Raw genomic sequence first — 288,358 nt, 5'->3', positions numbered from 1 at the left:
CCCACACTTCCGCTGTTCCTCTCAGCACATGCGCGACATCTCAGTGTCTTTGCCCAGCACACGGGGAAAAGTTGGTTGAGTACTGCTGTTCTGATATACACGAAGGGTATTTTTATAGAATCATGTATAGCTTCACTGAGTGTCCCTCAGCCTTTAATCTGTAAATAGAAACCAGTTTTAGGCCAAGCCAATATCAAAGGCCGAGTCAAGAGTTACAACACTTTCCACCGGGATAAATTAAGGGTACATGTAGTCTGATCCCCCGTCATTGTAACCTTGAGTTTAGTAACAGACCTTCATAATATCACTCTCATAAACCGGATGTGGTGCCTCCTACTTCTCCATAGTGAAGGAAAACTAAATATCCTTCCATGTGACAATGGGATTTGGGGGCAGGGGCCTCGTAGTCTGAGAGAAGCTTTAAGAGATGATTATTTAGTTACAACACAAGACCAGGGATTCTCAAACGTTAGCCAACATCAAATCATCTGCAGGGGTTGTTAGAATGCAAATTGCTGAGTCCCCACCCCCAGCTTCTGATTCAGTAGATCCAGGATAGGGCTGAGATTTTGCATATCTAACAAGTTCCCAGATGGTGCTGATGCTGGCTGTTTCATTGCCACACTTTGAGAACCACTGAAAATTGTGTGCTTTTCCAGCGCCCAAGCAGAAACATAACTGGGTTATAGCTAAGAATCCTGAACAGCAAGCGTTCTAAGTCATCTAGGGACATATTTTATATGCTGCCTTTCCTGGTTTACTTGAAAGATGAATCACACAAAACTAGACATTTGCTAGATCATTTACAAAGATCATTTCTCATGGCATGGGTCATGGCATGGAGTAGTAAAACTGCTTAAAAATGTTCCAGCTTAAAAAAAAAATCCAGCTAAATTCCTGTGGACGTGTTCTCTTTGGAGCCTTGATTATTCATTCAGTCTTTTTTTCGCCCCTGAACAACAAGAAGAAGAATAATAACTTCCATTTGTTAATTTCTTCTCCTAACATTTACCGGCTTTGTATTTTGTGGTTCCCATCGGTTTACCTCACGCAACCCTCACCGCCATCGATGAGAAAGCTTTATCATTCCCATCTGACAGATCGGAGGACGTGGCTGAGGAAGATAAAAAGGGCATTTGGAGATACTGCTTTAGATAGTCTGCAAGTTAACCTTGGAGTAAACCACACTACAGAGAGCATTGTCACTGGCTCTGATTTCTTTTTACCCACTGTGCTTTGACATGAGGCACCCAGCCACACTGAGGAGACCTCGTAAGAAACAGCCCTGTAACTCATTTGCTGCTTTCCTGTAGGGATGCTGCCACGGGCGTTCTGGAATTCTTTATCAAGTGTGTTTTTTGTGAGGACCTGCTGGGCAAGTTCTCTTAGGTCTCAGTGCCCGAGGGGTTGTGTTTCTCCTCGGCACTGAGTTTGATCCACAGTGTAGATCGCACACCCACACATGTCTTCCGTTAGCAAATCAACTTTATTTTTTCATCTTCCAACATCTCTGTAAGACTACTTTTTTTTTTTAAGTCTGTGTATTTATTTGGGGCGGGAGAGGGGAAGAGAGAGAATCCCAAGCAGGCTCCGTGCTGTCAGCACAGAGCCCAGTGCGGGACTCAAATCCACAAACCATGAGATCGCGACCTGAGCCGAAATCAAGAGTTGGATACTTAACCAACCGAACCACCCAGGCGCCCCAAGACTATTTACTTTTTAAAATGTTCTCAGGGCGCCTGGGTGGCGCAGTCGGTTAAGCGTCCGACTTCAGCCAGGTCACGATCTCGCGGTCCGTGAGTTCGAGCCCCGCGTCGGGCTCTGTGCTGACGGCTCAGAGCCTGGAGCCTGTTTCAGATTCTGTGTCTCCCTCTCTCTCTGCCCCTCCCCCATTCATGCTCTGTCTCTCTCTGTCCCAAAAATAAATAAACGTTGAAAAAAAAAATTTTTAAATGTTCTCAACAATATGACTAAGACAATTTGAGGAAACTGATAATAAACCTTGTGTCAGCTTAACTGAGCGTGTTTCCTGCAGGAAGATGCCACGGTTCCCACTGGAACGGAAAACAATAGAAGGAAGTAAGAGTAATGTGATGGGGAGAAATGAATGACTTAGGACCTGTATCGGTTGAAAGGGCTAAGCAGAGTCTGTGCACCTGTAATTTACGTGGGAAGACCTTGTAACCCATCATTATTATGCTCTTAGCATTTATGGGTTTCCCCCTCATCTCTCATCCCTACTCCACTTGAATATTTCCTTTGCATACCGGTCACATTCCTTCTCAAAAAGTGCTGCGGGGAGGAGGAGAGTTCCCTGATTATTTTGTCAGCAAATAATGAGTTTTGAGTTTCGGATGAGGCCGTAGAAGGGAAAGAGTCCTGATTGATTCTGTACAGGGTCATACACCACAGAGGGAGAAAAAACAAAATCCAGTTATGTTTAGTCAACATATTTTCTAAACTATTTAAGAAATCTTATGTAGCCTCCTCTTAAAATACCTGGGAACAGCTCCCCGCAGCTTGTTTTCCTTACGGCAAAGCCCACAAAGAAAAAGAGACTCTCCCCACAATTGACTAATTAATCGTAAAGGGGAAAAGAGCAACTACACAATCGAAGACCCTGGCAAGGACCGCCTTACCCAATTTAGGGTCACCGAGGACGAGATGAACAGCATCACCGGAAGAGGACACAATACCCCACACCACTTACCCGACAAGAAATTCTCTATGAGTTTGTTATTAGGAATTCAAAGGGTTGAATGAATATCCTGAATCTTATTCTACTGCAACCTCAGATAAACCCAAACGGAGAGATATTCGACAAAACAAATGGTCTGTGCTCTTTTGTTTTTCGTCTTCCCAATTTTTGATCTGTGCTCTTCAAAACAATATCATGAAGGACAAAGCAAGATTAAGGACACATTCCAGATGAATCATAACTAAGTAAAATGCAAGATCCGAAACTAGATTCAGAACTGGGGGGTAATTTCCTACAAAGGCATCACTGGGGCCATTGGGAGAATTTGAATAAAGATCTGTAGATTAGATAATGGTCTTATATCAGTGTTCAACTTCCTCATTTTGACCATTGTATCATTGGTATGTGAATAAATATCCCTCTTCTTAGGAAATACACAATGCGGTATTTAAGGGTAAGGAGACACTCTGTCTGCCCTGTGTTCTTCAATGGTTCAGGAAAATGAATCATACAATAATTATATGCATATGTATGTCTTATGTGTGGCTTTAACTCATCCTCATTATGCAATAGAGTAAAAATATAAATAGCTTATATAGTAGGTACATGTATATATATATATATCTATATATCTATATATATATATATCAAGTGTATATATATATAAAGAGAAAGAAAATTTCTACATAATATATAGAGGGGGAAAGAATATTAATTTTTTTAACGTTTATTTATTTTTGAGACAGAGAGAGACAGAGCATGAACGGGGGAGGGTCAGAGAGAGAGAGGGAGACACAGAATCGGAAGCAGGCTCCAGGCTCTGAGCTGTCAGCCCAGAGCCCGAGGCGGGGCTCGAACTCACAAACTGCGAGATCATGACCTGAGCCGAAGTCGGCCGCTTGACTGACTGAGCCACCCAGGCGCCCCAAGAATATTAAAGCAAATGACAAAAATGTTAAAAACTAGTGAATCTGCTTAAAGGTATACTTTGTACTGTTATATGTTCTTTGTAGTATCATTGCAGTTTTTCTGTATGTTTGAAATTATCACACAGTTTTGAGTTTTCATTCTTTTCTTTCTTTCTTTCTTTCTTTCTTTCTTTCTTTCTTTCTTTCTTTAGAAGAGAACTGCCACAGAGTGTTCTTTTCCTAAGCACTCGTGAATAGTGTTGCCTGTGATGTGGCAAAGCCCATAGCTGCAAAATAAGGTCATTCACATAACAAACATAGTCATCTTTAAAGCGTGATGCCTGTTGAAAACCACTTCCTTTCATGCATAGACTTGGCTAAATCCTTTAAAAAAAAAATCTTGAAGAAACAGAGTTCATTATTTACACCACAGAGTTCTCATGTGGTAGCAACGTTATGCACGCCATCTTTAAAACATGCCTGGACGTCAAAAACACTTCCCCCATCCTCTAAATAAACATCAGAACATACCAGAGCATAGGAGTTACCAGCTGGAGTCATATATTCTGTTTTCTCTGACAAGGGTAGGTAGCACCATTCCAATCCAGTAGGCCCTTGTGAATGTGCGGCAAACATTAGCTCTCATTTTCACTGTGGAGCTTGATAGAAAAGAACATTTGTTCTTTTTCATTCCTGAACGTTTTCGTGGTGACATTTCTAAATCTGTGGGTTGGGGGGTGGTGTGTGTGTGTGTGTGTGTGTGTGTGTGTGTGTGTGTGAGTGTGTGCGTGCGCACATGTGTGTATGTGTTTATTGCTTTCTTTTCCCTCAAAGAGATCATCCAGTGACCTTGAAATCGGCACTGGCATTTTGCTGGCAGGAAGGGAAGCTCTCTCTTCTCATTTGCAAAATGAATAACAATTTGATCATCCTTAAACTTCTAAAAGGTTAATTACGCTCTCTCCATGAGTACTGAATAAAAACCTGTTTTATCTCTGCCCAAATGAAACCCACAGGGCTCGCCCCCTCCCTCTAACTCCGCCAGGAGACCAAGTCCTTCCGGCTGTCAATTAACCACGATCAACGCCTAGATCTGTGTGAGCTGCAGTAGATTTTCTCATCCAAAAACTCTGACAGCCCTCATTTGCTAGAGCTGTGTGGTGACTTTAAAAATTTCTCAGCAGGAAAGTGTTATCTGGCTGTGGGCAGGGTGGAGGGGAAGGGGGCAGGAGAGGAATGAGCTAGAAAGAAAAGGAAAATAGTGTTGGGCTACTGAAGGCTCACTTCACGCCAGAGGTTTCCAGAAGAACACAAACAACAAAACAGAAGTGTGTACACAAAGGTAATAAATATAACCAGCATTAAAATTAAAAGCAAGTTGAGGGGCGCCTGGGTGGCTCAGTCGGTTAAGCTTCTGAATTTGGGATCAGGTCACGATCTCAAGGTTTTTAGGTTTGAGCCCCGCGTCGGGCTCTGTGCTGACAGAGCAGAGCCTGCTTAGGATTCTCTCTCTCCCTCGCTCTCACTTAAAATACATACATACATACATAAACTTTAAAAAATTAAATTAAAAGAAAATTTAGAGTATTTAAGCTCTGCTGCTCCCAGAAGCATTAGATCTTGGCCAGCCTGCCAGTTCTCAAAGGTCTGCGTCTGTCCACTCAACCATAAAAGCCCATGTGGGTCAACCCTTACGGAGGGCAGTTGACGAACTTTGTACAGGCGAGCTCCAATATCTTCCCAACCTTTATTTTAAAATTTCAAGCTCCTACTATTTCTTCTTCATAAAGAGCCTCTTCAGTTAAGAGCCAGAAACCATATCTAAGTGAGTTACATTTCATTTTTATTACAAGAAAACCACATCGTTCAAAGGAAAGTAATGGCCTAGAATCAGGGATGGGAGCAGAGACAGGAAATCCCTACGTTCTGTCTGATTCCCACGGCTCGTTGTTTTAATAACTAAAAATGTGTATCTTGAACAATTTCAGGTAAGCCTCCCAAACATTATGATATATAAAAACAAAAATAGTGGAAAAACTGGAATAAGTAATTTTTTTTTTCTAAAGGGAACACGTTACTGTATGCAACAATTTAGATGTTTTAACAGTAATGTAATTATCAAGATTCCACGCAGGGCCTGATATTTTGATGAGACTAAAGGGGGTTATTGTATGTGTGTCAAAAAAAAAAAAAAACCCCTGTGTAGCTTCATGCCATGGTCACTGGGCAGCAAAGCAAATACACGTGGGGATGAGGCACCTTTATTCTTATTTCTACCCCAACATGTCTGTAAGAAGATCTAATGGGAATTACAGCTTTGCAACAATTTCACGAAAAATGAAATTATCTTCACCAAGAAACACTCATGCACAATATATGGTTTTTATTGTTCTTCCTATTCTTGTGTGTGTGTGTGTGTCCCCGGAGAGCTCCCTCGCCCCTCCCGCTGTATGAGGGTACAAGAAGGCTGTGACCTGCCAGAGAAGAGGGCCCTCCCTTGACCCTGCAGGTAACACCCTGATCTTGGATTTGTAGCCTCCAGAACTGCAAAAAATAAATTTCTATTGGTTATAAGCCACTCTGTGGTGTTTTCTTATAGCAGCCCAAATGGATTAGAACACCCCAGCCTCTGGTAATCTCTATCCTACTTTCTGTCTTCGAATTTGCCTTGCTAGGTATGTCGTATAAGTGGAATCATTCACCATGAGTCCCTTTGTGTTTGCCTTCTTTCCCTTAGCATAATGTTTTCAAGATTTATCCATAGTATAGCATATATCCGAATTTCAATCCTTTTATGAGGCGGAATGATATGCCATCTTCTGTACATAACACATTTTGTTGTATGCATCCATTCGTCCATTTGGTGGACGTTGGGGTTGTTTCCACCTTTTGGCTGTTGTGAATAACGCTAACACTGTTGCACAAGTATCTGTTTGAGCCTCGACTTCTAATTCCTTAGCGTATACACCTAGAAGTCTCATTGAAAGCGTAGAGTTTTAGGGGCGCCTGGGTGGTGCAGTCGGTTAAGCGTCCGACTTCAGCCAGGTCACGATCTCGCGGTCCGTGGGTTCGAGCCCCGCGTCGGGCTCTGGGCTGATGGCTCGGAGCCTGGAGCCTGTTTCCGATTCTGTGTCTCCCTCTCTCTCTGCCCCTCCCCCGTTCATGCTCTGTCTCTCTCTGTCCAAAAATAAATAAACGTTGAAAAAAAAAAATTAAAAAAAAAAAAAAAAAAGAACAGGCGAATCAGGAAGTGGGGACTGCATCATACACCCACTGAAGCAGAGGGCAGCGATTGTTTTGAGAATGCTGTGACGTAGAGTCACGTTTGAGAGCGACATTGTATGTCAGCGTTATCTGTAGGCTGAAGTTAGGAGAAGGCAGAGAAAGTCAGATGTTAGAGAACAAATGGATCGGATACACAGAGAGAAATAGAAACCTCGTGAAAGACCATGGTGGCAGAGCCGTTCGCCAGAACTGCCTTTGTGCCTTAGGCTTTGTCATTTCGAGGTCTCCTCTGAGTTCCTTTCCCAGTGGACCCTGCTGTTGAGTTAACGGGAGTCTCTGTTCCTTGCAGTTGACCAAGCTTCACTGGAAGTCTTTCCTCTGTTGCTTTTTCTTCTCTATCAAACTCCTCCCGACCTTTCTTTTTTCCCTCTTTTCCTTCCCCTTTGTCTATGCCTCAGGCCTACGTCCAGGGCCCATCCATGTCGAAGACCTTGGAAACTTGAAGAGAAATAATACAATGGGTTTTATGTAATAACAGCTTTATTGAAGAGCGCCTGGGTGGCTCAGTCGGTTAAGCATCGGACTTTTGATCTTGGCTCAGGTCACCATCTCTCATGGTTTGTAGGTTCCAGACCCACGGTGAGCTCTGCACTGACAGAATGGAACGTACTTGGGGTTTTCTCTCTCCCTTGCTCTCTGCCCCTCCCCCATTCACGTGAACGTATGTGTGCGCGCTCTCTCACAATCAAAACATAAATTTTAAAAAATAGCCTTATTGAGATATAATTCACATACCATAAAATTCACCATTTTCAAGTGTGAATTTCAGTGGTCTTTACTATTTTCAGAGTTGTATAATCACCACCACTGTCTACTTTGAGAACATTTTCACCACCCCCAGGAAGAAATCCCATATCCCTAACGGGTTATTCCCTATTCCCTCTCTACCCCAGCTCTAATCTACTAACCTACCTTCAATCTCTATGGATTTGGGTATTCTGGACACGTCACATGAACATCATAAGTATAAAATACAACAAATACAATATGGGGCTAACTTCATTCACTTAGCATGATGCTTTGTTTTTGTTTTTTTTTAATTTTTTTTTCAATGTTTATTTATTTTTGGGACAGAGAGAGACAGAGCATGAACGGGGGAGGGGCAGAGAGAGAGGGAGACACAGAATTGGAAGCAGGCTCCAGGCTCCGAGCCATCAGCCCAGAGCCCGACGCGGGGCTCGAACTCACGGACCGCGAGATCGTGACCTGGCTGAAGTCGGACGCTTAACCGACTGCGCCACCCAGGCGCCCCTGAGTTCATTTTTTAAAGATCGTCCTTAAATCACTTTCCTGGATTCCCTTTATCATTCCTTCCTCTTCTGTCCCTATGCCTGATAGTGCTGGAGGAAGCCTGATGCAGACAGTGCACGGCAATGCAGAGGAGAGTAAGGCTCACGTCGTCTATGATTCCAGGATGTAGTTCTATGGAGGAAAGACTTGAGAAACAGAAGGACGGATTCAAGGGCGCATAGAGTGAAGATTATATAATAGCTTGAATTTATTTATTTTGATTTTTTTAACGTTTATTTATTATTGAGAGACAGAGAGAGAGAGAACGTGAGCATGGGAGGGGCAGAGAGAGAGGGAGACACAGAGTCCGAAGCAGGCTCCAGGCTCTGAGCTGGCAGCGCAGAGCCCGACGTGGGGCTTGAACCCACGAACCGTGAGATCGTGATCTGTGCGGAAGTCGGACGCTCAACCGACTGAGCCCCCCTCCCCCAGGTGCCCCTATAATAGCTGAAATTTAAATAAGAGTTGTGGTCATATTTTTATTTCTTTATCTGCCAAGTCTGACCAAAAAACTGATGTCGCCCCGCAGCTTCTTCCTCCCATCCATCCATCCATCTGTCCATCCGTCCATCCAAACAAACTGCAAATACAATGTGACTCCCAGCTAATTGCTGCAGCCACCGCTGTAGGCTATGTCACCATCAGCAGCACTAACCCTTTGCCTCGGGCACCATATGGACAGTGACAGGTGAGTCGCCCTGATGACATGAAGACCTGTAAGTGGATTGAGGGAGGCCTTTGACTCGTCCCAGCCCCACTGTTTCCCAGTAGGACGCGCCTCAAGCTCAGAAGCCCCAATTTCGCTCGGGGAGATGATTCAGTATTTTCCACGTTTTTTGACAGCTGACCAATTAAAAGCCGGATGACACCGTTAACAAGCTCTAAAAAACTCAGGGTATAGAGCAATCGGAGGCACGGACGCACCTGCTCAACAGCCCTTCTCTGGGTTTGAGAGAAATTCAGTGATAATGACAACGATGGAGATGATGCCGATGACCTGGGGCGGGGTGGGGGTAGGGGCTGGGCAGGACTCAAACATGACCTAGAAGGCAGCATGTTCTGTTTTTGGCACATATGCCCAGTGAGCCTGCCATGTATTCCCTTTTGGTGATTTTTGTCTTTAACCTTCTGAGATCTCATCCAACTCCAGTTACTGACTTGAATCCTGACCACTGTCCCTGCATTCTTTGTCACCTTTACCAATGGTAACTATCGCTGTTTCTCACCCTCATACTGAGCCTGGCCATGCAGTTCATGAAGTAGTGTGGCTGAGGACCCTTAAAAGCACAGCTTCATCCACGTTTAGTCAAACCACATGGTTTATACCATTACTGGGAAGAAAGTGTTAACAAGCACACTGCTAAGCCTTTCGGTCTATACACGGGGACGCTGGGATATGTTTCAAAAGGGACGACCACACAAACTCCTATTCCCGAAATTCATGAAGGTACCATGTCGTAAAAGCCATTGGAAAAATTGTCAGCACTGAGACCCACAGAGAGGGGCCGGAGCTCCGAACTGATCGGCATTGCCCTTTACTCATAATTCTGATGAATATTCAGTATGTGGGGCAACAGTACCATTCCCCTTTGTGAATACAGTGGACGGGAACAGCAGTGGTTTTTGTTTTTATTTTTGTGCTCTTTATGAGCCAACATCCCAAACCGCTTTCCAAAGAAAAGAGCTGGTGCGGGCAGCACTCAGGAATCTTCGATTGGGGAGTGCCTCTTTTTCTCCGGGGAGCCAGACTGCAGTGAGAGAGAAGTTTAAAACAAGCGTGGGGGCCGCGAGACTTTAGAAGTGAGCTGCTGGGAAAAAAAAAGGGGGGGACACATTAGAGGAGTTTCGGATAGCACAGCATGATGCAAATTGCTACCATACGCGTCCCTGACTGGAACCGCACCCATCTCTGCAGAGGTGGTGGGAGTGACATCACCAGCACTGTGACTGACCCCCCTCCGGAACACGGAGCCCAGCAAGGCACACCGTATGAGACCAAGCAACACGCGGTTGCTGGGGTTCTCAGTTTCATCTCTCAAATTTTATAGCGCACCCACATAAAAAAATGTCTAAGAGAAATCTGGGACATTTTGAGGCGGTGCTGGGGAGTGGCACGTCAAGCAACGTTTCATTTTATTCTCATCAGGAAAAAATATATATATTAACACAAGTGAACGCTTTCATAGTATCTGTATTAATAGCTAATGATTCCGGCCACCAATTCTGACACGTGGGGTTTTCCTCCACACCGAGCGATTCTCGGCTGCCAGCTGGGTGTCCTAAAATGCACTCCGATCTGGACACGGTCTCCCTGGAGATAACAGCATCACGGCCCGGAAGTCAAGGGCTCAGTCCTGCAGGATGCCGGTCGCCAAGGGCAGGTTGTCAGAGTTGCGGATCGGAGGTTCCAGCGATCCCCTCCTTGGGATAGTGAAATTGTTAGAATCGCTTCTCGCTGTTTGGCTAAGATCAGGTGTGAAATTGTTAGGGCCTTTCCCAGGAATAGTCAGGTGGGAGAGACACGCAAGGCAATTGACGGGCAAAGGGCAAGGAGTGTCCGTGTTCTCTGAGTGCTCACCCACCCAGAAGTTCTCTGAATCCTGCCATTTGGGGGGTTTTATGGAGGTTTCATCACACGGTCGTGATTGATGAAGTCACTGGCCACTGGTGACTGAAGTCAGTTTCCAGCCCCTCCCCGCTTGCCCAGAGGTCTGTGGTTTCCTCATTCTATTGTTCCCTGCAAACCTATGAAGATCGGGAGCTCGCTGGCTAGCACGATGAGGAAAAGGAGAGGAGAGGGAACAGGAAATCCTGACACGGCAGAGAGCTCGGTGTGCTGAGCCACAGACCGAGAACACTGTGGCTTTAGGATATATCTGGAAGCCCAGGTGCCTCCAACTCAGGGAAGGAGAAGAAGGGGGTGGACAAAAGGATGAAAGCATCATCAGAACAACAGAGTCTCCGGCATGCAAAATAGCGCAGGTGTCCAGAGGGAGAGGGAGAGGAAGGCGGTGAGAAGGGAGAAGATGTTCTCCACATGGACATGCTCTATGAAACCAACTCTCGTCAGGGCTCCTGATTATTGCCCTGCGTTTTCTTGGTAAGATCCAATGAAAAACATCTGCCCCTTACACAATTCAGTCGGAGGAAGTCGGTTGGGAGGGACGTAACGTTGTTCTAGCGCCAGTCAGCAAGTTTCTGCTCCTGACGCCTTCAGACTTGTCTACTGTCAGGCAGGTGTTCGGTTTAAAATATCATTGTTCAGCACCGTCACCTACTTTTTGGTCATGAGAGCATACGAAGTCCCTCCTCAAGATGACTCGGTTGTAGTTTGGATTTATACCACAGTTCATTCATGTGTATTTAGAGGAAGTGAGTAAATGGCCAGTCTCTCAAAGGTCCCCACAGACGATGCAGTCTTGGCACTGGGTGGTGAGCTTTTTGAAAAGCCCTATGCCCAGACCCGACCCTCAACAAATTGAATCAGAGTCTATGGGGGCAGAGCCCAGGCATGACTATTTTTCACAACTTCTAAGAGGGGACTCCACTATAGGGACAGGGTTGGAAATGCTGCTCTAGAACAGTCTAGCCACATCTAAAGCAGAAAGCTCTAGGTCATTTGTTTGCATCTATCAACCTATATGTAATTCATACCATAGCGCTTTGCCCTGTGCATATGTCTTTGTTGAATAACAGGCGAATGAATGAACGGATGGAAAATAAATGAGTAAACCTCAGAAAAAAAATTTTCATGTCATTGTTTATGATAAAAATTAACTAAACCGTATCACAAATGAATTATAATGCTTTTACCTAACATTCTCTGCGTCTGTGTGGCTCAGTTAAGCCTCTGGCTTCAGCGCAGGTCATGATCCCATGGTTTGTGTGTTTAAGCCCTGCATCGGGCTCTGTGTGCATAGTGGAGAGCCTGGCTGGGATTGTCTCTGTCTCCCTCTCTCTAAAAAATAAATTAAGAAAAAAAAAAAGTGGGACTGATAAAAGATATTTTAAAATAAAAATAAAATAAAATAAAATAAAATAAAATAAAATAAGAAAACTCATGGAACAGAGATCAGGGACCTCAACACTGGTTTGTTGGTTTTTGTTTTTTGTTTTTTTGGTTTTTTAAAAAAAATTTTTTTTAACGTTTTGTTCATTTTTGAGACAGGGAGAGACAGAGCACGAACAGGGGAGGGTCAGAGAGAGGCAGACGCAGAATCTGAAGCAGGCTCCGGGCTCCGAGCGGTCAGCGCAGAGCCCGACGCGGGGCTCGAACTCACGGACCGCGAGATCGTGACCTGAGCCGAAGTCGGCCGCTTAACCGACTGAGCCACCCAGGCGCCCCGTTGTTTTTTGTTTTTTTATTTGAGTGTTTATTTATTTATTTTTGAGACAGAACGACAGAGTGTGAGTGGGGGAGGGGCAGAGAGAAAAGGAGCCGGACTCCCAAGCAGGCTTCCCACGGTCAGGGCAGGCCCAAGCCCAGGAGTCAGGAGATGTGACCTGAGCCAAAACCAAGAATCCTTTGCTCAACTGCCTGAGCCACCCAGGCACCCCTACGCGGGCTTTCTTACTTAAATCACACCCCAAATGCTTCACCTGCTTTTCTGTAGGAGAAACTTAAACACATTTATGAAGCAATCTAAATGCAAATCGCTTCTAGATTTCTAGGATCTCCTCCCCATAATATTCACAGTTGTCCCCACCATACCTGTTCAACCGCCTCATCCGTACGATTTTCAACACTTTCAGCTTAGTTTTCACTGAAATAACAAGTCTCTTTCCAACTTCGTATTTTATTGGTTCATGTACATTTTAATTAGGTTTTATAATTACAGTAGCAATTACAACTTGCTTAAACAGGTTCGGAAACAAATGTAACCGGCTTCACGAAGCACACATCTTAACCAGGGGGGGAAGGAGGGTACAGGCCAGATTGTAACTAGCATGCAGCCCTAAATTAACTCTGTTCTCTGTGAGTGCCTCTCCTTGACATTTAGCACCCAAGAACCAGGTACCAGCTGACACTCATCAAGAGCATGCCGATGTAATTAACACCCCTCTTACATTTCAGTCGATTCACCACATAAGTTTGGGGTCTGTGTGCAGAGATTTACAGTCGATTCAGCAGGAGGGATTAAAAATAACGAGATCTGGGATGCCTGATCTGGGACGTTCGGTCGGTTGAGCATCGAGTCCTGATCTCAGCTCAGGTCGTGATCTCACAGTTCGTGGGATTAGAGCCCCGAGTCCAGCTCTGTGCTGACAGCGTGGAGCCTGCTTGGGACTCTCTCTCTCCCTTTCTCTCTGCCCTATTAAAAATGATGTCCTGTTGCAAACATTCGGGCATTAAGACACAGGCCGTCTTATGTTTTCCTCTTAACATGCATTGACGTGTGCTTCCTAAACAAAATGGTCTCTTTTTGTACCCCCTCTGCAGAACCGGTTAGTGTTTCATAGAATTAAATTCCATTGATTTATGGCAGTGAACTGAATTGAGGTGAGCTGAAGACAGCCATATGGGAATTGTTGAGCAGTTGTTAAAACATATCTCTATTCTTGTGCCAATGTGGTGCCTTCAGTCTTATGGACTTAACAATAAAATACAAAGACTCATAATCTTTTTTTTAATGTTTATTTTTAAAAGAGACAGACAGAATGTGAGTGGGGGAAGGGCAGAGAGAGAGGGAGACGCAGAATCTGAAGCAGGCTCCAGGCTCTGAACCATCAGCACAGAGCTCGACATGGGGCTCGAACTCACAGAGTGTGAGATCATGACCTGAGACAAAGTCCGACGCTCAACTGACTGAGCCACCCAGGCGCCCCGAACTCATTATCCTTTAAGACAGCTGAATCGCCTAAAGCCCCATCCCAGTGAACATTCTACCCAAAATGTCCAGAACAAGTAGGCTGCACCATTACGAATCTCTCAGTAGTTGACTGAATCAGAAAAGAATTTTTTCGTTATTTTCTTGATGGGTATGTGTATTCCCCTTATTTTCAGAATTATCACTCCTTCATATCTTCATCTATTCTTGAAATCCTGGCCCTTCTAGGAATAGAACTGCATCTAATAAATATTTTACATACCAAAATCTGCTCTTAGGAAAACTCAGGAAATCTGGAATGAAATAGTCCAACTGCTTGGCCTGTTACAGCTTCTCACTGACGGGCCTCTGTAGGGGCACACGGGGAGATGCTCTTGAATTCTTGAATTCTGAGTGAGCAGCAAGAGAATGTCATCACTCTGTCTGAAACAAAAGGGTCTCCTCTGCCTACTAGTTGCCACTGATAATCCCTAGGTTGGCATTCTTTATCCAACCAGGAGAGTTTAGAAGCTTTTTACCACATTTTCCCGGTGTGCCTTTGTTTCACTTCTTCCTCTGGAAACCAAAGCTTTTTAATACACGTCATGATCGAGCTCCCAGAATGTGCCCTGCAAGGGAATCTACGTTTGAAGAGCACCCTGATCGTCTTCTGAAATAACCAAGCATCCAACATGCCAGGAGGGGACGTGTACCCTGTCTACAAAGCAATTTCACTAAATGGAAGGGGGCTTGGGAGCAAAAAAGATAAATCAGAGCCCTGTCATCTATAGAATCAAGATAAACAAAAGCAGTGGAGAAAACTTAAACCCCTATGGCTGGTAGCTGGCCACCATCTGGCTTCCATAAATCCCTTGGAAGCGGACAAAGCATTTCAGATGCTAAGTGGGACAAGGGTTACAGCCCATATGCTGAAATCAGTGCATTTACAAATAGCTGTCCCCACAATTACAGTTATTTGCAAATGGCAGCGACAACAATGAACGCGTCCCAATAGTTTCTCCCCTTATTCGGTGACCGAGTCCTGACTTGATCAGAGTATATCCAAGAACTCAGATATAGAACTCTATTTTTCAGCCTCCCTCGTAGGTGGATGTGAACATGCAGGGACATTCTGGCCAATGATACAAAAGCCACACGTTGTATGGTGTGCACAGAAAGTGTCCTTGCAAGGCAAGCAAGCTTCTTTCCCGTCTTCCTTGTCCTACCGTACAGCATATGAAAACGTAGAGCCTTCCTGGGCAGAAAACTAGAAGGAACCATGTCAGCCTTGGACTGACTACTTCAGGTTTACCTTACTTAGAAGAGAATTTAACTTTTATATTATTTAAGTCACTGCTATTTGAGGGCTCGCCAGTATTTGTAGAAAAAGCTAATCCCAGCTAATTCAGATGGGAAGAGAGAGCCCAAGTAGAGGAGAGGGACAGAGAGGGAGAGAGAGAGAGAGAGAGAGAGAGAGAATCTTAAGCAGGCTTCATACTCCATGCAGAGCCCAACATGGGGCTCGATCCCACGACTCTGGGATCATGACCTGCGCCAAAATCGACTCAGATGCTCAACTGATCCACCCAGGTGCCCCAGACATAGATCGATACAGTGCCTAAGATGTACTGACATCGCAGAGGGGTGGATCAAGGTTGTTTACACAATCTAATGGGAATGATTTCAACCTAAGTGCCCTAGTCAGCAAAAGGGTAAGGGGATAGCAGCGGGACAAGGGGAGCCATGCCCAAAGGCCAGAAAGACAATCACTGCGCTCGTTCCCCCCTGGGCCTGAATACAGCCTCATGAAATTTCTCAATTCAGTGAAGATTCAGGCCACCACAGCCAAGTCCCTGGACTGGACATAAGCCAAGAAAGACATATTGTACAAAGGCTCTTCGGCAGGGTTTCTCAACTTTTTATTTCACGCCACTTCTGGTAAACATAAAAAGCTCCAAGCCCTTGCCCTTGAGATAATGATCTGTCCCTGAAGGGTTAGTAACCCGCCCCCAACCATGCCCGCTGAAAATAAGTAGAACAGAGTTCCCGACTGCTGCCTAGTTTCTACTCCTGAAGGTACTCGTTAGGGAGTTTTGTTCTTTGTGTATAAAGCAGTCCTCAGCTTTTTTCCCCCCTGTTTCAAGAAACAGAACAGACCGTATTCGCCATGTGAAACACCCGTGGGCATGCCCAGAGTGAGAAGAAATTCCCAGCTTGATCAGTGGAACACCATCATTTTCTGTCCCACTCAAGAAAGCGTCTAGGAATCGGGATGAGAATGACATTGTCACAAACCGTGTGATGATGTGACAGGCTTGAATTTGCTTTAATATACAAAGATATGAAATCATATCAACTCTCATAATAACTAGTCTTTGTTAAAAGATCATTTGTAACAACTTCCATGGAAACAGTGTCAGCATGCTGTGATTCCTCCGAGAAGGTTACTCATCTGTGGGACTCGACCCTTGCCAAAATAATCCTGAAGCCTGCAGACTCTTCTCAATGATTTCCAAGCCTGAGAGAGGCTACCAACATGGAAAACCATTCACCAGGTAAATAGCTGAGGGAGCTTCCTCATGCAAATGAGTTCTGAATAAAAATCTCTTTAATGATAATAATGAGGATGCTGATCAGAGCCAATTATTTCAAGCTTCATAATTTGTATATTAACTAAACATTCTCATAATTAGGCAAGTTAGCCTAGGGAAATGCCATTCATTAAAGACTCTGGTGTATTTTGCTTTTGAATTTTCCGCTCTCAAATATTCCTGTGACTAAGAAGGAAACTTGTCTATAAGCAACAGGAAGCTGAAAAGAAAAAGCTGAAACAAATGTGGGGTAGGATGATCATTATTTTTACGATTTTCATGTAACCAGGAGTCTAGAGGGGAGCTGCCCAGAGCTGATACTCCAGGCTTTTTTTGTGTTTGTATTTTGTATTTCTGTTCAGCCTGCGCTCGGGGTGCCGTCATGACTACTTCACTCCAACTTCATGCCGTATTTCAAACAGGAAGGAGGGGGCAATGGGCAGCTACCAGCTAGGTCACGTTCCTTTCTTTTTTTTTTTTTTTTAATTTTTTTTTTTTTTTTTTAGTGTTCATTCATTTTTGAGAGAGAGAGCACAAGCAGGGGAGGGGCAGAGAAAGAGAGAGGGAGACCCAGAATCCAAACAGCCTCCAGACTCTGAGCTGTCAGCCCAGAGCCCGCCCAACGCAGGGCTCGAACTTACGAACCGGAGAGATCAGGACCTGAGCCGAGGTCGGATGCCTAACCAACCGAACCACCCAAGCGCCCCTAGATCACTTTCCTTTCCGAACGGTGTGCCTGGAAGCTGTACTCAGCAATTTCCACTTCCACATGGGTGACCTGAACGATGCTATGGCCCCCTCTGGCTACAGAGTGTGTGTGTGTGTGTGTGTGTGTGTGTGTGTGTACGTGCGGGGCGGGGTTTTGGTGGGGGAGGGTGGAGAAATTGACGGTGAGGAGGTAATAGATAAAGAAGAAGAAAGATGAGAAAGTTTGTCAGCAGGGCAAATTGTTTTTCCCCTAACAAAATTAGAGTTCTATTTGGAAGGAAGTTGGGGAACCGAGAGTGGGTGAGCAACCCATAGCCACTTACCTCCTAGCAGTCCGGAGGGATAAAGAGGATCATAATGGAGAAATCCTAAAAGCCTTTTAGAGAAAAATCTATGAGTCCACCACTAACAGTCCTCAAACCCTATCTGGAAGACCATACCATTGGGATACTTGCTTGTCTCACTTTGGAACTGGAGGAAAGAACTCGAATCTGTCTGTCTGCCCCGAAGTAGCCACAGACCCAGAGAAGATGAACCTAAAAACAGCTCACGACGCCTTTAGCAATGTAACAATTGTGAGGAATGTTGTGTTTCTTTTCCTCAAACTGATGAAAAAAGACTAAAATGTAATTCTTGGTGTATTAAACCTCCCTTCGTTTTTGTTTGTCCCTCAAGCACCCTTGTTTTTATTTAAACTTCCATTTTCTCCATGGGGACACCTGGGTGGCTCCGACGGTGAAGCATCCAACTCTTGATGTCCGCTTGGGTGGTGATCTCGTGGTGTGTGGGATCAAGTCCCACGTAGGGCTTTGCACTGACAGCATGGAGCGTGCCTGGGATTCTCTCTCTCCCTCTCTCTCTCTGCCCCTCCCCTGCTTTCACTCTCTCTGTCTCTGTCTCTGTCTCTCTCTCAAAAAATACATTCATTAATTAAATAAACTTTTGTTTTTTCCTTTTTTTTTTAAATTTTTTTTAATGTTTATTTATTTTTGAGACAGAGAGAGACAAAGCATGAACGGGGGAGGGGCAGAGAGAGAGGGAGACACAGAATCGGAAGCAGGCTCCAGGCTCTGAGCCATCAGCCCAGAGCCTGACGCGGGGCTCGAACTCACGAACCGTGAGATCATGACCTGAGCTGAAGTCGGACGCTCAACCGACTGAGCCACGCAGGCGCCCCTGTTTTTTCCTTTTTATGTTAAGAAAAAAAAAAAGTTCTGAAAAGGCACCATAATTGCATTTTTCTTATACATTTGTTTCTGAGGTGCAACGTTCTGATCAGTTGGACCCTTCTTTGCAAGCCAAACTGCGCAGGCGTTTACCTCTCAATAACGGAAACCCAGCCTGACATCTGACGATCAGGCTCAGTCCTTTCTGCTTTACACATCGATAACACGGGAACAGTTCTGGAATTAGGGCTTTGCTGTCAGCTTTGTTAATGACGGTGGAGGCAAGGAGGAACACAACCTTCTCTTCTGGGACTATGATATATTGACTCCGCAGAGCTGACAATAGGAAAATGTTGGTTTAATGCCAAATTCACCCTTCAGATATGTCATAAGTTTTAAACAGCTGAAAACAGAACCAAAATAGAGCTTAACCCTGTATTAGCATGTCGTGAAAAGATGAATTTAAAAGGTACCTCCGTAAAATGGTTTTTACAATTATCAACCGTCAGAAAATCTCCGTTCGACACAATGACAGAAGTACTTTGCTCTCATATGACATGTCCCCATTCAAAATAAAAATAATTTGCTAATTACAACAACCCCTGAAGTAAGCCTAGACAAAGATGATACCATTTCTTAAATAAATGGACACAATGGCTTACATGTACGGTTTAAGGTTTATAGTGCCCTCATTTTTTTGTAGAGAATCAAGTCATACCCTTTAATCTGTAGGCATCATGCTATACTTTGCCAGATCCAAGCAGCCTATAATAATGGATTGTTTTCTTTTCTTCTCTTTTCTTTTTTGTTTGTATTTTAGGAAGAGAGAGCACAAGCGGGGGACAGGGGCAGAGGGTGAGAGAAAGAGAGAGGGAGAATCTTAAGCAGGCTCCACTTTCAGCTCAGAGCCCTCTGTGGGGCTCAATCCCACAACCCTAGGATCAAGATCTGAGCCAAAATCAAAAGCCAGACGCTGAGCCAACCGAGCCACCTAGGTGCCCCTAAAATGGAGTGTTGTCTTATCCGGAGTTCTAATTCTTAGTTCTCATTCTTAGATCTATGCCTCCAGCTTTCTTGGTAGAATTTCTAACTATTGATTTATGAGTGGAACAACCCAGAATATGCTAGGTTATTCCTTGCATCTTTGTTCACAAGGGTGCTGAACACGTCCGTCCAAAATGCACACATGCCGTGAGAGGACTCACATGCGGCTCTGGGGAGAAGAAGGTTCCAGTGCCTTCGGTACTTAAACTTCTGTGCTGTCCATCCCCTGGAATAAAGGCACTCCTGATCTTTTCCCCTTTATCAAAGAGATTTGATCAATCTACCATGTAAACTGCTCACGTGGATCAAGCACATATCCGCATTTTATTTCTAGGTAAGTTTGAGAAGCTCAAAGTATCACTTCAGCGAAGTCAAGATGTGAAAGGGCAAATCAAGCAGAGTTTTTTAAAGGATGAAACAATGGCGCGATCATAAGAGCCCGGTCCGTCTTTTCACACAAAGCAAAGATAACTCCGTTTTTCCATGCATTTTTTAGTTTTTATTTAAATTATTTTGAATTGGGGCGAAACATGCACAATGTAAAATTTACCATCTTAACCTTTTCTTTCTTTCTTTTTTTTTTTTTTTTTTTAGAGAGAGAATGAGAGTGAGAGCAGGAGAGGGGGCAGAGGGAGAGAGAGAGAGGTGGCGGGGGGGGGGTGGAATCTTAGGCAGGCTCCATGCTCAGAGTGGAGCTCATCGTGAGGCTCGATCCCACAACACTGGGATCATAACCTGAGCCGAAATCGAGAGTCGGCCGTTCAAGCGACTGAGCCACCCAGGCTCCCCCACCGTGTTAACCGTTTCTAAGTGTATAATTCAGTAGCATTAATACGTTCACATGCATTTGCAACCCTCACCACGATCCACCGCTAGGACTACATCTTCTCCCGCTGTGACTCTGTGCCCGTTAACCAGTAACTCCCCATTCTCTCTTCCCCCCAGCCCCTGGAATACCATCTTACTTTCTGTCTCTGGGAACCTGTTCCTTTCGGAACCTCGCGTGAGTTGAATCAGACAGCGTTCATCCCTTTGCGCCTGGCTTCTTCCATCTAACGTAATGTCCTCAAAGTTCATTCCTGTCATAGCATGCGGTAGGGTTTCCTTCCTTTTTATGCTGAGTAATATTCCACCACATGTGCGGACCACATTTGTTTATCCCTTACCCATCTATGGACATTTTCAGCTTTGGGTGTTGTGAACAATGCTGCTATGAACATGGGTCTCCGAATATCTCTTCAAGTCCTTGCCTGCAATTCTCTTGTTTCCCATGTATTTTTTTTTTAAGTTTATTTTTTTTTTTGAAAGAGAGAGAGCGCGTGCCCACGCACACGCGCAAACTGGGGAGGGACAGAGAGAGGAGGAGAGAGAGAATCCGAAGCAGGCTCTGAGTTGTCAGCGCAGAGCCCGATGCGGGGCTTGAACTCATAAACTGTGAGATCACGACCTGAGCCTAAATCAAGAGTCAGATGCTTAACCGATTGAGCCACCCAGGCGCCCCTTCCCTGTATCTTTAAATAGTAAAGTGGAATAGTGACGTTTGTTTCATCTGTGCGGGGGGCGGGGGGGAGACACCGCCAGAAACATTTGCAAAAAATTTTCATTCTAGTGGGTAGCCACAGCAAGAGCAGAGGACAGTGGAGACAATAGACTCATCTTAGTGACTTCCCAGCTTTGTGAGCTTTTGAGACACATATGAGGTCTAGTTCCTCATCTGTAAAATAAAAACCTCTAAGCATATGATTCCACTTCTGTAATTCCATGATTTAATGGCTCTAGCCAATTCAGGAGTTCTGCTCCCCAAAGCTTATGTGATGGTTCATGATTGATCCAAAGTTTGAGGATTTTTTTTTTTTTTAAAGTTCACTTGTGAAGCTCTGAAATTTCTTCTCTCACGTGGAGGGAACAGGAAACTAACAGGACATTCGTTTGAAAAGCAACTGACGTTGCTCCAAAGAAACCGCTCAACAGAAAAATGAGTGCCCAAGGCATAATCCTCGCAGGTCATATTCTTTCTGGAAAGTGAAGCGTATTTACTTGTAATATCACTGTTAAGTGTTGTGAGAATTGGCAGAGTGCTCTAGTGTTATTTTTCAAAATTGTCCACCGATGTGCTCTCCTTAAATACGGTTTAGCCAAAGGAATCCCAACAAGTATGTTATCTGCCCATTGCATTTCGCTCAGAGTTGCGTGCATGCGAGAGTGAAGGTTTTCCTCTGAATTGTGCAGTGAACGTCCTCGCCCCTTCCCACGGTGAGTGGTCCGTGTCTGAGAGTTGAATTACCCAGTTTGGATGACTCCGTGGTCGGTAGGAGCTACATAATTGCCCAACGTTTCTATTAAGTAAACACAGAGGTTGTTAGTTAAAGCCGTGGTTTTGTAATACGACCAAGCCCACTCTCCTGTCCTTGCCCAGAGGCCACTGATCCCGAGTCCTGGGGGCTGGCTGAGCATCCAGACATCGGAATGGGCTGGGAAGAGTAGAACAGATTCATGCAGCCGCTTTCTGGGGCACGGGGTGGGGGCCATTGGCTCTGCTGTAAGCCTTTCCATTCTGTGACTGGGACATTATTTCTGATCTACACACATCCTACCACCTCCATTTTTTTTCTACTCCTGTGAAATTCAAGCATGCCCAGACTCTGAGTGGCTGCCTAGTGATGTCATCTTAACCTCTGTGAGCCTCAGTCCTTTCATCTGTAAAATGGGCGTGATAGGCATCTACCACCCCTTAGGAGGTTTTTAAGGATCAATGACTTAATTCCTCCAAAGTGCTAAGATCGCACGGTGAGCTCTGGGTACATGTTAGTGAGTATTACTATTCCCTACCCTAGCATTTGGTCCCTGACTGCCCCACGCTTTGATTTTACACGGAACCCCCATAATGTGGTCTGATTCTGTGCCTCTTCGGTGGCTCCTGGAGCCACCTTCCTTGCAGCTTGCCTAATGCTTTGGGGCACTTATGCCAGGTTCTGACCAATTTCCAAACCTTACTTATCACACTCTCCCAGGCCTTTCCCCTGCTCCCGTGACCAGCTGTCCGAAGCTGTTCGAGCATTAACAGTATTCGAGTTTGGTCTTGATGAAAAGCTCTCTTTTCACAGCCTGATCTGCGGGGAGACGGGCAGTGGCACATGTGGCTTAGACGTCAACCGAACAACCTTCTAATCTGATGAAAAATAAGAATGCCTGAGCCCTGTACAAACCCACGCACCCCTCTGCCCCCAGGTCCTGCTCCATAATGAGAGTGGGGTTGAAGCCATGTCTCTTGTCCTGAATCATACAGGATGTCAGTGCCAGAGCCAGAAATCGGGGCCAGCTCTTGGCTTTCCCATGGTTATATTCTACCCGTTCAACTCTATGCAAAAAAAAAAAAAAAAAAAAGACACCACAGACATTTCATCAACCTGTCTCTTCTGTCAAATTGCGTTATTCTCAAATTGTGTAAGCCTTATGTAAACAATCTCGCTTCACACATGGGGTTCCATAAGTACATTTTCTGCGTGTTTCTCACACAGCAGGTTTTCTATGGATGGGTATATAAAAAAGTGCCAAGATTTCAAACTTAAGAAAACACTTAAAGGGCAGCCGTCCAGCAGCATTACAGTCATTTTTTTTTCTTTTGCCCCGAGGCACAGGAGCGTAAGTTCTTTACAGCTAGGCTGTCATAGGTGGTACTCATTACCAAGTGCTTAGAGCCCTGCTGCTTCCCTGCTCTGCTGATTCACTCAGACCTAACCACTGACAGATTGGACTGACTTTTGAGGCACATTATTTTATACCGTCATGCTGCTTTTCTCCCCTTTCTTTTTCTTCTTCCCTTTTTATACATACTCTTCTCCTCCCTCACGTCTACCGCTCAGAATACCATTCTGTCCCTCCTCTTCATTCCCCTCCTCCACCCTCTTCCCTTCTCTCTCTGTTTTTTCAAAGTTTATTTGGAGAGAGAAAGCGTGCATGCGCACACATGGGACAGGGTCAGAGGGGAAGGGAGAGAACCCCAAGCAGGCTCCCCACTGTCAGGGCAGAGCCCAATGGGTGGCTTGATCTTATGACCCTGAGACCATGATCTGACCCAAAATGGAGAGTCAGACGCTTAACCCACTGAGCCACCCAGGCCACCCATCCTCTCTCTTAAATAACCTGCATGACTACAAATTCACATATATATTTTTTTGAAGTTATTGTGTCTCGGAGGGAGTGTCTCTTTTAAAACTCCTTTAAAACACCAAGATTCATTCTAAAAAAAAAAATGGTCCTCGACCTGGCCAATGTGTATTTACAAGGTTGCTGAATTTTTACTGGCTACAAGTCGTTAAATTAGCATTCACTTTAATAAAATGAAAGCATTTAATTGATCGTTAAAAAACTTAAAGCAGACTCACTAAGTATATTGCCACCGTCTAATACACTGTTGCATGAAATGAAGATGCTAACACCCTGACAAAGAACAGCTTTGGAATTCAGCAGCAGGCATCCTAATTCATATATATTATGCTGATTGAGACATTAGGTTGAAAAAATAGACTTTCCTGCCTTCCATCCCTTCTCCATCCAATCTGTCTAACCCATAGTTGCCAGCTTAATCTTCCAGAACCGCCACTTTAGAGCATTCCTTTCCTTTTGGAAATCTTCTGTGGCTGACTGTAACGTAGAACACTGGTCCTCCAGTGAGCGTCAGAATCTCCTACAGAGCTTGTCACGACAGATTACTGAGCCCCAACCCAGAGTTTCAGATCCAGGAGGACTGGAATGAGGCCTCACAGTGTATATATATATAACCAGTTCTGGGGTAGGGTTGATGCTGGGTCTGGAGACTAAGCTTTGAGGACCACTGACATTAAAATTTAGATTTTTGGTACGACCTTCAAGACTTTTTCTTATAATAATGTGGTCTTCGTCTGCCTCTTCAAATGGCTATCCATGAGTTTCCTTCGCAGGAACCTCTTTGGCTGAAACTCTTCCCTCCGCTATGCCCCAAACTGATGCCCCCATCCGTATTGGAATAGTTTCTTCTGCTTAAAACACATCCTTATTCTTGCTGTAAAACAATTCCATCGTTTCTGTGAAATCTCCGAGTTCCATAGGACTTAAGCATTTCTCCAATGCTGATAGGGCGGCCTTGATTTTTCTCTGTTGTGTATTTAGCCATGGTGTAGACTACCTTATATTACTACTTATCTGTCCGTAAAGGTGATTGAATTGTTTGTGGTGTAATACAGCCAATAAGTTTGAAGACCTTAGACTAGTTTTATATGACAAAACTAAACATTAACTGCTTTTTAATTTCTCCTTTAATTACCCTAATAATGGGGGGCGCCTGGTGGCTCAGTCATTTAAGCATCCGACTCTTGATTTCATCTCAGGTTATGATCTCACGGTTCATGGGTTCAAGCCCCACATCAGGCTCTGTGCTGGCATCGCGGAGCCTGCTTCAGATCCTCGGTCTCCCTCTCTCTGCCCCTCCCCTACTTCTGCTCGCTCGCACTCTGTCTCTCATGTGGTGATCCCACAAAGCGCTCTGCCGTGTGCTAAGATCGTTTTACCAATCTATCAATATGGATTTTTTCCCCCAGTGCTTTCTCTACATACCATGACTAAATAATAAAATTGATTTCCATAAATCATAGACAAATCACTCGCACTGTGCTTCTGATGAGTAGGTTATCACAGCTTCATGTTCCAGTTGTGATGTGCGTATAAGCCCAGGGACAGGTTTACTGTGACAATAATAAAGGCTCATCTTCAGGCCTAGAACTTGCACCTGGAATGGGCCCCTTCGGCAGCTGGGTAACGAGCCCTAATATCGAGTTCAAGTTCAAGTGGTCACCTATTTCTGTAAATTTTGCGTAAATAAAATAATTGTTAAAACTTTTTTTCCTAAAGAGGGCCCTCCAATTTGTGAAATCATCAAATCCTACGTAGCGTGGATCTGGCCCTGGAGGTGGTCCAAGTTTATGGGTCAAGCATGATTAAGGCAACCAAATCAGAAGCAAAATGAAGGCCCTCAAAAAGAAATAATCTCTCCTTCCCCAAGTTCCCTGCTTTCCTTCGAATCCATAAAAATAACTGTGGAACCGTTCCATCAAATGAAGACACACGTTTGGCTATTTGAAAATTGGCAACCGATCTTGCTCATTTGTGAAAACGGACAATATTAATTTGTATTCTCATTGATTTCATGTGATCATACTATAAATAACAGTCCTTGAAATACAGGCAATTACGATTTTACCACTGGTTATCTCTGTAAATCAGTGCGGATCCCAGGGAAGTAAAAATCACATGTTTATGAGCAGCTTGAAGAACTAAACAGCATAAGCCAATCAACAAAGCACTGCGCGTTTGCATAATGAGGACATGCGAAGGAATGATGTTCCACTAGCAAAGATGATACATGGCAACTCTTTGTCGCCACAAAGAATAGAAGTAGAGGGTTTAGAAAGATCTGAAAGGAACAAACAAGAAGAGACAAAATTGGGCCTTTTAAGTTTACGGTCAAAGAAGATGATTTACAGATAGTGGAATATGTCTAGTACTTACACAAATTTGTTTCAAAAACAAAAAATAGTGTTTTCTTTCAAAGCAATTCCTTGTGAGCAGTTTGTCATCACAAACAGCTTCTGGCACTTGACCAATTCTTTTCAGAGACTTGCTTTAAAACAAATGTCCATTAAAATCTTACAATGTCACAATAGAAAATTCTTACTATGATTCATTCTTAATGCAAAATTTGCTTAAATTACTGTATTCACTGGGAGATTACTAAAGTTCATTTCATAAACAAAGTCATTTTCATAAGCCGTAGATTGTAATTTCGATTTTTCTTTACTTTCATCGGATACATTTTTGGTTTCCCATGTGTAAGATGGTAATTGTTCAAACATTAATTTCTAAGAACAAAGAGTTTCATTTTTAAGGCTCACTTCTTGAAGAAATGATGGAAGTCAAGTGAAATTTACATCATTTGGTACCTTAAAAACTAGGTTTGCATTTTTAAAGCCAGGATACATAAAATGTTAAAGTTAGGGGCCATAAAAAGTATTTACGAAAGCCCGCTGTAATTGAGGTTAAATGGGTGCTATTAGATAATCAGTATGTCCACATTCAATGGCACATGAATAATGCTGGGTAAATGCTGTTTCAATGATTGACTGATGGATGTGTAAATTACCAGGGGTGAAATTAACAAGATGTTGAGGTGTCGGCCATATACAACAGAAAAAGCTTTATCACATTAATAATTGAACGATGGTTATTTATAATGCATTTAAATGAAAACTTTCTAACTTTATCAGTGGAAACAACTTGAGTCTACATAACAAATCTTCCTGAACAACCCTTAGCTACCATTCATTTGCTATGCACACATTCACTGCCCCCAAGTCCAGACGACCCCACCCCCCTTCTCCTATGTGTAGACATTTCTTCACAATGTAGTCTCTTTTGTGTTAAAATGGTATATAAGCCACCGGGTCCAACCAACTCTTTGGATTTTTGCTTGTTTTCTGTGAAGCCTCCATTCATGTAAAAATGTTCATAAAACTCATATGACCTTTCTCCTACTAATCTTTGTCATTTTAATTCGCAGGCCCCATAAAAAGAATCTAAGAAAGTAGAGGAAAAATTTTCTTCCCCTACACTGCTTTGAAGTTGAGATTGTGTCTTGGAAGGGAGTTCATGACAGGGAAAGCTTTGAGAAACTGTTTAATGTTGGGGCACCTGGGTGGCTCAGTCGGTTAAGCGTCTGGCTTTGGCTCAGGTCATGATCTTGTGGTTCTTCAGTTCAAGCCCTGCGTCGGGCTCTATGCTGACAGCTTGGAGAATGGGGCCTGCTTTAGATTCTGTGTCTCCCTCTCTCTCTACCCCTTGCCCACTCATACTCTGTGTCTCTCTCTCTCTCTCAAAAATAAACATTAAAAAAATTTTTTTGAGAAACTGTTTAATGTTTTAAACCTGTGCCAATTGGGAGAATAAAAAGATGTTTGCTTCTGACCAGCTGCAGCAATATTTACCGACTATTTACTATGAATTTCCCACCCACATTGGGGTATCACATGGTCTTCAGCTGAATATACATGGACTTACAAACACACTGAGACCAGAGTCCAGAAACCAGCAAAAACAATAGTAGTTAAACAGAGCTCACCTCTGAATTTAATACAGAGGCTGCTCTCTTTCTATTTTAAACTTCCCACAGGCTAAGAGCATCCCTCCATCTAGAGGTATTGATTATAATCAGAAATAAATCAGAGACTTCTGTGCCTACCGAATGTTAAGAGATGTCAGACTTCACACTCTTGACAAGCCTGCCTGGGCTGAGGTCTGTGCCCAGCCAACACAAGTCATTTATAAGCAGCAGTGAGGAGGCACTTTCCCAGCATGGCCACAGCCATTCAAAGCATTAAGCCCAAACAGTGGCTCAGTCTCAAAATTAGGAGCATCAGCAAGATCTGACCATACCCATACCTACAGAATCAGAAACTCAGGGAGATGGGGCTCAGTACAGGCATACCTTGAAGGTACAGTGAGTTCAGTCCCAGACCACTGTAATAAAGCAAATACCACAATAAAGCAAGTCAAGAAGCTTTCGGTTTCCCAGTGCGGATAAAAGTTGTGTTCACACTATACTGTAGTACATCATAGGCGTAATAGCATTATGTCTAAAAAAAAAAAAACAGGGTAAATTAAATTCTTAACTTAAATAATTTCATTGCTAAAAACTGCTAGCCATCACCTCAGCTTTCAGCCGGTCATCTTCTGGTTGCTGGTAGAGGGTCTTGCCTGGACATTGATGGTTTGTGGGTGATCAAGGTGGTGGTTGTTGAAGGCTGGGTGGCTGTGGCAAGTTCTTCAAGCAACAAAAATGTATGGTTGTCTTAAGATAACATTGACGTTTGTGAAATCAATGGACCCTTCCATTCATGAATGATTTCACTGAAGCCTACCATGTTGTTCGATAGCATTTTACCCACAGTGGTACTTGTTTCAAAATTGGAGTCATTCCTCTCAAACGCTACCAGTGCTTTATCAGCTAAATTTATGCTATCGTCGAAGTCCTTTGTTGTCATTTCAGCAGTCTTCAAAGCGTTTTCACCAGGAGGAGCTTCCATCTCAAGAAACCACTTTCTCTGCCCATCCAGAAAAAGCAATTCCTTTGCAATTCAGCTTTGATCATGAGATCACAGCAAGTCGGTCACATTGTCAGCCTCCACTTCTAATTCTAGTTCTCCTTGCTATTTCTACCGCGTCTGCAATGACGTCCTCCACTCAACTGTAGAGCCTCTCAAAGCCATCCATGAGGGTTGGAATCACCTTCTTTCAATCTTCTGTGAAAGTTGATATTCTGACCACTCTCCATAAATCACAAAGGTTCTTAATGGCATCTAGAATGGTGAGTCCTTTCCAGAAGATTTTCTATTTACTTTGCCCAGATCCATCAGAGAAATCACTTTCTATGGCACCTGTAGCCATAGTAAATGTATTTCTCGAATAATAAGACTTGAAAGTTGAAATGAATCTTTGAACCAGGGGCAGCGGAATGGATGTAGTGTTTTTGCAGGCATGAAAACAACATTCATCTCATTGTACATCTCCATCAGAGCTTTTGGGTTACCAGGTGCCTTGTCAATGAGCAGTACATTTTTTAAAATTTTAATTCCAGCACAATTAATGTACAGTGTTATAATCGTTTCAGGTGTACAATAAAATGATTCAACAATTCTCTATGTGCTTCAGTGCTCATCATGATAAGGTACTCTTAATCCCCTACACCTTTTTCACCCATCCTCCCACCCATCACCTCCCTGGTGACCATCAGTTTGTTCTCTATATTTAAGAGTCTATTTTTTTTTTTTTTTGGTTGTGTCTTTTCTCCATTGGCCGTTTGTTTTGTTTTGTTTTGTTTTGTTTCTAAACTTCCACATATGAGTGACATCATATGGTATTCATCTTTCTCTTACTGACTTACTTCACTTAGCATTATGCCTTCTAGATCCATCCATGTTGTTGCAAATGGCCAGATTTTGTTCTTTTTTATGGCTGAGTGATATTCCACTGTATGTTTATGTGTGCGTGTGTTTGTGTCTCTATGCTTTCATACCTTAGCTGTTGTAAATAGTGCTGCAAAGAACAGAGGGGTACATACATATTTTCAAATCAGCCATGTTTTTGGGTTTTTTTTTAATTTTTTTTGTTAACATTTATTTATTTTTGAGACAGAGAGAGACACAGCATGAACGGGGGAGGGGCAGAGAGAGAGGGAGACACAGAATCGGAAGCAGGCTCCAGGCCCCGAACCATCAGCCCAGAGCCCGACGCGGGGCTCGAACTCGCGGACCGCGAGATCGTGACCTGAGCCGAAGTCGGACGCTCAACCGACTGAGCCACCCAGACGCCCCTGTTTTCTTTGGATAAATATCCAGAAGTAGAATTGCTGGATCGTATATTTCTATTTTTAATTTTTCGAGGAAACTCCATACTGTTTTTCACATTGGCCGCACCCATTTATATTCCCGTCAATACTGCGTGAGGGTTCTCTTTTCTCCACATTCTTGCCAGCACTTGTTGTTTCTTGTCTGTTTGGTACTAGACATTCTGACAGGTGTGAGTGATACCTCATTATGGTTTCTATTTACATTTTCCTGATGATGAGTGATGTTGAGCATCTTTCTATGTCTGTTGGCCATCTGTATGTCTTCTTTGGAAAAATGTTTATTCAGGTCCTCTGCCCATTTTTTAGTCAGATTGGTTGCTTTTTTGGTGTTGAGTTGTATGAGTTCTTTATATATTTTGGATACTAACCCCTTATCAGGTCTATCATTTGCAAATATTTTCTGCCATTCAGTAGGTTGCTTTGGTGTTTTGCTGATGGTTTCCTTTATTACAAAAGCTTTTTAGTTTGATGTACAAGAGTTTACTGTCTGTTCTTTCTTTTAGGAGTCTTATGGTTTCACACCCTGTATTTAGGTCTTTCATTCATTTTGAGTTTATTTTTGTATGTGGTATAAGAAGGTGGTCCAGTTTTATTCTTTTGCATGTGGCTGTCCAATTCTCCCAATACCATTTATTGAAGATACTGACTTTTTTCCATTGCATATTATTGCCTCTTTTGTCATAGATTAATTGACCATATAATTGTGGGTTTATTTCTGGGTTCTCTGTTCTGTTCCATTGATCTATGTGTCTGTGTTTGTGCCAATACCATACTGTTTTGATTACTATAGCTTTGTAGTATAGTGTGAAGTCTGGGAGTTTGAAACCTCAAGATTTACTCTTCTTTCTTAAGACTTCAGTGGCTCTTCAGGATCTTTTGTAGTTCCGTACAAATTTTATGATTATTTGTTTCAGTTCTGGGAAAACTACTGTTGGTATTTTGATAGGGATTGCATGGAATCTGTAGATCATTTTGAGTAGTATGAACATTTGACCAATATTAATTCTCCCAACCCACAATCCCAGTCTATCTTCCCGTGTATTTGTATCATCTTCAGTTTCCTTCATCATTGTCTCATAGTTTTCAGAGTACAGGTCTTTTGCCTCCTTGGTTACGTTTATTCCTAACTAGTTTAGTCCTTGTGATGTACTTGTAAATGGGATTGTTCCCTATCTATATGGTGGATTTCACTGGTATCCCATTTTACAGATGTCACAAGTGAGAGTCGGAGCCTGTTTTATACCATGTAGCAAAGCTGTTTAAGTACCTGGCACTGTGCTGTAGTAGGCACTGGCACCCAATGAGGAGCAAACACATACATGACTCTTCTAGTGGAATCCACAGTCTGTGGTAGCCACGAAGAACCTAATCAAACAAATGAGAAGTGTGAGGTAAATTCTCTCACTGGCCATTGTTTGAAGACCTCGGTTCTCCTTCACATGGGCCCCAGGCTGCTTGAGCATCGACCTACACAACACGGTGAACAACCCCGAGAAGAAGGTAGAGGCCAAAACGCTCTTCGTGGCGTTGCCAGATTTAGCCAAGAAAAATCCCGGACACACAGTTAAATTGCGTTTCAGATAAGCAGGAAGTCATTTTTTGGTGTTAATATGGCAAAGGCAGCCTTTGGTGTGTATTTGTACTAGAAGTTTTTTTGTCAATTATTTGAAATGTAAAATTAACTGGCATTTGATTCGGCAACCGAACTTTTTCGAGCTAGGTTCAGAAAGCAGATGACCATCACCTGTGCCATAGTTTGGGGCCGCACAGAGCAGCTCCGATTCAGTGTAGGAGGAGACCGCAGAAGGATGTTCTGCCACAAGGGGAAGATCGGTGGGGGCTCTCTTGGAGCCTGGCTACGCGGACAGACCTGCAACCTTGTCAGCAAATGCCTTCCTCAAGAATCCACCCCATTTCTTCACATCCCACCCCTCAAAAAGTGCTCTTTCAGCATGGGTTATCACAGCTGTATAGTCCTAAGGCACAAAATAAGAACAGTAAGAGTAATTTTGCCTGGAGGGAGAGGCAGGTGAACAACAGAAGCCTTTTTCTGAAGCTCCCTCCTCCACAGTCAGGTGCATGTTAGCCTCTGTGTCTGACCTTGATGTCTATTCAAAATTATACCTGTCCTTCTGCAAAAGGTTTTCAAACAACAGTGATGCTTTTCTTATGTTCCATTTATGGTTTTAAGTGACCCCCTGTAGGTATTTATTTCCTCAGCTATGTAGGCTTTGGAAAGTAATTGAGCTGAAGTGGAAATATGAACTAGCATTTTTTGAGGCCCGACTGACGTTTAGGAACTTTTCGTACCGTTCGAGTGTCACTGAAAATCATACCTTGGTTTCCTTTTTCCCAGTGAATTTCATCCCAAGAATACATAAGCTGAACATATCATTTTATTGAAGGGTTTCAGAGCCCAGGGTTTAAATACCTGCTTCCTTCTGACTGGCTGCAGGCATTAAGGAAGAGCGGGCCTGAGACAGAGCGGGGGTAGAGAGTGGTAACCTGGGTTTCACAGTAAGGTTGGCAAGGATCTGAAAACGAGGACGTTATCGTCAAGTGCTGAAAACCAATATAGCAGCATCAGAAGGCAAGATATAGTTTGAAAATGGGTAAAGGCCATTTCTGTTGTAATGGGTCAAAATCTAATGCTGCCCTTTTATCACATCGTTCTAAAAACCTTCAATTAGAATTGATACGCACATCTCAACTCCTATAAGAGTTCTTTACCTGTTTGATTCTGCGTTTTATTCTGAATAATAAACACTCATTCACTGAGCACATTGCATCTGCGAGGCATTGTCCTAAGTGCCTCTATAGATCGGCACGGTCTAATATAGGGTGCTCTATAATACTGATCTTCACATCAGCTGAATCTGATAATAATACTGATCTTCACATCTTTTCATATATGGGAAAACTGAGGTTCACAGACACTAGCCCGAGTCTGCAGAATCATCAAGTGTCGTAGTTGTAGCATGACCAATTGTCTTGCTTTGTCCGGAATGGAAGGGCTTCCCAGGACACAGGACTTTGGTTGCTAAAACTAGTACAGTCCCCAGAAAACGGGGAAGCTGGGTCACCCTGCATAGTTGGGTTCAGACTTCAGATCCTTTTGAATCCAAAGCACATGTTCTTTTCATTACTCACCGTTTCTTTGTTGAGTGGTGTAGTGTCTGTTTACTCCAATTACAACAATGCTTAGCGCAGTGCTTTGTACATAACAGCACTAGGTAAATATTGAATCAATGGAGGGATGGGTAGATAATTTCTGTAAGTACAGTTGTGTAATGATAATGTCTATGGTATGTGTAGAAAAGGTTACAGTCATGGGGTTTCCATCTTCTTTGTTTTGTTTTGTTGTCCAATCACGTTCAAATAGAAAGCTGTTAAATGTGCTGGGGAATGCCTCACAACTCCTGGAGGCAAGAGAGGACGGGTGTTTGGGGGAGGGAGTGGGCAGGCAGCCCTGAGTTCTTTGCTGAGTTCCGGCAATGGCCCGTTTCAAGCTCCCCGCGCGATGTCACTGAGCATGGAGGGGGGGGAGGGAGCGATGAAGTAGCTCGTCATTCTATTTCCATCATGCAGACACGATCGATGTAAATAAGGATCCTGCAAAAGGATAGGTCATAGAAATGATTAGCGAGTGCTACCTTGCGGTGCGTTACCTTCGATTATTTAATATATTTAATTGTACATTTACATGACTGACTTTTTAAGCATGACGGTGTTTAAGAGCCAGCTCACCAAAATCCTCAAAACTGAACGCTCAGTTCTTAGAAACCTTCGGTTCCACCAGTTGGGAAGCTGCTGGCCTGACTAGCGGCCCTGCAGATTTTTTCCAGGGGAGAAATTACTCCGGAATGAGCTGCTTCAGACCAACCCTATCATCACGCTTATACATAAAAAGAGAGAGAGAGAGAGAGAGAGGGAGGGAGAGAGAGAGAGAAAGAACTCAGAGCAGATATCTCTGTGATATATCAAAAGAACAGGGCGTATTTTCCAGAATGAAGTACCAAAACCATCAAGGTAAGACTTTGGAGGTCTTTAGAAATTTGGTGGGCAGCTAACACTTATGATTGGCTACATTTCATAGAGGAAAGCAGTACTCCCACATAATTGCGTGTCTTCCCTTTAATTGACTGGCGGAAACAGAATTCAGCCAATTTCCCGGAGAAATGTGCTGATGTAGCTTCACCTGTGTGTATTTATGTTTAGAGTGCGAGGATTCCATTATAATATCGTTCCGTCTACCTACTGAGATATAAATAGCTAAAGACGACCGCAGTGTTTGTGATAGTCTGTTGGTTCTATACCACTCTTTCCTCAAATGAATCTTATATAATAAAATTCACAATTGGGAATAGGAGTAATTAGGGAGGAGTCACTATAAATACTTCTCTAGTCTAAAGGAGATGTATATATATATAGCACTTTGTCAAAACAGTGACTATAGGGATAGTATGCTTTTCTTGTTTCGAGGTCTGAGCTCTATTGGAAAAAGAATTAACTCTAAAATTGTGTCTATGCAAGCAAAGCAAAATGAATCCCCAAAGTAATGACCCATCACTATCGAAGCAGAAAACATAATGATGAAGCAAATATGCTTTTCCAGGTACATCGACTTTGCTCCTCATTTTTTCCAGGATGGGTTCAAGGTACCAATGTTCTTGTGTTTGGGGAAAGTTATGTCCCAGTTCCTTACCACCAAGGAGATGGCGTCTAGAGCATCTTGGCGACTACCCTCTGGATGAAAGAGGATCTAAAATGCCCAGAAGATTCTATCTAGATCATGTCCTAGAACAGACCAACGCATGGCCAGTAGCACCAATATCTATAAAGATCTTTAGGATCCTAAAATATGGCTATGCATATTGGCTACCTTTGGTACAAGAATGATATAGAGTGAACAGGGTCCCCTGGCGTTGTGCCCCAGTAGACCATTAGGGACCCTCATGTTGTCCATCAACAGGTACAAATGTTCCCTGGCCATGTGTCTGATACTCCACCAAGCCCTGGGTTTCTATCATGAAAAAGCCACGTGAGTATCACCTCAAAGCATTCCAGGTAGACGATCAGACCCTGCCTGGGCGGAACGCTCTTGAAAGGACTCAAGCGTAACTTTTTAGCAATAGCTTCAGATAAGGTTATACACTCAGGGGAATATACTGGCAAGATGGTAACCTTTTTTTAAGTCAAGTTTATTGAGGTAACATTTTTACATTAAAAAAAATCATTCGTTTTAAACGTACATTTGATAAATTTTGACAAATGCTTTCAGGTGTGTGTGACTCCTATCATCCCATTTCTTTAAGCTTTCACTGTGTTACTATGAATGAAAATATCTTTAATCCTGCAGTTATCTTATGAACAGCAAGAGTATGATCTGCGTTTCATATTTTACCAGTAGAAGCATTAAATTTGTTCAGTGTAAGTCTCTCAATATACTCTATTTTTTTCAGCCTGTTGGACCATGCTTCATTATTTTCATTATAGTAGGGCTATCAACAAAGCAAGGTACTCCTGGTGTCTTTCCTATGCAGAAAAGATTTGGCCAAGTCATGTGGCCAGAACCTACATGTGGTAGGTTCTGTGCAACTAAAAACACCGAAAAACTGCTAAAATAAAAATAGAAAAGCAAAGCGCTCACGCACAAGACTTTTTTGCAAAAAGCTGAGTTGGATTTCTCTTGCACTATGCTCCTTCGACCTCCAGTTCTTCAGTCGGTGCCCCCGGTATAACAGTGGCAAGAAGTTAAGTTCATAGGGTAGTATTAGAAAGCTAGTGGGTTGGGGCGCCTGGGTGGCTCAGTCGGTTAAGCGTCCAACTTTGGCTCAGGTCATGATCTCATCACTCATGAGCGCAAGACCTACATCAGGCTCCGCCATGAGAGTACAGACCCTACTGGAGATTCTCTCTCCATCTTTCTCTGCCCTTCCCCCACTTGCACACGTATGCGTGCTCCCTCTGTGTTTTCTCAAATTAAATAAACTTTAAAAAGAAAAAGAAAAAAGAAAACTAGTGGGTCTTGGCATTCTTTTTTTTTAATATTTTTTTAAATGTTTATTCATTTTTGAGAGAGAGAGACAGAGAGAGACAGAGCAGTAGCAGGGGAGGCGCAGAGAGAGAGGGAGACACAGAATCCGAAACGGGCTCCAGGCCCTGAGCTGTCAGCACAGAGCCCAACGTGGGGCTCGAACCCGCGAACTGTGAGAGGGTGACCTGATCCGAAGTTAGACGCTTAATCAACTGAGCCACCCAGGTGCTCCTGGGAATTTTTAATACACGAGACACAGGGAATGGCCTCTCAGTTTCATCTCCTCTTCACTTGCCCCGTTCCGGCCTCCCCTCCTCCAAAAGAAGCGAGGCCATGTTAGTGGATATTACTGAGATTTTTCCAGGTGTGTTCCAAGTCTACCTCATAGATACGTTCCACCTCAAAGAAAGTGGCCCCACCCAGCGTAAAGTGAAAAAAAGTCAGTCACCTGGGCAAATGACTGGGTAAAAGGTATGCACAGACATTTGACAAAGAGTTGCCGGCAGGCATAGTAGTGGAAAGATACAACCTTTGGGTGGATCTTTCCCCAGTTCGCTTCCCAGTAACTCACTGTGTGACGCGTGGCACGTACTTGATCGTTGCATGCTAGAGGTGCTCATCTGTAGGATGTAACCAATGTGCGTCTTGGGTGCTTGTTGGGAAAAGTCAGTGAGGGTGACCTGAGGTTTTCCTCAGGCGAACTCCGAGCGCATAGAACCTGCTCGATCATTCCCATTCCTTCCTCCTTAAAAGTTAGTATCAAAACCCACTTGAAATGGTCGAGACTATCTATAGACCCCAAACCCCACATTTCAATGAAGTCCGCTTAGTAAGAAGACAGTCAAGAATGCTGACCCTTAGCAAAAGTCTGAGACTACTTTGAAGGCACAGATCCCCTCTGGGTGGATTCCGTGTCTCATAGCTTCTTATGTCGAGTAAACAAGAGCCTTTTGTGGTAATCTCTCCCACGTGAGCGATGGGAACAGATTGTCTTCCATCTAAAGCAAACGAGAAATTGCTTAAGTAAAGGTAGTGACTGTATGAATCATAAACCACTTTCTCAGATCACAGCCATTAAGCAAGTCTGTGTACAAATTTGACAATTTTTATTTCACCGCCTTTTGACAGCCCTTTAGAAGGGTTTCGGAGAACAAGATCTGACTACAGCTTTCAAAAATTCATCGCTGAGTATTTGTTAACCTTGCTCCCAGTGATAGCTGAAGAACCAGGATAATGCCCTTCAAATGGAGATAAATTACAATCTTTCAAAAGATTATCACGGTCTTAATCGAGTTTGCTCCAGCAGCTGAACAGCCTGTGACCTTGTTAGTTATACAACAAACGTATCTGCTACTTTATGTTTCTATAGGTAGTGGTGTAGAGCCTTTAATCTAAATGTTTTCTGTATAGAGGAGGTTGGCTTTACTTCAGTTTCTGCTTCGGGAGATAAAACAGAAGATTCGCCTTATTGAAAGGGTGCGTTTCAAGCTAGTTCGGGTATGGATCAGATTTTTCAAAGACGTGTCCTGTTCACGTCATTTCAGAATTCCACAAAAGTGGAGAGGATGATACAGAGGTTCTCTGGACACCTCTCACTCCGGTTCCCCCGGAGGTTACCTCTCATAGATGTGTAGCATGATTTAAGGGAAAAGGGAGGTAATTCTACGTTCCGAAACAGGCATGGTCTTACGCCGTTCTGTGATGGTGTGCTGTCACACAGATGAGAAAAAGGTAGGGATTTCACAAGCAAAATAGTCAGGAGGATGTTAGGGAAGCCACAGGCACAATTTCTTTGAGAGAACCCATTAGCCAATTTTTCTATATAAATGTAACGAACTGCAGGTGTAGAAGCAAAATTCCAACATAGGGCCCGGTTCGTGAAAGGTACAATCCGTACATCTTGGGAAATGGAAGCACTTTTATCCTGAATATAATGTTACAATGGCATGGGAATGGGCACGCCGGCCTTCCCGGATGTCAGCACGTCAGCAGTTAGGCCAAAGGACCAACTTTCAACAGAAGGGAGGGAGAGTTTGAATGGTCTTCATTATTAAACGGTAACATTTAATCCTAGATGCTTCTTGTCTGTGCCAAGAGAGAACATCTGTGGGCGCTGAGAACAGGCAGATTTGGGACAGCCATGCAGATTCCGTGAGGTCTCGAAAAAGCCTCCCAGGAAATAAGGTCATTGAGGAAGCTAAGCCTTTATTCTCACACTTAGACTCTTAACCTCTCTCTGCAAGCGGATGACTGTGGTGGCGAGAAGGACGTTATGACTTAGCCCGCGTGGCGGAGAAGAAAAGGAGGGGAGCTTCCTCCCATCTTGGCAGGGCTATGCGAAACGCTTCCAGTGTCCATCGTCCCAAAGGAGAAAGCTCAGCATCACGGCCACGGCCACTCTAGCAGCGGCCACCATTTGTGTGACAGCATCCATGCATTCTGTTCCCTGCCTCCCCTGGCCACTCCATTTTAGTGTTCTTTTGTAAGTGTTCCTGACACTTTGTTTATCTTTCTTTTAAACACCCTGCCAAGATTATGTCTGAAAACGAGAAAAAGCCCTCCATTTTTCACTTGTTAAATCTGTTGCAAGGGAAACAATTTAGCACCGTTCTCAAAACACGAAGAATGTTTCGAGACGCTCCAAAGTCTCTGGCAAACTGCTGGAGCCCAAACACAAAAGGGACAAAATAAATTTTCATACACGATGCTGCTTAGGTGAAATCAGACGTTTACTTGATACTCTAATCTCTCCATTATTGAAAGGGTACCCGGTTGTTGAGGAAAAACCCATTTTCCCTCTTAGCCTCACGAGCAGACACATCCCTCAAGCTGCCATACTTCCCTGGTGAAAGGAGCATATTAATGAAAGACAACCCGTGTGGATGTCTCTGGAGGACTTTGGGATAAAGCGTTTTTATGACTTCGTAAATCCAATCTGGGATTTCCTTGGTTAACCTAAGGAAGTTCGTTAACCTGATTTCATTGGTCGCAAACATGGGGCAAGGATCTCTTTTCTTTTGCTGATGGCATGGCACATAGTCATTCCTTTCTTTAGATTTCACCGACTTGCTTAGAAACGGGTGCCCCAAATGCAGGGCTTAAGCAGTCTCTAGTGACAGTACTGTGGCTCATATGGGCAGAAGGAAGTTTATAAGGAAGTCGAAGAAAAAACATGTTTCGTAAGAGAGTCTAGAGACCGCTTTGGAATCTTAGGCTTAATTCACCATTGTAAATCTGATTTTCATGTCATCAGATTTCAGCTCCTGGCTTTTCATTAGCTAGACTGGCTGGATGCCCTCCCCTTCCCCCACTCCTGACCTCTCCTTGATCCCTTCACCTCTTGATATTTGAACCATACCTTTTCTTCCCAAGAGTTGGATAATACTTAGAAGATAGAAAACTCCTAACAGAATGGCCGGAATTTTCCACCAATGGCTGTGTCGTCTGTGTATTAATACCGATCAATTCGTGACCAACATTTTGACCAGTTTGGGAGACGTATCTCAACTAAAGAAGCACAGCCAAAAACGTAACTCCCTAATTGTTATTGGTCTCTTTCTCACTCTAAACATCCAAGAAGGCTGGCGCGTCTGCGTGGCTTAGTTAAGCATCAGACTCTTGATTTCGGCTCAGGTCATGATCTCACAGTCCATGAGTTTGAGCCCTGCATCAGGCTCTGTGCTGGGAGCTCGGAGCCTGGAGCCTGCTTCAGAGTCTGTGTCTCCCTCTCTCTCTGCTCCTCCCCTGGGCTCTCTCTCTCTCTCTCTCTCTCTCAAAAATAAACAAAACATTAAAAACATTCTGCATTCCAAAAAATTTTTAAAAACCAACCCAAGAATGTAGTTTTCCTTAATTCACTGAAAACCTCCTGCCCTTAGATGTATTTGCTAAGCCCGAACATTCCTGGCAGCCTCTCCCTTCACTGTGCGAGCTTTAAGCTCTCTGTCGTCACAGTTTCGTGGCGTCCTCTTTGTCGTTCCTTCTTCACATCACTGGGTGTCCCATGTGACATGCTCTTTATACATTAACCCCTTTTCCTAACAGCTTCTTAAGACGTGGTTCTGCTGTAGCTGTTTGACCAGAAACGCTCCCGTGCCTCCTAGCATTTCTACGTGCATACACCTGTTAGGCGGCTGCCCTTGGATGGAGCCCCAGTAATTGTCATGAAGCGTTTCCCTAGCTTTCCTTCCTGCCTGCTATACCGAGCCCTAGCGCCCCATGAGAAGTCCACCACTGAACTCTGGGAAGCCCCGAGGCTCGTCTCTGAAGTTCTGATAAACAAGACTTACTATCAAATAAATATAGCTTGTAATTAGATCTTTAGCCCACACAGGTGTGTGATCGTAAGCAGCCCATTGCCGTAGCGGGGTGAGCAGGGTCTCTCAGAAAGTCACGTTCACCCAGAACCTCAGAATGCAGTCTTCTTGGGAAATAGGTAGACTTCTGGCCTCCAGAAGAACCCAGCGAGGACAGCACCAACCTCCTGAAAGTGTTGGAGAGTTTAAATAAGAGAGTGCATGTGGAGAGTCTGGTACCAACCAAGTTCAAGTCTCTATTTAACCAAATGTTAGTGATGGTAGAGAACATTGCTCAAATGATCTGAGCTCAGTAACCTTGACTCTAAAAAACGGGGATTATGATCATCTCCACCTGCCTTCACGGCAGGGTTTTTGTGATGAACCAATGAAGTTATAAACGTAAGAATTCCTGGCATGTAAGAAACAATCATGAGGCGCGCCTGGGTCCCTCAGTTGGTTAAGCATCTGACTCTTGATTTCAGCTCAGGTCATGACGTCACGGCTCGTGGGATCCAGCCCCGCGTTGGGCTCTCTGCTGACAGCACAGAGACTGCTTGGGATTCTCTCTCTCTCTCTCTCTCCCTCTTTTTCTCTGTCCTTCCCCTGCTCACGCATGTGCTCTCTTTCTCTCTCAAAATAATAAATAAACATTAAAAAGAAAACAAACCATGAAATGTGCCCGTCTGTGCTCTTCCTCTGCCGTTTCCCTCCAGCCACTGGCAGCATTGGAATGAGGGAGAGAATCCAGATAAGCAGAATATAGTCACTTCAATCAGGAGAATGACCACCTGCCTACAGCAGCTCAGAATCCTGGCGGTAACTTTGTTTTCACTTCTTGGTCTTGTGGGGTTGTTAGTCTTTAAAGATCATTTTCGGAAGGGTTGATATTGACATCACTGAACTACAGCAACCTCTGTGTGGACAAAATTGGTAACATTCGTGTCAGCATTTCTGTCCATTCTGCAAATCCAGATCTTCCCCCATCCATTCCGTCTCCGTTGGGTTGCACTGCCCTGACGTCATGAAGAGCGATCACTCTGGAAAGGAAGCAGCCCCACGCTGCTCAGTGCGACTCATCAAACTCTAACCTTGACTTGGTCAGAGAGCACTACGAATGCAATGTTCCTGGGCGCTATGGCAGAGGTCACTGAGAGCTGGGACAGATTGCTTCATAGATTGCAGAAAACGTGCCGCAGAGAGACAGGGTAGTAAATATTTGTGAATAACTCACTAAACCTCAATGATCCACAAGCCCAGGTTGGGGGCTATCGCCAGGCTGTAATTTGGTCACATGTGGTGACCACAAGACAAGACCAGACCACAAAAGTACTGTAGAGGAATCAAGTCAGGGAAATACGTGACAGGAACACAGCTTCACGATCAGACATTTGTTCAGTGACCTAGAGTTTTCCACAGTCACCTGGGAGAGGACCAGGCAAATGTACCACTGGCTCCCGTGAGCCTGAGGTGAAGCACAAAAAACCCAGAGACAGACGACCCAACGTCCAGACGCCAGAAGGCTGCCCGTGTGATGCCAGCTACTTGGTCAGCAAAGAGACAGTGTGAGGGGGTTGCAAACGTCCAAAAACCTTTCCAGGGGAATATAAAGGGATAAAAATATTTTTTTAACGTTTTTATTCATTTTGGGGAGACGGAGCGCGAGCAGAGAGAGGGGGAGACACAGAATCCGAAGCAGGCTCTGGGCTCTGAGCTGTCAGCACAGAGCCCCCCACGCGGGGCTCGAACCCACGAGCCATGAGATTATGACGTGAGCTGAAGTCAGACGCTTAGCCGACTGAGCCACCCAAGTGCCCCAAGGGATAAAAATATTGAAGGTATAGAAAATATACGGCTTTGGAGTCATACAGCCCTTGGTATGAATCTGGCTTTGACATGCACTAAAGTGGCCTTGGAAATTACTTCTCTAAGCTTCACTTGACCCAAATGTAAAGTGGAGATAAAAATAACCTGCCTTGCAGGCTTGTTGTAAGATGTGACTGAAGTTATATATGAAAGCACCCTGGGACAGAAGATTAGGAAAAAAATGATTCCTTCCTTCCTTCATTCCTTTCTTCCTTCTTTCCTTCCTTCTCCTTTCTTCCCTGAGTTCCTATAAGGTCACTTTCCCAAGATAAAGAAGAAAGAACTTTTACCTTCCTTATAAAACAATCTTTTTCTTGTTCATTTGACATTAAGATTCACGTGGTCCTTTTCTTAGTAAAAGCTAGAGGGGACTTCGGTAACATCTGACAGACACCCCTAGATTTCTGAAGTTGGGGGACCATCTGAATGTAAGCTCCCTCTCCACTTGTCACTGGGCAAAGCACCGCTTACTATAAACAAGAATGTGCCTTATAAATACACTTCGATGTTCCTCAACGCTAATTTGCGATGGGACAGGTGTCAACAGAGAAACAAATGATAAAAATGGCAAATCAGTAGTCACTAAGTTATCTGTGGGGGGAGGGGGGTCATAGAGCTGAAAACGGTACAAGGAAAGAGGAGGCACACAGGAACACCCCCTGAGGGCAGGGAGTGACTTGGAGCGTCCAGTGAGAGATTCCGACTTCAAAAAGCTGGATGGCTTGGGAAGAGGTCAGCTCTAAGTACTAGGAAGCTTGGCTTAAAATAGCAGAAACAGGGGTGCCTGGGTGGCACAGTCAGTTAAGTGTCCGACTTCAGCCAGGTCACGATCTCACGGTCCGTGAGTTCGAGCCCCGCGTCGGGCTCTGTGCTGACCACTCAGAGCCTGGAGCCTGTTTCAGATTCTGTGTCTCCTTCTCTCTCTGACCCTCCCCCGTTCATGCTCTGTCTCTCTCTGTCTCAAAAATAAATAAACGTTAAAAAAAATAATAATAAAATAGCAGAAACAATGGATTTATTGGCTCATCTATATGGAGGTCCAGGTACAAGTGAGGGCTCTGGCTTTGGTGGGTCAGCCTGGTGGGTCGGCCTATAGACATAGGCTATTTGAGTCTTCCTTCTCTGCAGAATGAGTGTTTGCTCAGCATTAGGGCCCCCTACGCAGGGTTGCGACTGTAGCCATCACAGCCATGGAGTGTTCTTATTCTCGTTTAGTGGTGGGAGGGGGGACCAGGCTTCTCATAGTTCACACACCTCCCGAAAGTCTGTCATCACTTTGCATTAACCGGATTTGGGTCACATATTCATTACTGCGGAGAGAAGGCAACTTAGCCCTCTGCCACTCGGCTCTCTGCTGGGCTACGTGGGGGTCAGCTTCCCTTGAGGAATGTGAGCTGTGTCAAGGGACTCAGATACTTGAATAAAACTGGAATTTATTGGGAAGAAGAAAGTATGAAGAGGTCCAGGATAGGCCGGCAGCCTTTTATCCTGCAGAAGATTAGAGAAGCACAGTTTACAGATTTCTGAGGGTCAGTTTTTCCTATGGGAGCTGGGGCGGGGGTGACAATGTCACGTGGAATGACTGGCGAAGTCACAGCTGGACGTTCTTCTTAAGTCCCGGGCAGTACATTTGCTTGACTGTTGTGTTGTTTCATTTTAACTGTATTACCCGGTCTCTTAAACAATTGTACAAACCCCCCCTCTTCCCCACCAGCGCAAACAGTAAGAGATTTCCAATTCTCAAGTCGCTCTGTCCCTGAGCCCGTGCATCGGGTAGTACACTCACTACAGTCGGGGGTCCTGGGAGTTTGATCACCTCGTCAAAATCAGTAGTTCTTAGGGGCTCCTGGGTGGCTCAGTCAGTTGAGCATCCAACTCTTGATTTTGGCTTAGGTCATGATCTCACTGTTCGTGGGATCAAGCCCCACGTCAGGCTGTGCACTGATAACTTGGAGCCTGCTTAGGATTCTCTGCCTCCCTCTCTCTCTGCCCCTCCCCTGCTCACACACTCTCTCTGTCTCTCAAAATAAATAAATAAACATATAAAAAAAAAAAAAAAAAAGATCAGTGGTCCTTTTTTTTTTCTCAAGTTTATTTATTTATTTTGAGACAGAGAGAGCAGGGGAGGGGCAGAGAGAAGGAGAGAGAATCTCGAGCAAGCTCCACGCTGTCAGCGCAGAGCCTGATACGGGGCCAGAAGTCACAAACGGTGAGATCATGACCTGAGCTGAAACCAAGAGTAGGACGCTTAACCAACTGAGCAACTCAGGTACCCCAAAAGATCGGTGGTTGTTTTTTTTTTAAACCTTTTTTTCATATTTTTATTTATTTTTTAGCAAGAGAGAGAGAGAGAGAGAGAGCATGAGTGGAGGAGGGTGCAGAGAGAGAGGGAGACACAGAATCCAAAGCAGGCTCCAGGCTCTGAGCTGTCAGCACAGAGCCCAACGCCGGGCTCAAACTCACAAACCTTGAGATCAAGACCTGACCCAAAGTCAGATACTTAACCGACTGAGCCACGCAGGTGGCCCGATCGGTGGTTCTTAACATGACGAAGTATAGGATCTCTTGGAATCACCTGTATGAGAGGTATGAGATAAGGAGAGGATACCTATATATTTTTTAATCCCAGACAAGAGGGAATTAGAGACTGGGAAACCGAAGGCTGAGATGGAAGAGAACATTTTTTCACTGCATATCGTTTTATGTGGCTTGAATTTTGTTTTTCTGTCAAGGGTATTTCATTCTCTTTGACGTGGGTGTTTTCTTCTCTTCCTCTCCTTACCTTTTTTATGCTTCCGATGTTTCTAAGGTGCATCCAGAGCTGAGTACTATTCATGTATATGGTCAAACATTAAGCTTTGCATTGGATACTCCAGAGACCAAAAGTGTTTAGAATTTTTTCTCTTTCTTTCTTTCTTTCTTTCTTTCTTTCTTTCTTTCTTCTTTCTTTCTTTTTCCAGAGTCATAATGGAGCAGATTGCCTTGCTAGGTCAGTGCTCGTGCCTGCCTCAAATTCTCGGATTCATTTCTTTTCTGGTTTGTGCACAGACCACAAAATGTCAAATCCAGCCCATTTCTTCCGACGAGAAAATGTAGATGACCAGAGAGTTTTGTTGACAGATACCGAAAAGGAGAGTTGCACGGAAGGCTGTTCGGCTTTCTTTTGAGAAAGCAAGCGGAGGAATCTCTTGCCAGTACAGTCCCCTCTGTGCTGTTCCCATCGGCCCAGGGACCCATGTGTGTCAGTGACACACGGAGACCAGTGTGAGACAATCTCCTTGTTGGTGTTCGTTCCAGAAATCTATTCTAATTGATCAGAGGCTCCGCTCCTCTTTGAATTACAACCCTAAGAAGCAAGAATCACTGACAGGTTGTTTTAAGCCCCTTCCCGCTAGCAATTTAAAGAGCTAGAAGGTTGGTGGAGAGAGATGGGTTTAGACGTCATTAAAATGGGGGACGTTTTTTTCAGAAAAGGACATGCTTTGTTCATCTTTTATAGTTACTTCTAGTCCGATGGAAATCACCCACCGATGGAAATTCAGTGTAGCCAAGTGGTCATTTTCACAAGAATAGTCCAGACGGCTCGTGGCCCAACCAATTACTCTCTTTCACCTGTATGTACGTTACCCCGGATACTTTTTAACCTGCGTGTAAATTGCCTGACGAATCTCTAGGCGTACGTATCATTAATGGTGAAATGTGTGCTGTATACTGAGTGACTCCGTCTGAGGGGACACTGACTGGGGCCACTGGTACCAAATTTCCCACAGCTCTGTGTTTTGTTTTGTTTTGTTATTTGTTTATTTTGAGAGAGAGAGAGAGAGAGAGAGACAGAGCAAGCCGGGGAGAGGCAGAGAGAATGAGACGGGGAGAGCCCACGTGGGGCTTACACTCACGAACTGTGAGTTCACGACCCGAGCCCAAATCAAGAGTTGAGCACTTCACCAACTGAGCCACCCAGGCACCCCTCCCACAGCTCTCTTAAAGTTAGCCTGCACCTAGGGCCTGGGAGTTCACCCACGAAGGACAAAAGATTCAGATTAGTTTCAGGAACTGAGAAGAGAAGGTAGAAGACACCAACATCTTCCTCAGGCTACTTCCCCTTCCTGAGCTATTGACAGGAAGGAAGCCAAATTTTGTGTTTCTCTCTTTTTTGGTTTTTTTCTGCTCCCATTCATCTGCCTATGCCTTGAATGTCTAAATACGCAACATAGGCTATCGTTACGACCGAGTCAAGTTCTGCAGCATACATATTTTTTATTAAATGAAATTTGGTATTTAGCATTCTACAGTGCTTTAAAAATTGAAGAACTTTTTTGTCCCCTTTCATTCAGAGAAGGGAGCAGAGAATTAACATGTCAAGTTCTCGGGCACCTGGGCAGCTCAGTCAGTTGAGCATCAGAGTTCAGCTCAGGTCATGATCTCGCAGTTTATAAGTTCGAGCCTCGCCTCGGGCTCTGTGCTGACAGCTCAGAGCCTGGAGCCTGCTTCGGATTCTGTGTCTCCCTCTCTCTCTCTCTCTCTCTCTGTCCCTCCCCAGCTTGTGCTTTCTGTCTCTCTTTCTCTCAAAAAGAAATAAACATTAAAAAAAAAAATTGTTTTAATGCTGAGTTCCTATTGTGATTCAGACATATGGTGGACTTTTTTATGTTTTCTCGTTTAATCCTTGTAACTATCCTGCAAATTAGTTATATTGTACTATTTAATATTAATCCCAGATAGGGTCTACTGTGTGTTGTCTCTGTTAGGGCCCTTTCAGGTGCTGAGGACATTGCGATCCTACCAAGAATTCAATCTGATGGGAAAGACAACATATGAATGACTAATCACAAAACAGACACAAAGGTACCTTAATAGGTACACAAACAGAAGGCTGTGGAAGGCATGCTTTTAACATTAAAGTCTCTCCAATGGAAGCACCAATCAAAACTGTAAACTTATCCTCAAGGCAAATTCTGAGGTAGCTGCAGAGGGACTCCAATATTTTGATACAATCAATTTACCAAAAAACAGGTAGATGATTAAGTAGGAATATCGGCCGCTCTTTCTTTTTTTTTTCTATTAGGCAACATGGAGAAAGTTTCTAAATCTCTGGTGGTTGTTGTTTTACGAAAATAAGTTAGGGTCGCCCGGGTGGCTCAGTCGGTTGAGCATCCGACTTTGGCTCAGGTCATGATCTCGTGGTTCGTGAGTTCGAGCCCGGCGTCAGGCTTTGTGCTGACAGCTCAGAGCCTGGAGCCTGTTTCCAATCCTGTGTCTCCCTATCTCTCTGCCCCTCCCCCAAGCCTCACTTTGTCTCACTCTGTCTCTCAAAAATAAATAAATATAAAAAAAAAAAAAAGAAAAAATGTTTTTAAAAAATATTTTTTTTAATGTTTATTTACTTTTGAGAGAGAGGCAGACAGAACACGAGTCAGGGAGGAGTGGGGGGGCAGGGGCAGGCACAGAATCCGAAGCAGGCTCCAGGCTCCATGCTGTCAGCACAGAGCCCTGATGCAGGGCTCAAATTCACAAACCGTGAGATCATGACCTGAGCTGAAGCCGGACGCTTAACCGATTGAGCCGCCCAGGCGCCCCAGGAACTTAAAGTGTTCTAAGGAGACTTCACTTATTCATTCATACCCCCACATTATTTTTTAAATAATTTAACATGGCTTACAAAACTACATACCGCTGACCAGGGTAAATGAAAATGTTCAGTAGCGACATGACTATATCTCTGTGTGTCAATTTCCTCTTAATATCTATTTCCTCCTCCCCGCCAATAACTGTTTCCTTTTTCCTGGTTTCAGATCTGTTTTAAGTCACTGTAGCTATTGTGGCTATCTTGGGTTTCCTCTGGAACTGATTTGGTGCCTCCCACAGGCCCCAGACTGCCTGACTTATCTGCCCATGGGGACTGTGTGTCCTCCTCCACCAGGACAATTAAGTCTCCAAACTACTTAGGCAGGACCTTTTGTCTGAAGCAGATCTGTTTATCAGAGAGCAGTTGGGTTGCATGTATAGGAGCCCCAATAAACAGGATATTCCATCTGAAATTTATGGCCTCTTGGCACACTTAAGAATGCCTCCCAAGGAAGCATGATTCTCAAGAAAGCCACGGTGCGTCATCGACCACAGTTGCTGAAAGGAACAGGCTAGGCATTGGCACTCCCAGGTTGAAGTACAACAATTAGTGCCTTTTTAAAACGTGTGCAACTTTTGGATTAATTTCGGGATGGGAAATCATTACCATTCTTAATTTAAAGAGGAAACCTCTGGACAAGAGTTTGCAGCTATAAATCAATAATAAAGATTTTCTCTGAATTATGATGTTTTCACCTGACTCTGGAATTGGATTTTTTTTTTCCCTCTCTTTTCATTTTTGAGGCTTTGAATGTGACTTAACATACTGACTCTGTCAGGCTCCTGTGGTGAACTGATAATGAAATTAGGCGAGACAGGGTCCATTGACTTGCAAGACCAATGCCATTAGTTGTCTTCTCTCTGTTTCTGCAACTGGTTTGACACCCGCTTAGTCACCTTGATCTTGGCACTTGCCTCTGACACTGACACTCAGGAGAACAGAGCTCAGAATGGGGGTGAGGAGGCAGCACGGTAAATAGATGTTATTTAAAAAAAAAAAAAAAGGTGAAAATCAATACTTCCATTAACATCTGGAAGCAGACTTTTCAAAGAACGTTTGTATGTTTAGCTGACAGTAATGTACCAAGAAGACCAGTTCCTTTAAGGGTCACAAATTACATGACTATCACTTTGGTGTCCCTTCGTTTTTCTCTCCATTTTGCCCAGAAATGTCACCGGTAGATTTTTAAACTAAGACAAAATGAAAGCAAACAAATAGAAAACTCTGCCTGGCAAAAATACTAAAATAATGGTTACTGGTTTCAGGAAAGAAGACGTGATTACATTCTAGTGCTATCCGTGAAAATGATTAGTCGTGTGCAACAAAATGAGTATGCTCTGGAGGTGGGTCGTCCTAGGCGTTGATTTGTACGTATGTGTCCCTTGTAAATTCGGTACTATTGCAAACATGTAACTGAGATTATCTGCTGCCCAGTGGATTGTAAATTCCTGGTTTGGTTGTCAGGCCATCCTCAACTTTAGGATTCAGGCCCGGCTTTTGCATTCCCTGGTTCCGTGACTTAGGGAAGTCCAGCAACGTACCTGAGGCGCCATTGCCTCATGTGGCCAAATGGCATTGGAAGGAACAAGTGATCCGTGTGTGGAGATGCCCGCACACAAAAGCATCTCAGTGGATGCTAGTCCCCTACCGCCCCGTCCATGGTTCGTGGTTTTTCATTTCTCCCATGTTAGTTCCCTTACCTCCTCCACATTGCTGTCTCCACTCTACAGCTGTAGAGCGATCCTTCTGGACAAAGGATGATGGCAGTAGTCAAGGACTTTGGGAAGCGATTGACGTGGGAGCCTTGCCTCCAGCGAAGGAGGCTGGGTACCTCTCCCGAGGCTGCCTCCCCTTCTACTCCTCTGGCATTCTTTGCTGGTGCCTGCTCACAGGAGTCAAAGCTTGGGAGGACCGCCCATTATATTAGGTAGTTTGGGGAGTGGGGCCCCTCTGGCCTCTGAGGACAGAGGTCCTCAATCCAGCAGATAAAAAAGAGATGTAGATTCTCAGCTTGGATGTGGAAGACACAGTTACTCTCAACCGGATTCTTTTGTTGTTTTTTTTTTTAATGTTTATTTTCGAGAGAGAGAGTGAGTGAAAGTGGAAAAGGAGCAGCAAGAGAGGGAGAGGGAGAGAAGCCCAAGCAGGCTCCACACTGTCAGCGTAGAGCCCGCTGCAGGGCTGGATCCCATGAACCATGACCTCATGACCTCAGCCAAAGTTGGATGTGTCACCAGCTGAAGCATCTACGCTTGATGCTGATCTTCAAGAAAGGGCACGTGTAGGGGCGCCTGGGTGGCTCAGTCGGTTAAGCCTCCGACTTCAGCCCAGGTCACGATCTCACGGTCCGTGAGTTCGAGCCCCGCGTCGGGCTCTGGGCTGATGGCTCGAAGCCTGGAGCCTGCTTCCGATTCTGTGTCTCTCTGTGCCCCTCCCCTGTTCATGCTCTGTCTCTCTCTGTCCCAAAAATAAATAAACGTTGAAAAAAAAAATTAAAAAAAGAAAGGGCACGTGTAGAACAAAGAAGTGCTGAAAAACTTGAAAGGAAAGGAGATCTTAGCATTCAAATGAGCAAAAGACAGGAAAGTGCATCAGTATCTGACAGGCATCCTAGACCGTGGAAAAGCAGATTAAAAAAAGTTCAGAAACAATACGCATGTTTGGTCCCACGGCCACACGGTTTCCAAAAGGCAGAGATAGGTCCAGAAGGGATAGAAAATGAAATTCTAACTATATAATAATAAGGAGCCGAATATGTTAGAGAAACTAAAGAAGTTGATACGGTTGCTGAGAGAGCTCTCCTGCGAGCAGCCAGTTTGGAAAGCCTGTTGGAAAGATCAAAGAACTTGCGGCCAAGAACGAAAGCAACGCAAAGGCACAAACCTGGAAGAATGGTAGCATAAAGGACGAAGTGAGAAAAATAGGCTCAAGTGTGCTGGGGGAGGGGGAGGGGGGAAGGGATAAGGGAAAAAATGACTTGGACCAGCGTGTAAGGAGCAGAACAAGGAACTCTTAGTCACAGTGTTGCGACTATGACGTCACGTCAACAAGACAAAGAGCCAATCGAACTATTCGGCTCTTGCTGGGCTCTGTCTTCTCCGCCAGAAGAATGACCTCAGACCGAACATGGGAAGATGCCTGGCAGATGTGCCGAGGACTGAAAATGCAAAGCGGTAAATGCTGGTGGCGAGCGCCTTCGTGACTTTCTCTAGGGGGACGGCAGCAGGGCGCAGGACCACAGAGGGGGGACACACAGGAGCCGGGCCACCACACGAGGTGACGAAGGAGAGGTGCCAGGGGACAGAGAAAGGAGGTAGAGGAGAGAGCCAGGGATGATAGAATTGCCGGAACAGCCCATCAGAAAGGTACTAGAAAAGATGTGTATGTGGGGCGCCTGGGGGGCTCCCTCGGTTGAGCGTCCGGCTTCCGCTCCGGTCATGATCTCGCAGTCCGTGAGTTCGAGCCCCGCGGCGGGCTCTGTGCTGACAGCTCGGAGCCTGCAACCTGCCTCGGATTTCGTGTCTCCATCTCTGTCTCTGACCCTCTCCCGTTCATGCTCTGTCTCTCTCTGTCTCAAAAGTAAACATTAAAAAAAAATTTTTTTTTAATAAAAAGATGTGCATGTGCTGTTTGAGGTGGGCGTGGAAAAGGGAAGGGTTTCGCACATCTTCTTTGGAAGCAGAAAGCAGACGGGGGGAGGGAAGGATGTGGGCCGAGGGCAACCGCATGAGCCTAGTCATGGAGACAGAAGTTTGGGGTAAGTGTCACACACAGCGAGAATCCAGGTTGGCCAGAGTCACGGGTTACGTTCCGGAAAATAGCTGGATATATAAAGCAGCCACGGAAGAAAAGATAAAGTCTAGGTCCAAAGGGTTTATTATCCGTCAGAAAGTTCACAACAAGGGCTCCACATGCGATAAGGGGCTGAGAGCGCGCTGGGGCAAAGAAAACGAAGAGAGCCATTCATAGACCTCTTCCGGGGGACACCATGTGATTGGAATACACAGCTCAAACCTGAAGGCATCGAGAGGTCTGCAAATTTTATCATGCTTTGTGTGGGATTGCCTCACGAATGGTAAAACTGTTGAACATGAATAGGACCACTTCTTTCCGTATTAAAGGCGGGCTATCCGGGTTACTTAAGTGTTGAATTACAGGGAATTCATGCTAATAAAGAAAGCTCTGTCGTCCCACCAGAGCTTATAATAAGGGCTCCTAGGGGCCCCCTGGGTGGCTCAGCAGGTTAAGTGTCCGACTTCAGCTTAGGTCATGATTTTGTGGTTCGTGAGTTCGAGCCCCGAGTCGGGCTGTCTGCTGTCAGCACAGAGCCCCACTTCCGATCTTTGGTCCCCCTCTCTCTCTGCCCCTCCCCCCTCTCAAAAATAAATAATCATTTAAATAACAATAAGAAGAAGAAGACCTCCTAAGGTAAACCAGAGATCAAGAAAACTTCCCCGAGGACATGATATACGGGCTAAGCGCTTGCGGAAAAGTAGAACTTAGCCTTAAGTACTGCACACCCTGGGAGTGCTAAGTCTTTCTTGGGATCTGGGTGCCTCGCTCTCCAGAGAAATGTTGCCACATGGAAGCTCTGCCAGGTGAGAAGCCAGAGGCAGCTAGTTAGGAGTCACTGACACAGAAGGAGAGCTGCGTTATCAGATCTATGAACCCTTCCTCTATGGAGGGGGAATTTGATCTCATACTGAGGCAGTCAAGCATCCGGATCAAGCTCAGGGGCTCCAGACCCAAATATCTGGATTTGAATCCAGGCTCCGCCATGAATTCCATTGATTTCCGTTATGTCCTATGTTTATGTGGTATGTTTAGCAACTAACTGCAACATTTTGTAATACATATTGCATAGCACTGCTGGCCGCATGAGATGAATATATAAACGCAGGTCACGGGTCTATAATAACAGTGCCTGGAACACAGCAGTCATTCAATACGTATTAGCACCTGGTGAATAAAAGTTATAATAAAACAGATAGGTTTGTAGCGTTATCTAATAGAATGTTTTCACAGTCCAAATTGTAGAACACGGTAATCCGAGTTATCTGAGAAAAAGAGCCTGAAGTGTTCAGCCAGAGATAAGATGATCATCCGGAAGAAACAAGGAGGAGCAGACACCTGCCTTGGTTGGGCATTGAATTGGACGATTGGTAAACTTTGTGACTTTCTGATTCCATGGTTTCATGTGTAAGAATGGGTATTTCAAGAGATCTTCATTTCAGCTGAGATGCGTTCCCGGTAGCAAATTATTCATGAAACGTCTTGTAGGGGCTTCCTTATCAGGAGAAAATATCTTTTTCAGGTTCATAAGACCACAGGTCTTAACCTAGGGCTTCGCTGTGTCTTTCTCCTTGTGTTGAGTCAAATCCCAGGGAACAGCGGGTATTCATTCACTCAACAAGGTGAAAACAAACCTTGAAACAAACAGACTTTTAAAAACCACTGCACTCCAAAATGTGAAACAAGGGATTGTGAGTTGACTATCAAACCGCCACGAGCATTTTTGAAAACACTTCGTGGTCATTAGTGAACTGGTGGCATTACTTTATCATCGAGTCGGCCATGAGCGATAAGGATCGCGTAGGAAATAGAAAAAATATTTTTTTTCCTTCAAGGACTTTCCTCAAAATTCTTGATCCCAGTGCCAGTCCTGATAATCGGTGGATTATCTGGGTTCTCGAAATGCAGCAAAGAATCAAAGGCGATTTATAAGGAAACAGCCCGTTTTCCTGAGAATTCAGCCAGGTTGATTGGCTCAGTGGTTAGAGTCACAGCCGCTGCGCTAAGCACCAGAATGGTCAGTGCAATTAATGCAATTAAAGTAATTAGTCCTGGCAGCTGTAAGGTCAAACAGAGGTAGCTTTGTCACAACAATCTGCCGCTGCAAAATTACTGACATTTCCAACTAAATTATATTCTCTAAATTGTTGCCTTAATGCTAAATAAATAAAGTTATGCTAATGTAGGGACTGATTACAGATTGAAATTAGCACAATTGCTTGTTCTCCAGTCTGCGAGGGTTAACATTTTTTAAAAACATAATTAATGGCCTTTGCTTACTGTCTCTGGTTATAGACCCTGCAGTCCCATTTGCATTCTTTTGCAATCTGCTGACAGTGCTAAATGTCTACGAAGAAAGATCTCATCTGCAGGCGGAAAATGCGCTTTTCACGTCATCAAGCTAAAACTTGTTATGGTTTCGGGCCAGTGTTAATAACAAAGAGGACCAGAAAGGGAATGGATACGAAGGAGGCTAGAATCCGTTTTTCTTTTCAGTCTTGTGATCCAAGCCTTTTCTGGAGTCAATGTGAAATGTAATTGCTCTTTTGACCTCTATCTTCTCTCTCCCCAGGTCTGAGGAAGAGCTACACTGGTTGATTATTGCAGGAATGAAAGGCACTCTGACCTTGTGGACCGACCGCCTCGCAGCTTTCAATGCTGCCCATTATACCGAAGGCAGGCAACTCCTGGAGAGAGGCGGAATCTACAGGAGAGCTGCTCCCTGGGCAACTTGCCAGAAAAGGCTTCATCAGCTGCAGTTCAGACATGGCCAGACAGCTCAGGCAGCAAAGGAAACAGCTGGGGGGTGGGGGGTGGAAACAGAGTATATAAAAATATAGTTAGCACGCAGTCTAAAGAGCTCTCCGGCATCTATGCTTTGGAGCGCCTTTGCGAATGTGGCCCCGCGTCATCTGCTTGAACTGAAGGTCCACCTGGGAAGTTTTGCTGAGGAAGGAAGCAGTAACCAATGTAAGTGCAGCTACCAATTTCCTAAAATAGGCTGTCCCGCACCCACAAGGGTTTATGACAATACTCCTGTGCGAACAGGAATGTAAAGTGATTTTCTAGAAAAAGTAGGTCGGGATATTGAGTTACAACAATGGCTCTAGAGTGTAAGTTATTCACGACAAGTCTGGTTGGATTCTTTTAGAATTTATGGTTAACGCATGGATTAGAGAGCAAATCGGGATGAAAACAACCTGCCGTCATCTTCAAGCTCTACAGTTCAGGGAGGCGTTGTTTCAAATCGGCCGGGGTGCCTTTGCATGGCTCCTAGTTCCAGTCACCGGGGTTTTATTGAGTGATTATTATGTGCCCAAGCATTGTTGGAAAATAAGTGACGTGTGAAGGGTCTGTATGCATCAGTGAGATTGGTTGACCAACCAGACACAGAAATGACACCCTTTCCTTTGTCATTCTGTTTTATTCACTGAGGGCCTGTATGCGTGAGGCACGGTGTTACAGCGGCTTTACATTCCGACTCTCATTAAAGTCTTAGGGTAACTTTCAGGTTTGTGTTTTCATTCCCCCCCCCCACCACCCCTTGAGGAAGAATAGATTTTCTGTAGTAATAAAGGCTTTGAAGTCTGGAATTAGCCACACTTGGGTTCAAATTCCATTCTGTTACTACTTGAAAAAAAAAAAAAAGACCTTGAAAATAGTCTCCATTTTTTCTGGGCTTTGGTTGACTTAGTTCCAGTAATGGAGGGGACTAGATGAACCTAATACATCCCAACTGTGGCCCATTGTGCCCCTGAAAATATATATGCCCATCAAATGCTGAATTCAGAAATCCCAATCACCCTCCCTGTAAAAAGAAGGAACCATCCGAGGGAGGGAAAGAATGAGGCGGGAAGGATGGGGAGAATGGTGTTAAAACATAATTTTCAAAAAAGGGTAACATCATGACCCTCTGAGATATAAAAACATATACATGTTAAGGATCTGATTCTACTCATTAATCAAAGAAGGACCCAACAGATGTGACAACCAGCTGAAGAGAAGCTGAAGAGACGTGTTTATAGACCGGGAATATTGAAATGAGTATGCAAATGGCTCAAAACTGGTTTTTCCCAGGGGCAGTGGGGGGAAATCAAGTGAACCTCTACCAGCCAGGGAAGCACCTGCATGTCGCTGAGTTACCTATAACAGGTGAATTGTGAAATGGCTCAAAGACAATGAAAGGCGAGAATCAGGTAACAGGAAGGGTGTGCCGTGTGCAGACCGCACGTAGTTTCCCACCGAAGCAAAATTGTTTTCCACCGTGAAAACAGTCATGTGGAATCTGGCATTTCATTGTGATTTCTGATGCTTCCGTGGGTATCTGGGGAAGGATCTCAGTGGGGATCTTGGTGCGAACAGGAATCACCTGAGAATGTTTCAAAACAGAATCACCCGCTCCAGCCAGCACTGGGGATTCTAATAAAAGCCTCGGAACAATTAGAGGGCCTCTCCAGCTGTTTTCTGAGGTTGTGTGCAGTATTTATAGGCGCAGTATTTCTCTCTGATCCTTTGAGGAGCCTTTTGTGACTTTTCTTGATGTAGTTTTAGAGTCGTGACACTATTAAGAGTTTGGTGCACCAAGGGCTAAGGACCAATGGGCACAGGGAAGGCACAGGAAAGTCCAAGGGAAAAATAAGTTTAATAAGAGGGAAGAATAGTATACGAATGGAAATAGGGAATAAGGGGAATCAGCTGGGGCAGAGGTGGGCCGAGGATGTCTCCCGATCGAGCTTTAGGGCTATGCTGTTAATAAAAGCACCATTTCCAACTCATGCCCATAAGGAGTGGGAGTAAGAAGGTTTTACTTCGAAGACTCTGCTGCTTTGCAGATTTCCCGCCTCCATGGGAAATGTAACACGATCATATGGTTTACAAACTTATCAGAGAGCCTATATCCTAATCCCACGATAATATACAAAATGCTCCCCACACATGGTCTCCCTGTAGTTTTACACTTGGGGTTTTTTCCTCTTCCACACTTACGTCCCACCCCACACACAATTTTTTTTTTATTATTATTAAGAAAAAGATCAACTGAAAGCCTAAATGAAGTTTTCCATCTTAACGTATTTTAAAAAAAAAAAAAATTTTTTTTAACGTTTATTTATTTTTGAGACAGAGAGAGACAGAGCATGAACGGGGGAGGGTCAGAGAGAGAGGGAGACACAGAATCTGAAACAGGCTCCAGGCTCTGAGCTGTCAGCATAGAGCCCAACGTGGGGCTTGAACTCGCGGACCGCGAGATCATGACCTGCGCCGAAGTCGGACGCTTAACCGACTGAGCCACCCAGGCGCCCCCATCTTAACGTATTTTGAAGAACACAATGTTGTAAAGGAGCTAGTTATTTCTAGTTCTGAAAGGGACATCTGTGAGGTTGCCAGTTGAGGCTCAGCTCAGCAACTAAAATGAACTGTGGGGAACTTGGTGGTGCTCCTAGGAAGATTGGGAGTCACTACAGATTGGTAACTCACATGGAGGAAAGATGGCGCACGCCAGCGCATATTAGACCTTGTATTTCGTGAAGCTTTACAAGCTTCTAAGAGAATAATCAAGCGTCATTCTTGAGGTAAAATTTGGAGGGGCGCCTGGGTGGCGCAGTCGGTTAAGCGTCCGACTTCAGCCAGGTCACGATCTCGCGGTCCGTGAGTTCGAGCCCCGCGTCGGGCTCTGGGCCGATGGCTCAGAGCCTGGAGCCGGTTTCCGATTCTGTGTCTCCCTCTCTCTCTGCCCCTCCCCCGTTCATGCTCTGTCTCTCTCTGTCCCAAAAATAAATAAACGTTGAAAAAAAAAAATTTAAAAAAAAATAAAATAAAAATAAAATTTGGAGAAACAGGTAACCCTCGCAGCTGAAACAAGACATCTCAAGATGGGAGGCGATGCTCTCTCGACTAAAAACTTCAGAACGATGGGCACCAGAAAAGAAGGGCTCATGGTTTCTCTAGGTGATGTGGTTCAGCTGGCCAGCAAACCCCGCATTGCCAGTGAAATCCCTGTGTTTGGACAAGTTAGAAAGGGGTAAGCCAACTAACACCTTGAAACAAATGAAAGAATGCCACCAGGGCCTCTCTGAAGTCAAAGTTTCAAATAAATTGTTTGGTCCAAAGGAATAGTTTCTTTTTCTTCATTGTTCTTAACCTAAGAGATGAAGAAAAATAAATCAATGTCAGATAAAAAAAAAAAAAAAAGCTTCTGGTAGCTCGACACAATATATTAAAAAAAAATGAAAATATCGTTTGCTTGTGGGAACAGGAGAAAGCCAATAAAACTTAGAGAAGCTTCCTTCTAATAGTACACATTGTTAAAAAGGAACTTTAGAGCTATTATTCCTCTTTTGATCTTCCCCAAAAGCTGTGAGGTGTACAAAATCTACCCGAATTGCTCTGCTTTCTAGCTGTCATGTTTTAAATAATATCATACACATACCTTCCAAGTTTTGAAAAGCCCATTCAATGTTTTGTATAAAGGGAAGTTACCAGAAATGGGCCAAGAGCATGCTACTAAATATAGCAACGTAATTACTGTCATGTAAATGATCTCCTGTATGTAACAGTTAGAACAATGAGATAAAAGGTTTATCTTGACAAAGTTTGAATAAGTAGAGGTGGAATTAATTCAGAATATTCATAACTTCTCCATCCACAGGCAGTGGGGGCGGGGCGGGGGGGGGGCGGGGAAGCTACAGTAATTTACGCGGCAGCACCTTGTTGGGTTTTTTTTCCCCTGTTCATTTGCATTTGGGGAGTTTTTCCACAGTGTATTCATTTGCTGGTGAGATAATGTGTCCCTGCCTGATCAGATAAGAGAGGGATAGAATTACTAATGATGAAAGGAGGCAGCCCAAGGGCAAGAAAGCAAAGCTGCCCTTCCTTCTTTCACCTAATCTGGAAGGATCTGAATTTCAACCATTCCCCCCCCCCTTTTTTTTTTTTTTTTTTTTGCCTCATGGTGATGGTGGAGCCATTTGCCAAAGCTAGGTTAGGACCCTGCAAACTGAGTTCCACAGACTCTTTTTTTAAAAGCGCCTTTCAAAGAAAGAATGTGATGTCATCGTGCTGACTGGCTGTTCCATTCTGGCTGTTTGTATGTACTTGGCAGTGAATACATGGAAGGCAATTGAATTCTACCGCCAGTCAATAAGCATCAGCTGTTTTCGAGGCAGTGTGGAAATCATCAACAGCACAGAGGTCTCGTCCTGGGGAAAAAAAAAAAAAAATTCTGAAGAGAAAGTTTCAAAGCTGTGATTCAGAGGAATGCTTCAGTTAACGATTAGAGTAATGAGGTGTCTCTTACCGGTAGTGGAACCATCAGAAGAATATAGATAGAAATATAAGCTCAGTTGGAGGAGTAAAGGTAATGCCTTACCTGTGCTCTTTTAGACTGTTAAGTAACAAAGAGTCAACGGAGTGAATTTTGAAGATCTAATTGGCTTTATTAATCAGTTCATGAATGGGGCAGCCTCCCGTGTGGCAAGTAGAGGGGCGTTCCAAAGGGCTACAGAAAAGGAAAAGTTTTCAGACGTAGCGAGGGAATGGGGGAAAAAAGGAAATTATTAGCAAAGAATCCATTGTTTTAGGCAAGGTCGCCCTGCTAAGAGGAATGGGAGGGGTCTATCAATAAATTTGCTCGTGCTGACCAGGAAATTCCCTTGTTGACTGGCTAAAGGTCACATTCCTAGGAGTTGAAACTGCACTTAGGTTAGGTATTAAGTCTCCGTGTACTAAGTGATGCCATTTGGGGCCTGTGGTGTTCTGTTTAACATAGTAAATGTAGGGACCTACATCCAGTCCTCGGTAGACAGCACCGTATCCCCTAGGACACGTCAAAGTCAGGAAGCCAACACTGGGCCCTGGAGTTAAGAAACGGAATGGAGAGCTGTCAGGAGTTCAAGTCCCTTTGGCTGGCAAGCTAGACAATGAACTCGGCTTTCATTTTCCTTGACTGCAAGCTTCCAGAAAGTTTCAGAGCAGGAAAATGACGTCCTTTTAGGAAAAACAGGGGAAGCCAACAGCCTGATGATCAGCATTTCGCTGGTGTGGATAATATAGACACCCAACTACACACATTGTTACATAATGAAAAGGGGGTAGCAATACACAAGGAGGAAGGACTGTTTTGCTTTGGTTTACCCGGGAAATTTTTGAATTTATTTTTTATTTATTTAATTTATCTTTTTTTTTTTTTTTTTGAGAGAGAGAGAGAGTGCACGCGCGAGTGAGCGAGCAAGCCAGGGAGGGTCCAAGAGAGAGAGAGAGAGAGAAGGAGAGAGAAATCCCAGCAGGCTCCGTGCTGTCCGCGCAGAGCCCGACTCAGGGCTCGAACGTTACAAACTGTGAGATCATGACCGGAACTACCCAGACCAAGAGTCAGACGCTTAACTGAGCCACCCAAGTGCCTCTCCCTGGGAAATTTTGTAAAGGTGGCTCAGAGACACTCGGTTGGATGACCCGACTGGGGAAAGCTTAGACCCTTTGATCTATCGCCTGCTGCCCTTCGGGCCAAGTACTTCCCTGGGATGAAGGAAGACTGGGTTTGGAGGACAAAGACCGTGAGAAGAATCAGAAAAGAGAAATGTCCTAAAAATACAGAAATGGGAATAGCAAATTGAACCAGGGTACAGAGAAGAGATGATAAGGAACCAGCTGGGCATATAGGTTGAAGGATTAACCTGAGAAAGAGAAAATAAAGACACTCTTCCCCTAAACTGGGCAACGCCTTTCTTTAAACAGGGAGCTGACATTTATTGATGGTTTTGCATATCCGTCTTGTGATACCTTAGCACTTTCTCATAAGTGAGGGTGCTGTTAAAAGAGAGCCTCTTTATTTTTTGTGTCTACAGGATGAGGTCACTGGCTAAGATTGCAAAAAAATAGAGATCTGATTAAAAGTTGGGGAGGCAAAAAAAAAAAAAAGTGGGGAGGCATTTGGGGGTATGCATTGGGGAAGGTGAATGGAAAATGACTAAGAATAAAAAAAGGGAATGCAAAATAGTACCTCGAGCCCTGAGAGCTGGATATGCAGAGGCCAGCGTCTTCATTTTTTTTTTTTTTTTTTTTAATTTTGGACAAACTAAATGCCAGGTTGACATAATCCAGGATCTATACCAATTACGATGGAAGCAAATTGCTTTCTTCCTTCTTAAAATGGTTACATTCTTTAAAAGCAGGGCTGAAGGGGGGCAAAAAAAAAAAAAAAAAAAACTGAGAAAATGGAAGTAGCTGGCATATTTCTAAGCGACTTCTTCAAAGTATGAAGGATTCTCAAATCCCTGCCCTTCCCGGGTCAATAGGTTAAACACAAGTCTGTGTTACGCTGGATCAGACACCCCGCAGTGTTCCCAAGGGTTTAATTCTACAAATTAGCAACAGTGGGCCATAGGATTCTTGCATAACTCTGTGAGCTCTCTGACCAGGGGTTTGATGAATCTCAGAGACGTACAGTGCACGTGAATAAAAGCAATCTGGCCCAATTTCCTGAAAGCGCTATATATTCTAGCAAAAATAGTTACAAGTCAACTCTTCCAATACCCGGTCGAATAAGCTGGCTTGCTCAGTTTCACATTTACCGGGCACCCCTAGGTGAGAACCGCAGAGCAAGGCCTCGGGTGACGCTGTGATAGTGACCATGGTGACCACAGGGGTTAACCTTTGCCGAGGGCTCACCGTGCCCCAAGGACTCGTCTCAGCTCCCCGCATGTGTCCACCTCACGAGGTGCTCATAACCACCTTATACAGTAGGTCTAATCTCCACTGTAGAGAAGCGGTAACGGTAAGGGGTGGGCAGAGAGCGGAGACCCAGAATCCGAAGCAGGCCCCAGGCTCTGAGCTGTCAGCCCAGAGCCCGACGCGGGACTCGAACTCATGAGCGACAGGATCATGACCTGAGCCGAACCCTTGACCAACTGAGCCACCCAGGCACCCCTCCCATGATCCTTTTAAGTGTTAGCAGGGAAGCTGACCTCAGAAGTTTCCAGAGAAGTGGACTTTTTCTTAAAGTCTAAATGTGGAGAAAACCAGCCATTGTTTTATTACTGTATCGCATGAAACCATGCCGTAGCATATCAGACTACCTTGATTATCGTACGGGCATATTTAGAAGTGTTACAAATAGCCTTGAAAAAAATGGTCTTTTTGATTGTTGATCGTATTGGTTAATGGCTAACTGCTGAAGCCAGCTGGAGGCAGCCTGTAGAGACAATCATTCTTTTTTTTTTTTTTGTTTTTAAGCCTTACAATGTCTGACAGACGTATGAATGCTTCTAATGAGAACAGGGGAGTGAATGTGTAGAAAAGCATGCATGAAAACCTTCTAATGTGATAGTTCATATTTTATTTTGGTTTCTTCTTAAAAAAAAAAAAAAGGAAATTATGTCTACTGAGAAACATCGAGAAACATTGTGTATGTATGCCCTAAGATAGTTTTAGGAAGTAAACGACTGAGATTTTTCAGGGTTATTTCCATATTGAAAACATTCCTTCATTAAAAAGCCTATCTATCATACCATTTAATTGCTGACATTGGATTTCTTGTAACCCCACTGAAAACATGTCAGCTCCCACTTGCTGCCTCAAGAGCTTATATAAATGTGTTATACCATCTTTAGAAAAAAGCTTGTAAATTTTTTAAGTGTTTATGCTTAGTTTATTAACATTATTTAAATAGTGACATAACCAGTGTTGATTTGCTGCCACTACCTTGGAAATATTTAAACATTATTATAACTTAGCTCCACATTCCAGTTTTATCTCTAAAATTAATGCTTTTAGGCTCAATTTATGCCTGTCAACAAGTAATGATCACAGATGTAAGCTGGCTCATAATCCAGAGGTACTAGGTTACAATGTGTTACCATGGAAACTGTGTTTTATTGCATTTTCTCTTCTTGATTTAAGGCATTTGACAATCATAGCAAGTGTTTGCCAGTCTTCCCACATCATAAAAAATTCAAAAACACAAACAACCAATAGGGGGGAAAAAAAGAAGGGGGGGGGGCTCTACTGTTCTTGGACCTCTCTAGAAACATAAAAAGGAAATGACAGCCTTATATTTAACATAGACCTTTTGTGAATAGTTTATCTCTCGGAAAGTCCAAGAGTGTTGGGAAATTCAATCAGTGGTTAGTCGCCGAATGGACCTGCCTGCCTGTGGTTCATTTTGTTTATTGCACCATGAATCTTTTATGATCACTGGGACTTTAGCCTGAAACAGCATTTTCTTTAACAAGAACCATGTTTCCTTTAACATTGTTTATTGCATCTGAAACATTACCCTTTGAAATCACGGTACATTTTCTATTGAGCAAAGGTCTGCAACCGAATCTGGCATGAATGTGTTTATTCAGGATCTAGAGTGAAGGAAAAAAAAAAAAAAAAATCTCGTCCAGGTCATGTAACATTAATCACTTTGCCGGTGTTCAGCTGAGGTCAATGCCACATTCCTAGCGGTATTAAGGCAAGTCAAGATTAATCACGTACATTAAACCTTGGAAAGGGAGCACGGGAAAGGGATCTCAAGTTAGACACTTCCTAAAAGACAGAAGGGACTGTAGCAAAATGGACTTACTCTGCTGTAGCTTGTCTTTATAACTTGCTTGCTTTTCGTGCGTGTGGTCAACACAACCATGATGAACCTGCAGGCTTCCTTTTTCCTCCTTTGGGGAGTTTGTAGGTCAAAGTTAAGTCTTGCTGAGTATTCAAAATGAAGACTCATTCACTGAACATTTTTTTTTAGTGCATGTTAACCACCAGGCACCGGCTAGGAACTGTCCGTGCAGAGATGAATGAGACCCATTCCTCTCTCCCCCACCTCCTCCAAGAAGTGCTTGGCGCGCCCAGGAAGACTGGGACCAGATGTGCACGCTCTGAACAGAGTTTGGTGGGAGTACAGAGGAGGGAGTGATTAATTGTGGTGGGAAGTCTACAAAGACTTTACTGAAGTTAACTGTACGGGGGAAGAAATGTGAGAAAAGCAGTCTAGGCAGAGGGATGGGCCTGGAGTCCTGGGGAGTGTTGTCAGACTATTCAGGGATCAGATGGTGGGAGCAGAGGGCTCTTGTAACTGAAGGGAAGAGCAGAATGTGAGATTGTACAGTAAGCCGGAGCCAGATTACAGAAATCTCTGAACGTGTACTTTATTCTAAAAGCAGTGAGAAGGCTGTGAAGAATTTTAAGGAGGAAAATTTGAATAATCAGATGGTATTCAAAACCTATTATGATGAGGGTGAGGGCAGGTGGATGACGGGTTAGTTGGGAAGAAACTAGAAGCACTCCCTTCAAAGAGGTAGAGAATACGGTCGTCCAGAAAAGCGAACGCAGGTTAAACGCGGCCACGGAATGGAGAGAGACGTATATTATGGAACCAGGTGTGAGTTGAAACCGAGGGGAGCCACAGAATAGATGAGGGGGAAAGAGGAATCCGAGCTGACCCCAAATGATCTAGCTGGGTAGGACTTGTAGATGATTAATGCCATCAACCAAGGCCCCTGAGATCATTGGGACATTACAACAGTGATTTCCGTTAGGATGTTGGACATAATATTCTGGCACTGATGAGTGATGGTACAACTGGGTACAGTGATTTGGGGTCATTAACTTACACGTGGTTGAAGCATAGGGGAAGATGCGAGCGTCCACGGGAAGAAGGTAGAAATAGAAGGAAAGACAGGCTAGGAAAGGGGCTATGGGAGACTCTTAATCGCTTGTATGCCAGGGTTCACATACAGAAAAAGGCAGGTAGAGGCTCAGGGGATTTTTATGTTTTTCTCTATCTAAATGAAAAGGAAACTCGACACGTAGAATAGTAGTTTCTAAAAGAGAACATGTAAGAATAAATACTTGGGGCTCCTGGGTGGCTCAGTTGGTTGAGCATCCGAGTGTTCATTGCAGCTCAGGTCATGATCCCAGGGTTGTGGGATCAAGCCTCTCATTGGGCTCCTTGCTGAGCATGGAGCCTGCTTAGGACTCTGTCCCTCCTTCTCTCCCCGCAGCCCCCCCCCTCCGCCCCGCTGCCCGTCTCCCCCACTTGTACTCTCTCTCTCTCTCAAAAAAATTAAAAAAACATTTTTACCACTGGTTGCTTATCTACATAAAATGCCATCTGTATTTAAGATGCCGGTGGGCTCATAACGTTTCCTGTAAGAGGCTAATATTATTTTGAACCATTGCAGCTTTACGTGTTCATAATCTGCATATTTCTTTTTTTTTTAATTTTTTTTTTAACGTTTATTTATTTTTGAGACAGAGAGAGACAGAGCATGAACGGGGGAGGGTCAGAGAGAGAGGGAGACACAGAATCGGAAACAGGCTCCAGGCTCTGAGCCATCAGCCCAGAGCCCGACACGGGGCTCGAACTCACGGACCGCGAGATCGTGACCTGGCTGAAGTCGGACGCTTAACCGACTGCGCCACCCAGGCGCCCCAAAGATTTATTTATTTTTAAAAATATGTTTTATATACCCATAAAAAGGAGAAATTAAATCATAAAAATACACACAAAGTTAGTGTTTACAGTCTAACTACTACTCTATCACGTGCACACACATACACACACACACACACACACACACACACACACAAACCCATCAGACTTGGTGGCTTTCTTTCCCATGTTGAGTATGGAGAGAAGGCTCGGGTAAGAGCTTAGTTTTTTCTCAAGGAGCTTTGCGTTTCAAGGACTCAACTTTCCTAACAACCTAGATACAGCAAATGGGAGATCCAAAAATGTCACCTTCCAAGAGATCAGAAGGTTGAAATTGGATTCATCTGTGCTCGGCCTCGCCTTCATTTCATATTAAAAATTTAACAATTGGTTATCGTCCAGTAGCAAGAAATTGTTGGAAAGGTCAGTGATATATGGAGACCTCAGAGACACGATTTGTGAGTGGTTTATGCATTCCAGCTAGTTTTCTCTTCACTCACACAATCATGTATTCGTTCAATAAGACCTTGCTGAGCAGCCATAATGTGTCAGATTCTGTGAATGGATATAAGACGGGGACACTACCCTTAACATTCAGGGAATTCATACCCTTGGCGAAAAGACGGCCTAAACTTGCAGGTTGCTATTTTGATTGGCTGTGCATGCTGGGCTCTGTAGAGTTTCAGAGAGAGCCTTTCGTATATAGGCTACAGCATAACCTTGGAACAACCACACACTGGGCTGCAGCCTCTTGGTATCCCTATCTGCCTGGTCACAGAGATTAGCTCAGGGATAGGCATGTGACCCAATCAGAGCCAATGAGATGAGGAAGAGATGTTTGCTGGCCCTTCTAGCAAAAAGAAGTTCGTGAAAGCTACCCAAAGAGGCCTGACTTCTTCTGGATGATGTGGCGTGAGGATACGAGGTCAGGAATTGCCTTAGGAAGGAATGGCCCCTGGGAGCTATGAGCCTGGGGCTGTCGAGTGAAAGATGTCTGCAGTGAAGCGGACCAAATAGGGAGAGGGAGCATGCGGGTCCTTGGTGACATCCTGGGAGCGGTGGGTCCAGCCTCCCACAAAGCCAGGACTCACTCAGTTCGTAAGCCCATAAATTCCCTTGGTTTGCCTAAGCCAGGTTGAGCGGGATTTCTTGCCATGATAGTTGCAGGACCCCTGACATGGTCACCAGCGCTCACACCTGCCCTGCGTGTAACTTTTGTGCCTATTCGGCTGTCTACTGCTTATGTTCTCCAGATGTGTCTTCCGGCGTAGGGTGAGATGGGTCCCAGCGGAGTCAGTGCGAGAACGGATAAGTTCAGCCGCTTTGAGAGCTTGACCTCTAAGCTCAGAGGTGGAGCCAACTGCTTTCCGATTCATCAGTTCTCATTCAACCTGCTGCGGAGATGATGACAAAGAGAGTGGATATTAAAAAGTAGTTAACATTCAAAGCTAGCCTCCCAAGCTGACTTGACACTATCCTCCTAGACGTGGAGGCCTTTTGTCTTTTATATCCTCAGTGACACGTTGCACCAGACTTAGCATTCATGCCATGCTTAATCCCGAGCGGCTTGAATCGGTTTTTTTGTTGGTTCGTTACGGGTTTGTGGCAAAATCTACCTAACGTAAGTTGACCATTTTAACCCTGTGCAGCGTACCGTTGAGTGGCCTTAAGGACATGCATAATGTGCAAATATTGCCACTGTCCATCTCCAGCAGTTTTTCATCATCCCCAGCTGAAGCTGTTTGCCCATGAAACACCAACCCCCCCCCCTTCTCCCAGTAGGCCCCAGAAGCCTCTGTTCTACTTCCTGCCTCTATGAATTTGCCTATGCTAGGCCCCTCATGTAAGTGGCAATCACACAGTATCTGTCCTTCTGTCTTTTATTTCACTCCGCGTAATATGTTCAGGTTTCATCCATGTGGTGGCCTAAAGATCTGCTTCCCCCAAGAGCGTTTAATTTCTGCTATTCAAAAAAAACACCCTGTAAATATGGAGTTAATGTATTTTTAACTGGAACATACTCCCGAACTGACACATATTTTGGACCCGCGAGGGACCAGGCAATGTACCAAGGCATTTGCAGACAATACAATCTTGAGTGAGCGCAATCCTAAAAGTTACGTTACTTTTCAAAGACTGGGACTTGCAAGGTCACGTGGTACTTGTAACTAGGACACAATCCCAGTTCTCTCTGACACACAGCCCATGGCTTTCCCGTTTCGGAGCGTTGTAATGTTCCAGATCCTCCCCATCAGCGCGTGGTCTAACCGTGAGCCTACGTCTAGGTTTTTAATGGCTTTAAAATTTCCAGGGTAATAGATTTCTCCTTCTATGTAGGCTTTTTTTGTGCTGACGTGAAAAGTGGTTGATGCTAGCTGGGTTCATGTAAATCTTTGGCTCATGGCTCCTCCCTAGAGGGAGAGTCTCCCCTGGAGGGTCAGGCTTGTTGCGCCCCGGCCAGAGCTCACGATAGACACGACACACACACTCGCAGATTGCTGTTTGTCTGCATGCCTGCTGTGCTCCGCACACCCTAGGTACTCAGTACACTAGCACTGAACACGTGGTGTCCTTGGCCCGTCAGAAAGGACCTAAGCTCCCTCAGACAGGAAGGCTGGTAACTTCTGTGACGGTTCTTCAGCAACCTCTAGCGCCCCTGGAGATTTCGCGTGCAAGGTGGAATTTGTGCGTCTGCCTTTCCTGCCAGCTGCAATCCCTTCGGGTTCGCTTTTCTCATTCCGATTGAAAATGAACAAATGCCAGGCACCCTGGTGGCTCAGTTGGTCACACTGTCCAGAGATCAAGCCCTGTGTCAGCCTCTACCCGGGATGTGGAGCCTGCTTGAGATTCTCTCTCTCTTTCTCCCTGTCCCCAACTTGCACGTGGGCGCTCTCTCTCTCTCTCTCTCTCTCTCTCTGTCTTTAAGAGATGGGTCTCTTTAAGAGAGAGAGAGAGGGGCGCCTGGGTGGCTTGGTCCGTTAAGCGTCCGACTTCAGCTCAGGTCATGATGTCACGGTCCATGAGTTCGAGCCCCGCGTCGGGCTCTGGGCTGACAGCTCAGAGCCTGGAGCCTGTTTCAGATTCTGTGTCTCCCTCTCTCTCTGCCCCTCCCCTGTTCATGCTCTGTCTCTCTCTGTCTCAAAAATAAATAAATGTTAAAAAAAATTTTTTTCTTTTTTTAAAAAAAGAGAGAGAGCGGGAAAGAAAAGAAAAAAGATAAGCAAATGCAAAATTACTCGTGATTTTCAGAATGCTGGTCATTGTCACAGACCTCACCATTCTTCCTGCCCCTCTGTGCCCCACAAGCATCCTGCCCAGCAGCTCTAAGAGCAGAAAGACCAGGGCCACTCTCCAACTCAAATCCTATGGGATGGCTGGAGGCTCCAGAAAAGGCTGGAAAAAGGCATCTGACAAAGGTATTTTGTTTTCTAGAAGCAGCAAACAAGTGGGTCAGAGTTCTTTTTCCCGAATCTAGGATGAACCTATTTTTTTTGGCGAAGGACGTTATGTGACTTTGCTCAATTTAACAAGCCAACCACATTGCCACACAGCCAGTTCTAAGAGAACGGGTTCCCTGAGTTTGGATCATTGCTAAACGTGCAATCATGCATTCTTCACTCACATATAGCTTAACCTCGTTGATGGCTCTTTTGGGACGCTTCGGGAGAATGAGTGTATATCCTGGCAAACAGACAGTGCAGTTAGCAAACTTGGGTTAGAATCCCAGCTCCAGCACTGGACTTCCCATGAGGTTATGAGCGATTCGCTGAACCTTCTGATAGCAATTATTTATTTATTGCTGTGTAACCAAGCAGCCCCAAATTTAGTAGGTGTGAAATAATAATCTTTCTTAAAAATTGTTATTATTGTGTGGGTCAACAATTTGGACTAGGCTTCACTGGGCAGTTTGTCCAGTCTCTTCTGAGGTCAGCCATGCAGATCAAGTCAAACAATGTCTTCAATGGGGCTGCCTAGTCTACGACGGTCTCCCCCACATGTCTGTCCGGGGTAACTTGATTTTCCCTATAACTATTCCACTAGGCTGAATTGGCTTATTCACACAGTGGTCTCCGAGTTGCAGCCACAAGCAAAAGAAAGCAAACCCATGTAGAAACGATTTCAAACTTCTGCTTACATTTGTAATGGCCCATTGGCCAAAGTGAGGCTCCTGGCCAAGCCTAGGTTCAATGGGTAGAGAAATCAACAAAGTCACAGCGCAAAAAGCATGAGAATGGAGACGGGAAGATTGTTGCAGCCATCTTGCTATGAAATGGGGACAATAATACATGGAATATCATATCATTGTAAAAACTGAACTTACTCCCTCCTTTCTGGTGGCTGGATCTACAAAAAAAAAGGGGCCCATAAATGGAAAGACTGTAGGGTAAGGTAAATTCATATCTCATCATGGAGGGTTCTGAATTCTCAGTTTATATGTCTCAACCAGCAGTGGGCACTTACTGATACATCATGTACAAGTTGAGTGACATCATCTGAATTTGTTTACGGAATGATCAGTATTTAAAGTGATCTGTTTTAGTTAGTTAGCTTATTGTTTTTGATCTGTTTTCATCTATCCACTAGATTATAAGTACCATGAGACAGAATAAGGACTTAGTCCAAGGGCACCTGGGTGGCTCAGTTGGTTAAACGTCCGACTCTCGGTTTCCATTCGGGTCACGATCTCATGGTTCGTGAGTTCGAGCCCTGCGTCAGGCTCTTCCCTGACAGTGTGGAGCCTGCTTTGGATTCTCTCTCTCCCTCTCTCTCTCTCTCTCTTTCTCTGTGCCTCCCTAATGCGCGCTCTCTCTCTCTCTCTCTTTCAAAATAAATAAATAAACTTAACTGGATTAATTCCTTATTCTTTTTTTTTTTGTTTTGTTTTTTCTGTTCTACTCTGTCACCGTCGCCCAGAGCTTTGTCTGGCTCAAGAAATACGTGCTGCGTGATTCACCGTAGTTCACGTAACTTGAAGATTCCGCTTACAATAAGACTTCCAGACTTCTCTGTGCGCTCATATGTTGATGCATGATGTCCTCTAGTCCTGGGTGTCCTCTTGTTCTGTATACAATTCCCCTTGGTAGACTCAGTGACAATTCGGAAAGAGTAGAAGCATCTTTTGATCTGGTTACTTCACTTTTATTAATGGAAGCTAAGACTGAGTTACTTGGCTCGTATGGAACTTGTAGGTAACTAAAATTTCCAGGGTTTTCTCCTACCAACTTCTGTCAATCCAAATCTCAGTCCTATCCCATCCCAAAACTGTCCCTAGAGACAATCTTTAAAATACTATAAATACATAAGTGTTGTCCTTGTTCACTTTTTTTTAAGATTATTTATTTATTTAGAGAGAGAAAGCAAGTGAGCATGAGCAGGGGAGGGACAGGGAAAGTGTGAGGGAGAGAGAGAATCCCAAGCCAGCTCTGTTCTGTCATTACAGAGCCTGACATGGGTCTTGATCTCACGAACTGTGAGGTCATGACTTGAGCTGCCCTCGAGAGCCGGATGCTTAACCAACTGAACCGCCCAGGTGCCCTGTCCTTGTTCACTTTTAGCTTCGGTTTCTGGCTCATCGTTCTATTTTGTCAACATTGTTCTAAATCTACATTATGTCCTTCAGTACATTCGTGGACTTCCCAGTTGTATACCACATTCAGATTTGATTTGTATACTTCCTTTGCCTTCAGCAACGTAGAGGGTAAAATGGGTTGGGCAGGGAAATCCTTCTAAGGAGACCTGCCACTATTCTACTTCTAGAAATTCCCCTTGGTGCTTAACCGCCACCGTCACCTCTCCTGTTCCCCAATTTTTAGGTCTCCTTTCTTTCTCAGCAGCTAATTGACAGTTTGTCATATGTCTTCTTAAAATTCAGATATCAAATGTTTGTAGACTCTATTTTATATCTGCCTATTTAGTCAACCCCCCCCCCTTTATTTAATAAAAAGAAATTAATGGGTCATGGCTTGCTTCTATCATCTTGTTGTCTGACCTTCAGGCTTGCCTCCAACTGGACCCATCTTCTTTACCTTAGCTCTTAAAAAAGAGGACGTTACAGGGCACGTGGGTAGTTCAGTCGGTTAAGCATCCGACTCTTGGTTTCAGCTCAAGTCATGATGTCAAGGTTCATGGGATCGAACCCTGCGTCGGGCTATGTGCTGAGAGTACAGAGCTTGCTTTGGTTTCTCCCTCCTTCTCTCTCTCTCTCTCTCAAAACTAAATAAATAAACATTAAAAAAAAAAAAAGAAAAGAAAAGAGGATGTGTCCAGGGGAAAACACCCCTAATTTGACTGACGTCTCACCCTTGTATCGTTTTGCAAACTTCAAGCGTTCCCCCCCTCTTTTGTAACATCGGTCCTCCTTCTTCATTAGATGAGAGCCATCACCCCTGCAGTATTGGGTCTCAAACCTGATTTTTGTGTCAGAAGCACCGAAGGGCTCATTAAAACACAGACTGCCGTGTCTTACCCCCCAGAACTTCTCGTTCCCTGGATCTGGAATGGGAGTCAAAAACTTGCATTTCTAGCAAGTTCCCAGCTGATGCTGATGCTGATGCTGATGCTGCTGGTCTGGGGACCACATTTTGAGAAGCACCAAGCCGGTGTGTTCAATCTTATTGAAAAAACAAGGAAACAAACGAACAAACGACAACTCCCCTTTACTTTTACCAATGCCTCCCAAAATGGTGCCCCAGTTTCCTCTTGTCTTTCAGAACCACAATTTCTCAAAACATTACCTAATCTCATGATTTCTGTTTTCTCGCCTCATGTTCAGTCTGACACCATGGAAACCTCTTTGGGCAAGCTGACCGGTGGTTGCCATATTGCCAGATTCCAAGGTTGCTTCTCTGACTTATTCTCTCTCTCTACCACATGAAGATTAGTAACATGCTTTTCTTCTTCTGTTAGTTTCCAAGATACCATGTTCTTTGATGCGTTTCCTCCTGATTCCCCACTTGCCTCTTACTCGGTTTCTGCCCACCTCCCACTCCCAAATTCTAGACGCCAGAGTGCTTTGGGGCTTGATTCTAGACCTTCTTCTCTATCTCCTTCTCTTTCTGGGCAATCAATCATACCCGGTGCCATGGTTTTATGTACCACTGCTCGTACATTTCTACCTATTAGCCAAGACGGCTCTCCTGAACTTTAGACATAACTGGAGTTCCAGTATCCACACTGGGTATCTCCCAGTCATCTCAGAGTTAAATCTCTACTTATCATCTTAAACCTTGGGGCGCCTGGGTGGCGTAGTCGGTTAAGCGTCCGACTTCAGCCAGGTCACGATCTCGCGGTCCGTGGGTTCGAGCCCCGCGTCAGGCTCTGGGCTGATGGCTCGGGGCCTGGAGCCTGTTTCCGATTCTGTATCTCCCTCTCTCTCTGCCCCTCCCCCGTTCATGCTCTGCCTCTCTCTGTCCCAAAAATAAATAAACGTTGAAAAAAAAAAATTTAAAACCTTGTCTTCTCCTAGTTACCCCTGTGGTAAGAAGAATTCTCGCTCTCTCCAAGATGTGCATATATAATGCCTGCAACCTGTGACTATGTTCTCTTCTGTGGCCAAAGAAAATTTGCAGATGCGAGGAAGATTAAAGACCTTCAGGGGCACCCGGGTGGCTCAGTCATCTGAGCATCTGACTCTTGATTTGGCTCAGGTCATGATCTCAGCGTCATGGGATCGAACGCTTTGTTGGACTCTGTGCTGAGCGTGGGGCGTGCCTGAGATTCTCTGTCTCTCTCTCGATCTCTCTCTCGATCTCTCAAAAAAAAAAAAAAAAAAGCTTTGAGATGGAAAGATTATCTGGAATTATCTGAGGAGACCCAATGTCATCACAAGGGTCCTTAAAAGTGGGAGGAGGAGGTAGAAGAGAGGACATGGAACAAGGGGAAAGAAAACTAGAGGTCATGGCAGGGTGACCATCCACATGGGCCCAATTGCATCCTTCAAAGTACAGAACTCCTCTCAGCTCTGGCCAGAGGGAGACGAAATAAGAAGAGAAAGCTCGGAGGGAAGAGATGCAAAAGAAATCTGATGAAATGAGCCAAGAAGCCTGGGTGGTCTTTAGAGGCTAGACCCGGCAAGGAAATAAATTGTCCCCTAGAACCTCTAGAAAGGGACACAGAGCTGCCCACCCCCGATCTGAGCCTCCTAAGAATCATGTCAGACTCCTCATCCAAGAAGATGATATGTTTGTGTTGGCTTTATTTTTCTTTTACTTTTTTAATGGTTTTATTATTTATTTATTTATTTATTTATTTATTTATTTATTTATTTATTTAGAGACAGACGGAGCGTGAGCAGGGGAGGGGCAGAGAGAGAGGGAGACACAGAATCGGAAGCAGGGTCCAGGCTCTGAGCTGTCGGCACAGGGCCCGACGTGGGGCTGGAACTCACAAACTGTGAGATCATGACCTGAGCCGGAGTCGGACGCTTAACCGACCGAGCCACCCAGGCGCCCCTCGGTTTTATTTTTTGAAGTTTATTTATTTTGAGAGAGAGAGAGAACACGCATGAGTCAAGGACAGGGGCAGAGAGAGAGGGAGAATCCGAAGCAGGCTCTGTGCTGTCAGTGCAGAGCCCGACACGGGGTTCGAACCCACGAACAGCAAGATCGTGACCTGAGCGGAGTTAAAGAGCTGGGCACTCACCCCACTGAGCCACCCTGGCGTGCCAGATTCGTGTTGTGTCAAAGCTGCTAAGTTTTTGGTTGTTTATTACAGTGGCAGTAGAAACCTAACACGGCCCTCTTCCCGGGAAGTGGCACCTGTATCTGCCCAGCTGCCCAGGACAAAAATAGGTGTCATCCCTTCGCTGTTATCCACTTTCTACCTACCTGATTTGGTACACATTCTGACTCTCCTACCTTCAGGGTGGATCTTGAATCCGTCCATTTGTCTCCGTCTCCTCTGCCCACACCCTGGTCCAGGCCATCATGATCTTGTATCTGTTCTACTACGGCAGGCTACTCGTGGTCTGTTTATTTCTACACCTCCTTCCGCTGCCCTGCTCCTCTCGCATCGGTTCTTAATTTGTCCGCAGTAATGATCTTTTGAAAAATGCGTGTCACTTCTCTGCTTAAACCTCTTCAGTATCTTCCCAACACAACTGGAGTAAAACCTACGTTTCTGACCATGACCTACAAGATCCTATGTAAACTGGCTCCTGCTTACGTCTTCGATTTCAACTCGTCCTTTTCCCTGGAACTCATTTCGCTTTACCAGTTGGATTCATTTCTGCCAAATGACCAACGCCTGCCTTGGCGTATGTATTTTTCTCTCTCTGAGTCATGCTCTTCCCCTGATATATTTCTTTCCTTTTTTTTTTTTTAAGTTTATGTATTTATTTAGAGAGAGAGAGAGAGAGAGACAGAGCGAGCGGGGGAGGGACAGAGAGAGAGAATTCCATCTTCCACTGAATGTATGCTTGTTTTTCAAGACTGAACTCAATTGTCATCTGCTTAGAAAGGCCTTCATTAAACCCTGCAGCTAAAACATCCATGCCACGGACTCTGTCAGGTAACTCTGTTTGTAACTATTGACTTGGCTTGCTTTCTCTGCCCCTCAGCTAGAGCGCAAGGTCCCTGAGGCGAGCCTAGCTAACTCAGCATGACAGCTCTAGCCACTACTGCATTGTCTGACACAGAATCAATGGTAAATAGATGCTCCTTGAAGTCGTAAATGAATGAGTCAAGGGAGTGATAAATAATGTGATCACAATTGGTTTTCATTGAGGTGAAGTGCAAGACACGTAAAATTAACTTTTTTTGAGAGAGAGAGAGAGAGAGCGTGTGTTAACGGGGGAGGAAGAGCAGAGGGAGAGAGAGAGAATCTTAAGCAGGCTCCACGCTCAGGGCAGAGCCCCAGTGGAGTCTCGATCTCATGCCTGTGAGATCATGACCTGAGCCGAAGGCGAGAGTCGGGAACTCGACCAATGGCCCTAAAATTCACCATTGTAAAGTGAATAACGCAGTGGCATGTAGTCAGTCCACAGTATTGCTTAGGTGCTATCTCTATCCAGTGCCAAAACATTTGCATCACTCCACATTCAATCCCCTTACCTGCTAAATCGTTATATTTCTCTCTTCCCCCAGCCCCTGACAAGCACCTGTTTGCTTTCTGTGTCTATGAATTGACCTATGCTGTATATTTCATGTAAATAGATTCATATAGTACATGACCTTTCACGGCTGACTTTTTTTGCTTAGCATGGTTGTGAGATTCATCCGCCTTATAACATGGATCGGTACTTTGTCCTTTATTGTGGCTGAATAATATTCTGCTGTGTGTGTTTATATGTGCATGTGTGTGTAACCAATCTGTTTATCCATTCGTCTGTTGATGGACATTTGAGTTGTTTCTGCTTTTTGGCTATTGTGAATAGGGCTGCTGTGAGCATTCGTGGACATTCTTTTTTTAACAGGTCCCAACTCCCATTTTGGAATTTGGGATATGAAATCTCATATCAGTTCATTTCAGTTCATTCATATCAGTTCATATCAGTTCATTTCAGTTCATTCATATCAGTTCATTCAGTTCTTGACTCCTTCTGATTTTCTACCTATCTCTCATGCTCTAGGATTTCTCAGAATCATTGAAAGTAGCTTTGCTTCATCATCATAGAATTCTTTTTTAAGTTTCAGTATTTGTTTCTAAATATCTATTTTTGAGAGAGAGAGAGCAGGGGAGGGGCAGACAGAGAGTGGGGCAGAGGATCTGAAGCGGGCTCTGCACTGACAGCAAAGAGCCCAATGTGGGGCTCCAGCTCACGAACCGTGCGATCATGACCGGAGCCGAAGTCGAACACTTAACCCACTGAGCCACCCAGGCGCCCCTCATCGTAAAATTCTTAACCAAACTGTTTACTATGTGGGTTAATACAGCAGGTTCCAAATTAATATAACGGGGGTAGGTGGGAGGAGAGTCAGAGTGGTGGGTATACTTACAATGATGACTTTTTTAAAAGAGGCACATTACAAGATAATCGATTTATTCATCTAGTAATGAACTCTGTGTTTCCCTCGGAAAGGCTGGTAGCTGCCAATGTTTTCTGAATTAGATACACGGAATCCCGTGGTGGTACGTTCAATGCCATCTCCAGTGTTCGAAAGTTTTAATCTGCAATTAGATATATATTAAGCCATTAAAATATCATTGCATTTTAATGATTTGAATCTATGAAAATATGTAAATTAGTAATGGCTTATTAAACTTTACAGTTTCGGGTTATTGCACAAGAAAGATCTGTACGTAGGAAATGGGGGGGAAGCCTTTTGTGTATTTTATGACATGGTCCTTCAGCGAGGATGACAACAATGAAAATGTTTATGCAATTAATAATTTTCAAAAATAAATACATCCACTCTTACGAATAGAAACTATTTCCGTGAAAGCCAAGTACAAACATTTGTTTGGGTGTAAGCACTTTATCCTGATCCCTGGCACTCTGTTTTGTGCTTTGGAAAGCTCTACTCAATTCAAAACATAAATTTGGAAAAGGCTTCCTCCCTGGAACCCTCTGAAAGCCTGTAGTTATGGCGGTTACTTAAATATTATTTCCATAGCTACACTGGCTTCTAGCCACATCTGAAATGCATATCAACAAGCCTGGTGTGAAAATGGGAGAGGAGGGGAAGGGAAAAAAAAAAAAAAAAAAAAAGGAGACAGAGGACACTAATTTTCCTTCTTCGGAGTAGGAGGTATAATGTCTTTATAAAGTAATAATTAAAAGAAAAAACAATTACTAGAACCTTATCTGGACCATGCAGCTGTACGTCCTCCGTTTGCATTAGCAGTGTTTCTAAGGTTATGACAAACCATGAAAATTGCATCTTTAGAGGAGTTTTATTCCTTTTCCTATGATTTGATTGAAACAGACAGCTACATTTTGTGTATATATAATTAGGCAGTAAAATAGGCTTTGAAGGCAGGTTTCCATTTAGTATGTGAGTCACATGCATAGCAGCCTTTCATTCAACAGCCAGAGACTGATCTTTTTAATGTCTCAACTGGCTCAACATGTTTTCTGAATGCTACATCTTGCACTGAAGGGGGGAAAAAGGGACGGGGGGGGGGGGTGCGGGGGTGGGGGGGGGGAAATCAGCTTTCAGCCCATATTTCTTTCTTGTTTCATCTTCTTTCCAAAGGAAAAACAATCTGAAAAGCCAATCTAGGAAGTCTTGGGTGATTTAACCTTCCGACAAACTGATTTTTATCGTCCTTTTTCCAGATTGTCGTGGGGGCACCAGTGAATGCTGTCCCACTTCTCGGCGTATCTAATCCCGCTCATAAAAGGCCATTGTGGCAGCAAAACTGAGACCAATAGGTTTTCCATTCTCCACCGCTCAGCTATCCAGAGTAATGGCACTGGGTCTCCTTATCTTGTTTTTCTTTTCAAATGCATCGTTTCTCCCTTTAACAAGGTCTTAAAAAAGGAGGAGGGGGAGGTGGGGGGGGGCGGGGAGCGGAAATAGGATCCCATTTTCTCAGTGCTGTCCCCATATGTGGCACTGATTTTTGATTTCCCTGAACTTAGGAAGAGCATTTGAGGTACAGCCTGTTTTTATGAAAGAGATTTTTCTCTGAGATCTCGAGTACGAGAACAACCCTGGGTGTATTTTTTTTTTTTTTTTTCTCATAACAGAAAATCAGGCCTATCAGCTATGCATCATCAGGCCTTGTCTGATTAAAAAGCAGCCAGTCCCTGTAAATCTCTGTTCTTTTCGTCTCACTGTACGCCATTTGCTATCTCCTGTGCCATTCTGGCAAACCCAGTGATGGAGGGAAATGATATCAAGCTCCTTGGCTGATTGATGCAAGTGATAGTTTGTGTTTGCAAAACGCCTTTCATGTGAGGACCTCAAAGGGCTTTAGGAACATTATCACGGTGGCAGGGCCCAGCTCCCACATAAAGGGCACAGAATGGCCGCGGTCATGTAAATCCGAATTTTGAGAGCGATTAGTACCCTGGTAACCGAGTGAGATGAACTCGGTTCTCATTTTTGATGTGAAATTCGGCGTCCGTGCGGGAATTTCAATTTCCCATCCGGGCCACATCGCGAGACAAACCACTCAGTATTCAATTTACCTCCTGGGATGTCCCCCTGGGGAGTCGGCTCCCCAAGATGAAGGGCTTTACATGACAGGCAGGTGTATATATTTCTTCAATTGGCCTAATCTAATAAAGCTGGACATGATTTATATGTGCAAAATGTTGCCATGTTAAATAATTCAGAATGGAACTGCCTTTTCTAGTTGTGCTACAAATAGATGTCAATCTGCATTTGATGGGGCCTGCCTCCCACAGGGGCCCTGGACCGACTGAGAGAAAATACGTTCCTTGGGCTGGTTCTGAGGAAACACACCGGGGGCCAGGTCTCCTCACAGAGTCTATGTGGTCTGGGTACAAACTGAATGAACTCTTTCATGGGGCACCTGGGTGGCCCAGTGGGTTTAGCTTTCGACTTGAGCTCAGGTCGTGATCTTGTGGTTTGTGGGTTCGAGCCCCACGTCGGTTTCTGTGCTGACAGCTCAGAGCCCGGAGCCCGTTTCGGATTCTGTGTCTCCCTCTCTCTCTGCCCCTCCCTGCTCCTGCTCTGTCCCTCTCTGTCTCTCAAAAATAAATAAGTGTTAAAAAATTGTTTTTGTTTTTACGTAAATACGTGAAATCTTTCAAAGGTGACTGATCTTGCTGGTACTGTTGTCCTAAGAAGAACAGCGACCAGTAAGACTGTGGTAAACCTGATACAGGGAACTCCCTGATTGTAAGGAACATAGGTGCACAGGGTCACAGGCATTCTTCCCCTAGTGGAGCCCCTTTGCTTACGAAAAGGAAAGGACAGCGTTATGACAATGACCCGGACAATATGGAGAGCTTCCTGGTGACTTCAGAATGCCAGTCTGTGTTATCAGCTTAGCCGAATTTTATCTCTGCGTCCGATGGGTATGATAGAACAAAGGAAACTGATGCGCTGTGCCTTCCTTTGGAACTAACCAGCCCATAGCAGTTATTGTTACTCTATCTTTGTTGAATAGCTGATTGGAATTCCAACGTTGTTTTGCCTCCCAACGAGGCAGCCGCACATGGCCAATGATGGAGTGGACAATGCCTCGGGAGCCCTTGCTTGTGCATCCCTTGGCCACACAGAACCAAGATACGATTTTTCTGGGGCTGCTTCCATTTCAAATGTTAGTATTCCCTTTAAAGCAAGCATATTTTTGGTGCCTATTTCAGAGGAATTCAGAGGAATGAATCATGTACAGGAAAGGAGATCGTTGTGGGTTTTTAATGGAGTGGGGGCAGTTAGGGAGGGACATCCTAACTGCAGTTAGGGAGGGAACATCATGTTCCCTCACCCCATTTTCTTCTATTTTCTTCGTAACAGTTCTTTATTTTTTTTTTTTTTAATGTTTATTTTTGAGAGAGCGGCAGAGCATGAATGGGGGACGAGCAGAGAGAGAGGGAGACACAGAATCTGAAGCAGGTTCCAGGCTCTGAGCTGTCAGCACAGAGCCCGACGCAGGGCTAGAACCCACGAATCGTGAGATCATGACCTGAGCTGAAGTCGGACGCTTAACTGACTGAGCCACCCAGGTGCCCCTTCTTCATAACATTTCTTACTATCTGAAGGGCATCTGGCTGGCTCAGTCAGAACAGGCACCTCTTGATCTGGGGATTGTAGGTTCGAGCCCCACAGTGGGTATGGAGATGACTTAAAAATAAAATATATTAAAAAAATGTTCTTACTATCTGAAATTATCATATATATTTACCTGTTTACTTTCTTATTGTTTGTCAGCTTCACTAGAATACAAATTCCATGACAGCAGGGACATTGCTATATATAACGGGTATAGCTGGTGCTTATAACAGAGCTTGACACACAATAGATGCTCAGTCAAGATTTGTCGAAAGGGGCGTTTGGGGGGTTCAGTCAATTAAGCCTCTGACTTCGGCTCAGGTCATGATCTCACGGTCAGTGAGTTCGAGCCCCACGTCAGGCTCTGTGCTGACAGCTCGGAGCCTGGAACCTGCTTCAGATTCTGTGTCTCCCTCTCTCTGCCCCTCTCTCACTCATGCTCAGTCTCTCAAAAATAAATAAACATTAAAAACAAAAAAAGATTTGTTGAAAGAAGGAAGGAATGAATGGTGGTCTTCTGGTGAATGTCCACAAATAGCTTCTCCTAAAATAATATATCAACAATTGATAAATTTCTGATCCTATAATTCTATAAATATTTCACTCGTATAGAAATGACCTGATTATGCTGATTGTTATTGGGTGTAAACATCAATCCACAAGGATTAATTGCAAGCCAGTGTCCATGGCCACTTTGTATCTACTTCATCATGTCTACACTAAAATGGAAAACCATATACATAGGAATTACACTGAGTCGGTGCAGGATGCTAATATGTGAAGTTACAATTTTGAAAAAAAAAATTTTTTAACGTTTTTATTTATTTTTGAGACAGAGAGAGACAGAGCATGAACGGGGGAAGAGCAGAGAGAGAGGGAGACACAGAGTCGGAAGCAGGCTCCAGGCTCTGAGCCATCAGCCCAGAGCCCGACGCGGGGCTCAAACTCGCGGATCGCGAGATCGTGACCTGAGCTGAAGTCGGACGCTCAACCGACTGAGCCACCCAGGCACCCCTGAAGTTACAATTTTGAAACAAAGTGTTAACGTAGGTTCTGGGTAGTTTATTGTATACAGATTCATTGATAGCGTGTGGAAGTCATACGTTGCACCCCTACCAAGTAACTTAGGAGTCAAGGAGTGGTATTGCTAAACCCAACACATAGTCTCTTACTGTCCTTCCCTTTTTTGGAGGTCATGGCCCAATGTGGTTCAGCATGTGGATGTTGAACTTATGCAAGTTCCAGTTCTCCCACTCTGCCTCCATTTCCTCCTCCCCCCAAATGAGATAATAGTTGCTTTTTCAAGTTTGTATATATGTGTGAGATTTTATTTATTTCTAATGTTTATTTATTTACTTTGAGAGAGAGAGAGAGGCTGATGGAGAGAGAGAGAGAATCCCAAGCAGGCTGCACGCTCTCAGTGAGGGCCCCGACGTGGGGCTCAAATGCACGTAACGTGAGATCATGACCTGAGTTGAAGTCGGACGCTTAACCGACTGAGCCACCCAGGCGCCCATCTGTGTGAGAACAGAATTAAGAGGGGGCGCCTGGGTGGCTCAGTCAGTTAAACGTTCGACTCTTGGTTTCAGCTCAGGTCATGACGTCACAGCTTGTAAGTTTGAGCCTCACAAAGAGCTCTGCACTGACAGTGGGGAGCCTGCTTGGGGTTCTCTCTCCCTCTCTTCCCCCCCCCCCCCAAATAAATAAACCTAAAAAAACCCCACAGAATTATGTTTTTAAAAAGCATAAAAGTTAGCTATAAGTCATAGTAGCACAGTAGTGGGAGTAGTATTATCATTCTCTTGCTGTTCTTCTCAAGTGCATTTGGGTTAGCCACTTTTAACTTCTGGAAGCTCTTCCTTGGGTCTACATTGTCTCCAGCTGAAGGTCTCTCTTCAGCCAGCCTGTTTTTTCCTTTAGAATTTGTTTGACCCGCTTTTGCTTCTATATTGGAAAGAATCATTCAACAAAGCTGCCTTTGCTCATGGCTGTTCCATGGACTTCACATAGTCTCCGAGACCAGTCACATCACCCATAGCCATTTTACCTATTTCTGGAATCCCAGATCCTTACTCTAGCCACCCCCTTGAGCCAGTCTCTCCCTTTGCACTTAAAAAATGGTTTCAAAGATAGCTCTGAGTAGCCGGAATATTAGAATGATCTTGCCACTACCTCAGATGTGCGGTCTTGGACAAAACACAAGGAAGTTGAGTTTCCATGTTTTCAGCTACGAAATGAAGGGAGTTGGATTAGAATATTCTCTAAGGTCTTTGCCAAGTGGAAACATTTGATTCTAGTTATGCGGCCGTTCCTTTCCTTTCGTATACATTTAGGTTAAATTTTCAAATAATTCCCACTAGAGCAAAACACTCACCTTCATTATTATTTAATCAAATGTTAAACTGATCTAGATTTCATATTCGCTATTGTATCTTTTTTTTTTAATTTTTTTTTTCAACGTTTATTTATTTTTGGGACAGAGAGAGACAGAGCATGAACGGGGGAGGGGCAGAGAGAGAGGGAGACACAGAATCGGAAACAGGCTCCAGGCTCTGAGCCATCAGCCCAGAGCCTGACGCGGGGCTCGAACCCACGGACCGTGAGATCGTGACCTGGCTGAAGTTGGACGCTTAACCGACTGCGCCACCCAGGCGCCCCTCGCTATTGTATCTTTATCTCAATATCTCCTCTTGCCTTGCCATCAGTCTCTAATATATCTCTTTCTTTTTAATATTTATTTATTTATTTATTTATTTATTTATTTATTTATTTATTTTTACTTTTTATTTTTTAATTTATTCTTGCAAGAGAGAGACAGAACACAAGCGGGGGAGGGGCAGAGAGAGAGAGGGGCAGAATCGGAAGCAGGCTCCAGACTCGGAGCTGTCAGCGCAGAGCCCGACATGGGGCTCGAACTCATGAACCACGAGATCGTGACCTGAGCCGAAGTGAGACGCTTAAGGGACTGAGCCACCCAGTCGCCCCTAGTTTTTCTTAATTTTAGAGAGCAAGATAGCGCAAGCAGGGGAGGGGACAGAAGGGGGAGACAGAAATAGAGAGAAACTCAAGCAAGCTCCACACACAGCATGGAGCCCAACGTGGGGCTCAATCTCATGACCTTGGGACCATGATCTCGGGACTATGACCTGAACCAAAACCAAGAGTCGGACACTCAGCTGACCAAGCTACCTAGGTATCCCACTAGGATATCCGTCTCAAACATGCTCTTAAGTTCACATGACTAAAACTTTCTGTCAGTTCATACTGAAAATCAGCTTATTCCTGGAACTAGAATTTCCGTATATACTATTAGCATATTTATTATACCTGTGTCTAGGACCCACCGTAGTCAAGTTGGAGCATTATTCAATCACACATTTCTTTGATCGTTTGACCAGTCCACACAGGAAATGAAAATGCATTACATTCACAGATGGCTTTATCTTTTCAAAGTACGTTCATGCACATTAACTCCTGTGACCCTCGCAACAAACTAATGAGGTAAGTAGAACAAGGCTTCTTGTCCCAATTTATAACAAGAAAAACTAGGGCACAGCAGAAAACTTAAGTGGCTCGCCCTAGGCACCACAGTTGATTAGTGACATCTAGGACAAGACTTCAGGATTCTAACTCTGAATCCAGGGTTCTTTCCATGGTGCCTGCCCCCATTCTCAGCCAGCCTACTCATTCCACTAAGAGCAAATCACCAAATCGTCTTCTGCTGTAAGAGATCTCTTCTACCCACCGACCACATTGCTTTTTAGGGGTAGAATTAGTCAGGGAACTATGGCCTGAGAATAGGAAAGTTGTTGTTTGGGATAAAAATTCTGGCTATACTTGGCTTTATGACCTTATTGCCTCTTCTGGTATGAATCCTGGTCTAGAAATCATCAAATAATCAACTAAAGGTAACAAGCAAACTCTAGGAGTCTAGTGAAGAAGGAATAGCATTAATGCCTATAGGAAGCAGTGAAAAATGCTTACCATTTGAATGGGGGGGGGTTTCTGTTTACAACAGTGTTTCTGTTTACAACAGAGTGAAGTTAGGTCGGATGTTTACCCACGCTGACTTATGTTCACCTTCCCAATTTTATTACTGTAGCATTACAGGCACTGGTTGAATCTCTTTCAACTTCAAAAAGCCTCAATACGTTTAAACGTTGCCCCTTGCCACTTTGTCGCACTCAGCTCCCCTCTTTCGCACTGGTGAGGTATCATACTTGCCCTTCCTTCCCTTTCTTTTGATTTGCAGACTTCATAAAATCAGATTGCATTTGCGTATTGCTCGGTCTGCCTCATGTGTAGTCACAGCGTAAGCCTGTAAAAAGCAACATGAGGGGCGCCTGGGTGGCTCGGTCGGTCAAGCGTCCGGCTTCGGCTCAGGTCATGATCTCGCGGTCCGTGAGTTCGAGCCCCGCGTCGGGCTCTGTGCTGACAGCTCGGAGCCTGGAGCCTGCTTCGGATTCTGTGTCTCCCTCTCTCTCTGCCCCTCCCCCGTTTATGCTCTGTCTCTCTCTGTCCCAAAAATAAACGTTGAAAAAAACAAAAAAAAAAAAAAAAAAAGGAAAGCAGTAGAAAGCACGGTCCACGTGAACTCTGGAAAGAGGAGGTACGTTTAAGAAGGCACTGGAGAAAAAAATCGAGGCCAACCTTTGGAAAACTAGATCGTGCAGAATACGGTGCAAACAAATAGCGAAGTTGGAAAAATAAAAAATGGGTTAAAATTAAGCATACCTCTGTGACCCGAAATCATGGTAGGTTTGGTTTCCTTTTTTTTTTTTTTTTTTTTAAGATTTTATTTTGAAGTAATCTCTCTACCTAACGTGGGCCTCAAACTCATGACCCTGAGATCGAGAGTCGCACGCTCCATCACCGGAACCAGCCAGGAGCCCTCCAGTTTGCTTTTTAGCTTTGGAAGAATTACAGGACTTGGATTGTGGAAACCAGTGGAAGGAGCAGTCAATTGTAGGTATAGACCCACGTTGTTGGTTTTAGGAAGACAGCATGGAGTCATTTCAAAAAAGGCGGGGGCGCCTTTGGCCTTATATGGACTTGGATTCAAATTCACACTTGGTGTCTTTCTAACTACAATAATAATGGCTACCATGTGCCTTCCCGTTGCGTGCTACATATGTTACTTGCATGATTTCATTTAATCCTCCAAACTCCCTTGCGGCTCTGTGCCGGAGAGAATTCCTGGCTCGCAGTAAGACCCTGATAAATGTTTGTTAATTATTTAATGCTGGTGTATGTTTCTTATCTTCTTTACAAGGAAACCAAGGCTCACGGAGGTTGTATTATTTGCGCCAAGCCAACAGAGAATAAACCTGGGATTTGAACAGAATCTGTCACGTTTAAAAATGGGGTTAATACTTTCCTGGGTGTCTGGGTTAAGTGAAATCCTCTGACTAAAGGCTCAGTGGAATGGCTGGCACCCAGCGAGCCCCTAAATAAATTTTAGGACACAACATCTCGCGGAAGTAAACTGATACGGGAGGAGCAGGAACAATAAGGAGAGCGGTAGCACAACTATTTTTGGATTTTCAGCAGTTTAAGGCAATGTGTGCAGAGTTGATAGAACTTCAAATGACCCATGTAAAGCAAATATTTGAGGAGATGTTTGCTTTCATGCTCAGCCGTGGCCACTGTAACTTAGTATTTTCTGTCTAATAAATTTAATCCCAAGCATAAGAGAGACAATGAAATGACTTTTCCTGGAATAGTGTCCATTTTCCATACTGAAGAGTGGTTTAAGAGTATTTTCTATAGTGACATAAAACGTTTATATGATCCTCTCGATTCATACAATACCTTGATAACCCGCTGAGGGGGTTAAAGCAAACCCTAAGCTTTTTGGAAACAAACTATCCGGTGTTAGTCTGGGCAGGCAGCGCTGACAAAATTTCATAGACTGAGTGGCTTAGAAACAAGAGGAAATCATTTCCCACCGTTCCGGAGGTTAGAAGTCCAAGATCAAGGTGCCACCAGATTCCCTGTCTGGTGAGAGCCCACTTCCTCAGTGAGTGACGTGCTTCCTATTGGCCACTGCCTTCTCCGCATGTCCGCATACCGTGGAAGCAGCCAGTTAGCTCTCCGGGCTGTGTCTCATAAGGACGTTGATCCCATCCGTGAGGGCTCCACCATCATGACCTAAGCACCTTCCAGAGGTCCCATCTCCAAATACCGTCATATTAGCCATTGGGATTTCAACCCAGAAGTTTTGAAGGGATATTCAAAATATTCAGTCCATGGCATCCATCAATTGGAGATCAATTGACATAAGAAACGACAGTATTTCCGTGCTAAAGATACTTTGCAGCCATAAAAAGAATGATGTCGTTTATACGTACTGACCTGGGGAAATGTTTGTTTGTTTGTTTGTTTGTTTGTTTGTTTTAATGTTTATTTTTGAGAGGCCAAGGGAGAATGGGGGTGTGCACATGTGAAAGTGAGGGAGGGGCAGAGAAGGAGGGAGACAGGATCTGGAGCAGGCTCTGCACTGACAGCAGAGAGCCCAATGTGGGGCTTGAACTCCTGAACCATGAGATCACGACCTGAGCCAAAGTTGGCTGCTCAGTTGACTGAGCCACCCAGGAGCCCTCTTATTTATTGTTTTTTTTTTTTTAATTTTTTTTTTAATGTTTATTTATTTTTGAGAGAGACAGAGACAGAATGTGAGTGGGGTAGGGGCAGAGAGAGAGGGAGACACAGAAGCAGAAGCAGTCTCCCGGCTCTGAGCTATCAGCACAGAGCCCGACGCGGGGCTTGAACTCACGAGCTGTGAGATCACGACCTGAGCCGAAGTCGGACGCTCGACCGACTGAGCCACCCAGGCGCCCCCCTCTTGTTTATTCTTCAGTGAAAAAGTAATTTTGGTGCCTGGCTGCCTCATTTAGAATAGCATGCGACCCTTGATTGCAGGGTCATGAGTTCGAGTCCCAGGTTGAGTGTAGAGATTACTTAAATAAGTAAAACTTTATAAAAAGCGTGTGGGGGTCCCAGGGTGGCTCAGTCGCTTAAGCGTCTGACCCTTGATTTTGGCTCACATCATGATCTCACGGTTTGTGGATTCATGAGTTTAAGCCCCACGTTGGGCTCTGGGCTGACAACACGGGGCCTGCTTGGGATTTGCTGTCTCCCCTCCCTCTGCCCCTCCTTCTCCCCCCCCCCGCCCCCGTCCCCCACCTTGCTCCCGATGGTGCACTCTCTCTCTCTCTCACAAAATAAACTTAGAAAAATTAAAAAAAAAAAATTTAATGTGAAAAAGTAATTGCAGGAAGATTGTAATGGTGCAATCCCAGTTTTAGCAAGAAAAAAAAAAAACCTTCTGCATAGCATGTATCTGTTTGTAAATGCATGGAGAAAAGGTATGGAGAGGTGCATAGTAAAGTGTTGGGAGAAGTTTCTACTGGAGAAGGGAGTGTGGTCAGGAGGACGTTTATAGGAAGCATATGCTTGTTTGCTTTATATACCTATGTATTTTATCCTTTAAAAAATTTTTAAGATGAACCTAATTATTTTTATTTCTTCCATTTGAAACTTAAGAGGGACTCTATTAAAATAGTGGCCTAAACAGGGGCACCTGGGTGGCTCAGTCAGTGAAGCCTCCGACACTTGATTTCAGCTCAGGTCCTGTTCTCACAGTTGTGACCCTGAACTTGCCGTCAGGCTCTGTGGTCTGTGTGGAGGCTGCTTGGGATTCTCTCTCTGTCCTCCCCTCTTTCTGCCCCTCTCTTCCTTTTGCGTGCGCTCTCTGTCTCTCTCTCTCTCAATAAGTAAATAAACATTTAAACTAAGATTGAAAAAAAAAAAAGATGGCGGACGAAGCATAGCTGTTTAACTCCCCTTACACCCAAAGCTCCATTGAAATGGAGAATAATACACTATTACACCTTTAAGAATGCTGCAAAACAACCTGAGTTACCATGAAAGGACCACAGACTTCAAGAAACATCTGGAAAATAGAAACCAGGAAAGAAAAATACGAGTAGAAGAAAGCCAGTAAACACGTTGGATCTTGGTGGGCCTAGCGGCGATCCCAACAATGACGTAACATGCGTGAGGGTCCACAGGGGTCCCAGTGTGATCCTCGGGACAACCCAAGATCCACATGTGAAAGAGCTGTGTGACTAAGGTCCAGTTCCTTGCTCCCTCACCACATGAACAGAACAGTAGAACGCAAAGGTTTTCCACTTCCAGATGGTTACCCGAACTGCTTTTGCAACAGAGTAAGAAACAGATAGTGAAGGCCTCCAGCACGAAGTTCAGGTTGGAGAGGAGCCTTGTGTAACACAAGGTCTGCTGAGGGGTGTGTGTGTGTTGGGGGGGAGGGTGACACATGGTGCACTCAACCACCCCTCCTGTTAGGATAAAACCTTGAACAAGGGTCTCTGAAGTGGGAGATCTTACAGGCGCATGCTGAAGGCAGTCCCCCAGGGAACTTAACAAACGCCAAGAAGGGCTCCCAACCCAGAAGATAAGCCAGGGGTACACTCTTCTTTTTCAGATGGTGAGATGTCACCAGACATATGAAGAAAAACACTCTGAAAAAGAGGCTCAAACTTCAGGCCGCAGAAGGAAGTCCTGAGGGAAGAGTCTCAAATAACAGAATCATTTATTTAAACTACAACAAAACGCTATTGTGAGAGGTTCAAGAAAATATTGTCGACATGGAAGGATAGGAAAATACGAAAAAGAAACTTTAGAATTGTTGGAAAAAAGATGACGTTTATTGAGATTAAAATCCTTAATGGGAGAAATAGAATGGATATTCTATGATCCAATGAATAAGCAGGCAAATTGAGCCCAGGGTTTCTTCTTTAAAAAAAAAAAAATTATGTTTATTTTTTGAGAGAGAGAGAGCAAGTTGGGGAAGGACAGAGAAAGAAGGAGAGAGAGAATCCCAAGAGGGCTCTGCACTGACAGCGGGGCTCGAACCCACGAACTGTGAGATCATGAGCTGAGCCAAAACCAAGAGTAGGACACTTAATGAACTGAGTTACCCAGGCGCTTCGAGCCCAGAATTCTTACCACAAGGCAGAACAAAATGACAATGTGATGGGCTGATCTGTGTTCCCCCCAAATTCATGTTTAAGTCTCACCCCCAGCACCTCAGAACGTAACTCCCTTTGCCGATAGGGCCTTTAAAGAGGTACTTAGGGTTAAATTGGGTCATTTAAGTGGGCGCTAATGAAAACTGGACATGTCTTCGTACCAAGAGGAAATTTGGACACACAAACAGACATACCAGGGATGCGTTCCCACAGCCGAAAAGCCATCCGGGGACACAGCAAGAAGGCAGACATCTGCAGGCCAAGGAGAGAGGCCTTGTTCTTGGACTTCCAACCTCCAGAACTGTGAGAAAATAAATTTCTGTTTAAGCCGCCCAGTCTGTGGTATTTTCTTAAGGCAGCCCTAGCTGACTAATACAGACAAGATCTGGGAGTTATGAGAAAGTAGTTACGACACACAGAAGATACACCCAGAAGTTTTAACGTTTATTCAATAAGCCTTCTGTATGGGTAGAACAGAAATAATGGATGGCTGGCTCCGTCAGAAGAGCGTGCGACTCTTGGTCTTGGGGTCACGAGTTTGAGTCTCACATCAAACATCTCTACATCTTGGGTGTAGAGAGTACTTAAATAAATACAACTTTCAAAACAGGAGAGGGGCTCCCGGCTGGCTCAGTTGGTAGAGCATGGAACTCTTGAACTCAGGATTGTGAATTTAAGTCCCGTGTTGAGTGTAGAGATTGCTTAAAACAAAAGAACAAATTAAACCCAAAGTAAGAAAAAAAAGAAAGAATAAAGAACAGAGAAGGAACAATTAAATTTTTTCACGTTTATTTAGAGGGAGAGAGAGAGAGAGAGAGAGTGCGCACAAGCAGGGGAGGGGCAGAGAGAGAGAGGAGACACAGAATCCGATGCAGCCTCCAGGCTCTGAGCTGTCAGCACAGAGCCTGACCCAGGGCTTGAACCCATGAACCATGAGACCATGACCTGGGCCAAAGTTGGATGGTTAACCAACTGGGACACCCAGGCAGCCCAAGAAGGAACCATTCAATAAATAAGCAACAAAGAAAATGAACAAAGTCAAAAGCTGATTCTTTCAGAAGATTAATGAACTTAATAAACACTTTGCAAGCAAGACTAATCGAAAGAAAAAGGAAGGAAAGAAGAAAAGAAGGGAGGGAGAGAGAGAGAGAGGGAAAGGAAGGAAGGAAGAAAGAAAGCAAATAGTGTCAGAAATTGAGACAAATAAAAATCTGCCAATTAAAAGAGCTTCAGGTTTGCTGAGCAAGAGTCATTAAATAACCATCCACAAATGGGGCGCCTGGGTGGCTCAGTCGGTTGAGCGTCTGACTTCTGCTCAGGTCATGATCTCAGGGTTCCTGAGCTCGGGCCCCGCATCGGGCTCTGTGCTAACAGCTCAGAGCGTGGAGACTGGAGCCTGCTTCAAATTCTATCTCTCTCTGCCTCTCAAAAATAAAGAAAACTAATAAAAATATTTTTTTAAAGGACCCACAATGGCACATATTGTGAAATTTAATGAATGAATCAGAAGCGAAAGTGATGTGAGATTCTCTTGGAATACAGTCATCTATGTGCAACCTGGATATACCAACAGTGAGTTCCGGATGCCTTTTCTGTTTCTTATTCATAGAATTAAAGTTTAGAGATAGATCATGTGAGCTATCCATCAGGATTTTATCATATCTTGAACTTCTCATATCAAGTTCTGCAAGAAATGTTTCAGGTGTATCTAGAAGGTGAATAACATTGTGAAAAATTGTTTACTTATTTTAGAGAGACTGAGCATGCATTCCATCACGGGAGGGGCAGAGAGAGAAGGAGGCACAGAATCTAAAGTAGGTTCTAGGATACGAGCCGTCAGCACAGGGCCCCGCTGTCCTATTTCCATTTGTTTCTTCCCACTCCAACTCTCTTGTCCTCTCTCCCATTACATATATCTTCCAGTTAAAAAAAAAAAAAAAAAAAAAAAAATGAGCCCAATGCGGTGCTTGAACCCATGAACTGTGAGATCATGACCTGGGCTGAAGTCTGATGGTCAACTGCCTGAGCCACCCAGGTGCCCCATAAGGTGAAGGTTTTAGATGGTAATGGTCATATGTTTCAACATCAAACTCCTTTCCCAATCGTAACTTTTTTGTGAATACCATTCTGTAGCGATCAAATCGCTAAACGTTGTTTCCGAAATTGTTATTAAAAACCCCAGTAGTGACTATAAATAGGCACAAGGTTTCTTTTTTAGGATAATGGGAATATTCTAAGATTAGATATGATGGTGGCAAAATTCTGTTCATGCACTAAAGTTCATTGAATTACATACTTAAAACGGGTGAATCTTTTTTTTTTTTTTAATTTTTTTTTTCAACGTTTATTTATTTTTGGGACAGAGAGAGACAGAGCATGAACGGGGGAGGGGCAGAAAGAGAGGGAGACACAGAATCGGAAACAGGCTCCAGGCTCTGAGCCATCAGCCCAGAGCCCGATGCGGGGCTCGAACTCACAGACTGCGAGATCGTGACCTGGCTGAAGTCGGACGCTTAACCGACTGCGCCACCCAGGCGTCCCAAAACGGGTGAATCTTATGGCACATAAATCATATCTCAGTAAAGTTGTTTTTAAAAGGTGATCAGACACAAGTTATATGGCAAACTTTTCAAATAAAAAAATAGATGTAATATATATTTAATGGTATGAAAAACCCTAGGTAACCTGTTTTTCAATGGCTAAGTCATTTAATCGTTTTTGTACTATTGTCAGATATTATATGCGTATCTAATTCTTACATTTTTTTTTGTATCATATTTTCCAGAGCTATATTTCATGACTTCCATAAATCTTTTCTGATTCCTTCTCTGAATAATATACCACTTCCGATTTTTTTTTTTTTTTTTCATTAGAGTGTCTTTGAATGTTTTGGGACAGATTTTTAGAATATTTGTATCATCATCTTTAGCCTATACTAAAGTTGGCCTCAAAATGATATTTATCATTCTAGGAACTTTGCTCTTTCTGTACGACTCATTCTCTTGCATTTAAGTAAATTTTCCGAGAGAACCTGGATGGCTCAGTCAGTTAAGCATCCGACTCCTGATTTCGGCTCAGGTCATGGTCTCACAGTCCGTGAGTTTGAGCCCACGTTGGGCTCCGTGCTGACAGCATGGAGCCTGCGTGGGATTCTCTCTCTCTTTCTCCCCCCAAAATAAACTAATAAACTTAAATTAAACAAACAAACAAAAAATAAACTTATTTCTGAGATGGACGCTGAGGTTGCAGGTTATTTTTGTTTTGTTCTCTTCCTGAAATGCCCTCATGTTTTGTTCTGTTTTTTTTTTTTTTCTTTTGTTTGTGTTTGTGACCTGATTCTACTTGAAGTTTCGACAGGCTGGATTCAGGAATTGGACGTCCTGTACCCAATTGCTTCCACTAAGGGGTGCAAAGGGCGCATTCATTAGTTTCTTGTTTCCGGAATGCAAAGGTTAATGACCTTGTAGAATTATGTTCACACGTTCATCCCTAAGAGACCAACCAACTTTAAAAAATTTCTTGAAAATAAAATATTAGGAAAACGGAGAACAAAGTGACGGTTGATGGGGGGGTGTCAGGGAGGGGAGGGTGGGTGATGGGCATTGAGGAGGGCACCTGTTGGAACGAGCACCGGGTGTTGTATGGAAACCAACTTGACAATGAACTTCATATTCAGAACAATTAAAAAAATAAAAATAAAATATTAGGGCACCTGGGGGGCTCAGTCAGTTAAGTTGCCAAGTCTAGATTTCAGCTCAGGTCATGATCACACGGTTTATCAGATTGAGCCCTTGCATAGGCTCTGTGCTGGCAGTGTGGAGCCTGCTTAGGATTCTCCTCTCTCTCTCTCTGTCTCTGTCTCTCTCTCTCAGCCCTCCCTCCACTTGGGCTTGAATGCAAGTTCTTTCTTTCTCACTTTTCCATGGCAGACATCCTGATGCTTAACAGACACATGGAAAAATTTTCAACATCGTTCATCATCAGGGAAATACAAATCAAGACCACAATGAGATACCACCTCACACCTGTCAGAGTAACTCAAATCAACAACTCAGGAAATAATAGATGTTGGCAAGGATGTGGAGAAAGAGGAAACCTTTTGCGCTGTTGGTGGGAAGGCAAACTGGTGCAGCCACTCTGGAAAACAGTATGAAGGTTCCTCAGAAAATTAAAAAATAGAACTACCCTACGACCCAGCAATTGTACTACTAGATATTTATCCAAAGGATACAAAAGTGCTGATTCGAAGGGGCAAATGCACCCCAACGTTTATAGCAGCGCTATCAACAATAGCCAAATTTTGGAAAGGGCCTGGATGTCCACGGATTGATGAATGGATAAAGAAGATGTGGTTTATATATACAGTGGAATACTACTCGGTGATGAAAAAGAATGAAATCGTGCCATTTGCAACAACATGGATGCAACTAGAGTGTATTATGCTAAGTGAAAATAAGTCAGTCAGAGAAAGACAAATACCATATGATTTCACTCATACGTGGAATTTAAGAAACACAACAGATGAACGTAGGGGAAGGGAAGGAAAAATAAGGTAAAAAACACAGAGGAGGGCAAACCAGAAGAGACTGTTAAATACAGAGAACAAGCTTAGTGTTACCGCTGGGGAGGCAGGTGGGGGGATGGGGTAAACAGGTGACGCGCATTAAGGAGGGCCCTTGGGATGAGCCCTAGGTGTTGTATGTAAGTCGTGAATCACTAAATTCTACTCGTGAAACCATTACTATGCTGTATGTTAACTGACTTGAATTTAAGTTAAAAAAAGAAAAGAAAAGAAAATATTTTAAAAATAGATCCTTTTTAAGAATTAACCAACAAAGTTTTTTTGTTTTCTGGGGGTATTTTTGGGTTTTTTTTGCATCAACAAGTTTTTTTGTTTGTTTTTTTTTGTTTTTTTTTTTTTTTGCATTCCAGCGTCTGGAATATCATTGGTGTTTAATAAATGGTGTTTAAGTAGATGAATAAAATAGCGATATAAAATAAACTGGTGAGATTTTAACGTGAGCAGCTTCATTTTGCATGAATCAATGATCAATGATCAATGATCAATGACGGCATCACTTTTGATCTGCCTGTAGCTCTCTGGGTAACTATGGAAGCCTTTCACCTTAGCATTATATAAATTTGGAGCATAAAGAAAAGCCCTAAAGTTCCTTCTTACTTTTGTCAGCTCAACCCTGTTAAAAATGGAGTCATTTAGGACAATACATGTTAAATGTTTTATACTCTGAGAAGACAGATCTCTTGTAATATCCCTAGTGAAGTTTCTTTTCCCCTTAACTCGAGCTTTAGGTGTCCACATAAAAAAATTCTAATTATGTCAGTCTACTCATATTCGCCATTTCACTTCCACTGCCTGCTGGCCCTGTTCTGGGCTCCACCGATGTCCTTATGTTACTGGTGCGTGGGGGCAGGTCCTTATTGAGCCAGCTCCCAAGGTCTCCACTTCGTTCCTCCCCCCCCCCCCCCCCCCCCCCGTTGTGGGTTTCCTGTCCTAGAAATCCTTGCTCCCTTGGTCATGGCTGGGTGGTCTTGGAGAAGACCCAACCATCTAGTCTCCTTCCCTTTCTCTCCTTTATCAGTGAGGAACTTTGTTCATCAATGAATATCTAAAGCTTCATTTATTCTCTCTCCTGGCTCTTTTCTCTCAAAACGTATGTTGAAGGCTGTTTCATACGAGAAAAATACAAGACAACAACAACAAAAGTCTCCTCCCAGACTCTTTCTTCAAACTCCCCTTCTCTGTTCCCTTTCGAGGGCAAGCTTCTGAAAAGAGTAGGCTTCCTTTGATCTCTCCATTGGTCCCCTCAATTTCAGTGGTGAAGGAAGCCGTTGGTGTTTGCTACCAATTTACTTACGTTGTTGCTTCTAAGATCACTAAGTCCTTCCCCCAAATAAAAACAGTGGAGGCTGGGGCACCTCGGTAGCTCAGTCAGTTAAGCACCTGGCTTTGGCTCAGGTCATGATCTTGCAGTTCGTGAGTTTGAGTCCTGTGTCAGGCTCTGGGCTAACAGCTCAGAGCCTGGAGCCTGCTTCAGATTCTGTGTCTCCCTCTCTCTCTCTCTGCCCCTCCCCTGCTCACATTCTATTTCTCAAAAATAAATAAACCAAAACAGAAGATTTTTTTTAAAAAAGCAGTGGAGGCTTTTTGTCTTAAACTCACTTGATTTCCCTGGAGCATTTGGAGTTGTTGGTCATGTTCTTGTCAGAGGTATCCCTTACCTGGTTGGATTTGTGTGTGTGTGTGTTTGTGTGTGTGTGTGTGTGTGTGTGTGTCTCCTCACTTAAATTCATCATCCAAGCTGTTATATTTTGTGCTCCAAATTTAGATGTTGTTGTTCCCCAGGGATCCCATTTTGACCCTATGTTCTTTTTGTTGACATAACTTGTGCTTCAATCAACATGTTTTCATTCATAAAGACCTATCTTTCAACAGATTTGCATTCATAAAGACCCCTCCCTGCTCTGGTTAGTTTATTTAATGTGGCTGTGGAGTATTCTTATAGAATTTGTTCTTTCTAAGCTGAGGGTTTCTGGGGCGCCTGGGTGGCGCAGTCGGTTAAGCGTCCAACTTCAGCCAGGTCACGATCTCGCGGTCTGTGAGTTCGAGCCCCGCGTCAGGCTCTGGGCTGATGGCTCGGAGCCTGGAGCCTGTTTCCGATTCTGTGTCTCCCTCTCTCTCTGCCCCTCCCCCGTTCATGCTGTGTCTCTCTCTGTCCCAAAAATAAAATAAAACGTTGAAAAAAAAAAAAATTTAAAAAAAATAAGCTGAGGGTTTCTAAATTCAGGGCTGCCTTATTACATGTTTAGCATTTTCTTTGTCCAGTGAATATACTTGTCGGCTTAAATATTGTCTCAATAGACCAGTTCAAGGTCTGAAGCACACATGGGTGATATAACGCATTGACTACTTCCTGGACATTTTCTGACTACCACTTCTTTATATTTCTATGACTGTAAATTAATTTAGAAGACATTTAAGGGTTTTCTATAGACCTACTAGAGCTAGGCCAGCCATTGCCATGTGCTACACTCAAATTCTTCTTCATAGAGCATAAAGGCAGTCTTCCAACCCAGTCTGGCTGAGAGTACCTTTTAATACATTATAAAAGGCTGTCCTTTCTTAGGCTGGCACAGCACAGAGCAGGGCATATAGCTTGGTGGGCAGAGCATGAGTTGGATGCCATCTTCCACTGTTTCCTCGCCGGAACACCTTTGTGCAGGTTCACAATGGTTCTATCCATAGCAAGGCTTCAAACTATGGCCTGACCACCATTCCTTCCCTTCTGGGTCCCTTTGATCTAGCTAAGCTGGGCTAACACTGCTCTCCTCTTCTTTTTTGCCTCTATACCTACGTTCATTGTGTTGCTTTCCTTGGCATGACCTTGTCTCCATTGCCATCTAATGTGGCGTGAAGATTTAGCTTACTTCTTCCCAAGCTCTTACACCGATTCCTTAGATAAAGTTAGCTTTTCTTCTTCTCCAAAGGGATACATTTTGTCCTTATTATCATAAATCCTTTTTGGCAAGTGTCTTAACTCAGCTATGAAATCTGAAGCATCGTGAGAGCAGAGATGATGTCTTACTCCTTTTTGTATCTTCTGTGAACCTGGGGAACACAATAGAGATTTGTCGAATGAATGTCTCAAACTGAATCACAAGAAATGAGTTTATATTTGTAAAATGCTTAGCATCGTGCCTTTCACAGAGTGAAATAAAGGGGCTATACAGGTGTTTGTTAAATAAAATATAAGGTTGATAGGACACAAGTTTGGGTATGAGAGGACTATTGTTATTATAATTAATGATGATCGTGTCCATAATTTATTAATAGACCCAGAGTATTTTCTTTTTTATCACTAGCCTTTTAGTAATGCGGAACCATGGTTAGAAACATTGCTTTCTTTTTATATTCTATTTCTTTTTCTAATTACATACCATTTCTCTTGCAGTGATGGTTAAATCTCATTACATGTAATGATTTATCCATTTTCTTCTGTAAGAGTTTTATCAGCACTCCTTGTGTTATAATCTCATTATTTCACAAAATTATACCCTATTTGTTAAGAATAGTAACTGTTACCATGATTTCAACTTCTTCAATGCTCTTTTTAATCTCAACGTCATAGTCTTTTTTGTGAAAAGATCAAACATTTTTTTCTCTTCAGTTGGTCTAATTCTGTTCAGTGTTGCTTATATTATTGAGTGTCTTTCACTATACGTTGCTACGACCAAACCATTGGCTTCATTTTTATGATTCTACTTCTTTGAATAAGATGGAAAGCACTGAAGAAATCTAAATTACCATATTCTCCCTTTCTTCCAATATGTAAGATGCCTGTAATGAAATAGTGCATCTTCATTCCTTAATTTCTATTGAATGTATTTCTGTATGGGGTTGATTTTTTTCCTTATTGATTGAAATATAGTTTAAGAAAGTTATAAAGTGTTCAACGGAGTCTCCTGAGTGCACGCATAAACAGAACATTACAGATCTTCACCATATATGGCCTACCAAGTGAATTTGACCTAAAACCAGCAAACAAATAAACAAAAACCTGAGTAAACAAATGGTAGGAAGTGAGTATAATCTGCTGTTTGTTTGTATACACAGCGGTGTCATTTGAGACCCTTTTACAATCTTGGATTAATCTTGGATTAATGACAAAAAATGTTCCAAAGCCAAGGGATAAACTGTCTCCGAATAGCTCCTTCTTTCTCCCAGATGTAGCTTTTATTCCTTTTGATTTTTAATATAGAAATGCCCAAATATATGTGTATATTACATGAAGAATAATACTATGATCCCAGTATAGGTACCAGCAGTATCAGTAATAGCCAGTCTTATGTCATTTCTTAACCTCACTCTGCCACTCATTATGGTGATATTTTCTGATGTTTAAAAATTTTCAATTGAGTAATAACAAGAAACTGATTTTTTTTTTTAAAAAATCCTGAGTTCTGGGGCATCTAAATGGTTCAGGCATACAGCGTCCTGATCTCAAGGTTTGTGAGATTGAGCCCCGGTGTAAGGTTCTGTGCTGACAGTGCGGCTTGGGATTCTTTCCTCTCTTTCTGCCCTTTCCCCACTCGCAATCTCTCCCTCTCTTGCAAAATAAATGAATAAACTTAAAAAAAAAAAAAAAGCTGAGTCCTTAAGTGCCATGTCTGCTGCTTTGGCATATTATTGATCTCTGGTGGAAAATGATCAAAATGGCTTTTCTTTGACTGAAAAGCAGTTCCATTGATTATTCTTTTGGGAAGAGAAGTCATCAGCCACCTGCTAATGTCTCTGTGCTCAAGAAAATGGGTAGAATAGTTGTCTGGAGCCATGTTCTGGTGGCTGTCTAATACAGTATCTAAGTAGCCAGATTCAGGGTAGCTTTCTACATTAAATCATGGCTCCACCAAGATTTAGCTGTGATACATGAAAAAGTTACTTATCTTTTCTGCATCTCAGTCTCCTTATCTGATGCTAATAATACTTACCTCATGGGACTGCTATGAAGATTAAATTAATTAATATATATGAACAATTAAGAAGAGTTTCTGGAACATGCTTGAGTCATATATATATTCATTATTCTTTTTTTTTTTTAATTACAAACCTCTTTCAGGTTTCAAAGAGTTGTGCATCTTTAAGATGTTTGGGGGTCTTTGGGGATAAGAATGAAAAATTTTTAAACACTTGGAAAGTATAGATAAATGTGCAATGTCTTAACTATGAACAAACATACATTGTCTCCTTTGCTCCTAAAAATGGGGTGAGGCGCCTATCTGGGTGGATCAGTTCATTGAGCAGCCGACTCAGGCCGAGGTCATGATCTCATGGTTTGTGAGTTCCATTCTTGCGTAAGGTTCTCTGCTCTCGACACAGAGTCCACTTTGGATCCTATGTCCCTCTCTTTTGCCCCTCCCCCCCTTGCATTCTCTCTCTTTTTCTCTCTCAAAATTAAATAAAACATTTAAAACATTTAAATAAAACATTTAAACAGGTGAAAAACATTTCAGCATTAAAGTTAAAGTGTTTTAACTCAGGGGCGCTTGGGTGGGTCAGTCGGTTAAGCACCTGACTCTTGATTTTGGCTCAGGTCATTATCTCAGGGTTCATGAGTATGAGCCCCACATCTCACTCCACGCTGACAGTGCAGTGCCTGCTTTGGATCCTCTGTCTCTCTCTCTCTCTCTCTCTCTCTCTCTCTCTCTCTGCCCTTTCCTGCTCTTTCTCTCTCTCTCCCTCTCTCAAAACTAAATAAGCATTTAAAAAAAATTGTTTGTTTTAATTAAATATTTCAGATTGTACAGATCTGAGGGAAAAGTCTAGTCAGGACCGATAATGTTAAGAATATAAAAATTAAAGAATGTGGTAGAACAAACGTGTTCATTGAAGTTTTGTGGGATTCCTCTAAAATCCAAGGAAGCACCGTAAGAATACAAAGAAACAGAAAACATTAAAATGTAGTTAGAATAAACGTCCTCATACCTTAACTTCTATTCCTAGCAGTTCCTCAGTATGATCATTGCATTTTAAAGGTGTTGAAAATAATAATAATAAAAGGTGATTCCCTGGATAATTTGAAGAATCTTACGAAGAAGAAGAAGGAGAAGAAGGAGAAGGAGAAGGAGAAGAAGGAGAAGAAGAAGACGACAGAAGGAAAAAAAAAAAAAAGAAAGGGGAAAAAAAGCAAGGCAAAGAATAAGTGATTAAAATATTTTTGGAAAGAGAGGGTCCACAGAGCAGGCTGGCATGCAGAATGGGACTTGGAACTGTAGAAACCTGAACATACTGGCCCAGGAGTCAGCCAATCAGGAGGCTGAGAAGCAGATTTCCATAATGATGATTGGCTGGTGGGCTGGAGGCTCGCTGAGCCCAGAGGATGGGTGGAGAGGATACCGCAGGAAATAGCACGATCACTTTCTGGCTTTCTGTCGTGCATTGCCTAGTCTCCACAAGTTTGTAGTGATTCATCCTTTAGGAAAGCTTGTTTTGAAAACAAAAGAGGCACAGTTGTTCACAACAAAAGTAATACTCCGCAGCCAAAGGAGCGGAATATAATGGTACTCTTTTATTTATTTACTTTTTAAAATGAACTTTGGTCGCCTGATTTTTTTTTTTTTTTCTTCTAACCAAGATATGGAGACTTTTTTAGCAGATGCGTAAGGGTTTGATTTAAATTAAAAATTCGACAGGGGTTACTGTTTCTGATAAGCGTCATTGCTTGATTCATCTGGCAGCTCTCTGAAATCTGCACAAATGGAATGTAGTTTGTAAAGTGCTGAGAAATTCTGAAATTCTAGCGCCAAAAGTACATGAAATACTTTCACGATTAAGGGGGTTCTGTTACTGTTTCCAAGAAGAGGCTGTACTGGGAATGTTTTTTTCTTGCAGTCATATATGTGTGAGAGCTAGAGATATACTTGCCCATGAATTTTGTATTACTCTTACACAATTTGACACGCATGTTAAAAACCCACTGTCATTAAGGTTCTAGAGATTTTTGGAAATCGCAAGAGGGGGAGCTGAGAAAGCAAACCAAGGAAGAAAGATGGATTGGAACATAATGGCTGTATGGGCTCCCTTCGGGCCCTTTCCTTCTTGGTGGCATCGTCTTTGGTCGGAATTGTTTTAGATTCAAAGAGAGCTGTGACAACATTTCACCTACAAGTTTTCACGTTGCCTTTAACGATCATTCTTTCCACAGACCATCTTTCTGGAAATGAGAGTAATTCTATAATGCAGATTAAGCAGAAGTATTTTTTCAGTCTCTCCCAGTGACCATTCCTTGGCTAGCTAACAGACCAGCCATTCAGAAGCAATTTTCTTCAGGCTGAAATTATGTGCTGACCGTAGCAGAACACTTCCCATAATAACCCTTCCCCCACCCAACGCTAAATACAATCTGTCTCCTACTCACTGTAATAACGTGCAAATGACTGTAATTTTGCAGACAAGAAACAGCCCAAAGTGAAACGTGTCTAAACAGAGGTCGATTTGAAAAATCAGGGCTATTACCTAAATCTGTAAAATACATATTGTAATAAAACCAGCAACAGCAATCTCCAATAAGTAGTTTTAAAAAACTGTAGCTTGTGTTTTGATCTTCTTTATGTACCCAGTCTCCACTGGCATAAAAGAAAAATCCTTTTCCAGAAATGGTTTCATTACATGCGATGTAAATTGCCTTACTTTGTTAACTGATCCGCGGACCTTGCTTGGGCACCCGTTCAGATATAGTAGCGGGCACGACGCTGCAAGGGCCTGCTCCAAGCAGAGGTTCCATTTCAGACACTTAACACTGACCTACATTGCGGTTCTCTCAATGTGAGCCGTATACAAATGTTTTCCTTTGGAAGAACGCACTGTTTTGCGATATTTGCTAGTTTCTCTAGCACTGCAGGGCCTGAAAGGGACGCGATTTGCTGTGTTTTCTTTTTTTCCTGCAAGTTTGAGGATTGGGAGAAGAGATGGGGAAAGACACACACATAGAGGGGGAAGCATCTTCTTTAGCTTTGTATTTCTTTGCTATTAAACTTCATCGTAGTCTTACATCAGAGCATGGGAGTTGTGCTTTATATCGTTTCAATTTGTTGAAACAAAACTGGGGTATGAAAATGTGTGAAGATAGCCATTAATCTCCTTCCCCTCAATGGAGGGTCCCTTTTGTTAGACTCTCAGGAGATTAAATGGAAGGTGAATGGTGCATAGAAATGACCTGAGACATTAGCACAGCTGTGTTACACAGTGTGTGTAAATGTCCGTAGTCACAAAACGTGTTATCTGAATATCCCCAAGTCTTCCCGGGAAGGGTGAATACCATCAGTGTGTTTCCTTTACGGATCCCACCCTACCTCACCCTGCCTTCTGCCCCCCCCCCCCCCCCCCCCCCCCCAGCGAAGGGCCTGAAATGTTTCTGTGTACAGGTCCTCTCTTTCCACTGGTCATCTGCTTCTTGTCACTTTATTTTGGTCTGGCGATATTTCAGGACATTGCAAACATGCCAAATGTTTAACCAAGAACACTGCTCATCTCTTTTTGGTGATAGTTGTCTAGGGATGGATAGCGTTAAAAATGCTCCCCGGAAACTCAAAGTGGACTTAGTCAGCAGGTGTGAAAAGGCAGAGAAACAGTCTTCTCTAGAAGACCTTGTGCAAGTGGGAAGCTAGAATGTTACCAGTAGGTAAAAAGAGTGAAGACCTTGTAGTGTTTGTGTGGGCGTGTAAATCACCAACTCTACATTCCCTGGAAACCAGGGCAGGTCACCTGCCCACTACCTTGAGGCCCGTCTGTTCATAAACAACCCCAAACAGATAAGAATCTTTCTCCACAATCTTTTTGGGCAGCCACAAAGTTTCTCATTATGTCTACATTGAGTTCCTTTTCCCATACACCAAGCCCATTTCCAGGTCGGTTTTATTCCTTATAACTTTGCTTTCCGCTTTTCCCACTTGGTCCTGAGCGTGGACGTGTCCATGTTGACAGAGATTTTTTAGAAAAGCTAGGACCAGGTATACACTCCCATCCAAATAAAAGGTGAAGAATTTTTTTCTGATCCCTCATACACCATAATTCAGAGGAAATAGGAAACGGAGACACATCTACGGTTGTGTTTTTCTGTGTTAACTGCTCGAAGGCCCTGGCCTTCTCAGCATTGAGCTCTTTGGCTCCTAAATAGTGGGGAAAGTCCTAGGCCGGAAGCTTCTGCACCTTGTGATTGGTGCAGAATATCCTGAGGGGCAGGGCTCTTGGTGATGGTGATTGGAGAACACTCTTTAACTGCCCCCTTTACCCACCGTTCCTCAAGCGGCTTCCACCCCTCCATTCCTTCTAGACTCCAATTCCAGCTGGCTCCTCCCCACTACCACATCTCTGGGGAGACAGGCACTAAAATGACAAAGTGCTCGTGTCATGCAATAGTGTGCCAGCGTCACCAAGGATGTGCGTGTGGATATTAATATGGAGACTGGCGTGGTCCTATTATCTTGATAAGAGACAGAGCTAAAACTTTCTTCTCCAAAATCTGAGAGCGTCCCGATTTTTGTGAGGGGAGCAGCCCTGACTTTCTAAAGCTGCTAGTTAATTATCTTCGTTTCACTCATCAATTAGCTGATAGCCCTCTGATGTCTCTTGATTGCCCCCTTTGTCAAACAAAACAAAACAAACACACGCAAAGCCAGCATAACAACTCGGGTTTATTCAAATCTTCGAGAAGAATGGGGAGGGCAGGAGATGGGGGGTGGGGTGCAAATGGAGTGCGGAGATGTTGGGATGGCAGGAAAATGGTTTGAGTTAAATTCGTGAATGAGTTTGGTATAAGCCCCTACCTTTGACCAGTAGGGTTTACTGAACAAAAAACTTTAAGATTTAAGGTTAGGTGGTAATGTTAGGGTTAGATCAGATTATTTGAGTATTGGGAAGACTGAGCTTTGGTTTTAGTTATCCTGAATCCATGCCCCAGACTCAGGGATTTGCTTTTTACCAAGGCAGTGTTAGAGGGCTGCTTCTACCCTTTCCAGCTTCACAAATTCAGGTCTTATTTTCTGTGCTTTTTGAAGTCCAGTTGTAAGAGCTAGCTGTTGATTTTTCTAAGCTGATATAACATTGGGGGGGGGGGGGTGGTTAGCCATGGTCTTCCAATGGCTGAAATGGAGTACATACTCCAGGGACACTGGAAGTGCCCAGGAATGATCTGGACGTTTGAGGAACCACTCTTCCAAAAGAAGAAAAGTTAAAAAAAAAAAAAAAAAATCACCATATGGTGCTATTACTATCAATTGAACATTAAAAAAAATTTGTAAATCTGTATATTCAAAAAAATTTGTAAATCTGTAAATCTGTATATTACAGATTCAAAATCTGTAAATCTGTATAGAAACAAACATCAGAGCTAAAATGGAGGGTAAGTGGATATCAGGTGGCTAATTTGCCCCATTTTATTTGTTAATGTGTCGCGTTGATTTGAATACAGATCGCTTTAAGGAGATCTAAGGACTAGTCTAGATTGCATTCCTCTAGTTTATATACCTCAGCAAAGTGCTGTTTATTACTATTTGCAGCGTCAAGTTGAGTTAATCTGTGGGTAGTGAAACAACACATTGCCATTTTTAAAAAGAACTAAATATATTGGAAGCTCAAACATGAGTCAATAGACATTACTTAAAACATGTGACATAAATATTTTTATTGACCCGCAAAGTCATCACTGAGTGTTTACATCATAAGCTGTCTCTTGCTCCCAGTAATCCACCTTCTATGTCCACTTGACTCTGAAGACACATCCTCAAATTGTAATTGTCATGTGGAAATTACAGTAGTGTTGGATCTTTAATGCTTGGGATCATGATGCTTTCAGTGAAATTCAGAGTACATCTTTGACTTTAAGGTTTCCACCTTGTAGCTCCTAAAAGTAATGGCAAATAACAGTGAAAAATTAAAAAATAAAAGTGCTTTAAAGGCTTAATATATATATATATACATTAATCTAAGTATATTAGCTGTTACAGTACAATACTGCATTTGTTATTTTATATAACCTCTCTTATCCTGTGACCTCAGAGTCCCATTAACTTGGTTGTTGGCATTCGTCCTACAATAGATTGTAAAATATTTCTCTATTCTTGGTGGATTGAGCTGGCTAGCGGTCAGAGGACTTTGACACATTCCCCCCCCCACCCCAACTCCTTTCCCCAAGATAGGGTTAAAGATCTGGGGGAAGGGGAACTCTGACAATCTTTCCGTTTAAAAATGCATACTGGGACTGTTGAACGGGTTAATCTTTCTAGTATATTTATCTCCCACAAATCGATTTGGTAAAAAACGAGGCTGGCCCGAGGTGTTAATATGGTTGGCTGGGACCTTATTTTATTTTTTAATTTTTTTGGAGCCGCCTAGAACCAGGTGGAAAAGATTTGTTACAAATTCCAGGGAAGAAGTGTTCACGTAGTGGCGGTTAAATGGTTGCCAGCGTTCACACTTAAGTGCTTGTACAACAGAAGACTGGAAACAAAAGGGTTACTTGTTTCCCCACCGCCGCCTTTACCCCCAGATCGATTTTTCTTATTTAATCAGCGAGTAAAAAGAGAGACACGGGGAAAAAAAAAAAATTGGAAGAAGGGCAAAGTGGTGGGGGAGGGTTGAAAGCCAGAAGCTGCAATACAGAAAATCATTCTTGGGAGTTCGCGCTGCTGAGTCCTTGCAACAAGGAAGGGAAGCCAGCAAAACGCTCGCAGTCATTTCCACACAGCCAGCCTCCCTCTTCTCCTCGCTACGCGCTAGTGGCTCATTTGGCTTCCCTCTGCCACCGAGCGATCACATACATTATTTCCCCCAAGATAACACAATCAAACTTGTATTTACCGACATCCTTTCCTCGCAGCCTGTTTGAGATTTGTTTTAATAAATAAGTGTTTTATGTGAATGATGTAGTAATTGAAACGGGCGCACCATTTTTTTTTTTTCTTCTTACTGCAGGAGGTTCCCCATCCCCAATCTGGTTGGAAAATAAAACGCTTTGTCTCCACAACCACCCCCCACCGCACCCCCACCCGCTCTCAGTGTGTGTTTTATACGTGTGTATATCTCAACCCCCTACAGTAGCCAAGAGAAAGCAGCTAGCCAATGAGAGAGCCCAGTTTCATAAAAGCTGCTCTCTGATTGGCCCGATGCGAAAGGGCAATGGGAACAAAGAAAAGTCCCTTTCAGGTATAGAGGCTGAGAGCTCCTTTTGCTCCACTCCCCCTGTGTGTGTGTTGTGTTTCAGTCCTGATTTCAGTGTTGCAGAACAAGCTTGTTGTGTGTGTGCACCAGGGGGATTTTTGTTTTCTTTTTTTTTTAATGTTAATTTTTGCTTTTACAAAAAATACACAGGACGGTCTGTGACATTTGATGGTCCATCTTCTTTAATAATAAATTTGTTGAAGAGATTATAATTTCCAAAATAAAGCGGCTGCAACCAAACACATTCAATGCAGTTAGAAGGAAAAGGTCAACTCGATCCAATACAGACCGTAAGTACGGTTGCGTGGGGAATGTGCGAGTTTTATGCATTGAAATGAGGAACTAGTTACAGGGTTTGGCTTTTGCATTGAGAACAACAACCCAAGAAGGGTGAATTTTATTCAGTGGAGGGTGAAGCATTTGTAACTTCTTCACACAAATTAAGCTTGACTGGGCACTCGGGGTAACTTAGAGTAAATTACCTTTTGGGCTGTAACCCAAGGAGAATAAAAGTGACACAGTTACATATCCTGATCTGCAGTGTCCATTCCCTGGCTCACCTCGCCCCCTCCCTCTCCTGTCCTAGCTGGGCAAGACCCTCTTCCAAACCGAGCCAGGAAAATGGGGGCAAGGGCAGAACAAGCCGATTTCTATCTCTTGCCACACTCTGGTTCCCAATAATTTAATATTAAACAAGGGAATAGTCACCCATTACATGTAATGGTTATAATTACCATTTTCCACCTCCTTAAAAAAGCAAGCAGCAAAAACACCATTAAGGGAAAAAAAAAAAAAGCGCCCCACCCAACCCAAACAAACCCACAAATAGAGTAACAATGGTGTGTTTATTACATGACCTGGCTCGCGAGCTAGCAAAATATTTTTCTTTGTTTAAGACGTGAGGGGGTCCCTAAAACCCAAGTAGCTTGGAGGTGCCCTCCCTCCTCTGCTAGGCGTCCCCATCCCTGGCCGCTCGGGAAAGCCGACAAATTGGAGATAAGTTGAGGAGAGGTTTATAAGGTGTTTCTTTAAAACATCTGCTTTGCTCTTGTGCTCATTACATTTCACTCCTTCGAACTTCCGAGAGCCTAGATCTGCGAGAAATGTTTCACATTCATAACTTGTAGCTGCGCCCACTGCAGGGGGGTGGGGGCGCGGGGAGGCGGCGGCGGGGGGTGGGGAGTGTGTGCAGGGGGAGGGGAGAGACCTTCAGCTTTTTTTTAAAGACCAGATCAGTATTTTCTTGATACGCTTGTCACCATTTTTGTTCTCACGACAACCAATTGAGCCCTTGATCCTCACGTGATGTGAAAGGCTTGCACTGTAACAAAATCGCTCCTTTTAGATGGTTGGTTGTTGCTAACTCGCCCATCCCCCTCTCCCAGCCCCGACATTTCCAGCAAAGCGACTCTCCACTTCCAATCCATCAACAATTCATTACTGCTTTTAGCTTCCAAACGCCAGCTAATTAAAAATACTAAGCCAAGCTCCGGGGCCATCTGACTAAACACAGGAGGGGGGTGGGTGAGAGAGGAGGAGGAGAGAAAAATAAATAAAAGGGAGACGCACCGTTTGCTGCGACTATCAATGGGAAAAACTGTCCGGAAAAAGGTCGCCTAAAAAAAAAATTTTTTTTTTGACTCTAATTATCGAATTACCACATGAGTGATTGGCTTGAGCGACGGCGGATTCCACCCCCCCCCCCCCCCCCGGGGGGACTATACTAGGAACTGGGTTCCTTTTTCTTAAAACAACTTAAAACAGGAAAACATCACATCCTTTGGGTTTCGAAGACTGAACCAATTTTAAACGCCGTTATTTTCCTCACCCCACCGCCCCCCGCCCCGAGCGAATGCTGTTCTAACTGGTTTATCAGCTCATTGAATCATCTGCTCCCCTCCCCCTCCACACCTTTCTTTTTCTCCTTCGGCTGGGGTTCTCATCCTACCCTTTCTTCCTCCTCCTGCCCCTCCCCCCTCCTCCCTCTTCGCCCCCTCCTCCCCTCCCCCTCTTCTTCCCCCTCCTTTCCTCTTAAGTTAGTTCAAGAAATCAAATCTGTCAGGACGGGCGGAAAAATGCCACTTCCCGACTAACAGGCGGAATCCAGCCCAGATTTTCAGTCGTTTCTTCTTATTCTTTCTTCCCTTTCACTAATTTATCCCGATGTTAGCACATTCTGTCTTGTTACTAGCGGACGCCTGTAGGTTTGCTACATGGGATCATTACTTACTGATCACGGTGACTCTGAAGTCTGGAACTGAAGGCGGAATGAGAAGTTGGGAAAACTTTTTTCTCTAAGCTCTCTCTTTTTTTTATATATATCTATAAAAAACTATTATTCTCGATGCTTGTTAAGAGGAAAAAAAACCTTTGGTGCTTCTGTTGTGAATGTGAAACATTATCTTCCAGCTGTACAGTGACACATTTTTTTAAGGAGAAAAGGACTCCTGATCCGTTTGCCAAAAGGGGGGTGGGGAGGTGGAATAATGTTATCGAGTGATTATTCTGGCTGAGATGTGTTATTTGGTTTCTTCCTTCTTGATCATTTGGTGTTTAAGTAAAATGAGGCACAGGCTTGTTTGCCGAGTGGAGTGGGAAAGGCATTTTGATTTGCTGGCCTAATTAAAAAATGATAAAGGATTAAAGGTAAGCAATGTCTGTGTGTGTGTGTGTGTATGTATATTTATTTATTTTTCTCGACAATCAACTGTTAAAAGGGGCTGATCCCTTTAAAAACCGTTTTAACTGATCTTTGTCAAACACACACTCATTTGCGGTCATTGAGGCCACCTTGGCGCAGACTACTTAAAGTGCATGTCTTAATCAGTTTCCCTGTACAGTCAGTGGCACCATATTTAACAGATTGAGCAAGTCTGTGACCTAGGAATACGGTAGAATTGTTTACATGTAATTTTTTTTTCCCCTCAAAAGGCAGGTATTCAGCCTTTTTTTTTTTTTTAAACACTGTCTTTTTATAGAGAAATGCTCTTAAAGACGTGTGTGTGTATTTCAAAAATAAAATTGTATAAACTGTTGGGGAAGAGACGGTATGTGTTTGCTGGGGGGGGGGGGTAGTTATTGGTTGTTTTTTCTGTTCCTTACTGGGAACAAAAAACTGATTGCCCAGACAATTTGTAGAAAGAAGTCATAAAATTAGAAATAAGGAAAATTTAGAAACATAATTCTGAAACTAGCCTCAAGAGGACTTCCAGGGTCTGGTCTTTGAAATTGCAAGATCTAGGACGCGTTTAGGGATGTTTAAAGCTGTGTTCCTCCCTCTTGTCTGAGTGTTTAGGCTGTGTTTCTGGGGTTGAGATATCACATGTATGAAAAAAAAAAAATCCTAAACTCTTTTTTTTTTTTTTTTTAAAAAACCTTTCTGGACTTGACTCAGATCTTTAAGATATTTTAATGCCTTAAAAAGAGTGATTATCCTTGCGCTGTTGATAAAGGGATTTTTTTTTTTTTTTTTTTTTTTTTAAAGCTACTGTAAGATGCTTACTATCACGGGTAAGTTTTTTGGGCTTGGTTATTTTCTTTTAAAGCTGGTACTGGACTGTGGAGACAATATAGGAGCCACCTTCCTCTCCAATTTTCCCTGTACCCCTTACTGACTCCCCAGTATTAATCGTTTTTTATTCTGGTAACACCCAGACAAGAAATATCCGACTTTTCCCCCCTTCACAGGAAAAGGTGGACCGGGACTAAAGGGTGTAAAATCCCTCGACACATTCCTGGGGCAGGAAAAAGAAGAGGAAGATTAGAAGATTTTTTTTTTTTTTTTTTTTTTTTTTTAAGAGAAAGCCCAGCGGAGCTAAACGGATGTCCCCTCATCTCCAAAGGAAAGTTCATCGGATTTTTATACTAGAGAGCTCATCTTCAGGATGTCAGTGAACATTTCTACTGCAGGAAAAGGTGTGGATCCAAATACGGTTGATACGTATGACAGTGGTGATGATTGGGAAATCGGGGTTGGAAATTTAATAATCGATTTGGACGCTGATTTGGAGAAGGACAGACAGAAATTTGAGATGAATAATTCCACCAACACGCCTAGCAGCAGCAACTCGAAGGATTGCGGAGGTCTGGCCTCCAGCGGGGCCGGTGCTACCGCAGCCTTAGCTGATGGCCTAAAATTTGCTTCTGTTCAGCCTTCTGCTCCCCAGGGGAATTCACACAAAGAGACCAGCAAATCAAAAGTGAAAAGGAGTAAAACTTCTAAGGATGCTAATAAATCTCTGCCTTCTGCTGCCTTGTATGGGATTCCCGAGATCAGCAGCACTGGCAAGAGGCAGGAAGTCCAAGGGCGCCCTGGAGAGGCAACTGGCATGAATTCAGCGCTGGGTCAAAGTGTGAGCAGCGGCGGCGTCAGCAACCCAAACGGCAATAGTACCGGCACCGGCACCTCCGCGGCCACCGCGGGGGCGGCCTCCTGTGGGAAAAGCAAAGAGGAGAAGGCAGGTAAAAGCCAGAGCAGCCGAGGTGCCAAGCGGGATAAGGATGCGGGGAAATCCAGGAAGGACAAGCACGACCTGCTTCAGGGCCACCAGAATGGCAGTGGCGGCCAGGCCCCTTCCGGGGGGCACCTCTATGGCTTTGGGGCCAAGAGCAATGGAGGTGGCGCGAGCCCCTTCCACTGCGGGGGCGCTGGGAGTGGCAGCGGCGCGGCTGCAGGGGAAGTTAGCAAAAGTGCCCCGGATTCAGGGCTCATGGGAAACTCTATGTTGTTAAAGAAGGAAGAGGAGGAGGAGGAGAGCCACAGGCGAATCAAGAAACTGAAAACCGAGAAGGTAGGATAAAGTCGCCTTCCTCGACTTCCCACTTTCCTCTTTGTGTGCATTTGTGTGTGTGTGTGTGTGTGTGTGTGTGTGTTGGGGGGGGGTGTCCTCTGTGTGCCTTAACACTTCCTATTCGTGCTTTCTGGTTCTTTGTGAGATTTCTGTCCTCTGCATCCTTTCCACGAAAATTTGGAATGGGGGAGCTTCCTTGGGTGCACGGTTTTAGCTCTTGCTTCTGCTGCTGCTGCTTGTGGTGCTAAGTGTTCGGGTCCCCGGGTGGGAGGGCCTGGGTGTTCCTAAAGTGCCTTTTACCCTGCAGAAGGGCTTCTGGCCAGTCAGCCAGTTGTGGTGTGCTTTTAATAGAAAACCTGCTCATGTACCCACTTGACTCCTGTCCTGGTTTCTCACCCAAGGAGAGCTGTCTTATGTGTGAATATACGCGCCCTAGTATTTCTGGTAGTGTGTCCTTAGGGGCAGGGTTCACGGTCCCTCCCTGGGGAGGTAGGTCGAGGATTCTCAATTACACTCCTCCCTCAACCTGTTTATTTTTATTATTTTTTTTTTCCGTTACTTTCTCCAACATAGTTCTGTCAAAGGGCATCAGCCTTGCATGGGTTCCTCTCATTGGTCCTGGGTTAAACCCCAGCTCGGTGCCCCTGTGTTGTCGGTTGCTTCGCCGTGTAGAATGACTGGAATGTTTTTGGTGGCTTTTAGGACTGTACCCTGGTGCCCTGGCCCAGTTCTTAGCTGGAGATGTGAGTGTTCTCCTTTGGATTTCTGGCTTGCCTAGGGAGTAGTGGGAAGGCTGGTGAAGACAAGTGAAAAAAAAAAAAGGCTTGGCGGATTGGTGCTCCTGAAATGTGAAAACGGCCAGAGGAGACGAGAATTTGGGGTCGCGTTTGAGCAAAAGTCTGGTTAGACACTGCCTTTGGAAAACTTGCCCCCAGGGCTGTGCCATTCGGTGCTGGAGGCCTGTGACTTACTGGTCTGGTGATGGTGGTGCGTTGGACTGAAAGTGCTCTGTCCACCCTGCGGGTTGGGAGAGAGCTGGGGGTGTGAGTAATGTTTCTGTAAAATCGGTCTTTAATCCTGCCGGTAGTGCTTTGCAGAAGCAAAAATTCATATCCTGTGATTTATGGCGTGGCTGTTTGGGAATGTGCTTCTTAAATACTTTGGTGTATTTGCTATGTCTAACTTGATCCGAACTGTAAGATGTCTTTGGGTGATTATTTCCGTGTACAGTTATTCGCTGCTCTGTCCTCAAACCTTTCAATTTTTGTTTTTGTGTGTTGAAGACTTTAATGATGGGAGTACAGGAAGAAAGTTCTGATTTTATGATTTGAGCAGTTGTCGAAGGTCCGTCCAAGTGTAGATAATGCCAGCATCCCAAAAAGCCTGCGAACGCTTCTTTGATTCCGGTGCCTTTGGGCAGACAGCATTTTACAGTGATGACTTGAAATGCATTTTTAAAAATCCCAGGTTTCGATACTTCCATTTCACTGCGTAGTTGCACGTAATTTCTGCTAAAAGGCGTTCTGAAATCTTATTACTTAGTACAGTAGGGCATTTACTTTTGTTGCCAATAGTCTTCCAATTGCAGTTATAATCTGCTCTAACTATCTAGATGAATTGCCCTAATCCAGTGCTCACAATGGCTGTGGTTAAGGAGTCAGAACCATTTGATTGGATTCACTGCTGCCTGGAATGTGGGAGGTACTGCCCTTTTGCATTCCCCTTAGCCTTTTAATCTTCCAGCCAAATGTTCACATTCAACAATTTTGTTTAGCTGGCAGTCGGAACATTTCTGTATCTCAAAGGCTGCTGTCATGGCAACTGAGATTAGAGCACGGTGTCGGTTCTCCAGTTTTTGTGTTCTTTTCACTTTCCAGTCACAGAGGAAACTGGATGAAGAATGGAAGAATTAAATTATTCATATACGTGCAACTCATCTGGAGTCGGGAGCAGTATAAATGCGATAATGTGAATTACATAAATGAAGAGCAAACAAGTCGTGATGGGGCTGGGGGTGGAGGAGGGGAGAGAGCACAGCGCCTTTAGATTCACTCCACCGCCCGCCGCCAACTGGAGCCCCCGGTGTTGGCACAGGGAACCCTCAGGGATGGCTCCGAGGGGCTCGAATCCTGCAGTCTTGGCCATTCTCTGTCCAGCAGGGAGGTGTTGGCTCAGGGACACGGGTCCTTAGGTTCTCCTCCTACCCCCCCCCCCCCCCCCCCAAGAATGCTTGCCTCCTCAGCACCCAGAGATGGCACTCTCTCGGACAGATGTCACCCAGGGAAGTCTCTGTGATCCCACCAACTCGTGGATGGGAAAATGAGACCTCAGTTTAGGGACGACTTCCTAATGATAGGAGGATCCTCCGCTTAGGAGGTAAAAGATTTAGTAGGACATGCTTTACCTGACCAAGTATTTCAGCACCGAGGCATCTTTGAGAAAGGTTTCTTTTGACATTTTGTAGAATGTTTTCATCTCAGCCTGGCTTGATTTTCGGGGTTCGTGAGGAGTAAGTGCCTCAAGAGTGAAAATGATTAATTTCCAGCAATCAGACGAGGGGCCAAGTGTGGAACACCAAAGGAGGGATGTATGTGTGCGTGTTTCTCTTCCGTGTGTGTGTGTGTGGGGGGGGGGGTTGTTTTTCCTGGTTGAAAGGTTTCATGGGAGATTCATAAGACTTGCTGTCACCGGTTAATTTTCACAGCATGCTTAAATGTCTATTTTTGGGCTGTTTATTCTGTTTCTACACTATACAAAGTCATGTAAAACATGATAAATTGGACCTTATGAAACCTAATTAAATCAATGAGTGTTCTGCTCCTTTATGTGGAAACCACAAGTATGTTGTAAAAGTCGCCACTCCCTTAATACGTGAGCAAAATCAAAACATGCCATAATTCTAAGATGTTTGAGCTATATTTCTATAGCCCATTTTGTGGTTAAGCCACCAGTGACATGTCTGAATAAGTAGATTTGACGGGTTGGCTTTGGGTTGTTAAAACCTGCTTCTCCACCTTACCCCCCCCCCCCCCCCTTTGGAAGCATAATAGCCTGTATTAAGGCTCTTCTGCATGTATCCTCCTTAGCTGTCTTACAGTTTTGACTTATCAGACACAGGCATTTGGCCGGGGCTAAACAGGGTACATGGTTTTGTTTGATCGCCGGAAAATTCAAAACTACACAGAAGAATTCTTAAAAATACCCAATACCTCAATAGACGTGAAAGGCACAGGAGATCTTACAGTTGTGTCTCAGGGTTCTGACGACTCAGTACATATTCAGAAAAGAGAATTACTTCTCTGATATCCTATTGCTTTCACTAAGATGGTCCTTAACAGCCTAAAAGGTGGTGTCGACAAATGGACCTGTCTGTAAGGGATATCATTCATTTTATTTTATTCTCTTGTAGAAGCCTTTTACACTTCACTAGGGAATTCTGGCACATTTTCTAAGTGAGCGTGAGCAGTTGAAGAACGTATTTTGATGAATGAGTTTTGGGGACAATATGCGTCCCCCCCCTCTGCCCCCAAAGCTAGTGCCCCCTACAAATTCTGCTTAGAGAGTGCAGTTTATCTACTGTGAAATAAAAGGGCAGAAAGGTCACTTGCCGTAATTAAAGAACAAAGTCTATTGTTGTCGGACAGCAAACTGTTTGGAAAGCCACAGAAGGGGTTTAGCGGTTAAAAACGTTGGTAACTAAGAGTGGCTCCCAGTGTGGATCCCGCCCCTTACTTTTCTATAAGCTGCCTCTGAGGGTGACAGGGCTTTTTGAGGTGGGTGCAGAGGCCATCCTTTCCCCAAGCAAATACTCTGGGAGAACCCAAGGAACTTGGGGGCGTTTGTGTGGCCGAGGCAGATCACTGAGTCCTGAGCCTACGTGGTATTGGAAATGTACCGGGTGTGCTGGAGAGATGAAAAAAAACTATGCACGACGGATCAAGACTGTGCTAAAGGAGATAAATAATGTTCAGCAACTTTTAATAACTTGGCAAATGGTCTGAACAAAAAAGGGGGGGGGAGAGGGGTGGGGAGTCATTGTCCAAATGTCACCAGGTTAAGAATGCTCTTCAGGTGAAATTGCTTGGCTCCGAGATGGTTTTAATTAGAGTGTTATAAAGACTTATTTTTTCCTAAGCAGCATTTTATAGTTCGTAAATGAAATGTATGCCGAAAGTGCTAAGCAGAAATCTCCCTAACCACAGAGGTGTTCAATAACCAGATTCAAACAACACGGAAAGGACCATCTGTTCTTCGTTTTCAGCTTGAAAAACAAGGATTGAATGGCCGAGATTTGCTCCAATTTTGACTGTGTCTGTGTGTGAGTGCGTGTTTTTTTAATTTAAAAAAGTTCACCTGGTACTTCATAGAAACTTGCAATTGCAGTAATACGAGGAACGCTGTGAAAACACATGTTCCTACATTTATTTTAACCAGTTCCACTTTTATTTAAAAGATTTCCAGAAGCCCAGCCATTGAACACTTTATAATGGCTATTCAGTTCCTGCAGGCAGTCACAATGAGGGGTCAGCTCTTCAAAGATCTCGCTCTTTAGTCAGTACCTGAATTATTCTGTCAATTTTCCCCCTGGAGGCCAGAGGGGTAAAGGCTCTTTCCAGGCTAACTCTGGTCAGCGTTTATCGGTTAATCTAATTGTGTGTGATAGCACTCTCCACCGGTGTTTACTGGACTGGACCTCGCTCTCCTTTAGAGCTGTATCTAGGATTGTTGATAATGGGGAAAATATTCTTTCCACGATGATAACTTTTGAGTCCTTGACTTTTAGACACTAAGCTTGGTTCTGGGTTTAGTAAGAGCCCTGGGTGAAACATTATCCGGCCTTTGTTTGAGGTCTTTTATAGAAGCTAATGACTGGGCTTGTGCCTCCCTGAGATAAATGACATTATCTCTGAGTGGGCTGACAGGAAACAGACATGTTAATGGTGAGGCTGCAGGGAAGATCTGCTCTGGTTCTGACAAAAGAGTCAAGAAGGGACCCCTGGTTGTGGTCATTAACACATAATGCATTCTTGCTCCTCCTAAGAGGCCCTTGATAATTGGAAAGCTATTTTAGCCACAAGCACTTAAATCATAAATCTACTGCTCCTAGTTCCTTTGCATTTTTAAAAGTAGGAAAGTAGCCGTGTGTGTGTGTGTGTGTGTGTGTGTGTGTGTGTGTGTGTGTGTGTGTGTGTGAGAGAGAGAGAGAGAGAGAGAGAGAGATCCGGTTTATTTTTATTTTTTTAAAGCTGGGTGGTAAGGACATCTGGTAGAGCCCTATGAACTGGCTATACCAGGTGGCATCTCTCTTTGTCTTTCATCGTGCCTCAGTCATCCCTCTGTTTTAATAGACCCAAAGAGGGGGTCGAGAAGCTAACCAGAAATCGTTTCTTTTTTTTTAAAAACTTTTTTTCAACGTTTATTTATTTTTGGGACAGAGAGAGACAGAGCATGAACGGGGGAGGGGCAGAGAGAGAGGGAGACACAGAATCGGAAACAGGCTCCAGGCTCTGAGCCATCAGTCCAGAGCCCGACGCGGGGCTCGAACTCACGGACCGCGAGATCGTGACCTGGCTGAAGTCGGACGCTTAACCGACTGCGCCACCCAGGCGCCCCCAGAAATCGTTTCTATGCATGAAGTTTGCCTCGTGGGAGAGGGATAAAAATCTATTTTTTGGAAGTTGGGGGACAAGATTTTGCTCAGTGATTTGAATGTGATGAAACCTGCCTTTTGAAGTGTGTGTTTAAAAAGTCATGGGTATAATTGAGTTTCATGGCAGTTTCAACTCCACTTCTTGAGCGGAGATAATTGCCATGTTGCACACACGCTAGAGGTGTAGAAGAGGTGGGAGGATCATGTTATTCTATTCTTTAATATTAAGCCCTGAAAGTTTTTCATAGTAATTACCGCGGCACAACATAGTTTTGATTGCCAGCACTCTGAACTTGCCAGGGATCTGAACATCAAGGGTTTTGCTTGAATACATACACAGTTTATTCGTAAGTCACTTGTGTAGCGCTCTTGTAGAACATGGAAGCCAGAACTAAGGAGATATTGGGCAATCCCTAGCAATATCACAGTGACTGTAAGCCTTTTTCATTAGGATTGTTGGCCAATAAAGAGTATTCTCAATCTGTGCATTTCAGGTTATAGACAGGGAAAGAGAACAGGTGAAATCTTTCCCTCGGGAATGACTTAAGTCATCATTTAGAGGCTAATATACGGATCAGCTTGGTGCCCTGTAACTCGCATTTCACAGGTGTATGTATAATTATTGAACAGCAGAATTCAGCTGAGTAAATTGAAAGATCAAATTGGCTTTATTCGGGGATTCCTGATTTGGGCAGTATTTCATCTAGCAAATAGAAAGGAGCTCCAAAGAGCTGTAGGAAAGGTAAGGTTTTGAAAGGTGGACAGGGGGCGGGAGAAGGAAGTTTATTAGCAGAGTGCCTTCCTAAGGGGGATGGAAGGGGTCTATTGGTTTTCTCACTAGCGCTAACCAGGTAATCCCATAAATGATGGGTTAAAGGCTATATTCCTGGGAGAAGCTGAATCTACAGTTAGATTACTGGTAAGTCTTGGTTTGCTGATGGGGGGCTTAGCACAAGTGACTCCATCGTGGACCTGTTGTTTCTTTTGCAACACTTTCCCCCTTTGATTAGACTTAGCTGAACTGTGAGAGACATGATCAAACTTTAAGGCGTTAGCACCACTGCCGGAGAACCCTCTGATGTCTCCCAGTTCTTGTTGATCCTTTGGGTGGTTTTCTCGGGTCATGGCTTCAGGCTCACCAGTTTTTGCTTGGTTATTTGCTTCAGTCCTTTTCTGGCATTCCAGTCTTAGGGAGCTCATCTGCTTGGTGGTTAGCGGTTGCGAACATGCCTTTAAAGCCTCTGAGAGAATACAGCTTGCCAGGGAGATTACTGTGATTATTGCAAGCAGGATAGTTCCCAATGCCTGAAGTGCACTTTGAAGCCATGGTCCCCACCACCCAAACCAATCAAAATCCAGTAGGTCAAAGAAAGACTCCACGGAAGAAAGGCTCCCTTTTGAAGGCAAGTGGCCTGCTCACTGATCTTAGGTGACTGAGTTTGAACTCGGCTGCGAGAAATGTTCGTTCAGGTACAACAGACACTATGGGCTGTAGCATGGGCACCTCCTTGTTTAGTTCAAGGATAAGCATGGGCTGCCCTGTTCTCAAGGATAACCTTGGCCGGAGGGTCTAAGATGTTTGGGGGACAGCTTTTGCATTAGCAGCGGATTCTGTAATACTTTCAAGAGTTAAGGATGGGTTCCTAATCATAGCCTCATATTTATTCCTAATCAGGAAAACTGAGACCTGCCAAAGGGAGTTGATTTTGAATCATGAGAGCTCCTTGGTGCAGCCGCGGCAGCCAGTAAAGTGTAAAGGTTTGTAGACCACACAGGTGTTTTTATTCTGGTTACTCTTGACTTGTATCCCTTTCTTTGTACCGAACCAGGCTGTAAGGTTCCCTGGGTTTGGGGGTGTTAACCAGAGACACGGAAATGGACCGTCAGGGTTAGGGAGTCTGACAAAATAGAGGAGGGGCCGATTTGTTTGGGAGACACTGAGGCAGGAGCATAGTGGTAAGTCCAGCCGTTGTTTGGAGGTTGGATTATGAAAGGAGCGGCGTACCTCGATGTTGGCCGCTCTGTCGATTTGAGTTTGAGGTCTCTGGCAGGAGTATGGAGTACAGGACCTGTCAGGTAGAGACTTCTTCAGCTCTGAGATACATTGTGTATCTGAAGTTCGAGTCTCTGAAGTTTGGCTGCCAGCTGGGCAGTGAGGGGGACCTGGTCCATCCCTTCCAAAGACACTGAAGGGCAGTCTTTGTTCTTAGTGATCGCAAATCAGAAGGGTGCGAGAAAATTGGAAGCGTCAGCTGGAGTTGTAGCCAGATAATTTAAGAAACTACAAGCATTCAGGGCCTGGTCTGGTTATAGGTAAATAACGGAATCTCAAAGGCAATTAATAGAATTGGAATCTAACGTACAGATAAACGTGCAAACGTCTTTTCTCTGTACAGTTATCTCCATGTTATATACCAAAGATAATTACAGTAAAAGTAATTTGTTCGCTTTAAACTTGGTCTGATTATTTGCATAAGTGTAGCAAAGGTGGTGATTGACCTGGGTGCCTAGGTGGCTCAGGCAGGTAAGTATCACTTGGTTTCCACTCAGGTCCTGATCTCATGGTTTCGTGAGTTCGAGCCCCGAGAAGGGCTCTGTGATAGCAGTGCTGAGCCTGCTGGGGATTCTCTCTCTCCCTCTCTGCCCCTCCCCTCCCCTCTGTCTCTCTCCAATAAATAAATAAAAAAAAAATAGCGATTGACCAAAAAATCTCTTTTTAAGACTGCTTTGCTGGCACCTTGTAAGCAAGGTACTATGCCGGTTTTTCCAAGGGGCTTTATTCTAGCTCCATAAAGTCAACCTGTTTTTTTAAAAACACTCTGGTCCTGAGTCTAAGCACACGTCTCTCGAATACAAGATTCTATTCAAAGTCTTGGCAATATAACACAGTTTCCAATTGTGTCCTGTTACAAACAGAAGGGATTCTCATTGAACTTAAGTAAATAACTGTTTTGCTGTTGAAAGAATACCCAAGAGTTTACAAATTCTGGAGGAATCGGGGAAAGTAAATGTTTCATCTTTGTTTATAAAGGCGTACTTCACCAAATTATTAAGCCATTAATAGCTTAAGGGAAAAAGTTCCCTCAAATCTGGAAAAATAACATTAAAGAATTAGCACTATCTCAACCAAGGTGTCATAAAAATTATAATCATCATCCTCCTTTCATTCAGCCCCATGCTATTAATTTTTGTTCTGCTTGAATCCGCTTTTTCCATTAGTTCTGGAAATTCTTAACCAGTTCATTTTTATGATCTTAAAGTTATCAGAAACTTGTGTTTGCCAGAGTGCTTTCTGTGAAGCCTTTAAGATGCCATACCCTTTGCAGGAACACTTTTGCGAAAGCGTTTGAATAAAACAATAATTGTCTGAAAGTGAAACGACTTAAAAAATGTCCATTGGTAGGGGCGTCTGGCTGGCTCAGTCGCTAGAGCATGGGACTCTTGATTTCTGGGTCATGAGTTCAAGCCTCCTGTTGGGTGTGGAGCCTACTTAAAATAAAAACTCAAGGGGCGCCTGGGTGGCGCAGTCGGTTAAGCGTCCGACTTCAGCCAGGTCACGATCTCGCGGTCCGTGAGTTCGAGCCCCGCGTCGGGCTCTGGGCTGATGGCTCAGAGCCTGGAGCCTGTTTCCGATTCTGTGTCTCCCTCTCTCTCTGCCTCTCCCCCGTTCATGCTCTGTCTCTCTCTGTCCCAAAAAATAAATAAAAATGTTAAGAAAAAAAAAACAAACCTCAAAAAAAAAGTCAATTGTTAAAGATCTGATGAGAGTTCATTATAAGGGAATCGACAAGAAAACTTGGTTGTTTCTTTGACACAGATTTTAAAATGATACCTGGAATTATGATGACAATATTATAGCAGGACATATTGGACTTTAGGAATTTTATACAGTTTCTGGAATACTACTCATACAAGTCTGTACAAATACAACATAAAGAAGTCTTGGTATTGGGGAAGGGGAAGGGAAAAAAGAAGTCCTAAGTATTGTTTTTTATCTGACAGTGCTTCCTGTGTAATTTAACATATCAGATAAGCCTATTTAGTTTTGTTTTGTTAACGTTTATTTATTTTTGAGAGAGAGAGACAGAGTGTGAGCAGGAGAGGGGCAGAGAGAGAGGGAGGCACAGAATCCGAAGCAGGCTCCAGGCTCTGAGCTGTCAGCACAGAGCCCGACGCAGGGCTCAAACTCACGAACTTCGAGATCATGACCTGAGTTGAAGCCGGACGCTTAACCGACTGAGCCACCCAGGTGCCCCTTGACTCAATTAAAAAAAAATTTTTTTTAATGTTTCTTTACTTTTGAGAGAGAGAGAGAGAGAGAGAGAGAGAGAGACAGTGTGAGTGGGGGAGGGGTAGAGAGAGAGGGAGACATAGAAACTGAAGTAGGCTCCAGGCTCCCAGCTGTCAGCACACAGCCCAATGCAGGATTCGAACCCACAAACCGTTAGATCATGACCTGAGAGGAAGTCAGATGCTTAACCAACTGAGCTATCTAGGTGCCTCAGATAAACTTACTTAGTTTAACAGCTCCCTTTTTCTAAGAAGGGAAAACAAATCTTTTCAGATGTTCTAGGAACCCTCTGAAAAATGTCAGTTAGTTCTAAGCCAAAAAGACTTCATTTAGGATTTTTTTCAAAAAAATTTTTTAACGTTTATTTGTTTTTGAGAGGGAGGGAGAGAGAGAGAGAGAGAGCTGAGAAGGGGCAGAGAGAGAGGGAGACACAGAATCTGAAGCAGGCTCCAGGCTCTGAGCTGTCAGCACAGAGCCTGACGCGGGGCTCGAACCCACAAACTGTGAGATTATGATCTGAGCCCAAGTCTGACGCTTCACAGACTGAGCCACCCAGGCACCCCCATTTAGGATTTAATTTTGGGAAGTTTGTCAAAAATATCAAAGGCGTTAAAATACTTCGTCAAGTAAGGTCTTGGGTCACTGAAAAAATGTGGTTAAACATATGTTTAACCACAGTGGCAGTTAAGACGTCATAGGCAGAGGTGTCTCGGTGGCTCAGTCATTAGAGCATGTGACTCTTGATCTCAAGATTATGAGTTCAAGCCCCACGTTGAGCATAGAGCTTACTTAAAAAAATAAGCAAATAAAAGAGGGGCTTTTTGGGCAAATACAGAAAGTTAAATAGTTGTATGATGTCTTACAGAACAGACCAATAGCCTAAGAAAACTTAGCAGATGAAAAAACACTAAGGTTTCGTTCTGTGTTAAGTACTACTGCTGACATTAAAGCTTATTTAAAAACCATTATAACAAATGTATTCAATCTTATTTAGCTTGATCATGCATAAATTTCACAGACTTTCTTTTTTGCATATTTTATTTTTAGTAATCTCTACACCCAATGTGGGGCTTGAACCTACAACCCCGGAAATCAAGAGTAGCATGCATGCTCTAATGATTGAGCCAGCCCTGTGCCCCACAAACTTTCTTTGTTACATTCAGATTTTGTCATCTGTTTTTCCTATTTCCCCATCCTGAAATAAACACCCTCACTTGAGGACAGAATACTTTTATTTTCCTTTAACAAAATGCATCTCCATTCCTCATCTATTTCTTTTTTTACACATCCCTTCTTCGCAATACAGAGATGTTTCCCTTATTATTTCTAGTAGCTTCACTTACATAGATTAGAATTTTTAACCCTTAAAAACTTTCCATTCCCATGAAAATTAAGAAGTAAACAATAGCGTACTCTTACACTAGCATTTCGTGGCTTGGCAAGTTCATGACTAGTCTTCCTAATTTGTAGAAATACACGTTTTCTCGTAGTAAATTCATTGTGGCACAAGACCTGGTTACTAATAGACCCAGATATCTTCAGTTCCTCTGTAAACGAAGCACAAAATGGATAAGCTTATTTTTAGTAACGTTTCAGTGTTTAATTTGGAGATGATCTAGATATTCAGTGGACCTGACTTATCATTTTTAAAAAAAAAATTTTTTTTTTTTAACGTTTATTTATTTTTGAGACAGAGAGAGACAGAGCATGAACAGGGGAGGGGCAGAGAGAGAGAGGGAGACACAGAATCGGAAACAGGCTCCAGGCTCTGAGCCATCAGCCCAGAGCCCGACGCGGGGCTCGAACTCACGGACCGCGAGATCGTGACCTGGCTGAAGTCGGACGCTTAACCGACCGAGCCACCCAGGCGCCCCTGACTTATTTAACTTAGCAAGAGTAGCTAAAAAGTAGTAGCCAGAAAATTTCGGAGACTAATTGCTGAAATGCTCACAGAGAAACTTTGATCTCCTTTGCATCTATGTAAATCATTTGTGCCTAACAATTACGTTTAATTACCTATGAAAATTTCATTAGGTATTAGACAAATTCAGTCATCGTCCCAAGTCATTTTTCTGGTTGACAAATTTTGTAGCAGAGATAACATGAAGTTACTTGATGAACAAACCCAGGCAGAATAAAAGTTGTACGTCTGCCATGTATTCAGTGTTGATAACTCTAAGGCAACTTTAATTTTAATGAAACCAACAAGCTCAATCTCGTTGTTAACTCACAAAAAATTATTGTAGACCACGTGGCCTTGAAAGAAAGTTGGGGTTTTTATGTTTTCTAAGGGTTTAGGGACCCTTACACAAAGACTTGAGAAAGGTAGTCTTTTCTTCTGGGTGAGGTTTTATTTCGGTTAGGGGAGAAGACCTAAAAAAAAGGTTACCATGCTCTGAATAATAGCTTCCAATCTGGCCATCTACTAAAAACAAAAAAATTCTTCAAACTATCTTGTCAGTTTTCACTTTCACCCAGGATGAACAGTAAATATCTCTGGCAATAGTGAACAACCTCTTGGACATGAGAGGTGTCCCCAAAGAGAGTGCAAAACATATTTTATTTTCCTCTTTCTACTGGGTGCTACAGACATTTGGGAGACCTGACTGGTTAAGAATTTTCATCCCTAGCTGGCTTTTGTTAGTTTTCCCAGGATCCCATCTGTAGGCTTTGAGGGGGTTTAAAGTATGCACCAGAACTTGGCAAGGTTTTTCATGAATTTTCATTTTGGTTTCCCCGTGGCGTTTTAAGGGGATAACACAGCAATCTACCAGAAAATTCTTGAGTTGTGGGGTGCCTGGATACCTCAGTCAGTTGCGTGTCTGTCTCTTGATTGGGGCTCAGGTCATGATCCCAGGGTGTGGGATCCAGCCCTCTGTGGGGCTCCGTGCTGAGTGTCCAGCCTGTTGGGGATTCTCTCTCTCCTCCACTTAACGCTCTCTCTTTCCCTCTCTCAAATTAAAAACCAAAAACAAAACAGACAACCCCAAAAACGAAAAAGAAAATTCCTGGGTGTTGTCAACCGGGAGGGGCCTGTATGGGATCCTCCAAGGGCGTTTAAGGGATTGTCTGTAAGGCTTCTAATGGGGCAGATTTTGTTTACTGTCTTGTTCCATAGTCTTCTTTTCAAAGTGCTCAACTATTGTCATGACCTCATCTTATTTTCTGCCTTTTTATTAATTCATTAATCTTAGGACATAATCTGTTTACAGAAACTTTGGAGGATGTCTTCTGGGTTTAGGAAATTTATTTATTTTTTTTTTAGTTTTAGAGAGAAAGTCCAAGTGGGGGAGAGGGAAAGATTCTTTTTTGTGTGTGTGTGTGTGTTTTTTTTTTATAACATTTATTTATTTATTTGGAAAGAAAGCGAAAGAGACAGAGAGAGTGCATGAGCTGGGGAGGGGCAGAGATGGAGGGGGGGGAGAAAGAATCCCAAGCAAGCTTCCCTCTGTCGGTGCAGAGCCCCATGTGGGGCTCGAATCACGAACCGTGAGATCATGGTCTGAGCAGAAATCAAGAGTTGGATGCATTACCACTTAACTGACTGAGCCACACAGGTGCCCTAGGTTTGGCAAAGTTTTAAACTGAGGCCCTTAGTTTGGCCTTTGTCCAAGGAGTGAAAGAGGTGTGACCTCATCAGGTCACCTGTAGCCTCTGGTCGTCTTATTTCCAAACCATTTAATAGTCTTTTCATATCTAAGTGGACTTAGATAAAGCATCAATAGAATGAGTACTCAAAGGGTGGAGGGGAGCAGTGGGAGTTAGGTTTAGAGTTTTTTAAGCACCGTTTGTATTTTTAATTTTTCACGAGCACTTTGCAATGGATCTTTCAATGTAGCCAGTTTGGAATTTTGAAGACTTTGGAGGCTTCAAATAGGTAATCCATTCCGTCTGTTTGATTTGGGAATCCTTGCTCTTAAGCGCTCTTCTTCAGGGTTCTTATCTAATAGGAGCATTCCTCTTCGAGGCCGTTCTACATCCCCTGAAGGCCTGCAGCAGTTGGGTAGGACCTGGCCACCAGAGGAGTTGAACCCACATTTGTGTCCGGCTATATTTTGAGGCCCCCAAACCTATGGTTATGCTGTCATGTTCTTAGCACAGAAGACAAGCTCAGTAAGGTGTTTTTTTTTTTTTCATTTGTTTCGTTTTGTTGCCATTTTTATATCGATGTATGGCTTCTGAGACCTTAGCTCTTGGACACCAAATAAACAGGCATGCCTGGAGGTGGTGTTCTTTAGGTTTTCAGGATCTCATTTTTTTGGCCAAGTCTCTGGCTGGCTTGGAGCCAAACTGATAACTAAGAGGGATGTGTCTTTGGGTTGGGGATCGCGTGGTGTTGTACGGGATACCCTGTTGCTTGGAAGTTTTCTTGAGGTTGGCAGGCGACCTGGGGTCAGTCTAACCCTGTTCCGCCAACTTTTCCTAACATGGAAGGCTCTGCCCTGGGTGGTGAGCGCTCTAACAGCTTTTAAGCGCTTGACCCGTGCTATCAGTTTTGTGGCTTTTTGCGAGTGTTTTTGTTTTGTTTTGTTTTGGTCTTCAGAGATTCCCATGAGCAATAGCCTTTACTTAAAACCAATTTTTCTTCACCTCAGACCTCGCATTGGACCCAGAACAGCTTAATCAGATCCAGTCTGTTTTTTTTTAAGTTGGACCCTGCCTGGTAACCACTGTGGGGAGAGAATTTGGAGAGGGATTCCAATCCAATGAGGAAATGCGGAAAGCCGGTTAGATAGGCAAGAGAGTAGATCTCAGAACCCAGAGGAACTCACCCATGGCCCTGCCCTTGGAAACGGTGAGAAAGATAACCCAAAAGTTTTCTTCTTCGAGGATACCACGCCTGTATTTCTCCTTCCTTGTCTCCAGTGCTCTTGGCAAAGCTGTTAAATAGCAAAACACAACTGAGTAACTTTTGAGACCAAATTGGCCTTATTGAAGTATTCATGAATCAGGCAGCATCCAGTGTGGCCAATAGAAAGGAGCTTTGGAGACTCATAGAAAAGGAAAGGTTTTTAAAGGTAGAAAGGGTGTAGGAAAAGAAAGTTGATTAGCGGAGCTACCTTGTTTTAGGCAGGGTCGCCTTCCTCAGGCGGACAGAAAGGGTCTTTTGGGTACATTTTCTTTCTCGTGCTGACCATGCCCAGGTAATCCCAGATCACCTAAAGATTGCATTCCTAGGCAGAGGCTAAAACTGCAGTTAATTGACGTGTAAAGTCTTGTTTTGCTGACGTTGGCTTGGCATAAGTGACTCCATTTTGGGCCTGTTCTCTCTTTTTTAGCAGTAGGGTTATAATTGCATATATGGATACTGGGTTGGGAGTAGACTGAAAGTATCTAGTAGGTATGGGCTGTTTTTCTTTACAAAAAAGCATCACTCTCGATTTTACAATTTTACGTTCTACTCCGCCACCGAGTAAATGGGGCCGTCACTGCCCAGGCCCCTGTGGGGCTCAGTTCTCTGAACCGGATGAAGTTTCACGAAGTGCCTCCTTGGTGTCTCTTGCAAGTTCTTTTTAAGCTAAACTAAAGCTTTTTGGCAGTTGGAACAAAGCTGTTGCAACTGAATGAAAGGTTAAACTCTTCATAGTCTATTGACCAGCAGTGGGGTTGTTTGTAATGTTTGTTGGAGAACTCAAAGTATCTTCAAGGGACTGAGATTGGCACATTGTTCCCTATGCTGGATTCTGCGTACGTGCTAAATTTTGGTTAGAAATACCTCTGGTAAGGTATGAGAACAGATTATGGGTTTTGCCTGAAGAACTGAAATAAAGGATCACAAAGCAAATATATTTTAATAGGTCATGGGCCTGGAAGTACCCGCATCGCTTTTGGTATTTGGAAGACTTTACCCCCCGCCCCCGCCATGGTGAAGCTAAGTGAAGATTTGTGTTTTATTTTTTAAATGTTTATTTTTGAGAGAGCGCACGCCCGTGAGCGGGGGAGGGGCAGAGTACCGGAAGCAGGCTGTGAGCTGACAGCGGAGAGCCCGATGCCAGGCTCGAACTCCTGATCCGTGAGATCGTGACCTGAGCCGAAGTCTGACGCTTATCTGACTGAGCCACCCAGGTGCCCGGCTAGATGAGGATTTAAAAATATATACATCAGGGGCGCCTGGATGGCTCAGTCGGTTAGGCGGCCGACTTCGGCTCAGGTCACGATCTCGCAGTCCGTGAGTTCGGGCCCCGCGTCGGGCTCTGGGCTGACAGCTCCGAGCCCGGAGCCTGTTTCGGATTCTGTGTCTCCCTCTCTCTGACCCTCCCCCATTCATGCTCTGTCTCTGTCTCAAAAATAAATAAACTTTAAAAAAAATAAATAAAAATATATACATCGTAGTTGTAAGAGAGAACTCAAAGGGCAGGGGGTTTTCGTTAGAACAAATGAGTTTGAAGTGATGAGTAAACACAGTAGTGATTTTATCAAAGCTGCTCTCTCCTTTTCATCCCCACCCTCCTCCTCAGTTTGGTTATTATTCACGGTGACTACGCTGGCTCAGTTGCCCAGCTTTTTTGCCTCCTGGGAATCCTCATTGTCAGCTAGCACCCTAAGAAAAATGTGCCTACAAGGGACATTTAGGCATATTCCAATAATGCCATATGAATGCAGCTTTTACAGTTGAAAAGTCTATTGATTATATTTTGTGTTGTATCTAATGATTTTAGAAAGCAGATAGTTAGCTTGTGGAATTGGCTTATTATGTTAACCGGAGAGCAGATGGCCTGGTGCCACAGACGTATAATTTTACTTAAAGGGACTTTTAAGGTTTTGATGTGTTTTCTTTTCCTCTTATTTCCCTGATGGCTTCTTTTTATTGAAGGGTAACTTAAGGAGACCTGGTAGCAATTTTACTGCCTTCCCCTGACAGTTTGAAATAATAGCATGGTCTTTGGTTGCACCGATCTTCCACCAGTCAACTTGATTCTGGTTTTTGTCATGTGGCAGTGAATTAAAAAAAAAAAAAAAAAAAAAAGTGTTTGTAGTATGTTTTCAGAAATGGACTCTTTTATATGCTTCAATTAGCAACAGACGCCAAAGTTCCAATTGGTCACACTTTCATAAACTTCTAGAAGTCACACTTCATCGTTTTGATTAAAGAAAACTGGTTTGGTTCCTTAGGAAAGCACATCTGGCCCTCGGGTTCCTTTAGGTACACCTTTTTGTCTTTCTTTCGCCTTCAGTCACTGGAGGTTCAAAGGTCGTGTCGAAGTTGTTCCTGGCGAGGTTAGCGAGCTTGCCCCTTTCTGGAAGGCTGTACTTTGTTGGGTTGCTACACCCACGTGTTAGAACTCGCTTGGCATAAAAATACGATTTATTTCCGTGCCTCCATTTTACAGTTTTGCCCATCCTTCTCTTAGAACATCATCAGGATGAGCTGGAAAACAGCTCCTAACTTTTGTTTTGCAAAGTGTGCGGGGCCAGACCAGATTACTTTTGGATTTCCTGTCACCTCCTTGGCCGATTTTATGGATGGCTCATGTTAAAAGCAACAACAATGTTTGAGTTGGAAGGGCTGAAGCCTCGGGTCTTCATTCTTCATGGAGAACTGTTTATTTGTGTGTGGTTCACCACAGTACATGGATAATGCTATCAAATCTGTGCTTTATTATAGGCTTCTGACTAGCACAGCACCCCTTCACTTCTGTTTCTGCGTGTTCGTTCTTTGCCAATTCCTTTGTGATGGAGATGAAATTAGAACTGAATCTTTGCAACCAAGGGGAAAATAGGCACAACAAATAGAAATCGTCCCTTGAGCCAGTTGAGACGTAAGCAGTGGTGATGGAAGAATCTCTGTATGTTTTCAAAGTAAGTGAAATACATAGGAAAGCGCTTGAATGTAACTTTTCCGTGAAGAGCCCTGGCAGACGAGCCGAAAGCTTTGACCAACGGAGACTGCTCCTCCAACGACTAGGTTTTCCCCCTTGATGCTGTTTCCCATCTCCAGGAACTGATTGAAAAGCCATTCACATTCCCAAACCTCCACACCGCTTTGAAGGTGGAAGCCGAGTTAAGTAATATTGTTTGCTTCTGCTCCCCAAAGGGAACAGCATGATTTAAAAACAGCAATCGAGCTTTTCCGCATCAAACTCCATTTGGCCACTTGTCTCCGTTTACATTCCTTGCCCAAATCCTCCACCAGCCTTTCCATGATGCCGCAGCAGATGCCAGACATTGAAGTAGAAAGCGAGCAGCTGTTTCCATTACTCCATTGCTGGATTATCCTCCACAATCGGTTTGCCTTCTCTCTTCACCGCCCCCCCATCCCCTCCCCCCCTCCCATCTCCGACTTCTAAAAGAAAGAATCCTTCTCTCCCTCCGACTTTTGCACGCTCCAGTTTATCAGTCTGTAGGTTTTCTATCTTATCAGGACCACTGCTTTGCTCTGAAGGCCGGTTTATTGTTCCAGGCGGCAGCAGATGGGAGTGCCAGGGCCCGGGGGCGTGGCCGCCCGCGCCGCTGCCGGCGCGCGCTCCCGTGGGGGGGGGCGCGGGAACGCGCGCCGCCAGGGGCGCGCCCTGCTTCCCGCCCAGCACCCGTTTATAGCCCTGAGCGCTGTAAATCTGTCAGCTCTTCCCGACGCCCTCACCTCTTTCTTCATTTGCTCCGGCTTCTAGTTTGACAACGTTCCCCCGAGGCGGAATTCTAATCTGCTTCCAATTAGTTGCAAAATGTGACTGAAATTTCCACATTATGACTGCTGTCTTACTTGCACGCACACATCTAGAAACAAATTAATGCTCTTGAATATTTATTTTTTGAGCCCTTGGATTTACTTTAAGAGGAAGAGTTTCCAACTGTTTGGAATGGCTTCCAGGATTTGCGTTTTTCCCCCCCAGTCTTATATATTGGGTTTATTTAAAACAACAACAACAACAACAAAAAACCGGAAAACACAACAATTATGGTGTGGTCTCCCCATCTCTTAACAAACCTTTTCCATCTTTTCAAGATTTCTTCAAATGTATTACATATGTTTGTTATGCAAATAAATTTTGCAGTATTTCTAAAGTAAACAAAACAAGGCTGCTGGCCTAAGTTTTCATGGAGGGGTCCCAGTGTGGTGTTTTAATACAACACAGATACACACAAATTCAATCCTAAATATGGCTTGTCTGTTTGGCCACAACGCAAAAGACTTGTTACACACTTTTAATTTTTTTCCTTTGATATTCAAAAGCTATAAACCCCAGATAAACAAATTGGGTGATTCATAGGCTTAGCAAATACATTAAAGATGTCACTCTGGGCGGTAACGTTATCCTACAGGTTTGTGCCTGGATCCTGAGCCTGCCCTCTGGAAGCTTTTGGAACCGGGGCTGCAGTAGGCATAGTCATTGGCTAACCCCTTCTCCCTGTACATAATCCACTGTTAGACCGTCTGCTGGATTTGGGGGTTTGGAATGGTTCTCCTTTGAAGAGGAGAACCAATTCCATTTACTCAAAGGAGTAACTAAAAAGTCAGTGGCTTTTTTTTTTTTTTTTAAAGGGAACTATTGATTCACCTGGCTATATGTAAATATTAGAGGTGTTTAGATCTTGATTGCTGAGAAGGTCAAGTTTAGCTTTATTTATTACTTGCTTTTAAAACTGCTTTCTCATATGTTAGTGAATTAGCGCCAAGGCATTGGGTCGCTGGCTTTGGATGTACAGAAAGCTGGTACCGTTAAATAATGGAAACTGGTGTATTTCACAGACGTCAGCATCTTGGCAGGTTGATATCAACAGTAATAATGAGCTTTGAAGAGGTGTGGAGAATTTTAACGACGGTAAAGTGGTTATGTTGATCACATTACTTTGTATTAGTTTTAAGTAACACCTTCACATACAAATAGAGCAGTTGGGTTTTTTTACCCCCCCAACATGGTCACTTATAATCGTTAAAAGCCCTACGTGCATTTACAATGTCGTTTTTGTACATACTGTTTTCAATCTTTGTAGTCAGGAGTCGGGCATTTGTTTCGCTTTGTCTAAAACAGAATTTATTTTAATATTTCTCATATATGGAGTATAAATTATTGAAGTTACTTTACTTAAAAACTTTTTAGCCCTGCCAGAATTCCACAAAAGAAGTAGGAGTGCTCTTTGTAATGCTTCTTTTCTTCCTACTCTGTGACTGGTAGTAGAAAACGGCCAGATTGAAACCCTTAAAAATGTAAAATGTGGGCCTTTCAGAGTGCAGAGACCTCCTGGGTTAAAAAAAAAAAAAGAAAAGAAAAGAAATTAGTGGCCCCGCAGTGAAATGCTCACAATAGACACGATTGTGCTAGCCCCTCAAGTCCCAGGGTTCACTAATTACCCATTAATGAGGTCAGTCTGCCCCGGCTTTTTCCCTACCTTGGGAGGAAAAGCACACAAGACAGTTGGAGTTCAAGTGGATCTTGCTGTATTTGCAACTTAGCACAACTGCTTTGAAGGCCCCCAGGGCGCTTAATTGGGGCCGGGGCATTTTTGTTTTGGGGGAGACTACACACGGCTCCCCATTGTGCCTGTAGAAGCCACTGTGCTTCTTGGAAGCATTACATGCTTTTGTTGATGGTGCGTAGTTTTATAAACTCCAAATGAGCTTATTGCCTTTTAACCATTGGGAGCACTAAATAATGGAGGAACCTAGAAGTCTCTGGATTGGGTAGCCGCCAAGCAGTTAAAAACACACACACACACACAACAACAACAACAACAACAACAACAAAAGAATGAATGGTTTAATTGTAGGGCACACTATTTGTTTACAGATTAAGATTTATTAGGTCAGCCAATCCTGTGGACCAGGAAGTGAAAGAACGAGGCTGTAAGGTGTAAGGCTTGAATGCCCAGCGTTCTGTTTTGTGATCATGCTCAGCTGTTTTTACCCCTGTTTTGCTCAAAAGGGGAATGAACTGTTTAACGTTGAGAACTGCCTGCCCAAGTGTACTTTGTAGGCTGTAAAGAGATGGGAGGAAGGTCGAAGCGGCTCGTCCTTTCTTGGCTGCCTCGTCCCGAAGCTAAAAACCTTGAGGTTCTTCCGGCCGAGAGAGGGACAGTGGCTCTTGGTGAATTTTCCTGTTTGTTCAGATGGGGGGCGGGGTGGGGGGGGGGGAACCACCAGGCTTACAGAGCGGTGGTGATGGAGGTGGAGAGTAAACGTTAGAAAGAAGGTGTGTGGGAAAACGGGTAGTGAGTGGAAAGCCTTTGTGAAAACAGCCCCAGACAATGCATTCTCTTGAATAATTGCGACCGTTTACAGAAATTCCCCACTATTTCATTAGTTCGTGGCCATGCTACTAAATGGAGAGTAACTCCAGCAACGGCAGTGAAACGGTATAGGAGTTTGGGAGGGGGGACAGGCTGTTTGCCTGGCAGCCAGAATTTCAGGATGTCCTTTTCGTTTTTAAGACTAGATGATAGCCAACAGTAGAAGACCAGAAATCGTGGCATTTGTTGCCATTGTGGTTGTAGATTGCCCTTCTAATCCTTGTATGCATCACTTAAGGCAAATCCCTAGTAAAGTGTTGTTTTCTAGAAGTATCCTTTTGAACGCTCTTCAGTTCATTGTTTTTATTTTTGCGTTCGTTTTCCTGGAGTGAAACCCTTTCGCTCCAAGTGCTTTTTTGTGTATAAACTGTCACCATAATAACAACTCGGAATACTCACAGGTATTGTTGCTATATGATGCCTTTGGATCCTACCTGGCCATGAAAAAGCCCACTCCTTCTGGAACGTTAAAATGATACGTTATTTGACGCACACACGAAAATTTGAACTTTAAATCTGCCAGATTGGCTTAACGTGAGCTTGTGGGTTTTGTTTTGTTTTTGTTTTTGTTTTTCCCCCGTTTTTCTCCTTACTAAGTTCTGGTCCTACCAGAACTTGATTTTGGTATCATGATCGTTTTAAAAAAGGGTTGATTTTTGAGTCAAAATCATGGCTGATAGCTTCATTTTACAGATTTTTCTCTTTCTGGGGGGCGGTAAGCAACAGGAGGAAAAGAGGGCATAATGATTACTAAGTTCTACGTGGTTTCAGTCTTGTCAAACTAGCGACTTTTCATTGTGCTTTGTTTATTCTGGATGCTTTCCTGTTAATATTTTCTATATTAGTGAAACTGGATTTTACTTCTGCGAGCATCCAAGATAATTTTTAAAACTTTAAACTTTGAAATCTCACAAAATTTAGCACTGCTACAGTCACCAAGTTGACTACATTGGTGTAAAGATAATTTTTTTAAAAAAATCATGCAAAAAAATATAAATAAATAAAAAAATCATGCCTCCAAAAATGATGTTTTACCAAAGAGGGTAAATCCCTGCAAACGCTCACCTAAATGTAATTTCTTTGGGTGTTGTTTGACGGTTAATACGTGCTCAACCTAGGTTTACTTAGCAAACCAAAACAAAAGTGCTGAGATAAAAAAAAACAAAACAAAACATGGTGCGTGTTAATATTTATGACAGCCTAGAGGCTCTGCAAACTTTGAAGTCTCTTTACAGCTTTAATCCCTCCTGGAAAGGTAGATTTTTTATTTTTTTAATACCAAATTGTCAGCGCCTCCACAATGTGAATGCTTGTGAGGGTTTTAAAAACCACCTGCATATACTTGCGAGTTTAGTCCACGTTCACGTGTACTTAAATGGGGAGTCGGTGCTGAGATCCTGCGTAGTAACAAGGGTTTCCCTTGTCTCTGGTTCCTCCTTTCTCACCTGTTCTGTGTACCGTTTTTTGGTCCATTAAAATGTGAAAGGGAAAATGCCAACCTTTTTAAGATGCTCCGAAAATGACTTTTATGCCAAAGTCTAGTACTTTCTATGTAGCTCATATTAAAGGCTTACTTAAAGTCTTCTTTGAAAGCCTGGCATAGGAGTCCAGAAGCCTAGTATAAAGTCAAGTGCCTTATTTCCTTGTGAAAATCAGTGTTTTTCACTTAGCTGGAGTTAGACAGCTGCCGACTTAGATGGACAGACAGCTGGGTAGACCATGCTGTCCCTTGTTAGACGGATTGAAGTTCTGTCATGTCTACAGGTATTTACCAGGGATGGAATGAGAGCACACAAGCACTGGCCTTTTCTTGATTTCTGCTAAGTATACTGGATTTTTTTTTTTTTAATGTTTATTTTGTTTTTGAGGGGGAGAGAGTGAGCATGAGTGGAGGAGGGGCAGAGGCAGAGGGAGAGGGAGACAGAATCTGAAGCGGGCCTCATGCTGTCAGCACAGAGCCAGACCTGGGGCTCGAACTCACGAACCGCGAGATGGTGAGCTGAGCTGAAGTCAGATTCCTCACTGACTGAGCCACCCAGGTGCCCCTGAGTGTACTGAGTCTTAAACACCTAGAGTTTTCTTTTCCTGACACTTTGGGTGAAACCTGAAGGGACGTGAAGACTTTCACTCTTGAAGGAACTCTAGAGAAAATGCCCGATGTGGTCAGCTCCGATTTTGGGTGGTGTTCCCGTCCGAGATACAGATCTTTTCAGATCACCTCTGAGTTTGGTAAGCAGCTTGCTTGTCAGCACGCACGGGTAGCGGGAAGGGAATTCAGGGGTGGGTGGAAAAGTAGGTGCTGTCTTCTCTTTCTGTCTGGACAGTGAATTCTGACCGTTTTTTTGGTTTTTGTTTTTTTTAAAGCATCTCATTTTGGATGTGTTGTAAGTCGCTTCGTGACCCCAAGAGCGATGCTCACTGTGCAGAGATTCTGTGCAGCGAGGTATGGTCGCCGCTGTGTTATTTGAGCCTGACTGTGCGTGCATAATTGGGGAGATTATTGCAGAGTGTTTTGCTCTGGTGGATGTGGTTTAAATCCTAGCACCGAGCGCAGCGTTTACTTTCTCAGCTTACCCACAAAATCTGTGACTAATTTAGTGAATGTGAAGATTTTCGTCCAGATGGTTAGGTTTAATTGTAAAAACTGGAAAGATTTCAAAGTCCCCTTTGTGGGAGTGCAGGAAACAACAGCCGAGCGACAAAAAGAGAGGGGAAAGTAACGATAAGTCACTAAATATAGCGTATTTGTGCATCGCGTATTTTTAGGCACCTACAGTACACGGCTCTGTGTATACACAGGCAAGGAGGAGTGTGGAGGACTTATGCTAGTCAGCACAAACACGTAGGAGCAGGGAATGGCTTTTAAATGTCTCATGGCTTCGCGTGTCCTGTTTAAAGTATTGGCTCATGTGCGTCTGTTTGGCCTTCCCTGGGCTCCAAGCAGGTTTCCTCTCAGGTGTGTTGAGAATATAGGGCTTTCCCATCGCCTTCCATTCTTGGCCAAAGAGGGGTGGCGGTTACCTCATCAGACCCGAGGGAAATGCTGCTCGTCTTGCCCAGGCCTTGGCGGGTGTACCCCCCCCCCCCCCCCCCACCTCGCTGTGGTGCTCTCTGAGGCCTGGGCCCCCCTGCCCTTCCAGAAGTGCCACTGTGCAGCTCCCAGAGGGAGCCCGGGCAGGAAGGGGTGGTTAGATGGCGGCCAGGGCAGGGGCCGGAGGCAGCCCCTTGTGTGCGCCCATTTAGCCTTCACAGTTCTTGTGACTGATGGCCGGGAGCCAAAGCTCTTCAAGCTACTCAAGACCTTCTTCTGGTTGGTCCAGATCAGAGCCGAAAGCATAGAAATTGGCCCCTTCCTCTGTTAGAGTTGGGACGCCACTGACCTAAATGTTGGGTCGTTAAATTGGCTTTAAAGTCGTTAGGCTGATAGGGCTCTATATTGAACTTTATTTATATGACCTGGAATCGTAAGGGGACGGATAGGCAAGTAGAGTAACGTATCACGGACAGGAGAAGGTTAGGCCATGGGGCTACTGAAAGGGTCTGCTTTGTTCCAGGGGGATGGCTAGGGTTTATGGCGTAGTGATCTCTAAGGCAAGCAGGTGAACGCATTTCTGTCACAAGAATGGAAATATGCCCATGTATTTATATATAAACACATTAAATAACATTCGGGAAATAAGGAGAAGTGAGGCAAATTTATATGTGCTACGTTTACTGTATATCTGCTGTTTTAACATCTGATTATTATTATATTTTTTAAGTTTATTTATTTGGAGAGAGAGAGAGCACGAGTGCGAGAGAGAGAGAGAGAGAGAGAGAGAGGGAGGGAGCATTCCAGGCAGGCTCCTTGCTGCCAGTATAGAGCCGACTTGGGGCTCGAACTCACAAAGATGCTACATGATAACCTGAGCCAAAACCAAAACTAAGAGTCAGATGTTTAACCAACTGAGCCCCCCAGGTGCCCCCAACACTTGATTATTTTTAAAGTTGTTTCTTTGCTTATTTATTTATTTTTAGAGGGAGAGCATGAGTGGGGAGGACGGCACAGAGAGAGAGAGAGAGAGAGAGAGAGAGAGGGAATCTTAAGCACACTCCATGCTCAGCACCGAGCCTGAAGCATGGCTAGATCACATGACCCCAGGATCATGACCTGAGCTGAAATCAAGAGTCGGACACTCAACCGACCGTGCCACCCAGGCACCCCTCAATATTTGACAATTGAGCCCTTAGTGTCAGTGGCACAAGGAATGAGCATGAGGTTATCTTCCACCGTAAGGAAGATAAGCAAAAGACCAGCTGTGTTGGGCCAGTGATTTTCAGATGATGGAAAGCCTGTGTTCCAGAGGCCAAGAGAAGGTGCTTCCCAAGGAGGAGTGAGTGTAGATCTTTGAGGCCATTACCATCCATAGCATGGGAGGGCAAGATCAACAAAAAGTCAAGGCCCCCACAGCAGAAGTGGTCTTTGCCTTGATCTCCTTGGTGAAGTCCCTGCTATAAAATCATCCTTCTTTTGCCTTCTAGTATCTCGTTTACAGCCTGATTTTTCTCCATTTATCAACAGCTTCTCCCTCTGCTAGCAGTCCATTGAATGACCCTTCAGGTGATTTTATGGTGGTGCCACGCTCCCTCATTTGTGAGCAGACTTGTGAAACCCCAAGGGATGGAATTCACATGTAGGGACTTTCTGGTAGGAGGAGAGGCAGGAGAGCTTTCCTGGTTTCTTAATTACATCGTACCTTTGGGGCCAGTTATCTTTTCTGCCCCCAAAGCTGGTTTCAGAGAGAACCTCTTCTGTAGATGTTTCTTAGTGCATTTGAAGCCGGCAGCAAGGTGTAAGTGATGATGTTGAAGCAGGGTCTGACATGGCTCCCCCCATACCCCCTGCCTTGATTTCACAATGGATATTTTAGGGAAGTTTTGTAACTAGTGTAAGGAGTGTTTTTCAAACAGGAACCTGATAGGCATGGGAGATCCTAAGCATCGATACTGCTATTAAGTTACGGAGCCAAGGACTTGAGAGCATGTAAGTGTTCTATATTTCTATTTTCCACGTTAATATATTTAACATATACATATACATTTTTATAAGCTGTAGTTTCTTAGTCTGTGTGTTTCTAATATGTCTGATGAATTTGATTTTAGGAATGGGAATAGCGGAAATGACGTACGTACCTGCAAAGGTTCTGTGAGGGCAGCCCTACAAGGTCAAGGTCAAAGCTACTGGAATTCTAGGGACAGTGGACAGAAAGATAAACTCACCAGCGTACCTCTCAACCCCTCTCAATTCACCCCAGGACGGGGGTCCTCGTGGTGCAGGCACTATAAAGGTTCCTCTGAAGCTTTGACTTGGAAATGCACAGTTAGGTATTCTTTCCATTGGAAACCTTGACACATCTTAGAAAAACCGAGAACATTTGCCTCTTTGTTGAGAATCTCTTCTGTTGACATTTCTTTGTGATCTTTGATGATGGGAACCGTGTGTTTAAGAGGTGAGGCTGAAGCTGCTCTGATGCAGCTATGGTTTTGCAGCCCAATTACAGGGTAGAGGGCTATGTCAAGTACAAGCTTGAGATGGGAGAAGAAGAACAGATTCAGCGCCTGATGGTGACTTGAGGGGAACCAAAGCCTGTTCTCCCAGAGATTGGATGTTTGCACTTTTTTTTTTCTGGATGTGCTTCCTGGTCTCGCTCTTGGCTGACTGCACGTGCTGTTAAATCCACCCAGATAATAACACATAGAATGTGTACCAGGCAGACCGTGCCCAGATTGGATCGGGAGTTGGGCGCGGGCCAGATCCTGCGGGGCTTTGTAGGTCATGGTGGAGAGTTTGGATTTTAGTTTGAATACGTTGAGAAACCTTTAGAGAATTTTGAGCAAGGGAGTGACATGATTTGGTTTGTTTCTGAAGAATGGCTTTCGACTGCTGTGTGGAGAATGGACTATACAGAGGCAAAAAGAGGAACAGGGTTACAAGGCTTTTTCAAGGGGCCCCAGCCAGACAGGTTGGAATGGACTTGGCCATGGAGGTGGGGAGAAGCGCTCACGTTGTCTTTGGCAGTGAGGGTTGAATGGATGAGAATTACGAACTAACGAGTAGGGGCGTCTGGGTGGCTCAGCTGGTGAAGTGACTGACTTCAGCTCAGGTCATGATCCTTGCACTCCCTGAGTTCCAAGCCCCGCACTGGGCTGTCTGCTGTCCGCCTGGAGCCCGCTTTGGATCCTCTGTCCCCCCGTCTCTTTGCCCCTCCTTCCTCGTGCTCTCTCTCTCTCTCTCTCTTCAAAAATAAGTAAACATTTAAAAAAGAATAACATCTAGAATTTTGGGGGTGGGTGGAATCAAGATTTGGGACACACTGTGGATGTCCCTTATGGCCACCGAGTGATCATGCTCAGTGGGGTGACCAGTGCTTGGAGGCACAGATTGGGGGAAGTGGGTGGCGTTTAGGTGGGCTTTACAGCTGGGGGGCTGGAAAAGGTCCCCTAGTGAGTGTGATTTGGAACGATGAGGCCAGGGCGGAGCCGTGGAGCATCAGGTAGAAAAGCTGGGACCGTGTCCATCGAGGGGGAAGAGAACCCATCCGGTCTGGTGTTTTGGAAAGCCAGTGAAGGCACTCCAACAAGGATGTAAGGATGTGTCCAAAGCTGCCAGGCGGTCAGGTGAAGATGAGACTCAGAAGTCAGAGCTGCCTTTGGAAAGAGGGCTGTTGTTGGTGACCTTAGTACAGGCGGTCCCGGGTGAGGGTGGGGGTGGGGACGGAGGGGATCCAAGTCCGGTTGGAGGGCTTGGGGTTTGTGTGGAAGGTGAAGAAAACAGAATGTGGTCAGTGTATCGCACACTTTTCTATGAAAAGGACAGCGTGGAGTCGGGGAATATTCTATGTGTCCTCTTTTAAAGTAGGGCACTCGGTTAAATAGCTTTTTTTGTTTAATAGCTTGTTTGCTGATGGGAATGACACGGGAGGTAGAGGAGAGGAGCTAATCCACCAGAGAGAGAGGGGATGAGGTGCCCTGGAGCCCAGGTAGGGACGGTGGTGGAAAAGACCTGGTGCAGGGGGTACATCCGTGGCGTCTGGAGCCTGAGACAGGTCCTCCAGTGCAACAGGAGGAAAGTCAGAAAACATGTATAGATGCAGGGGGTTTGGTAGGTTTTGTGGTGCAAAAATGAGGAAGTTTTTTTTTTTTTTTTTAAATTTGTCCGGGATATTTTTGCCGTGTTAAGGAATTCTTTTATTTTTTCTTTTAGAGACAGAGCACAAGCCAGAGGGTGGGGGGGGGGGGGGGGTGGTGGGGTGGGGGGGCCTAGGTGGGGAAGGGCAGAGAGAGGGAAAGAATCCCAATCAGGATCCGCGCCCTCAGCGCAGAGCCTGTTGCGGGTTTCAAACTCCTGAACTGTGAGATCATGACCTGAGCTGAAATCAAGAGGGGGACGCTTAAGCGACTGAGCCACCCAGGCGCCCCGGGAATTCTTTTGCATACAAACTGTGGACAACAGTGACAACAGTTTTCCTTCCCTGCCTCCTCCCGGAGGTCGCCATCTTGGACTGTTTTGTGTTCTGACGGTAGAAATAATAGAAATCGGGGAGGTGTCAGCGCGATCTCTGTTTATTCCTTCCTTCGTTCCTTCACTGGGCGAACACTGTTTGAATGTTGACCGTATGCCAAGCCCAAGCTGGGTCCTGGAGATACAGGAGTGAACAAAGTTTGTGCTTTCAGGAAGCTTCTATTCTAGTTCATTCTGGACAAGTGAATGTGTGTTGGTAGGTGTTAGGTGCTTCAAGGGGGAATTGAGAAGGGAGGAGGTGCTGGAGAGGGATGGTGGGAAAGGAGAGTTTATACTTTTTGTGTTTGTGGAGGGACCTGATCCCCAGTGAGGGGAGCCATTGGAGGCCCTGAGAAGTTTCTAGGCGAAGGGAACAGCCTGTTCACAAGCCCTGAAGGAGGGAGTGTGTTTGGTTGACCTAGAAGACTCCAGGGTGGTTGGAGCTGAGTGAGGGAAAGCTGAGGTGCTTGGAGAGGAAATTCAAGAGGGAGCCTGGGGCCAGGCTCCAGGGAGCCATGGGGAACCAAGTAAGCGTCAGAGATGGGAAGGGGTGGGGCTTTGTGAGGAGGAGGGAGGGCCGGGCTGTGACTATAAAGAAGGATCTCAGGGTTTGGGAACCTACTCTCAGCTTAATTTCTGCCTCCATTCCTCAGGCAAGATCATGAAGTGTTTTTGTTTGTTTGTGTGTTTTCTCAGAGAGTGGACCACGTGGTAGCTTCCTCAGAGGCTCCCTTCCTCACTAAAAAGAGACCAGTACTTTCCTCAGAGCGAATGTTTTCCAGGTGTCTCTAGTTGTGTGTGGACCCACAGAGCCTCTCTTGTGTGTCATTTGTTAATATAATCATTATTAAACTTGGAAACGAGACCGTTGTAAGATTTTTTAAAATGTGTATTTGTGAGAGTGAGCGAGAGAACGGGGAGGGTCCGAGAGAGAGAGAGAGAAAGAGAGAGGGAGACAGGATCCAAGGCCGGCTCTGTGCTGACAGCAGAGAGCCCCATGTGGGGGCTTGAACTCTCCAACTGTGAGATCACGACTTGAGCTGAAGTCAGACGCTTCACCGACTGAGCCACCCAGGTGCCCACAAACAATAAAATCTTGGGCCGCCTGAGTGGCTCAGTCGGTGAAGCGTCCGACTTCGGCTCAGGTCATGATCTCGCGGTCCGTGAGTTTGAGCCCCGCGTCGGGCTCTGTGCTGACAGTTCGGAGCCTGGAGCCTGTTTCGGATTCTGTGTCTCCCTCTCTCTGCCCCTCCCCTGTTCATGCTCTGTCTCTCCCTGTCTCAAAAATTAAAAAAAAAATCTTAAAATGACGGGGTAATAGTATAAATAGAAATTCTATTCTTTGTTGTTGTTGTTGGTTTTTTTTGGTTTTTTTTTTTTTTTTGCGCCCCAGTGGATACCTCTTCCATACCTGCTGGGTATTTAATATGCCTCCAATTTGGGAGACTGGTCTAGAGCCTCGAGAAACTAGTTGCATTTATTAAAATTCCATTTAATTGACTTAAAGAAATTAAGTAGTACATGAATCTATAAAAGTTTAAACTGCACTAAAATATTATATAATGGAAAGTAGGTTTTACTTCCCCCTTAGACCTGTTCCCCGGAGCCCAGAGCCAACTACTTTGAACAGTTTTGTATGTCTTTCCTGAAATAGTCTCCATATGTTCCAGCGTATATATTTATATTTCTTGTCTCCTTATGCAGATCGGAGTGTAAGTAAAGAAACCGCTCTGCACCTTGCTCTTTTCACATAACTTGGATATCTTGGATAGCCTATGTTTTCTTTCTGCCTTTGATTCCCTAATTTATTTAGCCAGTTCTCCACTAATAGCCCATAGGTGTTTACAGTCTTTTTCAGCTACGGAATGCTGTAGTGGACGTCTTTGTACACATATGTCTCAGAATTTGCCTCCCAACTTGATGGCATGATTTACATTCCCACTTACAGTGGGACATGAAATGCCTGCATTTCTACCAAGGTGACTCATACTGTGAATTATAATGATTTGGCTTTAATTTGTGCTAATCCAACAGTAACTTGTTAATTTCCCCTTTTCATGTTAACAAACCGTTATCTCTTTATTTTCCTATGTATTGACAATTCATAACCTCTGACTCATTTTCTAGTGAGTTGTTGGCCATTTCTTATTGACTTAAAGTATTTCAAGGTGTGTTAATTAAATACGCTTTTTTTTTTTTTTTACAGTTTGCAAATTTTCTCGTGTGCTGGCAAAATAGTTTTTCCATCTCTTCATTTGCGTTTTGATTCTGTTCATGCAAGTTTTTTCTTTTCCTCTGTGTGTCTTCAATTGTGTAGTCAGGTTTATTATTCATTTCCTCTGTGGCTTCTGGGCCCTGTATAGGTGTAAGAAGACCTTTTTTTCTCTTGAGATGATGAAAAAATTTTTTTCTTTGACTGCTTTGGTGGTCATTAGCTCTCCTTATAGTTTTCAACTGGAAGGTGAGTATGATATTTCCCTTATTGGCTTTTGGGGTCTTGCTTTTATAATAAATGGTGTTAATGAATCCTCTATAATAAATAATAAAACATAATGTTTGATCAAATATCCAGAATCCTTAAATCCTTCATTTAGACCGTCGTTTCTTCATCAGAGCTGTGCATCTGAATCACCTAAAGAGTGCTTAATTTTTTTCCTTTCCCCAGACCACCCCGTTCTAGGCTGCCTACTTCTGTTCTGATTCTCTGGCTCTACAGGGGTGCTCCTTTGTATGCATTTAGAAAAAGCTTCAGATAGCTTATTTGAAGATGTCTTTTTTTTTTCCACTCTCAAAAGTAAATGTGAGGGATGGTTATTAGAATCTCCTGTTTTTCTTTTCTTTTCTTTTCTTTTCTTTTCTTTTCTTTTCTTTTCTTTTCTTTTCTTTTCTTTTCTTTTCTCTTCTCTTCTCTTCTCTTCTCTTCTCTTCTCTTCTCTTCTTTTCTTTTCTTTTCTTTTCTCTCTTTCTTTTCTCTTCTCTTTTCTTTTCTTTTCTTTTCTTTTCTTTTCTTTTCTTTTCAGGTTCTTTATAGAAAAATTCCCAGGGGGGGGCCTGGGTGGCTCAGTTGGCGAAGCTCTGTCTTGATTTGAGCTCAGGTCATGATCTCGCGATTCCTATGTTCGAGCTCCTAGTCTGGCTCCGTTGGCAGTGCAGGGCCTGCTTGGGATTCTCTCTCTCTCCTCTCTGCCCCTCCCTCGTTTTCTCTCTTCTCTTTCTCTCTTCCAAAAATAAATAAATAAACCTAAAAATAAAGTATTAAAAAAAAATCCCCACACTGTTGCTTGAAATACAATTTCGGTAAGTGTCTTTACAGGTGGTTAATTAGTGTAGTTGGTCCAATGGGAGGCAGGGCAGAAAGGATTAAGGATTTGCAGCAGCGGCCCTAGGAATATTCACAGCCGGGTCCGAACCCTCCCCAGTGTTTCCTCTAGGCCTAGAGCGGAGACGTCTTGCATAGCCAACTGCTTAAGCAGTAAAGATGAACCACGGTTTTGCTTACGTAGCCATTTTCGTTTAGTAGCGTGTAGGTAATTTCCAGGCAGGCTGGAGGAAATGTTTTGGGAGCGTGTAAAGCCTGCAGTTGTGATACTGCCGTAGGTCTGATCTATGGGGGTCATCTCTTCTGGTCAGCTGAGCTTCAGAAAACTGCCAGTTTGCTGTCCTGTCCTCTGAGTCAGCAGAGCACAGCCAATTAATCCTGCTGGTGGTGGCCGCATGTGGTCTGCAGGTAGCGGGTTCTCTGGAGCGGAGCCCTTTGCTCCGATTTCTGCCCGGCTCATTCATGATCCAGGTGGATCGGGAAATCTGGGATGGGAATGGGGAGACCGGGTTCCATTGGACGCTTTGGCTTTGACTTTTTTTTTTTTTTTTTTAACGTTTATTTTATTTTTGAGACAGAGAGAGACAGAGCACGAACGGGGGAGGGGCAGAGAGAGAGGGAGACACAATTGGAAGCAGGCTCCAGGCTCTGAGCCATCAGCCCAGAGCCCGACGCGGGGCTCGAACTCATGGACCGTGAGATCGTGACCTGAGCCGAAGTCGGATGCTTAACCGACTGAGCCACCCAGGCGCCCCAGACTTTGACTTCTTTTATGATCCTAGGTAATTGTCACTCTATCCCTGGGCCTCAGTGTTTTCTTGGATTACGTTTTCTGAGTGCCCTTGAGTTCAGCCACTCCCCCTCTTGCCCTGGAGACGGAATCTTTAATTTGAGCCTCTCCCTGTAATTGGTGTTTTCTGTTCATGTGCCGTGCGTTTCTCCTGCCAGCCCGAGACCTTGGAGGGGATGGATGCCTTCTCGCGCACTTGGGTCTTCTCAGCACCCAGCACTGTGCCTGATTGCAAGGCATGCTCAGTAAATGCTTGCTCGACTGGGTCTGCTTTTTGTAGGGTTGCAGAAGCAGGAGGGCCTCAAGGCTGGCTCCACCGGGTCCTCATCTTTTTTCTTCCTTCCATGTAGAGATCACAGGCAAAAAAGCATTGCTGGGAATTATCCGGATCTTTTTATATCTCACATTCATGTGGCATTTTTAATTCTTTAAAGCACCGTCATCTGAAAAGTCGGCTACATTGCACCTGTTTTGCTGGGTCTGGTAGAGCTTGTCTGTTGAATTCTAAAGAATAAAGATAAAGATGCTTTACCCAGAAGGGTTATGCTGTGTCAGAATAACAGATTGCCCTGGCATCCTGGTTGCTGGCTGATTTTTGTCTGACGGTTTTTTTGTCACTCACAAAACCCTCAGGGTTAAAATGGAGGGCTACTCTTAAGAGAAAAAAAAAGAAGGTCATTATTCAAGTAAGAGAAGTGCCAATTACAGCTTAAAGCTTAGGTGTGACCATGGGAAAATTGTTTAAACCCAGTTAACAATCTCATTTGCAAAAGGAAAAACAAACAAACAAAAAAAAAAAACCAGCCCAGGAGTTTGGAGTGTAGTAAGATCTTAGGAACTCAAAGATGAATTTGGCCTCTTTATCTTTGGTGAAATTTGTATAAGAAATTGGAGCACGGCCCATTTGGACGGCTTTGGTATATAATCATTGATTACAGTGTTGGTCATTAATAGTCATAACTGTTGTTAAATGGAACAGTGGTTTGATTTTTTAGCCTTGAAGTTGGCTATTTAAACTCAACATGTTATTAACAAATATTTTTCAAAAAAATACACTTGCCAATATACATTTTAATAGGTTGAAACTCTACGTGTTTATTCTGAGAGCCATTTTCACCCGAACAGGTTCTGATATATTGCTGTGTTACATAGCCAAGGCACGCCCATGGTTCCCGTGCCGACCGAGTCATGTGCTTTTCTGACATTAAGAGCTTTTGCTAGAAAAGTTGTGAAAAGGGGCGCCTGGGTGGCTCAGTCGGTTGAGCGTCCGGCTTCGGCTCAGGTCATGATCTCATGGTTTGTGAGTTCGAGCCCCGCGTCGGGCTCTGTGCTGACAGCTCAGAGCCTGGAGCCTGTTTCAGATTCTGTGTCTCCTTCTCTCTCTGTTCCTCCCCTGCTCATGCCCTGTCTCTCTCTCAAAAATAAATAAACATTAAAAAAAAAAAAAAAAAAAAAGAAAAGTTGTGAAAAATATTCTAATCGGATGTATTATTAGAAGATGCTATCGAGGATGCCCATCAGTGAAAACTTTGCATCTTTTGGAGTGAGTTTCTAGTATAGATTCAACAAGGTCTAGGAATAATTTCCTTTTGAGTCCCCCCTCCCCCAACTAAGCAAGTTTCCCAGATAAATTATTTACTCAAAAGGCTCTATTCTTTCTAATGTCAAAATTGCAATCAGTAATTACTCATCTTTATACAACCACTAGCATTTAGCTTCTGAAGCCATAGCCTGTTTTTTTTTTTTTTTTTTTAAGTTTATTTTTAGAGGGGGGAAGGAGGGAGAGAGAGAGAGGGCATGTGCACGCCCAAGTGAGGGGAGGGGCAGAGAGCGCGAGAGAGAGAATCCAAGCAGGCTCCACTCCATCAGTGCAGAGCCCAGTGCGGGGCTCGAACTCAAGAACTGTGCAGTCATGACCTGAGCCAAAATCCGCAGTTGGATGTTTCACCGACTGAGCCACCCAGTCACCTCTCCTGTTGGTTTTATGGCGGGCTTCAAGGTTGTTGGCGAGCATGTTCTCGCTCTGGTTTAACAGGTGAAGAAACTGAGGCTGATGACTAGTATGCAGTGGAATGAGAAAGAAGCCCTGCTCTTGCCCTTGCCTTTACAAACACTAGCTTATTGCTTCTCAAGTCCGTTTTGAACCGTTAACACTTTTATGGAGCATCTATGAGCTCTCTCTCCTGGGGAAAAAAATAGCGCACCAGTGTATAAATATGCAAACCTTTGCTGCTGTAATTACGTGGGGTCTCAGACTCCATGAGGCGTTTGAACCCTAGGTAAAGAGTTTGTGATTTAACAGTTGCTTGTCAGCAAGCCCTTGAATTAAGTGCTAACTTAGTTAGGGGCCAAACAGCTTGACTACTGAGAAGCAACAGAAACCCCATGCTTCTTTTTCCTCCCCTCGTGCATCTCCCACTATGCCATGCTGATTTTGAAATGATGAACAGCCATTGAAATATTAGGAAAACACCGTGTAAATGCAGAGTGTTCTACGAATGAAAATAGCAAACCAGTTTCTTGGTGGCAGAGGAAACTCAGGCCGTGCATTTTGTAGTGGGGCTTACGTTCATTTATTAGGGAGTCTGCTGGAACCCCACTGAAGAGTTAGTTGCCAGCTGTTTGGTTTAATCTGATCGTTTACAAAAATATAGCAATCCTCACTGGTGCGTATGTCAAATACTGATACCACGGAAGTAAATGCTAGGGCTGTGGCATAGTTTTTTTGCAGATGCTTTTGGTGTATGGGCTGGGAGAGCTGGTTTTATTCTTAACTGCAGAGATATCAGTGAGATTTATATCTGCGGTCCAGAGATAGTCGGAAAGAAGGAATTTCAATTCCCGAAGTCAGAGACCACACATTTTGATTCTTGTCCTACTCTGGGAAGAACCATGTGTCTTTGAGGGAGCTCGTTACGGTCCAGGTTGGTACTCGTAGTGTCTTTCAGTCAATTAAATTTTGGCGGATGGTGGAAGTCTATGAAATACGTGAGGTTTTCCAACATTTTTTCGGTTTTGAGGGCAGAGGAAGAGCTACTGGGTGTTTGTACCGCGCATGTTGATTTAAAAATAATTGAGGAATAACTCCACTCGTTTGGTTTTCAGCATTAAAAAAGGGATGCGAAGACGCCTTGCCTGTCTTTCTTCACCGAATAGCAGTTTTGCAGACCCTTGCAAGTTCCCATATGTTCGTGAAAAACATTTTCCAAGAAATTGGCAGCGTCGTACTTTGTAACGGATGCCAGCTTCTTCCTTGGGCCAATTCAACAGAGAGGCGAAGGGAAAAAAATGCCTTGTTTTAGTGGCTGAATTACTCTGACAAGCTTTCACATCGCCCCTCCTCTTATTAATATTCTTTTTGATGTGAGCTTGTAAAACAGAGGATTGGCTGTTAATCTCCAAGATCTCAAGGGCTTTTGGCAGTGGGGCCCATAATTGATGTGTTCACATGGCTGTTGTCTGACTACTAATGATTAGACTGCAGTGTTATCTACCGGCTACATCAGTGTTGCTTATAAATCACACTTGATAAACTGCAGTTTGATTTCTTCAAAGAGTCCGTACATGTCTACATACTTTGATAGAACTGCCAGAGGCATTTCATGATTCTATGACAGCTTAGATTAGGTTTATTTTTCATTTCTGTTTGACAAAATATTAGACTTTCTGATGCATGTGAAAGAGAATTTTTTTTGTTGTTGTTGTTCCTCTAACAAGGCACTTGGAGAATGATTGGCAGAGAAGGATGACCTGCTCTCCCTGGGAAGATGGACAAGGTGGGGTGGCAGGTTGTATTTTTGCCTTTTCTGCTCTCCCTAAGGTGCACACAGTGGGGCCCTGCTGTTTGCCGCCTTGTCTCTCTGGAAGAAAAAGAGAAGGGCCACGGCGGGGAGGAGGTTCGCAGAATAGTGGGCTTATATTCAGATTGTGACATGACTGGGGCCGGCCATCCAGAATCGTGAGGTTGTCCTCATGATTCAGTCGTAGTACGTCCTGAACCCAGGCGTCAAGGTATGACGCTGCTTTATAGAAGGGCAAGAGGAAGCAAGAAGGTGTTACCAGAAGAGGTAACCTACACAGGGATCGTATCTGTTGTCCTCCTTCACTGCCCATGTGGGGATACATTGCTTGCCCCAGACACACCCAGAGCCCCCCATGTGCCCAGGCGTCTGGACACTGCAGAAATGCATCCAGGTTGCACTTTGCACACGTATGCTGGGCTTTGACTGGGAGCTTCTGCTACCGTAAACTCCGGTGTCCTTGAGCGAAAATAATTTCCAAGATCATTTTGCTCTTCTCCTTCTGTACTTTTAAATATCCTTGGGCTGTGTTATTCCAGAGCCCCTCAAAGTCGTTTTGCTAACAGTAGTTAATTCCTCTTCACTTATTTTTTTTAGATCAAATATTCAGTTTCAAAGGGGTAGCTATATCATAATTATTTGATTTTAAGAAATAGAATTCCTGGGTTTAAAAACATATGCATTTAAGAGATACTCGTTTTTTTAAGGTGTGGCAGATGTTAAATATTTTATCAAAGTGTATAACTTGAATTCAGAATGAACGTAAATGGCAAAGTGTTTTTGTTAATAACCTGTTTACAGTTTAAGGAGTTACTAGAGCTCCAGGATATAAGAATGCAGGAAAAATGTACTTAACACCAAAGCCACCTGAAACAAATTTCCCTTAGCCTAGCCAAACAGAACAAAATACACGGAAGTTTGATAAGCTCTCCCAGTGCTTCAGAGTTATTATTAAAGATAGTTAAAATTGCTAGTTGGAGGCTGGACGGATGTGCCTTTATATAATATTTGGGATTTTTACGTACATGAAGTGTTTTCTTCATTTTTGTTTCTAACTTGTGTCCTCACTTCTAGGTGCCACATTTAATCCTTAACGGCTTGGGAGTGGCTTTGACATGAGTACTTACCCCCTACCCCCCTGTATTTTAGGGCTGTCATTAAAATAAACACTGTCGTCAAGGAATAATGTTTATTGATTCAATAATGTTTATTGAAGCATAAAGCTACTTAACTAAACTTCCTATTTTAAATTGACTTGTAGTTGAAGAAGATTCCCCCTACCCTTTTTTCCTGAAGAAAACAGTTGTTTATAAGTTTATAAGTTGTTTTGCTTGTGCGTTTTTAATACACTGTGGAAAAATACTCATGACTAACTTAGAGAAGAAAGTCTTTTACTGATGTGAATGGATTCTGCATTTAGTTTTGATATATATAGCAGCTGTATTGGAATTCCTGATGTAGCTGCAAAGTATGAAAAAAATCTGTTGAAAGAGTATGGTTTTGATGGCACAAAATACACGTGCGTATGTAAAGGCTGGATGGTAAAAGTAAAGATAAAAATAATTGGAATATTTTAAAGTTTTTTCTGCCATCTTTAAATGATGTTTTCTTTAAAAAAAGTAGTGTGTGTATATATATCTCTGAGTTTTATGAAGCGTAGTGCTATTATGGCAAAAAATAAATATGCATTCTTTAATTTTAAAACAGTTACCCGTTCTTCTTGACTGATTTAAATCATGATTCAAATGAACTTGATTTAAATTTAGCTTGGTCTCATGCTAACACTGTCTGCAGGTGTTTGTGGACTAACTGGAAATTACTGTAACATTAAGGGAGGCCATAACAGAAATGCATTTTAAAATAAATAAATTTAATATAAATTTTAATATAAATACATGGTTCACAGGGTGCTATAGTTTGACATAGTATATGGAGTATGTATACTGTTTTCTGCTTTTTTCTTTTTTTTGGCTGCATTATACAAAATGTCTTATTCATTGGTTAAGAAATCTTGGACAGGTTATAGCATCCACTTTAAAAGTTGTAGTGTTCCATTTATTGTGGATCTGCTATCTTACGGTTTTAGATGACCAAGATTTAGAGCAGGTGTTATTTGATAGGTATGAATTTGAGTGAATGGCTTTAAAATTATTCTCAATGATTTGTTATAGTCCTCTGAAATCTGTTCCGAAATAAGACACATGTAAAATTAAATATTCTGGAAATACAGGTGCTAAGATAGTGTGACCCTGTCTCCTCCTCCCCATTAGCCTTCATCCCTTTTCGACTCTAAAGAGGAAATAACTATGTTTGGGCCCTGTTTGGGCCACTGGCCGTCGCTTGCCAACACTTGTACCAGACTGTGGACCGATGTCCCAAGCTAGGCAACATGCCCTTTATACTGTTCCCCTCTGAGGGCTTGTCGCACCAAGACTGAACAGGGAAGGTGTTTGCATTGGAGACAATGGGATTTATAGTTGGGGGTAGGAACATAAGGACAAGGTACAACCAGGTACAAGGGAAGGAAGGAAGAGAAAGGAAAGGAGAGTTTATCTCTGCCAATGGCTGGTCAGGGATTCTCAAGAGGAGGTCCCTGGGACGCTTCAGAGCATCACCCTGGGATGGTAATTAGGTGAGGACCTAATCACCGGATTAGGTGAGGATTAGGTGAGGACAGTTTGAAAAAGCATGTTCAGGATATGCATTGGTTTTGTAATAAAGCCCTCCTGAAGGGAAGGTCTTTTTATATTCTTGGCTGCCAGGAATAAGGAAAGATGGGGGGCAGTGGTATTCGGTGGTCGAGTCTGGGTTCTCAAAGACCGAGAATCATTAAATGGGGGGCACCTGTGAGGCTCAGTTGGCTAAGTGTCCCACTCGATTTCGGCTCAGGTCTGGTCTGGTGGTGGGATCGAGCCCTTCGTCGGGTTGCGCGCGGAGCAGAGCCTGCTCGAGATTCTCTTTCCCTCTCTCTCTCTCTCTCTCTGCCCCTCCCCCGCTCACACTTTCTCTCAAAATAAACTTAAAACAAAAAAAGAATCTAATGGAAAAGAGGTGGCAGCAGCCATGTTGCGTCATCATTTTGTTACACTTCAAACTGCCAGTTATTTTACCAGCAAAAATGGGATTATTCGGGAATAGCAGGACAATTGCAACCTTGGATGAGCAAGCCACAGGGCAAGTCATAGGCAACTCTGGAGAACAAAGGAGGTGACAGCCCCTTTATAGAAGTTAGGGGGAACGCCCACAGGGCTGTTAGAAACAAAGAGTCCATTGGAGGACACTGGAAGCTGGAAGTATGGTGGCTTCTCCTTGGCCGAGTCGTGATTGCCTCTCATTGGCTGGGCTGTTGCTGGGGTGTCGAGGAAAGCCTTTGTTCCTCCTGCTGGGGTGGGGGCAGTAAAGTAGTATTCACCTGCAAGGTCCTGCCTTCCTTTGGGTCTGCAATTGATGACAAGTAATAGGGCACGAGAGCTCCACCTGCCGAATTTCTCGACTTCTTTTAAGAAACGAGATTTCCTTTTATTTTCACAATTTCTTCAGCTGGATTGAGACAAAGTTCCAAGGGGGCATTGGAGCCATACCATGGGGCCGTTAGTAGCTGTTGGGTTGAAATTAAGGACTCTATTGAGAGTCACTAGCCTTTAAAAAGCTAGCAGTCTTGCTTTTCTGGGAGGAGTGGGGGTAGGACGTGGGCCAGCTCCTCAGGGGTGGGCACGGCCGTCTCTTGACCGGTGCACAGTGTTGGACACCCGACCTCTCTGACCGCTCTGATCTTAGCCCCTTGCCCGCATCTAGTGGGGCATGGCCTATCCTCAACACCAAGCCCACCGTCTCTTCCCTGGACTCCTGTTACGGCGTCCTAACTGCCCTCCTTCCTCCAGCGTCCCTTGTCCTCTGTTCTCCCCACACCACCTGTTGTGTTTTTTACCAGAAGAACAACCCGACCCTCTCATGCCCCTACTTGAAATCCTTAGCGCTCTCTTCCAGCTTGGCCATAACCCCCCCGGTTCTTAGCGATATCCAGGCTCACCATGAGGCCTGCTTTTCCAGTGTTGATTCTGCTTTGTCTTTCTTACCTCCAGGGCTTCGAGGCCCTTAATCAACTGTGATGTCTAGAATGGACCAGCTCTGCCCTCGTCTCCTGTCTCCTCCCCAGGCTGCACTTTGCACTTCCTTAAGACCCATCTTTCACACCCCTCCCCGCCCCCCCACCCTGCCCCATGGTGACGCCACCTCTACCCGCGTGCTGCCGGTCTCCCCTGTGGCCTTGGGGCCCCCGGAGGGTTCCTGCAGCATTGCTAGGCACATAGTGGTACCTGGCAAAAATTTGCTGGATAAAGGAATGACTTTGTCAGAAGGAGGTAGGTGTAAACGGCAGCCTTTATACAGGGGAGGACATGGGGTCAATATACGGTCCTCCTGTCTACATCCCACCTTCGGCTTGTTGATTTCAGGAGCTTCGCACAAGGACTTGAAATAACAGTCTTAAAAATAGGCCCTCCCCCCTCTGCGTTGACATTTGCTTACTTTTATCCTGAAGTAGAAAGGCTTAGCATCTTTTTATTAAAAGGTTAGTTTTTTTAAATACATTGTGAACGTAGTACAGGTTCGTGTTAAAATTCATGCAGAAGGCCGTAAAATAAAAAGTGAACCCCCCCCCCCCCATTTCACGTTTTTATACGGGTCACATTTTTAGAAGGATGCATAAGAAACTGTTAGGAGAAAGCCTTTCCCTAGAGAGTGACCTGTTGGCTTCTAGAATCTTTGTTCTCAGGAGGGAAAACAGAATTCTGGTCCTGTGAGCAGCTCTTTCTGTGTGGGGCTTTGTGAGAAGAAACTTTTGAAAGTAGTAGTTAGGGTAGGTACTTAGTAAAGGTCAGAGCAGCACCCCCCTGGGATAGTGATGGCCTCTGGTTTGCTTCCTGACCCTGAGAGGTCGAACTTATCGCTTAAGACTTCAGATGAGAAAACATACCCTTGCCTTTCTTGGGAGCCGTAATAAGAATGAATGTGTCACTGAAGTGTCCTTGAGAGTAAGTGTGTAGGTGATCGTAGGAGCTATGGTGATTCTCCCCCCCTCTCTCTCTCTCTCTCTCGCTCTCTCTCTCTCCCCAAGCCCTGCATCTCCGTGCCAAACCATGGAAAGCCTTACCGAGTCATTTATTTTGGTTCGCTGTGAAATTAAAATTTCAGAGCTTTCATGAATTCACTGAAATTGATCAGTTTTTTGGATCAGCATTTGGGAAGTATAGAGGAAAGAGAGGTGAGATGGTCACACGCTGCCTCTTAGGCATGCAATGGGTTTAAGTGGGCAGAGTTTAGATTTTGCAGGGGGGAGGGTGAATGACACCAAGGTGGTATCCTGGGCAGGGAGTCTAGGTTGTCCCCTTCTGTGGGTGACCTACCATGCTTGGGAGAAGCAGATTTTTGACCCAGGCCAAGGTACCATCTTGGTTCCCATACAGCGTGACTCAGGAGCTTCCTTTATTATTGAATTTGTTATGATGAGCATGTATTGCATTTGCAACTCAAATGTCTCAAATTTCAATTGAAGACACTCTTTTTAGCAGTTGCAAGTGAGATTCCATAATATAAGGTGAAGAAAAGAACCACTCTTGGTTGAGAATAAGAATAAAGTGATTTTTCCAAATAGGCCCTTCTTTCCTTTTATTCCTCCCTTCCTTTTTCCCTTAAAGTCATGTCTGTGTCCAGTAGGATGAGAGGCCTGTGACTTTTCCCTCATTTCAACCTACTTTCAAGGAGAAGTCAGGGTCATACAAAGATGGGCAGTGGAAAGATGGCCAGTGTCTGCTAAGATATTCACTCAGGTATTTTGAACTTGATTTGTTTAGTACGATAGTTGCACCCATGTTAATCAAGGTCCAGAGTTAGACGGGCAGAGTTTTATCACTGAGCTGCTTTCTTCACTCCTAGGGGATTGGGAACCAGGTTGAATTGATGGCAATGGGATTTGTGTGGAAATGTTCAGGAATGCAGCTTTCTGCAAAGGCCAGGAACTCGTGAAAAGAATTAGTGAAAGAAGACAGACTTTTAAGTACCTGTATGATGGTCTCCTTTCTTTGCGGCTTATTTTTGTGTTTCAAGTAACTTTGGAAATGAGCAGGATGAGAGAAAATCAGAGAACCCTTATGGACAACATAAAAAAAAAAAAAAGAAAGAAAAATAAATGCTGGTCCCTTAGTGTTCCTGTTTGAGCACAGCCAGCTCTCTGAGCAGCTGAAGATGTCAGTGGCACTTTTAAAACAGAAGAGACATCTGTGGCTCGGCCGTAGGACCCGTTTTGTTTGCAGAGGTCACAAATGAAGCTTAAGGGTATGACAGCTGATGTGGGCTGGTGGGGTCGGCCGACCTCCAAGACGGAGCCCTTGTGTCCCCTGCACCTGCCCTTGAAGCCCCTGCTCTGGAGCCTACCCAGTTGAGAACCTTCTGCAGGAGAATTCCATTTGGCTTCGAAACAAAAACAAAAACTCGACCCTGAATCCAGTAGTTGAATTCTACTCTGTACCTTCCGTTTGGCTTTGAAAACTGTCCCGTCTGGAGAATGAAGTTAAACCTGGTCACTGTTGTTCAGAGTCCTGTCGCTGGCCTTTATGTGTCTGTGCTTTGTGTACCTGCACACAGGGACACTTCTGAGGTGACTCACCAGTCCAGTGGCCTCCTCCTGGTGCTGCTTGCCATCACCCAAGCAGCCCCGTAGAGAGACCCTGGATTGGCATTCTGGGATTTTGGCATGATTGGAAATGGAAGCAGCTGTCCTGGGGCCTGGGCCCTGGTCCAACCCTACCAGGTCCGTAAAAGCCCTTTAGCAGCTTAATCTGTGGCTTTTTATTTAGGGTGGCCTCTGGTCTTCAGGAAATGAGAAAGGGAAAATGATGGTGTCATTCCCAGCCATCGTATGTAGTTGGAGCTTTTAGAATCGGTTGATTTAAAATAACAAAACTAACCCTGAGCTTTGGTTTCTGTGAAGCCTTTGAGGGAGTTTTCCGGAAGGGACTACAGTATTTGCTTATGAGATGCCCTCAGAGGCACGCTCTGAACTCTGTGCAAAAAAAAAAAAAAAAAAAAAAAAATTCAGGTGTGTGAGTTCTAACCTACAGGGAAGGGTCAGAAATTACCCTAGGAGGAAGGTTTCCTTCCATCTTCTCATGTTGTATTTGACATTTAGGAGAGTTTGCTTTTCCTCTTAGACCACTGTGGGTTCAAGTTCTGGCTGGGCCACCAACCCTGAGTGACCTTTTAAAGTTTGTTTTCCCATGGGGCTCCTGGGTGGCTCAGTCGTTTAAGCGTCCGACTTCAACTCAGGTCATGATCTCGCGGTCCGTGAGTTCGATCCCCGCGTCGGGCTCTGGGCTGACAGCTCGGAGCCTGGAGCCTGCTTCGGATTCTGTGTCTCCCTCTCTCTCTGTTCCTCCCCTGCTCGCACTCTGTCTCTCTCTCAAAAAGAAATAAAGATTAAAAAAAAACAATTTTTTTTAAGGTTTCTTTTCCCAAGTTTCCTTTTCCCCGTATGTAAATACTTCGCCTTTCATAATCTTGCGAAGATTTAGCGTGAGTACATGGAGTATAATCCCTCCTCTGTAAGAGAGGTGAAAGGGTGTCTCCCTCTGTGGCTAGTCTTTTTACAGGAAAGCCCATGGATTTTAAAATTTTGGCCTTGAACCAGGTGTCCATCCTCAGTGTTCACCTCTATAAAATGGGGATGTCGAGACGTAAAGGAGATAGGAAATGTCTGAAGTGTGGTGCACAGTAGACCGTGAACTGGGAACTCACCCGTGTTGTTTGAGAACCAAGCTGTAGAGCGGAAGGTTGCTTTGATCGTGGATCCGAAAGGAAAAGTCTCCACCCCATTTAGGAAAGACACCGTTAGGAGTGCCCGGCATACTTTTGTGCAGGTTTCCGTATCGGGGATGGAAATTCACCCTTGACCGTTCATTTCGGAGAAGAGATCCTTTTTTTTTTTTTTAAGCTTCCCTTCTTCGCTAATGAAGCAGCAGCCATGTCCGGCACCAAGGGTGGTTAAAATGCAGAGTGAGAGACGGTGGCAGTGGTCACCCTCAAAGAGCTGTGATTTCCCCTGCATGAAGTGCAGTGTCTGTCTAATGCGTTTTAAATGAAAGAGGTGACTGTGGGCAATCTCGTAAAACAGCCAAATGCCACGATAGGGAGAAAACGTGAGCATTAAGTAATTGTGCCCCAGCACGCCCCCAGAATGTAAAAATATTGACCGAGCAAAATAAAACCCCGTTTCCGCCCTGGTTGTTGTTGATCGGAGAATCCCAGGATTGAGGGGTTAAGAGCCAGATGAGCGTGGAGACTTTTGCAAGAGATGGAAGCAACCAGAAGGGCAAGCTCCCCAGTCAGGGTTCAGACCTTCCGTTGGGGCTTGCCTGTGTCTGCCCCTGGCCCTGGACGCCCCTTCTCCCTCTGCCTGGCTACACCGCATCCCGCTGCGGATCACCCATCTCTTTGCACCTCTTTGGCTGCAGGAGTGCCGGCCCAGGGTGCCCCCCAGCACCCTTCCTCGTTGGCTGTCAGTTTCCGGTATCGGAACCCATCACTGGCTGACACAGTCAGTGCTGGAGTGAAGCAAAGCTGTTACTGTGAACACTCCTGCTTTGTAGCCTTCCTTGCTCATCAGCGCTCAAGAAGCCCTTGAAATAAGGTGAACTGAGAAAATATTGCCAGAATCTCTCTGCGGATTTTTTCCCCCCAGCCCTCTGATTACACACGCTAAGTGCCGCTATCTGTGTAAATAACCTTTTCTTCCCCGCCTCTCTGCCTCCCCTCCTCCCCCACTCCCTTGCTCTTCGGCTCTCTCGAGTGATAAATAGCCAGGCTACTGCTCAGCGTGCACCAACACCTGGGAATAATCATGCAAAAATAACAGTGAGAGACTGCCGCGCGTCTGTTCTTGACATTAACTTTCCTCAGTTTGACAGGCTGCCACCACCAGCTGTTAGACTTATGGGTCTCTTTCTCCTGCCCCCCCCCCCCCCCCCCCCCCACTGGAGATGGCTGTTTTCCTGCTTCTATTTTTTGGGCTCTAATAGGTTACATCAGTGTCCCATCAAGAAGACAGAAAAGAGCTGTGACAAAGGAACCATTACTAATGCTGGCCAGTTCTCTATTCTGGTCTTTTCTCCTGCGTGTTAGTATTATTAGACTAATAATTCCCCAGTGACTTTTAGCTGGAATATCTGATTAGTACTATTGTAGAGTACCTTCCCCCTGCAAAGGGTATTCATAATTGCCTCCGGTGACTTGTCTTTGAATGTAGCAAATCCTACATTGATTTCTTTTTTAGTTCAGATCTCAATTATATTTGTAATAATGATGCTAATATTGGCCGTGGCAACAGCTCTTATTTATTGAACGCTGCTCCATACCCAGACCTGGACTAGGGTCGTTGGGGCTCATGTAGTAGTCCCTTTAGGTACGGGTTATTTCCATTTTACAGATGAAGCCATTGAGTCCCAGAGAGATCAGGTGACTTTGCCTAAAGGTTATGTAACGGAAGGAGGTGGGATTCAAGCTCTGAAGACTGATCCCTGCACTGCCTTGCCTTTCACTCCATGCTCTGTTTTGCGCTCAGGTCCTACGGACGGCCCCTTGATTGTGGTTCTGCAATTACAGGTGGAATTTTGCTGTACTTGCGAGAGTATTTGGTGATGAGTGCCACAGTCCTGTTGATTAGGGAGTAAGCCCAGGACAGCACGGACCCGTTCGGGTTGCACCTGCTCTCGTCCTGCTAGCAGCCTGCGCAGGGTGCCTGGCACGTAGCGGGTGTGTAGGCGTTATTTATTGGGGGGCTATGTGATCAAGTTGTGACGACTCATGGACGACTTTTGGGGGAGCAGCAGCACATGAAAAAGAGGTGCGGCTAGAGATGGGTAGGAGATTTTGTAGAGGTCTAGGGCTCATCAAGATCTGCTGTAAAACTGGGGGGCGATTAGGCTGGGCCGACTGCTGCCAGATGCCAACGTATGAAAGGAGCAGTATTTTCCCCCAGGCTGCGCTTCTCAGGGTTAAGCCCTTTTTCTTATACTTTTAACACACTTTCACCGCACTTAACCATGCATTTGGAGGGGATTATAGATTTATGTTAAATATAGTAGGATATAAAAAGGAGCTTTGTAAGGTTGCATGCAGGGTTAGAGAACTGTAATATCAGACCAGGGACTTTTTTTTTTTTTTTTCTTCTTTCTCTTTTTCCAAGCCAGCATTCACTGAGCTAAGCCCTTTGCTGAGCCTTCACTTTATGTGAATCATCTCACTGAGTCTTCACTGTGACCCTGTGGGCGTAATTGTTATTCTTACTCCCATTTCTGAGATGCAGACGTTGAGCCTCTGAGTAGCCAGGTTATTTGCTCAGGGGTCCCCCACAGCGAGTAACAGGGAGGTAGGGATTTGAACCTATCGCAGCCTGAGGGCCGCCACTATCACGTCCAAGTGTATGCCCCTTGGAGGGGCTTCTCCTCGGGACCATTGCTTCTCTCCGTCTTCACGAGCCTCATTGGTTGAAGAAGGTACGGTTCCGTCTGTGGATCAGTGACCTGGAAATCGGCGCAGTGGAGTTGATCTTTGGTAGGAGGGAAAAACGCTACTGAAAATCCTTCCAGATCCTGCTTTACACATGGTGCATGTGGGGCTTTGCTTTAGATGCTGTAAGACTCACAAGAGAACTGAAACCTTTTGTAGGGGGGCATCTCTTACTGGGGGCATTCGCTGGCGGAAAGAATTAGCGACTCTGTACACTGTATTATTTATTTTATTTTATTATTATTTTTAAAATGTTTATTTATTTTTGAGAGACGGTGAGAGAGAGAGAGAGAGAGCACAAGCAGGGAGGGGCAGAGAGAGAGAGGGAGACAGGGAATCCGAAGCAGGCTCCAGGCTCTGAGCTGTCAGCACAGAGCCTGACGCGGGGTTTGAACCCAGGAACCCCGAGATCGCGACCTGAGTCAAAGTTGGATGCTTAACCGACTGAGCCAGCCAGGCGGCCTCAGACACTGAATTATTTCCCTTCCGCCTCTCTCTTGGCTCCTCGGGTGTGTACTTGAACTCCTACTGCTTATAGGATGCTGTTTTATTTTCACTTGGGCTGCCCCCAGAGGTACCTTACTTATTGCCTTTGTGCAAATGTAGGCCAAGTTTCTCTCTAGAATGAGGAGGCTGGCTACGTGGTCTTCTAGGGGCAGACCTTCCGTGATTGTCTCAGGGGAGGGCTGCAAATGCAAACTCAGCTGGTCACTGCAAGGCCTAAGCCCTGTCAGTTGATGCCTCGAGGAATCGCTGGCCGAGCCCCGTTCGTTATCTCGTTATTATTTTAAGAGATAGTAGACATCCATACTTGTCCCTGAGTTTTTGTGTTTGTGAAAATTTGTAATGTTTGAAAAAGTAGCATACCTCCCAGTGTAAAACACCTCTGGGAGTGGCTGTGATTCCTTACCCTCCTCTGTGGTTGGTGACCTCTGGGGAAGAGGGGCTTCTAATGGAAGCCATTAGACCACTGGGGTGTGGTCTTGTATTGGGGGACTGTTTATGATTAAGTTCATGTTTATAGTCAGACTCTCCGAACCTTAGCTTCTCACTGTAAGCCTTGGGGACGGGGTTCCGAGGTCTGCTCGATAAATGCTATCAACTAAGTTTTTTCACTGCACTTGGGTTGTGTGAATGGAAATAAACACCGTTAAGTTGCTCGTAGGCCCAGGATACCATCGCCTCTCCCCTCAAGTCTTCTAGATTCTTTAGAAATTTGATCTTTGGAGTCACTTACATATCCTAAGGAGTAGGTTCATGTGTGTGTGTATCTGTGTGCAGATATATTCGTAGTTGGAGTTATATTGAAATAGGATTTAGCCCAGGAATTCTGTTGTAAGAGGATTTGTTATCAGTAGGCGGCTGGAGGATGTATTTTCCAGTTGTGAGGAAAATGGTCCTTCGTGAGGTTAAGTGACTCTCCAAAGTCACATGCTAATTATTGTCAGAGTTAGAGCCAAAATACTAGCATCCAACATGCCCTGTCCTTAAAACTTTGTATTGCAGGCTTTGCCTCATTGTATCCTGATCTCCCAAAGGGAATTCATGCTCTCTTAGCTGCCTTCCCTCCTTTTATTTCATCCTATTTTCTTGTTTCTCCGATTGAAACTGTATTTTCTTGGAATTAACGTAGGTTGTCAATCACGTGATATAAAGAGTATTTTGAGAGTATCGTTCTGTTTTGTCTTTTCAGTTTCTGTGTGTAGCAATCATTAAACCCATTTTACAACTAACTGTACAAATTAAGAATTTGTTGGCAAACATGCAAAAAAAAAAAAAAACCCCAGTAGCCGGTTTGTAGTTTTTCTTGGCCTTTTTTTTTCTTTTTAAATTCTGGAAAGTGGTTCTAAATGTTTTAGTTTCATACAGATGACAAGGTAGCAATGGATTTTTTGCATGCCCCCCACCCCCGCATTTCCTCTCTTGGAACCCCTTTCTTCATTTGTCAGCTCAGTGTTAAAATAGGAACTATCAGTGTGAACTTTGATCCACATTAAGCTGCATTTACGCGGAAGCATAAATCACAAGATCTGGGGTTTGGGACCGTTAAATGCTTTTCTTTCTTGGGCTCTGTGATCAAGAATGCAGAACAATAAAAAGCGTGGAGCAAAAGAAGTTTTATGGCAGCTTGGAGAGCAGGAAATTAAGTTTCTTTAGCATGCAGATGGGCGAAGGGCTGTTCTATTGCATCTTGGATCATTCAGGCAAGTGAACGTCACTTGATCATTTTAGCGAAAGGCAAACTGTAGGAATAGTTCCTACAGTCATATGAACAAGGAGCCCACACACATGACTGCTTCAGCTGTTCAACCAGGAGCACGCCTCCTCCTATAACTTGTCTTGAAATGCACTCTGTGTGTGTACGTGTGTGTGTGTTTGAAACAACAAAGACTATGTAATAGCACGTCTAATAGCCAAGCGTTGGTTTCTTACAAAGGTAAATTGGGCATATAGGAACTACAGACCAGGATGGCGTTTTACCAGAAATAGTTTCTGTGTGTCCTTCGCACACATAGGATTTGTCAGCTCAGCTGATGAAGCACGCAAGATGACATCCCTTATAGGTAGGTGATACCTGTGTGTAACTTGAGGACCCGGGCAAGCGATCTGGAGTCGTGGTGTAGATGGGCTTTGCATTGGGCTCTTCTACATCTGACCACCCGTCAGCAGGGCTAAAACTGTTCTGTACCGGTCATAACTGTAATCGAAATGGGTCTGATGAGAGAGTGGGTTGGTTGGAGATGTGCCTACTTAGTACGTGCATAGCCTTTGGTTTTCGTCACGGCCAGGCTCCTGAATGTTGTATGGTTCAAGATCTCCTTTCCTGCTCTCTAGGATAGGGGTGCAAAGGACATGGCATTGCACCGTATGCTCTTATATTGGCTGTCATGTCTATTTCCTGGGATTTTGAGGGTGGAATCCCGGGACTTGGTCAGACTCATCAGGGACCTTTCCAAGTCGAACCACTAAAGGACATGTGGCATTGGAGAAACTCCCGGTTCTGCTGACGTTGGGCACAGGCCTTTATTTCCCCACGTATGTGAATTCTGCTAAACTTTGCAGTAGAACACTTAATTAGGAGTCGATGCTTAATACATGCTAATAATATCCAGTTTATGTGTTTGAGTGTGTATAATCAAGTTTATGTATTTTACATATTCAGCAGAGTCAGTTAATGTATTTTCGTAGTGATTTAATTCATTACGGTTTATAAAGTACTTTGAAGACAATTTTAGCCCATCTCCCATGCTGAAGTGCCCAGTGATGCCTCTGTGGCGTTTATTGGAGCTTCTCCTTTGGAAAATACTGTAGTTTTGAACGTAAGATTTCATCACAAGGGGGCAAGAGTCCTAATTTTGCAGAGCAGAGTTCACGCACATCGACTGAGGCTGACGGTTCTCCATCGGTGAATTTAGGACGTTGGGAGTCCTGCCTGTCTATTCCGGAAGCAGGATCCCCAGGGTTGGCCCTGTCGGGCGTGACAAACCTCACACGCTCATTTCTCTTCTCCTTTACGTGGTGGCCCCACGAAAACCCCTGAAGCCTGTTCTGCTTGCAAATGGAATTTGGAATGGTGATGTGTTCTAGAAGTGATATAAACAGATTGCATTATAAGGAGCTCGGAGAATGCAGCACCCTGCAGTAAGCCTGTCTGTCTTTCAGGTTGACCCCCTGTTTACAGTGCCAGCACCACCACCGCCGATTTCCAGCAGCCTCACGCCTCAGATTCTGCCCTCCTACTTTTCCCCATCTTCATCCAATATTGCAGCACCGGTTGAACAGCTTTTGGTTCGGACTCGTTCCGTGGGTGTCAATACATGTGAAGTTGGAGTAGTGACAGAGCCAGAGTGTCTTGGGCCCTGTGAACCTGGGACCAGTGTGAATTTGGAAGGGATCGTGTGGCATGAAACAGAAGAAGGTAAATACACTTTACTTTTATCTATTTCCCCCCTGATGTATTTCGTTATGTCCACCGGTAAGGGGACTTGGTTTGGCGGTGATCGGAGAGGAGAGAAAAGTGGTTTTGATACTGTCTGTGGATTTTTGTTGAAATCAGAACCGTGTTTCTCTTTCCTGTTCACGGCGGCTTTGACGTTCAGGATGGATGAGGTGGCCCTAAAAGTGGCCTGCGTTTCAAGTGCCAGTACGGAAAGACAGGGAAGCAGGGGTGAGGGTTACCCTTTCCCCTGAGGGGGATCATGGGAACGGGGAAGACGGATTGATCTCAAGTTCACTTTCTTCTCGGTGTGCCAGCCGATCTCTCGGTCTTGATGTGGTTGTTCTTGGGTTGTTGAGGTTTAAATTGACCTGCTGATTTGGGTTCTCGCGTTTAGCCAAGGGCCATGGCCATGACATGGCTGTGGCTGCTTGGTGCTCGGGGCTAACGAACCCAAGGTCAGAGGCTTCAGCCCGAGGTGAACCAGTCATTTCTCTTCTTTGACTGGGGACATAGCACCTTCCCTGCCCCTAAGCTCAGCAGGCCATCTGGCAAGTATAATCCAATAGTCACAAGAGAAATGGATTAGGATTAGTCTGTCATCGCTGTTAGAAACATAAATGTGGCATATACCATACCTACCGTGGACCCAGACTCTGGTTGGCCACATCTCGTAGCACACGATCATCAGGTACAGTGTGTTTCAGATGGCCCGTGTCATTGATAGTAGAGGCCAACAGGTCATTAAAAACTAAATACCAAGGAGAGAGCCGCGTTGCTCCGTTGGGGAATGAGAGTAGAAAAGGTGAGGAAGGTATGTGTCCCAGGTGAACAAAGGAAAGTGAAGAACACAGGGGAAACCTTTTCTTTGCCTCAAAGCTAGATTGGTCAAGGAGAAGGGAGATGATAGGTGTCAGTATCATGGACAGATGGGACAAGGAGTAAGGGCAAAGATGAGGGTAACCAGAAAGGTCTGAGACCCAGAGTCACTGTTCGGGGCCCTCTGTATCAAGGGGGAAAAAATTGAGGGCTCAAACTCCGAGGGGAGAAAGGAAAACTATATGCCGAGGAGACTGCCTGGATGGGAAGGGGGAATAATCGGAGATCATTGCTGGGAAGGAAGTAGTTGAGAGAAAAGAATTCAGAATAGGACCGCACGAGGGAACGAAAGCAGAGAACAACAACGAAGAATGAATATCCGGTGACAGGTGTGAGTGTAATTGTCAGAAGGCGGAAAAGAGCGCGCACTGGGGCGCCTGGGTGGCGCAGTCGGTTAAGCGTCCGACTTCAGCCAGGTCACGATCTCGCGGTCCGTGAGTTCGAGCCCCACGTCGGGCTCTGGGCTGATGGCTCAGAGCCTGGAGCCTGTTTCTGATTCTGTGTCTCCCTCTCTCTCTGCCCCTCCCCCGTTCATGCTGTGTCTCTCTCTGTCCCAAAAATAAATAAACGTTGAAAAAAAAAAAAATTAAAAAAAAAAAAAAAGAAAAGAGCGCGCACTGTTTCAAGGAAGAAAAGCAAAAATTGCAGAAAAATCTTCGAGGTCTTGAAAGATATATTTTGTAATCGGGTACAAAATTTCGTAGACAGCGTCAGTAAGGAAAAATAATTATTTAAGAAGGAACCAGAGAAGGTGAATGAAAGCAGCAGATACGAAGGGCTCTCTCTCTTTCTTTCAACCGAAAGTGCTAGTTAAAATTCACTTTTAGCTTTAGAAACGCTCGGTGTTTTGGGGCCCCATCCTCTTTGTACTTTTCACGGGGAAGCCTTGGCCCCCTGTAACCAGATTAGGAGGAGCTGGACTTAAAATTTTCCTCTCTTGCTTACCTGTTGAAACACCCTTTCTGTGCAAGGGCTTCTGTGTGGGGAGCAGCTCCTCTCCTCTTGCCTCTCTTTGCATTGCACACCCTCTGTCTTCTCGGGTTTTCCTTAGAAAAGTGGTGGCTAAGGGCGTCCGACTGGTATGTTGGTGAGAAAAGTACAGAGAAGGAAGCGACACATGAATCTAATGTTGTAGTTAAATTTTGAGTCCGGGTACCGAGGATTCAGGAACAGAAAAAGATTTGGAAAGGCTAAGGGTTGATTTCCATAAACTTGAAAGAAAGATTTTTCTTGGACTTGAATCACTCGCTCATTTGGGTGGGGTGCCACCTCCCATTTATTTCTCAGCTACGACTTAGCGCCCGTTGGTTTATTGCTTGTCATTATTTTATTTATTCCTGTGTGCGACAGGACCGACTTCCTGCAGTGTGACGTCACTGGGCGGTGCATGTTGTAAAATTAGCCACAAACTTTCTGGCATGCCTATAAGTCTCGGGTTATTTTTCCCGTGGCTTGGAAGTCCGCTGGGTTTTGACTTGAACCTTAGCTTCTAATAAGAGATGAGGTTACTGAGAAAAAAGCCAATTGTATTCAAAAAACTGCAGTACCTCTGGGCAAACGGTCAAAGAGCTTTGTGGTGTTTCATTATTACGATTATTATTTTTTATTAGTTTTATTTGGTGGCGATGTAGGTACAGCCTCCCCAGTTGTGCTCTGTTCTCTGAGAAATCCGTCTCCTGAGTCTGTGCACCTGCTTCTGTGTGCTGTGACCCATCCGTCCCCAAGGTTGTCTTCCGTCCCCATGGGGGCACGCTGGCAGCTTTAGGTGCTTTTTGGCCACGGGAATGGAACCTTCTGCAGCCCCAGCCTTCTTGTTACCCCCTCACATTTTCCAGGGTTTGGAATGTGTGGATGTTGATGGTGGTGACAAGAAGGAGCTGGAGCAGTGAACAGAGTTATTCTTGCTGAATAAACTAAACTTCAGACCTCCAACAGAATTTAAGAACTCTCCTTATTTAAAAAACAAAACAAACAAAAAAACCCCTCCTTAGCCTGGACGGTAAGATATGTGTTTAATGTGTAACCATTTTCAAGAGAGTTCCATTTGCTTTTTTTTTTTTTCTTCTTCTCAGTACAGCCTCTTTAAACCTCTTGGACCAATTTAAAAATTAAACCCACTCGACCATTAATTTTTCCCTTTGGGGAAAAACAAAGAGAGAAACAGAACAAACACATTTGGAGCCGGTTATTGGGCAGAGTTAAAAGAGAATGGGTTTGGGAAGAAGGAGAGGGGAAAGGAAGCCACATTAGTTTTCCAGAATGGGGGTTTCATTAACAAAAGGCAAACTGAGCACTTAGGAAACAGGCAGGAAACTGTCAGTTGCCTGGGACTCATGTCCTGTAGATTGAGCTGAACAAAATTTCTTCCCTTGTAGTTTCATTTTGAGGTTATTGTGTACCTGGTGGTGTTTTTAACAAACCTAATTTGTTAGTTGCATTCATAGGTGTGTGTGTGTGTGTGTGTGTGTGTGCGCGCGCGCGCACGCGCGCATCTATATTGAAGATCCTAGAAGTGTTAAGAGCTCGTGTCTGCAGTCTTTGGGGGAACATTGAGTGTTCTTACGATTTTTTTCTTGTTTTTGGGAAGGTAGTGGGGAACAGCAAGACTGAACTATGAAATCCCCACTAAATATTAATTATTTCTTGTGCTGGGAATCTCTCATTTCTGGAGGGTTCTTTGAGTCACAGACTTTCCCCTTAGTGTTACCGCCAGTACGTGGAGTCCTGGTTGCCTGAGAACCAAATTGTCCTCCGGAGTACCATGTTACGAGAGAAGTTCCCTCTGGAAATAATTAGTGGGTTTCAGAGCGTGCTTAATAGGAGAGAAAAACTATTACTGCATTTGGATGTTTAGTTATTTTACTCTGCTCTCGCTTCTTTAAGGTGAGCACATAGGAGCAATGAGGTATTGTACAAAATGACTCTCAGATGTTGGAAAGAATTTCCTTAGCGTTTCACTCCTGACATTTGGGGCGCACATGCCTGTGTATAGTTATTTGTTTGGAAATTTGCTCTTCTGGGGGGTGGGGGTGGGTGTGGAGGACATAAAACCAGAAAAAATGTGGAGTGTAAATACCTACCTACCTGTTGAGCTTGGCTCTTTAGCTCTTATGAACGCATTTTCCTTTGGAGTTTTATTAAATCGTATTTCTTATTGGACTTTTTCTCCCTCCCTGTTTTTTTTTTTTTTTTTTTTTTTTCCCCTATCTGAGAACGTACTTGGTTCAGCTACACAGCTGTGTTTCCTTGTTACAACTGTCATTTACTGTGGCCTTTAAAGCATCTAGAGGTAGAGGCCTGGGGTTCTCAACCCTGTGCCTTTGAACCACCCGGAGAGCTATTCAAACACGCCCGGGCACCACTTCTATGCTTGGTCTGGGATGGCACTTTGCTCTGGTTTGCTGACCTGGCCTTGGTGGGGTTTTTTGTCTGATTATTTTTTTTCCAGTACTCCCCAGGGGATTCTAATGTTCAAACAGGATGGAGAACCACTGTCTCGGGGGAAAGAGGGGATGTCCTCACCCTTTGCAAGCTGCTTGACCTTTTCCCTTTAAGGAAGTCACTGTGTTATTGCCTCATTTTCTCAGGGATGAAGTGGACAGGCACCCTCGCCCTGTTTACCTTGCAGGGTAGATAATGTCTGTCCAGATGCTGTAGTGTGGCTGGTGAACTTCACCATTTCACCCCTGTGCTAATGACAAAGGGGGTCTGGTGTTTGGTCCCGAACCTGGCCTTCACAGAGGTTTTGGGGTGTAATGAACATCCGATTGGTACCACTCTTCCTGATTTATTAATATGGTGGTGTGGACCTTCCTACGTGGTTCTTCACTGAGCCGGAAATGGTGCCTTCGTTTCTGTGTGGTTTCTGCTGAATCATTTTTGAAACAGTTCAGAAACCCAGAGTATTAAAGAAAAGTTAATAATAAAGCAGCAAATAAAAGACTGGACTCCCAGCATCACTGGGAGCTTTCAGAGGGGACAGTGAAAATGCAACTGGCAGCTTATTAAAGTGAGTAAGTGTGTTTTTTTTAGAGAAGACTTATTAGCATCTGCTGTAAAAGGAAGAATGGTTCTTTGAGTTTCTCCATCTGATGTTCTGTGTGTTTTCCAAGAACAGCAGTCTTGGGAATTAATGTTTAAAATTTTTTTTTTTTTTGATGTTTGTTTATTTTTGAGAGAGAGACGGAGTGTGAGTGGGGGAGGAGCAGAGAGAGAGAGGGAGACACAGAATCTGAAGCAGGCTCCGGGCTGTGAGCTGTCGGCACAGAGCCCAACGCGGGGCTTGAACTCACGAACCATGAGATCATGACCTGAACTGAAGTCGGACGCTTACCGACTGAGCCACCCAGGTGCCCCAAGAACAAATGTTTTCAAGGTGATCAGTTGGGGAAGTCAGTGATTGTCTTCAAACCACCAGAGATGCTCTTCAATTCTTCTGCTTCTCCCGCATCTCCAAAGTCACAAAGAGGATCGTGTTTACATGGGAAGCAGAGGGGTTTCAAGTTAAGTCCTTAAAAGGCAAACGATCCTGTATAAATTGACGACAGATCTGACGTACGGTGTTGTTACTCCTATTCTGCGGTATTGACTGCCCAACCTTGTTCCTGGAACTGGGACTTTCTTTTTCAATTTTGATTGGAGAAGAGATTAAATACGAATCCCGGCCCGCTTTGTGTTTTCGGTATTGGAGCCCGGGGTTGGTGCGTTAACTTTTTTTTCACCAAGTGAAATGTTATTACTTATTGAGGTATTTCCCAGTGATTTTATAAATTCAGCTTTGACTCACAAGGCGAGTCAGATGCCCGCTTTTACTTCTCATTTCATTACCTGCCACATCAGGGAGGATTAAGAGCTATGCAGCCACGGGGAACGTCAAGATGGCTCACGGATGCCCTTCTCCTATCAGTGATGTGCTAAGTGGAGGTAAACCAGCCCGTGGTCTGTGAGTTTCGCAGGTGGGCCCAGCCGGTTAGTCACTGAGCTAGTGGAAAAAAAGCGCCCGGCCTTGCTGGTCAACGTGAACTCAACAGAGGGTTGGAGGGCTGGAGGAACTTCTAGTCAGTGCCGCTGTGTGTATTGGCCAACATTTTATCCTCGCCCTGCTGGGCACGCTTGCCGTGGTGGTTGCCAACGAAAAGCGGACGTTCGTCACCCTTGGTGGCGAGCAGCTCCAGGATGGGCCTCCAGAGTGCCCAAGTCCCACATGCTTTCACATTCGAAAGGCAACCCAGATGGCAAAGCCTCTCTGTGTGTTTGCTGGACCGCATACCATCTTGGGTATGTGATCATTCTGTGTTCAGTGGCGAAAACCTTTTTTTCTAATAAAAACGAGCTTGGTCTAAGGATGTAGATTAGAAACAGTTATAATGCACATCGAAGTTACTTGGTTTATTTATTTATTTATTTATTTATTTAAAAAAAAATTTTTTTTTTCAATGTTTATTTATTTTTTGGGACAGAGAGAGACAGAGCATGAACGGGGGAGGGGCAGAGAGAGAGGGAGACACAGAATCGGAAACAGGCTCCAGGCTCTGAGCCATCAGCCCAGAGCCCGACGCGGGGCTCGAACTCACGGACCGCGAGATCGTGACCTGGCTGAAGTCGGACGCTCAACCGACTGCGCCACCCGGGCGCCCCGTTACTTGGTTTTTTTAACATCACAGAAACTCGCGTTACCAGTTTCACCAAAAAAGTCAGAAATTAAACATGGGGGCCAGGTGCTTGCACTGTGCACTCTGTAAAGATTTATGAACGAAGGGGAGTATAAGGAAGGGACCAAGGGAGGGCTTGCCTGGGCCGTCTTCCTGGGCTTTCCTTTCCTCTGGACCTACCTGTTTTATGCTTTCCTGATGAGGTAATGGGGCAACCATCTGATAGGATGAGAGATGGCACGCGTTGCTGGAAAGCAATACCACAGTCACATCACCGCTTGTCAGCGTGAAAACTAAGCTGCTGTTAGGATTCAGCTTCATGTTTTTAGACCAAACATTTGTTCTTTTTGTGTCACTTGTGTGTATATTTTGGTGTTGACATTACGTGTTAAGTAATGAAGCAGTCAGTTTTAAACTCCCCGTGTAAAGGCCTTTTGTTAACCTTTGGTTGGTTGATACGGTAGCGAAACTTGTAGATGTGAATACAGAATGTAAGACATGTAAAATTGAACTTCCCTTAGGACTTGAGTATAATAGTAAGATTTAAGAAGCTGTGTTCTAAGATTTGCGTGTATAGTGTTGTCCTCCTTTGCTTTGCTTTTCCCTATAAAGAAGTTGGTAAGAAAATCTTGAGCCTTAATATTATAGTGACTTTGAACTGAAGACATACTTTTTTTCTTTTTATGTTTTTTTTTTTTTTTTTTTTTTTTTTTTTTTGAGAGAGAGAGGGAGTGCACGGGGAAGGGGGCAGAGGGAGAGGGAGAGAGAGAATCTTAAGCAAGCTCCATCCGGATCTCAAGACCATGAGATCATGACCTGAGCCGAAATCAAGAGTCGGATGCTTAACCGACTGAGCCACCCAGGCGCCCCTGAAGGCCTGTTTGCTTTCTAATCACAAAAATGAAGATACTCTCATTGGTTGCAGAGAATCGTTTTTGGCCCCCCTGGGAATGTTGATGGCGAGTATTTCATTAACTTTTTACATACAGTGTTTATAGCAACTTGATTGAGATCTAATTCACACAGCGTACAATCCATCCATTTAAAGTGGATAATTCAGCGGGTTTTTTTTTTTTTTTTTGAATGTATGAAGGAGTCCCGCAACCATCACCACAGTTAATTTTCGAACAATTTCATTACCTCAAGGAATCCCTGTATCCCACCAGCAGTCACTCCCGCTTACCCCAGCCCCCATTTCATTGGCATCTTTGTCTTTGACTCTTCGTTGCTTTAATGTGTATTTTATGGATGAGAGAAAGGATTGATTTGTTGAGTGTTTGTACCAGGCATTGTGCTAGACATGCCTCCTAGATAATAATTTCCTTTAATCCTTAGAATAGAATGCAAAGTACACATTATCTGTATGTTTATGAAGGAGACTTAGAAAGGGATTTCTCTGTGCAAGGCAGCAAGACTTGGAGACCCGTTGCTCTTTTTTTTTTTTTTTTTAATGTTTATTTTTGAGAGGGAGGGAGAGAGAGAGAGAGAGAGAGGGAGAGGGAGAGGGAGACACAGATTCCGAAGCAGGCTCCAGGCTCTGAGCTGTCAGCACAGAGCCCGACGCGGGGCTCGAACTCACCGACCGGACCGCGAGATCATGACCTGAGCCGAAGTTGGACGCTTAACTCATTGAACCACCCAGGCGCCCTGGAGACCCCTTACTCTTCACAGCTACTCCTGCCTAGGTGTCCGGGATTTCCACTGCACAAAAGTGCCCATGTATTTCACGCAGCACTCTTTGGAAAGAGGGCGTAAGATGTGATGTAGTAACTGGCGTCTTTATTTTTTTTTTTTTTTTTTTTTTTTTAAATTTTTTTTCAACGTTTATTTATTTTTGGTACAGAGAGAGACAGAGCATGAACGGGGGAGGGGCAGAGAGAGAGGGAGACACAGAATCGGAAACAGGCTCCAGGCTCTGAGCCATCAGCCCAGAGCCCGACGCGGGGCTCGAACTCACAGACCGCGAGATCGTGACCTGGCTGAAGTCGGACGCTCAACCGACTGCGCCACCCAGGCGCCCCTGGCGTCTTTATTTTTAAGCACAGAATGATAGGAAATTCTTTATAAGGGTAGCGTCTGATTTTGGCAGGAGTCACTGAATCAGCTTCAGCTGGGTTGATGTATACAAACCATCCCTTTCTGCCCCACTAAGCTGGAAGCTTCTTTAGTCCACAGATCCCATCTGTTTTGTTCACTGTTGGATCCCCAGCGCCTGGCACAGAGTAAGTGTGCCATACATATTTGTTGAATGTTGAATAAATTCACGGAACAAAGTGGTATGGTCTTGATACCTGTGTAGTGTAGCTTTCTAGTCAAGAATATGTTACTTTTAAATTAAGTTTGGCCTAGACGATCTGGAAAATATAGCTCTGCAAATCTACTTTGTCACTGATTTTTTTTGGGGGGGGAGGTGCGGGGAGGAAGCCATTATACAATGTGATTACATTGTATTGTAATTCACCTTCCCATCTTGCTCTTCCTAGACCCGTCTCCAAAAAAAGGGGCAACAAAAGAATTCGGTTTGCTTTTTCCCCTCAGTCATTCATACCCTCGGTAGGGTTTTAATTTTCTGGTGATAAAAGGAATACCTGGTCATTTTAGGACACCTGCAGAGGGGAAACACCCAAAAGGTAGAAGAAAAACCAAATCACCTTTAATCTCACTATTCAGGCAACCACTTTAATTTGTTGGTTTACTCCTTAGCTGTTTGTTTATTTTATTTTACTTTTTAAAAGTTTATCCATTTATTCTGAGAGAGAGAGAGAGAGAGTGTGCGTGTTTGTGCGCGCAAGTTGGGGAGGGGCAGAGAGAGAGGGAGAGAGAATCCTGAGCAGACTCCAGACTGTCAGCGCAGAGCCCGACGTGACGCTGGAACTCAGGAGCCAGGAGATCGTGACCTGAGCTGAAATCAAGAGTCAAATGCTCAACTGACTGAGCCATCCAGGCGCCCCTCCTTAGCTTTTTAAATATGCGTTAAAAAAAAAAAAAATGTATTTGAGATCATTTGGTAAATACACTTTTGAATATTGCTTTCTCTTTTAATCTTAACATTAAACCACAAGCATTTCTGATGTTATGAAACCGCTTTCTAAGACGTTCTTTCTGTTGATATAAAACATTTTATGGCACGGACACACAAAATTTAATGCAAATTCCTCTAAGGATGGATATTTACATTGCCTTCAGCCTCTGAGATAAGCATCACCCTGCATGGTATATGTTTGTGTGTGAAGTATTTGTATCGTTTTATGACTTCGCGGTTACTATCGTAGGGTCAGCGTTTCGGAAACAATCGCTGAGTCAAAGGACGCAAACAGTTTTAATAGGCGTTACTAAATACTTGTGCGTAACTGCTTTCCCAGAATGTTGTACCTGTGTATGTGGCCCTGGTTGCGAATGCCCTTCTCATCTAACCTTCCTGACTTTGGGCTCACTGACACGTTGTCATGACAACAGGGATGAGGTTGTAAGTCAAATGCATAGTCTTGGGTTCTGCTCCTTCAGAAGAAGGATGGGCGAAGGACAGAACCTTTACGGAATTCCTTTGCACCTTGTGATTTGTTGATAATCTGTAATTTGTCACTTGACATACTCAGGCTTTGTGCAGGTTCTGCCCTAGCACACCCCAGCCTCGCCTTGCCCCCCCTCCCTGCTTCCAACATTTATTTTCTTTTTCCTTTATTTAATTTTTTTTTTTTTTAACATTTATTTATTTTTGAGACAGAGCATGAACAGGGGAGGGTCAGAGGAAGAGGGAGACACAGAATCTGAAACAGGCTCTAGGCTCTGAGCTGTCAGCACAGAGCCCGACGCAGGGCTCGAACCCACGGACCGCGAGATCGTGACCTGAGCCGAAGTCGGACGCTTCACCGACTGAGCCACCCAGGCGCCCCTGTTTTCTTTATCCTTTAGCCTCTTCCTTTGGCTGCTTGCATGTATAGCTGCAGTGAGAGGAACTGTCCAGGTAGTTTTTAAAAGTAATATCTACTAGGGGGGCCTGGGTGGCTCAGTCGGTTGAGCGTCCGGCTCTTGATCTTGGCCCAGGTCATGATCTCTTAGTTCATGAGTTTGAGCCCCGTGCCGGGCTCTGTGCTGACAGTGGGGAGCCTGTTCGGGATCCCCTCTCTCCTGCTGTCTCTGGCTCTCACCTGCTCTCTCTCTGTCTCTCAAAAACAAACAAACAAAGCTTAAGAAAAGTAATATCTACTAACGTGTTCTCACCTGTACCCTTCTTCACCCCTTCTGTGCTCAGAGAAGATTGGCTGATATTTTTCTGGCCAAAGGAGAGTAGACTACGATCCAGGGGAGGGCCCGTCCGAAGTTGCGGAAAGCCGTTCTCACCCAAGAAGCTTGCAGAATTAGGCTCGTGGGCACAACTGCAGAGTCTCTAGCAAAGTCCGATATAACAGTCAGAAGACCCAAGACAGGTCGGATAAAAGGTGATGTGCGTTAGGCAAGACCCGTGCCGCCCATTTGATAATCGCTTGTAACTGCGTAGTAAGTGGAACAGGTGTAAATATGCCACACCCGTGTATGTGGCATTCATGTCAAGTGAAGTCTTCTGACTCAAATACTTATCCGAAACACTTGTGCGGTGTTTTCGCTCCCTGGGTGTTAGAAATGCGGCCCTTTCCTTTACGTGACACATGGCACATTTGGCCACGTTCAGTCAGAACAACAGAATGCTTTTGCCTGGAGAACTTCACCGTGCTCTGCCAACACCATCTAATTAACTAGCATTTTCTCCCCTCATGAGCTCTTTTACTCTTGCGGGGAAACTGAGGCACAGGCGCTCTGAGTCTCATGGCTCTGTGTCCTTTCTGGATGTCTAGTTTGTACCTGATGTGATCAGCCTTTCCTCGCGTTTAAATCTGTGTGCGTGCGTGTGCGCGTATGAATGTATGAATGCAACCAATTACTTTAAAAATAGGCTAAGAGGCAAATAAACATTTGCTTGTCAGTTGGAGGTTTTGACTGAAATGTGGGAACTTAATTCGGCGTATAGAGTGAGATGTGTTTTTTTTTTTTTTTAATTTAATACTCACCAAATATTTTTGCAGAAATACCCAAAATGTTGTTTTTTGACTACACGTTTCATAACAAGAGGAAAAATGGCCAACCGCTTCCCGTACATCAGAGGCAGTGGCACGCATTCTCTGGCTCGGCGGGCAGCCTGTGTCCTGCCAGCTCCGCGGGGACTCACTTGTACATCTGCACAGTTTGTGTGTTGTCATGTATATGTCTTCCCGATAGCCACGTTGACAGACAACTTTTGAAGTAGGTCGAGTCGCAAGAGCTGACTCAGAACATTCAATGTGTCTTATTTCGCTTGAGTAGCACCGCAAAGCCTGCTCTCCACCGCCTTCCTCGGCTTCTCCAGAATACCTCGCAGCTTTTGCAAATTTGAAGAGCCAGCCGGTCCCAGGCGGGACTCACGGAGAGGGGATTCTTCTAGCACCTCGAGCGTCCACCTATTGTTTCTTACCCAAACAAACGTACCAGGGGCAGGGGTGAATACTGGAAGCACAGAAGAACCATCGTTGGGGTTGGAAGCCTTGGTTTCGCACTCTGAGCCTGGAACCGATCTGGTGGCAGAAAGCGAGCGATGAGAGGTGTTTTGAGCTCCACGGGTCTTTGAATACCCAAGGGCGGGCAAGTGAGGAGGCCATAGACTGGAACGATGACAGTCTTCTTTTTTTTTTTTTTTATTTAAAAATTTTTTTTAATGTTTATTTTTGAGAGACAGAGACAGAGCACCATCAGGGGAGGGCAGAGACAGAGGGAGACAGAGAATCCAAAGCAGGTTCTGCGCTCCAAGCCGTCAGCACAGAGCCGTACGCGGGGCTCGAACTCACGAACCGCGAGATCATGACCTGAGCTGAAGTCGGATGCTCAACGGAACGAGCCACCCCGGCGCCCTGATGACAGCCTTCTTTATATTGAGCCTGTCTCTTCCATGATGCCTCTGTTTGGGAAAGGTGACCACAAAAGCGGTATCCTGTTCCCCGGGAGTTCTAAAAAAGTGGCAGGTTCTACTGGGACAGATGATCCTAGTAGGATTAGGGGAATGGAGGGTCAGCTTGCACAGAAGCAGAATGCAGTGAGGGACTTAGGCTTATAGTGACTACCCGTTAAGTCTTGAGTAATTCAGGAGGAGAGCATTAACCACAAAATCCTCAGTCAGTTACTAGAGAATCCAAAGTAGACTGCCTCTAGGACGTCTCCCTTTATATCTGACTTCTGAATTAAATATCGTCTTGAAATAGATCTCGTCCGCCCCACCAGTCCTCCTGAGCTTGAAATTCCTTGCGGTAGCACATTTCCAAGTATGGAATTTCAACCAGGCATGACATGTTGAGTGTGACTGCGGTTAACATCGCCGTCTTCATTTTCGCGAAGGGAGGAAAATAACGTGTGGGGAATTTATGACTTGAGTGGAAGTCGAGACAGGGTCTGAAGGAGAATCTAATACCACAGCGTTGCAGTAGCTTCAGTGACGGCTCGGGAAGGGTCTCGTGAGCCACAAAGGCTTACCTCAAGGTTTCATTAGAGGGCGGGCTGGACCACCCTGGGGTCCTCTTCTGGAGAATAATCCAGGCCTGGCAGCTAACCCAAATCCCCTGGGGTCTGAGTTCTGGCTCGATGGGAAGTTCTCTCCACCCCCCCTCCCCCCCATTTGATTCTTCTAGACCCAGGCTTCGACGCTCCGCTTTACTCACGGGAGATGCAGATACCATGCCTGGACCGTGCACCCTTCACTGTCGAGTATTTACACAGTGTAAATCGTTGCGTACTTTGGAAAGTAGAAAAACGTGTTTGCGCAGGAAGGGGATCGTCAGGGAGTCTCAATTTGTGTGATTCTGTCCGTAAATTCTGGCAGCTTCAACTTGCACAGTTCAGTGTGTGGTGTCATGGCCCCGTTTGTTTCCTTCTGATCATTAATGCAAAGTGACAAAGGGGTGGTGGGAGGACCGGGCCAGTCGGTAAGCGTAAGATGCTTGATCAGAAGCCAACATCAAAACAGTGAAATTGCTTGAAGGCCGCCAAAGCCTGTCTTCTGTGCACGTGAACTTCTTGATTTTTGGTTACTCGATTTGCGAAAAGCAACTTGAGTGACACGGCTTGACTAACAAAAAGCACATGAGACCCGATGCACCTTCACAGCCCCCCCATGAGAAGGGAGCAAGGGAAGCATTTTATATTTCATACAAAATGCTGTGTGTCTTAAGATCCTGGAAGGGCGTGAGCGCACACGGCAAGAAGCACATGGCGTTGCTTTGTTAAACATTCTCCTTTATCTTTTTGGCTGCAGTGTTCTGAATCTATCCCTGTAGCAGATTAAAAAAAAAAACAATGTTTGATTTATGTTTTCGAGAGAGAGAGTTTGGGCGCCTGTGCACAAGCAGGGGAGGGGCAGAGAGAGACAGGGGGAGAGAATCCCAAGCAGGCTCCCTGCTGTCAGCGCAGAGGCAGTTGTGGGGCTCGAACTCCAGAATGCTGAGACCATGACCTGAGCCCAAATCGAGTCGGATCCTTACCTGACGGAGCCACCCGGGCCCCCTGCGTTTAGCAGATCTTGTTGTTGTTGTTGTTGTTGTTGTTTTTTTTTTTTTTAAAAAAAAAGTACCGTGGCAGAATCCTCCAGAGTTCTCGGTACTCAGAAGACGTGTGGCTCAAACGTGAGAAAAACCAAATTAAAATGATGTGATTGCTGTGACGCTGTGGTTACTGGAGTGTGCTGGCCTTAAGAGAAAAGGGAGAGTAGTTGAAAGGAAAATGGAAACTATGCAGCTGTTCAGCTAGCGTTGGTAAGTCCCGCTTCCTCCCATCCCATTTGTTGTAAAATTACACGTATGTACAACGACCGAATGAGGTTCTTCTGTTAGAGCGTGTCTGTTGCTTCCTCTGCTTTGGCAGACGTTATAACCCCTTGCCCACTGTGAAAGCCAGGTGCGTTTCCTCGGCTCTGGGCCTCGCTTTCCTCCTCTGCAAAATGGGAGGGTTTAGAATGAAGGTACCGGAGGTGTGCGGAACGAGGGAATGTGACGCCCGTAGAGTGTTCTTGCTGGAATCGGTTCAGACTCTCAGGATTCTGAAGAGAATTCTTAGCGACCAGCCCACCTCGATGGCCATGACCCTTAAATCACCCTCGGGGTTCATGCCGAATCCTGTCAAACAGCAGGTGGCCATGCCTCAAGTGTCCCACAGTGGATCTACTTCTAGAACTCTTTATTTACTGAAACCATTCTTTTTTTTTTTTAAATTTTTTTTCAACATTTATTTATTTTTGGGACAGAGAGAGACAAAGCATGAACGGGGGAGAGGCAGAGAGAGAGGGAGACACAGAATCGGAAACAGGCTCCAGGCTCTGAGCCATCAGCCCAGAGCCTGACGCGGGGCTCGAACTCACGGACCGCGAGATCGTGACCTGGCTGAAGTCGGACGCTTAACCGACTGCGCCACCCAGGCGCCCCTAAACCGTTCTTGAACTGTTAGCAGTTGGGCAGGTAAAGTGGAGTCTGGCGTGAGGAGGCCGACGTGTATTTTATGCCCTGGTACATTCCAAGGAGGAACGAGCGCACGGAAGACATTATCTGAAAAGACTCCCGAAAGGTCGCATCATCAGTTACGTCAGAAGGGCCCACTCTAAAATCTCCTCACAGGCTCCAGCTGCTTCTGTGTTATTCCGTCTGTACCTGGTGTTAAGAAGCCCCTGGAAGTGCCTGGGTGGCTCAGTCGGTTGAGCGTGTCTGACTCTTGGTGTCAGCTCAGGTCGTGATCTCACAGGTTGTGGGTTTGAGCCCGACGTCAGGCCCTCTACACTGACATTGGTGGAGCCTGCTTGACATTCTGTCTGTCTGTCTCTCTCTCTGTCCCTGTCTCAAAATAAAAGAAATAAATGTTTAAAAAAACAAAAACAGTCCTTAAAGTGTCCAGGGGTTGCCTGGTCGGCTCAGTCGGTAGAGTGTGCGAGTCTTGATCTCAGGGTTGTGAGTTCGAGCCCCACATTGGGTGTAGAGATTACTTTAAAGTTAAAATCTTAAAAAAAAAAAGAAATCCTTAAAGTGTCCAAAAGATGGCTGCAAAATAGAGAATTTATAGGCTGCCTGAGCGTGAACACATGAAGGTACTATAATTTTCTTTTTAACTTTTCTTCGGGTTATATGCGTTGATGATAGAAAAAGCCAGAGTTCTTCTAGTTCTGTAACAACAACAGAAAACCTCCACTTTGGCCTTCACCTGCTCGCCAGAGGCAATAAACTGCTTTAAACTCTGTTAGCTTGTATTTTCTTTACAGTTTGAAAACACCTGTTTCTATGGCTGTTTCTTGATGTAAGTTTTTAGTCTTAGGCATTTTATCTTAACTTCATGTGGAAGCTGGGGAGTTAGCTCATACTCCCCTCTCCCCACTCAGATTTTCCTGCCTCCTGTTCTCCCAAATAGTTAGTTGTATTATCCCTTGCCGCGTAACAAATGATTCCAAAACCGAGTACCTCCGAGTCGCAAACATGGATTATCTCGCTGTTCCTGTGGGCAGGAGTCACAGGAGCCTCCCCATCGGGCTGAGCATGACTTCGTACATTGCTTCGCCAGCAAGAGACAACAAGTCCAAGATAGACTCGAGAGCCTTTGCGTAATGTCATGTCTGAGAGAAGAGCCTGTTACTTTTGCCACTTACTCTGTTCCTTAGAAGTCAGTAAGTCTAGCCCAGACTCCAGGAAGGGAGGGTATCACGTAAGGGTATCAACTCCAAGAAGCAGGGATTATTTGGGACCATCTTGGAGACTGCCTACCGTTAAGTGATTTTTTTGTCAGGTCAGCATTCAGTGTTTACGTGACTGTACCTATGGACATACTATTCACGCACCGTGTGTTACGATTATTTTCTTTTCTCACCCAACTGGCTCTCTGGAGTTAATCGTCTTGTTTTTTTATTTGCTTAGTGTTCTGTGTACCCATCACTAATTCACCAGGAACTGTCCTGCCAGAGTTAGAAATTGCTTCGAAGTTGGTAAAATACCCCCGGCATTCTGTGCCTTTTATCTTTTGGAGTAGTCTCTCCAGAGTCTTTGGATCTGCTCCCATCGGGACCAGTAGTTTAGGGATTATGCAGAGGCCTCGTGAAATGGTTTTAAAAACTGAGCTCTCTTGGGGCGCCTGGGTGGCGCAGTCGGTTAAGCGTCCGACTTCAGCCAGGTCACGATCTCGCGGTCCGGGAGTTCGAGCCCCGCGTCAGGCTCTGGGCTGATGGCTCAGAGCCTGGAGCCTGTTTCCGATTCTGTGTCTCCCTCTCTCTCTGCCCCTCCCCCGTTCATGCTCTGTCTCTCTCTGTCCCCAAAAATAAATAAACGTTGAAAAAAAAAAATTAAAAACAAAACAAAACTGAGCTCTCTCTCCTCCACCCTGAAGATTCCATTCTTGTGTTGGACGCCCTGTTGCCTGTATCTGTGTATGTTTCACTCTTGTGTCTTTCGTTTTGGTGAAGCCCATCTTTTCCATTAGTTTTCTAAGAAAGCATTCATGGGAAGTAAAATTTTTCAAATGTCAGATGTTTGCACGTGTTTTCCTTCAACCCTCAGAGTTGACTGATGAAGTGGCTAGATGAAGAGTGGGGGAAAATCATTTTCTGTCTGACTTGAAGGCATTACTCCATGCTCTGAGCTCTCCCCAGTGTTGTCCCTGAGAAGTTCAATGCCATCCTGATTTGAAGTCTTGAGTGTGATGGCTGTTTGTCCCCCCCGATCTGCCAGGCCTTCCTCTCTTCTTTGTCCTCAGCATTCTGATACCTTTCAGTGACATCCTTTGGCAAGAGTCTTTTTTATGTCTTGTGTGGAGCTCGGCTCTCTCACTGGGAACTCAGGCCCTGTCGCGTTAAGAGATTTTATAGATGTCTTTCTTTGGAGGGGGTGTAATTTCTGTTTCCACGTTCTCTCTTTCTGGAGCTGCTTTTAGTTACACATTGAACAGCCTCTTACATCGGTCTACTTTTCTGACCTTTTCTTTCCTTGTTCAGATCTCTGGCATATCGTTTTTATCTTTTTAATTTTTTTTTTTTTTTTTAACATTTACTTATTTTTGAGACAGGGAGAGACAGAGCATGAACAGGGGAGGGTCAGAGAGAGGGAGACACAGAATCCGAAACAGGCTCCAGGCTCTGAGCTGTCAGCACAGAGCCCGATGCGGGGCTCGAACTCACAGACCGCGAGATCATGACCTGAGCCTAAGCCGGCCATTTAACCGACTGAGCCACCCAGGCGCCCCATCTGGCATATGGTTTTTAATGTATTTTGTGATTTGGGGACTTTTCTCATTCATTATCTTTAAATGTTTTCATTGAAAAAAAAAATCTCTTAAATTTTTCATTTCTGAAAGCTCCTTTTTGTTGTTGTCAGGGGATTTAAAGCCTCCTGCTGTAGTTTCATGAATACCGTGTCTCATTTCCCTGAGGATGAACCTTCCTTGTTGCCTTCCTTCTCCCCTTCCTTCTGCCTTCCTTTCCTTTCTCTCCCCCTTTTCCTCTTTCTCCTCCCTTCCCTCTTTCTCCTCCCTTCCTCCTTCCCCTTCCTTCCTCCCTCCCTCCCTCTCTTGTTTCCTCCCTCCCTTCCTTCCTTTCCTCCTTTTCTCAGCCTGGTTTCTAAGTTCCTTTGTGTGTGTGCTTTGTCCTCGGTCTTTCCCGTTGGAGACTTTCCTCAAATGCCCCATGATCCTTGACTGTCTGCGTGTGGACAATATGCTTTCAGAAGCTGGTTTGAAGTCCCATGTATGTGGGAGGGCATTTTGACGGTATAGGAAGATGTGAGTGGATTGTCTCTCTAGGGGATCTCCCAGCTGGGGGTTTCCATATGGCTTTTCTCTTGCTTTGATCAGTTTCCCCAGAAAAGCCTTCTTTAATTTCCTGGTCATCAACTTTTTTGGGTGCCAATTTCAGGATGAAACACGGGTGAAGGTTTTCCTCTCCATTCTGTAAAAACTTAATCTTACTTTTTTTTTTTTTTTTAAGTAACTTGAATATTTTCCGCATTATACAGATGAGGAAACTCTCAGAGTCTAAAGTTCCTTTATTGAGTTTTCTTGGTAGCTACCATTTATTTCGTGATCTGAAATTGAGATCGTTTTCATTGATTAGGAACGTGCCATCATCATGATCCCTTCACCTCTATAGGGACATCGAGTCATTTAGTGTATCTTTGCCATGGCTTACTTGCCACCCTCTCCCTCATGTTGTTTTAGCTATACTTCGTTTTCAGATGGACTATAAATTTGGGAGCTTAAAACAGAGGCATGCAAATGAAACAAACTTTCTTCTTGTTGTCGTTGCTTGGCTATTGGTCAGCTAAACAAAAGAAATTTAGTGGCTTTTGAAACAGACTCTCCTAATCCCATCCCTACCTGCTGCCCTCATGGGTCCTGGCCAGGTCATTATTTTGGCCTTGAGCTCTGTTCTTTTTATCTCTACGTAGCAACACAAGTTGTTCACCAAACTGCCCTGTCACGGATTCCTTTCAGTGTTCCTAGCAGAAGTCACATTCGTTTGGGTTTTGACTAGCCCTTTAACACCTGCACCTCTAAGACACTGAAGTTGAGACAGGTGTAACAGCTCTTCCTTCTGCAACGGACAGGTGCATTGAAGACACCTTGTTAGAACCCAGTTCCCTTCCTCGGGCTTCTCTGGTGGCCCCACGCCCTGGGGGGCAGGGTGTATCCGGAAGCACTCTGCTCATTTATCCAAAGCACATGTAATTGTGTCTTCAGGTTTTCCTTCTCAGCTTGGAAAGGGGCTTTTTTCATTTAGTCCACCTACTTTAGCGTCATCTGGGACACTTCCTTCTTAAGTAGAAGAGCTGTAAAAGATGATTGTAAATATCACGTTGGTATCTGATGAGGCGCCCATATTTGCCCGTCTGGTTCACGCACGTGTCCCCAGTGCCAAGCACATGGGCAAACCAACCCCCCCCCCCCGCCCCACAATCAGTGTCCTCTGGATGAATAAATAAATGAGTGAATGAATGGTGAAGAGAAAGGTGGTCAGGTCGGGCGTGACTTTAAAAGCCATCTGCTCTCCTTCCGTCTCCCCGTGTTGGCGCTCCGAGGGAGCTGCTGTGGGTTTCGTGCTGTTCTGCCAGTCGAGTCAATAGGTGACAGGCGGTAAGCCGAAGGAAACGTTTTTATATCCTTAAAAGTGTTATCTTTGAGGAGCAGTTTGTAATGCCGGAGTGAAAAAAAAAAAAAAAAAAAGCCTCTTTCTGATGGCTGGCTTGATGCAGGCAAAGCCGCTCATTTGTTTTCAGCTTCGAGGAGATTTGGAGCCGTGGCCTCCCTGGCAGTGGCTCACAGTGGAATTGTTTTCCTGCTCCTTTCTCTTAGGCTCCTGCCCGGCAGTAGGAACAGCCCGGCTGGCTGTTTGCAGAACCGGCAGCCCCAGATTCTTCTTTTGCAGACAGACCGGGAGATTGGTCGCCGGGGACTTTTCTGGCTTAATGGTGCGCTCTTGAGAAAATCACACTGGCCCCTTTTCACACCTGAGGGCAACCGCAGAACCGCAGCATCCAGTCCCTTGGCTGCCGGGAAGGGGAGTGTCAGAGCGAAAGTTCGTGCCCGCGCCCCTGGGCAAAGCCCTGCCTGACGCAGGCCGCAGACGGAAGAGAGCCACATGGCACCTGACGCATAGCCTCCGAACATTCCGGTCGGATTCACACCTGCCTGCGTCAGGTCGTAACACCGGCCTTGCCCCCCAGTTCAAGATCGGGTCGTGAGCACCAAGATGGCAGCCCATCGTGGTGGGGATGGCGGTTCCCAGACGTCCTTTCTGGCCTCCGGTTACGCCCCCAGCGTGTTCAGGCCACATTTACAGGAACCTGCCAGCGGCCACTTATAAGAGGAATATAGAAAAAGAAACCGGAGCAGGTGGCTGTGTTCTTGGTCAGAACTTTCATTATTATGTAGATTTCCACAGTCAATCAGATTAATTTTAGTCTTTTACACTTCACGGAGATTTTGCCCCAAAGTGGAGGTGTTTGGGTACTGAGAGCTGAAGTTTTAAGATTTCTGAGTAGTGCCTAGATCAACACTCTAGGAATTGCTCCTTTGCCAGCTTTCCTCTTTTTTGGCAATGGCAAATGCATGAATAATGCCTTCTTTGAAGCTTTGAGGCACACAATAGGCTAAGAACTCTCTAATTGAACTTTACAAGCTGAAGGGGCCGACTTATGTGCAGCATTTGAGCAAACTTCGAGTCACTGTAATTTAGTGAGGGTTAGCTGCCAAAAGCCATGTAAGGCTTTATTTGATTCCATTTATGAATAAAGAGCCTGCAGTAAATTAATTACCATATATTGGGGCTAATAAAATCCAGGAGGATGAGAACGCCTTTGGGTCCATCCATGGAGGGGAGTGAGGACGGAGCTGATTCCGGGTATCTGAGCGTGTGCTGGCCCAGGGGCTTCCGCAGGGCCGGGGAAGGATGGCATTCGTGCTCTGTGTCCACCGAAGACGCATTTGAGCCAGCTTTCGGCTCTGCAACTCCTGGAAACCTTTGCTTTATTGATCATAATAAGCTGTTCTGTCTTATTAAAGTTGCATCATGGAGTCTGGCTTTTAGGAGCCCTGTTGAGAATTAGTTGCAGAAGAAGTGATTTGCTTGTATTTTCCGACAGTCAGCAGGCCAAGCAGATCTGGAGTAGTTGGCTTGGCTGCCTGCCACTCTTCTATGAATTTTGATTTTCACGGATATGTAATAGTTTTCCTTGTTCCCTTTTGTGGAAGTTCTTGCCTGGGAGCCTTGAGAACATCAGTCCTTGGTTTCCTGCACAATGCACCCTCGTAAGCAAATGTTGCCTCGTGTGCCTCGTGGACTGTTGTGTCCCTTAGGTCAGGAGCTCGTGGACCCCAGGTCGGGTGCAAGAGGAGAGCGGGAGCTCCATTTCCCCTCAGCTTTTCAGGGAGCATGGATTTTATGTGCAGTTTTCCCGGCAGTTTTTAGGTGCTTCTCTTTTCTTCGGGCTGCGCCCAGCAACATATTGGCTACATGGAAGAAAGAGCGTTCAGCTTCTGTTTCTAAAAAGGCATTTGTATACACATGTGAAATAAGCCAGAGCAGCATTTGGGTGAAGAGCCGAGTTCCTCCTCAAAGGCGGTTCTGAACACTGGCTTTGCCAAATATTAAATATATGCAGAATGCGAAACAAATACGTGTGTAAAATGCGATTTCAAACCTGCGTACGGTGTAAAGAACGACATGAAAACAAATGTGTATTTCCCACCACTTTGGTGAAGAAATAGAAAACTCTCAGTTCCAGGACCTTTGAGAACCCCTGGGGTGCCCCTGCCTTCACCCCACTCTGCTTCTTACCCTCTCTGAGAAGCCGCTGACCTGAATCTCGTGGGGCTTTTTTCCCCCCATGTTGTACTGCATCCCTGTAAATTCCTAGGTAAACACACTGTTTGTTCTGCATGGTTTTGAACTTCGTATACGTGGAATCATAATGCAGTAATTCTCTTTGACTCAACATTTCGCCCAACATTAGGCTCTGGTTCATTTTCACCGCTGTGTCAGGTTGTTTGAATATACCATTATTATTTATCCATTCTTGTGCCAGTGGACTTTTGGATCGTGGCCAGTTCTTTGCTATTTCAAACATTGTCCCCGTGAACATTTTTGTACATGTCTTCTGGTATCTAAGGCAGTTTTTAAACAAACCCATCTACTTTAAACACTATGCTGGTGGTTTTTTGTGTTTCTTTTTTTTTTTTTTTTTAATGATTCATTTTGCCAGGAGGGTAGGCCACAGAATATTTCAGGTATCTTAGATTGTAAAATGATTACACACTTCAAAGAAAGGCCCATATTTGCACAGCTTTATGAAAGAACAGTAGCTTTGTGTTTCCACCCTTCGTAGTGGTCCAGATAAAAGTCATTGCTGCTGCAAAAGGCATTTCATTAATGTTTGTTAGAACTCCAGCTTGAAGAGTCCAATGGAATTTTTAAGATCAAAAAGATAACCGGTAGGAAGAGAAAACCTCCCACAAGAAATACCTGCTTCATTTACATGTGCTGCGTTCACCTCTCCTTCCTCAGTTAATAGAGCGTTTCTTGCCTACACTTGCCACCGGGTGTTCTGGTCGTGTCTCCATTGGCATCGACTAAAGGCCTTGGATGGCATCTCCACTGACGTCATTGAACGTTGAGAATACACTAGCTTCTCCAAAACTGAGTACCACTCTTCAAACATATCTTCCAAGATGAGCCGAGTTGCATAGGTAGGACCCTGCCTGTCCTCTGTGGCCTCGTCTTGCTGTCTGTGGGGCTTTGCTTTGCTTTGCTTTGCTTTGTTTTCTGCCCATAGCTGCCACACAGCCGCTTTCTCACACCTTTGCAGTCTTGCATCAGCTACCTCCCCAAAAAAGACATTCCTTGACTCCCATCCTCAAACTAGCTTTTCTCCGATCACTTCCTAAACTCTTCTACTTTATTTTTTTCAAGAACTTAGTACCTAAAACTATAGTTGCTTCCTTGACTATTACCTGTCCTTTTTTTATGTTTATTTATTTTAAGAGAGAGAGAGAGAGAGAGAGAGAGAATATGCACGAACAGAGTAGGGGCAGAGGAAGAGAGGGAGAGGGAGAGAATCCCAAACAGGCTCCATGCCGTCAGCACAGAGCCCCAGTGCAGGGCTTGATCTCATGAACCGTGAAATCATGACCTGAGCCAAAATCGAGGGTCAGACGCTTAGCCCACTGGGCCACCCAGACACCACGGCCATTACCGGTCTCATTCCATGTGTCATATGGGCACAGAGTCTTATCTCTAGTGCCTAGTACATGGGAAAGGGTAAAAGTGGATAGAGGAGATGAATTTTTCTGAAATAACAGCTAGATTAAGAATGTTTCTTTTTCTTTTTTTTAATGTTTATTTTTTTGAGGGGGGGGAGGGGCAGAGAGAGAGGGAGACAGAGGATCTGAAGCAGGCTCCAGGCTATCAGCGCAGAGCCCAGTGCAGGGCTTGAACTCACAAAGCTGTGAGATCATGACCTGAACTGAAGTCGGATGCTGAACCCACTGAGCCACCCAGGCGCCCCAAGGATATTTCTAAGTAAAGGATGTCGTCCACATCCGACTGGAGACTTGAACGTGAGTCATCAGACTCTTGAGGCCCTGGTTTTCTCATCTGTGAAATGGGGTTATGGACGTAGTAAGTAGAAAACATTAGTAGGTACACATTCCCTTTAAACAGGGAGAAAGGTGTATTTTTGTTATTATAGGTGTTGCTGACATTATATAAACTGCTGCTGAGTGTATACGAGCCCCAAGGTTGTTGAAAGGAACTTGGATTGAAAAGCTTTCAGAATTTTTTTTTAATCTTTAAAGATTAAAGTACCAGTCAGGGTGGAAGGCTCCAAAAGACTTTGTTTCTGTCCAACCTATGACTCCCAAGTCAGTGTCAGTAATTTTTCATCGAGAATCTGCACACTTTTGAATGATAAGTGCATCTAGCTGACATGAACTGGAAACTTACCAAGAACATTTTTATTTTCCTTTCTGCGTGTGGGTTTTCAGAGTTCTGTAAACTTTACCCTTGCTGATACTTTGTACCGTTCTCTTGTTCTTTCATCTAGGTAGATTATTCCTCTGACCAGCTGAGTTGCAGTAGCCTTCAGAGGAGAGACTGTTTTGTCTTGTAATTTTATTCTATTGGACAAACACGGTCATGTGCCAGGCAGAGAAAGCGTTTTTGGATAAAAGCTTATTAAGTTGTTTAAATACTTGGTATTAACCTCGGAATCTACTAGGCTCGTTCTCTTCAACGCAGACTGCACATTAAGATCATCTTAGGAACCTGGGGGCACCTGGGTGGCTCAGTCGGTTAAGCGTCTGACTTCAGCTGAGGTCATGATCTTGCAGTCCGTGAGTTCGAGCCCCGCATCGGGCTCTGTGCTGACAGCTCCGAGTCTGGAGCCTGTTTCAGATTCTGTGTCTCCCTCTCTCTCTCTGCCCCTCCCCCGCTCATGCTCTGTCTCTCTGCCTCTGAGAAATGAATAAACTTTAAAAAAAAAAATCGTCTTAGGAACCTAGAAAACAAATGCCGTGGCTCGAGGCCTCACATCCATATAGTCCAATTCAGTTGGTTTAAGATGGAAGCTAGCCTTGTTTTTTTGTTTGGTAGCGTCTTTGTAACTCTTGAGGTGATTCTGACCAGCAGTGAGGGTCAAGAAGCCCTGGAAGAGATAATTCGTTTACAAACATAGCTGTCTATTGGAATCACCCTGGTAAGTGAGGAGACGCTGACGCCGGGGGCCTGCTCTCAGTGGTCTGGATTTAAAGTAGGATGGGCCCCAGGATTTTGTGAAAGGTTTCTTCTGTGATACTTAACGCGCCCCAGTTTGTGAACCACTGGGCTCAAGTGTGAGCTGCGTGAGCCCAGAGCTGACTCAGAAAGGCCTGCGTGGTTTTGCCAGTTGGTACAACTTACCTGGAATGCCTCCTCGAATGCAGATTCCCTGGCCCCTCCCCAGAATCTCCAGAGGGGTGGTTGGGTTTATGATCATGCAAGTTTGGGGGACGTGGGCCCGAATCCAGGAAATAACTGCTTTTTACCAAATTCTGGTCGCGGGTAAATTTTCTCAAAATGTTCTTGGTTTGCCTCGGAGCAAAGGAGCCGCGTAAAACAAAAGCCTTTCAGATTTAGGAAAATTGTATATAACCAAAAGCTGTCAATTATGTCATTTTGGTGAACAGTTATAATTGCTTAGTTTTCTCTAGTTAAATGATAATAAACTACAGGTTGAAATAGAAAGTCTGGTCAGAGATAAGCATTTGATCATTGGAATATGACACATGGTCAGCTGTTTATTATAACATGTAGGGATGTCATGGGTAATTAAAAGCCAAAACCAATGCGGGGGGCGGGGGGGGGGAAGGTCTTACTGTACTTGAAGGTCTTACTCTGTCCCCTGTACACAGACTTTAAAATTAAAAAAAATTTTTTTTAAATGTTTGTTTATTTTTTGAGAGAGAGACTGACAGAGTGTGAGCATGGGAGGGGCAGAGAGAGAGGGAGACACAGAATCGGAAGCAGGCTCCAGGCTCTGAGCTGTCAGCACAGAGCCCGACACGGGACTCAAACCCACGAACCGTGAGATCATGACCTGAGCCGAAGTCGGGTGCTCAACCGACTGAGCCACCCAGGCGCCCCATGGACTTTTTAAAATTTTAAAACCTGGTTTGTGTTTCGCTCTGTTGTCATGATTTCGGTCTTGTGGAGATACTCGAACGGAGCTTTCTGGGAAAAACAGGTCAAGGAGCAAAAGTGAAAAGACAGGAGCGTTGGGATAGCATCGATTGGATTCTGTTAAGTGCCTAGCATTGTGTGAGCCAGTAGGAAGGAGATTATAAAAGTGTAAGATCGTGTCTTGGGGTTTGTGGATGAATAGAAATGTTTTGCGCTGGCTGAATAACGTACGGCCTGTTGAATCCACCAACTGGTTCGTCACTTGCGCCATCATGAAGAGTAGCAGCTGTGTGTAACATACCACGTCGTACTGGCCCGTGTCTCTAGTCATTTGTAAGCGGTTTTCCAGCGCTCATAGGCCCAAGATCCCCATCCCTCCTGTGAATTAAGAGAGTGAGTTTAATAAGGACAAGCTTTTCCAACTTGGTGCTGAATCCACTGGAAAGGGTGTGTAAGGATGAAGGAACCGTGCTGCCTGCCGGTGAGCCCGGGGGGGATGTCGTGATGTCTGGGTGCAGCAGTCGGGTCTCCGTCATTGAACGGGGGCACCAGAAATCTATTAATTGCCTGTGCCCCGTCGCTCCCATTTTTTTCTGTCGTGTGAGAAACCACTTCGTTGCACTTTGCCATTCTTCTTAGTGTCACTGAAATTCAGTTGGACCTCGTCACCATATTACCACAAGCCCATGATAAACAACTTGGGTTCCTACTTCTTTGTGATGAAAGAACTTTTGGGAGACACGTTTGTTTTCTCTGGGTTGGAAGACAATGAACGATGTTTCAGATCTGAGATTTTTTTTTTTTTTTTTTTTGGCTTTTACCATTAGAGATGCTAACATCAAAAGGCTGTTCCTTCAAAGAACTTCATGTTGCTATTTAAATGGTAATTACTTTTCTCCTGGGTTAGCTTTGGGCTTGGTGAATTTAACAGGCTCAAGTATTTTCATTTTATATTGTTGGTACTAGGGGGTGAGGGTCTGAATGAAAAAAAAAAACTATTGAATTCTGAATAGGAAGTCAGTTGAATACATACGTTGAGTACGCGTTCCAGTGTTACTTGGGAAAAATCATAAACTAATGCTCCATGTTAAATAAGTAAATGTTTTGCTTTTTGTGACTGTTTTGGACCCATTTTTCCTTTAGTACCTGGAGACCGTTTTTTTTCCAGCGAATAGAGCCTCCTGATATAATTGAGTGCAGTTTAACTTGTTGTTTAGAGGATTATTGTTTTCATGGAGGAAGAGTATTAAAATCATGTTTTTTAAAAAGCACTAGGAAGCCGAATCATAATATTTAGGGGTGCGGGTATGGTGTAGTTATTTGAAAAACAAACAAAAAGCCTTTTCCCCCATACTTCTGATGTAGGTTTGGGAACCATTGACACAGACCGGTTCTGCATTTTATTTAGGTGGGAAAGAATTACATCAAGCTTATTTAATGAGGTCCCTATTAATATTTTATGTTATATTTCTCAGTAGAGTGTTCAGGGAGAGAAAATGTCTTTTGGCTCTTTAATAATTTCACGGGGCACTTTCCTGATTGATTATTTGATCCTTTCTTCCTCTCTAGAATTGGGTCTCTCTGAGGACCGTTACCTATTCTGTGTGCTCCATGAGGACGCAGGTATCAGGGTCCAAGGACGATACAGTGTGTCTGTTTCTTTTTTTTTTTTTTTTTTTTTTTTTATAATTTTTTTTTTCGACGTTTATTTATTTTTGGGACAGAGAGAGACAGAGCATGAACGGGGGAGGGGCAGAGAGAGAGGGAGACACAGAATCGGAAACAGGCTCCAGGCTCTGAGCCATCAGCCCAGAGCCTGACGCGGGGCTCGAACTCACGGACCGCGAGATCGTGACCTGGCTGAAGTCGGACGCTTAACCAGACTGCGCCACCCAGGCACCCCCAGTGTGTCTGTTTCTTAACCACAAAAATAAAACCCAGTTTCTGTCTCCTTATAAAATGCTTTTGGTTCAGGAAAAAAAGATAAAATTTGACTCTTGAGATAGCGTGTGTGGAGACATTGAGAAGGTTGGAAATGAGATGTGTTGTGCTCACTGTCAGCTGCAGCCCTTATTAGAAACTTAATGTGGAGTGGGATTTGTTTTTGTGGTTTCAAATGACTCTTCGGTTATGGCAGCTTATTTAAAACCCCAGGCGGCAAGGTGCATCTTGGCACGTCCCCAATCTAAGAATCGCGCAAGAGACCTACAGGTAGAAAAAAGACTTTATCAGGCTTCTCTTTATATTGCCTATCTCCTTTTCCCGGCCATTTAGTCAGAGCTTCCTTTGAATATTTTATTATCTCCTTGGTCTATAATCGAGACCACCCACCTGATTTTCGCCTGCTGACTTTTCTCCCTGCCTTTTTATTCCTTCAAGCCCACAGTGCATGTGTATTCATGTTTTTGCTTTCCATTCACGGAGATCTCCAGCTGGGAAAATATAGCGTGTACAATACTCTCTGCCTTCAACTGACATTGCTCATAAATTGCAACAGAAACACTGCTATCAGCAGCTTAATAGCAGGTAGAATACAGCTCCACATATCAAGTCTCAGCAGGATACAGAAACTATGGTTACCAAATTTCCAAAGGAGAAGGAGAGGGGGTAGCAAGTTTTCTATCTAAGAATAACCGAAACAACACTGAAAATTGATTCACTGAAAGCAGCTTTTTGAAGAGGAGTTACAAGAGCTGACTCAGTGGTTACTCTGCCTGTCACTTTTTGCTGAATTGTTAGTTTTGAAGACCTCACAAGAGGTTTTTGTGGTGCAGCAGCGTGGAAGCGGCAGGCTGGTTTGCTTCTCGCTCTTTCTGCCCTTCTGTCTGTCCACCTCGCCTTTGGCAAGCCTCACGAAAAGCACTGGTTGACTCTGATTCTATGGTAGGGTGATTAGACGAGTTAGAAGTTACCCTCAGGCACTCACCCACCCTCCCGGAGGAGGCCTGTGTCCCTGGCAGAAGGGCCCTCCTGCCTGTAACGATGCAGAGGCTAGCCTTGCTATTAATCTTGCCTCGGAGCTACAATTTATTTCTTTAAAAGACTTTTTTTTTTTTTTAACGTGTATTTATTTTTTGAGAGACAGAGCGCGAGCAGGGGAGGGGCAGAGAGCGAGGGAGACCCAGAATCGCAAGCAGGCTCCAGGCTCCCGAGCTGTCAGCACAGAGCCCGATGTGGGGCTTGAACTCCTGAACCTCGAGATCACGACCTGAGCCCAAGTTGGATGCTTAACCGGCTGAGCCCCCTAGGCGGCCCTGAACTGCAATTTATTTTATCTTGCCCGACGACCTGTTCAATTATTTGACTTCTGGTAAAAAGAGCACACGGTTACATGGCATATCAAGATGTTCATATTTTAGGATGTGATGGGAAAAACGGACACTCTGATTTAGGATTTATAGATCCTTTCTGTTAAAAGGAGAAGGGAAAAAAAGTCAAAGAAAATGTACAGCGGCTCCAGTGGGAGAATTTCCAGTGCTTTAGCACATCGTTTTATCTTAATAAGCGAGATTATATTAATATTTTGAAAAGCCCCCAATTCCTGTCTGCGAAGAAAGGATTGCGGGGCTCCATCATCTTTTTTGAGTGGCCGTAGCGGAGCCTGCCTCTTGCCAGAAGCGATTATTGCAGATGGCGAAATAATCCTTTCTTTAAACCAAGTTAAGCTGTTGTATTAATACTACTGTCCGAGGGCTCAGCAGATAAAAAGTCCTCAGCCTCGTTCCAGGCTCCTTGGTAACTTTTCCTAAAGGAGTCGCATAATGCCTTCCCCTCCCCACCTGCCGCCCCATCCCCCAAGATGCTGGCAAGTAATTAATCAAAGTCCTTGTTCCCCATTTCTGTCCTTGAAAGACTCAACATGGTGTATGTGTGTCTTACTTTGTATGGTGTACGTTTTTCTTTAAAGTCTGTTAACCCAGTTGCTCCGCTAAGAATCACCTTAGATGTTTGGAGTAGAGCTAAGCATCCGTAGTTTTAATAAGGACTCAGGAGGGTTTTTAGCCCCCACGGAGTTTGGGGAAACATAAGAGTCTGAGAGGCCTGGGTTTGAAACCCATATGTGCTGTCTTCTAGGGGCGGGGTGTGCGTGTGTGTGCGTGTGTGTGTGCGCGTGTGTGTTTGAGTGAGACAAGAGATTCACAGATTTCTCTGTAGTTCAGCCAGGAACCCACATCTGGAAAGCTGCTCTATATTTTGTTCAAAAATGGAGCCCTGATTCTTAACGTTTAGAAATAGCCAGAGCCTCGAAGCCTGTGGATTTTGCTGTCAGTAATGCTCCATTTGGACAGAGTGCTGCTCATTACCCTCCCGGTCCTGCCAGGTCCCTTGGCCGTGTCCCGTGGCCATTAGGCCAGAAGGGTGTGATGACCCCACTGCCATTCTGAGAACACCCCCTCTTCCAAAGCAAAGACTGCGAACACTGGGGATGTAGCCCCCACCTTTTAGGCATCAGCGGCTACTTTGTGAAGCAAGCAGACCAAGAGGCTGTCAGCACAAGTTGATTGAAACCGTACTGTGTGATGTGATTTCTGGCAGGTCGTGGGTGTCGGCAGCAGTGGCGGGGGGTCTGGGGGGGGGGGCGGTAGGACTCACCAGACTCCTCCTCTGCCACTTGTTGCCTCTCAACAGGACGCCGTCCCAGGAAGCCTGTGGTCGTAGTCACTGAAGGGAAACAGGGGGACAGCTTCATCTGACTCCCCTCCCCCCACCCCCACTTTCAGTGCACTAAATGTGGCACTAAAGGAATCGAATTTTCGCACTATGTCCTTTGCAACAAAGAGCCTTCCGATTCTTTCTTTTCAGTCATTTCACGTGCCATAAACTTGAGACGTGCACCTTCTGCCTTCCAAACTGGGCCAAGAAATTTAGGACTGATTAAATCCTGTGTCACCTCCCGTGGGACTTTGGTTATTGCCGGGTGGTCTGGCTCTGTCTTTATCCAGACCTCGAAGAAGCCTTTTCTTGACCTACCCTCCCTTCTCCAAAGCAACTCTTAACCATCTGGATGTGTGTTAGTCTCACTGGGGCAAAATCCTGCAAAGGCCTCGGGCTGTGAGTGCCTTTAAAGGGACCTCTTGGGGGCGCCTGGGTGGCGCAGTCGGTTGGGCGTCCGACTTCAGCCAGGTCACGATCTCGCGGTCCGGGAGTTCGAGCCCCGCGTCCGGCTCTGGGCTGATGGCTCAGAGCCTGGAGCCTGTTTCCGATTCTGTGTCTCCCTCTCTCTCTCTGCCCTTCCCCCGTTCATGCTCTGTCTCTCTCTGTCCCAAAAATAAATAAACGTTGAAAAAAAAAAAAAGGGGACCTCTTGGTCAGTGGAGAGTCATCGGGAGCCTATCACCTGACATCCTAGCTGCTACCTACCTACCTTGGGTGCTGCTGTATGGACCCACAGGATCACTGGAAGAGAAGAAAGCGAGAGGTCTAGCTGCGGTTTTGGCTCTTTTCTCCTTAGTCGTGGGGGCTACGATCGGCCACGTAACCTCTCTGGGCCTCGGTTTCTCCTTGATAAAGACAGCAAGTTTTGAATAAATGATCTCTAAGATTCCTTTGTGCTTGAAAATAACATGACTTTTTAAAAGTTTATTTAAGACAGAGAGAGAGAACGCGCACACGCGTGTGCCTGTGCGAGTGGGGGAGGGGCAGAGGGAGAGAGAGAGAGAGAGAGAGAATCTCAAGCAGGCTCCGTGCTGACAGTGCAGAGCCCGATGCGGGGCTCAAACTCACAAATGACAAGATCATGACCCAAACTGAAGTCGGACACTCAACCGATTGAGCCATCCACACACCCCAAAATAACATGATTTCTTTCATCTGTTCATTTGTTTGAACATTCAGGACATGGTAGGATGAAATTGAACGAGTAAATTGTGCACCTTGTCCTTTAGATCTGGCACCCCAACAAACTAGTGCAAGAGGAAAACCCCTTGAATTGAGGGCCGGGTGTGTGTGTTCACCCTCTTTGCCCTGGCGTCTTCTACATGGTGATACTGGGTCCTTGTCACAAACCGGAGCCTGTCCCCTTGGGTTCCATCGCAGTGCTGCAGTTTCCTGCCCCTGTGGCCTCGGGACGTGACTTACTGCCTCTGTGCATTGGCCCCATCATTTGTAAAATGGGGAGAATATAGTACCCTCCTCACTGGGTTGTTAGAAAGCTTACTCTAAGACATTCCAACGAGTGTCCAATAGCTAGCCCTAAATGCACTTTTATTTTTATTTTATTTATTTATTTTTTAATTTTTTTTAACTTTTATTTATTTTTGAGACAGAGAGACAGAGCATGAACAGGGGAGGGGCAGAGAGAGAGGGAGACACAGAATCTGAAACAGGCTCCAGGCTCTGAGCTGTCAGCACAGAGCCCGACGCGGGGCTGGAACTCAAGGACCGTGAGATCATGACCTGAGCCGAAGTCGGACGCTTAACCGACCGAGGCACCCAGGCGCCCCCTAAATGCACTTTTAAACGGACAAACAAGAGTACAATTCTCAATGCCGTAGAATTTTGTTCTAGGCAGAGACAGGAATGCTTTTCATTAGCCTGCCAACACGTTCCCTGTATTTTGGGATTCCAGCCTCCACGATGGGCAGCCCCTCATACCAGTAGGTATTCCTACACTACTGACCATGTGTTAACACGGCCACGTGTGTCCTTTCCGACAGCCACATCAAGCTGGCAGGAGGCTTGACTGCAGGTCCTTCCAACAAAGGTGATCGTGAGGGGAGAGGGAAGCCGTGGGCAGGCAATGACCGCATTTAGGATCTGCAGCGAAGGAGCCCTCCTTCCTTGTCAGAAGCCACTTTTCTCTGGGGGTCACATAGAATGTAAACAACAGGAAGAGATGGTGGGGAACAGTACTTCACGTGGAAATGCCTTGTGAAAAATATTTATTGCCTCCTCCCCGGTCCCCAAATCTACCTTCGTAAATTTCTTTCTTTTATTTCCTTTATATCATGACGGCGGTTGGAAGTGCGTTTTAAGTAGAAGTTATTTTGAAGGATTGATCCTCTGTACCTCATGCATTCAGGGATCAGGCGATTCCTTTTTGCTTTCAATTGAATTGCTAATTTATAATAAGTCAGTGAAAATTTGCATCTGTATAATCTGTTCCAGAGGACACATGCTGCATCCATATTTTTTTTTTTTTTCAACGTTTATTTATTTTTGGGGCAGAGAGAGACAGAGCATGAACGGGGGAGGGGCAGAGAGAGAGGGAGACACAGAATCGGAAGCAGGCTCCAGGCTCTGAGCCATCAGCCCAGAGCCCGACGCGGGGCTCAAACTCACGGACCGTGAGATCGTGACCTGGCTGAAGTCGGACGCTTAACCGACTGCGCCACCCAGGCGCCCCTGCATCCATATTGACCATACTTACCCCATGTATTGATGGCTGGTATTTACATTATTGCTGTTAAGGCCACGTTTTTTTTTTAGCAGGACTGTTTTTTTTTGTGTTGGTTTTTTTTTTTTTTTTTTTTAAATTAGTGTTCTTTTGTTCTACTCTGTAGCATATTTACCAGCACACTGTGACTTCTGTATATTTACCAAGCTTCTGTTTCAAAGTATGCCTTCACGTAAAACTAGACTGACCCAATTAACTGGAATTAAACAACAAATGCTGCAGGGCGTAGGACAGATCAAAACATGCACGACAACCCTGATTTGGAGTTTGGTCGTTCGTGAGTTGTAAAGAAACAAGTCAAAATGGGTTCCCGATCTTCTGGGGAAAAACGTTGCCTCTTTACCGCGGTAGGAAGGCGACAGGATTGAATGTTCTTGCCACGTCTTTCCCCTGTGTGAGGAGCCAGGTCCAAGATCCTAACAGCCTGAAGCCCTGACACTTGAAAGTAAACTAATGGGCTTATGTTATGGGCAGAGCACGAGACACCGGAAAGCACAGTGGCCCAGAAAATGCTCTGTCTCTTTCTCATCTGGCACCAAGAAAGCCCCTGTTAAAAGTCACGGGCCACTTGTTGAGGACCAGCGATGCGTGTATGCACTGCCAGTAACGTCAGCTTCTAGTTAGTACCAGTTCCGAGTACAGGCGCCCCTTCCAGACGCACGCTCCCCAGAGGGCAGGTGACATAATCCATGCCTGTAAGAACCACAACAGGGACTCATCACTCCCAGCGCCACCCGAGTTTTCCACGGTGGGTCGTCACAAACCTGTAGCCAGGGATCTGCACGGCTGGCCAACAAGTGAGATTATTTTCTGTCTCCTTGAAATCAGTGTCTGGTGATCAGCCAGGCAGATTGAAAACCATGGCTTGAAGATTTACATTCAGCAACTAAAATTTACGTTCCCTGAAAGGCAAAGAAGGCTGTCATTTCATGCTTCCTAACCTTCATTGTCTGTTTCCCTTTGGTACACACAAGCAGCCCGGGACGCACCAGCATACGCGCCCATTATGGAGAGATGGCTTTCTGCTCTGTCAACTTTGTTTTATAAAAGCTCTGTTTTCTTTATTGCCTTTATCTATTACATCTGTAAAATTTATTTAAGCAATGACAAATCTCTCTTTGGGGCCCCAGAGTCTGGGAGAACAACCACTGGCAGCCCATTGGGAGGAGATTTGTTGGATATGACTGTTCATTACATTACAAGGAGTGTAGTGGGAGAGGCCAACGGCCCGCATCTACCGCGGCTGGGCGGTTATGGTCTGTGTTCAGAGCGTCTGCATCAGGTGAGCGACCCATGTACCTCCTCAGTTGCTTTTGTAATAGTTCAGTAAAAGCGGATGGCTTTTGAAATCTTAAGAGGAGGGTCCCCGGTTTCTTTCCCTTGTAAGAGTACTAATTTCACAAAAATTTCCAACCAAAAATGGAAGAGCCCTCGAAACCAAATCGTTTACGTTGACATCATTACCAGTTATTTGAAAAGTGGGAAGAATCAACGGAGACGGGCTCCTTCGCTCGGGAGGTATCGGAATCAGGTGACAAAGAATTGTCAGCATCGCAGTTCACTTCTGTGTTTTGATCTGTGTGCCTAATAACGACACAGGGGCTCTTTTGCACTTTTATTCATTTCAATTTTTCGTTTGCCCTCGGAAACAAAAAAAGACATTTATGGGGCTTCTGGTTTTTGCCAGGCAATTTGAAAGACATGGTGCTTATTACATGGTCTCTTATAGAGGTTGGCAGGGAAAAATCAGGCGTCCTGGATGTCACGTAAGTGCTGCGGTAGAAATAGCCGCAGGGGCACTCAGCCATTCTCAGGGCTGCCTGGGGTTCTGTGCACCAGGACTCAGACTGCGAAGGTGAAGGCAGGCCAGGCTCTCCCTGCAAAAGATAGGAGGTGAGCCTGAAGCCTGAGGCAACTTTCTGTGTGCTGGGGACATTTAAAGGCAGTTGGAGGCGAGGGGCGCCTGGGTGGCGCAGTCGGTTAAGCGTCCGACTTCAGCCAGGTCACGATCTCGCGGTCCGGGAGTTCGAGCCCCGCGTCAGGCTCTGGGCTGATGGCTCAGAGCCTGGAGCCTGTTTCCGATTCTGTGTCTCCCTCTCTCTCTCTGCCCTTCCCCCGTTCATGCTCTGTCTCTCTCTGTCCCAAAAATAAATAAATGTTGAAAAAAATAAATAAATAAATAAAGGCAGTTGGAAGCGTTGCGAGGCGGGGGAGGGGTGAGTGGTAACAGTGGGAAGGGAACCATCCCCTGGCTGTGGACGCTGGTCTGGAGGAAGAGGGAGGGGACAGAGCCTGGAAGCAAGGTAGTCCTGACTTGGTGAGCAGTGAATTAGGTGTGAGTGCTTAACCAGGAGGCATCCAGGATTGTGCGTTGTGACTCCTTGTGAAACAGCCAGCATCCTAAGTGAGGACTGTAGTGGGTTCTACAGTAGGTAGAACAGGGGGTACAGTGGGTAGTCTCTAGTGGGTTCTAGAATCGTCCCTCGGTTCTGTCCTTCGGATACCTTCTAAGCAGCTAAACGTAAATAGGGAAGGGTTTCCACATTCCCTCCTTTCCCCGGGCCCCTAGTTTCTCTGACACGTCACATGGTGGGAGAGAAGAATAGTATTTCAACAAAGTAAGGTTACTAACTGTCGGTGTGCTGGGTAACAGCCGGCCCTGGAGTCGGGGCTGTGTCGGGGGGAACCCTGAACTGCAGTGTTTGCTGTTTTCTTTGGTATATGTATTCTCCCCATGGTCCGTTCCAAGCTTCCAGTGTCAGGTCACTGGTTTATCCACAGCACAAGCCTCCGAAGACACCCGTGCGTCACCTGCACGGACTCACTTACGTCATGGGGCCCCATCCACTCACGTACAGCGCCGTCATGAAATTGTGTTCTTTATAAACTTAGGTGTAAGTAACCTTTTACACCGTGCATTTAGGAGTATGGTATCAGAAGTCGGGCTGCCTGTGTTCAAATCTCTGACTTTCCCCTCTGAGGCAAGCCCGGCAGTTAAGCCATGTTGGCGTTCATTTGCTCATCAGTAAAAGAGGAACAGTAAAAGAACCTGGCTCGTAGGGCACTGATGGCCTACAGACAGTAAAGCGCTCCGTCAGAATTCCTCGTATCTATTTCCTGTCTTTACTTCCTGGGGACAGTAACACAAATGTTAACCACCTGTTGTGTAAAACGTATTAGTTTTGAATTGCCTTCACTGAAGCTTCAGCGGGAACCCCACGTTCAACTATATCAAGATTCATTCAGTCTTGCGTTCAGTTTGTCTATAGGTTTAAGCATTGTATTTATTTTTACTTTTTTAAACTTTATTTATTTATTTTTGGGGGAGGCGGGGGAAGCGTGAGCCGGGGAGGGGGCAGAGAGAGAGAGAGAATCCCAAGCAGGCTCCACAGCATGGAACCTCACTCGGGGCTCGATCCCACAACCCCTGGGATTCTGACCTGAGCCAGAACCAAGAGTGGGATGCTCAACCAGCTGAGCCACACAGGTGCCCCTAGGTTTAAACATTTTTAGCTGATACCTGTTTTGTTCCCTTGAAACTTGCATCTTCGTTGGCTCAAGACTTAGCCTTTGTAATCGGTCTTTAGGAACAGCACTCGCTTGACTACTATAGTTGGTTTTTCTTTGCATCTTTTCCTAACTTACTTCTGGGCTGTAAGAAAGTAGGGCTCCTGGAGGAAGTTCTCCTCTACAGGAACGGGCCGCATGTTCGGTTTTGACTTGAAGAGTCTGCAAACATTTTTTGGCCTTGGTAGCACCTGGGATTCATGAGTTTAATGTGCTTTGACTGTGCATTCTTAATGAATGAGAAGGCTGTAGTTTTCTTTAATATTGAAGTTGAGTTGAACGATTGGCACCAGAAAATGGAATCCTTTGCAGCAGGAGACTTTATCAGTGTGCTCTCTTAACTACTGCCTTTTCAGAAAGCTTATCCAATCTAATATTAGATTCATATATTTTGGAGTTAGTATACTGTCAAACACACAAATGGGGCAGACTTTAACTGAAAAATGGCTTCCTCTTCACTCATTTGGAAAAGCATGTACTCGTTTATTTGTGCTAATTCAGGTACCGGGATGTACTAAATAAAATAGCATGATCAGTCTCTTGGCTAAATGTAGGATTGTGTGGCTGAAAATTTCTTTAAAAAAATTTTTTTTAGGGGCGCCTGGGTGGCGCAGTCGGTTAAGCGTCCGACTTCAGCCAGGTCACGATCTCGAGGTCCGTGAGTTCGAGCCCCGCGTCGGGCTCTGGGCTGATGGCTCAGAGCCTGGAGCCTGTTTCCGATTCTGTGTCTCCCTCTCTCTCTGCCCCTCCCCCGTTCATGCTCTGTCTCTCTCTGTCCCAAAAATAAATAAAAACGTTGAAAAAAAAAATTAAAAAAATTTTTGTAACGTTTATTCATTTTTGAGAGAACAGAGTGCGGGCGGTGGAGGGACAGAGAGAGAGGGAGACACAGAATCTGAAGGAGGCTCCAGGCTCCGAGCTGTCAGCACAGAGCCCAACGCGTGCATGGCTCGAGCTCACAGACCGCAACATCATGACCTGAGTCGAAGTCAGCTGCTTAACCGACTCAGCCACCCAGGCAGCCGGGTGGCTGAAAATTTCTAAAGCAAAAGCTAAGTGGAAAAAGAAAAAAAAAAAAAAAAAAAAGCCGTTTGGTTTTTGTGCTTCCCCGCCCCCATCCCAGAAATTTCGATTTCCAAAACGTCAACATGTGATTTCTCCTTCAAAGCGTTCCGTGGGTAGCCTGTTGTTCAGTACTTTCAACAAGGGTTGTGGGGGAAGACCCTTGAAGTGTGGCTGGCTCGTCTGGGCACCCGTTGCCCAGGATTGTTGAGAAACAGACTGGGTGCTCTGGTGGCCAACTTCTGTCTGGCCACCACCTTCCCCCTCCCTCTCTTCTGAGAGGCCTGTTTGGGTAGGAAGAGATAATGGTGTGCCTGGTGTTTCTTTCAAAGGGAAAGCCTTTGGGTCCAGTAATGCTGTAACCCCTTCAGAGGGCGGCTGCGTGCTTCAAACGAAGCCCGTGTGGGATTGTGTCCTCTCCCTGCCCAGGCCATGCAATCTGTTGCCGGCTGCTGCTCACAGACCCAGCCCCCAGCTTCAGCTGAAAAAGATCTTCAGTTATTTCAGGCAGACGGTTATGGGTACAAATCAGATTTTTTGTCCAAAGTGTGTGTGTGTGTGTGTGTGTGTAATGCTTGGGAGAATTAGAAGGCAACCTGGAAAAGATGCTGGAATGTTCGGCCAGGTCTCCTTTCAGTGAAGAGAGGTGTAGAAAACATACCCTGATGATGAGCACCAATTAACTGTGCGTTACTTTCTGGAAAAGACTTCAAGCTGGTTGCCCTGCAGGTCAGAGTCAATAAAGACTGAGTTACTAACAATAGCCTTTCTCTCTCACCGAAGCCTTGGACTTAACCCTAACTTCATCAGACCAGAGAAGAAGAGAATAATGCAAACAATAGGAGTCTTGGAGGTTGACTTGGGCCTAATGCTCAGAGGCCGTAAAAGCTGTCAGGAGCTTGATTGATTGGCTCTCACGCCTTAGTCCCCAGTGCAAAGCACTAATGTTCCAGCCTCTTCGGAGAGGGTTGATGTGCCACCTGGGGTCAGAACTTATCAGCCTGCGGGGCTAATGTTTCAGATGAGGCCAAAGTGCGGTCAATAATTTATACGGAAATTTGTGCTTAGAGTCGCAAGGAAAGCAAGTTTTGACTCGAATTCCTGCCTGTTCGGAAGAGACGCCCAGGTCAACTTTGGCTCTCCCTGCTAACATTGCTGGCGTGTGTGCATCGGTAACATTTAAGACAAACTGGAACTGCAGAAGAGAATGAGAGCCATCATGGAACGTGTCTGTGGCAGTTACAAGGAGCCAAATGTCAGGAGTTTCAGAACCGCGAGGCCAAATGGGGAAAAGAAACACCAGCCGTTGTGAATGTATTGCAAAAACAAAAGGAAATCCCCTCTAGAAGGTAGTAACTAGGTCAGGTTAAATCGTAGTGACTTTGGAAACGGTTAAGCGTCCGTGGGGCGTGTCGGTTTACAGGCTCGGAGGCGGAGGAGGTTCACGGTCCTGACAACGCGGAGAGAAATGTTAGGTGATATCGAGGACGAGAAGACGCGCGAGTATCGGAGAGCAATTCGGTTTCAGCGAGAGGCCTGGAATACTTGATCCCTTCTGCGGAGAAATGTAGCCCAAAGTTAGCTTGGTGGCTGCACGTGACTGTGTACGTGGGAGTGTGTGTGTGTGTGTGTGTGTGTGCGCGCGCGTGTGCGTGTGTACAGAACGTCTCTGCGTCTACGGAAGCACATGCATTGCCTACACACACTATACAGAAATGGACAGCAGAGCGGTGACACCCGAGCGAGGCTGGTCAATCAATAACCAGCTAAGTTTTGTTCTGCTCCAGCAAAATGATGCCTTGCTCCAGTAAGTGCTAACAAAGGCCCTTTTCCCTGGCTCTGCTTACGGAGAGCACTATTAGTCATGCTTCATTAGGCTTGTTTACAGAAAAGAGCTGGTCTCTAAGCACATTATTGAAATACTTGTAACTCTGCTGGGCTTTATTCTTCCCTGAAAGATAGGGACTTCGGAATGGGGGGAGGGTGCCTCTGACCATTGTTGAGAAATCTAGTCTGTGCCGATGGTAACTGGGAAAGATGAGTTTGCCTTTCACGCCTTCAGCATCCCAGGAGCCTGGCTGCTGGGGTCCTCCCCTCTGCTGTCACCATTTTGCCTTTGGTCGTTCAGACCAATGCCAGGCATCCAGTTCCAGTCGCCGTTTCTGAAAACCGGATGTGAGGTTTCCCTGTCCTCCGTCCAGAGGGGAGACTTGAGGGATTTGGAACTGCATTCCTCTGTCGGCTGTACTGTTGAGTGGTGGCACGAGGAGAGGTCTGTCAGGAAGGAGAACTTCGTGTCGGTTGAAACCGGTGTGGAAATCACACAACTCCTTCACGTTGGAATTGGCAGCTCGTGAGACTCGCCAGGATCGATGTGCCGTATGCGCAGGGGCCTGGTCACCAGGAGTCCAGGATAATCTTTGTGGACGCCCAGGTCCGAGGGTGTTTTGCCTGGAAGGAGCCCAGTGGCGCTTGCTGCTGAGGGTATTTCTGAGTGCGGATTTCCTAGGATTTTGGCTTCTCCCTCTGCTCTCCTAGCTTGTGACCTGGGGCTCCAGGGGAGTTGGAAGATGAGGAAGCCAAAGTCCATTTGCGACGCGACTGTTTTGTGCCAGTGCCCGTGTGAAATGCTTTACAGAAATCACACCTTATTTGATACCCGTATGTATCCTCCCTGTGTTACAGATGAGGAAACTGAGGCACCGAGCGCTTTAGTTGAAGGTGAGGCAGCAGCTGCAGAGCGGGCTTGGGAGCCAGGTGCGTCTGCCTCCAGAGACCTCTTGTCAGGCGCTCGGGATGCTGCGTGGGATTACCAATCACTCTTTTCTTCTGTCTTCCTCCCTAGTCCTCAAAATAAAATTGGCTGCAGACTGAGCTTGATTGGAGTTAATTCCTTCAGCTTTCCTTATTACATTCTGAACCTGAGCCATAATTATGTGGCCTCACTAGAGACTGTGTGAACCCCCTCCCACGCTGCCTTGGGGGCTTGGCCGCTTCCGGGTGAGACCAAGGAGGTCTACCCACGACACAGACCCCACTCACCCCACTGCCTTCAGTTGTGAGGGTGCTGAGTCTGGCTCCTCTGACATTTACACCCCTTGTTTCCTTTTTAGATTCGCAGGGTTGCTGACTTGAAGGTGACACACAAAATGTGCCCCTTTGTGTGCTGCAGACATGCACAGCCTTCCTGTTCTCTCTCTCTCTCTCTCTCTCATACCCGCGCGCGCGCACACACACACACACACACACACAAAGTTCCCTGGTTTTCAGCTGCTGTTGTAAATTGCTATTTTAAATTTCAGCAAGTGGAATAATAGCAGAGTGATCATCTCCAGTAAATGCTGTTGGTCTTTGTAAAGAATGGCTTGTTCAGAGGATTTATGATTTATGGGGGACACAGCTGGTGGCCAGCAGAGCTGTAGGAATGTGTGCTCTCCTGGGCCGGGGAGAGCTCCAGATGAAAAGGGCCCAGAGCTGGCACAAAAGCAAATAAGCGCTCTGACTTTCAATAAAGCGTCATAATTTATATGAAGCCTGGCTCTTCGGTCCCAGGGAGATGCACGCATCAGTAGCAGCTTTTTGATGTGAGCATAATTGTCGATTGGTTCCCACCGTTTCCTTGTAGCTCAAGGATTGGGGATGGTAAGAAATCACTTGAAAACGCAGTCCTATAGTCTGTAGTTGTATACGCATATTTTGACAAGCAATTCACAAGCATTGAAACCAGGAACTCTGCTAATCAACCACCTAGACTGATCCACAGGAGGTCTGTGAGCTGAGGCTAGGACGCGGAGCCCTCCATATTCCCTTTGCTGAGTCTCCTCTCCTTCCCCAAAGTATATGAGTTTTTCCATTCTTCTGTTTTATTTCCTTGGCGTCTTGCTATTTTATTCATCTCGGCGATGACTTGGCCTCCCCGCCTGCCCCTCCCTCCCCTGTTCCTGCCCGTGGAGAGCAGTGAGACAGCAGAGAAACAGACTGGTTTCCCCACCAGGAAATGGGAAGGCGGAGATCCCCGTTAAGCGACCTTCCAAATTCTCATCACCTCACACCCTTCTCCCCACTTTCAGCCCTCGAGTGCTCTCTTTTAGGGGCACTGGTCCAGGGTGGGGCTTGTTGCCTGGAGGATTGTTAATTTTTTACCTGCTCTTGCTGTTCTGTTCTCTTTACCTGTTTGTGAAGGTGACGTCAGGGCTCTTAGAGATCCTGGCCGCACAAGTTGTAAGCTGAAAAGATCCCGTGGTTAGTATTAAGTGCGGGAAACGAAAGGCCTGCCTTCTTTTCAGCTGCTTATCTTCTGTGGCAGGCAGGTCTCAAAGTGGGATTGTGTTGAGGTGGTGTCCTTTCCGTTGAGGTGGGGGGTTCTGGTTATGTGCTGTGGGCCTGGGCCCCTTGTACGCGGCTGCCTCCTAAAATGACACTCTCAAGGGAACACCATGTTAGGAGGTAATGATAGAATAAGAACCGTATCATTATCGTGGCTCATAGTAAGTCGACTTACTATGGGAAAGATACGTTTCCCAAATTTTGAATGCTTTTGTGTGAAGGAAGGAAAAAAAAAAAAAAAAAAAACTGATCTCCAGATGAGCTAATAATTCAAGCTTGTGAGACTGGATTGGGGGACATGAGTCAATTCCGTTACATTTGGCATTGAATCCTGGTCTTCCCGTGAAGAAAGGGAGGAGGGGAATGAGAAATCCTTGCGCTACTCCAAGTGGGGAAACTGTGCCTTAAAAAAGGAGAGGGTTTGAAGAACTACAAACCATGCATCTAAACTCCGCAGCTCTCAGAAATACTAATGCATGCCTGCAAAAGAGCAGGAGAGAATTCAGGCCTAGAACTTTGCACCAGAAATCGGGTTCCGTAGCTTTCTCTCCATGCCCACCAGCCTCAAGGCATTACTTGCTGGGAAGTTTGATCCCAGACAAGAAATGAAATCTCCTTATACAAGTGTGTACCTACATATGTACGTAGGTTCCGTCTGTGTACGTGTTGGCTTTGTGCATTTCAGTTATACCAAATGTCTGTCTCCGAAGACTTTGTATTTTTTTTCTCTCCTGTCTCCCCGTTTTTCCCTCTGCCATCATCCCCCGCACCCTCCCCTGCCCTGGCCACTTCATCGTTTATCTTTTTTTTTTTTTAATTTTTTTAATGTTTACTTATTTTTGAGACAGAGAGAGACAGAGCATGAATGGGGGAGGGTCAGAGAGAGAGGGAGACACAGAATCCAAAACAGGCTCCAGGCTCCGAGCTGTCAGCACAGAGCCCGACGCGGGGCTCCAACTGACAGACCGTGAGATCATGACCTGAGCCAAAGTCGGACATTCAACGGACTGAGCCACCCAGGCGCCCCTTCATCGTTTATCTTGTACTTGAGCATATCACTTCAGTTTACTGTGTGTTGGCTGAGCCTTAGGAGACCACAGCCTGAAGGGCATTGTCTTGGGATGCAGGGGTGGCTTTGGATGCAGCCCGACTGAGGGTCTGTGACCTGCTGCCCTGTGGAAGGAAGCTTAAGGGGCTCGTGTCCTCCACTCCTTAGCAACATGGTCACCTGAAACCTGTCCTCCTGCCTACCCTCAGGTGGGAGGACTTGTGGCACCTTAGCAGAAAGTACTAGAGGAACTGCCTAAACGTTAAGGGCTACGTATTGTGGTGTGAGTGGTTGTACCGTGTGTGTGTGTGTGTGTGTGTGTGTGTGTGTTTATATTTATATATTTATATATGTGCATATATTTATACCTTTAAAAAGTAGCCTCAAGCCATCCAGGACAGTGTTTCTTTAGGCTGTGTATGCCTGTGTAACCCAAAATCAAGTGTTTTTTGTTCTCGTCATGTTTAAAGTTGCTTTGTAAAGATCTCCGTGTGATGTATGTTATTTTTTCTCCTAGGCTCTTTGTTCCCCCCAAATGTCTATAATGACACTTAGGGCATCCTACAATGAGAAAACCTTGCTAAAACATATGTACCGATTATTAAAAGAAGTAAAACATCACTTTCTGCAGTTCACAGGAAGCTCTAATGATCTGTGTTGATTCGAGATATATATATACACACACACACACACACACACATGTGTGTATATATGTGTGTGTATATATATACATATACATACATACATATATATATATATGTATATGTATATACTTTTTTTTTTTTTTGAGTTTTATCTTGGGCTCTCAAAGTTTCCATTAATGCCAGAACTTGTGCCTAACATTCGGTGAGTGAAAATCCTGTCACCAGCCGTGCATGTAGGGATGTAGTGTGGGCTCCCGTGCAGATGTCTAGGACAGCCGTTCAGTGTTCCCGGAGGTGCCTTACAAAAGCCTTGTTTCTGCTCCCTCCTCTTACCCACAAGACTTTGGAACAGGCCATTGTGTTTTCCAGAAGTGGGAAAGGATAATGTTACTGGGGAGGCAAGAAAAGAAAAGCAGCCAGAGCCTCTTTTAGCTGACCAGTCAACTGGATATTGACCACCTGTCTTCATGGGAAAGAAATAGATGGCAGTGAATAAGTGAGAGTCTAGTTTTCCAAGAAGCTCAATGATTTTCCCAAATCAATACAGCTCATCAGGCCTCAGAACAAAGGCTGCGGGGGAGGTGACGGTGATGGAAAAACAGCTCTGTGTTCTTTTGTGTATTAACCCATAAGGCCCATGGGGAAACAGGGTTTCTTTAGCCATTTTTCCCCCCTCTTCCCCTTTTAGGGCTTATTCAATGTATTTAGGGGGGGAAATCCTTTCAGGATTTTTTTTTTTTTTTAAAGATTTCCATAGATGGCATCCCAGTGATCAAATGTACTTTTGAAAGAGATGAGGTCCGTTAAGGAAGAATACCATCTTTCAAAACATAGATGAGAGCAGCATTTTGCCATCGCTTTTTGCTTTTTGATGTTGGATTAGCACATTTATTTGGATGTCTGTTCTTGTTATTTGCGGATAGGGCTTGGATGAACCAAAAAGGAATGGTCTCCCTGTTCAGATTAACCTCTGGCAAAGAAAGAATCACTACTATCCTCCCATAAATGAACCTTGTTCCCAGTGCCCTGGAAATAACACCAGACCCTAAAAGGACTGCTGAATTGTCATCTGAGAGGCTATAATTAACGCAGATAGAGGGGTGCCAACATGTTCCAGCGGCCGACAGAGAACGTCTATCCAAACCAGCAATTTTTAGCCCTGCATTCCTTTAATCTTTAAGCACACTGTGCTTTCCTAAAGTAGTGCATTAACACCAGAGCTGTGTGCGTCTGGGGTTTATGACTGGGGTGGCGACACACTAGGGCATAAAGTGTTTCATTACACTTCCTTTGTTAGTGCTGCCCTATCTCCCAAGCCCCGTTGCCGTTCGCTATTTGTTCAGATAAAGCCCAATGTTCAGGGTGACTAATCACAGCACTGTGTTCCAGATGGTTTGATTACAGGATGTGGTTAAAGTGACTCTTCAAACATGCAGCTCCGCAGTAGGGCTCTTTCTGGTCACGTGACCATACTTTTCTTGTCCTAGTGCCCCAGAGATACTTAGCACAGGGAATAGGAAAGTCCCTCTGTGTTTTGGCCGTCAGGTATTTCATCGGCAACCTCAGTTGTAAATTAAACATTTCCCCCAATAATTAGAAACTCGGCTGTGTCCTTTGAAGAGAGATGTTTCTGAAGATGGGATGCTCTGAAGCCAGAAACAGGAACCAGTGTACTATACAAGACTCAGCTTTTTAAAAAGTACCAGGATTGGATAGAGCACAACCACAACAATAAACTTCTGGAGGGGTACAAAGGAAAGGTGATAAATCCTACCTTGTACAATAGTCATGTATTAAAATTTTTTTTTTTTCAACGTTTATTTATTTTTGGGACAGAGAGAGACAGAGCATGAACGGGGGAGGGGCAGAGAGAGAGGGAGACACAGAATCGGAAACAGGCTCCAGGCTCTGAGCCATCAGCCCAGAGCCTGATGCGGGGCTCGAACCCGCAGACCGCGAGATCGTGACCTGGCTGAAGTCGGACGCTTAACCGACTGCGCCACCCAGGCGCCCCAATAGTCATGTATTAAAATAGGAGGTAATAGGATACTCGAAATGTCTGAACGTTATCCTGTGCGCAGAAACCAGCTTACTGTGGCCCCTTTTTTATTGTCATTGATGTGTCTACTGGAAAAAAAAAATATAGGAAAGGAAAGAAATGTGTAAACTTAAAAAAAAAAAAAAAAAAGGATTGCAGCCTACATGGGTTACGTTTCGGTGTTATTAGAGTGAGGTTTCTGTTTTCTGCATGAGTGCACACGAAGTCCATCCAGATGTGGTAGTCTGAGTAAGAGTTCCAAAAAAAAAAAAAAAGAAAGAAAAAGAAAAAAACGATGTCTGATTCCAAATTCGGCGTTTGCAATGCTTGCCGGAGACTTCTGTCCCAGGGATGAGGCACTGTAAAGACTCTGAAACAGTCTTTAAACTGTAATACAAACAGAGTTATGCTGATCCACTGGGAAAGCAGGCATTTGCCCAGTTCTTGAGGAAACATCTTCACAAATAACCAGCAACGGTAATTCATAAACCATATTTATAACATCTTTGGAGTACAGTCTCTCCACAGAGAATTTCTAGCGTCGCTAAGCTAGTGGGAGCTGATGCTTATTGAAACAGTATGGTAATAGTCGAAAGAAGGATTCAAATCTGGATTCCCTTCTGTCACCATGCCACGGCTACCAGAGGTTGTGTAAACTCTCTCTCTGTGCCAGGCACGGCGCTCACAGGTACAGCAGGTACAGACCCCACCCCTGTGTTCAGAGAGTGTAGTCTGGCCGGAAGAGAGGCGTGCCATGTATCTGAGGAGTGGAATGTGAAGGGGGCTGTGTGCGAGGGCAAGACAGAGAGGCTCAACGGTGTCCAAACATGGGAGGAAATGATTCGCTGCTTCCTTACTAGACCGAGTGTGGTATTCTTTGGGTGGGCTCTCCTTGTCATTCAGGGTCCCAGGTGAAGGAGGCTCTGTGATTCTCAGCGGGCCTTCAAGGTCGCTGCAGTCTCTGTCCCAGCCAGACAGAAAGAGGAAGAAAGTAGAAGAACATGAACAGGAGATTACTGTGAGCCAGGCCTGTAAGTGGCACGGGGCAGTTCAAGTCGCTTAGCTGTCAGAGACCTGAGTGTGCCACAGACCCACGTCTAACTGGGCCGGAAGCTGAGACGTGTCCAGCTCTGGGCCCAGATGGAAGCATGGATTCTGGTGAGTGTCCCTTGGCCAGAGGACCGGGCATGGAGTGCCGTGGGGACCCAGGAGGGAGTGGCCGTGTTTTGGTGGTGCGCACCATCGGTGTGTGACTGGAGAGCATCCACAGAAGAGATGACATTTGCCCTGTGTCTCTCTCTGGTGCTAACTCATTAGGAATGTTAGCTTTCCTTGGAGGTTTGGACTAGAACAACTTCGGGGGACTAAAATTGTGACCTAAGTAGTGGGTGAAGAAACTATTTTGGCTGGAGAGGGGGAAAAAAACGTGTGAGCTGGAGGTGAGAATGTTACTGTGGTCATTGTGTTTGCCTGGGTGGAGAGAGGCTGACAGGTGGAGGATGGGTAGACTGTCCCTGCAGGGACACCTCCGGGACCAAGCTATTCAAAGACAGGGTTAGGTTCAGAACCAGGAACACCTTTTGCACAAGACGGATGGAAAATAATAGGGCCGTCCTGGGTGCTGGTAAGCCCTTGTCACTGCTAAAAGACGGGAGGGGACACACACACACACACACACACACACACACACACACACGTAAGCACTTAGGGCATTGCACCCATCGACTTCCTAATATCATAGCTATTGAGCCCTTGGGGCTTTGGCACACTGTAGTCCTCTCAGACTTTAGAGGCTTGTGACCTTGTGACCTTGAGGTTTCTCCTTCTCTTGTCAAGTTTCCTTGTGACTCATTCAGATTCCCATTGTAAGTCGTGTTTGGTTGCCTCAGTTTCACGTACCCGTCCCTGCAACCATCAGACGACGCTAAGGTTAGGATTACTGGCTCAGGAGCCTTGTCTCCTAGGACTACCGTCTGAGCGGGGACTGTGGGCAGGGCAGGCCCTAGGAAAATCTCTTCCAGGGTCTAGTTTAATATCATGGATCAAGAGGCCTGTTCTGTAGGTGTAGGTGATACGTAAACTATACTTCCCTTTCTGGATTACAGGGTATCCCTGTGTTGGTTGTTACAAGTTTGCAGGCTCTTGAAGAATAGAGTTTGGATGGAGGTCCGGCCAGAAGTATGGCTGATTCCATAGCACCAAATAAGTACCTAGTGTATACCCTAAGGATGCACTGTAAATGCTTCATGGGCCTGACCATCTCTCTGGGAGCACTTAACTGCTAAGTATTGACAAGAGCAAATAATAGGACACTGTGACTGTGGAATCCTGATGAGATAACAGGGCTCTTTTGGCTTGTAGAGGCAACAGGCTGAGGTTTTACAACACAGACCGTGTTCTTCACTGCCCTATAGGTAATACATGTTTTATGGGGTAGGGCAGTAGCTTAAATCCTGTATCATCAGTGTGTAGGACAGAGAGAATATAAATAAGAAAACCCTGTGTGGTCAGTGAGCACATTCAGACCATCCATTGATGTCTTCAGCTCTATTCTTACTTAATTGGTAATAATCTTCAGATGTTTTCCAAATATAAAACGTTACAGGCCAGGCGTTATTTAGCATTTTGAGAATGACCGTGCCCAGTCAGTGGGGAAAAGGGGATGATAAACCTGGTGGGACACTGGAGAATATAAAGAGGAAAAAGGCTTGTGTAGAGTGTCCCCAGCACATGGTTCATGGGTTAGACGTTTGGAAGAACAGATGTGCATTAAATGAAATATTAAATCTTTGTGGAATAAATGTATATTTATTTCCAATTAATGTAAGGTAAATGAGAACCACAACTCTGCCCAGACTGATGAAAATTCAAAGTGGAACTTTGAAAGGCTTCGTTGTCACTTCGGTTATTTAAAAAGTAGAGTCCGCTTTTATATGCCCGTGAGTTACAAAGCGTTCAAGATGTCGAGACTTCAGCAAGAGGATCAACCATCCGCAGGTTTTGGAGCCCAAACACCACCTTTCTACTTGGCCCCTCACAATAGGATGTTGTATAAACACCCGCTCGCTTACAAAGAAACAATACACTTTGTAGTTTATGCGAGAAGCATTCCTTAAGCCTCCTTGCCGTTTTGGCTGTGTAAACATGTGCGTGTGTACCCTTGCACGTGAATGCTAGGCTGATCGAAGTATACCGTGTGGCGGAAAGAAAAATAGACACCAGCACACGCATTCAATTAGCCCCGCTTGATGGGGACTCTTCAGAATCTCCCCGGGAGTTAGAGCATTTCTTCTGAGCGTTTCACAGACCCAGGGCTTCTAGAAAAACCAGGCTGGCTGATTGAGGTCCTTTTGAAGTTGGGGATGGACTTGACTGGCGGCGTTTTCTTTCCCAGCGAGTGCTGATAACGAACGAACCACGCTGCTAGCAGTGTCGCTGTTGCCGCCACGCGAGATGTGCCGGGGCGGCTACTAGAAACAGCATCTGGCGGCGGGAACGGTTTTCACAGTGCGCCGGCCGCAGCGTGAGCCCAGCCTTTGTGACAGCTCCCAGCGGCAGCCCCACGTCTCCAGGGACTGCTTCCCCGGGTCCTGTCTGGGGACCACCGATTCTGTCCCGGGGGCCGCGAGCGGCCGCGCGTGGGGCGCGGCGGGTAGCCCTGTCGGGGCCGCGCACGCGCCAAGCGTCGCCCCCACCCCCACCCCCACCCCGCTTAGTCCCGTGGCGGCGGGCGGCCTCCTGGCCGCCGTCCGCCCCGCGGCCCCTGCCCTCGGCCGAGCCCCTTTATCCCCGGCCGCCGCCTCGAGGCTCCGGGCGGCCGCCCTCGGCCCAGCCAATCAGACGCGAGCGTTCCCTGCAGGCGCCGGCCAATCCACGGCCCGCGTTTGCTGGAAACGCGAAACCCTTGGGGGAAAAGCAATAACAAAAGCCTTTCACTGCAGACAAATGTTAAGTGTCTGTGCAGACTTTTCCTGTTTTTAATTTTATTACTGCAAGAATGGAGGGTTTGTTGTTTCTTTCATGTTTCCTTTCAAGCAATTTTAATTATACATTTGTGCTACATCAGGGACTCTGGAACGCAGTGCTTCAGCCTATTGCGTCGCAAGCTAAAATGCAGCAACCTTCTGGCGATACAGATATATTCCTGCACTGTAAATATAGCTGACATGCTAAAGAATTTTAAGCAGCTGCAAAGGTCTTTGACACCACACACAGTGCCCCAGAGAGCACATGATGAGAAAACCAGCTCCGTCTTCCCCTTCGCCTTCCCTCCCACCCCCTCCCTTTTCCTGGAGGGATGTGCTCATAAAGAATCCTTTCCTCCAATTGTTCTGTCTTGTGCAAATTTTGACCAAATGCCTAATTACCATTGATTCTCATCTCAATATGAATTTTTATACTCAGTGGTTTAAAAGAAAATTGTCCTGAGGGAATTAGAATGGAATCAACCGAGATTTGAGGAAATGCTTGCTTTGCTTCATCCTCGTCCCCCTCCCACCCCCGACTATTGCTACAGTGAGTAAATTCAGCTGTCACCTAATGGCAACATAGACCATATGGGAAACAATTTTTTTTAAATCTCTTTGAGAGACTTTTGAAAGCAATCCTTCCTTCCCCACTGCTCGGGTCCCAGCCATTGAAATATTTTTACCTGCTGCTAAAACATTTCCCACGGAAATTAGTCTTACCTCGTGAGGTGTCTCTTACCATAAAGGAGTGCAATACAGGGTTTGTATAAAATTCAAAATGGCAGTGAGCAAGTGAGCAAACCAGCTAGAAGGAGACTTTGAGTGATGTCCCTAGGTGTTGGCAAAATAGAATGGAGGGTAGGTAGGTACAGAAAAGAAAACAAAGGCTCACTTAAGTATTGCGTTGATTGACCCTCGTATTTTATGCGTGCCTCAAAAACCCAGGTCCTTTTAATATACGCTGTAAAGGGGTGATTAAAAAAATATATGGCACTTGTCCTCTAGAGAAATCAAGAGGATGTTCTATTTTATTTTCCTGTGACATTTAGTGTACTAAGTGCACTTAAGTTTAGTAATTCACAGATGCAGTGCTAAATTAAATTGTCTGTCTGCAGAGCAGTTGGGAAAAGCAGAAAGGCTTGCAGGAAGCAAGTGTGTTGGTTTTGAGATTTTTTTCTTCTAATCCTCTGTGGCAAATGCTTACTAAAGTTGATTCTAAAGATAACCCCAAGAGCAAACCTATTGTGCACATTTATTTTCTTAAGAGGGCTATTTTAGGAGTCCTTAATATGAAACAAGACCAAACAGTGAAACAGATACCATACCCTGGCTGATTCTTGTCTCACAAAGCCAGAGAGGGGAGGATTAGGAAAGAGAAATCATAGCTGATTGTCCGCTCTCTGGACTCTCAGCCCCTGCCCTCCCCTTCTCCTGTTTTTTTGTGCACCCACATAATCTTTTCCTAAATAAAAATCACCATTATTTTATATTGTTGAATGGGAAACAAAGCCGATTCCTTTCAGTCACCTTCTGGTTTAAGCACTGGTAACTGGCGCTTAGTTTTTGTTGGCTGCTTGCCAAACGAAAGCAATTATGTGTAATAATAGAAAAATTAAGAGGTGAGTGTTGCTGTTTTACAGGAGGACATGGCAAAAACCATTTCCTTCTGTCAGCAGTATCTTGATTACACTCTCACACGCGGTCTTACCCTTTTGTACCGCATGCACACAGGCATGATCTCTCTCTCTCTCTCTCTCTCTCTCTCTCTCTCTCACACACACGCACACACACGCGCACACACACACACACACACAATTTCCTGTGGGTTTTCACTTGAGGTCACTGAAACCAGAAAGAGGAAGAATGCAAACCACAGTTTTTGAAAGCTAATGAGAACAGAATTTTGCTGGTAAAATAACAACAACAACAACAACAACAACAGTATACTAATAATAAACTGGAAACAGAGTAATCAGTGCTAACAGTGGTCCTCCTTCATTCCCCATTCCTGCAGGTGTTCTAGTGGTCAATGTCACGTGGAGGAACAAAACTTACGTAGGGACCCTCCTGGACTGCACCAAGCACGACTGGGCCCCTCCCAGGTACGTACGGACGGGGCCTTTTATTTCAGGCTCTGTTTGCTCTCCTCCTTCCTCCGCTGCCCGTCTCCTTCCGCCATCCTCTCTTTGCACAGAAACTATAGAGGTAGCTTAATAATGCATAAAAGTCTGCCCGTAATTGAAACCAGGCAAAAGAGAAAGGAGCCGGTGAGGATTGCACACAGTGAAATGCACTCCCTGCCCCTTCGCCCCCTCTCCTTTGTTTTCTTCTTTTCTCAAAATGGGAATTTGAACTGGATTTGAAGCTAGCTACCTAAGCCGTTTTCCTTTGGTGTTCCGAAGAAGAACATAGGCCATTCGTTGCCAGTTCTTTGGCAGGGATTAAAACCGTCAGCGCAAGAACAGGGTGTCTTTTCCTTCTCTGGGCCCAGCCCTCGCGCCCCTGGGGTGTTGGCCGCTCTTGCCGGCATTGTGTGCCTCGCGCTGTCTCCCGGCTCTTTGGGGGATGCTCCTCCTGACGTCTGTCGCTTGTTTCCCTAGGTTCTGCGAGTCACCGACAAGCGACCTGGAGATGAGAGGGGGCCGGGGCCGAGGGAAGAGAGCGAGGTCTGCCGCGGCGGCTCCGGGCTCAGAGGCCAGCTTCACGGAGTCCAGAGGGCTGCAGAACAAGAACAGAGGGGGGGCCAATGGGAAAGGGAGGCGGGGCAGCCTCAACACCAGCGGGCGAAGGACACCCCCAAATTGTGCTGCTGAGGACATCAAAGCCAGCCCCTCCTCCACCAACAAGAGGAAAAACAAGCCCCCGATGGAGCTGGACCTGAATTCCAGCTCCGAGGACAATAAGCCGGGGAAGCGCGTCCGCACCAACTCCAGAAGCACTCCGACCACTCCTCAAGGGAAACCAGAGGCGACCTTTTTGGACCAGGGCTGCTCCTCGCCAGTGTTGATCGACTGCCCCCACCCAAACTGCAACAAAAAGTACAAGCACATTAACGGCCTGAGGTACCACCAGGCCCACGCGCACCTAGACCCAGAGAACAAGCTGGAGTTCGAGCCCGACAGCGAGGACAAGATCTCGGACTGCGAGGAGGCGCTGAGTCACGTGGCGCTCGAATGCAGCGAGCCCAGCGCCAGTCTGGCGGCCTACGACCAGGTGAAGGCGCCGGTGTCGCCCGGCCCCGGGCACCCCCCTGGCACCCCCAAGGGGAAGAGAGAGCTGATGAGCAACGGTCCGGGCTCTGTCGTCGGCTCGAAAGCGGGGAAGAGTTCTGGCAAGAAGAAGGGCCTTCACGGCGAGCTGAACAACCTCCCGGTCATCTCCAACATGACGGCCACCCTAGACGCTTGCTCCGCGGCAGATGGCAGCTTGGCTTCCGAGATGCCCAAACTGGAAGCAGAAGGGCTAATCGACAAGAAGAACGCGGGAGAGAAAGAAAAGGGCAAGAAAGCCAACAACTGCAAAATGGACAAGAACCTCTCCAAACTGAAAACCGCGCGGCCCATCGCCCCCGCCCCGGCCCCCACCCCGCCGCAGCTCATCGCCATACCCACCGCGGCCTTCACGAGCACCACCACGGGGACCATCCCCGGACTGCCCTCCCTCACGACCACCGTGGTGCAGGCCACACCAAAGAGTCCTCCGTTGAAACCCATCCAGCCAAAGCCCACCATCATGGGGGAGCCCATCACCGTGAACCCAGCTCTCGTGTCCCTCAAAGACAAAAAGAAGAAGGAGAAGCGGAAGCTTAAGGACAAAGAAGGGAAGGAGTCGGGGAGCCCGAAAATGGATGCCAAGCTGGGCAAACTTGAGGACGCCAAGGGGGCCGGGAAAGACTTATCGGGGCATTTTTTAAAGGACCATCTCAACAAGAGTGAAGGGCTGGCCAACGGGCTCTCAGAGTCTCAGGAGAGCCGGATGGCCAGCATCAAAGCCGAGGCCGACAAGGTTTACACTTTCACGGACAACGCGCCCAGCCCTTCCATAGGCAGCGCCTCGAGGATGGAGTGCAACCCGCTGGTGAACGGGCAGGCGCCCATGGCCCCGCTGCACGTGCTGACACAGAACGGGGCCGAGACCGCGGCCAAGACCAGCAGCCCCGCCTATTCGGACATCTCGGACGCCGCCGACGACGGTGGGTCCGACAGCCGGTCGGAGGGCGTGAGGTCCAAGGCCGGTTCCCCGTCGGACATCATTTCCAGTAAGGAGGGCGTCGTCAAAGGGCATCCTGCAGCTACAGCACAGTCCTCTCAGCTGAAAGAGTCCCATTCTCCCTATTACCATGGCTACGATCCTTACTATTCTCCAAGTTACATGCACCCTGGGCAGGTGGGAGCCCCTGCGGCCGGGAACGGCGGGAGCACGCAGGCGATGAAGATCAAGAAGGAGTCCGAGGAGGAGGCCGAAAGGAAGGACAAGGCAGAGCAGCTGGACGCCAAGAAAGCGGACCACAACCCGGCACCCTTACAGCCTCAGCACCAGTCGGTGATCACGCAGAGACACCCAGCGCTGGCGCAGTCGCTTTACTACGGCCAGTACGCCTACGGGCTCTATATGGACCAGAAGTCCCTGATGGCCACCAGCCCTGCCTATAGACAGCAGTATGAGAAGTACTATGAGGACCAGAGGCTGGCAGAGCAGAAAATGGCCCAAGCTGGCCGAGGAGAGTGCGACAGGAAAAGCGAGCTCCCCTTGAAGGAGCTGGGCAAGGAGGACAGTAAACAGAAAAGCCTGCCGTCTGCCACAATCTCAAAAGCTCCCTCTACCCCAGAGCCTAACAAAACCCATTCTAAACTAGGGCCGCCAGTGCCTAATAAAACTGAGGAGACAGGTAAATCACAGCTTCTCCCCGGCCACCAGCAGCAGCTTCAGGCCGACAGCTTCAAAGCTAAGCAGATGGAAAACCACCAGCTTATTAAGGAGGCTGTAGAAATGAAATCTGTCATGGACTCTATGAAGCAGACAGGTGTAGACCCAGCCTCGAGATTTAAACAAGTAAGATTGTGGAGCGTGGCCCCCCACAGGGAGAGAGCGAGTCTGACCCTTGGACATGTCTGGGCTTGATCTGGTTAGCCTTCTTCCCAGGAAATAAGCCAAGGGTTCCTTAGGGTTGGTCCCTTCTCCTCCTGAAACGTGTGCGCAAAGATCCTCTCACGAGCCACTGTGTACCTCTCCAGTGTGCCTAACTCACCCTTGCCTTGGGTTGTGTATGTAGTCAAAGGAACGTCGCACCTGTGCGTCGCGGACTCGTGTTCCGTGCTGGTCACTCGCTGTGAATCTGACGAGGTCCCTTACTTTCTTACTGAGCCCAGACTGAGGGAATCCTTCCACGTGGCCGCTGAGATCCTGAGTCTGATCTCTACCGCGTTTGTTCTTTCTCGTGTCCAGATGTCTCCCGGCAGCCTCGAGGAACATAAGACCGGGGCCTTAAACCCACATTCCCCACTGGGCTCTGTCCTACCACTTGGGGCCCAGATGTCTTCCACATGGTGTCTGAGATGCCTAGCGGTTAAGAGCCCCAACGCGGGGCTCCGTGCCGATCGCCTGTGAGGAGAGCAGGGGGGTCTGGGTGCGTGGGCCTCCCGCAGCCAGCCCGGAAGCCCCTGCTCGGCCAGCCTGAGGCTCCCTGTGCAGACACCTGAAAATCGGCCACCGTGAAATCACACGTGTGCTCGCGCTTTCTGTCACGGCGCACACATCCTGACTCACTACGGTCCCGGGAGAGTTAACGCTGGGGTTTCCCGGCCTCCCGACCCCCCTCTCCACTCCCACGCTTTCACCCCTGGTGAATCAGAGCACCAGAATCCTTTCTTGACGCTCATTTCTGCCCAGAGGTTGAGAGTTAGGCCCAAGGTTGAATGTTCTCTCTCAGGACTTAAATACCCAGGGGGTTTTTGTCGTGAATGGGATGGGGGTCGCAGAGGCCTTTTGGGCTCCTCGCTTGCCCCAATTCTGGAGGCCTGAATCAGGCCGTGGCTTCACAGGGCTGCGTCAGAACTTGGGGGGGTTATAGATGCCTTTGGTTTCTAAAAGAAAAGCTATGATGTGTGCTATTAATTTTTGAAATTTTGTTTTGATGAAGATGTCTGCACATGAGATGTGAGCCCCTATATTAAGCCTCAGCTGCTGTAGTTGAAGAAAATACATTAGGAAACCAAGAGTTTCCATCCCCCCCCCCCCCGCCGCCCCGTTCCCCATAAATGATGTTACGTGATCTATTCGTGACTCAAATTCACTATTAAGTGGCCTGAGCTGAAGTTTTTTAAATATGTATATGTATTTTAACTTTTATTTATTTTTTGAAAGGGGGAGAGACAGAGTGTGAGCAGGGGAGGGCCAGAGAGAGAGAGAGGGGAGACAGAGGCTCCAGGCTCTGAGCTGTCAGCACAGAGCCCCACGCGGGATGCAAACTGATGAACCATGAGATCATGACCTGAGCTGACCAAAGTCAGACGCTTAACCAACTGAGCCACCCAGGCGCCCCCTGAGCTGACGAATTCTCAAATTCGTTTTTGCCTGTGTGAGACAATGAAGGGAAAATGAGGGTTAGATTAAATTATGTCTGAGGGTGTTATTTAATGTTGAAAGATCCCACGAAGGGCCCGCCTCTGAGTTCCCTCAGACCTCAGTTGGAAGCCCAGCTGCGCCCTGGTCAGCAGCACGACCCTGCTGTTCCTTGAGCTTTAAAGGCTTTGCTTTTGTCTTGTGTAAAAGAGGTTAATAACGATGCCTACCTCAGATGTTGTTACTTTGTGAGAGGAGGGTAAAGCTCTTTGCACAGTGCAAGCACATAAATACATGTTAACTTAGCATTAGAAGTAAGAGTAATAATGCTGTCATGGTGATTAATGGGTTTTGCTTAAAAATGGAGATTTTAAAACGAGGTGTTTTTTTTTTTTTCCTTTTCCTCTTTCTTTTCTTTCTTTTCTTTTCCTTCTCTTTCTTTTCTTTCTTTCTTTTCTTCCTCTCCTATCCTCTCCTCTTCTCTCCCCTCCCCTCCCCTCCCCTCCCCTCCCCTCCCCTCCCCTCCCCTCCCCTCCCCTCCCCTCCCCTCTCCTCAATCAGGATCCAGATTCAAGGACCTGGCATCATTATGTATACCAGCCCAAATACCTGGATCAGCAAAAGTCAGAAGAGCTTGAGAGGGAAAAGAAGTTAAAAGAAGATAGTCCCAGGAAGACTCCCACTAAAGACAGTGGTGTGTCCAGCCTTCCCGTGTCATTAACGAGCATTAAGGAGGAGCCCAAAGAGGCCAAGCGCCCGGATTCTCAGTCCACGGAGGAGAACAAGCTCAAGAGTGACGATCGGAAGACGCCTGTGAACTGGAAGGACTCTCGGGGAACGAGAGTGGCAGTTTCCTCGCCTCTGAGTCAGCATCAGCCCTACATACAGTACTTGCATGCTTATCCTTACCCACAGATGTATGACCCCAGCCACCCTGCATACCGGGCTGTTTCTCCTGTCCTAATGCACAGTTACCCTGGTACGTGTCGCGGGTTCTCGCTCTCTTAGAGGGAAGAGGCTACATTCACTTACTGGTTACTGAAAAGCTCAGGATAAATGAGATGTTTCAGATGGTCGCGTTTGTTTTGCTTGTCTCTCTGCTGTTTCAAGTCCCCAGGATGAAACTTAACTTAACATGAGTTCGTTGTGTTTTGTCTTAGAGAAACCATCAACGGTTCCCAGCTCTAGTTTTCATAGACTCTGATGCCCTAGTCTGTTAGACTGACAGATACTTTATTGCCTATGAAAATATTCTCGGCGCTCACTGTCATAATCATGATAGTTACTGTTCCTTTCACTTAAGCGGACGCGTAAATGTATGAAATGGCTGTAAGCTCAATTCTGTTTATAACCTCCGTTCATCAGGACGAATTAACTGGGAGAAGAAAATCGGAGAACCTACGTCGTGCACTTTAACGATGATGTAGCCCATTCTTAATGTAATCCCCTATTTGAAGGTCTCCGACTCTTAGCCCAAATTCGTTGTAACCCGAGTGATTTTTTTTTTCTGTTTAAAAAATGTAGCCCATAACTTGATGTGGCATTTGTTGTTTATCTGCAGGGGCCTATCTCTCTCCAGGCTTTCATTATCCTGTTTATGGGAAGATGTCAGGGAGAGAAGAGGCAGAGAAAGTCAATACCAGCCCTAGCATCAACACGAAAACAACATCGGAATCAAAAGCGCTGGACTTGCTCCAGCAGCACGCCAACCAGTACCATAGCAAGTCTCCTGCCGTAAGCCTCCTTTTGTTGTTACTTAAAAGTACCGTGTTTTGGGGGAGAAGAGGGGACAAGCTAGGAAGCGGTCTTGAAATATAAATGGTTTTCGAACCCGGCTGTGATTTCAAGATGCTGTTTTATCTTCGCACATAAAGAACGCAATGTTCAAAGGTAAGATGCTTTCACACGCGAGGGGGGAAGAAAAAAAATCGTCAAAGCGTATGCGGTGCTGGCGAGCTCTTCTGTCGCAAAATGCACTGTGCCTTGACTGCCCAGGAGGGCGTCTGCTAGGTGGACATGTAAATTCATAGGAGCCGGCTTGCGGCGTGAAGTATTTCTGATGGCGGATATTTTGATGCACTGGCACGGGTGAGTCGCGTGGGGAAGGGACGGCTGCACCTGTCTGTTTTGGCCGCGACCCATCGTCCTGTCCCTGTAACTTCCCGAAGCAAGGGAGACACGTGCCTTTGTGAAAGATGGCTGCACCCTTGCTCCCATCCCGGCACCACCCCCTCCGTGAAAGAGGGCAACTACTAGTCCTAAAGGCTGTTGTCAAGAGACACAAAAGGGTGTGGCCATCCTTGCCTAGAAAAGAAGTTTGGAATAAGATCCAAGATCTTTGATGTGGAGGAGTCCAGCGGGGACTCTGTAAGCGAGGAAAGGGGACTCATGAATCTATTTCGGTGCGTACTCCTTCCAGCACGGACATTTTTTTTCTTTTCACGTGACAACGAGAACTTCAGGTTGGCCGGGTTCTAGTGGGCAGACACGTGTAGGAAAGGCAGTCGTAAACTGTGATTCGGGAGAACCACAGCTTTTCGTCGAGGCTTCAGAAGCTGCCGGATTCCGGAATGCTTTCAGAGGCACAGGGCGATGATTTCCCGTACTTGGTATTGCCCTATCTTGTCGAGAGGTGTATTTTCTTTTTTTGTTTATTTGTTTTTAAAAAGATTTTTTTTAAATGTTTGTTTATTTTTGAGAGAGAGAAAGAGTGGGACTGGGGCAGAGAGAGAGAGGGAGACAGAGAATCTGAAGCAGGCTCCAGGCTCTGAGCTTGTCAGCACAGAGCCCGATGTGGGGCTCGAACTCCTGAACGGTGAGATCAGAACTGAGCCGAACTCAGACTCGTAACCAACTGAGCCACCCAGGCACCCCGAGAGGTGTATTTTCAATGGGCTAAAATGGATAAGGGGTACTGAGAATTGGGAGATACATTCGCCCCACAAAATGTAAGTAAAACACACAGTCATTAGAAAATTTTTTTCAACCTTCCTGACCCACGTATAAATGTTGTTTCTGGGAAGAAATCGGGTAGATCCTAATCTTGCAATTTCGAGCGACTGTAAAGAAAAAGTTCTCTTATTTCCATCACTTGAGGCAAACCCTGATGCCACCTGGTTAACTTTTAGGTGGAGCGTTTCTTTAGCTTTGCCTTATTGCCAACTGGAACTCATGCGTGCCTTTTGAAATGATCTTCACTTAGTAAGGAATGTTGAGTATCTCTGTGTTTGCTTCTGAATCACTTACACATAGGGCTCAAAGGACAGAAGTGCGTTAGCACTCCTGTCGGTTGTTTTTCAGAGTATTTAGAGGGGCCCGTCTTTGTTTTCTGTTGCAGCCCGTGGAAAAGGCGACAGCAGAGCGGGAGCGGGAGGCAGAACGGGAGAGGGACCGCCACTCGCCGTTCAGCCAGCGGCACCTGCACACGCACCACCACACCCACGTGGGCATGGGTTACCCACTCATCCCTGGTCAATATGACCCTTTTCAAGGTCAGCGGTTCTGTCGTTACTGTGTTGTTCGTTCTGCTTTGGAAAACTGTTGGCCCAAAGGACTGCTCACGTCTTAAAATAAACACACTGAGCTTTGAGTTAACATGAACTCCAGGGAGTAAATAAGTTCTTAATTCTTATTTCCTAGTATTTCCTAGTGATACAATGAAGGCGATTCCCCGCGTCTTTGTGTTCTATTGAGACAGGAAATGACTCCCACTTAATAATTGTCCCTGGTTGATGTTATCGGTGGCTTCCTGCTATCTCAGGGAGTGAGGGTGGCGGCCCGTGTCTGGGGCACTGAATATAACAATCAGAAGATCAGATAGCCGCTTGAGGGAAATTGTGGGAAAAAGGGGAGGCATAATGAGAGGCTTTGGTGCAATGGCACTGGTTTCTGCAGGCCTTTTACGTTGTATCTGCGCCCACCCCCACCCTCACCCCGGAAGTAATGGGAGTGACACGATTAGGTCTAACCTTTTCCTTTCAAATTTTTATTTACGTTCCAGTTAGTTGACACACAGCACAGTACTGGTTTCGGGAGTAGAATTCAGTGATTCATCACTTCTGCACAACACCCAGTGCTCATCACAGGTGCCCTCCTTAATGCCCATCACCCATCTTATGCCTACCCCACCCGCCTCCCTCCATCAACCCCTCGCTCGGTTTGTTCTCTCTCATTATGAGTCTCTTGTGGTTTGTCTTCTCTTCCCCCCCCCCCCTCCCCTTCCCATCTGGTCATCTGTCTTGTTTCTTAAATTCCATGTATGAGTGAAATCATATGGTTGTCTTTCTCCGGCTCATTTTCCTTAGCATAATATACTCTAGCTCCATCCATACATTGCAGATGGCAAGATGTCATTCTTTGTGATCGCTGAGTAATATTCCATTGTGTGTGTATAGAGAGGGGTGTGCGTGCGTGTGTGTGTGTGTGTGTGTGTGTGTATGTATATCCATTTCTTTTTTATCAGTCGACGAATCTACCATTCATCAGTCGATGGACATTTGGGCTCTTTCCACAGTTTGGCTGTTGAGGATAGCGCTGCTCTACCCCTCCAGATCTGTGTTTTTGTATCCTTTGGGTAACTACCGAGTGGTAGGATTGCTGGATCAAATTTAACTTTTTCAGGAACCTCCACACTGTTTTCCAGAGCGGCTGCACACGTTTGCATTCCCACCAGCAGCGCAAGAGGGTTCCCCTTTGTCCGCACCCTTGCCCACACCGGTTGTTTCCGGAGTTGTTCTTCCAACAGGTGTGAGGTGGTATCTCATTGTGGTCTTGATTGGTATTTTCCTGATGAGGAGTGATGTTAACATCTTTTCCTGTGTCTGTGAGCCATCTTTCGGGTGTCTTCTTTGGACAAATGTCTATTCGTGTCTTCTGCCCATTTCTCACCTGGGTCGTTTGGTTTTTGGGTGTTGAGCTTGCTAAGTTCATTATAGATTTTGGATACTAACCCTTTTATAGATATGTCATTTGCAAATATCTTCTCCTGTTCTATAGGCTGCCTTTCAGTTTTGTTGTTTCCTTCGCTGTGCAGAAGCTTTTTGTTTTGATGAGGTCCCAATAGTTCATGGTTGCTTTTGTTTCCCTTGCCTCTGGCAACATGTCTAGTAACAAGTTGCTCCAGCCAAGGTCAAAGAGGTTGTTGCCTCTGTTCTCCCCTGGGATTTTGATGGCTCCCTGTCTTACATTTAGGTCTTTCATCCACTTTGACTTTATTTTTGCGTATGGTGTAAGACAGTGGTCCAGTTTCATTCTTCTGCATGTCGCTGTCCGGTTTTCCCAACCCCGTTTGCCGAAGACACTGTCTTTTTTCCATTGGATATTCTTTCCTGCTTTGCCGAAGATTAGTTGGCCACACGTTTGTGAGGTCGTTTCTGGGTTCTCTGTTGTGTTCCATTGCTCTATGTGTCTGTTCTTGTGCCAGTACCATACTGTCTTGATAATTACAGCTTTGTAATATGGCTTGAGGTCCAGAATCGTGATGTCTCCAGTTTCGGTGGCTACCATTCTTTTTCAGGAATGCTTTGGCTCTTTGGGGTCTTTTGTGGTTCCATACAAATTTTAGGATTGTTTGTTCTAGCCCTGTGAAAAATGCTGGTGGTTATTTGATGGGGACAGGGTCAACACTTTTAATCCCCTGTAATTCGGGGGCTCTTCACAGCCGTTCATTGCTGTGACTTTAATGATGGAGAAACATTTTGAGAAAGCCATAGAATTGTTGTGAGATAGCCTTCAATTTGTGTTGTTCTAGTTGACCTCCTGCTACGTGTCCCAGCTCTGTCACCTTACGGGGGTGGGTGGTGGCCCCATCTCTACCAAGAGATCCACTCGCTAGGTTCTTGCTGTCTTAGGTAGCTCAGACTGCCATGACAAAATGTCACAGACTCTCTGGCTTTAGACAACAGAAAGTTTTCTCATCGTTCTGGAGTCTGGGAGGCTAGGTGCCAGCACGGTTGCTTGGTAACGAGTGCTCGGTTCCGGGCTTGTAGGTGGCTGCCATCTTGCTTTGTGCTTAAACGACCTCTTCTCTGTGTGCAGGGGGCAGGGGCAGCGGTGGAGGGAGGAGAGCTTGTGAGAGAGCTACCTTCTGGTGTCTCTCCTTATAAGGACATCATGACCTCATTTGACCTTAATTATTTAAGTCCTATCTTCAGATGATCACATCGCGGATTAGGGTGTCCACATAGGGATTTTGGAGGGCCACATTCAACCCATAGCGCTTGCCACGTTGGCCCTCATTCTGCTGTGTGAATACGAGATACCATGTGTGAAAGGTACCTCCAGGAGTAGGAAGTACTCTACACATGGGAAGGGTCATTTTTACTTGTTTACCCCTCGTTACCACTCACAGTCAACTAGTAGCGTTCAGAAAGAACATAGAGGGCTTAGAAGGAGAATGATCTTCCCTAGCTTTGCATGTGTTCTTTCTTGTTTTTCCAGGATTGTTTTCTGTAGAATTAAAAAATAATTTCCTATCAGGCAGCTCCGCGCCATCTGGAGCCATTCTGTTCTCTGACTGCTGTCTTTCTCTTGCAAGGTAGAAGTTAGGACTGTTGTTAACTTCCATTCACCGGTTCTGTGTTTCTTACGGGATGCAGGATGCGTTGTGTTCGTTCACTGGGGAAATGCTGAAATGATAAAAGTTATTATGAAAGTATTGTATGCTAAGCAAATGGCGTGTTGCTTCTGTAATTCACTGTGACTTTTGATTCCTGTTGTTGCCGGGGACCTATTATGTCTCCTGAGCTTCCTATTCAGGAATGCGAGCAAACCATTTAGTACCATGCAGAGTCACAGAGATGGAATGTTCTCTCTTCTCTTTGACTAGCTATTAAGAAAACCGCGGAGTATTGGATAAATGGCTAGATAGGGGTTAGACTAAGCGGTGTGGGCTCCGTCTCTTCTATGTGAAACATTTCCTGTGTGTGTTTCGGAGAGGACGGATTGCTGCAGCCCTTCCCCCCTGGGCCTGCACCTGCTCTTATCTTTCCCGAGTGTCACAGAAACCCTGCCTTTTTTCCCCCATTAGGCTTGACCTCCGCCGCCCTCGTTGCCTCTCAGCAGGTGGCTGCCCAGGCATCTGCATCAGGAATGTTTCCTGCACAAAGAAGGTAAATATCCTTACATTTTGAATCTGCATTTTTCTACCTAGAGACGTCTTAATGGGTGGGAGGCAGTTCAGCGTAGGCCCTTTAGACCAAAAACTTGGCTCTTTGGGTGTTTATATTCTTGTAACGAACGTGCTTTTATGGCCCGTTGCCTTACATGCAGCTTACGTTCCGGGACCCTCATTTCTTTAGCTGTAATATAGGTTAGTAATTAACTGATGAGTGCTTTTATTTATTTATTTTTCGAGCAGTGGAAAAGCCTCTTCGGTTACCCTCACAGCCCTGTTAAAACACTCCTGCCACCACTCCCTTTGTTTTATCATGTTTCAAAATAAAGTCACAAAGGGAGACATTTATTTTCAGAATGCCGAAGGTCATGTTTGTTCTTTGATACTTTTAATTACCCCTCAAGTTGTGTCAGAAAGGAACATAATTTATTTTTCCACAGTGTAGATCGTAACCCTCGTGTGCATTCCCTTTCTTGAATAAGCGAGCTCCATGATTTGAATAGAATTAAGATAAGCCCGTCAGTCTTAGGGTTTTCACATTTTTCGGCGTCAGATGCGGATGAAGTCCTGTGCTAAGGTCTTCTTTTTCCTTTGCAGAGAATAACAAGATTGGAAATGTACGTTGTCATGTGACTGGATCACATGGGGAAGCGCTTTTATACAGACATCAGTTCCATGGTGTTAATTTGAAATGCCTTTAATGGCAGGCAAGAACCAGTCATTTCATTTTTGTAAATTACAGATTTTATCACAGAGTAACAAATGTTGCTGTAATTAAGCTTCTGTTTTATATATATATACGTATACATATATGTGTATATACATATATATATATATATATATATTCTTTACTTTTTGTATCAGTAACCAGGCTCGCACACACAGGGTCTGCTATCCCCTTGCAAACCACTCAGTAAAGGAAGTAAAAAAATGTATCTGTCATGTTGAAAAGCGTTAGCCACAAAAGGCTGCCTACTTTCTTTTCCTTTTCCTTTTCGATTGTAAATAAATGACGTATCCTTGTGCCTGAACCTTGCATATCCTTCATAGATTCCCCCCCCCCCACCCCCACCCCCCGCCCCCGCAAGGCCCTCAGAAAGGCTGGCTGTGATGATGACGCTTGGGTACAATTTAGATGTCTATTTGGTGGCTCCCGTTAAAGACACATCCGTGTAAAATGTTCCTGTAGTCACTGTTTGTACTTGTGTGTTGTGGAAAAAAAATGACTTTTGGAAGGCATGGGGTTGCCAATACCACAAAAACTGTGTTGTAGATAATGTAAAGATTAAAAATGGGGAAATAATGAGCATCTGTGAATAATGAGGTGTCATTTTTTGATAATCTTGAATGGCAAATAACCCAATAGCCTGCGTACCAGAGACATCTGTGATTGTTCTATTACTTGAATAGTCTTACAGTCCCCCCCCCACCGCCAACTTTTTTTTTTTTTTTTTTTAATGTTTACAATTATCCAGTTTTAGAAGAGAGAGACTTTAACGCCATTGCCTGGTTACTTGTTTTATGCTGTAATCTAGTTTATTTTATGTAAAATGTATATTGAATGCTTTCCTTTTTTATACCTGCCTTAAATAATTTGGCAATCAGAATTAAAAAGGTTTTTTTTTTTTATAACGGCTTCTTGTCTGTCTCGACTTCTTTCTAGTTGGCTGATAGTGATTCCAATTTTCAAAAAACGGTTTCTTAATATTATGAATGTTCAGTTCATGAAGTACACACATGCTAAGTTTTCTTATATGATATGCGGGTATAACATCCAAGCGGTGTGTTTAATTCAGAGGACATGTCCATAGTCACTGGGTCTTTACTCTGAACAGGGGGCGTGATATCACTACAGATTGGTAGATACAGGTGGTTGTGATACGGAATGATATTGCAAAGTTAGTCTTGGCAATGCGTGGACAGTAGGTGAAGTGTGTAAAAAGTCAGCTAGCCATTTATTTGACTCGCCATTAAGTTGTCTCATGAGCGGATTTTATGCCAGACGTACAGAATTAACTGCCTCCTTCCTTTCTTCTTCCTTGCCCCCTTCCCATCCTCCCTCCCTTCCAAGAAGCACTCACCGAGCACCTACTTTTATCCCGGACACTGTGTAGGCGCTGGAATATGGCCGTGAACAAAACAGATCGAAATTCCTGTACTCACAGAATTTGCATTTTTAGGTGTGGTAAGCATAATAAAATATCTATGTGATAGAGTATAGTAGATGGTTGATAAACACTACGGACCGAAAGCACGTGAGTGGGCATTGGGATGTGAAAGTCCGCGCGTGTAGATAGAGCCATCAGAGAAGCCTCAGTACTGGAGATGAGAAGTGATCCATACACAGATCTGTGGGGTGGGGGGGGGGGGGGTGCATCGCAGCCACCAAGAAACGCTGCAGTGGGGGTGTGCTTTCTGTGTCTGGACTGGTTGATCTCCGTGCTTCTTTGCAACTGCTAAGTTTTTAATTTTACTCTAATTGCCAATGGCAGTTCTCCCACTTGGTGTTCTAAAAAGTTCTTTAAGGGGCGCCTGGGTGGCGCAGTCGGTTAAGCGTCCGACTTCAGCCAGGTCACGATCTCGCGGTCCATGAGTTCGAGCCCCGCGTCGGGCTCTGGGCTGACGGCTCAGAGCCTGGAGCCTGTGTCCGATTCTGTGTCTCCCTCTCTCTCTGCCCCTCCCCCGTTCATGCTCTGTCTCTCTCTGTCCCCAAAATAAATGTTGAAAAAAAAAATTAAAAAAAAAAATAAAAAGTTCTTTAAGTTGATGGACTTTGTCTTGCTGTCCCCCTTAGGGGCCTTGTCTTCACAACTGGGTAGACTTCTGTGCAATCCACATATTTTCTCCACTTTCAGAAAATCACCTTCAAGTGTTACCCTTGCCGGACGCCTTCCGGGTCCAGCCAGTGTTCTTACTAGATTTCTGTAGAAGGACGTTTTTCTTTGAATTTTCACTTGGGTTTCTTTTTGAATTTCATCTTCGTGACCGTTGATAAAAAATCACTCTCTGGTGTTTTCCTACTCATAAGAGAATTTCACGTATTTCCCATCATTTTGTAACCGCATTTTTAAATCCGTTTTTTCGTTTTCAGTTTGTAGACCACATCTTGATGTATCCTTGAAGAGCTGATGTAATTTTTCGTATGCCGCTTCAACAAGCATGTTTCCTCTGTTCCAAACCCAGTCTCAAGTATGTCTGTTAATGGCCTACGTGCTGCCGTAGTTCTGGAACAGACCAGACAATCGAGTTGTTCAAAACGCAACGGCAGACTAAGAGCGCCTTAAGTCTTCCGCTCACTTACCGTGTTCCTTACGGTGCCCGGGCGACGCTACGGGTTCCTGAGGACTTTCCTGGTTTTCGTAATAAGTACTTTCAAGACAATTTTCATAAAAGCCGGTCTTCCCCTTCAGCTGCAAAATGACTGGGTGTATGCTTACTACATACCAACGTTTTAATCACTGCTAGTTAGGGGCCTAAATAGAGTATAAATAGATGCGGCCGACCATGCTTAGCTCTGCACCCGTAATAAACAGGAGTGCTGATAAGCGCAGCGCGTTATATGACCAAAGGCACAGTGCGATTTGAACAGTCTCTCCCCCTAGGCTTTTACGGGAACATTATTCATGACTGGTTTACATTAATCACTAAATGAAGTTTTGTTTCGTCCCCCGAAACTGTTACAGTGTTGTCTTTGCTTGTGACAACACGAATTGCCAAAGGCCAGGGTCTGTTTATATTATGTGTGCTGATTCTCTAGCTGAGTACATAGTCAGGACTGAATGGTAAATTAAAGATTCCCAAAAGACAGGCATACTTGGCTCCGTTATATTACTATGATGAATCTGCCATTAATGCGGTTCTAATTGTTTCACTTTTATAGACATAAAATCAGTCCCCTTAGTGACTAATAATAGGGTTTATTGATTTTACTAAACATTATTCATTCCAGGCCCGCTCATATCAGCTTGTCCTGAACATATGCACAAAGCCCGCAGTGCTGACACAGTGCCGATTAACTTCACGGAGCAATGAGAGTGAAGAGTTGTTTACAGCTGTGGTCCCATCGACGGCAGAATATTAAAAAAACAAGGGAACAGGCTCCACGTAGAACCCTCGGTTCCCCGATTTGGATCTCAGATGGCTCTCTCGTGGAAACTTGCCCCTGCTGGTCAGCAGTGGTCACTAACGCGCAGGGAGTTAAAGGCTGGCCTTCTGCGTTCACCCTGGCTGTGACCCTGATTTACTGTGGTTTCGGCCCAAGGGTCTGAGAGTCACCAGAAGGAATGGCCATGATTGATACAGGATAAAACAGCGGTTTAAATGATAATTCCCGGTCGTTTCATTCCCTCCCTGAGTCTGAAAAAGAGACTAGGCAGGCGAAGCCATTTACTATTGTTTTGTCACCAAACAGTCATCCGTTCCCTGCTTCCCGCAGAAGCCTGAGTCGTAAATGTTGTTTACTTTCCTTGACTTGAGGAGGGAAAACAGAGTGAAGCCCGCGCTTAGCAGGGCCCTTGGCATGGATTCTTTCTTTTCCGTCACCGAAGCAGTCTCTAAAAAGCAAGGCCTCCCAGCCTCGGCCCTTAATTCTCCTAAAACCCAATTACTGTTCCCATCTCAGAATTGAGGAAACTGAGGCACAGAGGTAAAACCAGTGCAGTCCACGCAGCCTCAAGGACAGGGGCAGGCTTCACAAGCACGATGCTCTCGTGTTTCAGAAGAGGGATCGTAACGTCGCTCAGTAAGTAATACGACCCAGCCCGCTTTCTTTGCTAAACTCTTGATTACTTTCAGAGGGGCAAATGGGGGAACTATATAGTCTGTGTCTTGAGTTTTCTAGAAGACAAAACCCCGGTGCAGCCTTTCCCAGAGCTGGGTAGCAGTCCAGACCCAGGATCCTGAGAGCTTGGAGGGTCGTCAGCTCATTGCTGGCCTACGTTGCTGGAAGTTACACTATTTTCCTGGTTGTCTGAGTGGTCCCTGCTACCTTTAACACTGCCACACGCAGCTGGTAACTCGAAGCTCACAATCCAACTTCGGTGTGGTGGGAACCGGTGCTCGTGTGATAGAGGCTGAGGGGAAAAACGGGGTTTGAAAAGTTAATTTTTTTTTTTTTTAACGTTTATTTATTTTTGGGACAGAGAGAGACAGAGCATGAACGGGGGAGGGTCAGAGAGAGAGGGAGACACAGAATCGGAAACAGGCTCCAGGCTCCGAGCCATCAGCCCAGAGTCCGACGCGGGGCTCGAACTCACGGACCGCGAGATCATGACCTGAGCCGAAGTCGGATGCTTGACCGACTGAGCCACCCAGGCACCCCAGAAAAGTTAAGTTTTGAAAAAAGTGAAGGTGGGGGGGTGCCTGGCTGGTTGGTGGAACATGTGGCCCTTGATTGAGGGGTTACGAGTTCCAGCCCACGCAGGGCGTAGAACCTACTAAGAAAAAAAAAAAGAAAGACTAGCAAAGGAAGAAGTTCCAACCACAGCTTCAGATTCATTTCCCGTAACCAGATCCTTTTCTAGTGCGTTTTGTGTGCCGAGGGAGATACGCGACATATTTATTTGCAAGATGTAAACATGTAAACTGTACCCCCGTTTCTAGAAACTTGGATTGGAATTGCTACCTTATTCTAATATAGCGGACGCCTAAAAAAAAGGAATGGCCTTGATTTTTCTTGGCCTCTGAGACGACTTTGTTCCAGAAGATATGTGCTGGGGGCAAGATATACTATTTGATTCAAAAATTCTTCCTACTCAGGGTGGCAGGAGGCACTTGGTTCAGGCACCCTGAACCTCATGGAATCATCAGAAGACTGCAGGTTGGAAGGAGAAGGTGGTCCCATCTTCCTGTCCCTCCCCAGGGAAGGTCATCCACACACCCACCCCCATCCTCCTAGATCAGATCCTGAAGTTTCCAGGGTTTATTTCTAGGGTGACGGTTGGCAGGTGGGGAAGAGGGGTGCAATCCCAGCCCGGCAGGGATGGCTTTTCAGCCTGATCGCAGAGAGGGACGGCATCTGTGGTGGAGTTGGTCGTTGTGGGGTTGGCTATTTTCCCCTGCCTGTAACAAAACCTTGACTCCAATGGCTTGAACCCACGAGGAATGACATTCTGTTCCGTGGCACAAAGCTGAGAGCAGAGTGAGCCCCAGATGCAGTCCTCCATGCCACCGGGTCTGCTTCTCTGGAATACTCTTTGCTCTAGTCTCTTGATCCCTTGTGTTAATGTTCATGAAGTTCCAGGGGCCCTGTCCAGAGACATCCACATCTGGGAGACACGAATGAGTCTTTCTGTGTCTCTGTCTTAGGAGTTGAGAAGCCTTTCTCCGACACCTGGCGCACATTCCCTCATGTCTGCTTGACCAGAATCAGGGCACATGCTCACTCCTGAACCACCATGGACACGAGGATAAGATTGCTGCCACTTCTTCGGGCTAAGAAGGGTGAGAAATCTGCCCCCGGATCGTGCCTCGGAGAGACGCGTGAGGGCTTGGAACCAGAGTTCCATTAGGGAAGAAGACGAAGGAGTAGAATGTTGTGTGGTCTGAAGATCAACCTCTCCTTGAGCCCAGTGGGTCTTGGGGTAGATTCTCCTGCTGTCCTGTGCTCCTCCTGAGCTACGTGTGCACACAGGATGGGGTATGGGTAGGAAGCAGGCAGTAGTTGGCACGTAAGCGAAACTCAGGGAGCCCCTCCACTGTGACTGATTCTCTTCTAGAGAATCCAGTGATTGGGCGGAATTAAGGGGTGAGCTACCACATCATGGAACATCCGAAAGACGGCCAAGGGATTCAGAAACCTAGCGAGCGGGACTCTACTGGGGAGGAAGGACGATACTGCTCTTCACTGCCGCTGCAAACACACACACACACACACACACACACACACACACACACACAGTTGTATGTTCTTTTCCCCCTGCAGAAGTTCCCTAAAATTTATAGCCCGTAAGAAATAAGAGGGACCTACCTTTTCCCCAAGCAAGTAGCCTGTAATCCGAAGAGAAGAGGGGATTTCTGGATCCCTTACTGGAATAGAGATACAAGCTTGAAGTCATGGGGAGCGGGTGGGGGGGGGGGAGGGGGAGGTAAGGGCACTGGCACGTTGGGAGGGGTAAATGTCAGACACTGGTGTACCAAGAGCAAGGTCAGATTAGCTCACTGGCCGGGGGGAGAATCCCCTGGGAAGATTCCTAGAGGGAAAGAGAAACCAGGCTTTAGCTTGTGGTCCTTGACACAGGGTTACCAAAAGCTTTAGGTTGAGAAAGAGCCTTGAGTGGTTCTTGCAAAGCAGTCTTGTGGTTGCTGAGGGGGAAGAGTAGGCGGGTTGCCCCTGGGTAGCCTTGATGGTGGGGTTTGGAGAGGGATGCAGAGAGGGCTTCATTCTCTTGCCCTCTGACCTCCTCTCTCCTCTCCGAGATCACAGCAGTTGGTAGGAAGAAGGTAGACGAATGGCCCCAATTTCCCGCCCCTCTATCAGTCGTTGCCGGTTCCAGGTATAGAGGTGCACTTGTCGCGGAGGGTGGATAGCTCAGGGGTTCCATGTGGCGGTCCCTGAGTTGGTGAGGGGTGGGCTAATGCTCTACCTGGTAGGTCTAGTGACCGGAAATACTTTGGGTGGGATTCAGTTCCTTCCAAAGAAGGAATTTTGAAAGTGGGCGAACAGGACAGGAGCCAGAGTCCTTTCAGGATGGATTTCTTGAGGTGCCACTGAAGGGCCACGTCGTTCCTAGGGACACAGTGCCCAGACCTTGGTGGGCGCTCAGCCCTTCTAGTCAGAGGGGACGGCGCCCCTCCCTGTGCATCAACCGCATGTCTCTGCAGTGCCCTGCAGACCTATCGTTGACTGGGAAGATGGCTGTGCACACGAGCCCTCGCTTTGGAGACTCGGCGACCAAAGCTCATAAACCTTCAAGCCTGATGTGCTCAGCCTCAGAAATCCCCAAGTGCCTGTATGTCAGCTGCCCCCCAACCCCCCACCATCCCGTCAGTGATAAGAGACACACAATAACAGATGTATTTTATGACAACAGCTTGGTGACCAGACCGTCTGGGGGCTGAAGCAGGATTAGTCATGGACAGGTCCCCAGCAGCCCCGCTGACCGCGGGCCCTGTGAGCTCAGTCCCCAGGCCGCTGGGGAGTGGCAGACATGCCCAGATGTGGAAAGCTTCGATGTCTGACTCATTCGTGCCCCTTGCCTGGCTTCTGTGGTAGTCAGTGAGGGGCAGAGTCAGAGACAAAAAATGCCACGCAGCCCGGGGGAAGCCTCGGTGCCTGTTAGCGGCCACCTTGCACAGGTTTCTGTCTTGAGAGTCCTCCTGCTGTGGCGGTGAAGCTTCTGGAAACCCCATGTGACAATTCAGGGAACCCAGGAACGTTTCCATGGCCGACTGGAGGGTGGGGTGGGCCAAGATCCTACAGGTGGCCAAGTAGCGTCCCCCGGGTCAGCCAACAGGGACTTCCTTTTCGTCCTCTGGTGGTGGAAACTGATGACTGGTATTTAATAGGAAGGAAGTATTCTCCAGGAAGGCCAAGTGTCTCCGGCCTCACCCCACGTTCCATGTAGGCAACTCTGAGGGCCTCTGTCTTCTGACTGTTTGGCAGGCTTACCTGGGTACTTGCTCCTTTTTTTTTTTTTTTTTTCATTAAAAAAAAATTCTTTATTTTTTGAGAGAGAGAGACAGAGCACAAGTCGGAGAGAGGCAGAGAGAGAGGGAGACACAGAATCCGAAGCAGGCTCCAGGCTCTGAGCTGTCCGCACAGAGCCCGACACAGGGCTTGAACCCGTGAACCGCGAGATCATGACCTGAGCTGAAGTCGGATGCTTGCTGCTAAGACTTGCTGCTAAGACTATGTCTTAGTCAAAGAGTTTTCAGTTGGAAATAACAGAAACCTAGTCAAACTAACCTAAGCACAATAGGCAGGCTCAATGTAGGGCAGAGGTGTCTTCTGGGAGTGAGGGCAGGAAGTATGTATAAGCTTGCAGGGGGCGGGCCCTGGGACCTGCGAGGTCTTCAGGCACGTTGGCAGCCCCTTTGTCCTTCCCTCTCCTTCATCCTCTCCCCTCCCCTCTCCCCATCGTGGCCTCTTTGCTCTGTCTCTGCTCAGGGCTCTCTCTCCTTCTCTGGATGCCTGGCCTGACTCGACTTACAGTATTCCTAGCGTCTCGGTTTTAAGTCCAGATTTCCACGAGTGGCCCCCTGGTGTCCCTCGAGCCAGGCTCTGAATGAACCTGCCTGTGGAGGGAGGCAGGGAGGGGGAATGGGCGCACTGCTCAGCCAGCTCCTTGGGGCCAGCCCCGCCCCAGTGCCGCCCAAGCCCAGCATCCAAGGGGCACTTAGGGACAGGAACAGAAGCCCATTCAAACCAGCTGAGTTACAAAGAGGGTCTATTGAAAGCTTAGGAGTCAGTCTCATAATGCCCAAGGGTAGGAAAGGAATTGGCAGGTCCCAGTGATGGTGTCTAGAAAACGCCTCAATCTCTCTCGAGTGTCGCAGAATCTCTTACCCCTGCTTCTGTTGGCAGACGGACTGGCGGTACCTCCTCATGGCTTCCCTACTCGTTTTATTGAATACAGCTTGGGCTGGCTCTGGGGAGCACTGTGGTCCGTTTCCCACCATCACTTAACTGACTGAGCCTTTCCGTTCCCCCTCCGAATTCCTACCCCGGACGCACAGGAGCACTGGCCTTCTGTCCCTGCAGTAACCCCATGTGGCTGGCCAGATGTGGGAGAGGTGGGAGAGAATCCTGGAAGTCAGGACTGTCCCTCCTAGAACGGCCGGTGAGGCAGATTCTCAAAGAAAGGAGGCGAGTCACTGGCATCTCTCCTGTATCCTGACGTGGCACTCTGTCCCTCATTCGACAATTATTTATGGAGTGCCTGTTGTAGACTAAAGGCTGTTCTGGATGCTGGAGAGAGAACCATCAAGAAAAGACACGAAACGCTGCCCTCATGGACTTTAGCATTTTACTGGGAAAAGGTGACCATCAAGAAATATGCAAACAAGTATATAATATGTCAGGTGGTAGTAAATGATGTAGAGACAGGCAAAGGAGAGCCAAAGGACAGGGGATATCTAGTATGTGGGAGAGGAAATTCCTATTTTTGTGTTATTTTATGTATATGTATATACACACATACACACACACACACATCTAATATATATGTATTATATATATATATATTACAGACATAATATTACATATCCTATAATATATGTATATATTACATATATATGTATATGTTATATGTATATATGTATATATTACATAATATATATACATAATATATATTGTATGTATATATGTATATATTACATAATATATATTACATATATATTACATATACAATATATATAATATATATTACATATATAATATACATATATAATATATATCATATATAATATATATGAAATATATATTAGATGTGTGTGTATATATGTATCATATATAATATATATTATATACGACATATATGTGTTATATATTATATATCTAACATTTATACGTTTGATTTTGTCTAGGTTTCTGGCACAAAGCTCCTAAAACCCTTGGAATTGCCTGAGTAATAGAGGTGCCTTTTGTTATTCATAAGGAGCCCTTTGTGGCCATGCCCTGTTGTATGGTAATGAGGTGACCCTTGGAGAGCTTCTCCATAGCCTCACAGCCTCACCTTGGGGGCTGGTTGCAGAAGAGGCAACCACATGATTAGAAGGCTGGAACTTTCAGGGGCGCCTGGGTGGCTCAGTTGGTTAAGCATCTGACTTGAGCTCAGGTCATGATCTCAAGGTTCTTGGGTTCGAGCCCCGTATCGGGCTCTGTGCTGCCAGCTCGGAGCCTGGAGCCTGCTTCGGATTCTGTGTCTCCCTCTCTCTCTGTCCCTCCCTTCTCTCTCTCTCTCTCTCTCTCTCTCTCAAAAATAAGCATTACAAATTTTTTAAAAAATGAAGGTTAGCACTCTCAGAAAGAGGACTGGAGATTGAGTTCAGTCATCAATGGCCAATGATTTAATAAAGCATGACTATGTAATGAAATTTGATAAAAAGTCTTCAACAGGGGTGCCTGAGTGGCTCAGTGAGTTAAGTGTCTGACTTAATCTCAGGTCGTGGAAGGGAGCCTCGAGGCAGGCTCTGTGCTTGGGACTCTCTCTCTCCCTTTCCCTCTGCCCCTCCCCACCCTCGCGCTTTCTCTCTCGCTCTCTCTGTCTCAAGAAAAGGAAAACAAATAAATAAAAATAAATTAAAAAGAGACAATCCTTAACCTGTGGGGTCTGTGCTGACACAGGACAGGGTCTGAAAATTACTGTTGGAAAACGATGTAATTTTATATAGGAGGTTCAGGACATAGCTACCCGAAGGAAATGAAGGAGTAGGACATAGAGATGTCCAGGAGACTAGTGTTTCAGGCAAAGGGAAGAGTCAGTGCAAAGGTCCTGAGGTAAGCACGTGTTTGGAATAGAGAAGGGAGAGTGAGAACAATGTTGCTGGAGCACAGGTGAGGAGTCAAATGGTAGATAAGGTAGGTGTTGACAAGCCGGGCAAGCTGTCCATAGCCGTGGGACGGAAAGTTCACAGACTGAAGATGCACAAATCACACGATTTATTGAGGCAACGTAAACTGAAACGTAGGGTTGGAAGCCCGTGGAAAGAGATGGAGTGGATTAACACACGTAGGCTGGGGCACGGGCAAACAGAAAGGCCCCACACCCTGAGTTCTGTGTTACTTCTTTTTATAACGTTTGTTTATTTTGGGGGAGAGAGCGAGGGAGGGAGAGTAAAAGCCGGGGAGGGGCAGAGAGAGAGAGAGAGAGAGAGGGAGACGGAGAATCCCAAGCAGGCTCCCCAGTCGGCGCCGAGTTCAACGCGGGGCTCGATCCCACGAACTGGTGAGATCCTGACCTGAGCCGAGATCCGGGGTCAGGCGCTTCACCGACTGAGCCACCCAGGCGCCCCCTGAGTTCTGTGTTACGCATATGCTTTTGTCCTCTTGGTGTGGGGCGTTAGCCTTCGCCGTGACCCTGTGGTTAGGAGGACTAGACGTGACAGTGAGGAAGCTGGAGGATGTCTGGAGTCAGCACAGGCTTGTCGGAGAGCCTGGCCAGGCACTGTAGCATCCGTGTGATTAGCAGCTCCGGCCTTTATCTGCATGTGTGGGACACAGGGCAGGTGGGCTTTGCGTGAGTGTCATCAATGACCGGCCGAAGTAAGGCCTCGTGGATATTGAGTGCTTCTTGTCCTCAGCTATATTTAGGATATAATGAATATTCAGTGCTTTGTGTGTCTCGTATATATTTAGTGATCATGAATATTTAGTATTTACTTGGTTCTTCCATTTCCTTTCCATCTAGGTTCGCACATATATGCTCTATTTGATTTATCTGTCTTAACCTATCTCCTCGGTAAGTAATTTAATTATCTATGCTTAACACATCTAATGATTTGCATCCATCACCTTTGTTTTCTTGTCTTCTCTAGTAGAACTTCGAATTCTCACTGTGGCAAATGCGCGTCTCACGAGCTCTGATGGACGCAGAGCGTTCGCCTATTATTAGCGTCTTGGGAGCCGTCGTAAGGGCTTCTTTTTTACCCTGGAGGGGGCGAGGGAGCTGTGTGTTTAGATGAGGCTAAAATTTCATCACATGCCTGGGAAATTTTAGGAAAGGCAGGAGGTAGGAACGATTCTAGAAGCAGGTTCCAGCAGATTCTTTGTAGAGGCCTGTGTAGTATACAGTGGGCTGAGAAGGTAGGTTGTGTGTGATGAGGCATAGATATTATTTTGATTTGTTTGCCTATTAGCTGTTCACTCTTATGGTGGCGTGGGGACAAGAACACGCAGGGTGAGGCAGTCACCCCATGATGTGAAGGGAGGGACTGGGCACAGAGTGGACAGGAGTCAGCCTAGGGAACAGATACAGCCAGTTCTGGGAGGATGTTAAACGGGAGAAGTGTGCAAGGCGGGAGGTAAATTAGTACCTTGAAGGTGGAGAGGCGCTGCTATTTTTAACTGATCATTCAGTCTTTGCAGTAAGCTTAACTTGCCTCCCCAAGATGTCCTATTCTAATTATTCCTTCTCTATTTTTTTCCACTCGAATGAATTTTAAATGAAACAGGATTGCATTAATCACCCCATTTCTGTGATTTGGGTTAGCTGGGGCAGAAAAGCAACCTATTTAACTACTTTGATCAAAGTTTTGCACTGTTTGTTCAGGAAGCTAAAGGGTATAGCGATTTCAATGGATATACAACCCTAAAAAATCCATTTAAGCTCTCTTGCAAGTAATTTAAAAGTGTCTTTGCGGAACATAATTGATTTCACTTTTTTAGGAGCCTCTCTTGTTGCAAAAGAATTTGGGGGTTATACCTTCCTTTCTCATGTTCCTAGAACACAGAACGAATAATTCCATGTTATTTGAATTGAAAATTATGTTTCTTTTTTTTTTTTAACTTAGGCCAGTTAATAACCCTATGAAAATGATGTTTCTTAAAGAAATATAGATTATAAAATGATATATATAATATATATATTATGAAGTGATATATATAATATATATTATATTTATATAATATAAAATATTTTATATTATATATATATTTGTATAATATAAAATATATATTATATATATCACTTCATAATATATATATATAATATAAAATATATATTATAAAATGATTGTAGTCTACTGTTAATATTTCTGAACGAAAATCAATGCATGAAAACATAGAAGTAATTTCATCTTTATTTTTAGTGAAACACTGCCTGGCCAGCAAATGTTGCCTGTTATTATTTTAAATATACCTTAACACACTGCTTGGCCATATGGGAGAAGTAGTCTGGAATCCAACAGAACTCCTTAACAACCAGATAAATTCTAGAAGGATCAAACATTTAGCGGGAGTATCACAGCACTAGAAGAAAACACAGGTGATTTGTTCTTATTTCTGGGGTGGGAGTGATGTTTCTGTACATAGATTGCATCAGATTCAAGCCACAAAGGAAAACATGGATAATTTGACTACATTAAAGAATTTGGAGTTGCATTTGGGGAGTAACATCATAAGTAAAGTCAAATAACAGACAAGAAACCGGGAGAAATATTTGCAACATTTGCCTCAGGCAAAGGGCCAATTTTGATACTGAAATTATTATTTTTTTTTTAATTTTTTTTTAATGTTTATTTATTTTGGGGACAGAGAGAGACAGAGCATGAATGGGGGAGGGGCAGAGAGAGAGGGAGACACAGAATCGGAAGCAGGATCCAGGCTCTGAGCCATCAGCCCAGAGCCCGACGCGGGGCTCGAACTCACAGACCGCGAGATCGTGACCTGGCTGAAGTCGGACGCTTAACCGACTGCGCCACCCAGGCGCCCCTGGAATTATTTTTTAAAAACATTGAGCCAGCAGCCTCATAGAAGAGAGAGCCAAAGGATATAAACAAACCCGTTCATAGATAAAGAACACAATGACTGACAGGAACATAAAAAGATGGTCAAATGGTGAATGAAAAGGACACCAGAATTTTTTTGTTTTCACCTGTTAGTCCCACAAAGGTTAAATGTTAGTTGAGGGTGTGGCTGAAGGTGCCCACACTGTTAGTGAGATGTATATGAGAGGAGAATCTGGCGCTGTTTGTCAAAAATATGAGCACACGTAACTTCCTTTGTAGGAATTTACCCTACCGCCATTCTCAATTGCACAAAGACACTGTATAAAAATGTTCGCTGCATCATTTCAAAAACCCCAAAACTACTAGAATGTCCATCAGTGTGATCTAGCAAAGGTAGAGAGCCCTGGTGTGCTGCCTTGAAGGGATTAGTGTTTATTCACACGATATGGTGGCCACAACGTATGGTTTGTGTGTGTGTGCGTGTACATGTGTGTGTGTGTGGTATATTTGTGTTTGGAGAACCAACCTGGAAAGCAAGGTTCTCAAATTGTTTAGGGTGGTTACCTACCATGAATGGGGTGCAGGGGAGTAGCCTAGAGCAGGGAGGGGCTTTGTCTTTAATGTATTGTGAACTGTTGGGTTTTTTTAAATGGTGGACACAAATCACGTAGCATGATATCTGTGCTTCTATCTTACCTCTATTTCTCTTGCTATCTCTTCACTGTCTCTAGTTAATTCATCTCTATTCAAATTATATATATATATATATATATATATATATATATATACATATATATATATATATATATGTATGTATATATAGTACATCAAGGGAGAATGTTTATTAGCTAATTCTAGAATCTTTCACAATGACGTTAACTGCTTTTAAATTTATTTTGCAAAGTTGGTCCTTGGCTATTTGTGTATAGTATTTTAGCATAACATCATATGCATACTCTTACATGCTTACATGCTTCATGAGGACAGTGCTCAAAAGGAGTCGCCGACAAATAAATGTCTTTATTAAGAATAGGTTCAAGGGCGCCTGGATGGCTCAGTTGGTTAGGCATCCGACTTCGGCTCAGGTCATGATCTCACGGTTTGCAGTTCGAGCCCCGTGTCAAGTTCTGTGCTGACAGCTTGGAGCCTGGAGCCTGCTTCAGATTCTGTCTCTGTCTCTCTGCCTCTCCCCTACGCGCTCTCTGTCTCTCTCTCAAATATAAAAAATAAATAATAATAATATTAATAAAGAATAGGTTCAGTTACCCTCTTCTGGTGCTTAATCTTTTGGAGCTAAAAATACAATATACCAATTGTGAAGAGGTGTATCTCAAGTTCTTTTAGTAGAGGTTTTACCTCATTTTGAAATAAGAGAGTTTCGTCATTTTAAGAAACCTAGTTGTGATGGGCTGTGAGGCACGAGCCGTGGACTCATCTGCATAATGGCTGCCATTTTGAAAAGGGCACTTTGGAACCCTTGGAGACAGAGGACATATAGTGGCCTAGATGCATAGCAAGAATTGAGTTTAGTGAGGAGTTAAGGTTACTTAATGCCAGGATTTAACAGTCTTACTTCTTTTCTTTTCTTTTTTTTTTCCTGCTCAGCATCTACCGACAGGCAGTACCTGATAGGCCAGGAGCTGTAAGCATGCTTAAGATAGCTCTTAAGGCAAAACAAATATGTTCTATTTCCGTCTCCCTAAACTCATATATATTTCTATGTCAATGGAGGCAAGCCTCCGTTTTTATAATTTCGCGTATGCCTGGAGAAATCTTTGCCTATCCTTCGATTTTAAGGTTTCCGAATCATTTGTTGTAGATGTCTCTCTTTTACGCCGACCAGAGATGAATTTCTCTGTAGATTCCAACCTGAAAACCCAGTTCTCTTAATAGTTAAGTTTAGCCCATTTTTATGTATGGCTGTGAAAGATGTGTTTGTTTCTGCTCTGTCATATTCTTTTACACTTTCTTTTTGCTGATTGTAACAGTTTTTTTTGACATTAGAGAAGGTTTGTATTTTGTATTTTTGTATAAATATTTTGTGCAACTCTTTTGTACTACAGAAAGGTAGAAATACCTCATACAGTGGTATATGCAATATAATAACCTCAAATATGACAAGTCTTCATTTATTTCAGGAAAGTTTTCTTACTGATGATTTAAAAATACTTGCTCTGTGTCATTTTCCCTTCTTGAAGATTCCAAGTGTGTATATGTTGGATACCCTTTTACTGTGTAGCCATTAGATACATTTTACCTTTTATAATTATTGTCTTTCTAATTCTTTAAAAAGTTTTTCTTTATTTCTTTTTTAAAAATTTTTTTAATGTTTGTTTATTTCTGAGAGAGACAGAGTATGAGCGGGGGAGGGGCAGAGACAGAGTGAGAGAGACACCAACTTCGAAGGAGGCTCCAGGCTCCGAGCTGTCAGCACAGAGCCAGATGCGGGGCTTGAACTCATGAACCGTGAGATCATGACCTGAGCCACAGTCAGACGCTCAACCAACTCAGCCACCCAGGCGCCCCCCAGTTTTTCTTTATTTCTCTCTCGTTTTCTTAGCTTATTTCATTTTAGCTTTAAGATTCCTTTTTGGGTTTTCTGCAGTGTCTATTTTCCTCTTTGCTCCTTTCATTAAAAAAAATGTGATTTCCCAAATTTCTTTTTCTTATGTTTCTTTCCCAAGTCTGTTGCACATATTTGTCACTGTTTGGTGTTTGGTCTCCTCTGCTCTGTGTTCTTCTATTTTTATTGGTGAAATCTTCCTTTAGGGATATCATTGTTTTCTTACTAATTCTTAAATATCATGGTAGAATTTGTGATTACAGATTTTGTCTACCCCGTGGCAATGTTTTTCAGAGTGTTGTTTCTTTTAATCTGTTGCTCAATTTGATGCTTGAATTTTTTTCAGCCTCATGCTAATTATGTTTTGCATGATTGATTGGCTTAGATTTTCTTGGACCCTCTGCTTATAGGATATTTTGTTAAGGGTGGGAGGGAGGGCGGGATGAAATTGTAGGCTTTGTAACAAGATCCTTTCCTTTGCTGCCGTAGAGAGGTTTTGCTTCAACGTGGCGTCTCTGTGCTGTGCAATCACTGGCTTCCTGTGCCTCTCTGAACCTCCTGGTGTGTGATCTTAGCGCTGTTAAAACTCACCCACCTCGGGGCCAACATTCTCTTTGGTCTTTCACTTTTTAGCGGATTCCTTTCAGGCCAAGCGTATTTGTGCTTATGTTTGTTGGAATCTGTGGCTCCCCGGTTCCCTTCACCCCTTCCTGGGTGGCTCTCTGCTGCTTCCTGAATACTTCTGTTGGGGCTCTGCTTCATTTCAGCTCTTTGAGGCAGCGTTGACAATAAGTTTGGGGGCGCCTGGGTGGCTCAGTCGGTTAAGTGTCTGACTTCGGCTCAGGTCGTGATCTCACGGTTTGTGGGTTCGAGCCCCGCGTCAGGCTCTGTGCTGACAGCTTAGAGCCTGGAGCCTGTTTCGGATTCTGTGTCTCCCTCTCTCTCTGCCCCTCCCCCACTCGTGCTCTCACTCTCTTTCAAAAATGAATGAACATTAAAACATTTTATTTTAGGGGCGCCTGGGTGGCTCAGTTGGTTGAGCGGCCGACTTCGGCTCAGGTCACGATCTCACAGTCCGTGAGTTCGAGCCCCTCGTCGGGCTCCGTGCTGACAGCTAGGAGCCTGGAGCCTGTTTCAGATTCTGTGTCTCCCTCTCTCTCTGACCCTCCCCCGTTCGTGCTCTGTCTCTCTCTGTCTCAAAAATAAATAAACGGTAAAAAAAAAAAAAGAAAAAATTAAAACATTTTATTTTAAACAATAATAAGTTTGTAGTTCTTGGTATCCAAGCTTTACGCAAAATGCTTTTCTTCATAGTCCTGGTTGTTCAGTATAGTTTCTTGGAAGAGAAAAGTTCTGAACCAGACTCCCTGTGTTTACATCAGAAACATTTAAAAAAAAATATTTATTTATTTTTGAGAGAGAGAGGCGGGGGGCAAGCAGGAGAGGGACAGAGAGAGAGAGAATCCCAAGCAGTCTCCAGGCTGTCAGCACAGAGACTGATGCGGGGCTCACACTCCCAAACCGCGAGATCATGACCTGAGCCAAAACCAAGAGTTGGACGCTCTCTCAACTGAGCCACCCAGACGCACCTCATCAGAAACATATTTTATTCTCATACTTTAAACAGGTTTATTTCTATTATGTGACTTTTTTTCATTGCATAAATCATGTATAACTCAATGGTTATTTTAATAACTATTTTACGCCACACAGAAGAATAAAGGAAATGAAGTCCCCCTTTTGCCTCCTGGCAACCTAAAACCAGTAACCATTTGTCCTTGGTCAGTATAGATCTTTCTAGATATTTCGCGGTGTCTGTGGCATTGATAGTGTATAGTTTGAAATTCATACGTCAGGGGCGCCTGGGTGGCGCAGTCGGTTAAGCGTCTGACTTCAGCCAGGTTACGATCTCGCGGTCCGTGAATTCGAGCCCCGCGTCAGGCTCTGGGCTGATGGCTCAGAGCCTGGAGCCTGTTTCCGATTCTGTGTCTCCCTCTCTCTCTGACCCTCCCCCGTTCATGCTCTGTCTCTCTCTGTCCCAAAAAAATAAATAAACGTTGAAAAAAAAAATTAAAAAAAAAAAAAAAGAAATTCATACGTTCATCTTGACCTTTGTTAATGCTCCGCTTTTTTCTGCTTTCAGTTCCCTCATCTCCTGCTGCCATTACCTTGGCCCTGATTCCATGGCTGCAGAACCTGTTGTCCAGTTGTTAGAAGACTTGCTCGCCTGTCTTGGCATAGACCAGTTCCTTCTGTGTTCAAGGACAGAATTTTCGGCCAACAGTTGACCATTATGATGGTGGCAGTTTTTCCAATTCGTCCATCGCTTTGAGCTTTCATTTGAATTCTTTCCCCAAATCTGAAAGCAATTGCTCACCTGCTGCTTTCTCCCTCACACCCTTTCTCTCTGTCTCTCTCCATCCTTGTTTTCTATTCCTAGCGGTGGTGCCTCACAAACACAGGATAGGACCTCTTTCTGTGCAGATTATTCTGGAACAGTACTACATTTTTTTTTTTTTTAACCGTGTCTTTTTGCCTCCACTGTGCAGTTAACTTTTTTTTTTTTAAACAATGAGAACGATCTTAATTTAAATATCCAAATTCACGTTTCTGAGGGAAAACCTTGTGGAATGTTTTGTTCTGAGCATTCACTCTAATGTTTAAACAGTATCTCTCTTTTTTTTTTTTAATTTTTTTAATGTTTATTTATCTTTGAGACAGATAGACAGGGTGAGTGGGGGTGGGAGGGCAGAAAGAGAGGGAGACACAGAATCTGAAGCAGGCTCCAGGCTCTGAGCTGTCAGCACAGAGCCCGATGCAGGACTTGAACCCATGAACCGTGAGATCATGACCTGAGCCCAAGTCGGACACTTAACCAACTGAGCCACCCAGGCGCCCCTAAACAGTGTCTCTTTCTGATCACAACCATGACAAAGTTTGCCTTATTAGGTATAATTTTTCCTCCTTTCTGGTCACATATGGTCTTATATGAAATAAGAACATCAAAGAAAGTGTTTATTCTTGACAGTCTTTATCTTCATGCTGAGTCCTTAAGTTAGACACACAACACAGCCTTACCTCAGAATCCTCATTTTCTTGTGCTCAATAAAGAAGGGCAGACATCACTCTTGAAGCCACTCTCTTCGTCATCCGATTGAAAGGCTGGCCCTGGACAATCTATCATTTGGACAAAACAGTCATTTGGTACAGTTTGGGTTTTCAGAGTTTATTCTTCCACAACAAGGATAAAGGAAAGGTGTGTAAGGGAAATTCTTCATAAACGGAATTGCTTAGTAAAAAAGAAAAAGAAAGAAAGAAAGAAAGAAAGAGAAAGAAAGAGAGAGAGAGAAAGAAAAGAAAAGAAAGAAAAGAAAAGAAAGAAAAGAAAGAAAGAAAGAAAGAAAGAAAAAGAAAGAAAGAGAGAGAGAAAGAAAGAAAAGAAAAGAAAGAAAAGAAAGAAAGAAAGAAAGAAAAAGAAAGAAAGAGAGAGAGGAAGAAAGAAAGAAAAGAAAAAAGAAAGAAAGAAAAAGAAAGAAAGAAAAGAAAGAAAGAAAAAGAAAGGAAGAAAGAAAGGAAGGAAAGAAGAAAGAAAGAAAGAAAAAGAAAGAAAGAAAGAAAAAGAAAGAAAGAAAAAGAAAAAGAAAGAGAGAAAGAAAGAAAAGAAAGAAAGAAAGAAAGAAAGAAAGAAAGAAAGAAAGAAAGAAAGAAAGAAAGAAAAAACGAAAACCTAAAACCATTACCCTTGGGAGGAGCAGATGGTTCTATGAGTGCCTTTTACCTCAAAAAGATTTTTTAGTTTCCACGTTATCAGCTAGGCTCTGGGGGTGCATGAACCCTCCTGAAATAAAAGGCAACATTTTGCGTGACATGGTCACAGCTGCATATTTCTGGAGGAAAAGACCTTTAGTTTTAATTAGATGCCAAGGACAGAAATGAATGAAGTTTAACAAGTATCACTAAGTAATACCAACAGTTTACTACCATTTTGTTTGTCCGTGTGGTGGTCATTTGTTCCCAGTGTTCCCACCTGGCTTTCATTTCCCTGCTTTCTTTAAAAAAAAATTTTTTTTTAATGTTTTATTTATTTTTGAGACAGAGTGAGACAGAGCATGAGCAGGGGCGGGGCAGAGAGAGAGAGGGAGACACAGAATGGGAAGCAGGCTCCAGCCTCTGAGGCGTCAGCATGGAGCCCCACGCGGGGCTGAAACCCACGAACCATGAGATCATGACCTGAGCCGAAGTTGGATGCTTAACCGACTGAGCCACCCAGGCGCTCCTCCTTTCCCTGCTTTCTAAAACTCAGCCTGTGTCCTCCAGGGGACTCTGTCCTTGACTGTCAGTCCAGGAGCTGTAGGCAGGTTCCCCCACACCTGCTCCGGTGGCACTCAGACTCACGTGTGGTTGGTCGGCATACTCTGCCCTCCTGGCCACAGGGAGTGGTTCAGGAGTAGGCAGGTGACTCCCTGCAGTCCAAGAATTTGCTGGAACTCCAGGGTAGTTGCTGGGCAGATAGACTCTAACTCCAGGTCTGATGGAGCCCTCCATGGGGTGAGGGCTTTCCTGAAAGTGAAGCCAACGGGCCACAAAGTTGAGCAAAGAGTTGGAGGGAGGACTTCACCATGTATTTTTGAGCCCCTGACGTGTGTCTCAAGTGGTCCCCCTCCTGTGCTTTTTCAACGACCGGAACCAATAAACACCCCTCCCCCACTCTTTCTTTGGTTGTTAACTGAAATGAGTTGGTGTTGGGATTTTTGTCACCTGAATGACAGTCCTTTCTGATGTCTCTACTCTATGTGTATATATTCATTCATATATCGTTTCTGAATGTGTCTGGGAATAGCCTTTGTACAGTCTGGTGTGCATAGCGATCTACCAAGAGTTCTCCAAGGAATGCAATTGACCGTTTTGCATATTTACATCTGTGGACAGAGAATACTTTTTAAAAGCCAAGAAGACACCTCTTTGTTTTTCTAGCATGGAGTAGAGCTTATATTTTGTTCTTGCCCATCAAGTTTTGCTCCTGAAAAGAAAAAAGAAAAAATGTGGTCGTGCCCAAAATGACTTTTCATGCTCATTGACCTTTTCATCTGCTATGTCAACTAGGCAATGTGGATGTTCCCTGCCCCTACGCTGAGACCCAAAGAAGAAAGTAGAAGAAATCAGACAAATAAGAGGGCACCCAAGTGCGGCCTCAGTACTGTTGTCGTTCTTTCACCTGGTAATAAGAAAGTCATGGTTAACTCCGTGAAGTTAGGAGAGAAAACAAAGAATCTTTGTGAAAAGTCTGCTCATCTTTCCAACAGTGTGGGTTCTCTTACCGAAGGTACGGTCACAACAAAGATGGAAAAACTCGAGCAGATGCCTATGTACTTTGTCAGTTTTTGAACAAACAAAAAAAAAAAAAAAAAAAAAAAATCAGGACCGTCTTCACCCTCGTGTTTCGCCTGCGTAAAATATTGACCACAGATACGTTCCTTTAGGTCCTCGTGTAAAAACGCCCCTCCTAATCGCCCGACGGGTCCTAATTGTTTCCCCTCCCCTCTCTCTCGGCAAGAGTAATGAGAGGACAGCTAAAAGCAGAACTATATAGTTATTTTATAACTGGCACTAACAAATTTCGCCAATTACAGAGTCCATTCTGTAAGCAATGAATGTGTGGCTCTCAATTAATCTCGTGCACCTCTAGGCAAGGTCTAAATCAGCTGGATACAGCTAAAGCAATTTGCGCACAGCTAAAAGCAAATTGGAAACTAAGTGTTCCACGCCGCTGCCTATCTTTCCAAGCCAAAGACACAATCAGTATTCTGGCAGCGGCCCTCTGTCATGTTATTTGCAGCTATCAATTTTAATTATAACAATTATTGATTAGTTGGGAAAGTGAATAATCTAAAGCTCAAATAGATGACTCTGCTGCTTCGGGGCTCTTTCCTGCCTCTCGCGAGGTGTTTGCTCTGAGTCCTGCTTACAGATTCCGCTCGGATGCCGGACGGTTCCCTCCTTCTGTCTCCCTGGCTTCCCCGCCGCACGCGCAGCCTCGGATTTGCAATTTGGCCTCAAGACGGCTCTGACCTGAAATCAAGCTTGCTCAGCATCTTCCCATCCGAGAGTTTAGAGACAATTATAGAAGAGGCATTATGGTGTTGAAAATTCGCAGTGCATTTACCTATTTCCGTTCGGTTGGGTGAAGAAGTGAGAAAAGAAATTCAGTAGGAAGCACGGAAAACAGAGCTAGAAGACGGGAGAGCAAAATGGTCACCTTATTGGCAGACGGAACGAGCAGATCGGTGTGGTTTAGTGAAAAAAAAAAGATAATAAAGTAGAATTTGGGGTTAGAAGGTGTGGACGAATCTCTGTCTTAAGATTATTGCCACACTGGAGGTGCCTGGGTGGCTGTGTTGGTTGAGCATCCGACTTTTGGTTTCGGCTCAGGTCCTGAACTCATGGTTCATGAGTTCAAGCCTCATGTCGGGCTCTGCGCTGTCGGTGCGGAACCTGCTTGGGATTCTCGTCCTCTCTGCCCTTCCCCTGCTTACGCGCACTCTCTCTCTCTCTCTCTCAAAATAAGTAAATAAACACTTAAAAGATTATTGCCACATTTACTGACTTTGTGATCTTGGGGAAATCAGATAACATCGCCTAATGCTTATCTCCTCATCTGTAAAATAGGGATGAGAATAAGCCCAGTGAGAGCAATACTTGCAGGTGATTTTTTTATTTGTTTGTTTGTTTGTTCAGTGGAAAGTGCTGAGAGCGAGAGGCAGAGCAATGAGGCAGGCACTCTGTAAGAAAGGGTTCTGCGAGATGGTAGTCAATGTTCTGATGAGCTCTCCCCAACACGTTCTTTGTGGAATTAACCACGTTCTCCTTTGGCTTAATTGTCTCCTGTCCGATTCTGCTTGAAGGAAGCCCCAGAGAGGTAGGCAGTTACAGACATGATAAATATGAACATAAATAAATCCATCTCTCAGTTTATGAAATAGATGCACGCTAGCAAATTTGGCTGTAAAGTGAATTTCTGCAAAGCAATTCCCATTTCCCTCTTGATGTCTATTATAAAATCAAATATATATCCATGGAAAAGAATTTCCCGAGATACTAAGTCAAAAATGGTTATAGGACAGCAGCAGTTACTTTGAAGTGTGTTCAGAATTGTGAAGTATTTGGCATGATTCTCCCAATTCTGGGATTCATCTGGAACCTATCTTTGCAGAAAAGGGTCTAAGCAAGCTAAAAAGGATCTTTAAAAAAAAAAAACTCTTGGGACTAAGCTCACTGACTCTTCTGGTGTGTGTATTGCCATCCGAGGGATTCATGGCTGGCGAGCTTCCAGAACAGAACGTGGTCCCAGAACTAAAGGAAGGTCAGAGCTTTGTTACTCTTAGTGCTTGTTACAGAGGAGCAGTTAAAACCTCAAATAAATCATGATCGGTCTTTGCTTGATTCTTCTTGCAGGAAGAATTCTCCGTTTGGAGAAGCATGCTTATAGGAGTCAAACCTCATGGACAAAATAGCTGAATACATAGCTTCATGAAGATCAGTTATTTTGTCTATAGATTTCCTAGAAATAATTTCAAATTGTGGGGGTGGGGAGGGTACGATGTACTTTTTTCTCTCAGTCTAATTAAAATTTTTTTTAAGTTTATTTCTTTATTTTGAGAGAGAGAGAGAGAGAGAGAACAAATGGGGGAGGGGCAGAGAGAGGGAGAGACAGAATCCCAAACACTCTGCCCTGCCTGCTGTCAGTGCAGAGCCTGATGCGGGGCTAGAACTCACTAACTGTGAGATCACGACCTGAGCCTAAACTAAGAGTTGGATGCTCACCTGACTGAGCCATCCAAGTGCCCCTCTCTCAGTCTAATTAAAAAAAAAAACTTTTTTAACGTTTATTCATTTTTTTTTTTTTCAACGTTTATTTATTTTTGGGACAGAGAGAGAGACAGAGCATGAACGGGGGAGGGGCAGAGAGAGAGGGAGACACAGAATCGGAAACAGGCTCCAGGGTCTGAGCCATCAGCCCAGAGCCCGACGCGGGGCTCGAACTCACGGACCGCGAGATCGTGACCTGGCTGAAGTCGGACGCTTAACCGACTGCGCCACCCAGGCGCCCCTAACGTTTATTCATTTTGTAAGAGACAGCGTGAGATCATGAGCTGAGCCAAAGTCGGATGCTCAACTGACTGAGCCACCCAGGTGCTTCCCCCCACCCCCAGTCTAATTTTTAAGGAAATGCATGACCTACTTATTTCGCTCTGTGTCAGAGAATTATGATTTAAGAATATATATTTTCTCATATAATTGCTAACAAGTCTGTCACCATATTTCAAGGGAGTCTATTTATGACTTTCGTAAACATTTAAATTAAACACCGGAGGAAAATAAGATCTACAGCCGTGACATGAGAAGGAATTTAAGCTATTCTAGAGTTACCATTTTTTTCAAGCATCCTATTTGGATATGCAAGATTAGTCATATTGGGTATATTGTAGAGTATTAGATTCTTTTGCAAAGGACCCCATTGTATTTTTGCCTTTGAATCTTTATTTTAACATATATTATAAAACACACAGTACTGTATTTCAACAACGGGTACTTAAAATGCTTTCGTGATTTACCACAATTCAATCAATTTAAATTCTTTCTGTGATAGAATGGGCCCACAAATTTCCTTATTTGATAGGAGATTATTTAGGAAGGGCTATACTTGGATCAAGAATGTCCTTAGGTTGGGGCGCCTGGGTGCTCAGTCGGTTAAGCATCAGACTTTGGCTCGGGTCACTGTCTCATAGTTCCTGAGTTCACGCTGCGCATTGGGGCTCTCTGCTGTCACCTCTGTCCCCCTCTCGCTCTGCCCCTTCCCCTCCTCCTTCTCTCCCTCCCTCAGAAAGAAACATTAAACACAAAGAAAAAAAGAATGTCCTTAGGTTATAGCTACATTTCAAACTCGTGTGACTTTCATCACCGGACATGGAGGGATTTGATAGAACCCATCAAGGTATGAGGCCATCATGCATGGTAGAAAGAAGCATGAGATTTGGTATCGGAAGCTGGTTAGACCTTGAATCTGTGCCCTTTGGTTTTATGTCCCTGGGCCAGTTATTTCCTTTCAGTGGGTATCAATTCTGTCATCTATGAAGTGCGGACAGCAGAGCAAAACAGGTAGAAAAGAGAAATAAGATAATGAAGTGCCAAGCATGTAACAGTTGCCGTCAACATCGTTCTCCCCGTCCCACTCTCTTCCCATCTCTAAATAACAGGTGCACGAGATAGAGTTTATAAACTGAGGTAGAGTTTGTAAACGCTGACTTCTCTGTACTCAAAATCAGTCAAGAAATAAATAGAAAATGGAGCCGGAATAATTTCATTATTAAAAAAGCCCAAATCTTCGCCTGGGGGGCTCAGGTGGTTAAGCGGCCGACTTGGGCTCAGGTCGTGATCTCCCGGTTCGTGGGTTCGAGCCCTGCGTCAGGCTCTGTGCTGACAGCTCGGAGCCTGGAGCTTGCTTCGATGCTGTGTCTGCCTCTTGCCTGTTCACACCCTGTCTCTCTCTCTCAAAAATAAATAAAACATAAAAAAAAAAAAAAGAATTAAAAAAGCCCAGATCTGGATTGCAAGAGCGTCTTTGTCTGAACAAACACTTTTAAAATCCTGAGTTTTGGCCCACACACTTTGAGCGATATTTTACAGAATCATGGAATCTCGATGTTAGAAGAGATTTTATTTTTTTTTTAATTTTTTTTCTTTAACGTTTATTTATTTTTGAGACAGAGACAGAGCATGAACAGGGGAGGGTCAGAGAGAGAGAGAGAGAGGGAGACACAGAATCCAAAACAGGCTCCAGGCTCTGAGCTGTCAGCACAGAGCCCGACGCGGGGCTTGAACTCACGAACCGCGAGATCGTGACCTGAGCCGAAGTCAGACGCTTAACCGACTGAGCCACCCAGGCGCCCCAAGAGATTTTAATTTTAAGTATCATCAGGACTCACTGTTCACCTAGTGTTCTGATCCCCCCGTGAACCAACAGAGAAAATGGCGCTGGGGGTTGGGTGGGGAGGAGGGGAGGCCACTGGACTGGAATTTCATTTGTTGGTACCACCCAGGGGACCTTCTTAAATATGTTTGTTCTAGAAAGGGCCTGTCTACAAGCCTTTGGGTCCCATGGAAAGTTATGGAACCATTGCCTGACTTGTGCTGTGTAATTATTTCTGTACCTGCTCCGGGGGGCCAGGCTGGCCGTGCAGGGGAGTTCTAGGGGTGCTTTCTGCCCACGCCTATTCTCCTTGGCCTATCTAGAGTCTGGACCATTTGCTGCCCTTGCCCTTTTTGTCCTTCATTGCCCGGGACAGACTGATGGGTTTGATATAACCAACTTATAAAGTGTTAACTCTCTCCTGTCTCAGGGTTATTTTCATCCTAAAGGTTGTAAAACTCAAGTGGCCTCAGCAGCAGAGAGGAAATACGGCTGAATGGGGTTTGGACAACATCATGGCTGAAATATATTGGGACAGAGGGGTGGAGAGAACCCTCTTGGAATCACATGTTGTAGTTACCTTCTGTCTGTTAGTAAGATCCGTGAAGACTAGTGTTCATGTGCCCTGGAAACAGAGAATGTCCCTTGTAACTTACACCATTACTCAACACAATTGGAATGCTTTCACGTAAGATTGAAATAACCCAGAAAAGGCAGATACCCATCACATTAACTTCTGAATGCCTCAGCTGTTGGAGTTATCTCTTCATGTTTAAATCTGGCACCTTTTTAAGTGGCCGCCGACAGGTAGGGGGGGCCTGTCGGATGAACCTCTTGGACAGGGGGAGCTGGGAATTGTCATCCCTATCAACGTGAGGCTTTGCTTTTTGAGTATCAAATACCCGAGTAGTGTGATGGGGCCTCATTTAGAAATAGCAACCCCAGCTATAGAAAATCTGTGTGTGGAAGATTTCAAGATGATGCTGAGTTTTAGACAGACAGATTATCCGGCAAAGTGATTTCTCAGAGGGACTGTGTTGTTACCTCTGGAGATACCCCAACGCGAGACTTTAGGTATCTTCTCTGCCTAGCCATGACTGGAGGACCTGAAGAGAAATTTCAGAAATTGTCCACTCCGTCAACTCCAGTCCCCAATCCTAAGCTTGATAGTTACATTAGAGCCTCTTAGCCACTGAACATTGATTTGGCCACTCTGTGGAGGACGTGAGTAAGAAAATGGAGGCCGGTGGAGGTCAACACTTTGAGTTTTCCTCTTCTCTTTACCCTCTCTCTTTCATCACTCCCATCATGAAGAAACAAGGTCCTTTCCTCATTGCCTGATTTGGCCTTTCTTGCTCTCTTGCTCCCTTCCAACTTCCTTGGGGCCCTTGCCTTCTTTTAACATATGCTGCCAACTCTGTCTTCTGTAATGCTGCCTTCCCTTCTCCCATCAATGTGATCAGTTCAAGATTTCATTCTCCCAAAAAGTCTCAATGGCTCAACCATCTTCCCCACTGAGGCAGAACGCGGTCTCTCTCCTCTTCACCATCAAGCTGCTTCTTGAGATTTTTATTTCTCGTGCTTTTTCTTCCCCCACCCCAGGTGCTGGGTCCTTTGCATTTTGAAATCTGGTGTATTTGCTCACCTTTCTCCTGAGAGTGCTGCCCTGACCGAAGCCTGGTAATTGACAGAGGAAATACGTTTCCCTGAAGCATGTGTCCCTTGCCATCTGCCCCGTGTCCAAGTGTCTCCTCCTTTGGCTGCTTCTTTTTTTTTGTTGTTGAATTTTTAAGTTTATTTACTTATTTTTTATTTTGAGAGAGAGGGGGAGAGAACGCATGAGCAGGGGGAAGGCAGAAAGAGAGAAAGAGACAGAATCCCAAGCAAGCTCCACACTGTCAGCCCAGAGCCCGATGTGGGGCTCGAACTTATGAACTGTGAGAGCATGACCTGAGCTGAGATCAAGAGTTGATGCTTAACCGACTGTGCCGCCCAGGAGCCCCCCTCCTCCCTTGGCTTCTGAGACCTGGTCCATTTGTGATTCTCATCTTTGGCTTTTGAACCCTTCTATGGCCTTTGTGCCTCTCCTCACTCCTTTTGCCCTCAAATATAGATTTTTCCTTCCGGTTTCTTCCAGCCTCAGGACTTAAACTGCTCTTGTCTGTATTACCGCTTGCAAAGCTGTATTTCTCTTAGAGATCCCTCTTGTGTATTTCCGACTGCCTTCTAGTGGTATGCTGGTAACTCCCCCTGGAGTCATTGTCAGTCTCAAACTTAGTAAGTCAGAAACCCAAATTCTTTCCTCCTACTAGATCAACTTCTTTTGCTGGACTCCCTGTGTGTTTCCAGGGTGCTGCCTCCCACCCACACTCAAACCTTGGACTTGGGTTAAGTTCCCCCCAATATTCAGGAATTTGTTACTTTTACGTTGCAATTTCTCTGATATGTGGAGAGCGCTCACGTCCCTGGATGCGCTGGGTGGGGATCTCTTACTTTCTTGTCATCGCTGTAATTCAGATTCTCATTCTTTCCTGTTTTTACTAAAATAGCTTCCTGGCTCATCCTTCCCAGTTCATTGGCTCCAGAGTATTCTATATATTACAGTAGTAATATATATACTACAGTAGAAATCTACATACTACAATAGAAATCTATGCACTACAGTAGAAATCTACCACAGTAGCCATCTATATATTACACTAGAAATATACAACTGTAGAAATCCATATACTACAGTGGAAATTTACAGTATATTTGTATACTGTATATATGTGTCTACAGTATATATATCAGTAGCTTCTGGGTCAATAAAAAGAATGTCAGTTAAAACAGGGAATCGTGAGTGATGATAGACACGTACCTTAAACATTTTCTTTTAACTTAAAGCCTATAAATATGCATTAATCGAACACTTTCTGGCCACTGATTCATGTTCTGCATCATCTTTTTTGCATGAGCGTCTCAACTTCATGGTTTCTTTGGTTTGGGTTTTTGTTTTTTTTCCCCCTCCTAAGTGGAACAGGAACTTAAATTTTTGAAGTAATAATCTGGAAAGAAAATCCTCCTAAATTTTTACACTGTCCCACCAATCATTCACAATTTTCTCACTCACTCCTAATTTGATGACATTAAAAAAAAACAACAACCCTATTTCAGAGAAAGTACAAATCTTTCTTCTGTCATTTTTATTTGGTCAGTGTATTTTATTTTTTTTATTAAAAATGTTTTTTAATGTTTATTTCTGAGAGAGAGAGAGAGAAACAGAGCATGAGCAGGGGAGGGGCAGAGAGAGAGGGCGACACAGAATCCGAAGCCAGCTCCAGGCTCCGAGCTGTCAGCACGGAGCCCGACACGGGGCTTGAACTCACGAACTGTCAGATCCTGACCTGAGCGGAAGTCTCATACTTAACCAACTGAGCCGCCCTGATGCCCCGATCGCTTGATTTTAAATAGTAAATTGCCTAATCAATAACGAAGACACTGTATAAACAGGAGTAGAAAGCAAACCTACCTTACTCTTGGTAGACATTGGGGCCAATGGGAGTCAGGTGCTCAGATATTTTGTCTAGGACAGAGCTCATCTATGATGAGATGAGCCACCTGTGTGTGGGGGCCAAGAATCACCGCTAGACGAGATCAGCTGATCTGGAATCTGGCTGTTGGACGGTCAGTTAACGGAGCATCTGCTCGCTTGTCAAATGGCCTGGTGTGAGGTCTTTGTTTCTGAAATCCTAAGGAACACCACTAGCGATCTGTAGAGATACCTGCCCTCGTGGGAATGTGACTTTGACGTGGGGCAGTGTTGTTGCAGTAATGACCCTGAACCCTATCAATACCTTCTTCCTTGGAGAGGTGGCTGCTAGTGTGACCTCCATATAAGATCTTCTCAAAAATTTTTCCCACAGAGACTTTAAAAATATTCACGTATGCAACCACCAAAAAAAAAAAAGGAGACATTTATACACATCTGATTTTAATATAGAATTTCCATAGCAACATATTACTCAGTTGTTTAATGTTCACTAACTTAGAGGCCGACCTGCCCATAAAACAATTGGGTAATGTTCAGATTTAGATGATAGGAACCTCGTTCGTATATAAAATATTATGATGTTGAGTCTTTCAATCTACCATGAGTTAATGCCTACTCTGGGAATTGATGTCATATTTCCTAGCTAGAATCACTCCTGGAGAGCAAAAATAATTTAGTGAGAAAAGAAAATCATAAAAGAAATTGAGTGAACTAATCCATGGATTAAAATATAATTTAGAAAACTCTTTCTGACTTAGAGTTCATGGGCGAAGTGAGTTTATTGAGTCTCGTCCTCTGTGAGGACCTGCTCTGCCCGAAACCAGAATCCCTTCCCTTTCAATTTAAAAATGTATCTCAGGGGCCCCTGGGTGGCTCAGTCGGTTGAGTATCCAACTCTTAATTTTGGCTCAGGTCATAATCCCAGGGTCATGGGATCAAGCCCCGCATTGGGCTCCTCACGGAGCATGGATCCTGCTTGCGATTCTCTCTCTTCCTCTCTGTTCCCTGGCTTGTGCACAATGTCTCCCTCTAAAATTAAAAAAATTTAAAAAAAAGTGCAGGGTACCTGGGTGGCTCAGTCGGTTAAGCATCTGCCTTTGGCTCAAGTCATGATCTCGTGAGTCTGAGCCCCATGTTGGGCTCTGTGCTGACGACTCGGAGCCTGAGGCCTGCTTCAGATTCTGTGTCTCCCACTGTCTCTTTCTGTCCTGTCCCCGCATTCTCTCTGTCTCTCTCAAAAATAAATAAACATTAAAATAATTAAAAAAAAAAAAAAAAGTATCGTTAGGCCCAAAGCCAGCCCAATAGTATCTTGAGATCGTTGAAGTGCTCGCTTTCTAAAGTCAAGCGTGCTGGTTTAGCACGTGTCCAGAGGTTCATGGACTCTTGGGTTCTGAGAGGCTCAGAGTTCATTGACATGCAAAAAGCAGAGTCTGAATTCTTATAGGGCCCTTAGACCAGGCCTGGAAAAGCCAGCCCGGGCCCGAGGAAAGGAGGCTGGAGTGACTATGTAAGCAGAGAAAGGTGACATGATCTCATTCATGGACCTTTCTTCTCTTTGTGCCAGGGGAATCTGCCTCTGCAGGGTAGCAAGCCATACATGGTTGTCTGCTTAATTGTACTCATTCTTAACCTTTGCCCCCTTCTTGGAACCAAGTGTGACCTACTGCCGGGATTCCACCTTCTTGCTGCGTAGCTTCCTCACCATAGTCAGGAGGAGCGGGGTGAAAGATGCGTGTGCGCCCAGAAAATCACTCCGGTACATGGGATCAGGTCTGCAGAGCCACCTCCAGTGGGAAGAGAGAGGTTCCACAGAGAAATGGGTTCAGAGGAGAACGCTGGTTTCTGCTCTGGGCGACACGCTCAGGGGCAGCCTCGTTAAAATGTTGTCTGACTTACAGTAATGATAAACATATCTCGTAAATAATAAAAGTCCCCAAAGCAAAACTTTCATTTAGCGGTACTAATTGGCTTTGAATCAGTCCTTCCTTTTCAAACTGTTTTAATCCAAGCAGCACGTTAATCATTAAGTAATATTTCTATCCTTGTGAAGCAGTAATTTAATTTGCTACATTTTATATGATGGTGCTTTGTTTTCCTCTTCGTTGCTGTACATATTAGAGAATTAATGAATAATTCTATAGATTATTCATTCTTAGGTCATTCTGAGAGATGTAGACACAGTACTTTCACTGTTTGTAGCTAACAATTAAGTACACATTCTATTCTGCTACTCATAATTTAAGAAGGTCTTTATTGTGGTCTCAGTTGTTATCAAAACCATTTTATTTTTACTGGTTTGCTCAAAGGGAGAATGAAATTGGGGTGCCCGGGTGGCTCAGTCGGTTAAGTGTCCGACTTCAGCTCGGGTCACGATCTCACGGTTTGTGGGTTCGAGCCCCACGTCGGGCTCTGTGGTGACAGCCCAGAGCCTGGAGCCTGCTTCGGATTCTGTGTCTCCCTCTCTCTCTGCTCCTCCCTGACTCGCACTCTGTCTCTCTCTGTCTCTCAAAAATGAATAAATGTTAAAAAATAAATACATAAAAAAGAATGAAATACCTCCGTTTCTAAGTGGGTGTTGCTAATATCAGCTTGTATTACAGTACCAGTGATTGTATTCAAGTGTTCAATTTCTGAACCTCCTATGGGTCTTTCCCAAGGGAGGAAGAGGAAAGAAACCATACTGTCTGTAAACATTTGAGACCAGAAGGTGGAGGGTGTGGTTTGATCATCTGTATATGAGAACTACAACTCAGTGAAATGTCACACCTCCTTCTTTCTGCCCGTTCTCTGCTCTCTTCTTACTGAACCGTTGTTCAGGAACCAAACAGGACACATTCATCATGGGACCCATTTCTCATTCTCTGCTATGTGCTTCTGGTGGCTTCAAGTCTTCTAGGAATCCCCCAACCCCCTAGCACTCTGAACCCACATGGGATCTATCAGGGGAGAAACCACTCCAGGCCAATAACTTCTTTTTCCATATGCCATCTTAAGGGGACCACTAGCTTCCTTTCAGAGCTCTATTCTTAGCCCTTTTCTTCCTTTACTCTTTGGTAATTATAACAACACAACATTTTGGAAGACAAAACAGAGGAAAATACATCTCCTTTAATAAACTTCCTAACACGATTGGTGTTATCCGATCCTAACACAAGGATTGGTGTTATCCTTCCTAACACGATTGGTGTCGTGTGTGTGTGTGTGTGTGTGTGTAATATATATATGTATATATATAATATACATATATACAATCTATTGTTGTGCAGTCTGTTTTATAGGAAGTTTTTTTTTTTTGTTTTACATAATTTTCCTCCTGTTGTATGTTTTGGGTCTGATTTTCTTTTTACAGTTAACTCAGAAACATTGTTGCACATGCCTACACAGTCTTTGTAACTATGATTTAAAATAGCTGTCTAGGAGCACCTGGGTAGCTCAGTTAGTTGGCGTCTGACTCTTGATTTCAGCTCAGATCATGATCCCGGGATCGTGGGATCGAGCCCCACGTTGGGCCCTGTGCGGAGCGTGGAGTCTGCTTAAGGTTCTCTCTTTCTTCCTTTACCACTTGCAGACACTCTAAAATAAAATAAAATAAAATAAAATAAAATAAAATAAAATAAAATATAAAATATAGAATAAAACAAAATAAATAAAATAAAGTATCTAATAGTCTGTGAAGTATAGGGTCTTTTGTTTATTTTAAGAATTCCGCCTACTTTTTAAAAAATTTAAGTTTCTCTTTATTTTCTTTCACAAGTATAACAAACCCAATGATAACCGTATTAATCCACACCACTTTCTCTTTATTTTTAAAAACGTTCTAAGACTAGAGACCCAGGAGTGGGTAGACTGGGTCAATGGATATGAACGTCCCGTAGCTCTTAATACACGTGCCACATTGCTCGTCAAGAGGGCTCTGCCCATTTCGACTGCAGCAGTTATGGATGAAAATTTCCATTTCTGCGGGCTAGCTCACGTTCTTTATGTCTGCCTCATGTTGCAGCCTCAGGAGAGAGCCCGACAGATAGTCCCAGCCTGTTGAACGCTCTGCGAAAAACAGAATATTGGTTGCAGGAGTCAGCTTGGAGTGATGATTAGGCGAGAAAATGGACATCTCTCTTTGATAAGGCAAATTGGAGACTCCATTATGCTTGGATGTTATACTACTTAAATTCTTAGTCTCTATCGTGTTTCCATTGCTTATTCGCATTTTTATAGGTATGCGCTCTTTTATTCATAAAGATATTTTGATAAAGTCATATTTTTATGGAGAAGTTATTCAAGTGTGGAAGCATGTGTCAGACTCCGGGTCAGCTGATTATATCACTCCCTGCTCTAAAACGTCTCTAGACAGCATTACTTACAAAATAAATTCTGAGCGCTTTATCCTGACGTTTCAATGCCTTCATTCCCTGGCCCCAAGTTTCCCTTTGTCTTTACATCTTACTACAAGTTCTCTCCACACCAGTCGCTCTGCGATACATGCTGTTCCCCAAGCAAGCCTTCGCCATCCTTGTTCACACTCTGCCCCGTTCCCATCATGGCTTCGTCTTCCCATCAGAATTATACTTGGATTTCGGGGCGCCTGGGTGGCGCAGTCGGTTAAGCGTCCGACTTCAGCCAGGTCACGATCTCGCGGTCCGGGAGTTCGAGCCCCGCGTCAGGCTCTGGGCTGATGGCTCAGAGCCTGGAGCCTGTTTCCGATTCTGTGTCTCCCTCTCTCTCTGCCCCTCCCCCGTTCACGCTCTGTCTCTCTCTGTCCCAAAAATAAATAAACGTTGAAAAAAAAAATAAAAAAGAATTATACTTGGATTTCAAGGTGTTGGGCGTCTTGCTTTCCCTCAGTGTTCCCTGAATCCTGGACTGCTTCCCCTCCGAAGTGCCTTTCGTTTCTTCCAACTCGACCAATGTCAAACTTACATTGCTGTTGTTGCTTTTAAAAATTTATTTTACGGGCGCCCGGGTGGCTCAGTCGTTAAGTGTCTGAGTCTTGATCTCGGCCCAGGTCATGATTTCAGGGTCTGAGTTCCAGTCCCACTCTGGACTCCACACTGGGCATGAAGCCTACTTACAAAAAAAATTTTTAATTAAAAAAAAATTAAAAATAAAACAAATAAGGTGTGCAATGTGGTGATTTGGTATTCACGTACATGGCGAAATGATTACCACCATCAAGTGAAGCAAAGCATCCATCACCTTACATCGTTCCCTGGACCATCGTAAAAGTGTTGCTCTCCTAAAGCATGTATCTTATTCTATCTCATAATATTTGTGAACTTGTCGAATCCCATGAGGTTCTAATATTTTTGAGGACAGGAAAACTTCTTACTCATTTGTAGGTTGCTTGCAAAGTTTAGCCATGTTTTGTGTTTAGACCTAGAGCATTACATTCAGCATTAATATTTGTTTAACGAAGCCACGTAGGCTGAACCGACTAGACTCTAATTAGTGTCGCCCACCATGTAATAGCAGCTCTCAGAATATAGACGCAAAATCCCAAGAGGAAGTAACGAGACATCTGTGCTCCTACGGGAACTAATGTGAATAATTGTGACCCTCGAGTGTTTTGAGATCTTTTGGTGCCTCCTGACTCATCAGAGATAAAATGACACACTGAAGACTCGAGTCTCAAGGCAGCCAATATATATTCCGGATGCCTCCATTAGGATGTTGTAAGGATTCGTGAAGAAATAAAGGATGATTTAAAAAATGTCCTTCACACCTGGCCAGGGCTGGTGGAGAGCCAGAATTTTCAACTCTGTTGGCTGCGTCTTCTCGTGTTCTCCGCAAAGGCCTGTGTCGCTCCCCAAGTTCAGGATTTTTCCATCGCGGTCAGATAACTATTAGTCGGCTTCTATCGGTCTTTGCTACCACTGTTCTCATGGACGCTGACTTTGTCGTTCAAGGGGAAGACACCATGGGGTCGGCTGATCCCAACCTACTAGTTTCCTCCAGCCATCTATGGGTCAGACCATAGTCTGCAAGATGACCCCAGGCCAGAGCTTAGAGACGGGGTCCCACCCGTGTCCAGGGAACGTGGCCCAGCCAGCTGTGCTGGGATGGCTGTGACAACTGTTGCAAATTCCGGCCACTTTCTCCATAAGGAGTTGAACGTGGGGTCGACACTCAGAGCATGGTATTTCTTATACAGGTTTATAATTTCTGAGTTAAATTATTTAGAAATTTTGTGAAGCTGGACATGCTCATGTTATATGGGAGATCTGTTAACTTGAATTATATGCCAGTGAGAACATGATCCCATAATGGTAGGTGTTAGCGGACGCTTCACTTAACAATTGCTAACTTTATTTTGGTGCTTGGGTGGCTCAGTGGGTTCAGCATCCAACTTTCGATTTCGGCTCAAGTCACGATCTCATAGTTCCTGAGATCGAGCGCCACATCGGGCTCTGGGCTGATGGCGTGGAACCTTCTTGGGATTCTCTCTCTCCCTCTCTTTCTCTCCCCTCCCCCCACTCGTTTTCTATCTCTCTCTCAAAGTAAATAAACATTAAAAAAAATTGCTCAATTTATTAAGCACTTACTATTGCAAATCTCTTTTAATCTTCACAAGTACTGTCTAAGCTATTTTTATCCCCATGTGACAGGTAAAAAAACCAAAACCAAAACAAAACACAACCCAGGCTCCAAGAGGGTTATCAACTCATTCGAGATCATGCAATTATGCCATCGAACCAGAATGTGAACCCCAGATCTCCCGGCTTGCACTTGAACTACACTCAAGCACGGCCCTCGTAGGGTTTGGGTTACCACCATTTTTTGTCTAAGTAGGAAGCGTATCAGCATTTTGCGTAAGTTTTATCTTCCTCCCGTTTCAGAGTGAGTTTTGGATATCTTGCAAATGAAATCGCGAGTCGTGAGGCTGAAGCACATCCTGAGCATCAGCCTTGTCAAAATTCTCGCTCATTCCACCGTGAAGGTCCCCTCCCCCCCTCTTCACGTTTCTAGTCTCAAATATTAGGAAATGACCTCGAATGCCTCCTCAAGGAAAAGAATGCGCACCGTGTTGTGACAGAGCTTTCTACTCACGGGCTTTCAAGAGGGTTTGAGTCGGTGGTGAAGCAAACTTGCTCACGTTTAAACAGCTTTCCTGAGGACAGCATCCTGCTCAAGCATTACCGTTGTTTTTTTTTTTTTAATGTTTATTTATTTTTGAGAAGAGAGAGACAGAGCATAAGGGGGGGAGGAGAGAGAAAGAGGGAGACACAGAATCCGAAGCGGCCTCCAGGCTCTGAGCTGTCAGCACAGAGCCCGACATGGGGCTCGAACTCACGAACCGTGAGATCATGACCTGAGCCGGAGTCGGACGCTCAACCGACTGAGCCACCCAGGCCCCCCTACTGTTGTTTTTATAAATGTATAAGAGCAGTGGGAGCCATGCACTTACATTTGCTGAACTTGAGGCTTTTTGCAGAAGAAACACGAAAACCTGACCCGGTTTCTTTTTCTTGTTTCTTTTAGAAGCTGAACTGGGCTCGCGATTGCATTTCTAATTCAATTACCCTTTAAAAACTCACTATCCCTTCTCCTCCGATGCGATTCTTTTATCTGGATCTTCAGGGTTCTCCCTCCCTCCCATTTCCTGGGATGTGTAAAGCAGCAAAATCAGCCCGTTTACGTGTAAGATGTTTTGATTCTCTTCTCAGACCCTTGCCAGCGTCCTTAACACAGAATGATGAAAAGCTGTGTCTTCTGGTGGAACTGTTATGGTGTTTAAACAAGGAAGTCTGTGTTTGTTTAAGAGAATGGGGAAATGGTTATCTTGACAGATTAGACTGAAAACCAGGACGGCCGCAGTGTAGCACAGATGTCCACATTTGCCACTTGGCTGGCTTTTTGAGGTATCCTAAATAAAACATGCTTGTGTGCTGGTGACTGTGCCCTGCCTGACACCTGACCAAGCCTGTGACTAGGAGCCTGTGCCAGACCTGCGTGTCCCTGCGGGCACATGTTCCCAGGTCTGAAATTTCTCAGAGTCTGTTTACTATATTTTTTAATGTTTGTTTATTTTTGAGAGAGAGAGAGAGAGAGAGACGGAGTGTGAGTAGGGGAAGGACAGAGAGAGAGAGAGGGAGACACAGAATGGGAAGCAGGCTCCAGGCGCTGAGCTCTCAAGCATGGAGCCTGACACGGGTTTGAACTCATGAACCGTGAGATCATAACCTGAGCTGGAGTCGGACGCTTAACCGACTGAGCCACCCGGGCGCCCCTCTCAGGGTCTATTTAGCTGTGTCATAATCAAAGCAGTGGAACACAAGAGGACTTTCTCTCACGGGCTTAAGGACCCCGTTCAAGTGCGACTGCATCTGACGTCACACACGGTTCCTGTGGCTTCTGGGCACGTTAATCAATCTCTTAGAAATGTGATCTCTAGGGGCGCCTGGGTGGCTCGGTCGGTTAAGCGTCCGACTTCAGCTCAGGTCATGATCTCGCGGTCCATGAGTTCGACCCCACGTCGGGCTCTGCGCTGACAGCTCAGAGCCTGGAGCCTGTTTCCGATTCTGTGTCTCCCTCTCTCTCTGCCCCTCCCCTGTTCATGCTCTGTCTCTCTCTGTCTCAAAAATAAATAAACGTTAAAAAAAAAAAAAAAAAAAAAGAAATGTGATCTCTAAAACAAGATGACCCATTAGGGGCAGCCGTGGTTAAGTGGTAAGAGCCCTGGATGAAAACTCAGGAAACCTGAGGGAAGCCCTGACTCCCTGGCTTATTAACTGCTCGAAGTCGGTCAAGTCTTTTTACCCTCCGGGGCTAAACGCAGCTGTTGTTGATAAGGCTGCTGAGGGTGGCCCGTGTGTGTGACGCCCGTGCTCTGTGCCGGGCACTGGGTGCAGGCTCCCCACACCCGAAAGCTTCTCTCTTCCGAAGGGCCCTAGAAGGTGGCCACGGTCAGCTGTGCGGTCTCTTACGGAAGCTGGGGACAGCTGAGGACTGTGTCCAAAGTCACGTGCTAGTGAACCTGGAGCCTACGGCTGGGATGTTTGAACCCAAACTTCCTTGGATCCTGGCTTTTCCAGGCAGTGGCGTCTTCAAGGTAACTTCCGGCTGTGAAATCAACAATTGTGAAATCAACAATTGTGAAATCTAAACACGATCCGTGTTGTTTTAAACGTGTCTGCAAATACGTAAAAAATGTCGGAGGCTCAGCCTCCCTTGGTTATGATTATGGGTACGCATGGACATCCGTGTCTGTCGTCTGGGCGTGTAGTTTGCCATCACTATTAATAGAAAGTTCTTTATTATACACTTCATGAAAATACTTAAGTCGTATTGGCTGACTTATATCTTGGGAGCTTAGGACTCTGCCCTGTGTGACCTTGTTTACCAAAGAGGGATTTGAAATACAGTGCATATCTTAAGATCTGGGATATACTTGGGGCGCCTGGGTGGCGCAGTCGGTTAAGCGTCCGACTTCAGCCAGGTCACGATCTCGCGGTCCGTGAGTTCGAGCCCCGCATCAGGCTCTGGGCTGATGGCTCAGAGCCTGGAGCCTGTTTCCGATTCTGTGTCTCCCTCTCTCTCTGCCCCTCCCCCGTTCATGCTCTGTCTCTCTCTGTCCCAAAAATAAATAAACGTTGAAAAAAAAAAAAAAAAAAGAAAAAAAAGAAAAAAAAAGATCTGGGATATACTTGGTAAGTCATTGTGAGCGACTGCTGATATAACTCTTTATTGTATTTATTATTAGGAGCATGTACTCGATTTTCTAATACGGGTGGTATTTCAGAGCAATGAGTCTGAATTTAGAAGTTGTAACGCAGCTGTCTTGGTGACAGAGAAAGTTTTCCATTGCCTTATTTTAAGTAAGTAAGATTTTGATTTATCCCTAACATATTCACATGTGGTATGTGAATATTGTTTCCAAAAGACACGCGTGCACAGTTTTTGCTGAAAATACAAAATGAAAAATGTCAAAGTAGCTGGTTACTTCGCTTCCACCCTGGCTGTTTGCCAGCGTCAGTGTGGTGACCCAGGTCTTTGGGAGACCACACCAGACAGGCTTACGACCCTGGAGTCTCCCGGCCTTATTCTTAGGGGCCACCTGGATTCTTGCAAAGTTGAAGAAGTCGTTTTGAAGAATTAAATCTGTGCTAATTTTGATACATCTGTACATATTTATAAGACCATCAGAAATGCTTTACATAATCAACTTGTTGTGCAATCGTTTAAGTGATTTATGGTGTTTTTGTCTTAGCGCCTGTCATCTTGACTGAAGGCAATTAGCGTGGGTGGCTTCATTCCAGGTCTTCTTGCCATAATTCTCCTCATTGACTTCTGGACTTCACCTTGCTCCCTTGTGGATGCCATTACTAACATTTGGAACCGTCTTTCACTCTTGTTTCTGTTATTTTTTTTTCTCCTACCACTTCTGTTTGGAATCAATCTCTTGGAATTCGAACCTCAACCCTTAATCCCTCCTGGATCCCTATTGAGCGATAACAGGATTTAGTGCAGTATGTTGTTGACCACAAAGACAAGAGCCGGCTTCTGCCCAAATGGGAATCCATTGTTTTATCTTATCTCTTTTAGCACATAACCATTGACAGATCGGGGTCACTTGTTTATCCCCAAGCTGATAGAGTGCCTGGCAATTGATATTGATAGATAACAAAGGAATTTCGGTGTAATTATTTCTTTGGGGCATTCCTGTTAACGGGTCATGGGATTTCCCTGGTCCGAATTCCTCAGGAATTCCTAAGACCAGGAATTTACATGAGTTTCTGCTAACATTCAAGAGTGCCGAATTGTAGCAGTGTCCTGTCTGTTTTATATGGAGCTCAACGATAAGTGGAAATAATGAGCTTGGTGATGTTGAGGTGTGTTTAGATAAAGTGAGGTGCAGGGCATTGGATGTGGGTGGGTCTGGAATGAAGTTCATGGTCTGCCTCTTCTGCAGCTACTCCGTGTTCTTACTGGGTGGGGGGGGGGGGTAAGTCAGGAACTGGAGGCAAGTCCCAGAATGGCAGTCAGTGAGGCTACTGCACGGGAGCCTTGTCTCGATCTTGGAGGAGGTTTATGACGGACTTGTGTATCGATGAAGGTGCGGTCTTTCTTTCAGGTGCATTGTCCAGACCATCTCCTTCCTGTTCCCCCCTTGCCTCCAGAGCTAGTGCTAACCTGGCCACCTTTGCATCACTGATTATGTGCACAGGTCTGGGCCACAGGTGATCACCAGGTTTAGAGATAAAGAATTTTAGCCAGAGTATCTTTTAGAGCATTATTTCCGATACGTCAGTCATCTGTGAATCCAAAATTCTCAAATTTTGAAAAAGTTTTCAACATTTGCTAAATGGAAAAACAAAAAAAAAAAAAAAAAAAAGGGAGAGTGATTCCCTTTTAGTTTTATCTGAATTTTTATCCCCAATAGTTTTATCTGAATAAAACGATTTATCCCCAATGGTTTTATCTGAATAAAAGTATTACAAGGGGAAACAGGACGTCCTGTGTCCCAAGTAGGAGAGTCAACACAAAAACTGTGATGACCAGACTATGGTTTTTTTAGACACTCAGGGCTAAAAAGGATCTGAGAGCGGGAGGCCTGTTCTTTTTTTTCTCTCAAAAAGGAGATGTTAGTTTGAGAAAAGCAGGAAGGGCTTTCTGGTGCCGAATTAAAATGTTCTCTTTGATTTGGAAGGACTGAGAGACCATCGAAAGTGGAATAAGTTTCTCACTACGTGAGTTAGTGTTACCATATGTGTGTGTGTGTGCGTGTTTCATAACGTGAGATTTGAGGCGGGGGCTGAATTCATGTATGAACAGCGTGATACGCGACGCGTGGTTAGCCTCAAGGGTTGTAGGGAAGAGGGAACATTGTGAGAGGCGGTTGCTTTGGAAAAGATTCTCGAGAGAGTGGTGCTTGAGGAACGTAAACGTGTGGGCTCGAGAGGTAGAAGGAGGGTGCTCCCAGAGAGATGAGGGTAAACCCAAGCTGTAGGGGTTAAGCTTTGGCCGCTTAGAGCCCTGGCCAGATTTAGGGGCATGGAAAATTACACAGGACAGATTAGGAGCGACCACTGTAAAAGCTGGGAGTGGGACTTACGGTTACCGGCAGGAGGGAGACATTTCTGGCCCTTGAGCTGCTGTCATTTTGACTGAGGGTGTGAGGAAGTTCTCCCTGGCAGCTGGGTATCAGAAACAGGTAGCCCTCAACAGCGTGCGGTGGTCCATGGGTGGCCAAGAGATCTAAGTTAATGTTAAGGAGACGCAGAGAGATGAGTCCATGCCGGATGTACCTAAAGTAATCACTGGGGCTTGGGGAGGCAAGCCAGAAATGAAATAAGACGTCACCTCTTGAGGCTTGGGGCCAAGGGGTGTCTTGAGAGAGTGGGGAGATTTTTGTGCTATTGTTTAAGCGTGGGTTTGAAGGGATGTGTTCAGTTTTAGCGGAAGGCAGCTGAAGTTAGTTGTGGCCCTCCTATGGAAAGCCAGAGCTGTAAGTCTCCATTCTTTAGGAGGGTGAATCGTGAGGGAAGGAACCTCTCGGTTCCTCAGTATATGGGGAGGAAAAGGAATAGGGAAGAGAAAAGGTAGCAGGGATCACACTCACTCTTGCCTATTGGGTTGTGTGGGAGATCCATACACATTGGGGCATTTGCTTAGCATCGCATTCCTGAGGGTCAGAAGCTGTACAGATAGTAAATCCAAGATTCCGAAGTCTTAAGGGATGGATATACTTAAGATGAAGGAGAACAGAGAACAGAAGGAGTCCAGAAAGAGTGAGAAAAGAATGAGGGAAGCCTCAGTGAAGCTGTTGGAGTATTTCAAGGAGGCACTTTCCTTCTGTGTCTTACCATCTAAATTTTTTTTTTTCAACGTTTATTTATCTTTGGGACAGAGAGAGACAGAGCATGAACGGGGGACGGGCAGAGAGAGAGGGAGACACAGAATCGGAAACAGGCTCCAGGCTCTGAGCCATCAGCCCAGAGCCCGACGAGGGGCTCGAACTCACGGACCGCGAGATCGTGACCTGGCTGAAGTCGGACGCTTAACCGACTGCGCCACCCAGGCGCCCCCCATCTAATTTTTATACGTGGTTCTATTCCCCACCCCCACCCCCTGCTGCAAATCCCTTAGGGAATTAGATATTGATTGTGACAAGGGAGTGCCCACTTAGTTGGACTTGGTGATCTTTGACAGTAAAATAATACAAATTTGGTGACATGACTGTTTTTTTTGCTTTTATTCCCCCCCACCCCCACCCCCCATAAGAAACAAAAAATGTTGATTTTCTTTTGGAACTTCAAAGTGCTCTGAATGAAAATCCACGTCAGTAAGGGGGTGCCAAGTGGCTCACAGGAGTGGTCCAGCGACTGATTTCAACTCAATTTCAGGCAGCTTGCGACCTGGGCTTGGTCACAAAATCAGCCTTCTCATGGATGGAAAAAAGCCACCCCAACTGGAAACCAGAACGGGCAGACGTTCTAAAGAACACTTCTTAGGTACACACTGAGAAGTGCCAGGACCTTAGTGGGAAGGGCTTCAATCATGGAATCCAGCAGCGTTCATCCATTCTAATGAGGGTGCGCCCCTTCCAGGAGGAAGGTTCTAGAAAACAGGACACATACACACATTTCAGAGGCCTCAGAGGTATGGCTCTCCTGGGCTGTGCAGGACGCTCAGGACACAAAACAAATGAGGAGGATATGGATTTCTTGCACCAATCCAGGGAATGTGGGACATGGTGAATCCTATGGGCAGCTGGCCCCCAGCCTGCCCTACAGAAAGTGAAGGGGTCACTTGGGCAGCTGGGCTTCCCATTTATGTCTGATCTGCTTTTAGTCCATACGGGTTAGCACCTGAGCCTTCGATATTATACTGAGAGTTTAAAAGTCAGCTTAATCTGTCTTTGGGACAGGTATGTTTGTATGTGGATGTTTCACCAGGGTGGCTTCTGGATCCCAACTCTTGTGGTTCGATACACAATAATCAGCAATTCTTTTCTTTTCTTCTTCTTCTTCTTTTTTTTTAAAGTTTATTTTGAGAGAGAGAGACAGAAAGAGAGAGAGAGAGAGAGAGAGAGAGCGTGAATCTGGGAGGGGAAGAGAGAAGGAGAGAGAATCCCAAGGAGGCGCTGTGCTGTCAGCACAGACCCCAATGCAGGGCTTGAACTCACAAACTGTGAGATCATGGCTTGAACCAAAACCAAGAGTCGGATGCTTAACTGACTGAGCCACCCAGGTGCCCCAGTAATCAGCATTCTTTTGCTTTGTTTCCCCTTTCCTGCTCCCCTGACTTCTTCCCCGATTCTCTCTGTGCTGTACTTGGGATCTTCTGATACCGCACATCTGAGCACAATTTCTCCTTCCCAAGCAAGTACCAAACAGAATATCGTATTTTCACGAATGTCTCTTAGCTGGAACCGTTCGGGTTATTCCTCAGAGGACCCCACTGGACAGAACTGTTTCCCTTTTCAGGACTGGGGAATCCTAATCTTTTTTTTTTTTTTTTCAACGTTTATTTATTTTTGGGACAGAGAGAGACAGAGCATGAACGGGGGAGGGGCAGAGAGAGAGGGAGACACAGAATCGGAAACAGGCTCCAGGCTCTGAGCCATCGGCCCAGAGCCTGACGCGGGGCTCGAACTCACGGACCGCGAGATCGTGACCTGGCTGAAGTCGGACGCTTAACCGACTGGGCCACCCAGGTGCCCCTGGGGAATCCTAATCTTAAAAGGTTTATTCAACAAATGTTTATTGAGTGCTTAGCGGTGCTGGTTCCTGTACTAGGTAAGTCCCTAAATAAATAATGCGTGTTCAGCCCTCTTAAGAATCTTGGAATTTGGTGGGAAGAGACAGGCAAGTAAATGGATGATTACCTTATCCGACTTCATCTCAGGTCACCATCCCACGGTGACTGGCTTCGAGCCCTGTGTCGGGCTCTGTGCTGAGCCTGCTTCCGATTGTGTGTCTCCCTCTCTCTCTCTCTCTGCCCCTCCCCTGCTAGCTCTCTCCCTTTCTCCAAAATAAATAAATACACTTTTTTTTTTTTTTTACAAAAAAAAAAAAAGAACTGTGATATGTGTACTCACACGAATCTATGGGAACAAGGAGAAGTGACATCTAAATGTTCAAGGATTTTACATCTCCCTTACTGTCTTTTTGTCACAGCTGCCACCCTGTGCAGTTATTACATCACTGTAAGAACAGGGCAGGGAAGCAGGGCTGAAATGCAGTGGGACAATTGTTCCAGTTATTGAAATTCTGAAATACTCCTGTTCCAGTGGGCGAATGACCTCAGGATGTCCCTTCTGCCCCATATGCTCCGGGTTTTCTCATCAAACCAGCAACTAAAGGCAGAGGGTGAGGCCTCTAGACATGTTCCGGCACTTTGGACTCGGTCCATTCTCTATACACTTGACCCTTGCACAGTATCGGGGTTCGGGGCGCCTCCCCCACCCTGCCACTGCCTACTGTTGATCTGAAGTCTTATCAATACCATAAGCAGTGGATTAACACCCATTCTGTGCCTTGTGTGCGTTCTTACAAAAAAGGGAACTGGAGAAAAGAAAATATTCAGAAAATTATAAGGGAGAGAATACATTGGCAGTATTATACTGTAGAAAAAAATCCACTTATGCATGGAGTCATGCATTTCAAACCCGTGTTAGTCAAGAATCAACAGTAGTTGTTAACTGGGCTATAAAGCTGGTTACAGATTTTGAATCTGCTGTCTGTGTATTGAACAGACATCTAGCACAGAGACCATCGTATAACTAGCATTCGTTAAATAGTAGTTGAATGCCTAATAAGTTAATTATGGGGGTTCTATCAGGGAAAGTGAGCAGATGAGGTTTATGGGAGGAAGCAAGACTTCAGCCAAATTTTAGAGATCTTCGCTTCGATGATTTTTTCTTACTGTGGAAGGAATAAATATACAACATCGAGTTTTACAAAAATTCCAGAAAGGATAAAGACAATAATCAGCTATAACCTTCCCATCTAGAGAGGATCTCAATTGATACTTGAGTGTGTTTTCTTGAGGCATTTTCCGTATGTGTATTTGCTCCTGTGTGTGTGCGTGCATAGCTGGGCAAATATTTTAACATGTTAACACGTGAGCTTTCTGTCCTTCCTCAGCCTTCTAAAGAAGACTCCTGTGTCTCAGGCTCCCGGCCCTTCACGTGCTATTTGGGTTAGTGGGAGAACAGAATGGCCAGGAGTCATGGATGGCGGTATGGATTTATATGAGAGAGTGCTCAGAGTTACCTTTAAACACTTTGAAACCCAGATATGGGGGAGGGGGAGGGGAGGTCTGAGGGGGAGGAGCTGTGCTGTGATGGGCTTTGAGGGGGGGAGTAAGAAGGGTAGGCTTGTTCAGACTGTGTGTATGAACGTGAGGAGGGGAGGGGAGGGGTCTAAACGGGGGTGAGATGGTGGTAGGGGTTTAAAACAGCTTGATGTGCTTTCTTTGGTTCCTCTAAGTGCTTGACCTTGGTCTTACATGGAGGCATCCACCTCTCCATCTGCCATTAACGCAGACAGAAAAAAACTGAGAAAATACCCAACTTGCGACATTCGAAAGTAGGATTTTGCTGCAAGTGACGGTCTGGGAAACCACGATAATGCTTAGAGAAACGATTTTCTACATTGCTTTGTCTCCTTACTTGAGTATGTCAAAGTCCACACTCACACTTACGGGGTCGGGCCATAGGGAGTTGCTGGTGGAGGACCACCGAAGAAGATTGCTTTCTTCCAGCCCTACCTGGTGTAGGGGAGAGGAGAAGGAAGGAGAAGCAGGACACAGGAGTGATCAGATGTGTGCCTTGAGGTGAGTTAGAGAAGTGAAGTTAACAACCGCAGGGCTCTGGCCCACCTCTTCCTTCCGATGTTCATTTGGGGGTGTGGGAAGAGGTTGCCAGGCTGGCTGCCTGAGACCAGTCAAAGGTGGAGCCACAGCAAAATAAAAGGTGGTGGTAAAGGGTCACCCGGGTGGCTCAGTCGCTTAAGCTTCTGACTCTTGATCTCAGTTCAGGTCACGATCTTAAGGTTCATGGGATCGGTCGCAGCATCGAGGTCTATGCTGGCAGCATGGAGCTTGCTTGGAATTCTCTCTCTGTCTCTGTCTCTGTCTCAAAATAAAGTAAACTTGAAAGAAAAAGTTGGTAGTGTAGCATGCTGAGGCTGGGGGTGGGGGGGTTCCCAAGGTTGACCTCTTTGGAGCTGTCCTTGGTTCCCAGTGGCCAAACAGGACCCAGACGTAGGTTAGAGTGATTTTGGACGTTGTCATATGAGGTTACCACAGTAGGGGCAGGATGCTTTTGCGAAAAAATGTAGAGCTGACAGCCGAAGCTGGGGCTTCCTCAGAAAATGTTTGTGGCCTCGGGTTAGGCAAAGATTTCTTGGGTATGACGCCAAAAGCACGGTCCATAAAAGAAAATGAATTGACAAACTGGGACTTCATCGATATTAAAAAATGTGTGCTCTGCAAAAAATGCTGTTAAGAGCAGGAAAAGACAAGCCACACCCTGGGAGAAAATATCTGCAAAACACAGACCAACAAAGACTTGTATCCAGACTATATAACCACCTCCCAAAACTCTGTAGTAAGAAGACAACCTACCCACAATAGGGACAAAAGTTTTGAAGACGCTTAACCAAACAATATGGACAGTGGGTGGATAAACACATGAAAAGAGGCTCAGGATTATTAGTTACATTGGAAATGTAAATCAAAACCACGGTGAGACATCATTACACATGTATTAGAATGGTTAAAAAAAAAAACGGGCAAAGAGGTGGAGCTTCGGAAGCTCTCATACACTGCTGGTAGGAATATAAAACGGCACAGCTACTTGGGAAAACAGTTTGTCAATTTCTTGTAAAGTTAAATATAGGGGCGCCTGGGTGGCGCAGTCGGTTAAGCGTCCGACTTCAGCCAGGTCACGATCTCGCGGTCCGTGAGTTCGAGCCCCGCGTCGGGCTCTGGGCTGATGGCTCGGAGCCTGGAGCCTGTTTCCGATTCTGTGTCTCCCTCTCTCTCTGCCCCTCCCCCATTCATGCTCTGTCTCTCTCTGTCCCAAAAATAAATAAACGTTGAAAAAAAAAAATAAAAAAAAAAATAAATATATACTTCCCGTACGATGTGGAAATTCTACATATTTACTCAAGTGAAACTAAAAACAACAACGACAACGTACAAAAATGTTGACAGCAGCTTTATTCCTCATTTCCCCAAACTAGAAGTGACCCAAATGTCCTCCAACTGGGAATGTTTGAACAATGGTACATCCATACAATGAAATACTACCTAGTAATGAAAAGAAGTGAACTACTGATGCACATAACAAGATGAATGAGTCATTTAAAAATTTTTTTTGTAAATACTGTTTATTTTTGAGAGAGAGACGGAGTACAAGCAGGGGAGGGGCAGAGAGAGAGGGGGGGACACAGAATGGGAAGCAGACTCCAGGCTCTGAGCTGTCAGCAGAGAGCCCAACACGGGGTTTGAACTCACGAACCATGAGGTCATGGCCTGAGTTGAAGTCGGATGCTTAACCGACTGAGCCACCCAGGCGCTCCAACATGAATGAGTGTTGAATGCATTAAGCTAAGTAAAGTGAGCCAGATTTAAAGGTGATGTAACATATGATTCCACTCATTATAGCATGGTCAGAAAGGGGAAGCTATAGGAGTGAAAAACAGAGCTGTGGTTGCCAGGAGTTTGGGGCGAGGACATTGTTTGGCCAGAAAGGGGTAACGATGCAAAATGTTTTTAGGGTTGTGGGGATGATGAAAATGTTCTGTGTCCTCACTGTGGTCATAGTGATACGGCTGTATGCATTTGTCAAGATTCATAGACTTGCACATTAAAAAAAAAGAACAAAACTTGACTGTATGCAAACATAAACATAAATATCTGTAAACAATTAAAACAGGACCAGAAGAGCACCTGGGTGGCTCAGTCAGTTGAGCGTCTGACTTCGGCTCAAGTCATGATCTCGAGGTTCCTGGGTTCGAGCCCTGCATTGGGCTCTGTGCTCACAGCTCAGAGCCTGGAGCCTGCTTCCGATTTTGTGTGTGTGTGTCTCTCTCTCTCTCTCTCTCTCTCTCTGCCCCTACCCCACACTATCTCTCTGTCTTTCTTTCTCTCAAAAATAAATAAAAGCAATAAAAATGTTTGAAAGAGAACTAGAAAAAACTTTAGTGAGAGAGAAAATGTAATTGACACCCTTAGGTCAGATTCCAACGTTGGGCCAGTCAATGATAATCCCTCAGCAAGGAGAGCTGACTCTTGGGGTTTTGATAGAGCAGTAACAATGAGGTAGAAAATTGGACTGGTTTGCAAATGAACAGACTCATCCAGGAAATAGTTTTTCATTTTTATATCATCGTGATATTACTGATTAGCCTTATTTATTTTTTTCTTAAATTTGGTTTATTTTGAGAGAGAGGGAGGGAGAGAATGAGTCGAGGAGGGTCAGAGAAAGAGGAAGAAAGAGAGAATCCCAAGCAGGCACTGCACTGTCAGCACAGAGCCTGATGCGAGGATCGAACCCACCCACTGTGAGATCATGACCTGAGCTAAAACGAAGTCACTCAATCGCCTGAGCCCCCCAGGCACCCCGATCAACATTATTGAATGAGCGTTTCCTTAAATCATTGAAATTGTCTTGGGGCGCCTGGGTGGCGCAGTCGGTTGAGCGTCCGACTTCAGCCAGGTCGCGATCTCGCGGTCCGTGAGTTCGAGCCCCGCATCGGGCTCTGGGCTGATGGCTCAGAGCCTGGAGCCTGTTTCCGATTCTGTGTCTCCCTCTCTCTCTGCCCCTCCCCCGTTCATGCTCTGTCTCTCTCTGTCCCAAAAATAAATAAACGTTGAAATTGTCTTGTATCCAATCCCTTAAAAATGCCGCTGGTGACCCATGCTAGCCACGGTGGCTGTATCTGCTGAATTTCCTAGAAGAATTTGACAGTAACTCAGTGAAAAGGAGAATGAAAGGAGGCAAAGTAGCGGAAAATGTCTAAATGCCATCTGGTCTCACAAGTGTCAAAACCAGCCTTGACTCCATCCAGAACTTTTTCATGAGAACTCATTTGGAATACAACATTGGTCCAAATGGAATATGTGACGTAAAAATATATACTAGGGTCGAAACTTCCAAATGCCAGGGAGCTCTCTAGGTTCAGGACACAACTGGAAAAAAGAAGTATTCCTCTTCCCTGCTTAATCTACTTCACCTAGGTTTTTTACAGTGCCCTTCTCAGCCTTGTAAGGTTATATTGCAGTAAGTATGAAAATAGCCCCCCTGCAGGGATAAACCTTTGGAGTATCAAGATCTATAAAGCTTTGAAATGTGCCAACTTGTCTCAGGTAATCTCTGCTTCGTGGGTACAAGGCAGGGATGTTCCATGTGTTACTCTCGTGTAGTTTTGGAATAGTTCCCTTGATTTTTATAATCAAGTGTCTTTGTGCCATTGCTGAGAATCACGAAAATATACTTCGTAATCAACAGAACTCCATACTTTCCGAGCACGAAAGCAGCAGCAATGAAGCCCAGAGCTGCTAGCTGATATTTGGGGGTGTCCGTTTTCCACCCTACAAATAAATGTCCAAGGTTTGGTTTACGACATAAGAATGGGTGAATCAGTATTCTCTCAGGAAACAGAGTAAATGTGGTCCCTAGCTCTTCCTCCCAGGGAAAGAGCAGCAGAACTGATGTCCCTAAGCTTAGGTGTCTTTTTTCCAGGGATGATATCGGTAGGTTGAGAGTGAGGACAGTGGCAAGATCGTGCGTGCGTGCATGTGTGATGGTGATAGTGATAACTGGGGAGCAATTGAGGGAGTTGGGGAATAGCCCAATATTTCTTTTAATGAGTCCCATATAGTTGCAAATATTAGAATGTTCTCATACTTCATATCCTTTCTTTCTTTCTTTTTTTTTTTTTTTTTTTTGAGCATCAGGCAAAACTTTATTAGACTATAAGATCAGAAAGGAAGAATAGTAGGAAAGCTCTCTTTACAGAGAGGGGACTTTGGGAAGTGAATGCCCTCCTACTTCATTTTCTGATGAGCAACTACAGTAATCATCCAAGAGGTTCTTTAAAAGAAAAATAAGATTGTCAGTAATCTCATCTTGTCAGAGCTTGCATGACATAAGCGTATCAGTGGAGGATGAAGGGCTAACCCAGGAAAAGAAAATAGAATGACTTGAGGTGGTTCAGGGAGAAAGGAACGCGGGCAGTGTTGGTAAATGAAGGTTAATGATAGCTTTGTACCAGCCGCAAATTTGTAGTATGCATAGTTTGATGAATTATAGCAAGACCGTATCATAATTTGTGACCTATGTATAAAAGTGTCAAAGTGGGGTGGTTATCTGCATTTTATTGTCATCAAGAGATTTTTTTTCTTGATTAAAGCCCTGTCCCCCAGCCCCCAAGAAATCACTAGACTCCAAAATACTCAGAGTAATGGTTCCCACAGAGACTGTCATAACATCGACTGGCCCCTCAGTGATTAAAGAGGAAGAGATAGCCGTATCCGTCATCTACACATGCCGATAGGAGCCGAGGGGGAGGGCTTAAGAATTTTTAAATTTAGATTTATTTACGTGAAAAATTATTGATAGAAGTCGCCACATCTCACCTCAAAAGACTGTACAATATCCCTGCTGACGGTACATTTGCCCAGGGACTGACTTTATGCTAACAAATACGGTGTTTAAATTGTCAGCAAAAGTGAAATGAATGAGCGTAGCACAATTCAAATGGATCTTCGGCATATCATCAATCAATTAAGTTCTTCCTGGCACTCTTAGGTTAATATCAGAGTATACAATACAGCATCATCCATTTTCTTGGGCATTCTTTGTTGCGCAGGCCCCTCAAACATTGTATACGGTTTTCCCGAGATCTCCCTTGCAGACGACTCCATAGACCAGAACGTGAGGACATGTGACCAGGGACTGTTCCTACCGCCTTTTTTTGGACTCTTCGGTGGAAGGCGAGTGTCCACAAAACACCCACTTCAAGGATGAAAGCCTGAAAAACAGTGAGAAATGGAAGGGCAGGGAAATGTCAGACAGGTGGAGTCAACAGCCCAGAAAACTCAACTTTGACTCAGTCATTCAGTCGGATTCCACCTCAGCAGAAGATAGCACCGAGGAGAATGTGGTCGGGGTGACTCCAAGAACTTTTCTGAAAGCTGGAAGGCCATTCTGAAAAAAATAATTCCAATACGGATTCCTATGTATTTGGATTTTATTTATTCCTAATTTGCTTTACTTCAGCCCACATGCATTCCATTCAGACTTCCTTCACAATGAAAGTGAATCTCATCCCTGGAATTACACAGGTAGCCATTTCTGGTCAAGTGCAATTCTGTTTGGCAGAGAAGAGCCTGGGCTCACAGGCCCCGCTGGGATAAAACTTGTGCTTCGTCGGGGCGCAGGAAAGCGTAACAGAATGGTGATGATTACAAACTGTGCCTTCCAGTGTGATTACAAGAGCTGGGACCCTGGAGCCATGAGGAGGGGCATCCAAAGTTTTGCACGTTTCTGATTTAAAAGATGCCAAAGGTGAATAATCCCTTGTAGGAGTTACTCTTGATCTGAGAGCCACCTATCCTTGGGTGTAGGGTGGGGAGCACGGGTTATTGCAATGGGCTCCACAAATCCATGTGACCTTATGTGTTACTAACGGGAAGAATCATGTCACATACATAATTTTATGTGAAATGCATGTACATGCTTTTTAAGCAATATCGTAAAAATTCCTTCAGAATTTCCTTTAAAAGTTTATGTATTTATTTTGAGAGAGACAGTGCGAGTTAGGGAGGGGCAGAGCAAAAGAGAGACAGAATCTCAAGCAGGCTTTGCAGTGTCAGCCTGGAGCTCGATGCGGGGCCCAGTCTCATGAGACTGTGAGATCACGACCTGAGCCGAAACCAAGAGTCAGACGCGTAACCACCTGAGCCATCCAGGTGCCCCGTACTTGTTTTTTTTTTTTTTTTTTAAAGTAGGCTCCATACCCAGTGAGGAGCCCAACACAGGGCTTGAACTCACAACCCTGAGATCAAGACCTGAGTTCAGCTCAAGAGTTGGAAACTTAACTGAATGAGCCACCCAGGCACCCCGTTGGCTTTATGTACTTTCAAGAGTGATAGCTGCTAGAACATGGAGGCAGATCATTAACATCTTTTGTTAGTAAAAATGGGCCTTCACACATGCAAGGACGCTGGCTTTACTCCCACGCGCCCCCAAACTGGAGACAACAACAAATGTCCATCAACAAACAATGTATAAATAAACTGGGGCATAATGGTAGAGTGGAAAAAGACACAGGAATAACAGTGAATAAATGGTACATACGACAACGTGGGTGAGTTTCATAGACATGATGCCGAACAAAAAATAAAGAAAAAGGGCAGACTCAAGAGTATACTATAAGATTCAGTCTCAATGAAGTTTGGGATAGGCAGACCTCATGGTCATAGAAGCCAGAACAGTGATTGCTCCTTAAGGGACTGTGGAAAGGGATCCGAGGCAAACTTCTTAGGTACTGAGGACATTCTGATGGTCGCGTATAAGTGACACTTACTTGCGAAACTTGATTCACCAGTACACTTGGGATCGATGGACATTATGTACTTTGCTACGTGAGTTTATGGCTGTTTTAAGACACGTCAACAAATTCTTAGACTCTGCCCCATTAAGAGGTAGGATCTAGATGGTATCCCCTTTGAGTGTGGACTAGACATAAGGCTCATGTATAATTTGATAATAGGAGGCATCACATTTGAAGTTGCATAATTTCAGAGGCGAACTTCCATTTTGATGGCTGGGATACGTGCTTGGAGTCCTGACTTATTCTATAGGAAGTTCACCTACAGTGAGACTGCCATACTGTGAGGAGACCCAGGCTCCATGGAAGGGGCATAGGTGGGTAATCAAGTCAACATCCCTGCTGAGTTAAGCTTGAGTCATCCTTGTTCAGGCACCTGACACGTAAGAGAAGGTGCTTCTAGATGATTCCAGTCTCCAACTCTTGAGAGACCCTTGCCCCCCTACCTCAGGCATTTGGGTCTTCTGAGCCGAAGTACCTGACATTTTCGAGCAGAGAGAAATCATCCCTCCTGTGTCCTGACCCGCAGACCTGTGTGCACCCCGAAATTGCCACTTTACACCACTAACTTTTTTACAATGTGTTTTTATTTATTTTGAGAGAGAGAGAGTGCCAACAGGGGAGGGGCAGAGACAGAGAGGGAGCCAGAATTCCAAGCAGGCTTCGTGCTGTCAGCACAGAGCCCGTTCTCTCTCTCTCTCTCTCTTCTCCCTCCACCCCTCCCCTGCTCACTCTCTCAAATAAATAAACTGAAACATAGTTACATAAACTTAAAAAAAAACAAAAACAAAAACCTGGACCTTCAAACTCAAGGTATTTGAGGAACTCATGTCAGGCTTCTTAGGTGGCCAGCAATGAAAACCAACTCTGACTCAGGCAAGAGAGAATTTACTGGCACAATATGGAGCTGGAAGGATCTAAAGGCATTCTGGATAGCTCCCCTCACAGAGGAATCGGGGACCTTGATAGCGGAAACTGAGGAGAGCTTTCCTCAAGACTCAGTTGCTGCTGTGAATGTGGTCTGACCACAGTCAATGACCCTGATCAAGATTTTGATTTTAAGGAGACCCACCAGTCAACCCAGACTGGGCTTCTTGCCTAGCAGAAGACAGGCACAGTGACCTGCGGCTTTGCCAAGACTAGCACAACCATGGGAAGGAGTCAGTACCCCAGGCGAGATCCGAGTACGCTTCTTTGGGGTCCTCAAAACCCGCTGCATGGAGGTAGTGATCCCCTGACATATTCTAGAAGCCGCTGCCTTCGCGTACTCACCAACTGTATTCAAGTATTAGAATTACTCACGGTGACTGAGGTGCATGAGATTTACCGTCCTCCTCCCTCGGTCAGTGACTAAGGAAATGGGAAAACAGGAGACCCGATCACTCTGCTATATGGTTGGTGCTCCAGAGCCCTGTTTGTGTGAATCCAGCCAAGGGTAGCCTTCCCCTGAGCCCACAGGCTTTCCTGCTTGTCCCTCTTATCACCCCACGCCCTTCTAACGAGTCTCTCCCGAGAGCCTGTCTTTCATGTGACTCTCGTCAAAATCCCTCTCTGTCTCTGCATCTCATGCTCGAAGTTTCCACTTAAAAGGCCAGTCTGGGTCAATGGATCTCAAACTTTTGCATGTGTCAGAATTACCTGGAGGGCTGCTTAAAACACAGATAACTGGGCTCCCATCTCCGAATTTTTGATTCAGTGGGTAGGGGTGGGCCTGAGAATTTGCATTGCTCACAGACGCCCAGGTGATCCTGCTGTATCTGGCCTGGGCACCACAGCCATGGCATTTTTGTTTAGGCAGTTGCTAAGGTCGTATGATTTTAAGCAGACCTCTTCCATGCCCCTAGCCTATGGCAAACACATTTTGCCAAGTAGCCCTATCATGGAACCTGAAGTTGGCACTTAACTCCTTCCGATGAGGAGTTTGAAGCCTTCAGAGAAAACGCACACAGTATCCAGCCAGGGTAAATACATTCTCTTTTTATCTCTCATGTGTTGGCTGTATTAGAGCACAGTTTACTTAACCACTTATCTAGCAGAGCTCCAAGGAAAACAGCAAGGAGGAAAGGAAAGTTTGAAAGGGGTCCAAAAAAAAAAAAAAAAAAAAAATTGAGAAAACCAGGTCCCATTGTTTGCCACTTACTTTAACCACGGGATCCTTTCTTGAGACGAAAGCTTGCAGAGGAATCCCAGGTTACAGCACCAACTGGAAAGGGTCTGAAGAGACTGGCAGGACTGAGTTTGAAAAACAAGGGTCTAATACATCGGCCCGAGTTGGCTGGTCCAAAGAGGTCTTTAGCTATTTGCGTTTGATCTGGGGCTGGTCTGGGGCTGGTTCCCTCTGGCCCGTTTTTTTTTTTTTTTTTTTTTTTCTGAGGAAACAGGCCCACCGTATGATTTCACTGCGAAGCCGGAGCCCCCCGATTGCATTTCAAGATCTGCTGACTGCTGCTGGGAAAACATGCAGGATTTGGTGCCATTTAAACGAGCAAACCCCATGTTAGAGGAATACCAGTGTCACGGGCTGCGTGCAGATTCTTGCTGGACTGTTGCTTTTTTCTTCCCGTAAAAAGGTCATGGGGTATGAAAATGCTTAAGTATCTCCACGCTGCGGCCTGCGATGGCTGGGATTTGATGGATGGTGTGGGATGGCAGAGCTCGCTGTGAAGTAATGCTGTTTAGCTTAAATCAGCTTCGAGCGAACATGTTTTACACATTTATGCTCCAGAGTTTGGAAAAGCTTTTTCCTAGAAAACAGCACTTCTGGAGCCACTTCCGCTGGTCAAGGCGGGGGGGGGGGGTGCCTCCCTGGCTCAGACAAGAAGAGTGTTTACTTCCATGGCCTTCAAACTGCTGCAAGTTTAGGACCCAACAGGGCTGCTGTCTTAATGAAGCGGTTAATGACGTGTGAATTATAGACCCTGACAACCCCTTTCATAAAAACAACGGGACTGCCTCCACAGTGCACTGTGGCTAAGTCACGATGGCCACAATGCAGTATCTTTAGGGAAAGGGCGATTTTTACGCCACGGCAGAGAGAATTCCTAGCCCCACAAGAGCAGAGCGAGGAATCTTGAAGACCGCTGTTGACGCAAGGGACGCTCCATTTCCAACCAGGCTGGGTCTTGCATGCGGGCGCCAAAAAGAGTTTTTAGAGATGCTGCAGAGTCCTGAACGAGCAGGGATTGTTTATCCCCTTGGCTTTGGCTGTCTCGCTTTCCCAGGAGGTGCCCATTACAGCAAAGGAGCCTATGATGGATGTTTTAATAGCCTAAAAGTTGCCCTCTCCTCCCTCTCCCACGTTCCTGCTCCCCACTGAAGGCGCGGGAATGCTGGCGTTCCAGCAGGTGTTCAAAGAACCAGTTGTCCGTCTGGAATGCTCGCTGAGGTTGGGCATGGGATGCCGCATGGGCCTGCCGCGAGCCAGAAAAGCGATGCCCGCGGCCGGCTGCGGAGGGAGGCGCTTGCTGGGTGCTGACCTGGACGGTCGGAACGCACGAAAGCAAGGCCTGGGAGGAGCTGGAAAGCAACCCCAAGTCGGAACAAAGCCCGTTCTCCGCTGGATTTGGTGGCCACTTTTAAGGAAAAGTGAATTCACGTTCCATCTCTCGATAGGCGCTGGATTTGGATTCACGGGCCAAGGTCCAGGCTCTTTATCATTATCCCCGAGATGAGAGCGTCTCAATCTGCCTTGTTTGGGCAGGGGTAGTCTTTCTTTAAACAGTTCAAGGAGCTGTTTGTCTAACGCTCGGCATTCGAGGTGACAGCACAGCAAAGCGGAGAGTGGCGTGCATTCACAAGGGAACACAAACCTTGGCGTTTGTTCCCAGAGCACCGAGGGCCTCGGAGACGCACAGTCACCATTGACATGCAAATGGAGCCCTGGGCACCCTGCTTGGCTTTAGAAAAGCCTGCCTGCCCCGCTGAGAAAGGCTGGTCGACCGGACGGATGGGGCCTAACTGGGCCTGACTGGGGAGGAGGGAGAGAGGAGGGAGGGAAGCGCCTGGGGAAGAGCCTGAATTAGCCCTGGTGAAGCTGGATGGGGGGAGGGGGCAGGGGAAGGAGGTTACTGTCATTCACTTCGGCAGAATTAAAGGGTGACCAGCCCTCCAGGTTTGCCAGGGATCTGAGGACTTTCTGGATGGTGACGCTTCCGGGACCGAAGGCATAGTGAGCTGGTCAGCCTAGTTTAGAATGATTTGCTACCCTTAACTTACTCAGCTAGAAAGCAGACAGAACTTTACTGACTTTAAAAAATGTCACTCAGGGGCACCTGGGTGGCCCCATCGGTTAAGCATCTGACTTTGGCTCAGTTCATCATCTCGTGGTCCGTGAGTTCGAGCCCGCGTCGGGCTCTGTGCTGACCACTCAGAGCCTGGATCCTGCTTCCCATTCTGTGTGTGTGTGTCTCTCTCTCTCTCTCTCCTCCTCCTCCTCTCCTGCTCACGCTCTTTCTCTCTCAAAAGTGAATAAACATTAAAAATTAAAAAAAAAAATAGTGACACTCATCGAATTCCCTGTAGTTTTGCATAATTATTATAAAAAATACATCATGGTCATAAGATCATTCTCATCTTGGTGATTATAAGATGAAAAGGAAGGGCACCTGAGTGGCTCATTCGGTTCAGCGGCTGCTCTTGATTTTGGTTCAGGTCATGGTCTCACAGTTGGTGAGTTCAAGGGCCACGTCGGGCTCTGCGCTGACAGCCTGGAGCCTGCTTGGGATTCTCTCTCTCCCTCTCTTTTTGCCCCCCCCGCCCCCCGCTCTCTGTTCCAAAATAAATAAATAAAAATAAATAAATTTAAAAGGTGAAAAGAAATTTTCTTAGTCCCCTGGTCTCCCCTCTCTGCAGAGGCAGGCTCCGCTCTCAGTTTCTTGTATAACTTTGTCGGGATTTCCATACAGATGGGTATCTTTCCATTGCATTATACAAAGATAATCCTATTTTAAGCAGTTGGAGCTTATTCAGATATATGATATTCTGGTCTATGAATATATCTTACAGTTGACAGTTTCCTTCTAAGGACATTACGTCTTCATTTTTTTTTCTCCATTAGAAACAAAAAAAAACCTATGATACACCTTCTCGCACACTTAGACTTGTACCCTTTTGTGGATATAGCTGAAGGACACATGTCTAGCACATGAGTGTCTACATAAAATCTCGGTGGATATGGCCCTGCGGGTATTGTTCACAAGTGTGTTAATTTTTATACCGACCAACAAAATCTGTGAGTCCTTGTCCCCTCCTCCCCACCCCACCCCTGCTGACCCTGCCACCGCCATCCTAGAAAACACGGTGTTAGAAAATATTTTCCCATTGACCCCTCTGGTAGCTAAGCAAATAAAATGTGCTTGTTGCTTTGATTTGCATTTCTTTAAGGAGCACTCAGGTAGCTTTATACGTGCTTATTGGGCATATTATTATTTTGTAAAAAACGGTGCACTTTATCACACGCATTGCATTGCGGTAGGTGCCAGCAGTACAGAGATGAACAGACAAGACACCCGTCTTCAAGTACCTTCAAGTATGTGTGTGTAAGAGGCACACACAAAACCGCAGTGAAGTATTGTAGGCACCCTGGAAGAAGCGTCGCGATACTGTGGGAGTCCAGAGAACCATGGGGCAGTTCTCCCCAAGGGACAAAGCTGTAGGTCTCAAGGGCACGAAGGAGCTCATCTTGAACATGGCATGGTAGAAATAAAAGGAGTTTTGCAGGTCGGTGGTTGGGATCCCAGTTCTGTTACTACATTTTCTTTTTTTTTTTTTTTAATTTTTTTTTTTTTCAACGTTTATTTATTTTTGGGACAGAGAGAGACAGAGCATGAACGGGGGAGGGGCAGAGAGAGAGGGAGACACAGAATCGGAAACAGGCTCCAGGCTCTGAGCCATCGGCCCAGAGCCCGACGCGGGGCTCGAACTCACGGACCGCGAGATCGTGACCTGGCTGAAGTCGGACGCTTAACCGACTGCGCCACCCAGGCGCCCCTGTTACTACATTTTCTTGGGCAATTTCTTTCACCTCCCTGAGCTCCCGATTCCTCACCTGTAAAATAGCTGCCTGTCTATCTTCTCTTCTCCCTCCTCCTCCGCCTCTCCTCCTCCTTTAAGGCCAAAGGGCCATGGGGTTCAGGAGGGGATTGCCCTGCAGGGGAAACAGGAAGCAGTAGAGTGACCCTGTCTGAACTTCTTGGGGTTCAGGTTGTTGGGGTGACTTCTAGTGGCAGGTGACAGCCTGGGGTAGGTGAACCTAACACTTGATCGTTTTGTTGCAGTTGTCTTTCCGGACGAGCCGGTGCCGGGAAGGGTCAGTGATGCTCTCCCTGCGGCCAAGTTCCAAGCGCAGGGTGGACTCCTGCTGGATGTTGTTATCTGGGACAGCTTGGCCATCATTCCTCTAGTTGCCTGCAAAAATGAGGTGGGATTCGCTCCTTGTCTTGGGTTTTGGCTTTGATATTCTCCATGGCGTCACGGGTCTTGACCTTGAGGGTAAGGGTCTTGCCGGTCAGGATCTTCACAAAGATGTGCATCTGTACGCCTTCCTAGAAGAGAGAGAGCGGGGTTATGCTTCTGAAATCCTATCGTTAGGAGGTTTACGTGAAGCGATGCTGACGGGCAAGCCGTGCTGCGAGTGAATTTCGTTGTTCGGAAAAACAATCTTCACGTTTGATAACGACCTTCCTTATTTTTGAGTTAGGGAGCTTCCCAACTCCTCTGATCTGGGGTTTTTAAGTTAAAATCTAGCTTAGTCTGGAAGAGTAGTGACTTCCCCAGAGCCCGGCTTTGTTCTGCGAGGTCACATCCTTAAATGACGTAATGCGCTCACCGTCGTGTTGTACAGAGGATGCACGCTCACACAGCCAAGGCCGTCGTTCCTGAAAGAAAAAGTTAAAGAAAAACCTCTTGGAACGAGTTAAAAGGCCCATATGATTGAAGGTTCAAAGAGGACTTAGTCACAGGTTGTAATATGGGGGGGAGGTGTGGCTGAAGCTTTGTCTGTGCCTTGGCCATCAGGAGAAGCTCCGAGCATCTTCAGCAGTGGCAGTGACTTGATGTCTTCGTGCAAGAGAGGAAGTACCGTGTTTAGAACGCCTCGATACCAAGAGGAACTTTCAGATACCCCGAGACCCACTTAGAATGTTCTAGGCGCCACTCCTGTTTTAGATGCCAATTGATGCCTATTTAACTGAACCGCGTACTGAGGTAAATAGCCCCCGCCCGCCGTAAGGCTCCTCAGGGACATCAGTCTGGCCTTGAGAACTTTGCTCTTCTGACTTGGGAAGGCAGCAAGTTTAAGTTTGTGTCATGTGGTTTAGTTACGTTTAAGTCTAGAAGTTTGTTTATTCTGTCTCCCTGGAGAGAGACGATTGGAGTGACTCCCAGTGGGGTTTTGGTACCTGGAGAAGGTCCCCTTGGTCACTTGCCGATAAATGAGCCTGTGGGCCACCGGGGCAGGTTTTCCCACGGGGGCTTGCAACACCACCTGTGGTGAGAGCCCATGTCAAGGAGAGTTAGTTGCGTTAACGGTGCGGAAGGTCAGCTCCAAGGTTGCGTGTGGGCGGCCGGTGCTCTGCTCCCCACAGGTATGCTGAAATAAAGGTGTGGTCTCGTCACTACGTGGTTTACCCCAAAGGTAGCCACGTCCCTTTTCGTAATGTGTAAGAAGAGTTTATGAACCGCAGGGAGCGCGGGAGCTTTCCTTGGAAGTCAGCCATCCGCAGGCTCCAACCAGGAGTTCAAGGTGGGCTGAAATTCGCAGTTATGTGCCCCATGCTCCTGCCTGCTCCTCAAGACCCCGGCTTTTCATGGCCCATAATGATGACAAGGTGAGGGTAATTAATCAATTTGTCAGTATATTTATTTGTTTGTTTGTTTGTGTGTTTATTTTGGGATGGGTCCTTTCCAGGTCACTTTTTGTTGAGATACAGCATTCATATTATAATCCGCACAAATCATGAGTATAGGTCGATGGATTGTTACATGTGTCCAGGGCGATTTGAACTAAAATTGAGGGCAAAACTCTGAAACACTAACCTTGCCTGTACTGTATTTTGAAATTAGAAGAGCTTCGTTTTAGATTTTCTGATGGCTAAGTTTGGGTAAATTAACCAAAGCTAAACCTGCCTTTCTCTCTCTGGCTCTCTGTGTCTTTGCCTTTCCGGTTCTCGTTTTGCCGGTCTTCTGGTGTCGCTGTGTTGAATGAGGGGTGCCAGACCGTGTGCTCTCGGACCCAAGGGAGCTCAAAGGAGACAATCAGGCTGAAAATTCCCTGAAAATCTCTGCAGTGTGTTTGAGGCGTCCTTAGGTAGTGCTTATTGGAAGCCGCAGAAATTGTGACTCTGGGTTTGAAGCAATCAATAAATCAAATGTAACATCTGAGGTAATTTCAGAGCATTCCCTGGGAAACTTGGCTCATTCAGTTGCACCTCTATCACTTAAAACAGAGTTCTTTGTCTCTGGGGTTGATGAGTAGGTATAAAAGCAATTCCAGAGCCAACTGTCAGATAAAGCAAACTCAATTCATGTCCTATAATGACAAGGTCGTGCACCACATAGAACCTCTTTTAGATTGGCTTTGAGTAAACTCAGATGAAGAAAAGCTTGTATCCAAAAGAAAAGAAAGGAAAAGAAAAGGAAAGGAAAGAAAAGAAAAAAAAAAAAAAAGAAAAAAACCACCTCACCTGAGCATACACAGGAATAAAAAGGAGTGGGGCTCAGGCGGGGACAGCAGCAAATTGTCCTGTTTTTATAATGGCTTCTTTACATTATTGAATACAATGGGAACTTTAAGGGCTGACTGCAATAACAGTTTCTCATGAAAAATTAACAAAGAATTTATGGAAATGTAGGAAAAGTCCCAAAGCAATTAGCTTAGATTTCTCTAGAGTCTGAGAAAAGCCTGGATAATTGCATGCAGAAACTGCATAAAGTGGCTATTTTCATTATCACTGGATACAGAAAGTCCATTTTCATCACAATGGGATATAATGATGTTAAAGCTAACAGGGAGATATATTTAAAGAGGTTACCACACAGTTTACCAAATGGTTTGATTTATATAACTTTGGAGATATACACTTAAGATTACTGTAAAGGGGACGGGAGAGGTTACCCTTGAAATTTCCAAAGGCTCCTCTATGATAGGAAAATAGATTATGGCTTCTGAAAGCTAATTGTACATTACCACCAGGATACACGAGAATGAATTTAATTTGTCTCAGAATTGAGAGCTTGAATTGTACTACAAGCCGGCACATGAATTCCCATTCTGACTTGACTGTGTTGTAAATTGGCTATTATGTATGTTTATAGGTGCACTTAGGGCTGGGGTCCTTCTCCCGAGTGTCTTAGAAACTCCGAGGTCCTGGCACCCTGTGGGAGCAGAGGCAACATCGCCAAGCCCCACGGAGCCACGGAGCCCTTGCTAGGCTTGCAGAGAGATGAGGCGTCATTATTTAAATGTCACTATTTTCCGGAATATAAAATGAAATGAAGGGCAGCATGTTTTCCTCTGATGTTCATTCACAAGCCCTGGCAGCTTAAAGACTTCCCAAGTTCAAGAAAGCCAGCTTCTCCTTGGCTGTC

The 288,358-nt window shown here is 45.0% G+C and overlaps 1 protein-coding gene and 2 long non-coding RNA genes across 8 annotated transcripts; 2 read left to right on the top strand and 1 right to left on the bottom strand.

Moving 5' to 3' along the window:
* The first annotated feature begins 50,785 nt into the window (after positions 1 to 50,785).
* On the top strand, positions 50,786 to 55,150 carry LOC123602828. The gene is made up of 3 exons (XR_006714601.1): positions 50,786 to 50,929; positions 52,794 to 52,918; positions 54,121 to 55,150. It is a non-coding gene; the product is annotated as an uncharacterized LOC123602828 (long non-coding RNA).
* A 48,667-nt stretch (positions 55,151 to 103,817) lies between these two features.
* LOC123602817 lies at positions 103,818 to 107,720 on the bottom strand. Its single transcript, XR_006714590.1, has 3 exons — positions 107,608 to 107,720; positions 106,947 to 106,993; positions 103,818 to 104,061 (listed from the first exon to the last, which is right to left on the bottom strand). It is a non-coding gene; the product is annotated as an uncharacterized LOC123602817 (long non-coding RNA).
* ZNF608 (zinc finger protein 608) lies at positions 105,411 to 226,393 on the top strand. 6 transcript variants are annotated; one of them, XM_045487223.1, is made up of 10 exons: positions 105,411 to 105,667; positions 109,065 to 110,167; positions 161,007 to 161,262; positions 213,099 to 213,186; positions 213,685 to 216,136; positions 218,207 to 218,624; positions 219,207 to 219,379; positions 220,983 to 221,136; positions 224,673 to 224,754; positions 225,357 to 226,393. In XM_045487223.1, exons 2-10 carry the CDS (start codon positions 109,262 to 109,264, stop codon positions 225,361 to 225,363), a joined length of 4,536 nt encoding a protein of 1,511 aa, XP_045343179.1. In that variant the 5' UTR covers positions 105,411 to 105,667; positions 109,065 to 109,261; the 3' UTR covers positions 225,364 to 226,393. The 6 variants fall into 6 exon arrangements, with proteins under 6 accessions (XP_045343179.1, XP_045343183.1, XP_045343177.1 ...); XM_045487221.1 differs by lacking the exon at positions 105,411 to 105,667 and adding an exon at positions 106,966 to 108,023; XM_045487225.1 differs by lacking the exon at positions 105,411 to 105,667 and adding an exon at positions 107,699 to 108,023 and having other exon boundaries at positions 219,225 to 219,379.
* The last annotated feature ends 61,965 nt before the right edge of the window (positions 226,394 to 288,358 follow it).

The sequence above is a fragment of the Leopardus geoffroyi genome, chromosome A1 (assembly GCF_018350155.1).
Source record: "Leopardus geoffroyi isolate Oge1 chromosome A1, O.geoffroyi_Oge1_pat1.0, whole genome shotgun sequence".
Lineage (NCBI taxonomy): Eukaryota > Metazoa > Chordata > Mammalia > Carnivora > Felidae > Leopardus > Leopardus geoffroyi.
This window is presented reverse-complemented; position numbering and strand designations above follow the sequence as displayed.

Bases quoted from the DNA above. Each gene is read 5' to 3' on its own strand.
- ZNF608 (XM_045487223.1), top strand. From the start codon at position 109,262: ATGTCAGTGAACATTTCTACTGCAGGAAAAGGTGTGGATCCAAATACG. The intron at 218,625-219,206 runs GTACGTGTCGCG...GTTTATCTGCAG, and splicing joins CCTAATGCACAGTTACCCTG to GGGCCTATCTCTCTCCAGGC. The intron at 219,380-220,982 runs GTAAGCCTCCTT...TTTCTGTTGCAG, and splicing joins ACCATAGCAAGTCTCCTGCC to CCCGTGGAAAAGGCGACAGC.